The sequence below is a fragment of the Amphiura filiformis genome, chromosome 7 (genome assembly GCF_039555335.1).
Source record: "Amphiura filiformis chromosome 7, Afil_fr2py, whole genome shotgun sequence".
In the NCBI taxonomy this organism is placed as follows: domain Eukaryota; kingdom Metazoa; phylum Echinodermata; class Ophiuroidea; order Amphilepidida; family Amphiuridae; genus Amphiura; species Amphiura filiformis.
The window spans coordinates 27016910-27245074 of record NC_092634.1 but is presented as its reverse complement, the minus strand read 5'-3'; the positions used below and the strand labels follow the sequence as shown (position 1 = coordinate 27245074).

The 228165-nt window shown below is 35.9% G+C and overlaps 3 protein-coding genes across 3 annotated transcripts; 2 read left to right on the top strand and 1 right to left on the bottom strand.

The window, feature by feature from the left end:
* The first annotated feature begins 16047 nt into the window (after window positions 1-16047).
* Window positions 16048-16569, top strand: LOC140157750 (uncharacterized). The gene has a single exon (XM_072180997.1). The coding sequence runs from the start codon at window positions 16048-16050 to the stop codon at window positions 16567-16569; it is 522 nt and encodes a 173-aa protein (XP_072037098.1).
* A 10100-nt stretch (window positions 16570-26669) lies between these two features.
* Window positions 26670-153361, bottom strand: LOC140157749 (uncharacterized). The gene is made up of 4 exons (XM_072180996.1): window positions 153265-153361; window positions 30709-30955; window positions 28710-28840; window positions 26670-27938 (listed from the first exon to the last, which is right to left on the bottom strand). The coding sequence occupies exons 1-4, from the start codon at window positions 153359-153361 to the stop codon at window positions 27856-27858; spliced, it is 558 nt and encodes a 185-aa protein (XP_072037097.1). The 3' UTR covers window positions 26670-27855.
* Window positions 153362-153392: 31 nt separating this feature from the next.
* On the top strand, window positions 153393-156360 carry LOC140157748 (uncharacterized). Its single transcript, XM_072180995.1, has 3 exons — window positions 153393-154135; window positions 154532-155547; window positions 156191-156360. The coding sequence occupies exons 1-3, from the start codon at window positions 153393-153395 to the stop codon at window positions 156358-156360; spliced, it is 1929 nt and encodes a 642-aa protein (XP_072037096.1).
* The last annotated feature ends 71805 nt before the right edge of the window (window positions 156361-228165 follow it).

Here is a 228165-nt window from a genome sequence, read left to right as displayed (position 1 = left end):
CTACTGATCACATTGTACCTTTGTACCAAAACAAATAAGTTACAGAAAATTGGTATTTCATTCCAGCGCCTACAATGCGTGTATCAGCTCGCTGAATGTATTATTGCCATGAATATTGGCGTAGTTTTACACAGTTACGAATTAAAAACTTCGGTCAAAGTTTTGCCACAAGTTTAAAAAAATAACGGTTAGTTCATGAAAAAGAAGAAGTGAAATTTAGCAAAACGCGACGAGGTTTATTTGCCCGTAAGAGAGCTCTATTGTTCCGCTATTGTATCCGCTATTGTATCCACTATTGTATTCTATTCATAAAAGCTACTGCAAGAATCGCGGCAATCCCTGATATTGCTGATGTCTACCGCCGGCGTTTCGCATTTATTAACAATCACAATTATCCCATACTCTTACATTTATAGTCTTATTCTCACCTTTTATATAATATTCAGAAATTGCAATTCGGAAAATTACTAACTTTTCAAGTGAAAATATATATTCCTTCGAAAATATATCAGACTTAATTGTATACATAGAAATCTATTATACCCAACCCATAAGTGCCCAAAGCACCCAAATATCCCCGAAAATATCTCATACACGATTTTATTCATTCATTTTGGGCTTTAAACACTCAGAAGTCGTCCAAAATGGCAACATCATCAGCATGATCAAACCCTCTATGACTTGTTCACAAGTTGATGCTTTATAAATTACCCTCACTTGACCAAACACGCATAATACATGATCGAAACACCCAGCAGAGTTTTACATAAGATTATGTGGCTTGTCTTAACGATTCAAAAGATGCCACTTTCTTACCCACTGACACTAGCTAATTTGCATGGCAGAAATCTATAGTGCGGACACTCTTCAGTCGCAAACCAACAAAATTCGTGCTATTTTGGCGTTCTTGCAAAAAGAAATCTCGTGAATCGAGTGCCCTCTCAACAATATCCCTAGATGTTTGCCAATAATGACACACTCTAGAAACGCCAACATAAATCACCCAACAGCTTCATTTTAAGAATTATTTCAGTATCCAAATCAATAGGAACAGAAAGAGTATGGTCTACACATTCCAGGAAAATGTTTTATTTGTTTCTTCCGCCATTCTATATTTCCCTAAAATTATCACATTTTTTCTCCAAAATCCTATGTAAATGATTCTCCACGCTACGCAGAAATTATGTGCGATAAATCATACAAATTTGCCACAATTTTACATCACTTTAGACAGTATTGCAATATCTTGATGATTTTAGGCATTTTGAACGGCAACTTGAGTATTTTCAGAAATCAAATATCGCGCCAAGGGGATGACACTCTTATTCACGCATTCATTTACAACGCAAACTTGTATCGAATCCCGGTGGTTTCCGACCAATGAAATGTCCGCACCCTGGATTTATTAATCCCTGGTATGAATTATGTATTAGATTTGTCAAGGCAATAACCACGATCCGTTTTGTAATAATATAAAAGCACTTGCAATAGAATCCCGCTGAGTTCAATGAACAGCGCCCTGAAACCGATGGAGAAGTGCCCCATAAAGAAGCTATCCCATTGACCTCTATTAACAGGTCAGTGAGCTCTCCATACACAAATGAACAAGTACAATAGGACAAGGCCAGCACCTATTACCTGCTTAGTAACATGTTATTTTGAAGTCTTGAAGATTAGTAATCGTCTGTGCATATGAACTGCGCATTTATGATGCAAAATATTAGTTCTATATATATAAAATTACAAATACTGGTATTATGATATACAAAACTACTAATAAAATCATGTCATCATGGCGTCATGTCAAAGGTTTATTATATCCCGTATGTTTGTCTAAATTCATATATATATTTGAAAACATTTTCTACACCAATTTAATATGTACTCAGGTGGAACCTTGCTTTTTTTAATTTTCATTTCTTTTTATGTAACAAATTCAGGTTTTTCCATTACGCGGGGCCGCCGGGCAATACAAATTTAATGCTAACATTGAATGAACGCAGAATCAAGAATGGGCGTTTCTAGTACATACAGCGTCTGACTCTACCTGAGGACCTAGCCTAAGTCCCATGGGCTCCAAGAGTGGCTCTCCATACACACATGAACAAATACAATGACGGGTCGCCATTGCTCTCCATACACAAATACAATGGCGAGTCCGACTGCCATGCAATGAGCCAAATGAGCAGACCCTCTCAAGGGTCTGCTCTGTGATACCACACTAATCATACTGATCTTTATGTTATTACAGCGAGGCCCACATACAATGTTCAACACAAAGTGAACGATGTTATAACTTGGAGGGCTAACAAACCAACACCGCCAAATTCGACTGACGTGTGTACAACGTGGGATGCTATGAGGAAATTGAATAGAGAGTTCCCGTGTTTTGGGTTACCCGCCATCTTGGAGGGAAACCTAAACTCCGTTTACAATTTTCAGAATACCAACACTCGCGCAATAATTAGCAAATGTTATTTTGTAGAATGTAGCACCAATAGGGTCATTGACCAAATCAACGGAATGAGGAATACGGCGGTTCGAATCACGTTATAAACACTATTGTAGTCCGTTCCGCTTGAAAACACGGGAACTCTCTATACTCGTTGTCTGATCATGCATGTGTGTTTATGGTTCGGATAGCGGTTACTTAGCAACTCTCGTTCCGCCTTGGGTTTATTGAATACACTCTATATAAAGTCATCAATATGTCGTTTCCAGTCCTTGGCTGAACTATTGGGTTCAGCTATTATTTTTTTTAATAATTCTGTTACCCCATAGCATTAAAAAACTAGTATTTTGATAATTAAAATAGCTGGATGCGGTATGCAGCTGACTGGGGTGTTTACGGGTCGTTAAAACCACTAGAACCACAAACCGCGAAATATGGATATCCAACTAGTTTACCCCGCAGGGCTACAAAGAACCGCTAACCGCGAAATATGGATATCCATGCCCCGCAGGGCTACAAAGAACCGTTAACCGCGAAATATGGATATCCAACTAGTTTGCCCCTCGGAGCTTCAAAAAACCACTCACCCCGAAATATGGATATCCAACTAGTTTGCCCCGCAGGGCTACAAAGAACCACTTAGCGCGCAATATTTTTTACCTCAAAAAAGAATTAATATCTACCAAAAACGTTTCAAAACGTAAAAGCGGCCAAAGTTTAAAAATCTTTCCTGTGTGGCTTTTCACCCTTTTTAAACTTGGTCCCATTTATGAAAGTTTTTAAAGACCCATACGAAGTCATCTATAGGCTACTTGTTGGTTTTCTTAGTTGTCAATGTTTATTTTGTAGAGCAAATGAATTAATGTTCGTGCGTAATTGAAGTTTTTTTCCGTATAGACGGTATAATGTATTTTGTAGCAAATACTCACTTTGTTAAATTCCTCATCGTCATGTGCGATTCTGCGCCTTATGTACAGATGTAGGGCCTATATGTAGCAGGTTGACACACAGTCAATTTGCTAAGTATATATAATACTCTACTACTCTTTATGATCACGCAATATAATAAAACATAAACCTTGAAATGTTTTTGATAATACATACGGTAGCCTACGTCATATTGCGCCGCTTTCGAACAGTCTTAAACCTATAAGAGTACATTGTTGCATGTAAAATTAGGACTCATTCTTCATGTTAATACTACTTTACTAAATGGGACCAAGATTAAAAAAGGGTGAAAAGCCACACAGGAAAGATTTTTTAAACTTTGGCCGCTTTTTACGTTTTGAAACGTTTTTTGGTAGATAGTAATATGCACACAGATTATACGTCAAGACGGACAGCGCTTGCAATATGAGTATAGTCTCGTAGTATTAGATCGTATTATTATCATGGATACTGACAAAGCTACACTGGCAGCTGGTATGATGAGCAAACAAGACGTATGACGAACACGGATTCTCGAGTAATAATATACTATAGGATAAGCCACACGTTTGCGCAAATGAAGTCAGTCACATACCCAATGCACGATCATACATGTGTTGGCATGCGCTGTGTAGAAGTGTATCACATGTGGAAGAGGTGATGCATGTTTACGTCATCGTTAAAAAAAATGGCGAAAAACGACGAACAATTGGTCGTTTCTTTCCATTCCTATGATATTGTGAAAACCCAATTAGTTGAGGAGTTAGATCAATATGCTAGAAAAATATTATCTGCGATGACCCCATGATGAAATAAGCTGTATTTTTGCCGGAAAGGGTCCGAATAGGTGGCAGTCGATGTGCGCCATCTTGCAAAAATAGCTCGAAATAGACTTCCTCGACAGTCGTTCAAGATTAAAGAGATTTTAGCCTGACGATGTTCGTTAATAACCACACGTGCTTAACGGATTTTTACGGTATGTTATAATATGTTAATCCTCGTCAACTGATGGGATGTACTAATCCCCTATCAGAATTTTTTCTAGTACGCTAAAACGCTAACATGTACCGCTAAACGACTTGGGCTAATTATGGAACCATCCTTTGCACTCATTACAGTAAAAAAAACCATTGACCTACCACCTTACCCGGGGTACAGGGAAGGTTGGTGCAACCTCACCATATAATGGATATTGACTTTGGTATTTAGATTAGAAAAGCGTTTTTTTCTTTCTTATTTAGCTAAACATTTGATGAAAATTGCATATTTTAAAGAATTTTCACCGAATATTGGTTTTGATCTGTATTTTGTGTCCCATGACAAACCAGCTATCAACTAAACTGATATAAAGGGCGTTGGCTTTTAGGGCTCCTTGTTGAAAATGATACACTTTACGCTCCTTAGCTTTCACACTGTGATTCAGAGGCTTCCCTTTTGTTATTTCCCTATTTTTCTGCACGACTATATCGTGCGAACATAATATCAGATTAATTTTGAATCAAAAATGAAATTAAATGGGATTTTCCATAACACTTACTTACATAATAATCGTATAATGACATAACATGGAGACTGTTGGTACTTTGTTTCTTTATATATATATATGTTTAGTATAGAAAAATCAAGAAGGGTTGCAAGACCTCCTCTTCGGTAGACGTGGTACAAAAAGAGCCTTCAGTAGACGAGGCTTAGTCGCGCTTAAATGTATTTAAGGAAATACACCATATCTGCGCCAAGTTGCCTCGCCAACTGAGCAAACAGTCGTAGCAGTCATTGAACTATCCGTACCGTGCTTACGATAAACAGGAAGCTTAAATGACACGGCGGGTGAGGATTTATACGATAAATGAGAATCAGCAGCTTGTTTTCTTCAAGTAGTCGCCTAAGAGAGATTAAAGGAGCATTGGGCACAAAATCACAGTATAATTTAAATAATATGACTTGAACTAGTACCTTTAACACTCGTCTGGCCAAGACGTTGCAACACTGTTTGACAAAAGGGTGTATTGGTGATATGGTTATCACCTCCTGGTATGGACCTCCCCTGTCTATGGATACCAAAATAAGTACCAACATACCTCGTATAATCTTCGTGAACCTTGTTTTTGCAATAGATATGCCCTTTAAAGCATAGGATATTCATTTGATTGTTGGATCCAAATATTAAATGAAATGACTATTCTAGTATACAGAGAGTTCCAAGCCCAACCGCCAATGCAATGGCCATTAAAGGACTTCATCTTGAGTCTCCCCCTTACCCTTCGGTAATCCACTTAAAATATTGTTGGTAATTTTTTGTCGTGAAAATGATGGTCCTACAATTAATTACATTTAGTCAGAATCTCTAGCGTTATTGTGTTTTCACGCTGCAGTAAATTTGCCATTGCGTTTAGCGCAACGCCGACGGCAACCCCAATAACAAAACATGCAGCTCTTTAAGTCAAGAATGGATTGATGTATCTGCGTCTAAGAGGATTGTTTGCTGCCTATACTGCATGACACCAGACTCTAGAATATGCATGTTTAAAGCTTTCCTTCAATCCCCATACCCTTCAACAGATCTTGAAGATAAATAATAGGCAGGATGTTTACACCTAGGTAAGCTGCCATGTGATTTAATAAAACAAGTGTCAGATTTCCATGTTATGATAGTATCAGGCTACTCAAAACCTTTAAACAATCAGAATCTGACAGTATTGATTTTACCTTTCTTTCCTTTTTGCTCGTATGGTGCTAACCAATGTGTTTTTCAGTATCACTGGACATCAGTGTTTGGTAGTACAAGTGTTCTGTTGCCTAAATATTACTGAATGAAATGACACTCATCTATTTTTGCAAAATGATAATAAATCAGTCTGATCCTTTAATGTCTTTGAGCAGTGTATTACGTACATTCTACGTGAATACGTCGTACATGTACCAGTTGTCTATTAAAGTAAAATATAAATGGCATTGTGAGACCAACACACTCAATTATAATGGTTTTAACGTTGTGTCGTAGCAATTTTCAGTATTAAAATTGCAACATATCCTACATCTAGTTTAAAAATATAATAGTTTTTATTTCACTCAGGGCCATAATATATAGCGACACTGAAACTAATCAATGAAATTATATATCAGATTACAAGCAGAACTGCAAAACATGCACCCTACACCCAATACACCCCACCCACCCCCCACACCCATCCTCGCGCACGGAAAACATCAACAAACAAAGTAGAACCATATCTGCATTAGTCATTTAGCTGTAGCTTTAGAATTACTTGTCTCTCCATTTCTCAATAAAATATAACTTGACCTCAAAAAGAACACACACAACACACAAAAAGCAGTGTTATAATAATGCCATGGATTTTGAAAAAGATTTGATTCAATTCAAATAGTCCCAGTACTAGATCATAATCTCGCTGTTGATATCACAGATGTCTTTTGTTTGATTAATTCATCCAGGACCTGAAATATTTTCTTTAATTTGTTTTGGGGATAAACGCGGTTGCTACGGTAATAGCCAAAATCTATGGTAACATTTTAATTTCCCTTGTTTTTAACATATGTGACCATCCACCACGAAATGGTAGTAAAGTCTAGGTCATTTTCTGTTTATTGCAGATTGTAAAAGAATGCACTTTCAGCTTTAAAATGACACCTCAACCAACTTTATCGGACATCTGGAAGTGAAGTTATGGTTCATCAAAAGTCAAATTCCTAATATATCTTACATAGAAATCATATATACTGTTTTTGATTGTATCTCAAAATGGAAAATGCCGACTTAACGACCAGTTTGTGGTGGATGGGCACATATGTCTTAATGTTCTGCGTGCTAGCCGTAAGCTTTTAGGCATTTTCTCAAAATATCAAGAGCTACCTTAAGACCACTAAACCAATACTAGGCTTGTTTGTATTCATCTTAATGCATTTTTCATGCCGATTCCAAATATGATTATGAAAATTTACAAATCTGAAATTTTGAACTGTGTAAAAAATTGAAACTTGTTGTTTGCAGTCGACACCTGCGTTGAGAGAGTAAAGCTGTTCATAATTATAACATGCGATTTAAAGAATACCTAATATTGGATGAACCAACCATCTTGCAAGTTTGAAAGTAAATAAAATGAATTGATGTAAATATTAATCTATTGATTGACTAATATGCATTATAAAATTATACTTGTCATTAAACTGTCCAAGAAAAGTACTTTGTTGACATTATATCTGATTAATTTTGCACCAAAATCGAGAGAAAAGCACGATATCTGCTTATTTAAAATGATCCTCCCACTCAATCCACTTTAAAATACCCAATGAAATTGGGTGAATATTGTTCTTTTTTAATCACGTGATGATAATAATAACAGCGGGCTTTTGAGCGACACTTCCCTGCGGTATAATATCACGTCATACGTAATTATAGTTTCCGCTGAGAATTGGAATCGTAAAATGCCATATCAAAAAACTTAAACGATGCTTGAAGAAGAGGCAAAGATAAAATAGTAACAACACGCATCTTCATTTTCTGCTAGGGGTGATTTTTTTCAAGTTGCTCCATTAGGTAATGCACATTATCCCGGAGCTATAGTTACGATTTAGAGACCACTTATATTAGTTGTTTTTAGCCATACCTGAAAACGTTAATGTGCAAATGATTTCAATTGACTTGAATTGACTTCATTTCAACTACTTGAAATTGGGGGGATATCGAGTAAAATCGTCCTTATTGTATCACGGCGGGACACGTTCAAACATCACAATGTTGTTGTTTGTCGACACTTATACACTAAGCCAAAAACAGAAACAAAGTCATATCTTAAAATCCTGTCCATAAAAATGAACCAAAATTACACATAGGTTTACTTCAATACTCTAGCTACTCCAAACACATGTCAGTAACTAAGCAGTTGTCCAACTGACACAACAGCAAAATACACTATAATTATAATAGATTCATGGACCACATTCACAGTTCATTAATTGGTACCCAGCACTATATTTGAGAATTTGAACAAGGTCCTTGCACAGATTTTAAACCCCCAAAGAGTAAGTGAAATAGTGAGGTACAAGACCTGTTTCTTAAAGAAAGTGTGTGAAAAGCAGAAAACAGCACCGTTTTGTAAATTATCATCTGTTCAACGATTCTCACAGATTTCTTGTGCTGGGTACCAAGTTATTTCATTATCAGTGCATTTTGTTGTTGGTTAGTTGGTTACTGATGTGTTTTTGTGTAATGTTGGACATGATTTTAAGATATACTTTGTGAAAAAGTATAAGATTCTTTTTTTTTTTTTGGCTTAGTGTATGTTACGGTGCCGACAAATAACATTGAACGTGTCCCGCCGTGATACAATTAAGACGATTTTGCTCGATATTCCTCAAAGATATAAGTAGTTGAAATGAAGTCAATTCAAGTCAATTGAAATCATTTGCATCCATGATGATAAACAAACTGAAGGGATTGATATAAGTTTGCACTTAGAATATTTTATTATAGTACAGCAACGACTATGAATAAAGCGGCTTTTGTTGATTGCTCCTTCAAACCTACATTTAAACATTAAAATATATAATATCATCTTACCTAACAGCATATTGAATCCTACTTGGATATTGCCTCAGGTAGAAACGTACAAATTCAATAGGATAGTATTAATATTCTCAATGCCACTTATCACTAGAGTAGAGTCTCTCTTCACTATTTATAATTGGCAAAGATGATACTAGTATTATGTACCAATCAAATCATCAAATATCAAGAGTTACTTGTAGTGTATCTCACCGAAGGGGCTCATTGTATACAGATCAAGCTGTCAGTGTAATTCATTTCGTCAAGTGCACTCGCACCATCCAGTGCATGATGTCATTATTACCTACTTCGAGCTCGGCTCAAAAGAAGAACATTATGTACAGTCGAATTGACAAGAACTTAACAATATTTTCCTTCTGGTTATATCTGATAAATTGTACTTAAACTAATGCAAAGTTTCACAAGGATCGATTAACTTTTATTTCAAAATTATTTTGCTTACGTTTAATTTTACTGTAAGTAAATATTGAACATCACGCGAGTAAATAAAAAGGTCAATATTGCCAAACGCAAACCCATGTGTCATCTTTTCTCATTTTGATAATCGCCTAAACCATTAGCGGCAGTCAAAAGCTGTTATATTGAGAAAGTTGAAATTACAAAATAAAAGAATTAATGTAATTACAAAGTATAGCAAAACGCAGGAGATTCTTTTGGTAGATACGAGGGGCGGTCAATACGTTCGTAGAACAAGGTACTTGAAAGACGAGTAGCTAAATTATTTCTACCTTTCTCTTGAACAAGGTCACTGTATACTTTAATGCACCCATCGTAATTTGTCTTGAAACCTTCAATGTCAAGAACATGGAAGTCTACCGATTTCTCAGTGAGCCACTCTTCAGTGAAGGCTCACCAGCATTGATAACCAGCAAACCTGATAGTATGAATGTAGGACTTAAAATTCTTAAATAGGTTTCACTAACCGGAAGCTATGCCTTGACCACAATATGGTCGATTTAGTTAACTGACCCCTCTGTCGTGAATGGCAGCTTGACAAACTGTACAGGATCCAATCCGAGAACAGCCCCATTCCTACCAACAACCTTCTTCACCTCATGTAGAAGACACCCTAGAATACACACATGTTAATGGATTTATGTTGAAAACACTTTCATCAGATATGTCATATTCTGTGGCCATCTCATCATTCTTGTTTGGTTCTTTATTTATTATCAATGCCACTTTACCAGCACATATATCATTAGTAGTGACGTCAGCAAGTCTGGTTGACCTTGGATGATCTTCAAGGACGCTCATTACATTCTTGAACTCTAAGAACCATTTCGTTGCTGTTGAACACCAAGGACTTCAGTACCATTTGCAGCAACTGTACAGTGTTAAATTTCATTTTAGTTTTCATCACCGTCGGGAGATATTTCCATGATGATCCGGTATTTACTTCTGGTAGTACCTGTGAATTCATGGAGGTAGGCTTTCTCTGAAGAATGTCCTACCCATATATAGTGATGCAAAAATTTGATATCTTTGCAGTAATGTTTTGAAGGAACAAGCTTTCAAATGAGAACAAATTCAATACTGTGCGACAAAGTAGCATACCGAGTTGTACGAACTTTTTGACCGCCCCTCGTATGTTCGCATTATTGAGGTCAGCGCTCCGGAAAACTTTGCTATATTGTATACCTTTGGGGACAACTTTGTAATGCACCCCAACACACGCCCACAAACTAAAGTCCCGCACACCCACATAAATCTACGTAGACACCATAACAATGCTATAATAATTATTATCACATTTCAAGCTTTTAGGAAATCGACTACTCAGTGCCAGAAATGGGTAAGTGCAATAGCTGCCATATGTATTCATAAGATTGTACAATCAGCGTTCAGCTTCAAATTATGTGACATGTGTTAGGCAGGTGTGAAATGTACCTTACTTGGCGTTTTGAATACATTAAATGCATAAAGGCTTAGACATCATCAGATGGCTGCATTGTGCTGTAATGTGATTAGTTTATATAATCATTGTTCCAAGATCCATTTTTTCCTTTCTCAGTTCTTCTCCGTCTTTTTATTCTCGTTCTCGTCCCATCTCACTCTCCCTGTCATTTCCATCATTTACACTTTTCTTTCTCTTAATTTCTTTCTCTTAATTTCTTTCTCTTAATTTCTTTCTCTTTATTTCTTTATTTTTTTTCTTTATTTTTTTTCTTTCTCTTCATTTCTTCCTCTGCCTCTCTTCCTCCAGGCCTCCGCTCACTCTTTATCTCCCCTAGCCCCCTCATCTCCCTCCTCCCCTCCCACACGCCCTACCTTCTGTCTTTCTTTCTCCTTGGGTTTAATCATGTTTGTCTTCCAGACTCCCCTACCAGCATGAAACTCCTTGTAGACTAGTCTTGTCACTTCGTGAAGAAATATCCCATACATAATGTCCCATTCAGTGACTTCAGCGCATGTGTAAACAAATTGAAATTGTTTATAGATTACTTAAAAGTGAAAAATAAGTCATTCAATTTATCATTTGGTATTTTTAAAATGAAAAATTAGGCAAAAACAAGGAAACACCAGTATTGACGAAATTGGAGCCCCATTAAAATTCATGTAGCTAACTTATAGGCTATACTGTCAGTATATAAATTACAGATTGATGTAGATGCTTTATTTTGTCTGAAATACGCGGCTTTGGGTTGAACCACTAGCAGGCTATGTAAGCACATCTATGACAATGCTAAAAGTACCAATATCTATTTAGTAATTTTTACGATCGTCCGGATGAGCAAATTACTGAATGGGCCTTTAATGTCAAGTCTGTATCTGCGTTTTAAATTAATATATATGTTTAAATAAATGACTTTAAAGAGTTACCTTCATGTGAAAGCACTTTAAATACATTCTTATTCCTTTGAAAACCGTTCTGATAACCATCACACTGTGCTAAATGCATAATTTAAATATAATATACCTACATAAATTATAATTGAATTCTAGCTTTTACATGAAGAATTGCCCATGGCAACTATATTTGTAAGTCTTACAGAAGTGTTGGCTATTGGCAGTTCACATTTATTATTGTGATGCAATTCAATTGTCTGGTTTACTCCCAGGCTTTTTGGTAGTCGACTCTGCCAAGACGATGACATTACAAGTATTCCGTCCATCGAGAGGTAGCCGCAATGGTTTAACCGGTAAGTCCCATAAGATTGGCCGTGTATATGTTCGGTTCCAAAATGCTTTAATTTTGATAATATTACAGCATTACAATTTTTAATATCCATTATATAAAATATAAGCAACTTAGAGTTGTTTAAAGCTAGAGTTGTTATTATAAAGTGCTAAGAAGTATAAGTAAGTTATTCTTTTTAGAGTTTCACAGAGCACTGACCTCAATAATGCGAATCTTTCCCCCAGGAATATTAAACTTTGTAATTACATTATTTTCTTTATTATGTTTATTTCTGTTATCAACATTTGTGATCACGTCGTATCAAAGCATTCGATGACTGCATCTTGATTAAGATTACCGTGTACAATAAGACATGTGGACACGTTTTTATTTAATATTTATAAATTGGTTTCAGGCGAACAGATATCGAAAACATTCATATCTTCCAGGCACGAAAGTACATAATGGGAAATAAGTTCGATTCGCCGATAAGAATCATCTCATAAACTTACACATTTCTTGATTTATTAAAGAGTGACTGTTATGATTATTCCATATGTTACGATTCAACTGATATAAAAGTACGATTTCTTGCAAACAAGTATTGTTAAGATAATATAATACAATACATATAGAGTAATGAAATTTGGAAGTACAGTATTGTGATTCAAATATCCACACAGAAATCAGGCCCGGACATGATACTCAGGAAGCTTTAAATTATATCCCACAATGCTTGCAACGGCATATAGGCAAGTGACATCAGCCAATGTATGGGGATATAGTGTTACTCATTGCGCCCAATAATGTGCGCAATTTGTTATGGGAAAATGTTCTCAAACCTCATTTCCTTAATCCTTATCTTTGTTTTGAATCTTATTGCGAATCAGATAAACACAAGGTTTATGAAGTAAATACTTTTCCATATGCATTTTTTTTAAAGATTATCTGTACTGGCAATTTCCGTACAATATGGGGTTCATTTACCCTCATGTCTTGAATGGGTATCAGCGTCTCGGGTGTGTTGTTCGACGAGTTCAACAAAAGGTAATTCTCATTCTAATTGCACTATAACTATATTAGTTTTGGGAGTAGAACATAATACGTATTACATTTGAAAGGTTTTTTTTTCATAATCTGCCAGGGGATTCAGATTTAAAATGCTGTTATCTCGCATGGTCGAATGTCCTTGAATATAATATGTCTCACAGACAGGAAAGACTATAATAACAAAAAGAATACATTGTATTCCTTTGTTTGTTGCGGTATGGTGGTTAGGCCTAAAAGCTATAACAATCCTTTAAGTTCGTTGATATGGCATTTTAGAAGATTACTACACAGCGAAAAAAGACAATTGCGAAAGGGGGCGACATTCTACCGTTGGTTAGAGATGCTAAAAACCGGATTACAGTTTTAATAGTATCATTATGTGATTATAAGAACATCATATACATGCAACAAAAGTGTTCTCAATTTCCAATAGTTTTATGAAGTGGATTGAGTGTAAGTATTGAAGCACAAGCAGATTTTTTGTTTTTGATAAACTCAGAGATATGATATCAGAACAATATTTAAAAGGTGGGACAGGTGTAATTGACACTTTTTTGTGTGGCAAGATCATAGAAACTCTTTACATGATTCATTGTAACAGGTATAGAATTAAATGTAGAAAAACAGGTTCAATTCAAATTGTATGCATATTAATTAGCTAATTTGCATATTTAATTAGCGAATATTAGCCGTTTTTCAAAAAAATGTAGCTCCACTATACAATGTCCTATTGAGACACTTGAGGTGTCAAAATAAAGCTCTTGCAAAGATCTAGTGCATGAGCCTATTTTCAGTAACATCAGGCAGGGTAGGAGGTGTAACACTATGCTTTTTTGGGAAAATTATATCTTGTGTGTACCAATTGTGGCATATTTGGTCATCTGATTTTATCAATATCCAAGAAACATTTCAAAGTAGGTTCTTGCACTAGATAATGGTGTAAAGAACATAACTGCCAACTTTCAGGTCTATAGGGGTATACTGTAGGAGCTGCATTTTCAAATGTCGACTTTGGGTGGAAAAATGAAATGTGTGAAAAACGTCATGCAACGGGTTCGTAAAGAAAGAAAATAATAAGATTCTTGTTGTAATTAGCACGGTTTTTATACAATTTGCATAATTTTTCCGGATTTTTTTTTTATGTTATGAAAACTACATACATTAATGTGTCTAAAAATGACAAAAACTAATTTTTGATGAAATGATGATTTTGGACTATCTAATTACACCTGTCCCAACAAGCAGTTTATTGAATGTTTACTTTATAATTGACTATTAAGGTCCGTTCATACTACCACCGCATTTGCGATGCGTTGTTTTGCGATGCCGATATATCGATTACCTTTTGCCGCAACTCAACGTAACTCGTCGCATTTCCAATTAAAAATGTATTTAACTTTATTGCGATATCGCAATGCAGTAGTTTGCAGTACGGCAACGCACCGCATCGCAAAGCAACGCATCGCGAATGCGGTGGCAGTATGAACAGACCTTTAGTCAACCAACAGACAGATGATTATATAAATTTACTTTTACTAACTTGCAAACATGTAAAATATATCTGTGATGTACATGCAATTGGGTAACCTTAAAAATTATATAATATAGTAATATATATATAGTCAAAACTATAATTTAATGTCAGGTTGGCTTGGTAAAGAGTGCTCAATACACAAAGTGTAGAGCAAGAATAAATTAATCCAAAGTAAACCTGGTTATTCCATGGTTGTGCACTACAGAACTGTTTGCAGTACGGCAAAAAATATATATATTTTTAGATATAGCATACATACAAAGAAATGAAGATGTTTACCATAGACTCTGGCTGTCACCCCCATTTATTTGTTTTCCCTCCAAGTCAAATTCAATAAAATGTTACATCAATTGAATTGCACAGTGAGGAAAAAGCCATCGCATTTACAGACCGGAAAGATTACCTCCAAGCTAAACATTGGACAACAAGTGGGTCATGCATAGACATGCCAAGCCAAAGACAAAGCAATTATATTACGTTGTTTTCTGCCTAAAAGTTGACACGCTGACATTTATAGGCTTATTATCCTTTCTATATTGTTGAAGTTGAATCACGACGGATAGTATCAGGTTCTAACCAGTCTAAACAAGTTATAAAGCCTATTCTTGGTGTTTGGAAGGGAAAATTAACGAATGTAGTAATATCGTTATTTTCTGGGCTTTCAGCTGACCTGGACCAGACAGTATCCACCCAGAATTCCTCCATCATGCTGGCTCTGCTGCAACCAACTGGCTATGCAAGTTCCTGTCATCCTGTATGAAACGATGCAAGATACCAAAGATTTGGCGCAAGGCAACTGTCATCGCACTGCCCAAACCTAATAAGCCAAAGGATGACCCTAAGAGCTACCGTCCAATCTCTCTACTCTGCATTCCCTACAAGCTACTGGAGCGCCTGATCCATAGCCGTATCGACCCGATTGTAGACCCACAGCTTCCTCACGAGCAGGCCGGTTTTCGTCAGGGCAGATCAACAGTGGACCAGGTCACCCTCCTCACCCAAGACATCGAAGACAGCTTTGAAGGGAACCAGAAGGCTGGTGCTGTATTTGTAGATCTGACAGCAGCATACGACACCGTGTGGCATAGAAGCCTGATATGCAAACTCCTCAAGCTCATACCAGACAGAGGGATGGTGTCCTTCATCGTGCAGTTAATCTCGAACCGCAACTTCATTCTTAAGACCAGCGACGGCCAAGCTAGTAGACCACGCAGTCTGAGGAACGGTGTGCCACAGGGCTCCGTCCTAGCACCTCTCTTATTCAACATCTACATCCATGACCTGCCCAATACCATTGCTAAGAAGTATGGATACGCAGATGACCTGGCAATCCTGAAGTCTGGCAAATCTTGGGAATTGAGAGAGCGCTCAGCCTAGACATGGACACCCTAGATACTTACCTCCACCAATGGCGGCTCAAGCTGAGTGTTGCTAAGACTGTCTCCTCTGCCTTCCATCTCAACAACAGGGAAGCCAACAGAGAACTCAATGTTACCATCAAGTCCAAGCGACTGAACTTCGAGGCTTGCCCCACGTACCTAGGAGTGAAACTGGACAGAGCCCTCACCTACCGGCAGCACTTGGTTAACCTAAGGGACAAGGTCACAGCAAGATGCGCATTGATTCGTTACCTAGCCGGCACCAGCTGGGGAGCAAGCGCCAAGACCCTCAGAACATCAACCCTGGCCTTGGTATATGCACCAGCAGAATACTGTGCACCAGTATGGAGCAGGAGCTACCACACCCACCAGGTAGACACGGGTCTAAATGAAGCTATGCGCACTGTGTCAGGATGTCTGCGACCAACTCCTACTGAACAGCTTCCGGTTTTAGCAGGAATCCCTCCGCCGGACATCAGAAGGAAAGCAGCCTCCGTAGCTATAGCACTCCGGTCTGAATAACCAGGACACCTCCTTCATGACACCATGTCAAGAGCTAGGAACAGTGAGGGTGAAAGCAGGAGATTGGTATCTAGGAAGCCGTTTGCTCAACAAGCAATAGACTTGACGAAGACAACACAGTCTAACCAGACAGCCAAGGACTGGACAGCTAAGACGTGGAAAGACCAATGGCTGCAGACTTCCTCACCACTCCAGCGCTTTGTCACAGACCAAGCAGACACCATCCCAGGCTTCAACCTACCCAGGTCTGCTTGGACAAAATTAAACCGCCTGAGAAGTGGAGTTGGACGCTTCAATGCCAACCTGTTCCAATGGGGCTTAAAGGAAAGCCCAGTAGTGAGGAACAAACAGCCGACCACATCATCTCATCCTGTCATCTCCATAGACCACCGAATGGTATATTCGGCCTGATTGAAGTCGACGAAGCCACCAGGGACTGGTTGATGCGTACTGGGCTTGAAATTTAATGACATTTATTGTTTTGGCTTTTATATCTTGTTTCTTCCTGACATACGCAAGAAGAAGAAGCTGACTAACAGGCTGTGGGCTATCCAAGTTCAACAGTAAGACGTTCAAAGACGAGCATAGAAGACAGTAGATTTGGAAATGAAGCTACAACGGGACGGGGATTTCCCAAAGATAAGCATGTTTGCGAAATGTTTATATGGTCAATTCCAGCGAAAGCAGGACAAAATTCTCTCTATGTTAACTTTCCACTTTAAAATGTCATTAATAAAGGAAATCACGTTATTGATGGAACATATTATGTCACGTCCAATGTGCTCTCTTTGTGCATATAGGCCTTTACTAGCAAGTCATACCAGGGGACAAGTTATGATGGCTTAAATGAATTGGCGTTACCCACGAATTCAAAGATAAAGCACCATATATGTCATTGAATGTCCTTCAATCAAAATGAAATTATTACCGTTAGAAAGACGTTTGCATGATCTCTCATCATATGTAAAACGATTGAATTCCACCAAAGTTTGTGGACTCTAGAGGCCATTAAGTCAATTTGGCTAATAATTTTGTTACCCGCGTATCAAAAATAAAATGATCGTTCTGAAAAATGTTAAGTGAATCTGCCATAAATGACTATATCATGAAACGAAGTTTCGTTCTATAATTCTGTGGTCCAAGTGATTATTTTATGCAAATACGTTTTACCCATAAAATTCCATAAAATCAAATTTAACGTTACCCACGTATCAACTGTTACCCACGAGTCCAGCAAACATAATTGCCATAACTTAAATTAATATTTAATGACTTTGGACACTGAATTTAGTTTGACAAGCGCTTAAAATTGTAAATCGTAAAAATACGTTCACCGCTTTAAAAAAGAATCTACGACGGTTTAATCTTTTGTTACCCACGAATCCCGAATAGATGCTAACCTTGAAAAACAAGGAGATTGTTTATTTTAAGTTTAAATCAGCACATATTCAAGCCATGGGTATGCTATAATTTTTACAGTACTTACAGTTTATGCACCTAAGAAAGGCAAACCCCAAACGGTACTATAGTACTTATAGCTTTACCCACGAATTCGGCGTTACCCACGAATCCAAGGATTTACTCGTAAATTATATGTTTCTTATGCATCTTAACATTTTGAAAACATGCGAAATAGGTTCCAAAACAGTCCTGTTTAATAGCGTCCTCTTGAAGGCATACTGAAGCTGTATCATGAAGTTTTGATTGATTATCCTAAATTACCATTTTTTGGGTAAATGCAATTGATTAGAGAAACGGGAATCATTGAAACACAATGGAGGAATAACCGCATGATGGTTTCCAACCTTCTGTAATATTTTCTATTTTGCCGCTAACCAATACATACCTTCAAATATGTGTTACCCACGAACGTTTTGGTTACCCACGAATCCCTACTTAAATTATAGTTAACAATGTATTGATAGTGTTTTAGTTCATAGGAACTGTCAAACACGAGTTAATAGAATATTGCTGCATGAAAATATGGAATGATTTTATTAAAATAATAATATAAAACTGTTTGCTCTGTCTATTTGAATTTGGCAACTTCATTATTCTCAAAATTTTTATACCCAAAATGCCATAATGATCCATTCTAAATATTCCATGTAGTTTGTATTTTGATTAAAATTCATTTTAGTGCCATTGCAGCCTGAATTATTGACATACGGAAAAGTATTTTTTATTTTTTATTTAAAAAAATTAATTGGAATTGCTATTTACCAGACGCTGTTACCCACGAATCCATCCGAGATCCTCATCCTGCGACGAGATACAAAATCTAACTTTATATTTATATGAAGCATTTATTCTAATCTTTCGAAATAATACAGTAATGTTAAACGATGGCCACTTTGGAAAGAGTTCGAAGAATTTACACAATCTTAACTGTACACCTGGTTCTTTCTTAAAATTTGCAATAACCAAAATATTTCTTTGTAGATATATATAATAAAATTCTATTTTACGTTCAAAGTCTTCACCGATTTCTAGTGTATATGAGTCACACATAAAATATTGAAAGATATTAAAGAAAGTGACATTTTATGGCGTACAACAGGTGAAAAAGGCTTGAATTCGTGGGTAACATGCATATGCGCATTTAACACTTTATTTGGTCTAGCAAGAAAAGTTATTTTTCAATCCGATGGCACTTCCACCTGATGATTCACTAGATATGATCGTCTCATTTGATAAGTCTAGAATTGAAAAGGAAAACATTTTCAAAATGGCCCCAGAGAGAATTTTGTCCTGCTTTGGCTGGAATTGACCATATACATTTTGTTTTGTCCGTGGGCGGAAATTGCTGGAGATGCTAAACAGACTGACTCTGGCTTTTAAGCGATTGGAAGTAGAAACTAGTGGCAAATGGTGGTCATAGACCACACACCTAGCTGGGGCATGTTGGGGTTTTTGAGGTATCTGACCCCTCCAAAATGTTCCAAAAATGTTCCCCTGGTCATGAGGTTTGTTGTTACCAAGTTTGAGTCCCATACTCCTTACAGATGCCCAGGAAATTAAATTCTAAGATTTGACCCAGATAACCTTTGACCTGACCCCTGCACAGCGTTCCAAAGTGTTCCCTTGGTCAGTAAGTTTGTTGTCAAAGAGTTGAGCCCGTACCCCTTACAGATGTCCAGAAAATGCATTTTGAAAATTTGACCTCTGCATGACCTTTGACCTGACTCGACCCCTGCAAACTTTTCCCTGTTCATGAGATTTGTTGTCACTGAGTTTGAGCCCCATACCCCATACATATATCCAGAAAATGAAATTATATGATTTGACCCCAGTTAACCTTTGACATGACCCCTGCAACGTGTTCCAAAATATTACCCTGGTCACTAAGTTTGTTGTCACAGAGTTTGAGCCATGTACCCCTTACAGATGTCTAGAAAATGCATTTCTAAAATTTGAACTCTGCATGACCTTTGACCTGACCCCTGTAACATGTCATGTTCCCCTGGTCATGAGATTAGTTGTCACCGAGTTTGAGCCCCACACCCCTTACAGATGTCGAGATAAGGCAATTGTAAGATTTTACCCCTTAATGACCTTTGACCCCAATTATGTGTGCAATGTATGGGCACTGGGGAAAGCCGATGCACATGTGTAAGTGATGTTATTGTGCTATGTAATATGTGGCAGGAGAAGCATTTTGAAGGTATTTTTTTTTATATACCGGTAATGCCCCTTAATGACCTGTGACCCCAATTCTGTTTGCACCCTATGGGCACTGGATATAGCCAATACATATGTGAAAGTTACGTAATTGTAGGAGGAGAAGCAATTTGAAGTTATTGCCAGAAAGAAGAAGCAGAAAGATCCGATAGCAAAACAGTACCTAGCTCGGGGGGTTGGAAACCCCCCAGCTAGGTAAAAAGTAAATACGCACTAAACGGTGAAATATGCAACAAAATTACTTTTACAACATATGGTTTGATATGCCACCCTCGACAACGCTTGGCAATCAGATTTCGATGGGGGTGATTGAAGCCATGCTCTTACACAAATATATAGGCATATTTATATCAACAACGTCAAACAGCAGCACCAACAAAAGCACCAGGAATCGTTTACAGACACTCGGGGGACAGCATGGGTGATTTGATTGCTTGTCATGGTTATGAACAGTGCAATTCCAGCAGGAAAATAGTGAACATTTATTAGAATTACCACGGGTTGCTACTGTCATCGTCGTTGTTGTCTTTATCAACGTTTAATCAATGTGATATTATAATTGTTGTAATTTTGATTTTGATTGTGTGTCAAAAGGTAGGAAACGCCCGCCATTTTTAACTCTTTAAATCGCATTAGATTGGTGTTCGATAAAGAATTTTCCTAGTGCGTAAATATACATGACTACAAAACGACCAAAGCTACACATGTGCACAATACCGCCCCCCCCCCTCCTTGATTAAGTACTGTAGTAACTAATTTAGAGTTTTAGTGTAAAAGCCGAACTAAACTAAAGGAAAAGAGTGATAGCTGTTTTTGATTTAACATACACATTATACTTGTATATCACTGCGATGATGTATGCTACCTATCTCTCGATATGATTTGTCTTCAATATTTTTTCATATGTATTAAAAATAACTTGAGAAGCACAAGAGCTACAATTATATGTATCCAGGTGTTGAAGAGCTTTGAAGTGTAAGGAGCGTAAGCATTAGTGACATAGAATAAAACAATAAGATTAAGATAAATATTGTTTACTTTCCGAAGGAAAAAGGGCTTCTTCAATTGTGTGCTTGTGCCAATCTTTTACTTCTCCTTTCTACTTCTCCCGCTTCGTCTTTCTTCGTTTCTCTCTCTTCTCTCTCTGCACATATACTAAATACCTCTAAAGCTTTATATTCTGTTCAAAACTGTTATTTTGACTACTTCTTTACAGTCTTCATTATATTTACTACTTCTGTCGCTGATAACAACGTAATGAAAATAAGTATAGTTACATTATTTTAGAATATGCTGTATAAGCAACATCTTTCTTATGTTATTGGATAAACTCAAGAAACCTACAAAGTTTAATGTTTACCGGTCTCTCTTGCCCTACAAATCAAATTTGATAGCATTAATGTCATGATGATTTAAAAAGCTTTAACTTTATTGTACACGATTTTACGTTAAATAGTCCTTCAATCTTTCTCAGGCGACAACTCGAAGGGAAAAAAATCTTGAATCCTATCTATTTCGTAAAATCCTCACCCGGATGTGTCATTTAAGCTTCCTGTTTACCATCAGCACGGTACGAGTAGTTCAATGACTGTTTGCTCAGATGGCAAGACGAGACACCTCAGATCAGATATAGTGTCTTTCCTTTAATACTTTTGGGCACAAATTAACACAAGGTGTCATTGATTATAATTATGTTGACCGTATCATGAGAAGTTAAATATGAAGATTATTCTTATAATATGTCAACTGGGTACAATAATCGCTACTTCATATTGGGATGTTGTATTCTTTTCCATCTGTGGAAACATACAAACTCTAGAACAGTCAACTATCCGATTTTTACAAAACAAAACAAGCAACAAACCTTTTAATTTGTATTATTTTTTATCCGCATAACAAATGCACTTGAATAAGAATTACTTTTCTTCAAATATTCAAACCACACACCTCACCTGATTCGTTCAAGACATCTGAACAGGGTACAGTAGATGAACCCAAAATTGACTGAACTGCCAGTGTAGATAATCTTTGAAAATTGCATAGGGAATTACTTTGTTCACGAACCTTGAGGTTTGAGACCATAACCAATTTTGCATATTGCGAATTGTAAGGAACGCCTCCTATGTGTTTACGTTTAAAGGAAATAAACGCGTTGAAGTGTTAAAAGTGTTTTTCATGAAATTTTACAGTGTAGATATCCAGGCTTTGCCTTTTTGCGCCATATGTACATATAAATTTGAAAAAAAATGTTCCGTCTGCGGAACATACAAACTCAAGTTAAGAACAGTCGACCATTCGATTTTAATTTGTATTATTTTCTATCCGCACAACGAATACACTAGAATAAAAATTACTTTACTTGAACTCTTCAAACTACACACCTCACCTGATACGTTGATATAGCCATTCAAGACATTAAACAGGGTAGATGAACCCAAGATTGTACTGAACTGCCAGTATAGATAATCTTTGAAAACTGCACAGGGAATTGCTTTATTCACGAACCTTGTGTTTGTCTTCGCTATGAGGTTCATAACAACGATACAGATAATGGAAATGCCACTTGAGACTACAACCAAACATGCCAAATGTGTATATTGCGAATCGTAAGCAACGCCTCCTATACGTTTAAATGTATACGAAAATAAACGCGTTGAAGTGTTAAACAAGTGTTTTTCAGGACATTTTACAGTGTAGATATCCATGCTTTGGTTTTTGCTATTGCCTCTTTATTCGGTTTTATTACAAATATTAGTGTGCAGTAGCTTGCTGAGGTTTCCAAATGTGTTCAGTATTATGACTTTATGTAGATATACATTTGAAAAATAATGAAAAGGTTTTTGGGCAGTGATTCCAGAAAAGAGTCCCGTAAACAATCGAACTGATGAGAAAAGCACAACAGTGTTGTGCGAAGCATGACATTCCATACACATTATACCCTAAATGCGGCTTCCTCGTAGGGGTAACAAACACTTAAAAACAAGGGGGCCAAAGGCGGGAAATTTAAAATTGAGATAAAGGCAAAAATATGGACTAAAAACAATAAAATACATCACAAAACCTCAGAACGTAAGAACCCAGTATGCTAGACCTTTGCCTCCTTTGGCCCCCATAGAGCAGATCGTGTTAATTAAATTAATTTAATTATATCAGCTTTTATCAATATGGCAAACGATGGCACATTGCAACATGTTTGACATTCCAAGGATACATTTAAATTTGCTCCTTTTCATCACACTTTCACATTCGTGCCTGCCGTTTGACAGTGCCCATATAATACTGGGAATACATTCATTTAAGAGCTATAATACCCATGAGATGTTGAATAGTATCAGAAGCTGATTCTGTCAGTAATTACATTGTCTATATTGAAACCAAGTGAGCTGAAAGTGAATTACTACTGTATATATTTGTGAAGGTTAATTCTAATTTGAAAGACATATAGCCAGAATAAACATTTTAAGAGTAGCAAAGTTTTGTTATCTTGACAATTAATAATGTTCTTCTTTTAAACCCGAAGAGGCTAATATTGACATTATTTTATCATGCCCTGGATGGTGCGAGTGTACTTGACGAAATAAATTATAGATGTATATACAATGAGCCCCTCAGGTACGATACATTACATGTAACTCTTGATCTTTGATGAATAATTTGTCCATTGTAATATGCTTCTTTGCCAAGTTTAAGTTTTGAAGAGACTGTACTTCGATGGTAAGTGGAATTGAGAATATAACTGGCATGCGTATGTACTTGAGTCAGTAGTTGAGTAGAATCAAATGTGTTCTAGGCAACTCCGTATATTTTAAAGCTATAAAGGTAGGTTAACAATTATGAAAGAACAATTATTATTCGCACACGTGATTTTATTTATTATTTATTTGTTTATTTATTTATTTATTTATTTATTTATTTATTTATTTATTTATTTATTTATTTATTTATTTATTTATTTATTTATTTATTTATTTATTTATTTATTTATTTATTTATTTATCTACGATGGGTAACAATTAAATAATGTACAAAAACAAGAGACGAATCAACAACAAAATGCATACAAGAGCAACATATTGAAAGGCAAAAAGGAAATCACAGTCTATTACGACGTTCCACAAGATTAAGTGTACCTGCTTCGCCAACAGCGAAAGAATCAATCTGTTGGGCATACTTTAGATTTCTACCGTCCCAATCCCATTTTGTTTTTAAGCATCCTTTGAGAATGTTTAGCAGACGCTTGCAATCCGAATCGCACCAACAGCTGATCTGGACGAGATCCATCTGCTCAGACTGTGCCCTGGAGATAGTAGTCTGCCATAATGGGCTGGCATATTCAGCGATAGGCCGAATGTACATTTGATATACAGAAAGGTCATCGTACGAAACATAAAAGCGTCTTAGAACAAAAACACATACATACGTCTAGCGGTTCGAGATATCACTGTATATCAGTAGTCCAACTAAGATCTGAGATTCATATTCTGAGTGACATATAAACCAGGTCCATTGAGAGTCAATGGAATGAAGCAATGCTCTGTTTTCAAAAAATGATGTGCATAAAATGACATTCCAGGATTTGGTAGCATGTCATTTTGGTTGCACAAATCGCCCAAACCATCAAGTTCTTTTTGCAGTTGTGAACTACCACCTAGGAATTAAATGTGAAAACTTTTTATCAATTTAAGAGACGTTGACTCTCATTAACTGGACTATACATAAACCTGTTCTTTGAGCCCGATGAGGGTAATAAATGACATCATCTACTGGACGGTACGAGCGTACTTGACAAAATGAAATACGCTGACAGCTTGATGTATTAGACAATGAACCTCTCAGCCGATATACATTACATGTAACTTTTGATCTTTCATGAACAATTTGTAAATTTTAATATACTTTTTGCTAATTTTAAAGAGTGAACAGAGACTCTGCTTCATTGATAAGTGGAATTTAGAGTGTTAACGATATCCTGCGGAGTTCATACGTCTAGACCTCAGTATTCAAGTAGGATCAAATACCTTGTTAGGTAACACGATATATTTTAGTGGTTTAAAGGTAGGTTATAACGGAGCAATTTCTGTACAGTGAATTACTCACAGATGTGCTTGTACTATGTGTAAATATAGGCTGTAAATTTATATCAGTTTTTTTGTGTGAATGTTATTATTTAAAGTTTCTGGCTGTGATTAAATGAATGGATCTCTGTTTGGACTTAATAACCACTGTAGTTTCTGTAGACTAGTGCAACAGTTTATCTTCAGATATTTTATACTCAGGCATGCAAAAGGTTAAACATTTAAATAAGAAAGAAAAACCAAACAGAAATCGGGAAATAGTGTTATGGGGGTACTTCAAGAGTTGGCGTTTTTATGTAAAATTGGAAGAAAAAAAAAGTCGCAAAAAACACATTTTTTAACCAAAACATTTCAGTTCACGTTACTTTTCAGAAATGCTAGCCGGGTTAAACAGATAGTGGAGACTCTGACGATAAGTTCTAACCCGGCTGGCACCCTTTTCCATAAAAATGATGCACGGGACCCTATGTAGCCAAAGTGGTTTCTCTAGTAATTGGTATCAGACTGTGCACTGGCTTTTAATATGCTATGCTATATAATGCTATAACTATAAATACCTTTGTGTTGAACCGTTAGTAATTTTACAAATTTTCAAAATATATAGGTTGTTTCGTCAAAACTTGGAATTTCCGAATTTTTACACAATAACCTGTAACTTCTATTAGAAACGTCCAATTTTAAAACCTAAAATTACCAAGAGAGCTAAATTTATGTAGAGCTTTAATTTAAAACAATATTACCAAGAGTAATCTTATTCATACCTACAAAAATTCAACATTCTGGAACACCATGTTTTACGATAATACATGTCAAACAGTTCAAAATTGAGATTGGAACAAAACGAAATATGATTGGGTCGACAGAAGTGGTAAGCTATAATAATATGATTAATATAATTAGATGATACATTTATATCAATTGCGACACTTTTATTTTATATTGTCATTTACATGGCACTCTATATGATTTCCATTAGTGCCCAAAGGATTCACTTCCGAATAATCCACGTTATTTAAATGCTTATTAGATCGTTTAAAGTGCACGATACAATCTTTTTTGGGAATACAACCACCTTAGTAAGACGAGTGTTAGGAAGTTAATTAAAATGCTATTTAAAAATATGTGATAGTTGATATTATTTTGAGGACAACATTCGGTCCAAAAATTAAATCTCACTGTTGTTTGATGCGATTATTTTTTCATATTCATATTATTTTAATTCTAGACCTGGACAATACCAACAGCGTTCACACTTATATAAACATATATGCTTCAACTACTTTTAAATAGACTTTCCTCTCTTTATAAAATTATTTCACCTTTTTTCTGTTTTTTGTTTTTTGTTTTTTTGTCTGTTTGTTTTAAATTTTATTAATCTATAAAAATGTACATTTGTGTTAAAATGGGGGGCGCTATTTTCATACGAAGTCCTGAACGCAAGTCCACTTTTGATGAAATTGAGTTACAGGTGGTTTTAAAGTTATTGGATGAAAACAAAAATGTTGACATTTTTTGACATTTGGCCCCCTCCCCATAGGGGTCACGTGAGGGGTCAAGAGGGGTCAGAAATGACAAATTGTCCAATGTCGTCAAGAGATGTCAAATTACTCGTCTCATCACAACGATTACGAAAATATATAATTCATCAATACATTTTGAGCTCGGTTATTGAGTTAGAGGGTCACTTCCTGTTAAAGGTCAACTGTGGACAAATTTTAAAACAACCTTCAAAATCAACAAACAAGGTGTCAAATTGCTTGTCTTTGCACATATATTACCAATAAGGTTAACTATTTCCAACATCTGCATTCAGTTTTGATATATAAGGTTTTGTTTCAATCCGAGCGCAAGAAGCTCGTAAGTCCAACAATGATAAATCGATCAATATTGATTAATATTACAGACATTTGCTGGGTTGATATACAAAATTATTATTCTTGCATATACCCATACCTGAGAAGTACCAATATTATGGCGTTTTTCGTTTCCAAATTAACTTTTTTTTAAAAGTTTAAACGCTCATATCTCATAATGAAAAATAATGGACTTACGGTGTTCTTGCGCTCAGGTCTTCATGCTCTAAATTTCATTTGGACAAAAACATTGATCAAATTCTCAACTTTCATGATGAAAAATTCTTTAAAAATGCCCTTGTAATTTTGTATCTATGTTTCTGATGTTTTGACGCCAGTAAACAAGTGTCTGACCCATGTGAATATGAAACCAAGATTAAAGATAAATAGCGCCCACATTGGCCACATTAAGTTTAAAATGACTATAATAGTTCACCATGCCATCAAACAATCGTGGCGTGCGCAACTCGGAAGTAGGTTACCACCTGTCCACTTTTGTACAAAGACATGTGGGCATATGAGCATATTCATTTATATAATACCCGGCCATGCAAAATTAAAACTTAAGATTCAAAAGAAAAAGAATGAACAAAATGGTGTTTTTTTCTGAAAGTTTGGGGTGACATGTTTAAAAAGTTGTGGGTTGCGCTACACAATGCTGAACTAATATATGTTGTTCAGTTGTAGCCTGCAGGGTATGTCATGTCCATGCCGTTGGTGGAGGATATTGTAGCAGCTCTTCTTGTAGGATCAGATGTATCTGAAATTTGAAAAAAGAGCAATCAGGAAGATATTATGTGATCTTCAAAATAATTGAAATATAATCGCGGCATGACTGTAGTAAAATATAGGGGAATCTGCTGTTATCTCTATTGTAGTTACTAGCTATACTAAAATATATCTTGAGTATAGAATGAAGTATGTAAGTGACACCATAACTTGTTTTCACATGTCAAAACTGGGGGTGTATTACAATATGTATGCCGCATATTATATATTACAATTTTATACACAACTCTCCACTTTTACAAAAACTAAGTAGGTTTCATGATTCAAACGATGTAAATCCAGCACGTCGAATATTCAACCATTTAAAATTCCCGCCCCATGAATGAGCACGAGTAAGCTGAAATGTGAAGACTTTGTTGTAGAACGGTTTAGCATCATCACTTTACGGCGGTGTTTTCACATGTCATAGCACTTAAAAGCATGTCAAATATGGGGTGTGGTACAATATGTATGCCGCATGTTATATATTACAATTTCTACAAAACTCTCCACTTTCACAAAAACTTAAGCAAGTTTCATGATTCAAACTATGCAAATCCAGCACTTCGAGTATTTAACCATTTGAATTTCCCGCCCGATGCGTGAGCACGAGTAAGCTGAAAAGTAAAGACTTTGTTGTAGAACGGTTTAGCATCATCACTTTACGGCGGTGATATACAGTAACTGCTGCGGGCGTTGAGTAGGGCACGCGGAATCGTGCTTACGTTGACTAGGCCTAGCTGGATAATTAAAAAATACCTACTATGTGCTGAAACCACAGTAGTCCTGCCACCAGAAGATGCCTTACTACGTACCACACAAATGATAATGATAATTATTGGAATGACGATGACGACAAGAATACCGATGACGATGACTACGATTATCCACCACCTGAAAAGGAACAAGATAACACTGTATCATGCTCTACTCTTGAATACTTAACAAATGGCCTATCAAGAGACGATCAAGAGAACGAGTAAGTTTTGAAAAAGTGTAACATTTTTAGGCCGAAAAGTTCATAAACAGATTTGTAGTATTTTCGTTAAAGCCCACACAATACGTTTAATACGTGAGAAAATATGGCAAACTTTCGTTTTGGCCTATTATTTGTCATAAGGCAATAACAGCAATACATATGAAAATTTCCAATACGATCAATATATTACCCTGCAGTAACAAACTGTATATTTAAGCAAACTTACAAAAGACTTGAAAAATATGGTCTGTTCTCGCCTTAACAGAACATAAATACAAATTTCACGATACTATTGCCAAATAAATCGGGAAGAAACTTTTTTTTTTTTTTTCTGTAGCCAGATGGTTTGCAATGGTATAAAAAATCTCTTACTTAAGAAAACAGGGGAGGGGGTGAGGCTGTATATCAGTGAATTCCCCTTTAACAAAAGTGTGAAAAACAAAAGAGGCCAGAGCATGTCTAACATCAAGTTTAAAAAAACATCAGAATTAGAGATAGAATTCATTAAAAAAATTAACTCGACAATATCTGTTGTGCTGCGACCACAAATACAGTCGTTTTCGTATATTCGACTATCGGCCCAAAACACATTAGGTCCTATTATACATTGACCAAGGTGTGCAAGTATCATCACTCTGCTATGTTATTTCTAAAGAAGATATTTTTGAATGTTTTGGTATCAACCGGAAGTGAATTCTTTTAACCCCAATTCTGTGAACACCGCATAGACACTAGCTAATGTTAATACATGTGTACAAGTGCTTAATTAACTGATTTATTTTTCTGATTCTGATTCATACTGCAGTTACTGTCCGCTTTCCTATACCCAATACACAGTGCTCTTACCATTGACGCGTAACCTCTACAAATAGCGTATGTTAGAAGTATGGGTAATTGCCTAGTTAACGTTGCTGTGTGAAAAATAACCGGCCAATATTAAAAGTACTCTTCTAAAATTCTAGAAAATATACTTTTGTAACATGTCCTAAATTTTTAGCTAATTTAGATGTTTGGACATATTCGTACTTTGGTGTTTTAGGAAGGATGTGTAAATGACAGATAACACCAAAATATATGAAGACAATATTTCCAAACCGTGTTAAGTCTGCAAACCACCATGCTTCTCATTTTCAAGAACGCTGGTTAACAATAAGCAGAGCATTGTCTCATTTCGTAAACAAAAGCCCACACAGAATTGTTCTCTAGCGTTCGCTTTATAATCGTTCACCCAACTGAAACTATAATACCAGCTCATTGCTCCATTGTACATTTAAAGCAGAAACATATGTTTTGTGTATTTAACCAGAGAAGATATGATTTAATCAGTTGAGCTGCTTTGAATGAGTGTTATCTTGGTTTAATAGCTTTTAATGGGGTTTAAGTCCTGCAAAGGTCGTGGTGAATTCTACTGTAGACATGACTGCATCATGTCTGATCCATTTATATAAAGGCAGCCCGAGACCCGAAATAGGTCTCGATTCATCGCTACAGTTTTGGATTTTTGCTCGAATTTTCATTTTAGTCGTTATACTCGTATGTGACCTGACCTGGCTAATATCGGCAAATACGATATAGCTAGAAATAGGTTTAAAGTATAGTTAAACATAGTTAGACTATGAACATGTACAAATGTTTTAACTTTGCAACCAAATCAGTTGGGGTTTGGACTGATAGAAAGGGAATTTTTTATTCATAAAATTATAAACCTGATAATAAATTAGTTAAAAAAAAGACTTTAGCCTGAGTGAATTGGATCTGGTCAAATTTTGTATATTGTACTCACGCAAGCGCTATTGCAGTACCTCCTCCATCGACTGCGTTATTCCAGATATCGGTTAGGTCATCAAATTCATCATTGTTGAAGGCTGTGTCTGCATCGACACCCCACCCATTCCCAGAATTGTCACAGCAATATTTAGCCCACGAAATACCACAGCAGTAGATTTCATCCTGATCATCAAAAATATTTGGGCAGTTGAAACCGCTGACATAATTTCCAAAAACATCTGTGTATGATGGACAATACTCCGCTGTAGATAAAACGCAAACAAAAACGCGATGACTTCGATTGTTATTTGTTTACAATGAATGATGATGGGGTGTATTAGCGCAACGTTGCTGTTCTTCGTTGCACCACTGAGCTCCCGGATTTTAGCCATGGCCGTTCCCAGACAACTTTATGTACACTTGGTTTCCAGTCCACTACACAGCTTCTCAGGTTTTCTACTGGTTCTCCGGTTTCCTCTCTCCATGTATCTAAAACTGAACTTTATGAGTATGCTGATCTGCCTTTCTCCCGTATTAAATCTGATAAATGAAGGTATTGGCAAACAAAGGCAACATGATAAATTAGATACATAGCAGTTTTGGAACAAACACGAATATCTTCACCCGTCAGTGACCCCATTTCCCTACCCAAACATGTAACAAATCAACTTGCTGCGCCCCATTGGAAAAACACTTGTTATACAGTATGCCAACAAATTAAGGTACCAGTTATGTTCACCCCTTGTATATCCTAAGCAAAGAGAGATATGTCATAATTGGAACCAGCAGCCAACAGCTGCATCTTTTAGCTCGATTTTAAGACCTCGTGTGTTGAAGTTGTTAAAGAAATAAAGACATGTCGATCTAAAAACCCAAGGAAGATGTCAATTTAAAAGCTGCAGTTTGCTCCATTACGTGCCCTATTGATTTGCACACAATGCGTTCGCGAACAAGAAAACCAGCGCCGTGCTTCCATTGATTAATACGTTAAAACTAGCGTCGTGCTTTCATTGATTAGAACACAGAAGTGCAACTTTTGATTTCGTTTCTTTTTTAGGGTTTAGCTTACTGTATATGATACTCCATTATTATGTTTCACCCTCCTTGCATCTAAAATAAAAGATCCCAAAACTTGGTGACATCATGCCCATGGAATCCGTTGTTATAAAGCTCTCATTAGATAATCATGTTTCACACCTTCATAATAGCCTTATAAATAGGACCTAAAATGTAAAACAACAATCCCAATTGGGCACCAAATCCAAAAGTTGGCCACCGTCATGTGGACGATCTTGTTTAATATAAGCTCTAATGTAATAAAAGTATTATCCTCATAGCACCTAAAATAAAAACGCGTCTAATTGGACGCCAAATCGAAATATGGATTTAAGCATCATGTGAAAGCTCTTGTTATTATCTCTAATTTGTCAAAAGTTACATCCTCATAGCACCTCATTAACCCCCCAAATCCACACCTTCGTGATCACCATGTCAAGGCCCTAACACCTCTTAATCTATCATGACACTCCTTAACCCACCATGACACCATTTTGGCCCTTCTGAACACCCCTTTGTGTCACCTGAGAACCAAGGATCTAAAATCAAAAGGACGTATCATTTGCTTTTTAAGGGACAAGGGACATTCGGCTTGATCGGCCGGCTCCGTAGGAAATGGGCATCTACAATAATATTTGTCTCATTTTAGAGCCAGAAACCTTATAGTAAACATATGGCAGTTCACTTGAAAATGCGTCTTTCAGGGACACTAAATCATCAGCAGGAAGGGGTTACCCCTACAATACCACCTTCCAGAAACACTACAGTCTAGGTTCCAGCCCCATGAAATGTCCGTGTTGTTGGACAGATGTTTCAAATGGACCAATCATCATTGTTCTTTGGACCACCTTGGTTGTATAATGTAGGGCAGTCACGGCGGGATTAAGGTGGGTGAAGGTTTTCATGGCGGATCAAGAGGGGTCATGGTTGGTCATGGAGGTTTGTTGTGAGTGAAGAGCTAGTATGGTTGGTCAAGGGGTGTCATGATGGGTTAAAAGTTTTAATGGTAAGAATAAAGAATGGCATACATTACAATAGTTTGCGTATATGTTTTGAGGGTCAATGCCAGTTATCGATAAAATACCCTTAAAAACAAACTATAGGCCTACGTCCTTTTTATCCCCAGTAAAAGAGTCGCAGACCACCGCTTCGTAAAACCCTAACATGCAACTTATCAGAGGTTTGTGAACAGCAAACCAGTAAAATACCCAGCAAACACAAAACGTTTTCGACCTCATTCGCAAAAGGTTATAAAAGGTTGTCAGAAAACGTTTAAATGTCGGGTTATATAAAGGGTATATTAAGAGTATAAAACGTTTTCATAACCTTAAAAACATTTTTGATAATCTACTGCTCAGCAAACAAAAATGTTTTACAGAAAACGTTAAATGTCGGGTTATATAAAGGGTATACAAACGTTTTAATAACATTCCAAAAACATTCTTGAAAACTTGATACAAAACATTCTAAACAGAATGTTATTTTGGGGTTGAAAAAATATTTTGCGAAAAATGTTTGCCCAAAATATTTGCAATAACGTTTTAAAAACATTTTCATGACCTTTATATAACGCGACATTTAAATGTTATTAAAAGGTTTTGAAAAATACATTTTAAGAACATTTCTGTGTTTGCTGGGTTCAAATATTTTAACATAATGTTATTTAAGTATTGACAAAATATTTGGCAAATATGTTTGCAATAATAGTTTAAAATAACATTTTTTGAAAACATATAAAAATATTGCTGTAGTGTGTTTTCATACAAAACGTTTTAAAATGTTATCATGACCTTTATATAACCCGATATTTTAATGTTATTAAAACGTTTTTACCTAAACCAAAAGCCAAAATATAACTTATTTAAAACGTTTTTAAAACGTTTTTGTGTTTGCTGGGTACCGATAAGTAAGATATTCCTCATTTGAAGATCACAACACGATGGCTTCAACGCCATCTTTGTTTTTATTATTGATTCAATGAAGTGTTATGTTATGACGGTGTTTAACGTCATAGTAATGACGGTATTGGAATAGAACGTTAAGTTAGATGTCATTAGTTAATCTTTTAGGTGATAAAAGTGGCGATGTACGGAGTATTATAATTGTCATGTAGAGCTCATGTTACATTTATCTACATGTACATAATATTTGAATTAAGGGCTCGGATAGCACCGTTTGCAGGCCACTGAGAGCACATCAGACATGTCGAATTGTGTTTTAAATACGAAGAATGTCCTTCTGATTTTTTCGCGATATAATACACATTTTATGGCAAATAATAAAAAGTTTATATTTTGAAATTTATAACAGCCCTCGAAGTAAATTGTATAAATCTAATGAACTATACTTATATGTAGCTGGGATAAAAAGCCATTCATCATATGAAAGTTTTGACCTTTTGTATTATAGAAATGGATTCTGTCCCAAAAACACCAAACAATGCCTTTGGGGAGGGGGGATGTATATCTTCAGAATCAAAAGACTGTTGAATATACAAAAAATTATTCAATTTTAATAATTTGCTATCGAATTATATAATTTTATAATATGGCGAATTTCAACAAATCTAAATTATTTAATCCTCGATTTCAGAATGCAATTCAATATATCTGATGTGCTTTCAGGTCCCACTAAAATACTGTGCAAACGTCGATATCCAATTCCTTAATCAACACAACAGTTGTTTGAAATGATCACATTACTTTTTTTAATGATAATGATCTACCATCAATTAAAGGGATCAATTAAAGTATAGCTTTTTTTAAACATTCGGAATTTTAATAAAAGAATCGTTCAAGGTGCATATTTGTGTGTCGACAGACACACATTACAACAATAGTTACCTATGCAGCAATGCATTGCATTACACGCTGCTTTTTTTTCTTGGGAAGATACAACGATATTTTGAGAGTGACTAAAATGTCCAGGAACTGGTACACGAGGGATACCTTAAAAAATTGCAGAATAATGACAACAATGGCAGAATTTATCCCCCCACACACACACACACTTTTTACATGAAAAAGTACTAAAACAAGATGTTTTGTAGCAATTTTGTTACAACATCCGGGGTACTTCAATAAGACCAAATAGCAGTAAGGATTTTCTTTTTAAAGTTTAGAGTCCATTAAGGGGGTACTACACCCCTCGATAAATTTGTGTCTATTTTTGCATTTTTCTCAAAAACTAATAACACAGTGGTAACAAAAGTTATGTATATTATAGGGGCAAGAAATCCAATTACTACACTGGAATTTCAGTGACCCAAGACAAGCGGTTTGTTATTTATGATCAGAAATAAGGTACCGCTAGGATGTACCTCGTTTTCTATCATATAAACTGAACCGCTTGTCTTGAGTCACTGAAATTTCAGTGTAGTAATTGGATTCCTTGCCCCAATAATATACACAACTTTTGTTACCAGTGTGTAATTATTTTTTGAGAAAAATGCAAAAATAGTCACACATTTACCACATGGGTGTAGTACCCCCTTAACCTAAGAATAAGATCACAATATTATTTAAAATTATGTATTTAACTGTAAATATCTATTGTTGAATCCCAAAACCTAACTTTTTGACCGTCGACCGCGTTAAAACTTTTATCACTAATTCTTATTTAGTAGGCGTGGCTTGTAAAAATTCAAGTAATTTGATTGGTTTTTGGGTATATATATAATAGCACGCAATAGTGGATCAAGATAAAAAAACCCGACGCAACGGCGGTACGCTTGTTGATCCTCAATGATCGCGCCGGCATGCACTATACAAAATATTGACCAACCCATCCATTAGGCAAAAAAAATACTTATATGATATTGAATGGCTTTGAGTGTGATACAAGAATATATTGCACGAGATAGAAAAATATTGCACGAGTCGAAGACGAGTGCAATATTTTTCTATCGAGTGCAATATATCTTGTATAACACGAAAATAAGCCATTCAATATTATTATTATTATTTATCAGGCTTTTGCTATGCGGTAAAATGAAATGTTTAAGTTTACCTATCCACCGGGTTTAACCAATGTGTATTGTAATGTATAAGCTGTACCTTTCAACCTTCTTGTTTTCTGCTCTTTACTCTCCAAAGACAATTTCGGAATAATTGTATATAGGTTTATTTGAAGTTGTGGATTATATTTCCTAAGGTTATCATCATCCAGAATTGCCGCGAATTAAGTTTGTGATTTTACCTGTTTATACAGTACGAACTCTCCTGTGAGCCGTTACGATGTCTGTATAGTGTATTGTTGTGCTGTTGTATCATGATGCGTGTTGGTGCCGTCACCATGGTAACGCGCGACGCGATACGCATACAATATTCAAGAAATATTGTATTGCATCCGGGTATTTTGCAAATATTGTACAATATACAGTTTTATTGTATCGCTCAAAAGCCTGATATAAATAATAATATCTTTTATTCTCTAAAACGGGCGCAAAAGATGGACATACGATTAGCTAAAGTCATCTGGGTGGAAATTCGACGCGTTTTGATATATCGGATAAACTGCCCATTCCTAAGAATGAGTGTATGAAGACGTCTACGGATTTCATAATTTGCAGGTATAGTTGTGTAAGCTCCCAACCAACACTTATTGCTACTTGTGTGGTTTACTCTACAACATGGTGCAATTTGATGGGGATGGAAAGCCACAAAAAGCCACAATTAAATTACTTTTGCTTTAAATAAACATATCATATACATATACCATATTTGATTTCCACAAAACTGTTAACATGGTTAATCAATGAACAAATGATATGTCCGCAAAAAGATTCATCAGGATTGTCCGATTGAAATCATTTAAAAGGTTCTAAAACAAATCCAATAAAATAGGCGATGCTGACATACCTCAATGACGTTTCGTGCTGTGACACAGCACTTTCTCAAATTGAATGACCAGCTTTGACCTTTCTTGTCTTTTGCTTCCTATTGGCAGCTGGCGTAGATGGCGCTGTTTAGTAACTGTTCATATATGTGCGGAAGGAAGTAGTTGCCACAATCGCCTGTTGTGTATATTAGCCTGCCCCCTCTTTAACCGGTATTCATAAGGAGTGTCATTGAGCTACATACTGTTGCTGGTCGATTTGCAAACTAGTAACACGAACTGTTTGGATATACAGCTGAACAAGTGTTTCTGGTAAATAAAATGAATGTCCCAATGCGCGCCAAAACTCACAGCTATTATACGCAATATCTAGTGGATATATCATTTGTTATTGTAACCTGATCAAACAATACGTGACTGCCTAGCGTTTCAAATTCGTTTTTATCACACTTGTCCATTTTTGTGTGTGTTTGTAACAAAACATAAACATAACGCCACAATGTGGATCTTGTAAGGTAAAATGAGCTGTTACATTGATGATGGATACACAAAGTCAACAGACAAGAAAATGCTGTTGTAAAAAGACACCGTTTTCGTGTAATGAAGACAGATTCGCAAATGTTTACAAATCTGGAGGTAAAATCTTGTATGAATTTATGTTTTGTTCACTGGCAAAACACCAATCGCGCATAAGCACACGCGATGATTTTGGCCCCGCTTTTCTATTGTAGATAATCACACGTGAATCAATGTCAATGTTCAAATTTAAACTTAACTACACTATCAGTTGGATCGTCGAAAATAGAAAATTACAAAAACATAATTGCTAACATAAAACTGCATTGATACGTCAAGATATTGCATCATCATGATATATATCTAAATGTTTATTTAACCCTAGAACTAAGAAGGGGGGGGGGGGGTTTTACCCCCCCGTAGGATTTTTTATCCGTCATAAAAAAAAAACACGCGTTGACGCCTAAACGGCATATGTGAATCGTAGATACATCCTTTGCGCTCATGTTGGTGATAACATTTTTACCCCAGCACCTTACCCGGGGTAGGACCAGCCATCAAAAATGATTATAGGGGGGGTGAGGCCCCAATTCGGGCAAAATCGCTATACTTTTGTACACGGCCAGAATTTCCCAAATTTGCATGGTATGATGTGTTAGCGACATTATGTGGAAAATGTTTGTACTTATTTTCATATCACTGGGTAGAAGAGACCCATAGCTATACATTAGTACCAAATATCGGCACCCTCATAACCAAAGTGCCTAAGTCATTATTACATGTTTCTCATTTGCAATTTTGATTTTCTGAGTAATAAACCCATAATTAATCAAATTTCCAGCCGCATTCTTCATTAACTTGTGGAATTAATCTCTTTTGATGTTTTCCACAAGTTAATGAAGAATGCGGCTGGAAATTTGATTAATTATGGGTTTATTACTCAGAAAATCAAAATTGCAAATGAGAAACATGTAATAATGACTTAAGCACTTTGGTTATGAGGGTGACGATATAACGATATATGACGTTTATAACTGAAAATTAAGGGGGTCGTAACACCCCCCCCCCCCTTTTTTTTGTAGTTTGTGTTTCAAAATATGGCTCTGTAGTTATAGGGTTAAATGTGTTAAATGTGAAAATTAATTAGTGCGATCAATGTCGATGTATGAATGATCTTATTCTAATAACATAGTGGGACAGCGATCTCTTAACATATTGGTATTCCATAACCAGTCTTCTTGGGTCATTGGACGAAAGCTTGTCGTTCCTCTTCAGCACATTGCTCATAAAATCACATCGTGTAGGCGATAAACAACATGATAGCAAACTAGCTATATCAGCTTTGCAAACAGTCTACTACATTTGGATTCATCGACACACGAGGAGCATATTAATTATACGAGCTAGCGATATACACTGGAGAAATCTTTTCTAAAAAACATTGTTAGGGGGAACTATCTGCATATCGAGGTTGACGCATTTAGTTTACAGGCACACAATAATGTATATTATCAAAGATGGCAAAATACCCTTGTGGTCACATCAATGACATAGAGAAAAACTCAGATGGGCGAAATCAAACAGTGAAATGTGAAAAATAGTTCTGTTAACGACTAAAGGTTTGAATGAAACATACATGAACTCAGCATCATATAAAATTGCTATAAACTTACGATCCCGGTCTTAATCATGTTCCTTGATAATCAAGGGTGCAATAAATTAACAGAATAAATTGGTGAAAACAATTGTATGAATGGTAGTGAGCTTTGGCAAGATTTGCATTGATCATTTCATAGCGAGTGTGTAGAAGAATTCAAATATCATGGATACACTTTTGTAGGACCTGTGGTTCTTGAGTTATGTTGTAAAGAGGGCTGAGACAACAACACTTGTGTAAAACGTACATAACTCATTAGCAACAATAAATCAAGCAAGTTTTCAAAGTATAATTAAAGACAGAGATAAAAAGAATTTATCGCGTCTGATGTCACTGTCAATTACGATCCTTGATTGGTTAACACAGGTTAATAGCGCCTAAAAGGAAGACCGATCTATCGGGTGCTGATCGGAGAAAAGGAACAGCAGCAAATGGCGAAAAATTACGTACTTTTACGCTGCTTTTCTAGGCATTGTTAACATGGTGCCCTCGCCAAAGAAAGTTTCCTACTATAAAGACCTAACTTTTGAGATGGTTTGCATGTTTGAAAGTGCAAAATTAACAATAAGGCGACCGGTTATACCGCCGCGTTCAGCAAGTCATCATCACGACACTTGTAAACAAACCGTGCTCGAGTTTGATTGACAGATGACGTCAGACGCGATAAATTCTTTTTATCTCTGTCTTTAATTATAGGCCTATATGATTTGTAGAATGAACTTTTGCAGAACATCAAAGTGTTATTTTTCAATAACATATTGATTTTGATAATGAAAATCGATTTTTGTTTTTGCTGCTTCGACCAAAAATACCTCGTCTACCCTTAACAAAGTAATTATTTAGTATTGTCGATAGATGCCATTTCTGGCGCCTCAATATTTCTGCAATTTTGAAACAAACTTTGGAAACGTTCAGGACATAATCGATTTCCTTACCGTACACAAAAGTAGGTTAGGTTGATAACTCAGACAAATTGGTTTGGTTGAAAATTGTGTCATTCATGTTCACACATGAGAAATAAGTGCTTATGTGCTAAGCAAATTTACAACCGACATCTTAAGAAAACTTTAAAAACGCTAACAGCACATCTTCCAAGGCGAGAAAGAAATAGGTCGACAAAACGTATTCCATCAATCGGATAACAAAATGACCAAGTTCTGCTGGAAAAGTCCTGGAGGCTATTAACAAAGCAACGAGTATTGGACACAAAAGTAGATCAAACATTAACGAGTGCGTGTGAGCTATAAAAATAAACTCAAGCTATCATGTGTTACGTTACGATAAGCAATTCGTTCTGATCAAAATATCTCGATCGTTTCTTGTCTCAAACGGACATATGCGACGCGTGAGTAACTTTTAATAGATGATGGATTGCGATTTCAGGAAAATTGTAGCTAGAATATTATGTCACACACTTTGTAAAGTCTAACATGATTTGCAAGTTAATCACTACTTGCGTGATGCTTTAAATCGTGATATTTGAATGTCAACGTACATTAATGTTTTGGCAATGTCTGGAAAGTTGATACAAACCTGTCGTAGGCTTCACCTTAGGGATCAGTTCAAATTCCTTAGAGCCAAAATCTTGTCATATCCGGCGGTATTCTCACGGTTTTGCTTTGTTTTGTTACCTTTCACAAATGATCTAACACTTTGGCGCTTCTGTTTTGTATAACACTCAGGTATCTTTTGCACCTTGAAAGTTTGAGAACCTTAAGATTATGATGAATAAAAAAAAATAAAGTGAGGTGAATGATATTCCAGCAGAGTTTGGAAATTATTGGATATATCCAAGGCATTCATTTCATTGAGTTTATACGAATCTCACGTAATGCAAAAACTCGATCACGGAAGGAAACGGGGCTTATAGTTGAATTGGATGGGTTGGAGGACACATTGCAATTTTACAAGTTTGTATTTACTGATTCGGAGAAATGTACTTATTTCTAAGATATAAACCTGTGACTTTTCAGAACTATTTTGTGATTATGTTTGTTTATATATATTAAAAAAGATAGAAGTTGGTATTTATCACGCTTGAATGTAAAACAGAAAGATGTCTTCGTACCTGTAACATTAGATAAGCATACTTCGCTTCAAAAAGCTATAATAGCGATCGCTGAGCTATACTGATCATGTTATGGGTAAATAGGAAGATTAAATGGTATAATCAGGTTTAGATTTACATACAGGTAAACACTAGTTTTTGTTAATATGCAATTATTTAGTTTTGTATCTTTGGCGTTCAATTAATCACATACAAGGCTGGGCTGGATTAAAGAAAGGGCTGGCGCTGTATTCTCGTAAGCGATCTGAACATTGAATGTCTAAAATATCAGCCGAGTTGCACGAGTAGTTAAATAATAAACACCCACCACACCCGTGAATGTGAAATGCGAAACAAACCAATAAAAGCGTGAATCACGACTCGTCTTCATCAACAACACCAAAAATATCTTTAAACTGATTCTTCTTTTCTCTTTGATCAAATGAGGTCAATGAGTTATAGCTGCTAATCGATGTGCAAAGTAACACGTTCATACCTGCAAAGTAGTTCGTAAGACAGCTGAGTCTTTTTCATCTGGTATAATAATGTTCCAAAACGCGACAAAGCTCATACTTGCAATATCTATTGAACAGTGCATGTGTTATTGTAACATGAGCAGACAATACGTGACTGCGTCGCTTTTCACGTTTGTTTCTATGGCTCACATCTACAATTCTGTGTGTGTTTCTACGAAACGATGATACATAATATGATAATTTAAATCTCTTGAGGTAAAATGAGCTGTTCATTCATGGTGAATACACAAAGTCAACAGAAGTAAAAGTTTCCTAATTAAGACTTGCAAATGTTCAAAAACGAGGTGGTGAAACCAGAATCGAAATCTCGCCCGAATTGTTGTTTGATCAATATGTTCATTGCAAAACACCAATCGGGCGTAAGCACACATGTCGTTTTAGTCATGGATGTTCTGATAAAGAAGTAAACACCTATCAATATTGACATTAAAATTTGACACTTTATCAGAACACAAGTAAATTCGTTGAAAATGGTTATATTCATAATATAATTGCTATTATAAATTGCATTGTTGCGTCAAGTTATTTTGTCGTCACGATCTATTATAAACATGAAATTTAATTAAAGTCTGATCAATGTCGTCATATGAGTGATGTTATTTGTACAACAAAATAAAGTTGTAAATTGCTTGTTTAACTTAATAGGTATTCAATGACTGTTGGTTCATTGTATATACAAAGCTATAAAACTAAATTACACTCCACACATTTACGTCAATGCATGATTATAAATATCAGCCCAAATCGCTGAATACCTGATATTAATTAATACCGGCGATTTATATTTCCTTCCGATATATTACGTTGCGAGCTCCTTTAATGCTTAGCCAATTCTTCTTCACAATTTCCTGTTACAGAGGATCCAAGATTGCCAGGTTTTCTGAAAGTGATATTGACCTGGGGTAATTCAAATGTTAGCATTAGGTAGCACATTCTTGCAGGTGTTATTAACTCCCCCTTTCAGTTAAATGCAGGTTATTTAAGAAGTAAAGGGTAATGCATTATTCTTTACACCCAAATAATATGTCCGAGGCAATAAAAACGTAAATAATGGTTGAGGATCATTTGCTTTCGCATTTTACAGATTTGTAACACAATAGCCCGTTTTTGTATATTGGTCATTATTTAAAGAGGGTAATTACTTTTTTGAGATGTTTACAAAAGGTTGATAATATTTAAAGTAATGCTTACAAGAACCAAATGTGTACCTTTTATTTTAATTTTGAACCGGGGAATATGGTAGCATTATTAATATAATGTCAACATATACTTTGATTTGTAAGTTAATCCAAAATTACATGACACTTCAAATTGTGATTTTTGAAATTCATCGTACCTACATTGACGTTTTGGCAATGTCTGAAAAGGTGATTCAAACCTGCAGTACGCTCCACCACAGGGATCAGTTCTATAATATTATAGACCTCGATGTTGTTATGTCCTGCGGTACTCTCACAGCTTCACTTTGTTTCTGGGTATACATTTGCTTTGATCTAAGTAACACGTGCTCTAACACTAGCAGCTACTTGAGTTTATGATATGCTGAGCATAGTTTGGAGACAAGTATTGACTATCGCGTAATGCAAGATCTCGACAAGGAGGTAGGTTTCAACCGATATTATATAATCTGACATTTAAAAGTTATTTTGAACTGGGGTTTAAAATTGAAGTCTGAGGTACATACATTTCGTTCACGTTTTCCGATCCAAAGAAATACACTTATTTTCTATTCATTATATTTATAAGAATTTCAAGCTTACCACATCCCTTACAAGTATAGCGCCATCTATCTGTTTCCCCCAACTAAATTGACATACACCTTTCACACACTACTGTCAACTCTATTAATATGATATCAGCAGGCGGTAGTTTAAATAATTAGTGTTTTTTTAATTAATTAATAGTTTTTTCATTTAGCAAAATGGCAGTCTTTAATGTCGCAAGATTTAATACGCTTAAATAAACATGATATACAAAGTTCTATGTAATTTATTTAATAGCGGTGTGTCAGAAGCTGAAGTAAATGTTATCTCACATCCACAGATGCTTTTATTTGTAGTATTTTCTAAACATTTTTAATGATATTATTTCAATGTTCTCTAACAGTATTTAATACAATACCGATCTTTTCGAAGACACTTATCATACTAATCGTTAGTGAAACGATCATTGAACATCATAATTTAAAATTTCTATAATTCCGATCCAGGAATATACTTTAATAATCGCTGGGACGGTGCAGCTTACAGCGTGCGTCTTGTGCAGCGCAATACATTCAAAAAGTGGTTTCACCTATCACTATGGTAATTAAGCCTTTTAGCTATCACTACTTTTTCAGGGAATACATTTAGTTACAGTATAAACCCATTGCAATGGTTATCAATTCTGTTATATAACTACGTCTGCAGCGAATAGTATGTTGCGTCTTTAATTTCCATTTCTTACTTGGAGACTTTATAATTTCACATGATTGAATTTAGTTGCAATATATTCTTATTCATTCGATTTGAAAACCTCGCCTCCAATGTCTGGAATACCCTCATGGATCATTTACTAAACTGTAAATGCCCGACGGGGAGATCGAAAGGAAGTATGTATTTAATTTATGTTGCCAATTAGATTTTGATTTTTTTTTCTCCAAGTCAATATACCAGAAGGTTGCCACCCAGGAATTAAAGGACATCACACACCAACAGCGTGTATTCTTACCATCAAGCCATGTTCTCACAATATGGTATATTGGGTTCGATCTTTGAGTCGGCACAGGGGGAAGTTCTTATTTGTTACTTATGGGTATGGGTGTTATTGGTGGATTTACAGCCTCTCTTTCCATACTCTGGTACCTGCAGCTTGAGTACTTGCTTCAACTTCGTTGAGAATTTTTTTACTAGACTTCAGGTGATTAAATTAGCGTACTGATATAAGTTATTGCGACAATGATGATTGATATATTTGTCTTAAATAATGCATTGCTAGAAATATAACTATTAATCTGTGTATTTTACATACAGCTCCCGACCAAAACCGGGTACTGAGAAAAAAAAAGCACACACACAACAACACACTAGTAGCCATCCGTTTATTTTTTAAATCTTACTACAAAACGTACATTATGCAAGATATGTAGCCGAAAAATAATCGTGTTGCAGCTGCGTTATTCCTAAATTATCTGTATAATGTTTTAGAAAGGTAGTTATTGATGTCATTAGTTACCATCTTTGGCGCCTCGACATTCCTGCTAGTTTAAAACTTTGGAACACGTTCAGGCCGATAAAACCATTAATGAACATAATGTATTTCTCTTCCGTACACAAAAGTAGGTTAGGTTGATAAACTTTGATATATTGTTCAGTATTGTCGTTAGTTGCCATTTTGGCGCCTCAACATTTCTGCCATTTTGAAACAAACTTTGGAATACGTTCAGGACATAATCATTTTCCTTACCGTACACAAAAGTAGGTTAGGTTGATAAACTTAGATTATATTGATTTGATTGAAAATTGTCATTCATGTACACACACGAGAAATAAGTACATTATGTGCTAAGCATTTTTACGACCGACATCTTAAGAAAACTAAAAAAACGCCAACAGCACATCTTCCCTGGTAAGGCGAGAAAGATTTGGGTCGATAAAAATGTTCTCCAATCAATCGGATAACAAAATGGCCAAGTTCTGCTGGAAAAGGTCCTGCAGGCTAACAATGCAACTAGTATCGGAAACAAAAGTAGACCAAACGTCAAAGAGTGCGAGTGAGCTAATAAGCTCACGCTATCACTCGTTACGTTACCATGGTTACGATAAGCAATTGGTTATGATCAAAACATCTAGATCGTTTCTTGCCTCAAATGAATGATTGAGACGCTTAAATGTTAAAATCTGATCGCTTTCACCAATCGTTGAAGACTATTGAAATACATTATACAAACCTACACACACGAAGTTTTACTATTTATTATTTCCTTAACATTTTAAAGAATGTAAAAAAGAATGTAAAAGGGGTTTTCTTCAACATCATTCCAATGAAAAACCTATAACATGGTCCCATCGTATTGAAAAAGTTCATTTGGAATTCTTTTGTAGTAGTCGTCATGTACGCATTGCTTGCCTATTCGATTACATATATTTAAGTAAAATACGTGATGAGATCTTAAAAGTAAAATACCTAAACATCAATCTTGCCGTTTTAAGGAATCTGTAATTGTCATCATGGTTGGGTATAGACTGGCCCCCAGTCTCGGTTCGGTTCCATCTCTGGATAATGTAACAATAAATAATTACATAATGCCCTATGAAAAAAATGCCAAAGTCCCCCCCCCCTTATTTTCTTCAATGCCAAAACCCATTCTTCTTCATCCACAAATCGACGCCACTAATTACACCCACCACAGTCAACCATGCAGCAATATAGAAATATACTCGTATTATAAGTGAACGCGAAAGTCCATTGAGCGCTGATTCCTCGACTGGTCCAAGCACGGTGATTCCGATGTCAAATACGAAAGCCCCGCCCCAGTTTCAATTCAAATATGGTAGCACAAAGCTATGCCGCGGGATGTGACGCAAGATCGTATGGGACACTTGTCAACAACTGAGAGGTATTGAGCTCAAGTGGCACGCGTCTGATAGACCCATGGTACGCGCAATAATAAAAGGCAACCACTCGACTCGGACGTAAGCCTATTGTCCATATTGCGTATATTATCGCGTGCGGTTTGCAAATGTTTGCACATTATTTAGCCCCGGGGGGGGGGGCTTTTCAAATATCCCCGCGCTGCCAAGCTGCGTTGATTGGTCGGATACAATATCGTTGTTTTAGTCGCTTACACAAACGTTAATGTAGTGAAAACATGGACGTGGTATATAGAAAGATTGCGTGACTCCAAATCCGTAAAAGTGAATTCCCACAAAGTACTGGGAGCTGGAAGTCAAATTGCCTACAGACTGGTAGGGTCCATGTATTGGGTTGATTTTTAATGCTATGCAATCTACATTACCAATCGTTCTCCATGGACCCGAGGGAGGGTCTAGGTTGGGTATTGGTTCTGATGCTTCATTCTTGAATATTTTGGAGCGGTAAGTTCAGGTATTCCGCGCATGTTGTGTTTATGCCACGCTCTCAAGCGTGCATGCGTGTCAGTGTCGGAAGCGGAGATAACGGATAGTAAGTTGCTATGATAGTTGGCTACAATTTAGAAGTGATCAACAGGGTTACAAATTCAAGTGAAAAAAAGTGAAGAAATAACACCCGCATTCGGACAAAATATGCTACCAAATACCAACTTTCGACAACTAATTGCCTCGGTCAATATCACTTTCAAAAGACATAGAAGTCTTGGATTAAACAGCCTAAACAGGTTTCATCTAATGTAATTAATTACCCGTTTTGTGCCCAATGACTGTCTTGTTATTTCATGGAGCATTTTTTACTCCGTGAACTGAAATTTTGAAGAAGAATTGGACAAACATTAAAGAACCTCGCAACGCAATATCTCCCAAAGAAATTATCAATGAACCGGATTCATTTGTTTTATCAGGTATTCATGACTTTCGGCTGATATTTATAATCGTTGCATTGACGTAAATCGGTGGACTGTAAATAGAAAGAAAAATAATACTTCTACGCTCTACTCAAATTTGGTACACTAACCGGAGAGTTTTCACCGGGTCTTCAGCGGATGCTATTGCTCTGAAGCTTGTTGTTGCTAGTGATGTAGTATTAGGACAATTTCGATGACATCATAGTACGACTAGTAAAAAGACGCACAATGTATGACAGCATTTCTCAAGAGAACTTAAATAACGAAACATTATGAGGATTTTACGGGCAATGCTCCGGCGAGCAACGAAAACGTTTTGTATATAAAATATACATACCGAACACCATAATTATGTTGAACAATCATTTTCCAACTTTTACGTGGATGTTTAAATTCATATGACGACATTGATCAGACTATAAATAAATCTTTAAAATAAACGTTTAAATAATGGCCCATGACGACGAAATAACTTGACGCAACCATGTTGCAATTTTATTATTGCAATTATATTATGTAATTTCCCTTTGTCAACGATCTTACTTATGTTCTGATAAAGTTTCCAAATTAAATGTCAATATTGATTGAAGGTGGTCATTATGTGAAAATATAAGACAAAAACGACATGTGTGCTTACGCGTGATTGGTATTTTGCCAATGAACTAATTGATCAATCAAAAATTCATGCGAGATTTTGGGTCTGGTTTCACCGCCTCATTATAAAACATTGCCAAGCCTTAATTTACACGAAAAGGTAACTTTTAACTGCAATATTTCTAGTGTGTTGACTTTGTGCATTCCCCATAAATGTAACAGCTCATTTTACCTCAAGAGATTTACATTGAGGCATTATGTTCATCTTTTCTTTGAAACACATACAAAATGGTAAAGGTGAGCCATAAAACGAACTTGAAAGCGACGCAGTCACGTTTTGTCTGCTCATGTTACAATAACACATGCACTGTTCATTAGATAATGCAGGCATGAGCTTTATCGCGTTTTGGAACATTTATTTACTAGAAGATACAAAGAACCAGCTGACTTACCAAATATTTTGCCGGTTAGAGTGTGTTACTTTACACATCGATCAGCAGCTTTAACTCATTCACCTCTTCTGAAGAATACCGGGCATACGCAAAGAGAAAAGAACAGGCAGTTTAATGATAAAATGAAAAATGTTGGTGTTGTTATTGTTTGGTTTCGCATTTCACAAGGGTGTAGTGGATACATTTTTATAACACGTGTACCTCCACTGATATTTTAGACATTTAATAACCAGACCGCTTAAGAGAATATAACTTTACCCCTTTCTTTAATCCAACCTTGTCTGTGATTGGTTGAAAGCCAAAGATACACTATATCATTTTATACTGATATCTCATTTGTTGCTATGTGATCTCGTAAAGAAAAGTTTCAAACATTACAATGATACAGGGTCCGATTTCAACAGTTGCAGTATAATAGCCCACATACAAAGGTGTAAAGCCAACAACCACGATATAAATTCATAACAAAACAATTTCTCTCATTCATTGATAACTTTATTGTGACTGTTAAGTTCAACTCATGCTACTCTTGTTTTCATGGATTCATTCTTTATTCTCAGTCATGTCTAATACAGTTTACTTCAGTTTATTCTCCAATACTTAGTGTGTCCTCCATCAGTTCAAAACTGCTGCAATGCGACGTTGACGACGCATGTTTCTGACGAAGTGTCTTATTTCTTCTTGGTCCATACTTTTCCACTTTCTCGACAGGATGCGGCGCAACCATCTAGGATTGTGTCTGACTTGATGGACTTGTTAGCCAAGGTCAAACATAAATATTATTAAATTCATAATAATAATTCTTTTAGGTACTCGTCAACTATCAAGGTGAATGATCGATACTTTATTAGCTTCCCTCTCAGTATTGCTCTGAGGTTATCTAATGTTAAAGGTACGAAGTCATCTTTGTGTTTTACATTCAAGCGTGACATAAATACTTACTTTTAACCATCCTTAATATTATATAAAGATAATGTGACATGATGTGGTCCATGGGGCCAAATTTGAAATTGAGACAAAGGCAAAAATGTAGATTAAAAAAACAATAAAATACATACGAATACACATTACAAATTTCAAAACTTTAGAATCAAGTATGCTAGACTTATGGTGTTTTCAGTAGGCCTATGTGATAGCCTAATGTTTGTATCAATAAGGTAATAATTATAGTAACTCAATTTCCAAAAATGCCCCTTTGGCCCAATGCACCAGATCGTGTCAATCATAAAGAGGAATAAACTTTAAAAAAAAAAGATTGTAAAAATAAGTACATTTCTTCGGATCAGAAAGCACATACCTGTTGAATTGCAAATGTATGTTCCACTCCGATTCAACCAAATAAAAGCCAAATTATGTGATACAATCTATATGGACTGCAGTTTCCTTCCATGTTCGAGATTTGTGCATTACGTGAGAAGCGCATAATCTCAATGATTGACTTATTATCGTGAAGTTGTCAAACTCCGTTCTTATGTATCATAAAAATGCCTCGATCATTTTTATTTTTATTCCGGTGTTCACCTTGCACTATTTGTTTTTGTTCATCATAATGATACGGTTCAAGGTGCAAAGGAAACGTGGGCATTATACAAACACAGAAGCTCTAAATGAACGCCAAAGCCAACAAAACAAAGACAAACTGTGAGAATACCGTAGGACATGACAGAATTGTGGCTTATACTGAATTTGAACTAATCCCTAAGGTAGAGCCTACGACAGGTTTGTATCACCTTTCCAGACATTGCCAAAACATTAATGTACGGTGACATTCAAAAATCACGATATAAAGCATCATGTGAGTAATGATTAACTTGCAGATCATGTTAGACTTTACAAAGTGTGTGACATAGTATTTATTCTATCCTTTTCCACAAACCACATTATATCATTTACTCATGCATAGTAACAATTATTGACAATCAAGTAATACAAGATCTCATCAAGGACGCAACTTTTAATCGATAGGCCCCCTATATAGAATCTGACATATAATAGTCATTTTGAACTGGGATTTAGAAATGAAGTTTGAGCGACATACATTTTGTTCATATTCCCCGATCCTAGGAAATGAACTTATTTTACTATTTAGAACAAACTTCAGTTTGAATCTTACCACATCATTAACACGTATAGCGCCACCTATCTCCTTGCCCCAACTGATTGACATACTTTTCACACCGTGCTGTTAGCTCTATTAATAGGATACCAGCAGGGAAAAATAGAAATAATAAGTTTTAGTTTTATACCTTTTTCATAGGGAAACTGAACTACACTAAGCATTCATTGGTTAAAATGGCAGTCTTTACTGTCTCTAAATATGCAACGTTTAATAGGCTTAAATAAACATCGCCCAAAGTTTTAATTTAGTTAATCACGGTGTGCCAGCAGCCGAAGTAAACATTATCTCGAAACTCACAGATAGTTTTATTTCTAGTATTTTCCTAAAATATTCAAGATTTACACTGAAAAGTTTCATCTGTAGGATTGTTCGTAACAATTATTTTATTTTTGATAGGCAAATCCAGAGAATAAAATTCACGTTTCTTAGCTTTCGATAGCAGGGTATGCCATCTTGATCACAGGTGCTTTCCAGGCTCACTGCATCTCCCGCGGGAACTGGTAGTCTCGTTCCTACGATGTGATCGTGAGTCATATACGTAGTCAAGAGAATACATTCTAATGTCTCTGTTCATGGTTTTGTCGCCCCCTCTGCGTCTCCATATTGAGCCTGGAAAGCACCTGTGATCAAGATAGCATACCCTGCTATCGAAAGCTAAGAAACGTGGGTTTTATTCTCTGGATTTGCCTATCAAAAGTAAAATAATTATTCAAGATTTGTATTGGAGTTCTCTCCAACATACCAATGACTAAAGTGGTATTACAGATTATTGAATCGAGATGCTGATTTTGAATTCGAGCTCGTGATAAGCTTCAATCTCTTAATATAATGCTTGAACTTTGTTATACATATAAAATAGCTATTTGCAATATAATTGGAATGAACAGACCATATTTTAGTGTAACATGAGTACAAACTACGTAACTGCCTTTTCTATACAGTTCGTTTTTATTGCTCACTTTTTTCCCCTTCTTGTGTTTCTAAGAAATCGTCAACAAAATGCCACAATTTAGATCTCGTTATGTAAAGTGAGCCGTTCCATTGACGCTGAATGCACAAAGTCAACAGACCAGAAAATGTTGCAGTAAAATGACACCGTTTCCGTGTAATTAAGACCGCAATTGTTCACGGTGAAATCAGAGCCAAAATCTAGCATACATTTCTGTTTGATCAAATTATTCATGGCAAAAAACACCAATTTCACAGAAGCACACACAACGTATTTATCATAACTTTATTTCTCACGATATCACATTTGAAACAATATTGACATTTACATTGAAACTTAAACCGAATTCAGAACATAAGCTAGATCATTGAAAAATATTAAATAACATAACGTAATTGCTAATTTATTATTGTTTTGTTACGTCAATGTATTACATCGTCATTCGTTATTAAAATGCTTATTTAAACATTGACGTTAATTATAGTCTAATCAATGTCGTCATATGAATGGTGTTATCATTACATGTCGATCGCGATAGGATTTCAGTCATAGTCATGTTAACACATGTATCCAATAGAGCTAGTATTGGGTTTGAATTCAATTAGGCCAAGAATAACAAATTGTTTGCTTGCCCTCAAATAAATTGTATCAATTGGGTCGGTCGGTCAGGATTTCTTTTTTTTCTTTCCTTTTTTTATTACTAGCAAACTCTACTGTTTGTATTAATTAAGGCTCAAAACATGAAAAAAAAAACAGACAATTTTGGTGTCAAAATGGATCAACTAACATTATAAAACAACTAAAATGTTGAACACAAGCTCTGAAATACATTTTCTTCAGAATGCAAAAATTTGAAAAGAAAAAAAATCAGGAATTTCTAAAAGAGGGTCGGTATTCTTTTGTACAGTAAATAGAAAAAACAAATTCTGATTTCCAAAATAAGGGTCGGCCGATTGAGGGCAAGCAAACATCTTGGGTTTTTTTGGCCTTACCGACCGAATGAGGTAGACAGACTCGGCAGGCGATCATGCACGGAGGTTTATAGGCTTGATCAAGGTACTGTCATTGATTGGTTATTGAGTACTAGAAATATCGTATATTGATTCTTCGATTATTGATCAATAGATTAACCAGTCCTTTATCGGCAACCGATTAGGCAAGCTGATTGCTCCCAAGTGGGGTTATTCTTGCATGTCATTTTACACGAAATTAGGGTTAGTGTTAGTTCATGGTTAGGATTTGGGTTAGGGTTAGGATTATGGTTATGAGTATGATTAGGGTTAGGATTAGCGTTCAATATTTCAATGCCACTTACACCTCGGCTACGCGTACCCGTTCCACCTTGAGGAAAACAACTTAAACATATTTGGGCAGAAAAGTGATATGTCTTCGGCGGGCCTCATCCATTATTCACATTTTTACTGCCTCAGACACATTATTACCCTTTATTTCTTTAATCACTCCATTACTGTATTGAAACCATTTCTCTATCGAAGTAGGCTAGGTTGAGAAATTTAGATTTTGATTGATTAGATTGAAAAAAAATGCAATGACGTAGATACACGAAAGATAATTCTGCTAAGTATATGTATGTGTGCCGTCTCAAGAAAACTTTTAAAAGCATCAGCAGCATCTTACCTAGTAAAGCGATAACAAATGGGTCGACAAATACGTTCTCCAATCAATCGGATAACAAAATGGCCAGGTTCTGCTCGAAGAATCCTGCAGGCTAAGCAAAGTAGCGGGTATTGGAAGAAAATTAGATCAAATGTAAAATAGTTACGATACGCAATTATGTGTCTAATAAAAAAATAGATGACATCTCGCCGCAAACAAATACATGGTAACGCCAATAAGTTAAAATCCGGGGTGAGATGGATTGGATCATATTCCACTTCAGTGTATATGTATATGAAGACAGTTTTTTCTTTACCAGCCACTGAAGTTATTATGTGATATACATGCATACACTCACAATTTCATTTTGTTTCTTAACATTTCTTAACATTAATAATTGGAATTTTGTCCTACAACATTCCAATGAACAACCGATGAAAACGTTTACTTGGTAACGGCAATTGACTTTTTTTTGTATATAATAGTCTATATAAAATCAAATAGTTTGTACAATTACAACGCTTTATACCTGGAAGTATGATTCACATACAAATTCTTCTTCTTCTTCTTCTTCTTCTTCTTCTTCTTCTTCAAAAATATGAAAACCTATACTCCTGTATTTTTCATCTAATATAATTTGATGTAATCAAATGATCGATATATACAAACACATTTTATCAATGAGTTTACGTCTCTTATCTGGGGTTAAGGCGCCTTATCTTGGGTTTGGATGCATTATCTGAGGTTTACGACCCTTATCTGGGGTTAACAACCCTTATCTAGAGTTAAGGTACCTTATGTGGGGTTTAGATGCCTTATCTAGGGTTTATGTTCCTTATTTAGGGTTAAGGCGCCTTATTTGGGGTTTGGACTGCTTTATCGGGGTCTACGTCGCTTATCTGGGGTTACGGTGCATTATCTGGGGTTTATATGCCTTATCTGGGTTTAGACTGCGATATGTTAAGGTTAGGCATCTTCCACAGGTAAGGAACGTAAACCCAGGATAAGGCCGTCTAAACCACAGATAAGGTGCCTTATCCCTAGATGAGGGATGTAAACCCAAGATAAGGCAGTTTAAACCCCATATAAGGGACATGAACCCCATATAAGGTGGAAATGACACACTTATGCTTCTGCTCTCATTCAAAAATCACATTTACGCTCTACCAAATGGGGGCCATCTTGGATTTATGGGCAAAAATTATGTTATAACATCAAATTAATGTCCGATTCGGATTTCTTGGGGTCGACTTACCGGATTCTAGGCCACCATCTTGGATTTCTGGGTAAAAATGAGGTCGTAATGTCAAAGTAATGTCAAATTTGAAATCCTTGTGGTCGACTTATCCAAAAAGGTGTCTTTGTACACGATTTTAGGTCCTCTGGTTCAAAACTAATTTTTCAAGATGGTGCCGGCCACCATCTTGGATTTCTGGGTGGAAATGATGCCGTAATGTCAAACTAATGTCAGAATCGGAATCCTTGTACTCGACATATCCGAAAAAGTGTCTTTGTGCATGATTATAGGTGCTCTGGTTCAAAACTTTAATTTTCAAAATGGTGGCGGCGGCCATTTTGGATTTTGGCCTCTAGCGAAAAATGCCGGGATTTTCGCGAGGGTCATGGGGGCTATCTTTTTCTAAATGGTCCATAGAAGTCGAATCAATCGTCAAACCTTACTAGCCAGAGAGTGGTCACCAAATTGAAGTTTTTGACCTAACTATTAGTTTATAAATGTCCTGTTTGTTGGCAGTTCTGTCAACTTTCTCACATGATGTTATTTTAATGACACTATTTTCAATTTCGTGGAGCGCAGTTAGTTTTCCTCACAACTTAAGCATGTGTGACACGCAATCCACACTATACTATAAAAGATTGGGAATTTTGTTGGCTTGCTAGTAAACAATTTTTGTACAACAAACTTTGGTACCTTGTTTATAATATTAGAATCTGGAATATTATGAGAAATTGCTTACTATTATTGTATGTTTGTAGTTCAAGTAACTACCCAATGAAAAGTTATTAATTGAAAAGCATACAAGAACAAAATTCGTAACTTTTCATTAACGATATATTTCGAATTGAGGAAAATAGTCGCAGAAATAATGTCACAACCACCAAACTTTTTGAAGTGTGATATGTAAGTTAATTAACATGTGTATGACGTTTCCAATCGTGATTTGTGAACTTCAGCGGACATTAATGTTTCGGCAATGTCTGGAAATGTGATCCAAACCTATGTTAGGCTCCACTATGGATCACTTCTTAATCCTCATAACTCTCAATGATGTCATGTCCGACGGTACTATCACAGGTTTTATTTGTTTTATAGTTAGCTTTGAGCTATCTTAGACGTAGTCTTAGAAATTGAGCGGGGTGGATTTGAAACAGAATGGAATACTGCCGTTTTATTTGAGTTTATGATATGTCAGCATAAGGGACGCACCATTAGATTCGCAGGGGGGCATGGGAGTTTGGGTCAGGCAGAATTTTTTGTGTTCGCCTTTTTTTTCGCCTTCGAAGGCAAAGTATTTATTTTTCAATTTTAATGTATACCTTTATACAAAGTTGGGTGGGGAAATTTTTTTTTACTCACCAGTGAGGCAAACATTTTTTTTCGTCTCACTAGTTGGCGAATTTTTTTTTTTCGTCTCACTAGTGGGCGAATTTTTTTTTCAAAAACTCTCATGCCCCCCCCTCTGGAAATCTAATGGTGCGCCCCTAATTTGGAGACTGTAAACGTGTGTTCATGATGATCGTTGACTATCATGTAATGCAGCATCTCGACACCGAAGCACGTTTCAATCGAGATAAAATTTTGCGTATTATGAACTTGGAAATTGAATTTTGAAAGTTAACAGGTTTATGTTTCCAAAATTCAAAGAGATGCACTTACTTTGATAGTAGGTGCATTTTATCAGAACAGTAAAACAATGTTAACTGACTTTTCATAGCGGTCCTTTAGCAATTTAATTCGTTCTTTTTTATAACTAATTTAATTCTTGGATTCGAAAAAAAATGTACAAGAGAACGGATTTGCCAAGTATTGTCGGTCGCTGTTTTTTGTTTTTGTTTTTGTTTTGTATTTCTTGATGGACATTCAAGAAAAAAACAAAAACACAAAATATGTCTATTTTTGTAAACATTTTTTAAAGGCAATATGAGAATTAAAAACATTTATATCAGTCAAACTAGACAAAAAAGGGACAGGTGGGGCCCGTAGAACTTTATGGAAGGTTAACATTTTAGTATACTGCATAATGGGCATACACTACAAATCCTACCCACGGACGCCTAATTGTATGAAGTGGTCATTTATTGACATTTTAGATAAATAATGCCATAACTGTTTGAATTTACTTAAAAACTACTGCAGTTTTACATGCCATCAAACAACCGTCAGATTTACGCTAAGGCAAATCAGTCCATCAGCGGTATATCTAACTTGAATATAAAACACGAAAATGATTTCATTGTACCCGTAACATTAAACAATCATGCTTCACTACAGAGCCAATGAAGTAGCGATCATTGAACTTAGATGACAAGTACATGAAAGAAAGCTTCAGATATGAAAATAATCTTAGATACAGCTAATATGTATTAACTTGGAAAGTAATGAGGTAATCGTGCCCAAGAGCCATAGTGTCCTGATACCTGAGCTAGTCATAGCAATCGTGTTGACGGTAAACAAGAAGTTTAATGACACACAGGGTGAGTTATTACAAGATAGATACGAATCAACAGTTTGTTTTCTTCAACTAGTAATATACCCTTAGAGAAATTAAAGGAGTATTTTATTGCCCACGCAATCAAGAAAGTATGTCGAGTGAAAACTTAGATTTCACACTTTATCATTAGTTCAACTACCCAATGCTAAATTAAAGAAAAATTAAGAAAGGAAAACACAACAAAATGTTGATTAAATCAAAATACGTATTGTTGATTCGATCAGTTGAGAGATTGCGATTTACCACCTTGCGCTTTACGACTTACACTATCCCAGCAAACACATAACGTTTTCGACATAATTCGCAAAAGGTTATAACAGGTTGTCAGAAAACGTTTAAATGTCGGGTTATATAAAGGGTAATATAAGAGTATAAAACGTTTTTATAACCTTAAAAAACATTTTTTGATAATCTACCGCTCATCAAACAAAAATGTTTTACAGAAAACGTTTAAATGTCAGGTTATATAAAGGGCATAAAAACGTTTTAATAACATTCCAAAAACATTCTTGAAAACTTGATACAAAACATTCTAAACAGAATAATATTTTGGAGTTGAAAAAATATTTTGCGAACAATGTTTGCCCAAAATATTTTCATGGCCTTTATATAACCCGACGTTTAAATGTTACTAAAAGGTTTTGAAAAAAAAAAACATTTTAAGAACGTTTCTGTGTTTGCTGGGTTCAAATATTTTAACATAATGTAATGTAAAGTATTGACACAATATTTGGCAAAAATGTTTGCAAAAATAGTTTATAATAACATTTTTTGAAAACATTTAAGAATATTGTTGCAGTGTGTTTTCATACAAAACGTTTTAAAACGTTATCATGACCTTTATATAACCCGACATTTTAATGTTATTAAAACGTGTTTACCTAAACCAAAAGCCAAAATATAACTTATTTAAAATGTTTTTAAAACGTCTATGTGTTTGCTGGGGTTTGAGAGAACAATCTGACTATGTTATCTAATGGCTATCCAACAAAATAAGATGCAAAAACAAAGATATATATAAACAAACATATACGCAAACTTTAATATATATATAAGACTTTCTTCACAACAGCACCTATACAGAAATATAATCAGAATACAAAATTATTGAAAGGTGGATCCGGAGTATAATGGATTCTCTTTTTCCACTTACGACAAATATTATTAAACGATAAATAAATACATGTGCATGTCAATGATTTTACCATGGTAAATACTGTTCTCTTTGTCATTCAAGACATGTTAAAAGACCAAAAAAAATGTTGCACACTTATAGGTTAATGAACTTTGACAAGTTCATGAAATTTGACAAACTAATGAAATTAGACAAAATAATGCACGCACGCTGCATTAGACGCATCAACATCAGCTATCATTGATTTACATGTACGGCCCTATTCCCAAGTAAAAGTGACAAAGTGGCACAATTGTGATTTTACCCTTTCGTTGTTAACTAAATATATCTCGAGATTAAAAAGAGCAAATTGAACAGAACAAACGGTATTTGAGAGCTACGACTGTGCCCTTGACCAATTATATGTATTTTGTCTGCTGTTGCAATACAAATGAAGGTAAATGAGTGAATGGATGAAAAAAGTCCACTTATCTTTGGATTTAATAAGGTGTACTTACGGAGATTTCCCTTTCGTTTTGTATAATCTAACTTTGTAATATATATATGCTGTTACCTTGCGAACTGGATATTACTTGAACACTTACTTAGTATTCAATAGGATAGATGTAACTTTGTCAACCCTCTTATCACCAAATTGCAGTCTCGCTTCGCCTATTACAATTTCAAAGTGGCACATAAGTTAAAATTACAAATCTTTCATCAAAGGTCAACAGTTCCCTACATGTAATGTATCTCTCTTAAGGGGTTCAATTATACATAATAAACGCACGAGGCCAGAATAATTCATCTCGTCAATATACAATCCAACATCTCTTGAGCCTTTGAATACACAAATTTCATTTTCGAACCCTTTGATACCATCTAACAAATCGCTAGCAATTTAACAAGTACATAAATACTCGGTATTGATTCACTTATATTTCGATAGCATTGTGTTTAAAGGGAAATTATGTTAGATTCAAATGCTTGAACTAATCAACATGCAGCAAATAAAGCTCTCGATGCGAATATATAATATTGTTCAACGCTTGACTATGGCACGGGGATCAAGCTAAATACAGATTTGACTTTTAAGTATGGAATAATTATTCACGAAGTACCAAGACTAATCTGAAAGGGGTCTGCATAAACCGCACGGGTTAGATATTTATTTGAGTGTGTAGGGAGATGGTGTCAAAGGATTCTTAATAGAGTTTCCATTATGATGCTCATTATGTAGTGAATTAGCCTAAAATGACGGATTTAAGGTGACTAAGTTTGAGTTCTGCGGGAGTACAATTTCTGAATTTCTTAACATTGTGCTGATATTATCAAATTTATTTAAGTTTGAGATGATAATAATACTGAATCTTTTGAAAAAAAAATAGCTCTTAAAAGTTGCACGTACTCGAAAGTTTGAATGGCCCACTGGGGCCAGTGTTATAAACTTACTTTGCACAAAATAAAGAACGTGAGTTTATCGGACAACCTGTAATTATAACATTTAACCCCAGTGGGGGCATGCAAACCTTCCACGTACGTACCACCATTAAGAGCCATATTTAAGCTCCTAAAGCCCTTCCAGACTAGCCGTGAAACACGCGTTTCTGATTTACCTGTGCGATATTACAATGGGTATTATAATTCCAGTTGGATGCACCATTACAAAGCTAACAGTGGATGGATGCGCAGTAACAATGCTCCGTGAGGCCTTTGATCCTCAAATGAGAACAATTATGCATATTGTTAACCAGTATTGTTATGGTAAATAATAATATTATTGCTTGTTGACGGTACAACTCATTGTTGCTGATGTCAAAGTAATTGTGATTGTGATAGTAAATGAGAAACATGTGGTTATGGCCTTTTCCAAACCGGCCGTGTTAAAACACGGCCGGTTTGGAAACAAGCTCTTCAAATATCCATACTTAATGCCTGCCAAGCCTTTAATTACTTGTGTATCATGGATCGGATTTATATCCCCTGCTGATCAGGAAGAAAGAGCAGCTCTAAATCTTTGCAAGTCTTATGACGCTTGACGTAAATCATCATAGGCTGCACCAACTTGACAGATGATCCAAATCTCTTTACACCAACAGAACCTGGTGGTGACTGACACGCCCAACAGATTAGTAGGGAATGAGGGTATGTTTTGTTCAATATGTTTTACAGAGTGGACAAACTTACAACTATTGATTTTATCGCGTATTGTGATATGGAATTCTTATTAACCAGAAATAAGTAAGCTCATTAGCTATTTTACTAAATCCTTACTTATATTGTTATATGATGCACAATGCATAAACATAAGAAACATAAATAACAAAAAGCAACAAAATTGTCTTATAACCTCGTCATGAATATAAATGAAAATGAATAAATGAAATGAAAGGCGAAACCTAATTTGAAATTTATATAAAATAACGCCCTCAATTTTCACACAAATGTACAGTTTATTGAATAAAAATAATCACCGGAGAACAGATACAAGATAATTTATCAATTTTTATAGCAAAAATAGCTAAAAATATGTGCTGTGTAGAGTGAGAGTCTACGATAAACATCACAAATTATTAATAATTTGTTTTGTTGGATGAAATAAACAACCAATCACAACCGTGTTTGCATATCAATTAGCAACTTAGTAACTGATCTGTCAGAGGAATACCTGTCATACACAAGGAGACATAAGAAACAATTTGTTGCAATATTATACAAGTATGCTTGATAGTGTTGCAGAATAAGACGAGTTGATACTTGATTTAAACATAGTCGTATATATCCGAGGGGGTGCTATTCCGTTTATAATTCAACACCTTAATAGGAAGTATTAAACAAAGCTATAAATACCCGCCTTTCACCTTTATAAGAAGAAAACAACCCAAGACAATAATTGCTTTCGGCGTGTCTGTGGCCCACTTCTTGTCCAATGGTTAGCTTAGAGCTAATCTTTCCGGTTTAGCTGCAAAGACATTTTCCTTACGGTGTAATTCAACTTAGGTAACATTTTATTCAAGTTGACTTGCAGGGAAAACTAATATCATACAGAATTGGATACTATTCCAATTGACCAAGTCCATATGGTGAGCCTAATTTAATGTTTGTCAATAATATTTTCGTGATGTACAAGATTATCCAATTGTATATATGTGACCGTACACCACGAATGAGCTGTAAATGTTCTAAATTGTATTCTGAGTTACATTGTAAAATGGGCATGAAGGCCGTATTCACGGGTACCTCAAGTTAATGCTACATGCATCTCATTTTGATAGCGCTAGTCAAACACCAATTAAACCAGTCAATAATCATATTGTTGAAGAGGATAATAGGCTTCTACCATGTCTATAGAATTCTTAAATATCTCTAGCCTTTGTTTGCTTTGGCTAAATCATGTTCAAGTGGTGAGTTACAAAGCATTGTAATTTGTCTAGGTAGTATAACCAACAATTAACAATGAGGGGGACATTCTTGAACCTTGTTGACTTGGGATATTTGAAATGACAGGCAGTTATGACTGTTTGATATTTATTACCAGCAATGTGGGAAAAGAGACACGTGTAGAACCGAAAAATGTATACTATTTTAATGAAGGAGCAAACTTCAACAAACCACAATCCCGCTTCTGGATATCGTTTGAAGTCAAATGATATACCATTTTGACATACTTGTCATATATATTTTCTATACACGAAATAAAACAAAATTGACCGGCCGGAATTTACGGCTCATTTGTTTTGTACGGTCACATTTATCAAGATGTATAATGAAGATGATATTGAATGGCCTTTGTCGTAATGCATGTGAACAGAGGTCAGATATGTAACTTGCGATAGTATTTGGAAGAGACTTTAATGATATATAATGTATATAATTTATTTACAAGTATATTTAAGAGCGATCAACTTTGAGCCAATAAGCGTATCCATACTTTCATTTGATGTAAAACCGTCTAGCTTATTGATCATAACCCAATGATTGGTAATATCCTTTGACACTTGATCTACTTTTCTTCCAATGCATGCTGTTTTGTTTAGCCGTGAGGATTTTTGTCAGTCCAGTCTCGTCATTTTATTATCATATTGATTGGAGTTTTTGTGACATATTTCTGTTCGTCTGCTGGTATGTTTTGATCATAATCCACGGAAGCAGACAGCCCGATCAGTAATTTTGTGGGGCAGGATCATTGATTATACAGGGGTCAAAGATTTAAAAAAAAATCAGATTATTGTTGCTTACCATGCGTTCGTTTGGGGAACAAACCTCCTAGTTGTTTGCCTGTTGTTAATGTTTTAGCTCATATCGCACTATTTGACGAACGTTTGGTGTACTTTTTCCAATACGCGTTGGCCTATTAACCGTTTAGCCTTCAGGACTTTTCCAGCCAGATCCTGGTCATTATTTTTGATATCAAATTGATTTGATAACTTCTTTGTTTACCCATTTCTTTTTTGTTTAATAGGTAGCAGGCGCGACTGTGCTGCTGGCGTTTTAATAGTATGGCGTTGGAGTTGGCGTTGGAGTAGTCTTGAACTAGTACAAATGCTAAGCACATTGTGTCTCGTGTATCTACATGTATTGAAATTTTCAATTAAATCCATATGTCTACGTTGATCAATCTAACCTATTTATGTGTAGGACACAGAAATGGGTTCTGCCCATCAATGTTTGTAATTTGCCTTAACATAATATTTATTACAAAGTGTATTTCCAAAAAGAGAAACAAAAATAAATTTAAAAAACAAAAATGAAACAAATAGTTCGAATGTCAAGGTGCACAAATTGGGAGCTAACACCAGTTGCAACGTATTTGAAAATACCAATAACTAGTTTGCTAGATAAATAAAAAAATGTATCTAGATAAGGTAAAGGTATACACGGTATGGTATAAGAAAAGCCACTGCCACAGGTAATAGGGAGTCAACATTAACCATTCGTGAAAGGAGGATTTCGAGATCCTAGCATCCTCTTTTTATGACTTTTTTCAGTAGATATCCACGAAAAGAGCTTATTCCCAAAGTTTCAGTTGATTCCGATATCACGTTTGCGAGTTATACATGATTATGTTTATGACACTGCTCCATAGGCCACTGTTGTAATTTCGTTCTGGTATACCAGAACGAAATTCAAACTTGACGATATATTTGGTAGAGGTTTGGTATAAACATATATTGAGATAAGTGGATGAGGGGAAGAGACTGTGATCACGAAATGCCCTTTTGGCACAGTGGCGTAACCAGTGGGGGGTGGTGGTGGGGGGGTGAGGGGGAAACATGCCCCGGCACAAAAAAAAAATGGGAAAAAGAGCAAAAAACTGAGAAGGTGGAAAAGGAGGAAGGAGAGAAAAAGAAGAGGGAAGAGAAAGGGGAAAGGAGAGAAAAAAGAGGGAAGAAGAAAAAGGGGAAAGAAGAAAAGAAAAAAGAGGGAAGAAAAAAGGGAAGGGAGGGGAGAAAAGGGAAAGGGGGAAGAGAAAACGGAAAGAAAGAGGGAAGATAAATCTTGCCCCCCCCCCACCTGGAAGGTGGGGTCTGGTTACGCCCCTGCCTTTTACGATATACTCAGATACTTGTACCTGCCCCCCCATGTCGAAAAGAAATCTAGGCCACTGCTTAAAACTATTGCGTCTGAGATATTATCGGGTTAGGAGGGGGGTGGGTAGGGGCGCCAATTTTGTTTCTTGCCACGGGCGCTACCAACCCTAGCTACGCCACTGCCTGCTATTGATTACCAGACCGACTTTACGCAACATAATAAATATTCTAAGAAATGTATCCTATAGAAGGGTGAAAACCCTTTTTTAAAGTTTTCCATAGATACATCACAATATTTGAAAGTTGTATGTATGTACATTATTGATATAATACAGACTTGACATTTAATATGGAATATTTTTCGCAATGTTCCAATTCTGGTCTGGACGGAGTCTGCATAGACCGCACGGGCTAAATATTAATTGGGGTGTTTCGGGAGATGGTGTAAAATAATTGTTTGATAGAAAATGTGCTTTCGATATTTTTACATTATGGTGCTCATAATTGAGCGAATTTGCCTAAAATGGCGGATTTAGGGAGCCTGAATTTGAGCTTTGTGGGGGACACAATTTTGGACTTTATGCAACGTGGTTCTATTATTATCAAATTTATAGGGGTTTGAGATGATATTTCTTAAACTTCGTCAGCATTCATCACAGTTGTAATACACTTACAATGTACTAAGTTTTTGAACAGGGGAGGAGCTTAAAAATAGGGCGCTTCAAAGCTGTACGTAATCAGAAAATTTGAATGGCCCCTTGGGGCCAAATGTTATAAACTTACGGTACAAAAGCAACTGTGCGGATTCCTGGATGTCCAATGAACTCACGCTGTTTCTTTGTGTACAGTAAATTTATGACATTTGGCCCAAGGGGACCATTCAAATTTTCCGAGTGCATACCACTTTATTTAGCCATATTTTTTAAAGCTCCTCTCACTTTCGAAACTGGTATATCACAGGTGCATTTCAGTTCTGACGAACACTTATTGGTATTTAGGTTCAATAAAAGTGCCTCAAACATCAATAATTTTGATAATATCAGAATAATGATGCTCAAATTCAGAATTTTTACCCCACAAATTCAAATTCAGTCTCCTTAAATCCGCCATTTTAGGCTAATTTACTACATTATGAGCGCTATAATGCACCATCTCCCGACACACCCCAATTAATATATAGCCCGTGCCGTTTATGCAGACTTCTACCAGACCAGTCTTGGATTTTTGTTTTCATTTGTACGTGCATTATATTTTTCTACTCCTTTATTCTCTCTAAATCACGCCGTATTATTATGTATTCATTCGTATTTAAGGGGGTACTACACCCCTGCCCAATTTTGTGCCAATTTTTGCGTTTTTCTCAAAAATTATAGTGCATTGAGGACAAGTAAGATATGTATATTATAGGGGCAAGGACTACAACTACTGCACTAGACATTTTATTTCAGCACATACAACAGTTGTGGAGTTACAGTCAAAAATGAGGGAAAACCAATATTTGATCAATAAATCAATAACTACTTGCTTTGAGTTGCTGAATTTTCAGTACAGTAGTTGTAGTCCTTGCCCCTATAATATACATATCTTACTTGTCACCAATGTGCTATAATTTTTGAGAAAAATGCAAAAATAGGCACAAAATTGGCCAGGGTGTAGTACCCCCCTTAAGCTTCCTATTTACCGTCATCACAATGTGTATAGTTCAACGTTCGCTCTAGTAGTCAGCTCAGATGGCAAGACAACGTGCCTTTAAGATATATGTTGAACACTTTTGGGCACGATTAACCTATTATTTCCCAAGTTGATACATATCTGTATATTCTGGAAATGTTATTATTATTATTAATATTATTATTATTATTATTATTATTATTATTATTATTATTATTATTATTATTATTATTATTATTATTATTATTATTATCATTATTATTATTAGTAGTATTGTTGTTATTATTATTATTATTATTATTATTACGCATGAGAATCAAAACATTCGAGACATAGAGGATAATATGTTAGATCACATGTTAAGTTAGCTCAAAGTCATAAAGCTATAAACAAAGAAAATCTGTGAGAGTACCGCAGGATATAACAGTATTGTGGGTTGTAATGGATTAGAACTGATCCCTATGGCGGCGCCTTCGAGGGGTTTGGATCACCTTTACAGACACAGCCAAAACGTTAATGTACGTTAACTTTCAAAAATTATTATGTCTGAGGGGTAAAATACAAAAGAAAATCCAGTGGGCATCATTTTGGTCTTGTGTTACTGCGATAATTGCGCACGAGGCGCGAAACATTTTCAATAATACAATATCCTTTTCAAAACTGAACATTTGTGTTTACAATATTGTCCAATTCACACAAAGTTTTGTATTTACTGCGCAAATTTTAAATTTTACACTTTCGGGTGATTAAGAGGGTTGGAATCTTCGTTAAGGGTTGATTTTGAGGGGTTAAAATGTTTTATGTGGGGGTTGAGTTATCAAACCAACTCATCGGGTGAGTTCAATCACCTAACAACCCCTCAAGACCACATTGGTAGAATTAAGATGAACATTTGCTCAATTCAGAATAAATCGTGTATTAGTAGTTTATATTAGGTTTTTCATCATAGCGTCATTATTAAAATCCACAAACATAACAGTAAAAATCTTCGCATAATATACCCAGATGGTTAAATAATGGAAACAACTTAACCATGTTAACGAAGTTTGGTATGCGAAGGCTATTTACTTTAAGGAAACTAGTAACATTATTTTGCAGGATAGTGTGCGTAATACGTGCCACATACGCTTGAGACTGGAGGGAATGTTGTCGTCAAAGTAACGCCAGCTTTGAAAAACCTGACGGATTATGAACGGAGCTGTCGGCAATAGAAGTAACTTGTGGTAGAGTGTTGAGCTGCTATCAAACTTTTGAGCATAGAGCAGTTCTAAGATGAAAAAGTGCGACCTCTTGAGAAGATGCGAAGGAAGACACATATTGGATCTCGCAACGATGATGATAAATTGACGAGTAGCAATATTTAGATTGACATAAACCAATAAACCAAAATTCAAAAGTAGTGATAAGTTCCACATGAAATTTCCTTCCCAATGATCTCAAAGGATATGTCTTTTATTACACGCATCATAAAATAGTTGATGACAAAAAATAATACCAGAAATGTTCAAAAATTCTGTATCAGAACACACATTTCTTATCGTAACGTAACACGCAATAGCTAATGTTATATGTGGCAGAATCGGCATTTTTTGACGTTTTAATTTACCTTTCTTTCAATACGCGCTGTTTTGCTACCCTACTACAGGACCTTTACATGGCCATGTTTTGTCCGAGTGATTGGATAACGTTTTAAAAGGTACTGCTGCTGGCTGTTGTTTCTCCAATCTAACAAATGCTATTAAAGCACCTAATGTAAAGTAGAAGCGGGACCATTTTGAAATATTAGGCCTTTAAAGTGTTCGAACACATTTGTTTATGAGATTGTAACTCGTGGATAAGCCACGATTGCTTACTGTTTTAAAAAAAAACTGGTAGGGTGGGTTTTTTCTGGGTGATATAGTGTATCCGTATATTTTTTTTTTAATCTTATAGCTTACAACTTAATTTTGCAAAGGGTACTTAATTGGTAGAAAACACAATCTTGTAATTTGTTACACATATCGCATAACAGAATATGGTTCAAATTTATTAGCTCTGAATAGTCCCAGCAATCCCTTGTCGGTATTCAATATGTGTTTTTAGTAACCAAACAAGATGACACTATTACAACCAGTTGTCTAACATTCTATGAACAATCAGTCAAAAATAATGATAAAATCCGCTCTTCACGTCCTCAATAATTTCTCTTTAAAAAAGGTAATTCTCGCCATCGCATTTACCCTATCGAACGATAAGAATAATTTTCCCGTCCTCTGATGCGCATTGCTAATATGAAACGTAATACCATTAACTTTGAGACTAAATGCACATTTTAATGATTTTATGGAAAACAAGAAGTGTGATTAATATAATATAAAGTTATATAAGATATAGTTTTTTTCATACGTACCTACGACATTATATTGTTACTTTACCAGGATTCAATCATGTGAGTCAGTGTATACCATCGAATAAACATAAAAGCATGTGTGAAATCACAATCAATTTAGAATCATGTTCACGTTGTGACAAAACACATTCAGCTGGTTTCCCAAGAAACAGAGAGTGAAGAAGTCATCCTTGAAGAGATTTGTTTTTAATCATGTAATTTTAATCTCAAAAATACTTTACCTCGGCAAATAATGTAATACAGATAGCCGCCCAAGAGTCTCAGAAAAATAACACCTCTTCCATACCAACCCAGGAATGTATCCCTAACCGCCTTTGCAGTTTTTGCAAAGAATGTTGATGGGTAACTTTAACGGGGAATCCCGTGGGTTGTGATACTAAAACGCACACAACTGCCCTGAGTATTACGTGAAGCAAACAAGCATATCAAGACATAGAACAGCATGATTATGTTTTCGACTGCGTACTATTTTGACATAGTCACGATTATCTTCAAACTTGGTAGCTAGATGTTGGGTGACCCAATCTGATCCAATTAGGCCAGAGTCCGAAATTTTGAAAACTGAGTAACTACCATTTAGAAGCTTGCTCAATACATATAATTACTAATGTTGAATCCACAGGTCTCTTGATAGTTGGTGGCAAAGTTATGAACCTTTTATGTGTCCATTTTCTAATGTTTTTTTATTGTTTTTCTCCTCACTTTTTGCCTATATCTCAGTTTCATTATTTCCGACTTTAGCCTGATTGGACCGCATCTGGCACATTTATCTTCGAATTCCCAATTCTAATGCAATGTAGATGTCTCGTAATTTTTTTAAACTTTTTTAATCAGAAATTTAGAAGTAGGCATTGCGTTTGTAGCAATGTCTCTGCCATGTAAAGAGGAAGAAATATACATTCATAACCTCATGAATAAACGCGATGCGTGAGATCCAATCATATTTTATTATTTGTGAAAACGCGAACGCAAATCGAGGTCATTAATATCTCACAATTGACCGCAAAATGCGTAATTGTTCCAATGTCGCACACAATTGACTTCTGCGTGCGCCGTATTGTGCGTCCAACGAACTGCGCGAGCGCTGGCTGCCGTATTTGGATTGCGCGCTACCATATTTGCACAGATTCTGATACGCACTTTTGTTATTGGTCGTTTTGTTTTAGCCTGATCGATTTTGGGAAAGGGAAGATGTAAGAATTGTTTATTTTTACAAACTTTTGAGGAAAAGTTTGTGTTATTTTGTAAAGTTAAAAAATCAAAGTGACGGTTATGAATGAGGTTAATAACTTTGCATCGGTTATATGTCGGGCATTGTGAAAAATCTAAACATTTTGCTTTGGACCTCGGGATATTCCTCGGTTCCAAAGGCAAAATGTTTAGATTTTTCACAATGCCCTCCAAATAACCGATGCGCAGTTATTAACCTCTAATTAGTTACTTTTTGAAATAATGTAATGTGAGGCAGTTCAAATGATTGTTCTCTGAAATTGTATTGTACATGAATAACTGCATTCTAGAAAAAAAGTGCAGTTATAAATGATAAAAAATCGAGCACCTTCTGGGTAAACAAATATGCGTTAAGCGTCGTTTATCTTATCTTGCTAATGGCCAAAGAATGGCAACAGTAGTCAGAACTTCCTGGGCAGGGACATGTAACTTAACAGGGAAAAAAACTTGTAAAGAGTATACCACATCATATATATAGAGAAGAAACAATCCTCAATAATGAAACCGGGAGGAAGTTAAAGGCCCATTCAGTGATTTGCTTATCCGGACGATTATCAAAATTCAGATTTCGGTGCCTTTGTTTTTATCATAGATGTGCTAACATAGCCTGCAAGTGGTTCAGCCGAAAGCCATGTATTTAAGACAAAATAAGACATTTTGCACGAATCTGTAATTTAGATACTGACAGTATCTAAATTAGCTGCATGTATTTGAATGGGATTTCAACTTCGTCAGTACTGCCGTTTTCTTCGTTTTTTGCAAAATTTTGCCATTTCAAAAATATTAAAATTAATGACAATTTGAATGAATTATCCTTCACTTTTAAGCACTTTATAAACAATTTTAATTTCTTTACACGTGCGCTGGGATCACTGAATGGGTCTTTAATGCTCTGCGTGCTAGCCATGCGCTTCAACAGAAAAAATTCAAGTTTTGAAATTTTTACTCAAAATATCAAGAGCTATCTGAAGAACTACTGAACCAATACTAGGCTTGTTTGTACTCATTTTAATGCATTTTTCAAGCTGATTCCAAATATGGTCATGAAAATTCACATTTCTGAAATTTTTGAATTTAAAAAAAAAATTCTAAACATGTCGTCTGCAGTCGATACCCGCGTGAAGAGAGTTAAAAGAAGAATCCAGATAGATTGCGTGAAGTTTGCAACATATCGCCACCATGCTACGACAATTGGCTTTTGTTTTTCAGAAAAAGTACAAACTAAGGTTCAAGCATGCTTCAATTGGATATTTTTTTACTTTATCTCATTATCATTTATTCTTGAGCAAAGCTTGGCGAATAAATCAATGAATACTTGAATAATTCTGTGTACTTGTTGTCAAAAACTAAAAGAAATAGACAGGACACCTTCAAACTACATCGTTATTTAAAATGCGGATAGTCTTTGCAAAAGGATTAACAAACACTCTCAGCACTGCCAACTACAATACATGATTCTCATGAGAGTAGCAGCCCTGCTACTCTCGAGTACCTACGTCGGCCACCAGACCCTTGTGGCCCAGCAAGCCGGCTGCAACTTGCGAATACCTCGTGGCGTAAGTACTTTGAAGGTACTCCGAGTACCGACACTGGTACTCACCTGCCAGGTACTCTGCAGCTGAGTACCGACGTGGGTACTCTGGCCAAAAAAATGAGGCAAGCGGGTTGCCATTTCTTATTTATTTATGTTGCCATATTGATTTATATTGATTAATATGTTCTTGATTTATGTTTCTTATTTTATTCTTTGGGCATTATTTTAGCGGATAAGTTAAGTAGGCCCATTAGTAAATGAGTGAATAAATAAGTAAATAAATAATACATATGTAAGCAACTGAGTAAATAAATAAGTAAATAAGTAAGTAACTAAAGTAGTAAGTAAATAAATAAGGAAATAGGTAATCAAGTAAATAAGTTATTAAATAAATAATTACCCAAAGATGTAAATAAATAGATAAATAAATAAATAAATAAATAAATAAATAAATAAATAAATAAATAAATAAATAAAAAAATAAATAGGGAGATAGATAAATAAATAATTATACAAATAAGTAAATAATTAGGTAAATAATAACTAAATAAGTAAATAAACAAGAAAATAAGAAAATAACCAAGTAAGTAAATAAGCAACTAAATAAATAAATAAATGAATAAATATCTAAATGAGTAAGTAAATAAGTAAGTGAAGGTAATAAATAAGTATAAAAACAATAAAAAACATATGAACATAAAATACATGATGTAATATTTTCTAAACATTTCTGAAAAATAATAAATGTACTAAAGATAAAAAATACAAATGAAAACAACCAAGCTGAGCAACCATCAGCCAAGCAAACAGCTAACTAACCAACCAAGTAAACAATCAAACAAACAAAAAACCGTGTTATTTTCCTAACAGAACAAAACGGAAAACAAAAGAAAAACAACGGAATTATAACACTGTCGCCGGTGAACGGAAAACTGCATTGTGCAACAAGCAATTCTCGGTATTCGCAATAAGGGCGCCGCCAGCGGTTTGTGATGTAATCGTGATGTATCATGGGAAAAGGTCGACATCCAAGTCCGCGTAATACGAATATTTTCATGATATTACATAGGAACACGTGACAATATTTTTTAGTTTGTCAATATAACGGTGTTACACGCGAATCGATACTCAATAATACTTAATAATGTGATTTGAAATGTGCACAATTAATTTTTTCTCTATCGATTTGCGTGTAATACCGTTATATTGGCAAACTAAAAAATATTATCACGTGTTCCTATGTAATAGCATGGTAATATTCGTATTGCGCGGACTTGGATGTCGACCTTTTCCCATGATACATCACGAATACATCGCAAACCGCTGGCGGCGCCCTTATTGCGAATACCGAGAATTGCATCCAGATCATAACAAATTAAAAATTCCACTACAACGCGTTCGTGTGCAAGCCTTGTTGAACGCGTAGTTGAACGCGCAGTCGGCCGCGTAGTTGTACCACGGGCGCGGGCGCCTTGAAGTCAATGAACTTTACGATCAAAGGACTTTAGCGACGGAGTACCTCGCGGGTGAGTACCTTCACTGCTACTTCACTGCTGACACATGGGTACACCATGGATGCGGTTACTGTGCAGGTACTTCCGCTGAAGGGCCATCGAAGTACCCCGACCATGGTCTGCCTATAAGTCACCTATTCGGTACATCGTAGTTGACTCTTAGGTGACGCATGGTGGAGTATCGATGTAAGTACTTTGCTACGGGGGTATCTACAGTATGGTGGCCGACGCTGGTACTTTGGTGTAGTACCAACGTCGGCCACAAAGGGCTAGGGTACTCGGTAGTAGCAGCGGTAGTAGACGCGACGTACCATTGCAGCAGAGGTACTCCGTCGCCAGGAATCTTGTAGTGTAAACAGCAAAAAACTTGTTGATGTGTTGATGACGTTTGGTTATAGAGAACTTTAGTTTGGCGCCCTGCATCTTCAATAAACCTGCATTGCGTCTCACAGGAAATATAGTGTGTTATTTTACGCACCGCGTTTGACACAGTTTGTTATTGCTAGAATCTGCATTGGTATATAAAGTTCTACCCAGTCGGTATACAATGGCCACTCGAGGGACAACTTGAAAAATATTGCGAAAGCACGACTTTTCCCAGTTATACGTCATAAACGACCTCTAGCCGAAAACAACTACTCCCGTTCAGCCGTATACTCCCTTAGACCTCTACTGCATTGGCTGAGATTTCAAGCCCTCTGGAGATAAGAATTGTCCCTGGCGTGATTTTGTACGTATGACGATTGAGTCCATTTGAGTCAAGATGTTCGCACGTCTACATATTCTTACAAAAAGTAATAATGCTTCTCATTTCCTCTCCCTCATATACAGGTGACTATTAAATTCAGGGAAGTTGTGTTCCGTGTTTTGACTACTGTAACATTATATTCAGGGCAGGCGCGTTTGTAAATTTGGAGCTGTGATTCTAGTAGCGAAAATCAAATTCACTCTGACATGTTGAAGAATCAAGAGCGTATTGATATTGGAGAAACCGAATTAATTTTGAATGATTCTCGTTAAAGTTCAAGCTGACTTTTGATTGAACAAAATGAAATTAGCATATAAATAAGACCATCAGAACGGTTTGCGCATAAAAGGTAACATCAAAAACACTTTCAATCTAACGGATGCTATTGGTTGGGGAAATATACCAACGTGAAAACAGTGTTTTGTTTTTACGTCTTCTCTGTAATCAAGGATCATTTGTCCCTTAGCAAAAACAATTTATCCATTAGTATCATGTCCACTGACTCTTTGCGATATATATCTTTAATCAAACCTGAAATGATTAAACTAGCTCTTCGTCAAGTCATAGTACATGAAACCACACCATGCATATACGATTCGTACACGTAGGAAGTATTTTGACATACAAGTAATCCTTTAACATTCAAGGCAAATTCACACTGACGTCTTGAGAGTGGATCTTATTATTCTTGAGCAATAGTGTTCATCTTGATTAGTTTTCATAAGAAACTCCAATTATGGGAATTGCCATATAAATCAGACACAAAATGCGGCTTTCTCATAAATGTAACATCAACATAAACTAAAACACTCTGAATCTTACAGTCGTTAACTGCCGTTAATGGTTAGGGACATAATACGTTATAAGATATGACATATCGCACCGCGTTTGGAATTCACAGGACAGAATTCCCAGCATTCAACATTGATTAAAGCCTTAATATACGATATCGGTAAAAATTCAAATTTGGTTATTCTTTGCCAAATATTATATACGATTATCAATAACAACTGACAGGAAAGTTTTCTGGTCATTTTAGGACAAACTAAAGAGGTAACAATAAAAACAAACTTAAACCGGACATTGGATGTGTTGCAGAGAAGATATGTTGTTTGCCAAAAAAAGTGAAGGAAGCCCTTAAAATCAAACAAGAGACCAGCCCCATCCTTAATAGCAACATGGGCCGAGAAATGTCTCGAATATAAACTCGGTAGCAGATGAATATTAACTGTAAAACATAAAATAATAAAGTATAAACTAGACATGTACATAACTGTGGTCTAAGACCACGAACACAGCCGTTATGTGACCCTTAATGACATTTGACCCCAAAATCTCTGAACACCCCATTGACATTGGCGAATGTCAATGCATATTTGCACGTGGCATCACTCTGGTATATGTTATTTGTGCCCGAAGAGGCATTTTGCAGGAATTTTGTTTTAGACCGGACATGACCCCTTAAAGACCTTTGGCCTCAAATAATTTATGTGAGGACCCCATAGACACTGGGTATTAACAATGCATGTGTGCAAGTGGCATCAGTCTCCTATGTAATTTGTGGGCGAAGAAGCATTTTAACGGTATTTCGTTTTATTCCGGAAGTGACCCCTTAATGACATTTGACCCAATTAAAAAAAATACCATTATAGGCCTACATTGGATAACCACAATTCATTTATGAACATACCGTTACTGGCCCATGTTTTTCTTAGCAAATAAAATTTTTTGAAGGTTTTTCGTTTTATACCGAAAATGACCCCTTAATAGGCACTGGGTAATAACAATGCATGAGTGGCGTCACTGTCCTTTGTAATCTGTGGGAGAAGAAGCATTTTGAGTTAAAATCACGTTTTTTTACCCCTATGACCCCTACGTGACCTTTGACCTCAGGGCGAATAGTACGTATTTTGCGTATTCAATTTTCACTACTTACTGGGTGACTATATAATTTCACATGCTTGAATTTAGTTGAAATATATTCTTATTCGTTCCATTTAAAAAACCTCGCCTGCAAAATCAGGAATACCCTCATGGAACATTTGCCAAACTGTAAGTGCCCAACGGGGAAATCGAGAAGAAGTATGTATTTAATTTTTGAATTTTCTTCTCCTAGTCAATACACCAGAAGGTTGCAACCACGGAATTAAAGGACATCACACACCAAACGTATGTATTCTTGCCATCAGGCCATGTTCTCACAATATAGTATATTGGGTTCGATCTTTGAGTCAGCACAGGGGGGAAGTTCTTCTTTGGCACTTATGGCTATGGGTGTTATTGGTGGACGATTTACACTCTCTCTTTCCATACTCTGGTACCTGAATCTTGAGTACTTGCTTCAACTTCGTTGAGAATTTTTTTATTAGACTTCAGCTGATTAAATTAGCGTAATGATAAAAGTTATTGCGATAATGATGATTGATATATTTGTCTTAAATAATGCTTTGCTAGAAATTAAGCTGTGTCTTTTACATAGCGTAATAATTTAAGCCGAGATATTGACATCTTCCAGCTAACGACCAAAACCGGGTACTGAGAAGAAAACAACAACAACAACAACACACTAGAAACCATCCGTATATTTTTTAATCTAACTACAAAACGTACTTTCTGTTAAAAAATATGTAGTCGAACAAGTAACCGTGTTGCAGCTGCATTATTCCTAAATCATCCGTATAATGTTTTAGAAAAGTAATTATTTAGTATTATGTCATTAGTTACCATTTTTGGCAACATTCCTGCTACTTTGAAACTTTGAACACGTTCAGGCCGATAAAACCATTAATGAACATAATGTATTTCTCTTCCGTACACAAAAGTAGGTTAGGTTGATAAACTTTGATATATTGTTCAGTATTGTCGTTAGTTGCCATTTTGGCGCCTCAACATTTCTGCAATTTTGAAACAAACTTTGGAATACGTTCAGGACATAATCAATTTCCTTACCGTACACAAAAGTAGGTTAGGTTGATAAACTTAGATTATATTGATTTGATTGAAAATTGTCATTCATGTACACACACGAGAAATAAGTACATTATGTGCTAAGCATTTTTACGACCGACATCTAAAGAAAACTCAAAAAACGCCAACAGCACATCTTCCCTGGGAAGGCGTGAAAGATTTTGGTCGATAAAAATGTTCTCCGATCAATCGGATAACAAAATGGCCAAGTTCTGCTGGAAAAGTCCTGCAGGCTAACAATGCAACTAGTATTGGATACAAAAGTAGACCAAACGTCAAAGAGAGCGAGTGAGCTAATAAGCTCACGCTATCACTCGTTATATTTCCATTGTTACGATAAGCAATTGGTTATGATCCAAACATCTAGATCGTTTTTTGCCTTAAATGAATTATGGCGACGCTTAAATGTTAAAATCTGATCGCTTTCACCAATCGTTGATGAGATCTTAGAAGTAAGATACCTCAACATCAAAGTGATGAAATAACACCCGCATTCGGACAAAATATGCTACCAAATACCAACTTTCGACAACTAATTACCTCGGTAAATATCACTTTCATAAAACTTGGAAGTCTTGGATTAAACAGGGATTTCTAATGTAATTAATTACCCAATTTGTGCCCACTGACTGTCTTGTTATTTCATGGAGCATTTGTACTCCGTGAACGGAAATTTTGAAGAAGAATTGGCTACACATTCAAGAACCTCACAACGCAATATCTCCCGAAGAAAGTATCAATGAATTGGATTCATTTGTTTTACATTTACCAGGCATTCATGAATTTCGGCTGATATTTATAATCGTTGCATTAAAATCAATGGGTGGAATGTAGTTTTATAGGGCGAAGAGTAAAAAGACGCACAATGTATGACAGCATTTCTCAAGAGAACGTAAATATCAAATCATTATTAGGATTTTACGGGCAATGCTCCGGCGAGCAACGACAACGTTTTGTATATACAATATACATACGAACACCAATATGTTGAACAATTTTTTTCCAACTTTAACGTTGATGTTTAAATTTATATGACGACATTGATCAGACTATAAATAAATCTTTAAAATAAACGTTTTTAAAAATATTGGCCCATGACGACGAAATAACTTGACACAACAATGTTGCAATTTTATTATTGCAGTTATATTATGTAATTTCCCTTTGTCAACGATCATACTTATGTTCTGATAAAATTTCTAATTTAAATGTCAATATTGATGGAAGGTGTTCATTATGAGAAAATCTAAGACAAAAACGACACGTGTGCTTACGCGTGATTTGCCAATTGGTATTTTGCCGATGAACTAATTGATCAAACAAAAATCCATGCGAGATTTTGGGTCTTGTTTCACCGCCTCATTATAAAACACTGTCAAGCCTTAATTACATGAAAGGGTAACTTTTAACTGCAATATTTCTAGTCTGTTGACTTTGTGTGTTCACCATAAATGTAACAGCTCATTTTACCTGAAGAGATTTACATTAAGGCATTATGTTCATCTTTTCTTAGAGACACATACAAAATGGTAAAGGTGAGCCATAAAAACGAACTTGAAAAGCGACGCAGTCACGTATTGTCTGCGCATTTTACAATAACACATGCACTGTTCATTAGATATTGAAGACATGAGCTTTATCGCGTTTTGGAACATTTATTTACTAGAAGATACAAAGAACCAGCTGACTCAACAACTATTTTGCCGGTTAGAGTGTGTTACTTTACACATCGATCAACAGCTTTAACTCTTTCACCTCTTCTGAAGAATACAATACATACGCAAAGAGAAAAGAACAGGCAGTGTAATGATAAATTGAGACATTTTGGTGTTTTTGGAAGATATTTGATTCAGACCTTTATTTAGTTAGGTGAAAAAGTTCACTTTGGTGACCACTCTCTGGCTAGTAAGGTTTGAGGATTGATTCGTCTTCAATGGACCATTTAGAAAAAAATTAGCCACCATGTCCCTCACGAAAATCCCGGCATTTTTCGCTAGAGGACAAAATCCAAAATGGCCGCCGCCACCATTTTGAAAATTTAAGTTTTGAACCAGAGCACCTATAATCATGCACAAAGACACTTTTTCGGATATGTCGAGTACAAGGATTCCGATTCTGACATTAGTTTGACATTACGGCATCATTTTCACCCAGAAATCCAAGATGGTGGCCGGCACCATCTTGAAAAATTTAGTTTTGAACAAGAGGACCTAAAATCGTGTACAAAGACACTTTTTTGGATAAGTCGACCACAAGGATTTCAAATTTGACATTAATTTGACATTACGAACTCATATTTACCCAGAAATCCAAGATGGTGGCCGTCGGCGCCATCTTGAAAAAAATAAGTTTTGAACCAGATTACCTAAAATCGTGTACAAAGACACTTTTTCCGGTAAGTCGACCCCAAGAAATCCGAATCTGACATTAATTTGACGTAATAACTTAATTTTTGCCCAGAAATCCAAGATGGCCCCCATTTGGTAGAGCGTAAATGTGATTTTTGAATGAGAGCAGAAGCACAAGTGTGTCATTTCCGCCTTATCTGGGTTTTTTGTCTCTTATATGGGGTTTAAACTGCCTTATCTTGGGTTCACATCCCTTATCTAGGGATAAGGCGCCTTATCTGTGGTTTAGACGGCCTTATCCTGGGTTTACGTTCCTTACCTGTGGCTAAGATGCCTTAACCTTAGCATATCGCAGTCTAAACCCAGATAAGGCATCTAAACCTCAGATAATGCGCCGTAACCCCAGATAAGGGACGTAGACCGCCGATAAAGCAGTCTAAACCCCAAATAAGGCGCTTTAACCCTAAATGAGGAACATAAACCTAAGATAAGGCATCTAAACCCCACATAAGGTGCCTTAACTCTAGATAAGGGTCGTTAACCCCAGATAAGGGTCGTAAACCTCAGATAAGACATCTAAACCCAAGATAAGGCGCCTTAACCCCAGATAAGAGACGTAAACTCAGATATGGCAGTCTAAACCCCCGATAAGGCGCCGTAACCCCAGATAACGGACGTACACCTCAGATAAACCAGTCCCAACCCCAAATAAGGCGCATTAACCCTAAATAAGGAACATAACCCTAAGATAAGAGAAGTAAACCCTTGACGGCGCCTTATCTGGGGTTTAGAATGCCATATCTGAGTTTACGTCTCTTATCTGGGGTTAAAACATTATCTTAGGTTTAGATGCCTTATCTGAGGTTTACGACCCTTATCTGGTGTTAACAACCCTTATCTAGAGTTAAGGCACCTTATGTGGGGTGTGGATGCATTTTCTGTGGTTTATGTTCCTTATTAAGGGTTAAGGCACCTTATTTGGGGTTTGGGGTTTACTTATCTGGCTTTATCTGTGGTCTACGTCGCTTTCTGGGATGAAACCCAAGATACGGCGCATATGTCTGGCGGAAATGACACAATTTATAAAATCACATTATCTGGGTTTGTTGTAACTCAAATTAATGTCAGATTCAGCTCTTGGGACTTACCGGAAAGGTGTCTTTGTACACGATTTTAGGTAATCTGGTTCAAAACTTATAGATGGCGCCGGCCACCATCTTGGATTTCTGGGTAAATATGAGTTCAGTAATGTCAAATTTGAAATCTGTGTGGTCGAAAAAAGTGTCTGGTACACGATTTTAGGTCCTCTTTTCAAAACTAAGATTTTCAAGATGGTGCCGGCCACCATCTCAAAAACTAATGCCTTTTCCGAGGGACATGGTGGCTGATTATAGGTGCTCTGGTTTTAAATTTTCAAAATGGTGGCGGCGGCTATTTTGGAGACCTCAAAATGCCGTTTTCAACATGGTGGCTAATTTTTTTTCTAAATGGTCCAGAAGACGAATCAATCGTCAAACCTTACTAGCCAGAGAGTGGTCACCAAAGTGAACTTTTTCCCCTAACTATTATTGTTTGGTTTCGCATTTCACATTCAAGGGTGCAGTGGATACTTTTTATAACACGTGTACCTCCACTGATAGTTTAGACATTTAATGACCAGATCGCTTAAGAGACTATAACTTCACCCCTTTCTTTAATCCAACCTTGTCTGTGATTGGTTGAAAGCCAAAGATACACTACAGCATTTTATACTGCGAATTGTGATATCTCATTTGTTGCTATGTGATCTTGTAAAGAAAAGTTTCAAACTTTTCAATGATACAGGGTCCGATTTCAACAGTTGCAGTATAATAGCCCACACACAAAGGTGTAAAGCCAACAAACACGATATAAATTCATAACAAAACAATTTCCCTCACTCATTGATAACTTTGTTGTGTCTGTTTAGTTCAACTCATGCTACTGTTGTTTTCATGAATTCATTCTTTATTCTCAGTCATGTCAGTTTATTCTCCAGTACTTAGTGTGTCCTCCATCAGTTCAAAACTGCTGCAATGCGACGACGAAGTGTCTTTTTTCTTCTTGGTCCATACTTTTCGACTTTCTCGATAGGATGCGGCGCAACCATCTAGGATTGTGTCTGACCATACTGACTTGATGGACTTGTTAGCCAAGGTCAAACATACATATTATTAAATTCATAACAATAATTCTTTTAGGTACTCGTCATCTATCAAGGTTAATGATCGATACTTTATTAGCTTCCCTCTCAGTATTGCTCTGAGGTTATCTACTGTTAAAGGTACGAAGTCATCTTTGTGTTTTACGTTCAAGCGTGATATAAATACTTACTTTTAACCGTCCTTAATATATATTATATAAAGTCAAGATAATGTGACATGATCTGGTCCATGGGGCAAAGGCAAAAATGTAGATTTAAAAAAACCCAATAAAATACATAAGAATAAACATTACACACTTTAGAACCAAGTATGCTAGACTTATGGTGTTTTCAGTATATGATAGCCTAATGCTTGTATAAGGTAATAATTATAGTAACCCAATTTTCAAAAATGCCCCTTTGGCCCAATGCACCAGATCATAAAGAGGAATAAACTTTTTAAAAAAAGATTAGTAAAAATAAGTACATTTCTTCGGATCAGAAAGCATGGACCTGTTAAATTGCAAATGTATGTTCCACTCCGATTCAACCAAATAAAAGCCAAATTATGTTATACATTCTATATGGACTGAACTTCCAGGTTCGAGATGTATGCATTAAGGCAATAGAAACAAATTAGTTCGATCTTTCGATCGACTATCGATGCTTGGTCGATCCTTGTTATTTATGAAATCAATTAGTTTACTGTTGTTAATTGTGATAAAATAGTATTTTTTTGCACGTAGGGATATTGACCAATACAAATTTAGCGTTAATTCTGATTAATTAGTTGATAGTTCAATAATAACAAGCATCGAAGCAGCATCGACGGTCGATCCAAAGACCGAACATATTTGTTTCTGGTGCCTAAGTGAGAAGCGCATGATCTCAATGATTGACTTATTATCCTTAAGTTATCAAACTCTGTTCTTATGTATCATAAAAAAGCCTCGATCATTTTTATTTTTATTCCGGTGTTCACCTCGCTCTATGTGTTTTGTTCATCATAATGACACGGTTCAACGTGCAAAGGAAACGTGGGCATTATACAAACTCAGAGGCTCTAAATGAACGCCAAAGCCAACAAAACAAAGACAAACTGTGAGAATACCGTAGGACATGACAGAATTGTGGCTTATACTGAATTTGAACTGATCCCTAAGGTAGAGCCTACGACAGGTTTGTATCACCTTTCCAGACATTGCCAAAACATTAATGTACGGTGACATTCAAAAATCACGATTTAAAGCATCATGTGAGTAATGATTAACTTGCAGATCATGTTAGACTTTACAAAGTGTGTGACATAGTATTTATTCTATCCTTTTCCACAAACCGCATGATATCGTTTACTCATGTATAGTGGTGTAATTACTATAACGTCTTTATACACTACTCCCCCCCCCCTCGATGTGATATGCTAGCATAGTTTGTAGACTTTGGAGAGGGTTGTATTCTAAACAATTATTGCAATCAAGTAATACAAGATCTCGACAAGAACGCAACTTTTAATCGATAGGCCCCCTATATAGACATAATAGTTATTTTGAACTGGGATTCAGAAATGAAGTTTGAGCGACATACATTTCGTTCATATTCCCCGATCCTAGGAAATGAACTTAATATTTAGAACAAACTTCATCATAAGAGTTTCAATCTTATCACATCATTAAAGCGCCACCAATCTCCTTGCCCCAAGTGATTGACATACTTTTCACACCGTGCTGTTAGCTTTATTAATAGGATACCAGCAGGGAAAAATAGAAATAATACGTTTTAGTTTTATACCTTTTTCATAGGGAAACTGAACTATACTTATGTATCTAGTATTCACAAAATATTTATTCATTTTGAAGACAGGGCACTAAGTATTTTCATTACTTTATTGTTGTTGTTGCTCATTTGTTCCACTGATTTGTAAAATCTCATTAATGTTTTTTTTTTTCATGGGTTAAAATGGCAGTCTTTTTACTGTCTCTAAATATGCAACGTTTAATAGGCTTAAATAAACATCGCCCACAAGTTTTAATTATTTAGTAAATCACGGTGTGCCAGCAGCCGAAGTAAACATTATCTCAAACTCATAGATAGTTTTATTTCTAGTATTTTCCTAAAATATTCAAGATTTGTATTGTAGTTCTCTCCAACATACCAATGGCTAAAGTGGTATTACTGAATCGAAATGCTGATTTTGAATTCGAGCTCGTGATACGATTCAATCTCTTAATATCATGAACTTTGTTATACATATAAAATAGTTATCTGCAATATAATTGGAATGAACAGAACATATTTTAGTGTAACATGAGTACAAACTACGTAACTGCCTTTTCTATACAGTTCGTTTTTATTGCTCACTTTTTCCCCTTCTTGTGTTTCTAAGAAATCGTCAACAAAATGCCACAATTTAGATCTCGTTATGTAAAGTGAGCCGTTCCATTGACGCTGAATGCACAAAGTCAACAGACCAGAAAATGTTGCAGTAAAATGACACCGTTTCCGTGTAATTAAGACCGCAATTGTTGACGGTGAAATCAGAGCCAAAATCTAGAATACATTTCTGTTTGATCAAATTATTCATGGCAAAAACACCAATTTCACAGAAGCACACACAACGTATTTATCATAACTTTATTTCTCACGATATCACATTTGAAACAATATTGACATTTACATTGAAACTTAAACCGAATTCAGAACATAAGCTAGATCATTGAAAAATATTAAATAACATAACGTAATTGCTAATTTATTATTGTTTTGTTACGTCAATGTATTACATCGTCATTCGTTATTAAAATGCTTATTTAAACATTGACGTTAATTATAGTCTAATCAATGTCGTCATATGAATGGTGTTATCATTACATGTCGATCGCGATAGGATTTCAGTCATAGTCATGTTAACACATGTATCAAATAGAGCTAGTATTGGGTTTGAATTCAATTAGGCCAAGAATAACAAATTGTTTGCTTGCCCTCAAATAAATTGTATCAATTGGGTCGGTCGGTCAGGATTTGGTTTTTTTTTCTTTCTTTCTTTTTTAATTACTAACAAACTCTACTGTTTGTATTAATTAAGGCTCAAAATATGGAAAAAAAAACCAGACAATTTTGGTGTCAAAATGGATCAACTAACATTATAAAACAACTAAAATGTTGAACACAAGCTCTGAAATACATTTTCTTCAGAATGCAAAAATTTGAAAAGAAAAAAAAATCAGGAATTTCTAAAAAGAGGGTCGGTATTCTTTTGTACAGTACATAGAAAAAACAAATTCTGATTTCCAAAATAAGGGTCGGCCGATTGAGGGCAAGCAAACATTTTGGGTTTTTTTTGGCCTTACCGACCGAATGAGGTAGACAGACTCGGCAGGCGATCATGCACGGAGGTTTATAGGCTTGATCAAGGTACTGTCATTGATTGGTTATTGAGTACTAGAAATATCGTATATTGATTCTTCGATTATTGATCAATAGATTAACCAGTCCATTATCGGCAACCGATTAGGCAAGCTGGGTTATTCTTGCATGTCATTTTACACGAAATTAGGGTTAGTGTTAGTTCATGGTTAGGATTTGGGTTAGGGTTAGGATTATGGTTATGAATATGATTAGGGTTAGGATTAGCGTTCAATATTTCAATGCCACTTACACCTCGGCTACGCGTACCCGTTCCACCTTGAGGAAACCAACTTAAAATATTTGGGCAGAAAAGTGATATGTCTTCGGCGGGCCTCATTCATTATTCACATTTTTACTGCCTCAGACACATTATTACCCTTTATTTCTTAAATCACTCCATTACTGTATTGAAACCATTTCTCTATCGAAGTAGGCTAGGTTGAGAAATTTAGATTTTGATTGATTAGATTGAAAAAAAAAATGCAATTCAGGAAAGATAATTGCATTTCTGCTAAGTATATGTATGTGTGCCGTCTCAAGAAAACTTATAAAAGCATCAGCAGCATCTTACCTAGTAAAGCGATAACAAATGGGTCGACAAATACGTTCTCCAATCAATCGGATAACAAAATGACCAGGTTCTGCTCGAAGAATCCTGCAGGCTAAGCAAATTAGCGCGTATTGGAAGAAAATTAGATCAAATGTAAAAAGAGTTACGATAAGTAATTATGTGTTTTATAAAAAAATAGATGATATCTCGCCGCAAACGAACCAATGGTAACGCCAATAAGTTAAAATCCGGGGTGAGGTGGATTGGATGATATTCCACTTCAGTGTATATGTATAATGAAGACAGTCTTTTCTTTACCAGCCACTGAAGTTATTATCTGATATACATGTATACACTCATAATTTCATTTTGTGTCTTAACATTTCTTAACATTAATAATTGGAATTTTGTCCTACAACATTCCAATGAACGACCGATGAAAACGTTTACTTGGTAAAGGGAATTGACTTTTTTTTGTATATAATAGTCTATGTAAAGTCAAATAGTTTGTACAATTACAACTCTTTATACCAGGAAGTATGATTCACATACAAATTCTTCTTTACTATTTAGAACACATATGTTTAATAAGCAAGGACAGGATGAGTTATACTTTTTGCCTTTGTTATGTTTGTCTTAAAATATTGTACATGATACATGATGACTGATAAATACAGCTTTTAAGCTTTTAAAATAGCAGACAATCATACCTTCCCATGATGCTTTGCACCACATAATGGAGCTCTGAAACACATGGAATATTGTATATTTCTACATGATTTATAGGCATAGAGTAAAAATTTGACGTGATATGCAAAAACTAATGCTATATTTGAAATCGGCGACCCAAAATTACCTAAAAACAACTCTCAAACCAAAGTCACCAAAAACTGTGTTGGGCAGTGTAATCCGTAATAAACTTAAAGGTGGATTGGCGAAGCCTACCCTATATTTCTACAGTAAAATTCAAATTTAGGAAAAATTCGCTTAAAATTGCACGTTCCGAGAATTGTTCATCAAAATGAATTTGTCCTATAAGTTTATACAATTTGTCGATTATTAACACATTTAAGGGGTTGTTTGGAATGACAGGTGAGTCAGGGGTCCAAAACAAAATTTTTACCTTTTTGACCTCAGCACATGTGTATGTATGATCTGCCATACAAAAATTAAAAAAACAATACCTCAAAGTATCATTTTTTAATGTTTTTTGTCATAATCACGCTTTTCTACAAATTTCATCTGTTTGTACCGGGGGCGTGTCTGTTGCCAGGTAGGCCTACATTACAGCATTATACGTTACAACCTTGAATAATAATACAGAATTGTGACGTTATATTCTTCTTAACCTATCTTAGAACTGCCTATTATTTCAATTGTTATACTGTTCTGGTTGGTTTGTTGCATATACTGTATAGAAATTATGCAATATGACGTCGAGCATGACAGAGTCATCTTCATTCAAATAAAATTCAGGTACCCGTAAGGTACCACGGAGCAATTCGCACGATAATACAATAAAACAGATGAAAGGTATGAATGGTTGTGGAATCGAATTGCAGACCTGTCCCTCTGTCACCTTAGAACTGCATCTCGTAGGCAATGGTAGGTAATAAACCAACCGGAACGGTATAACAATTGAAATAACAGCATGTCTTGGTCTCAATTCAAGATGTGCAATTTGGACACACCTACTCGTTGGCTGATTTATACTTCAACAGTTCCTCAAAGCTATATCAGAAAAGCCACTATCTCATTGTTCATTGGCCCGCAGTATGCGCTCGTTCCGGGGCACTCAACTTTAGAATTGATGGGTATATGTGCCTACAAGCGTCGCGAAGTAGGCGCATATCAGTACAAAACGTTGGGTTTTTTTTTAAAAAAAGGGTCATTATGTACAATGAAAATGAAAAAGGGTCATTGGGTATAATATTTTGAAAACTGAAGGTGCCTGGTCATCGGGTATAGTCGGCTTCAAAGAGGGGCATATATTGACAGGCACATACCGTCACCTCTAAAGTTGATGCCCCCCCCGGTGCTCGCATTATATTTTGTTCATGGCTCGGCTTTTAAAACTCCCACACGTCACAATAAGGCTATTGAAAAGTGTATAGAATAGCTAATGATAGACCGGTCCCTGCGATTAGTCGCGGACCCGAGCGACAATATAGTAAACACATCGAGTTTATAACACAAGTGACATAAGTCGTGAATTATGGAGGGTTTCATTGAACTTCTACCAGCAAAATATGGAATAATACTAACACAAGACACCAATCGAGATGATGATACCAGCCATAATGGAAGGCTTGTATTTGACCTTCTTATGAATCCAATTTCGTGGCGAGAAGTTAAAAAGGTAATGTATATTTCAAGAAATTTGGGTTCAAAAATTCCGTATCAGCTCGTATCATCAATTCCGTAAATATGGCGTATAGAGGCACAACTTGACAATAAACTGAACTATTTAAACGTAAAGGACGCACTGGATACACATAAATTTGTGTTTCCTTGCTGGCGGAATAGTTGCAAAACTCTTTTTTGTCAAAAGAGTTGGACAATTTATGAATTATGATTGGCAAAATAGCGAAAGGAAATAGACTTTTCCAACCATGTAAAACTACACTGGGTTGTTGACATGGTCGACATACATTAAGGCATATGCATGTTCCTAAAGTAGGAGGTAAGTACTATAATTAATTGTTTAAAGTGCTCAACATACCAGCAAAAGGTCATAGGGTCATCAGAGTACAGGGACTTTGTGAAATACTGGGTAAAAAAAGAGCGTGAGCCGATATGCAACATCAAATATAAAAGCCGATTTACATAATTTCCCATGACCTTACAGAAGTGATCGTGCTCAAATATAAAACTATAGAGTTTGGTCCTATATGCACCATCAATTGTGTACTTGTGATCAATATTGCTAGGCAAACAATCACAGCAAACATGCCAAAATCCTCCCATTTCTCCTCCATTTACACACATATAAACCCATCCCTTAAGCACATAATTCAAATGTCAATACCATGATTATGATATCTGATGTCTAGTCTGTCTACGATTTTAGATAAGTTCAGCAGAATATAGTCTTCAGAAACATTCAAGAAGTAGAACCTTTTTGCGAAGAGGCGTTCACTGTCAACGCATTACGGTTTACGTATTGCGACATTGTGCGGTGGAACGTCAGGATGTCGTCCGCATCCAAACTAGTCTCCTATACAGCCAGTTTGTGTCTGTCCTAACGCTCGTCATTACGGGTATGATTGTGATAGCCGCATACAGCTGTTTAACGCAATGAAGTAGCAATGGGGATGAACGCCGTTATACATGAACTGCTGTTGCCCGTCCAAAACAGATAATTCATACCGTATTATGTCGTAAGACGACACGATCTTGCCTGAAACGCCTATTCGCAAGATGATTTTTGGACGGCATGTAGTTCAAATGGCAGCGATTCTAAATGGGACATTTGTCATTTTCTATTACTCTTGATGTTCTTATCATGGTGCAATATTAAAATACATACCCGTTGCAATTACTGCAAATACGCTGTTTATCGGAAAATTTCAGCTACTTTTGATTTTAAGTGCTTTCTGTCAATCAAAATGTTGCTACTTTTAATTTTTTTACACCATTAGAGTTACATTATGTGTCATTTTGGGATCATCTCAAAAGGTCCCAATTCTTTATTTTAAAAGTGACGATTCGCATATAGTGATGATGCTCAGTAGCTCAAAACTTAGTTAATAAATTTCCTGTTTGTTGGCAGTTCTGTCAACTTTCTCACATAGTGTTATTTTAATGACACTATTTTCGGATTCGTGGAGCGCAGCTAGTTTTCCTCACAATTTAAGCATTTTGTTGGTTTGCTGGTTAACAATTTCTTGCACAACAAACTTTGTTAATTTGGTTATAATATTAGGATCTGGAATATTATGAGAAATTGCTTACTGTTATTGTGGGTTTTTTTTGTAGTTCAAGTAAGTACCCTCCTCAGTTAACATCGCTGGTGTGAATGTCCCAGTGCAGGTGAACGCAGTTAGAAATCTTGGTGTGATGTTTGACTGCAATGTGAGCATGTCTGCTCAAGTGACCAAGATTGTAAAATCAGCAAATTTTCATCTCAGAAACATTGGTCGTGCTCGCAAGATGCTCACAACTGAATCGACCAAAATGGCTGTCCACTCTCTTGTAACATCGAGAATTGACTATTGTAATAGTTTGCTGGTTGGCATAAGTGCTTCGCTCCTGAAACGGCTAGTTAACATCCAACGTACCTCAGCACGTATTGTAACTAGGAAGCGAAAATATGACTCAATTTCCAAAGACCTTGTTGAGTTGCACTGGTTGCCAATTAAGCAGCGCGTTGACTTTAAAATACTTGTCATCGTCTACAAATGCCTTCATCAAACAGCACCGGAGTACCTTTCAGACTTGCTTCATGTTTCAACATCTCATCGTCGTCTTCGTTCAACTTCGACTGCCTCTTTCATACTCACTGAGCACAAGACCAAGAATTCAACCTTCGCAGACAGATCATTTTCATGTTATGGACCAAAACTATGGAATGCATTACCAGAGCATATTAAAACCGCCTCTTCAATTGACATTTTCAAGAAACTGCTCAAACACCATCTGTTCAATATTGCTTTCAATCAGTAACTGTATTCATTTTGCTTGATTTTGGACTTTATCTGATGTTATGATGTTTTATGTATTATATTATTCTTGTTTTCATTCATTGTTTATGTTTTCATGCGCCTTAGTGCAAATTCTTTTGGCTTTTGGCGCGGTATTTAATTTCAATTAGTAGCAGTAGTAGTAGTAGTACCCTGTGAAAAGGTTACAATATTAATTGAAAAGTATACACGAACAAAATTCGTAATTTTCATTAACGATACATTTCGACAACCCACAAACATTTTGAAGTCTAATATGATCTGTAAGTTAAACAACATGTGTTTGGCGTTTCCAATCGTGATTTGTGAACGTCAACGGACATTAATGTTTTGGCAATGTCTGGAAATGTGATCCAAACCTATGTTAGGCTCCACTATATGGATCACTTTTTAATCCTCATAACCCTCAATGCTGTCATGTCCGGCAGTACTATCACAGGTTTTATTTGTTTTATAGTTGTATTGGCTTTGAGCTATCTTACACGTAATCTTAGAAATTTAGCGGGGTGGATTTGAAATAGAATGAAATACTGCAGTTTCAATTGAGTTTATGATATGTCAGCATAATTTGGAGACTGTAAGCGTGTGTTCATGATGATCATTTTATATCATGTAATGCAGCATCTCGATACGGAAGCACGTTTCAATCGAGATAAAATCTGGCGTATTATAAGTTTGGAAATTGAATTTAAGGTTTATGTTTCCAAATTCAAAGAGATGCACTTACTTTGGTAGTAATTAGATTTTATCAGAACAGTAAAATCCTTTCATAGCGGTCCTTTATCAATTTATTTCGTTTTTTTATGATAACTAATTTTGTAATAAAACAAAATTGTACAAGAGAACGGATTTGCCAACTTGGTCGGTCGCTGTTTTATTTTCTTGATTGAAAAAAAACAAAACAAAAACAACAACCCCAAAGCACAAATATGACTTTCTTGCAAACATATTTTTGAAGCAATATGAAAATTCAACATATTTAAATCAGTCAAACTAGAAAAACAATGGATCGGTCGGGCCCGTAGAACTTTAGGGAAGGTTAGTAGTTAGTATAATGTAAAGATTCGCATGAGGCATACTGGGCATGATACACTACAAATCCTACCCACAGACGCCTAAGCGTTTTGAGGCACGGTAGTTTGGTATGGTCATTTATTGACTTCTCTAACAAGACATTACATATTTTCAGACCTAGACAATACCAACAGTAATCACACTAATATTTACTAATAATATATTTAGATATTTTTAACTTGGATATTCAATTCTATATCAAAATATTAATCTGTTTTTAAGTGTACATTGTAAGTTATTCCGTACATTTTATTATAAAAAGTGTGTTGCCATTTGTTTTGTTTTCTGATATCCTAACACCATTAAACAAGTATCTACCCCTTGTAAATATGCAAATAATATTGAAGATTTCAGATAAATAATGCCAACATTGTCCAAATTCTGTCTATGAACACAAGTATAGGCACAATTGAGTTTCTGCTAAAAATTCTCTACAAATTTTCTTACTGTTGGCTATGATCACTGCATAATGTAATTCACCTTTGCAATTTTTCTTGAAACCTTCTATGTCAATAAAATGAAAGTATCCCGCTCTTAAATGAGAGCCACTCTTAAATGAAGGCTCAGCAGCATTGACCAACAGCAAACAGGATATTATGAAGGAAGGACTAAAATTTTAAAATAGGTTACACTAACTGGAGGCCATGCCTGGGCCACAATATAGTTGTTTTAACTGACCCATATGTCGTGAATGGCAGCTTGACAAACTAAGAATAGGGTACAGGATTCAATCCGAGAACCATCCCATTCCTACCACCAACGTTCTTCACACGATGGCTTGCCTCGATTTTGCTATCAAAATTTTATGATATATGCCTATGATCATACATTGCAAATAATATTTCATCAAGACTTTGAATCTCACAAAAATGCGATGAAGATCTTCCACTATGGTGACCGAGTTAGGGTTTGGAGACCTTTAGCCAAATATAGACCATAACTTGTATAGAAGGTGTGGACCTGATTATGTCAACTGATATCAATTTTGTGCATGAAGATTATGGGACCCCATCAAGAAGACACCCTTGAATACCCTAATGTTATTTTGTGACTATCTCGTTGTTTGGTTCTTTATTCATTTTCAATGGCACCAGCAGGAATGGTGACGTCAGCAAGTCTTTTGGACCTTACATGATCTTCAAGGACACTCATTCCGTCCTTGGACTGTAAGGACCATTTCGTTGCTGTTGACTATCAAGGACTTCATCACCATTCACAGCAATTGCACATTGTTAGATTTTATTTTGAGTTTTCACCGCCCGTCAGGAAAAATTTCTATGATGACCCTGTCTTCAATTCTGTTACATTACACGTGAATTCAGAATGTCCTGCCCATATACAGTGATGCTAAAATCAAGCATTTTCGCAGTAATTTTTTGAAGGAACCAGCTTTGAAATGATACCAAATTCATCACCGTGCGACAAAGTAGCATACCTTGTTCTACGAACTTTTTGACCGCCCTCGTAAAAACAATTGCAGTTTTACATGCCATCAAACAACCGCGAGATTTACGCTAAGGCAAATGAGTCCATATGCGCCATTCGATGAATCTTAACGGTATATCCAACTTGAATATAAAACACGATAATGGTTTAATTGCACCCGTAACATTACACAAACATGTTTCACTACAGAGCCAATGAAGTAGCGATCATTGAACTTAGATGACAAGTACATGAAAGAAAGCTTCAGATATGAAAATAATCTTAGATACAGCTAATATGTATTAACTTGGAAAGTAATGAGGTAATCGTGCCCAAGAGCCATAGTGTCCTGATACCTGAGCTAGTCATAGCGACCGTGTTGACGGTAAACAAGAAGTTTAATGAAACACAGGGTGAGTTATTACAAGATAGATACGAATCAACAGTTTGTTTTCTTCAAGTAGTAATATACCCTTAGAGAAATTAAAGGAGTATTATATTGCCCACGCAATCAAGAAAGTATGTCGAGTGAAAGCTTAGGTCTTACACTTTATCATTAGTTCAACTACCCAAGCTGTTAGAAAATGTTTAAGATTTTTTTTTAAATAAGAAAGAAAAACACAACAAAATGTATTTAAAATTAAGATACGAATTGTTGATTCGATCAGTTGAGAAATTGCGATTTACACTATGAAATTGCTTTCAAATCATGAATAATAACATAATTATGTGATTTGATCAAGTAAAATCAGCCGGAAGCCGGAAATATTAATTTTGAGATATAGCCTTTTGTTCCCTATTGTTTTGAAACTCTTTAACTACTCATATCTTTTAAGTCGTCCAAATTCAATGGAGTCTTCTGCAAAATGTAGCTGTGTAAATGTTGCTTATAATCCTATAAAAATTGAAAATTGAAATTTGATGACTGATTTAATTGTGTTTTTATTTTCTTTAATATTTAAGTCACCCATGCAATCATCTTACAGTACAAAACAATGATTCATTGACATGTACGGGTTTTTTCTGGAAGGTTTTATTGAGCCGGTGTTTCAAAATTGTAAAATCAATTATGGAGTTGCAAAACAGTTCTTTGGATAACTTGACGTTCATTTTGTTGATTTGGGTGACTGTTGTATCGTATACATAAAAATAAAAAATTAAAAAAAACACACCATTAAATCAATCAAAACATTGATATCGAGAATGTTTTTGTACATTACATGTATAGGATGTTGAAAAGTGCAACTTTTGCTGAAGCATCATTTTTAGAAAATATGATTATTTTTGGCCAACACAAAATGAAAAAAAAGAACTGTGTGAGGGTAGGAAAACGATTCCTTTATTCACAGATTTTTACATTTTTCAAATCAATAAAATGTTTGTCAAGTTATGCAAAGAAGTGTTTTGTAATTTTAGAAGAGTTTTTTTTTTGTTCAGTTGCGTCTTTTAATGTTACTCGCAGCATACATGCGTGCGCTTTTGGAGCTTAGATATTTGATATCTTTCCACGTGGTTAAAATTTAACTAGTATTTACTGTTTGAAAGCACTGGATAACATACCCAATCAGACTTGTTTTGAGGGAGCAATAACAACGCAAATGGTCACAAAAGTTTAACCCTAGAACTACGAGGGGGGTGTTCCCCTAAGATTTTTTATCCGTCATACTCGTATAAATGCGCCTAAACGACCTCAGCTAATTGTGGATCCATCCTTTGCGCTCAATTTATTAATACATTTATACCCCAGCTCCTTATCTGGGGGGGGGGGGACACCGGCCATCAAAGATGACCATAGGGGGTGTTGAATCCTAATGATTTTTATTTCGCTCTTGTGAATTTATTACAAGAGCTACTGACTGTTTACTTGTTTTTACTTTTGTAAGCAGCCAGAATTTCCCAAATTTGTATGGGCACCCTCACATTATGACGTCATAGTGACATTACTTTGGAAATGTTAGTACTTACTTTGGTATCACTGGATAGAGGAGACCCGTTGCTAAACATTAGTACCAAATATAACGGTATATGACGTGTATATTTACACCCCCTTCATAGTCCGTGTTATAAAATATATAAAAGAAAGTCTAAATATTATGGCGGCAAATGCCTGCAATCCTAATTCCTGTTGGTATTTTGCTAAACACACGGCCTCACTTTGATGGTGCATTCGAACTCACCCACACCCCAACACACACACCCACACAAACATATATAGTTTTGGGTATAGGCCTAGTGATGATAAATTCATAACTCACACAAATCATGCTGTTTTTTTTTAAATAAATGTTGTTGCAATTTTCATTTGTTATTTCATGTTGATTGCACGTACCACTTCATGAGATAAAAATATTAACATTCTAAAAATGTCCGCTGACCATGCCCACAAAATATGTAAATGTCCCTTTAAACAACTAGGAGTTTTCCGTAACTAACCCACTTGCTTAAAGACTTTAACTTATGAAAAGTTAACGGATCTTAAACTTTTTTGTTTAAACCTGTTAAACCAAATTGTTTAAATAAAAATGTGTGCCTTTAAACAGATATTGCTTAAAATCGTAAACTATTTTTCTTAAACAGCGCAATCTTAACTTCTGCGGTAAGAGTGTAAACGACCTCAGCTAATCGAAGATCCATCCTTTGCGCTCAATTAATTGATGATTTTTTACCCCAGCTGCTTACCCGGGGGTAGCATCGGCCATCAAAGATGACCATGGGGGGTGTTGAAGTCAATGATTTTAATTGTGAAATTATTCCAAGAGCTACTGACTGTTTACTTGTTTTTACCTTTGTACATAGCCAGAATTTCCCAAAATTGACATGGGCGCCCTCACATTATGACGTCATAGTGACATTACTTTGGAAATGTTTGTACTTAGTTTGGTATCACTGGATAGGGAAAACCCATAGCTAAATATTAGTATCAAATATAAAGGTATATGACGTGTATAATAACACCCCCTTCATAGTCCGTGTTACAAAATATGGCTCAGTGGTTCTGGGGTTAAGCATGAATTACACCATTTACATTCTCGAAAATAAATAACACAGACCAAACACTAAGGAGCTCCCAAAATGAAACCATCAAACAATCAATATCAATGATAGAACTTTTCGAAAAATATAAATTGCATCTTATCGCATCTCAGGAGTAACTCTTTGGTGTCTTGTGGGAAAGACTTCTTGGCTTGCTTTGTCTCATGAAAAGGACGCTATATATAACCCTAATGGTCCGTCAATCTCGCCATATTCGTTTCGTTTAATCTTAATTTTACACCAATTAGATGTATTTTGTATGCTGTTGCAATACAAATGAAGGTAAATGAGTGAATGAATGAATAAAGTCAACTTATCTTTAAATTTAATACGGTGTACTTACGAGGATTTCCCTTCAGTTTCGTATATTCTAACGTTGTAATAATATACTATTACCTTGCGTACTGGATATTATTTGAATACTGACTTAGTATTCAACAGGATATCGGTGACTTTATCAACCCTCTTATCACCAAGTTGCAGTCTCTCCTCGCCTATTACAATTTCAAAGTGGCACATAAGTTAAAATTACAAATCTTTCATCAAAGGTCAACGGCTCCCTACATGTAATGTATCTCTCTTAAGGGGTTCAATTATACATAATAAACGCACGATGCCAGAATAATTCATCTCGTCAATATACAATCCAACATCTCTTGAGCCTTTGAATACATATATTTGATACCATCTAACAAATCGCTAGCAATTTAACAAGTACATAAATACTCGGTATTGATTCACTTATATTTCGATAGCATTGTGTTTAAAGGGAAAATATGTTAGATTCAACTGCTTGAACTAATCAACATGCAGCAAATAAAGCTCTCGATGCAAATATATAATATTGTTCAACGCTTGACTATGGCATGGGGATCAACCTAAATACAGATTTGACTTTTAAGTATGGAATAATTATTCACGAAGTACCAAGACTAATCTGAAAGGGGTCTGCATAAACCGCACGGGTTAGATATTTATTTGAGTGTGTAGGGAGATGGTGTCAAAAGAGTTCTTAATAGAGTTTCCATTATGATGCTCATAATGTAGTGAATTAGCCTAAAATGGCGGATTTAAGGTGACTAAGTTTGAGTTCTGCGGGAGTACAGTTTCTGAATTTCTTAACATTGTTTTGATACTATCAAATTTATTGAAGTTTAAGATGATAATATACTGAATCTTTTGAAAAAAATAGCTCTTAAAAGTTGCACGTACTCGAAAGTTTGAATGGCCCACTGGGGCCAGTGTTATAAACTTACTTTGTCCAAAATAAAGAACGTGAGTTTAATGGACAACATGTAATCCGCACGATTGTTTTGTACCGTAAGTTTATAACATTTAACCCCTGTGGGGGCATGCAAACCTTCTACGTACGTACCACCATATTTTAAGCTCCTAAAGCTCTTCCAGACTAGTCGTGGCACTTCGTCAAGATATGAAGAACTTATTTCCAAACCGTGATAAGTCATAAACACGTGTTTCTGATTTACCTGTGCGATATTAAAATGGGTATTATAATTCCAGTTGGATGCACCATTACAAGCTAACAGTGGATGCATGCGCAGTAACAATGCTGCGGGAAGCCTTTGATCCTCAAATGAGAACAATTATGCATATTGTTAACCAGTATTGTTGTGGTAAATAATAATATTATTGCTTGTTGACGGTACAACTCATTGTTGCTAATGTCAAAGTGATTGTGATAGTAAATGAGAAACATGTGGTTGTGGCCTTAACACGGTTTGGAAACAAGCTCTTCAAATATTCCATACTTAATGCCAAGCCTGTAATTACTTGTGTATCCTGGATTGGATTTATATCCCCTGCTGATCAGGAAGAAAGAGCAGCTCTAAATCTTTGCAAGTCTTATGACGCTTGACGTAAATCATCATAGGCTGCACCAACTTGACAGATGATCCAAGTCTCTTTACACCATCAGAACCTGGTGGTGACTGACACGTCCAACAGATTAGCAGGGCACAGCGTCATCATCCCTATATCTTCGTGTCAAAAATTACCGTGATAGTACCGCATCCTCTCGTTTTTCAATAGGCTGAGCGAGCGACTCAAGCTAACGACTATCATAATGCCACCAAGTTTCTATTCTACACATTATTACGATTTGCGTAAATGCTCTAGTACTCCATGTGGTGTTGCTATTACAAGGAAATGTTTTCAGGTAAAACCCAGATTTTGTTTTTAATACACTAACTTGAAAATAAATACACTAATTAGCGGCCATTGCTGTTTGATCTGGATATATTTTTGCTGCATTTTATGCGTAGTTGAAATTGTTATATATTTAATTTTGAGAATTACAATTATATAAAGGAACACATTTAGCCCATTCACCTATGATCCATGTGCTTGTATAGAATATGTTCAATCACACGTCTATGTCACAATGCATATGCAAACTTTCTTTATCTGTGTCAACAATAGAATATTGATCACCAACGGAGTATGGAGCTGTATGAAAAAATAGTTATAATATAGGGTGTTGACATTGTGTGGGTATGTTTTGTTCAATATGTTTTACAGAGTAGACAAACTTACAACTATTGATTTTGTCGCGTTTTGATATTGAATTCTTATTAACCAGAAACAAGTAAGCTCATCAGCTATTTTACTAAATCCTTACTTATATGGTTATATGATACACAATGCATAAACATAAGAAAATAAATAACAAAAAGCAATAAAATTGTCTTATAACCTCATCATGAAATGAAAATGAATAAATGAAATGAAAGGCGACACCTAATTTGAAATTTATATAAAATAGCGCCCTCAATTTTCACACAAATGTACAGTTTATTGAATAAAAATAATCACCGGAGAACAGATACAAGATAATTAATCAATTTTTATAGCAAAAATTGCTAAAATATGTGCTGTGTAGAGTGAGAGTCTACGATAAGCATCACAAATTATTCATAATTTGTTTTGTTGGATGAAATAAACAACCAATCACAACCATGTTTGCACATCAATTAGCAACTTAGCAAATGATCTGTCAGAGGAATAACTGTCATACACAAGGAGAAATAAGAAGCAATTTGTTGCAATATTATACAAGTATGCTTGATAGTGTTGCAGAATAAGACGAGTTGATACTTGATTTAAACATAGTCGTATATATCCGAGGGGGTGCTATTCCGTTTATAATTCAACACCTTAATAGGAAGTATTATACAAAGCTATAAATACCCGCCTTTCACCTTTATAAGAAGAAAACAACCCAAGACAATAATTGCTTTCGGCGTGTATGTGGCCCACTTCTTGTCCAATGGTTAGCTTAGAGCTAATCTTTCCGGTTTAGCAGCGAAGACATTTTCCTTGCGGTGCAATTCAACTTAGGTGACATTTTATTCAAGTTGACTTGCAGGGAAAACTAATAACATACAGAATTGGATACAAGTCCAATTGACCAAGTCCATATGGTGAGCCTACTATAATGTTGGTCAATAGTATTTTCGTGATGTACAAGATTATCCAATTGTATATATGTGACCGTACACCATGAATGAGCTGTAAATGTCCTAAATTGTATTCTGAGTTACAGTGTGAAATGTGCATGAAGGCCGTATTTACGGGTACCTCAAGTTAGTGCTACATGTATCTCATTTTGATAGCTCTAGTCAAACACCAATTAAACCAGTCAATAATCATATTGTTGAAGAGGATAATAGGCTTCTACCATGTCTATAGAATTCTTAAATATCTCTAGCTATTGTTTGCTTTGGCTAAATCCTGTTCAAGTGGTGAAACACTGTTACAAAGCATTGTATTTTGTCTAGGTAGTATAACCAACAATTAACAATGAGGGGGACATTCCTGAACCTTGTTGACTTGGGGATTATTTGAAATGACAGCCAGTTATGACTGTTTGATATTTATTACCAGCAATGTGGGAAAAGAGACACGTGTAGAACCGAAAAATGTATACTATTTTAATGAAGGAGCAAAGTTCAGCAAACCATAATCCCGCTTCTGGATATCGTTTGAAGTCAAATGATATACCATTTTAAAGCTTGTCATATATATTTTCTAAACACGAAATAAAACAAAATTGACCGGCCGGAATTTACGGCTCATTTGTTTTGTACGGTCACATTTATCAAGATGTATCATGAACATGATATTGAATGCCCTTTGTCGTAATGCATGTTAACAGATGTCATATATGTAACTGGCGATAGTATTTGGAAGAGACTTTAATGACACTCTCGGGGGAATGTAATTTATTTACAAGTATATTGGAGAGCGATCAACTTTGAGCCAATAAGCGTAGTATCCATACTTTCATGTGATGTAAAAATCGTCTAGCTTATTGATCATAACCCAATGATTGGTAATATCCTTTGACACTTGATCTAGTTTTCTTCCAATTCATGCTGTTTTGTTTAGCCGTGAGGATTTTTGTCAGTCCAGTTTTCGTCATTTTATTATCATATTGATTGAATGGAGTTTTTTGTTGACCTATTTCTGTCCGTCTGCTGGGGTGTTTTGATCATAATCCACGGAAACAGACAGCCCGAGCAGTAATTTTGTGGGGCAGGATCATTGATTATACAGGGGTCAAAGATAAAAAAACCTATTGTTCCTCATCATGCGTTCGTTTGGGGGAACAAACCACCTAGTTTTTTGCCTGTTGTAAATGTTTTAGCTCATATAGCACAATTTGACGAACGTTTGGTCTACTTTTTTCTAATACGCGTTGGCCTGTTAACCATTTAGCCGTCAGGACTTTTCCAGCCAGACCCTGGTCATTTCGATATCAAATTAATTGGTTAACGTCTTTGTCGTCCCATTTCTTTTTACTGTGCTGCTGGCGTTTTAATGAGTAGAACTAGCACAAATGTGTACATCCATATCAAAACGATGCACTTGTCGGCTGCTACATGTGTCTCATTTCACATAGCTAGGATTAAATACCAGACTCATCTCCGAAGTGGAGGTCACTTTGAATCATCTGAAGTCACATGGGTTAGGAATACAGAGAACATTCCTTATACAATTTGACTTGGGGATGATTTGAAGTGACCTACACTTGATATGAGTCTGATATTTATTCCTTGCTATTATGTGAAATGAGACACATGTAGCAGCCAACAAGTGCATCGTTTTGATATGGATGTACACAAATGCTAAGCACATTGTGTATCGTGTATCTACATGTATTGAAATTTTCAATTAAATCGATATATCTATGTTAATCAATCTAACCTATTTCTGTGTAGGACACAGAAATGGGTTCTGCCCAGAAATGTTTGTAATGTTCCTTAACATATTATTACAAAGTGTGCTTCCAACAAAACAAAAACAAAAATGAAACAAATATAGGGTCCACAACTTATAAGTTCCCCCTAAATACTTTTTAAAAATAAATCGAAAAATATTTGACGAAATGCAAACGTGTAAAAAGATATAAGTAGCCTTATTTGTTTGACAGATATGGACCAAATTATATCGTCACACGTCATTGTTTTCTGTCACAATGGTTCATTATGTAAAAAGAGAGACCGTTTTAAGGGATCTGAAATGAGCGTTCTGAGCGTTTCGACAGTATTTTTTGTGGAACATGAGAGCACATCAGACATATCGAATTGCATTCTGAATACGAAGAATGTCTTTCTGATATCAAATAATTTTATTTTTGAAATTCACGATATAATGTAAATTTTATGACAAATTATAAAAAAATGATATTTTTCACCTTTTTGATATATAACAGTCCTCGAAGTACATTTTATTAATCTAATGATATATAAAGTGTATGTAGCTGGGAGGAAAAGCCGACGATCAATTGAAAATTGAGACCTTTCATATTGAAGATATGGATTTTTCCCCCAAAAGACCTAATTTTGTTGGTGTTTTGGGAAAACAAATACATAATTTTTAATTATCTTCAATACAAAAGTTCAAAATTTTCAATTGATCGTCGGCTTTTCATCCCACCTACATACACTTTAAGTACATATTATCAGATATATAAAGTTTACTTCGAGTACTGTTAAATATTAAAAATATCAATTTTTAATCATTTACCATAAAATGTGTATTACATTGCGAATTTCAAAAAATCAAAATTATTTGATATCAGAAGGACATTCTTCGTATTCAGAATGCAATTCGATATGTCTGATGTGCTCCAATGTCCCACAATAAATACTGTCCAAAGGTTCATACCCCATCCCTTAAACAGTGTTAAAAGTGGCATCTGAGATCATAGGAGTCAGCTCTCAAACGATACAGTACGCCAGGTCTATTCATGTTTTTGTTAAAGAAAACCTGACTGCTATGGACTCTGGTACCATTTTTAAAACAGTCTCCAATGCAATGACTTGTGACGCTATAAATTGGTTCACATGTGTAAAACCAAAAAAAAAGGCTATACACATCTTTTTACATTTTTACATTTCGTAATATATTTTTGGACTTATTCTAAAAAGTATTAGGGGAAACTTATAAGTTGTGGACTGTATAGTTCGAATGTCAAGGTACACAGATTGGGAGCTAAAAGCAGTTGCAACGTGTTTGAATATACCAATAACTAGTTTGCTAGATAGTAGGGCACCCAAATAAAAAAAAATCTCTAGATAAGGTAAAGGTGAATACCGTGTGGTAGAGAAAATCCACTACCACCAGGTAATTGGGAGTAAAGATTAACCATTTGTAAAAAGAGGATTTCGTGATCCAAGCATCCTCTTTTTATGACATTTTTTCAGTAGATATCCACGATAAAAGCCTATTCACAAAATGTCAGTTGATTCCGATTTGTATATCATGATTATGCATGTGTGTGAGACTGCTGTATAGGCCACTATTGTAATTTCGTTCTGCTATCATCATTATCAGTCGGCTGCGGAGCAGGCGACTACAAGCTTTATCCAACTAATGCAATCTTGGGCAAGCGAAACAATTTTGTTTGGCTGCAGCATCTCTTCAGTATCTCCCAGGAGGTGCTGGACATACTGTGTGCGCGGCCGTCCCGGTTTCCTCTTCCCATGTGGTGGAATATAACGCGCATATTCTTTCACAGGCTCGCCATCTTCAAGACGCAGTATATGGCCGAGAAATTTGAGTTGATGAATCTTGACTCTGGCAACTAGTGGAGTGGTGCTGGTCAGGTTGTAGATGGTTTCATTTGGAATCCGATCCACATGCTTGATGTTTAACATGACTCTGTAGCAAGATGTTGCAAATGCATTGATCTTGTTTTCCATGTCTTTGGTAATTACCCATGACTCGCACCCATACAGAAAGACAGTAACACACGTTGTCTGAAACAGCTTGATTTTTGTTTCGATTGACAGGGACGGACTTCTCCAAAGGCGTTCCAGTTTCCAGAAAGCTGCCCAGGCTAGCGCTTTTCTTCTTTTTAGGTCTCCAACACTAGAGCCCATCTTGGAACCCAAATACTTGAAGTCTGTGACATGGCTGATGGTACTACCATATACTTCAAGTGCTGGTTGGTCTTTACAGTTTGCAGTCTTATATTCTGTCTTAGGTGCGCTGATGACAACACACGGCCTCACTTTGATGGTGCATTCGAACTCACCCACACCCCAACACACACACCCACACAAACATATATAGTTTTGAGTATAGGCCTAGTGATGATAAATTCATAACTTACACAAATCATGCTGTTTTATCAAAATAAATGTTGTTGCAATTTTCATTTGTTATTTCATGTTGATTGCACGTACCACTTCATGAGATAAAAATATTAACATTCTAAAAATGTCCGATGACCATGCCCACAAAATATGTAAATGTCCCTTTAAACAACTAGGAGTTTTCCGTAACTAACCCACTTGCTTAAAGACTTTAACCTGTGAAAAGTTAACGGATCTTAAACTTTTCTGTTTAAACCTGTTAAACCAAATTGTTTAAATAAAAATGTGTGCCTTTAAACAGATATTGCTTAAAATCCATTTTTCTTAAACAGCGCAATCTTAAATTCTGCGGTAAGAGTGTAAACGACCTCAGCTAATCGAAGATCCATCCTTTGCGCTCAAGTAATTGATGATTTTTTACCCCAGCTGCTTACCCGGGGGTAGCATCGGCCATCAAAGATGACAATGGGGGGGGGGGGGGTGGTGTTGAAGTCCAATGATTTTAATTGTGAAATTATTCCAAGAGCTACTGACTGTTTACTTGTTTTTACCTTTGTACATAGCCAGAATTTCCCAAATTGACATGGGCGCCCTCACATTATGACGTCATAGTGACATTACTTTGGAAATGTTTGTACTTAGTTTGGTATCACTGGATAGGGAAGACCCATAGCTAAATATTAGTACCAAATATAAAGGTATATGACGTGTATAATAACAACCCCTTCATAGTCCGTGTTACAAAATATGGCTCAGTGGTTCTAGGGTTAAGCATGAATTACACCATTTACATTCTCGAAAATAAATAACACAGGCCAAACACTAAGGAGCTCCCAAAATGAAACCATCAAACAATCAATATCAATGAAAGAACTTTTCGAAAAATATAAATTGCATCTTATCGCATCTCAGGAGTAACTCTTTGGTGTCTTGTGGGAAAGACTTCTTGGCTTGCTTTGTCTCATGAAAGGACGCTATATATAACCCTAATGGTCCGTCAATCTCGCCATATTCGTTTCGTTTAATCTTAATTTTACACCAATTAGATGTATTTTGTCTGCTGTTGCAATACAAATGAAGGTAAATGAGTGAATGAATGAATAAAGTCAACTTATCTTTAAATTTAATACAATGTACTTACGAGGATTTCCCTTCAGTTTCGTATATTCTAACGTTGTAATATATACTATTACCTTGCGTACTGGATATTATTTGAATACTGACTTAGTATTCAACAGGATATCGGTGACGTTATCAACCCTCTTATCACCAAGTTGCAGTCTCTCCTCGCCTATTACAATTTCAAAGTGGCACATAAGTTAAAATTACAAATCTTTCATCAAAGGTCAACGGTTCCCTACATGTAATGTATCTCTCTTAAGGGGTTCAATTATACATAATAAACGCACGATGCCAGAATAATTCATCTCGTCAATATACCATCCAACATCTCTTGAGCCTTTGAATACATAAATTTGATACCATCTAACAAATCGCTAGCAATTTAACAAGTACATAAATACTCGGTATTGATTCACTTATATTTCGATAGCATTGTGTTTAAAGGGAAAATATGTTAGATTCAACTGCTTGAACTAATCAACATGCAGCAAATAAAGCTCTCGATGCAAATATATAATATTGTTCAACGCTTGACTATGGCACGGGGATCAACCTAAATACAGATTTGACTTTTAAGTATGGAATAATTATTCACGAAGTACCAAGACTAATCTGAAAGGGGTCTGCATAAACCGCACGGGTTAGATATTTATTTGAGTGTGTAGGGAGATGGTGTCAAAGGATTCTTAATAGAGTTTCCATTATGATGCTCATAATGTAGTGAATTAGCCTAAAATGGCGGATTTAAGGTGACTAAGTTTGAGTTCTGCGGGAGTACAGTTTCTGAATTTCTTAACATTGTTCTGATACTATCAAATTTATTGAAGTTTGAGATGATAATATACTGAATCTTTTGAAAAAAATAGCTCTTAAAAGTTGCACGTACTCGAAAGTTTGAATGGCCCACTGGGGCCAGTGTTATAAACTTACTTTGTCCAAAATAAAGAACGTGAGTTTAATGGACAACTTGTAATCCGCACAATTGTTTTGTACCGTAAGTTTATAACATTTAACCCCTGTGGGGGCATGCAAACCTTCTACGTACGTACCACCAATAAGAGCCATATTTTAAGCTCCTAAAGCTCTTCCAGACTAGTCGTGGCACTTCGTCAAGATATGAAGAACTTATTTCCAAACCGTGATAAGTCATAAACACGTGTTTCTGATTTACCTGTGCGATATTAAAATGGGTATTATAATTCCAGTTGGATGCACCATTACAAGTTAACAGTGGATGGATGCGCAGTAACAATGCTGCGGGAAGCCTTTGATCCTCAAATGAGAACAATTATGAATATTGTTAACCAGTATTGTTGTGGTAAATAATAATATTATTGCTTGTTGACGGTACAACTCATTGTTGCTAATGTCAAAGTCATTGTGATAGTAAATGAGAAACATGTGGTTGTGGCCTTAACACGGTTTGGAAACAAGCTCTTCAAATATTCCATACTTAATGCCAAGCCTGTAATTACTTGTGTATCCTGGATTGGATTTATATCCCCTGCTGATCAGGAAGAAAGAGCAGCTCTAAATCTTTGCAAGTCTTATGACGCTTGACGTAAATCATCATAGGCTGCACCAACTTGACAGATGATCCAAGTCTCTTTACACCATCAGAACCTGGTGGTGACTGACACGCCCAACAGATTAGCAGGGCACAGCGTCATCATCCCTATATCTTCGTGTCAAAAATTACCGTGATAGTACCGCATCCTCTCGTTCTTCAATAGGCTGACGACTAACGACTATCATATGAGATGCCACCAAGTTTCTATTCTACACATTATTACGATTTGCGTAAATGCTCTAGTACTCCATGTGGTGTTGCTATTACAAGGAAATGTTTTCAGGTAAAACCCAGATTTTGTTTTTAATACACTAACTTGAAAATAAATACACTAATTAGCGGCCATTGCTGTTTGATCTGGATATATTTTTACTGCATTTTATGCGTAGTTGAAATTGTTATATATTTAATTTTGAGAATTACAATTATATAAAGGAACACATTTAGCCCATTCACCTATGATCCATGTGCTTGTATAGAATATGTTCAATCACACGTCTATGTCACAATGCATATGTAAACTTTCTTTATCTGTGTCAACAATAGAATATTGATCACCAACGGAGTATGGAGCTGTATGAAAAAAATAGTTATAATATAGGGTGTTGACATTGTGTGGGTATGTTTTGTTCAATATGTTTTACAGAGTAGACAAACTTACAACTATTGACTTTATCGCGTTTTGATATTGAATTCTTATTAACCAGAAACAAGTAAGCTCATCAGCTATTTTACTAAATCCTTACTTATATGGTTATATGATACACAATGCATAAACATAAGAAAATAAATAACAAAAAGCAATAAAATTGTCTTATAACCTCATCATGAAATGAAAATGAATAAATGAAATGAAAGGCGACACCTAATTTGAAATTTATATAAAATAGCGCCCTCAATTTTCACACAAATGTACTGTTTATTGAATAAAAATAATCACCGGAGAACAGATACAAGATAATTAATCAATTTTTATAGCAAAAATTGCTAAAATATGTGCTGTGTAGAGTGAGAGTCTACGATAAGCATCACAAATTATTCATAATTTGTTTTGTTGGATGAAATAAACAACCAATCACAACCATGTTTGCACGTCAATTAGCAACTTAACAAATGATCTGTCAGAGGAATAACTGTCATACACAAGGAGAAATAAGAAACAATTTGTTGCAATATTATACAAGTATGCTTGATAGTGTTGCAGAATAAGACGAGTTGATACTTGATTTAAACATAGTCGTATATATCCGAGGGGGTGCTATTCCGTTTATAATTCAACACCTTAATAGGAAGTATTATACAAAGCTATAAATACCCGCCTTTCACCTTTATAAGAAGAAAACAACCGAAGACAATAATTGCTTTCGGCGTGTCTGTGGCCCACTTCTTGTCCAATGGTTAGCTTAGAGCTAATCTTTCCGGTTTAGCTGCGAAGACATTTTCCTTGCGGTGCAATTCAACTTAGGTGACTGGGCCCGGGCTATTGAAGATTCCAGCAGGGCAATATCATCAGCAAAGTCCAGGTCATTCAGCATCTTGGGAAGATACCTGCTTGACCGACGTTGGAAGTTGGTACTCCTTGAAGCCTTCCATGATCCTCCTCAAAATGTGTATTTGCTGAGCACAGCTGCGACCCGATCTAAAGCCAGCCTGGTTGCTTCTCATTAAAGGATCAATGTGGGGTCGGATCCTGTTCAAGAGGATCTTGTTGTCCGCTTTTGCGGCAACGGACAAAAGCGAAATACCACGGTAATTTGTCATGAGAGAGAGGTCACCTTTCTTTGGTAGAGGAATGATTACATTCGTAACCCATTGACATGGCGGTGTCAGCGTTGAGAATACTTCCATACTGAATTCGAGAATCATATCAATCACGCTATCCCTTCCTCCCTGAAGTGCTTCTGCAGTTATAGCACAGTCCAATCCTGATGCCTTGTTGGTCTTCATGGCTGCTATTGCTTTGACTACTTCTTCACGAGTTGGCTATACCAGAACGAAATTCAAACTTGACGATATTTTTGCTAAATGAATTAATTTGCAAGACATTTTTGGTACACACACATTATGTAGCCAGAGGTTTCCAATGGCAGTGTTGTAGGTCTCGAGACCAGCTAAGCCTGGTCTTGGTCTCGGTCTCGGTCTTGGACCTGCTGGTCTCGGTCTTGGTCTCGGTCTCGGCCCTCCTGGTCTCGAGGTCTCGGTCCGAGACCGGGCTCGAGACCGGCAAAATAGTACCATTTCTGCTCAGACATTTTTCATCAATTGAATCATTCATGATTACAAAATTCTCAATTAATATTTTCAATCTTACTTCAGGACCTACTCATTTATTTTCAATTAGATCCAATTAGTAATTGTTCAAAACATTGTATGACTATGAATTCATTGTAAACACTCTCTATCTTAATCTCCAGAATCCAATTCTGTTAAAATCTATTTTAAGCAACTTCATTGGTGCATTTGCCTAAATAATCATAGGTATACGTACAAATGTACCAAAAATTAGGAACATGAAAGGACTCCCAATTGACTGAAGAGGTTCATCGGGTCTGTTGATTAAACGGCTAAGTGATTTGCCAAGACCAAAGGAAACATATAAGTTTTTCCTTTGGTTTTGGCAAAGAACTCTTATTAGCTAGGACTCCCAAATGTTGCCATTTGTTTTCATAATATTTTACAATAACGTTACCGATTTTGTGACACATATTCTTATTGTAAAGTTGAAAAAACATTAACATTAACATTTGGCAGAAATAATATCTATTATTTTATTTTAAAATATCTTTCCCAAAGTCCAAGGCTAAAGTAAGCATTATACAACCTTCTGCGAAATTGTTCTCTAACGTTTCAACATGTTGCGTTTTGTGAGAAATGATCTCGCAATATGATACAAACGGCTGGAGTGCATTTATTATTTCTTTGGTTGAGAGGATGGATCTATTTTGTTTCAAATTCCCCATATATTCATGGCAGGGATAGCAGATAATGCTACACGCACCTTAATGCACCATGATCAAAGGCGCATTGCATCATAGAGCTTTATGAGTATGAGTGCATTCTTTTATAGCTTAGGCTCAATATCATAGGCGTAGATCTTGGGGGCAAATCCCCAATTATTTGGGAGTTAATCCCCCAATATTTTGCCAGGGGGATGGTCCATACAATCATCCCCCCCCCCCAATGTTGACGCCTGTATGTGGGTTTCTGACCAAATTAACCTCATACATTGTATTTGGCCATTTTAGCCCCAAAAGTGCCAAATGTTGCTCCCTTCGTGTGCATATTTCACTTTTGCACCATATTTCATCATTTTAGCTTCAGTATGGCAACATTTTTCGCGGGCTTTGTGCGCATGTGTACCACAAACTGGTTGCCAAAAGTTACTGGATTCTAATTCCCCCCATCAATGTCAAAGAAATCTATGCCACTGCCCAGTATTGTCATTTCAATGTTACTACATGTAATAGGTCATTTTAACCGCTTTCATTATATCTCTTGTTTTGGATCCAAATGTTTTGAAAATTGTTGTTATTCTTGCTTAAAATGGATTATATGACCCATCATATAGGCCTACCAGTCACCGAGATAGTTATCATTTATTAATGATATTACTTTCAAAGCCCTGTCTCGGTCTCGGGCTTGGTCTCGGTCTCGGACCAGCCGGTCTCGGTCTTGGTCTCGGTCTCGGACTGCCTGGTCTCGGTCTCGGTCTTGGTCTCGGCTAGGCCGGTCTCGACTACAACACTGTCCAATGGTATAAAAATCTTTTTTTGAGAAAGTGTGTGTGTGTGTGGGGGGGGGGTTGTTAGGCTGTGGATCACGAAATGCCCTTTTAAGATACAATAAGATACTTGTACCAGTATATCTTGACTCCCCCCCCCCCCATGTCGAAAATAAATCTACGCCACTGCTTAAAAATATTGAAACGATGATATTCCCACACCCCGCGTCTAAGATATTATCGGGTTGGGTTGGTGGTTAGGGGTGGGGGGGGGGGGCGCCAGTTTTGTTTCTTGCTCCGGGCGCTACCAACCCTAGCTACGCCACTGCCTGCTATTGATACCAGACCGACTTTACACAACAAATAAATATTCTAAGAAATGTATCCTATAGAAGGGTGACAACTCTTTTCTAAAGTATGTAATTTATCCCAGGTGCGGATATTTTGAGATAAATATTTAATCTGTTAATGTTTTTGAAAATTGGATTGTAATTGGGAGAAAATAGGAACATATCTTCCAAATGTCAGCTTTCTACATGGTCTATCCCATTTAGTCATCGTGACATAACACGGTAAATGTCTCAAACACCTAAATATTGGACCGTGCATGAAAGTGTCCATAGATACATCACAATAATTAAAGGATGTATGCACATTATTGATATGATAGCAAAATGGTAAAGACTAAATGATTGTCGAAATATATCAAATGTTAAAAGCATGTACATATAACTATTAAATTGATATATTTTATTTTCATTTGTACGTGCACAATATTTTTCTACTCTACTCCTTTAATCGCTCTAAGAGTATACCACTACTTGAAGAAAACACGGTGTAAATTCTTATGTATTCATTCGTATTTAAGCTTTCTGCTTACCGCCATCACGATGCGTATAGTTCAACGATCGCTATAGTAGTCAGCTCAGATGGCAAGACAATGTGGCTTTAAGAGATACGTTGAACACTTTTGGGCACGATTAACCCATTATTTCCCAAGTTGATATATATTAACTGTATAGTCTTGAATTTAAACGTAAATATGACTTTCATAATAATAAGATTTGAAGATTTCCTTGATAACTAAGTTCAATGATCGGCTCTTTTTCATATTAACATAAGTATCGTTATTATTAATATTATCGTTGTTGTTGTCGTTGTTGTTGTTGTTGTTGTTGTTGTTGTTGTTGTTGTTGTTATTATTATTATTATTATTATTATTATTATTATTATATTATTATTATTATTATTATTATTATTATTATTATCATTTGATTTTATTTGGTACTATAAGAATAACATACAAATTACACTACATATACAGTATTATTATAACAAAATAAAATAAATTGCACATCAAAATTGTATAACGAAATTACAAATCAACACAAGTACCGAGGATAGCCCAAAAAGCCTTGGAAAAGCATAATTCCATTTGGGGTCCTTACAAGCAAGAGAAAATATAGGAACAAACTGCCATACAAAACCAAGAACAGAGACAACGTGCACAAAGGACGCAAAAAGCAGATATGTGAGACCAGCTCAAACTCTAAAAATCAAATGGACTCTTGATCAGCTAAAACTGTTTGACAGAGTGTTTGTACAATTTAAAATGTTCTTGATTTCATTTGGCAGTGACTATTACATATTAATTATTAATTATTATATTATTATTATATATCATTACATTACGATGCAGCTAACATGATGATTACAATAAGATGAAAAGGTAATCGTCAGTAAATAAATGAATTTAACATGTTAAAGATGTAGACGAACGTAACCTGTAACTGTTACAGGCGCGATGAAACCATGTTGTCGTCTTACATCCAAGTGTGTTAAAATACTATATTCTAATCCAACCTAGTAAATAATATTTATTTAATTATACACAGAGAATAAACACGAACATGGATGAAAAGTCACTAAAAAGGTTTTTATGTTCTTGATCCAAAGGATAGCACTTACTACCAAAGTAAGCGCATTTTTTTGGACCAGAAAATATAAGCATACAAAAAACCATAATATCTTGCAAAATGTATATTCACCTACATTTCAACCTAATCCTTAAAAATGAGTCTATTATATGATAGAATATATACATCAGCTGATCGTGAATTACGTGGCAGTTACTGATTGTATTGGATACAACCCTGGAGTGAGTCTCCCAACTATGCTGCCATATCATTAACTGTTTCAATGTTGGAGGGGGGGGGGGGGGGTGTTTTAAATCCGGTGTGCAATCACTTTACCCAATTTAAATTTATATACGCATGAGAATCAAAACATTCGAGACATAGATTACAATGTGTTAGATCACATGTTAAGTTAGCTCAAAGCCATATAGCTCTAAACAAAGAGAATCTGTGAGAGTACAGCGGGATATAACAGTATTGTGGGTGTAATGGATCCCTATGGCGGCGCCTACGAGAGGTTTGGATGATTGGATCACCTTTACAGACATTGATACAACTTTAATGTTCGTTAACTCTCAAAAATCACGATTTGAAGGGGTCAAATACAAACAAAAGACATTTCTGGTGGGCATCATTTGGTCTTGTGTTACATCGATAATTGCGCACGAGGCGCGACACATTTTCAATAATACAATATCATGAATATTTTAATCAAAATCAAACTAAAACTTTGCGTTAAACTTTACAATTGTCAAATTCACACAAAGTTTTTGTATTTTACACTATCGGGTGATTAAGAGGGTTGGAATCTTCGTTAAGGGTTTATTTTGAGGGGTTAAATGTTTTATGTGGGGGTTGAGTTAACAAAACAGCTCATCGGGTGAGTTCAACATTGCTAGAATTAAGATGAACCTTTCCTCAATTCAGAATAAATCTTGTATTAGTAGTTAGTATTAGGTTTTTCATAGCGTCATTATTAAAATCCACAAACATAACAGTAAAAATCTTCGCTTAATATTCCCAGATGGTTAAATAATGGAAACAACTTAACGAAGTTTGGTATACGAAGGCTATTTACTTTAAGGAAACTAGTAACATTATTTTTCAGGATAGTGTGCGTAAGACTGGAGGGAAGACTAGCCCTACTCCCTGAGGCCGCCAATGCTGTCGGCAACAGAAGTACCTTTCGGTAGAGTGCTGAGCTGCTATCAAACTTCTGAGCTTAATCTAGAGCAGTTCTAAGATGAAAAAGTGCGACCTCTTGAGAAGATGCGAAGAAAGACACATATTGGATTTCGCAACGGTGATGATGAATTGACGAGTAGCAATATTTAGATTGACATAAACCAATAAACCAAAATTCAAAAGTAGTGATAAGTTCCACATGAAATTTCCTTCCCAATGATCTCAATGTAATGTGAGGCAAATGATTGTAAATGATTGTTCTCTGAAATTGTATTGTATATCTGCATTCTAGAAAAAAGGTGCAGTTATGAATGATGTAAAATCGAGCGCCTTCTGGGTAAACAAATTATGTGTTAAGCATCGTTTATCTTATCCTGCTAATAGCCAAAGAATGGCAACAGTAGTCAGAACTTCCTGAGCAGGGACATGTGACTGAACAGGGAAAAAAACTTGTAAAGAGTATACCACTTCATATATATAGAGAAGAAACAATCCTCAATACTGAAACCGGAGGAAATTAAAAGAAGAATTCAGATAGATTGCGTGAACATATCGCCACCATGCTACGACAATTGGGTTTTTTTTTTTAGAAAAAGTACAAATTATGGTTCAAGCATGCTCCAATTGAGTACTTTTACTTTATCTCATCATCATTTATTCTTAAGCAAAGCTTGGCGAATAAATCAATGAATGCTTGAATAATTTTGTGTACTTGTTGTCAAAAATTAAAAGAAATAGGCAGGACACCTTCAAACTACATCGTTATTTAAAATGCGGATAGTCTTCGCAAAAGGATTAATAAGCACTCTCAGCACTGTCAACTTAACAGCAAAAAACTTTTTGATGTGTTGATGACGTTTGGTTATAGAGAACTTTAGTTTGGCGCCCTGCATATTCAATAAACCTGCATTGCGTCTCACAGGATATATAGTTTGTTATTTTACGCACAGCGTTTGACACAGTTTGTTATTGCTAGAATCTACATTGGTATATAAAGTTCTACCCAGTCGGTATACAATGGCCACACGAGGGACAACTTGAAAAATATTGCGAAAGCACGACTTGTCCCAGTTAACGTCATAAACGACCTCTAGCCGAAAACATCTACTCACTTTCAACCGTATACTCCATCAGACCGCGTACTGTATTGGCTGAGGTTTCAAGCCCTCTGAAGATAAGAATTGTCCCTGGCGTGATTTTGTACGTATGACGACTGAGTCCATTTGAGTCAAGATGTTCGCACGTCTACATATTCTTACAAAAAGTAATAATGCTTCTCATTTCCTCTCCCTCATATACAGGTGACTATTAAATTCAGCGAAGTTGTGTTCCGTGTTTTGACTACTGTAACATTATATTCAGGGCAAGCACGTTTGTAAATTTGGACCTGTGATTCTAGTAGCGAAAATCAAATTCACTTTGAGCGTATTGATATTGGAGAAACCAAATTAATCTTGAAAGATTCTCGTTAAAGTTCAAGCTGACTTTTGATTGAACAAAATGAAATTACCATATAAATCAGACCATCAGAGCGGTTTGTCCATAAAAGGTAACGTCAGCATGAACAAAATCAGCTTCAATCTAATAATTTCGGACGGATGCTAATGGTTGGGGAGATATACCAACCTGAAAGCAGTGTTTTGTTTTTACGTCTTGTATGTAATCAAGGAGCAATTGTCCCTTAGCAAAAGCAATGTATCCATTAGTATCATGTCCACTTACTGTTTGCGATGTATATCTTTACTCAAACCTGAAATAATTAAACTATCTCTTCGTCAACTCAAAGTACTTAAAACCACACCACATGTATATATACGATTCGTACAAGCAGATATTTTTTTTAACATACAAGTAATCCTTTAACATTCAAGGCAAATTCCCACTGACGTCTTGAGAGTGGATCTTACTATTTTTGAGCAATACAATGTTCATCTTGATTAGTTTTCATAAGAAACTCCAATTATGGGAATTGCCATATAAATTAGACACAAAATGCGGCTTTCTCATAGAGGCAACGCCAACATAAACTAAAACATTCTTAATCTGACAGTCGTTAACTACCGTTAATGGTTAGGGACATAATACGTTATAAGATATGACATATCGCACCGCGTTTGGAATTCACATCATAGAATTCCCAGCATTCAACATTGATTAAAGCCTTAATATACGGTATCGGTAACAATTCAAATTTGGTTATTCTTTGCCAAATATTATATACTATTATCACTAACTACTGACAGGAAAGTTTTCTGGTCATTTTAGGACAAACTAAAGAGGTAAAAATAAAAACAAACTTAAACTGGACATTGGATGTGTTGGAGAGAAGGTATGTTTTTTGCCAAGAAAAGTGAAGGAAGCCCTTAAAATCAAACAAGCGACCAGCCCCACCCTTAATAGCGACATGGGCCGAGAAATGTCTCGAATATATGCTTTTCTTCTAGAAACACCACCACAAAGGACAAAAATGAAATAGTCAACATCTAGAAACACTATAGAATCATCACCCAGTTTGCCGACAGCATTACACCGATAACGACTTAGAATGGTTTCTCTGAAATATTCGGTTCAAAAAGCAAGTCTCGTTGACTAGTTTTAAAATATATCTTTGATATACGACGTACATGTATATGCCTACCATTTACCTAAAAATGAGTTTGTACTTTTTGGTAGTAAATTAGATTAATCATGTGTTTACTCAGAAGTGATTGTTCTGAACGTATGCAATGTAGGAGAACGTTTATTTGAACCAACAGACACACACATTATATCAATTTAAAAAAGTAATTACTGCGTACCCAGCAAACACAAAAACGTTTTTAAAACGTTTTAAATAAGTTATATTTTGGGTTTTGGTTTAGGTAAAAACGTTTTAATAACATTAAAATGTCGGGTTACATAAAGGTCATGAAATCGTTTTAAAACGTTTTGTATGAAAACACACTGCAACAATGTTTTCGAAATGTCATTGTAAACTATTTTTGCAAACATTTTGGGCCAATTATTTTATCAACACTTAAATAACATTATGTTAAAATATTTGCACCCAGCAAACACAGAAATATTCTTAAACTGTTTTTTACAAAATGTTTTAATAACATTATAAATGTCGGGTTATATAAAGGTCGTGAAAACATTTTAAAAACGTTATTGTAAATATTTTGGGCAAACATTTTTTGCAAAATATTTTTTCAACCCCAAAATAACATTCTGTTTAGAATAATTTGTACCAAGTTTTCAAAAATGTTTTTGGAATGTTATTTAAACGTTTTTATACCCTTTATATAACACGACATTTAAATGTTTTCTGTAAAACATTTGTGTTTGCTGTGCAGTAAATTACCAACAAATGTTATTTAATGTTATTAAAACGTTTTATACCATTAATGTACCCTTTATATAACCCGACATTTAAACGTTTTCTGACAGCCTTTTATAACCTTTTGCGAATAATGTCCAAAACGTTTTGTGTTTGCTGGGTATGTCCCCTCTGCACATGACAGAAGTGTTGTTTAAAAGTTAACTGTACGGAGTGCTAGAATAAAACAAAATATGAAATTCAGCAAGCCTCCATATTTGAAGATAATCATGAAAGTGTCAACGTTGCTACTTGGGCCCAGCGGGCGAAACAGTTTTATTCTATTCTTTGCCTGGATGTGCTTGTTTGTTTTATCATACATTGCTTGCCGAGGGGAAAGCATTTTCGAGATTAAAATGGCGCGAATAAAAACACAGCTTGTCAAGAATGACTTCTTCACGGTCTTAAATTTCATTCGCTTGGGAAAGCAGCTGAATGTGTTTTTTACATCACAACACATTAATGTTTAGAAGTGAGGTAACGAAGAGGATTAGTATCTGTCAAACTTGTTTCCATGTTTTAATAGCTGAGATAGCTGAGATAGAGTGAGTAGTGAAGCCTTTAAAATTAAATTGTGGTTTAGCGTCGCACTATTAAATCCTTGTAAGATTAACACTAGTGTCATGCAATTTCGTAAGTATTTTTCAACATCAGGACCTACGTATATAACTTTACGAAATGAGATTATTCTAAGCATACTTTTACATTGTGTTCGCCTAAAAAATCACTCAGATTTGAGCTTAGTCTCCAAAAGATTGATTGATTTTGAGATGACAAGAGACGTGATGTACAATAATACGAATATCATGTTATAGATTGCTTAGCAAGATGCAAGAAAGAGTTATTCTTCAATAACTTAATGGTATCCCGTTTCATGTGACACGATGCACAACGGAAGCTGCATGGAACTTTATATTATTCTTTCTAACTTTTTTGAGACGATAATATTCGTAAAAAATTACTTCTAGATTTTTCCCATGGAATTACCTAAACAAACGATCAGTCATACTGTCAGTCCCAGCAAATGAACAGCATTGTGTCGACGCTCGTATTGATCATTATTTTTGTGATATCTAAAAGCAAAGTTAGATAACCGCTTTCTGTCTTCCAGTTAAAAGAAGCATATTGATATTCCGATGAACATAGGCGTAGATCCAGGAGGAATATGAGATGAATTGTTCAGGAGTGGTCAGTCATCCCCCATGTTGACATATTTTAGCCTAACACAGTGCCACTTTGTTCGCCCTTTGCGGAATTTTGTTAAACTTATCCTGTATTTCACCATTAGCTTCAACTTTGCAATATTCTTTGCGACTGTTTGTACCATCAAGTTAATCTCTTCTCAAAAGCTGATTGATTCACCATACTTCAAGAATTTGTCCACCCCCATTAACTCAATGTCCAAAGGAAATCTACGCCACTGCCACTATGCGAAGGTGACGAATGAGCAACATCTGTCTAGCTGAATACAAAATATAGTTTCTGACATCGTACACAAGTTGTGAGTTATAGATTTGACATACTTTATAATTTGAGGAACCCATTACGTGAGCCAGGTTCTTTTTGTCATGTGCCCAACAATATTCATTAATATTCATTAAAAGTACTGCATTTTGTCATCAGACATTAAGTTTCACATGTTTTGATATTTATATCTCTGTTTATTTGTTTATGGAACATTCTAGACATTCAATGGACAACGCTAATAAATGAAGTGAAAATTCATATTCAGTTATATATAGAAGTTTCTTGAAATTAATGGTGGTGCTATTACAGTAAACATGTATTCAGATCAATGATTCTAAATGACTTGCGTTGGTGTCATTAGCTATATTGAGAAATTATGTAATAATTAGTGGATGGTTATTCTAAAATGAAAACAAAATACATATACGTACAAAGGATAATAATTGATTTAGGTGGTAGATTTATAGACTTATAACAGGATACTATGGGGAACTTATGTTAGCCAGTAGTGGTATTAAACGTGACCATAACTTCGGGTGGGTCGGGTTCTTATGGTTTTGGAGAGAAGAAAATACTGATGTATCTCCATCAACGAACTGTGGTATTTTGCTGGACTAACATAGTTTGTTAGCTGACTGTCAAATTGAGTAGATAGCTTGCTCAAGTGATCTCCGAGAGAGAAGCTCACAGTCCACATAGAGATAGAGGACCATTTGGAAAACACTAGCATAGCAGCTAGGATACCGAAAGCATGTTTTTCAGGACTTAGACTCAGACTGTGTTAGACCAGGGGGTTTCCCTTGGGTAGACATGGTCTTGGACATCACAGGATCTTAGATCAAGAACTGAGACCATCAAAGGAATCTCATCAGAACGTCAGTCAATCAAGATCTCCAGGTGTAGATAAGTTACTATAGCAAAAGGAAAGCTGTCTAGTAATTTCAAGTTTAATATTGTATGATCTTATATTTTAATTTGATTGAACTAATTAATAAATTAGGGGTTCATTCATAGGATTGAGGGCATGGTCGCTGTTTATGCCCGAAGCGTGAGCCGAGGGCATAAATCAACGACCATGCCCTAAATCCTATGAATGAACCCCGTTCATACATACCCAACATTCTGAAAATTGTTAGCAGTTCAATACAAATGAAAATAACATGGGTTTACAAGCTTAAACAACATTTCCATACCGTTTCCTTCAAAAATTGGGAGAAAATTTGTAGGCCTAATTGCAGGAAACAACTCGGCTCATGAGGTCAACGGCCGGAAGTCAATGCGTTCACCCTTTGGGCTCCGCGTGAGATAGGCGCGGTGAGATTCGCGTGCACGCATCAGTAGCAAATCGTGGATCGTGTTAATTGGGTCCAACGCTGCGTGACGCAGCTTGTTTATGCCCTGCGTACTGGTCATAAACGGAATTTATGACCAGCAAATAATGTCCCAAATCCAATCAGAAACGTCGTTATATCGCGAGTATGTATGAATAATAGTTGGTTGATATAATTTATATAATATACATTGTGTTTGCGTGTTTGGGGTTCAGTGAACTCGGTAGCAGGTGAATTTGAACTGTAAAACATAAAGTAATAAAGTATAAATGAGTTGACTTGACTGGAAGTATGCGCACGCATCTTCAAAGTTTTCTTTTTTTTTGCCTGGCAGTATGCGCGTCGTATTTTGTTCAGTCCCTCATTTCAAATATTTAGTTTTGGTTTCTCTTTTGTTCAGAAACCAAAAATCAAGGGATTAAAAAGTAGAGCTGATCTGGTCTGTAATCATAACACTATTATGCTGGGAGGACACAGTATAGGGTATATAACCAGACGTATACACTAGCCGATTGTGCTAACATAGTTATTATCATGAGTGCTATCGGCATCCTACCCAGCGGACGACAGTTGATGCTCCCTGTCCAAGGTAGGTGGCATATTACACTCACGAGTTCTGCAATCCCCGAAAAATGTCCTTGAAACGCTTTAGGCATCTTTTAATGTGGATAAAAATGTTCAATATTTGGAATTAGAAGAAAGCTGGACCATCAATTAACACTTTTCCTTCCCCACCCCCCCCCATCATTCAATGTTGCGACACTTTGGAGACACGCTGAACACATTTACACGTTTCCACATTGCACGGGGGAGTGGGGGACTTATTTTCCCCTAAAGACGCTTTAATGTTTCAAGACATATTTCGGGGATTGTAGGCCTAGAAATCATATACATGCGCGTATATTGAAGGATGGGGCGGGGTAGGGGATTTGTTTGTTTGTATGAAACATAAACGATGCATGGAGATGATTTGATTATGAATTAGTTTATTATCCCCGGGAAGCACAACCCATACCTCTTTAAGAGGGGCCTCCCTCCCTATATAACCACCTCTTCCCTAAATTACCTCCTCCCCTACATTCGATATCTTCAACTCGAGCTCTCCTCCCCCTTCTCTTTCATTTCCAATGCTCTCTCTCTCTCATCTGTTTCTCTCTCTCCCGGCCCATATCCCCCTTGCCCTCCAACACCCCCCCACCACCACCAACACCACACACACCACACAATCTCTTTTCCCCTCCATATTCTACTTTTGCAGTAAAAATTGCTTCAGTAAAGGTCATTAGGTTATTAGAGGTCATATAATGGCCTTCCATCGATTCTGGTACATGGGATTAAGGACATGAATCGATTTGTTTATAGCACCTATACAATTACAATAGTGGCCCCTTTTGTAATGTCGAATGCAAATATTTCGATGGTCTATATTTTTTCACAGGTGAATTAGCCAAGGCTTATTCGGTTTTGTAAACCACGTCTTTCAATGTAGATTACCGTGCTCGATTTCTCTCCTCGTGAATATTGCACTGCGAAATTTAAACATTTCTTTTGTATACTTAGAGTAGGTAACTTCAAATCAAATTTTACGACTCACACCACTTATAAGAAACTGAAACCAAAACCGAAACTGACTGACACAAACAAAAGGTAGAAACAATGAGTTCGATATCTTATGATTCAAGTGGTTAGGCAGGACAATAGGAAACCACGTGACCAAAACCAAAACCAAAACTAAAACTAAATATTTGAAATGAGGCAGTGTCCAGGTGCCCGTGCTTTTAACCCACCAAGGCAGATACATCCTCCTTTTTACATAATGGAATTCCTGCTGGAAGGTTCAACTTTTGACTTTTAGTGTTTTTCAACCAAATCTTTTGGTGATTTTTATCCAATGTAATTGACCTATTTTTTGTACACATTAATTTTAAATGTTTTAAATTATATATGTTATTTTATAATAATAATTCTTTGTAATATTTCTCTGTATTTTGGCCCTTGGCAACGAATAAAATAAAATATATATGAAATGAAATATGCAGTTTGCTCCAGCATATTTATATAACAGTCACTTGCCTTTGTTGATAAACATTGAAGCCAACTTATCTATATCATTGATTACAAACGCTCTATTCATGATATGTTTAATACACTTCGTGGTAATAAAATATCCAAGAACTAGTTTGGATCATTAGGTAAAGTAAACAAGGTAGGTTATAATACCCGAGATTACTTTCCCCCAATTGACAGATCAATAATCCCTAAAGATGTGTCCGTGTTGACGTGGAATTGACAAGAATATGATTTTCACTATTGTTTCGTTTTTCTTCAATTTTACAGTCAGTTTTTGAATTGAACTGTTGGGAAAACAAAGCAAATAACGATAAATATCATATTCGAAACGACGAGTTCAATATATGAACAGTTTGGTTCCAAAAGGCATTATACTTCCAAAGGCTGCTTTGTGTAAAATTCATATGAAAATATTCCCAAGTTTAGCAGTAACCGTACAAATCTAACATCATTGAACCAATAGAATAGTTATAACAATTTGTTGGTTAGCTTTAAAAATATACAAATCTCTTTAACCTAAGCACGAAGAATAAAATAATAAATGGCAGTCATTTTAAAACCTTCCTCGGAGAATTTCTATTGAACAAAACGATACTAAAAATAGTTCATACACTCCTAGATAGTGAGAACAAATCAGAGCCTCCGTTAGTAAATTACTAGCCGTGCATAAATGTTGTACAATTGCACGGGCGCGCACTCCACGTAGTACGCGCAGTGCTTTCGGACGTGTTCATTTTACTTGCGGGTTGTTGCATTTATATTTGCCTGCATTTTCCAAAGTTGTAGTGCCAATTTTGTAATAAAAATGCAAAAATCACAGGATTTTTATCTCGTGTATGAAATAGGTTAATACACGCGTATCTCTTGTTGCTCGAGAGATCTCGAATTCGTGCATTAGACGCTTCAACATCTCAGTACACGTGCATTATTTTGTACAATTTCACTCCCAACAAGTGATACGCATGTATTAACCTATAATTAGAAAGTAGGCTAGAGTTACAGACATATCCATTCCAATCGTTGAATGTGATATACACTCAAACATGTTAAAATATACCAAAGAAATGTGATACAAGGCAGCTACTGGATTTAGAGCCTTTTGGAAACAAAATCTTCATATGCCACACAAAACAACAACCTGAGGCAGGTGTCAAGTTTATAGTCAAGTGGGAGTAGGTTTCATTGTGCAACAGGTTTGAATTGACTAAAATCATTTTTTTAGATTCACATTAACCAAATTCTGGACCATTACTAGATCACGTAGCTCATTAAGCAGCTATTCATTATTATAGAGGAAACTACGTGAATTGTACTTACAAATTGTAAATCGATGCTTCAAGTTCGTTTCATCTTAATCCTATATATCTTTTTTTATTTTATTATTATTATTATTATTATTATTATTATTATTTTAAATCAAGATAAGGGGTGGGTGTAATTTAGTCCTAACCCTCCCCTTTTTTCGGTGCACTTGTTACTGGTTTCAAATCAGTTGCAGTTAAAACATATAAAAAGTAATCCTTATATTGCACTTATTAAAATAATGTGTAATTTTTGCACCAATATGAACTTATTGGCATGATTACAGGTATGTTATGTTCCCTGTTTTTCTTCAAAAATGAAATGTGAGTTAGCACTATATTGCCACCGACTTTAAACCTAGGCTCCTAGATTTTCTATGAACAACACTTTTGATCTGGAATCATTGATAATGTGTTTCTTACATCAACAACGACTATATTCGATATTTTGTTCAAAGAAATGTCCATCTCATAAGCAGTTCTAGAAACTAGTGTGGAATTCTTTGGGCAAACAGGTCCTAACCCACTCATTTACAAGTTACTGGGTTGTGTGTAAAAATTGTACGAATGATTTCAACAAAACAGTTAGTCTGTTGAAGAAATCCTATACTTTATGCTTGTATACTTTACTTATGGAAATTCTCAAGTACTTGGTCAAAAAACAACTTATCGCGAAACCAGTAACATGTGTTTTAGACGGGTTAGGACTTTATTACACCCACCCCTTCATAAATCAAGGCATTAAAGCTTTAATTATTACGGTAAAGTTGACGGGTTGAAGCCTAGATAGATTCATATAAACCTCATTTGGCTTGTTCTACAGTTCTTTGGATGTGAAGGGGGAGTGCATTCCATGTATAGACGGAATGAAGGATTGTTTATGCCTAAAAAGGTTAGCTCGTTGAATTTGAACTGCAAAGTGAGATCTAAATGAGCGGCTAAGGATCAGTTTGAAGCTGTTTAGGTAGTAGCTGGCACTAGGGCTCTGGAGCATTACCATAGCACATTCCATGGAACATTGCAGTGACACCAACGGTTATATACGCTCAAAACGGTTTATATCAGAAATATTTGAAATCTGTATCCATATTGTTTCATATCAATACAAACATTGTTCTGTCCTGTCAAAAATTACACCAAATTTGTGACTATAACTTATTCCAGGATTGAGTAATTGTCTTTGAAAGACAAGGAGGTCTCAAACAAAATGTGCCAAATCTGCCATTGTCTGCGCCATTTGCGTTAGTAAACATTAATAAGGAATATCACATTATGTCATTAAACGGTTTTAAAGTGCTGCCAGTTTGATGTACCGGTCTTCTTTAGCCGTTGTTTTTCTGGTGCGGCCACGTCTGGGTCTATCTTTGACATCTCCGGTCTGACAAAACTTGGCTTTTAGCTTGGAGATCATACTGCGGGAAACTCTAATACTCTTATCCAGATCTGATAATCGAACCATGGTTGATTAGAATTTTCTTGCAAATGACCACTATGAAGAAGTGACCAGCGAGAGAGATTGACTTGCGTTGATCCATTTGAATCCACATGTCAAATGTAGAACCATCCTAGCACTCTTTATTCAACATGATGTACGGCAAACAACTTGCCATTCATTCTTTTATTCGCTCGTTCATTCATTCAAAGCAATAAGATGAGCGCAGACAATGGTCAGTTTGGCACTTTTTCTTTGAGACCTCTCTGTCTTTCAAAGAAAGTTATTCAGCCATGGAATAAGTTATCGTAACAAACGGGGTGTCATTGTTGACAGAAAAGAACAATGGTTTCACATGAAACAATGTGGAGATAGATTTCTAAAATGTCTGATATACAGCCGTTTTTGAAAGTTTCCAAACTTTTTTCGAGGAGTAAATGCAGTAACGAACTGAAACCGAAACTTCACGGCTGTTTATTTACACCACAATTATCTAGGGCGACCTCAATTTAAGGCTGGCGCTTACCGTTTGTACATAAGCGTGGACTACCAGCAATTATTTGTGACTAGATCAAATGATATAATAAAATGTACTTTGTATGCCTTACTTAATAATACCTCGAAAAAAAACCTGAAAGTAAAATCGGTACGTCTTTAATCGGCGACGCACTGGATCGAGCTACATGGCGATTCAAGGAACATAATTCTTGGTCGATGACGGATTATGCGAAAGTAGTCTAGTTATTGCTTATCTGCATGGGTGTGTTATCTTTTATATATCTTTCATGTCTTGTCTTAATAACATGGTCACGCTGCAATTTAATTTGTATTAATTTAGAGAAAAAAATGTAATTCTATATTCTTCATCTGTGTACTTAAAATGACTAAATCAGCTGCACTCTCACTTAATCGTTGAAAATAACCCGGTTAGTCATTTATAAAATAAATAAATAAATAAATTTCGGATTTCTAAAGCGCCTTTCTCCAGATCTTAGAGGACTCAAAGCGCTGTAATTTCGCTGCAATGATGAATCATCACAATCACGTCTCATCAACTAGCCAGTTGCTGCCGAACGGCGCACACCTATCCGCATTTAGATTGTAACATCCACCAATTATCTGTGCAGCTCCCCAAATTCCATTGGGTGAAGGAGGTTTTTTTGATAATCAAACAACTAATCACCGATTTTTGCGATACAGGAGGAAACCGGAGACCCCGGAGAAAATCTGCGAGAGCGAGCAAGGAATCGGGATAAACCAAGTGTACATGGGTCCTTGGGCCGCTCCGGGGCTTGAACCCGGGACCTCAGTGGTGCAAAACGAGGGAACTACCGCTGCGCTAACTCGCCCTCCCGCACGCTATTGCACGTTATTGAACTTGTAATTCACTTAGACAGAGAGTGGATTAATTAGCTACATAATCGCTCCCAATTACGATATATGATGAATACGTTTTCATGAAAATTGGTTTATTTATAATATAAATCTCAAGTGTATTCATAAATCATTCATTTGAATTGTTGCTTTCCTCCCTATGATCCTGAAGGGAACCTTGACTCTAGAAGCTATCTCGCTTCCACATGCCTTTGGTTGTGACCATATTCCTTGTGTTGTAAATTGCTGGAATCCCAAGTTCTTGGCAGTTGCTCTGTATGTTAACAAGCCAGCGTTTGTGGGTCTACCTCTTGGCATGTGTCCCGGTTATTCTACATTTTGAGTTCTGGACATATGTCCTTTGGAATCCCTAAGAGGTGTCCAAAGTAGAAGAGTTGTGGCTTTGATTTTGACCTGGCTATTTGCTGCCTTTCTGATTGATGTGCTGCGCTCAACGTATTTTCATTAGATTGAACAAAAAGCACAATTCATTTGCCAAGAATGAAGAATGCATGTAATCTTCGAAAGGACAGGCACTATCACATTAAGAAAACTTGACTCAAATTTCAGTTATCAGGCGTTCTGGATTTGCATTGCCCTCATCGTGTTCCAAAGTAAACAACAGCCTCAGACAGGTGTCAAGTTAAACCCAGCAAACACAAAAACGTTTTAAAAACGTTTTAAATTAGTTTTATTTTGGCTTTTGGTTTAGGTAAAAACGTTTTAATAACTTTAAAATGTCGGGTTATATAAAGGTCATGGTAAAGTTTTTAATGAAAACACACTACAACAATATTTTCAAACGTTTTCAAAAAATGTTATTGTAAAAGATTTTTGCAAACATTTTGCCAAATATTGTGTCAATACTTAAATAACATTATGTTAGATTACCCCCACGACCCATTATTCAAAATCGCGCACTGTGATGTGCTGAAACGCGTCACGTGAAAGACCATTAATTAGCAATAAAGTGACCAGGGCAACGAACTTTATGTTCTTCTCGCATCACAGAGCAACAGAAAAGCGCGATGCAATATATTAGCGCCGTTACGAATTCTAGGCAAAGCATTACGCTTGGTTACGCGTTCTGCAAAACTCGCTATCACTTATGCTTTGGCAACGCGTAGGCGCTCCACCTTAAGGTAAACAACTTGAAATATTTGGGCAAAAATGAGATATTTTCTTTTTAAATCGCACTATTTTGTGGTAATAGAATAGAAATAAAGGGTGCAGCATTATCCTTTGCAGTAAACACGTTTAAATAATGGGTTCGGCTGCATCTCACCCATTATTTACGTTTTTACTGCCTCGGACACATTATTTGCGTGTAAAGGATAATGCATTACGCTTTATTTCTTAAATATTTGAACCCACCAAATACAGAAATGTTCTTAAAATGTTTTGTATCAGAACCTTTTAATAACATTTAAATGTCGGGTTATATAAAGGTCACGAAAACGTTTTTAAAACGTTATTGAAAATATTTTGGGCAAACATTTTTCGCAAAATATTTTTTCAACCCCAAAATAACATTCTGTTTAGAATGTTTTGTATCAAGTTTCCAAGAATGTTTTTGGAATGTTAAACGTTTTTATACCCTTTATATAACCCGACATTTAAACGTTTTCTGTAAAACATTTTTGTTTGCTGAGCAGTAGATTATCAAAAAAAGTTTATTAAGTTTATGAAAACGTTTTATACTCTTAATATACCCTTTATATAACCCGACATTTAAACGTTTTCTGACAACCTTTTATAACCTTTTGCGAATGATGTGGAAAACGTTTTGTGTTTGCTGGGAAGGCATATTCGGTGAAATCAAGTGTACATAAATACATATAGAGTGAATGATAACTGATTAAAATTGTCATTAGGTATTTTTGCTTTGAAGATTTGGCAAAAAAATACCGAGGAAAACAGCTGTATTGGCCGTTAATGTTGAAGCCCAATTCAAATATATGTACTTAATTTCTCTACTTAAGGGGGTACTACATCCCTGGCCAATATATATTTTACTTGTCACCAATGCGAAAAATGCAAAAATAGGCACACAATTGGACAGGGGTTTAGTACCCCCTCAAAAGCGCAAAAACTACAGATTCATGTGAAATATCTCATTTTGTCTTTATAATACACGGCCTTGTTAGTACACCTATGACACTGTCTTTATAATACACGGCCTTGTTAGTACACCTATGACACTGTCTTTATAATACACGGCCTTGTTAGTACACCTATGACACTGTCTTTATAATACACGGCCTTGTTAGTACACCTATGACACTGTCTTTATAACATACGGCCTTGTTAGTACACCTATGGCACTAACAAAGGTAGCAAACTCTGCATTTTGCATTTGCATCATCCGGATGATCAATGTGTGATAATAGCAAAATGTGGTATTTTTTTTCTCGAAATAAATCAATCAAAACAAAATCAATCAAACAAATCTATCAAAACAAATCAATCGAAACAAAAATCAAGCTGTTTGAGACAACTTGTGTTACTGTCCTTCTGTATGGGTGCGAGTCATGAGTAATTACCAATGAAAACAAGATCAATGCCTTTGCAACATCTTGCTACAGAGTCATGTTAAACATGAAAATTATTTCGATTGCCCAAGATCGCAATAGTTGGAAAAAGCTTGTAATCGCCTGCTCCGCAACCGACTGATGGTGATAAATATATATTGCACTTCCAACTTTTAAATTGATATTCAACTTGGTTTCAAAATTGATATTCAACTTGGTTTCATCTCTAAACTAATCTTTTCTTAGAAAATAAATAAATACACTTCGGAACATTGCAGTACAAAAGACGCAAACTATCGACTATGTATTCCAACAATAACTCGTATACCATTGCAGCATGCAATATTGTTACAGGACCATACCGGTGACCAGACACGGGTAAAAGGATATTATAACAATTTTACTATGTTATAAGTAGTGTATGTGGGTTAATGATTCTATATCGTTGAATCTCTTAAGTTTTTTATCCGACATAAAGCAAACCAACTTCAGCTAATAGTTGATCCATCATTTGCGCTCTTTTAGTGATACAATTTTTAGCACAGTTCCTTACCCGAGGAATTTTGGTTTGTTTGGACTATTGTTTCTAATACTTCATCTTTAACTTTTGGCAGCCAAGCCTACCCAACATATTCATATAACGGTATAAACTGCGTTCCACATTACTTCGTTATACATTACCCCCCCTAGGGAAAAAAAGAAAACTACATAATGGTAAAGTCTGTTAAGGGGGTACTACACCCCTGGCCAATTTTATGCCTATTGTTGCATTTTTCTCAAATATTATAGCACATTGGTGACAAGTAAGATATGTATATATGGGGGCAAGGACTTCAACTACTGCACTGGAAATTCAGCAACTCAAATCAAGTATATTAGTGGATATTCATACGTAGTGGTAGATAAAATGATTAAAGAGTTTAACTTCAACACTACACTATTATTTGCTCACCTGGAATGTTTTCACTAGTTCGAATAGCGTCTTCAGATGTCTTCTGATGCCCGGGGGGGGGGGCGGCGCTACATCGTAACGTCCTATGACGTCATCCTGTCAATCATATGATGTCATCAGTGAGAGATATCCCGATTGTAGACAAGATATCATCACAGCATCACCCTCTGCTGAAGAGGCTAGTCGAACTAGTGAAAACGTTCCAGGTGAGCGAAAAATAGTGTAGTGTTGAAGTTAAACTCTTTAATCATCAAATCAAGTAGTTATTGATTTATTGATCAAATATTGGTTTTCCCTCATTTTTGACTGTAACTCCACAACTGTTGTCTGTGCTGAAATAAAATTTCCAGTGCAGTACTTGTAGTCCTTGCCCTATAATATACATATCTTACTTGTCACCAATGCGCTATAATTTGTGAGAAAAATGCAAAAATAGGCACAAAATTGGGCAGGTGTGTAGTACCCCCTTAACATCATCAAAGCTTCAAACTACTTCAAATCGAGGTGCTCAGTAAGAAATTAAACCAGGGTATAAACAAAACATTGACGTTGAGTTCGATGAAGAAAATCCACTCCGTAAGCACTCAAAACGGAAACTATCTCACTATTTGTGCTCTAGGGAAAAGTATAAGCCGCAGGTTTGAATTTACTCCAATTGTACATCGAAGACAACGATCGCAAAAGTAGGACAGAACAAGTGGACGGTTGAGAGCCGGAAAGCCTTAACTCACAAAGGATTCCTTTGTGGGTTAAGGCTTTCTGGTTCTCAGCTTTCGGATTTTTAAATCAGCTTTTAAAAGAAGTGTTAACGTGCTCATAAGCCTCTTGTATTCACGAATAGCTTTCAAAAAACGAGTAAGTTAACGATAATCAATAAAAACGTAAATGGATTACGGCATAAATGAAAATGTAGATAAAATGGAACGACAAAATAGTCCCTAAGATGATTGTGAAATATGGTTAACAGCGGGTTAGAAGAAAGTCATCGCAATGATTTTAATGAGCAAGATATTTGTTATTATGTATACCAGTATAATTATGTAAAATTCAAAAGCAGGTGCTATTTAGTAGACATACTCAAAAATTGTGCAAGTGAAAAACGCCCTCATTGTCAATTAGAAAATACCGTTGTGACATGATGCTTACATTAATGTCAAGGGCGTAGTCTTAGCTCTCAAATACCGTTTGTTCTTTTCAATTTGCTTGTTTTAATCTCGAAATATGTTTAGTTAACAGCGAAAGGGTAAAATCACAATTGTGCCACTTTTACTAGGCAAGAGGGCTGTACATGTAAATCAACGATAGCATCAAGTTTGTCAAGAATTCGTGAAATCAAAAGAATGCATCAATTACACAACAATACAAAAACTATTTAATGTTTTAACTGTTTTATCATGATACAGGTATGTTCTCTTTTCCACCTAAAAAGAATTAAAAAATAAATAAATATTTCACATTGTGCTGTAAAATTAAATTATGTGCATGCCAAAGATTTTGTCATGATAGATACTGTTAAACTACTGAAAATACATGTTAAAAGACAAACAAATATTGCACACTTATAATAGGTAAATGAGCGCGTATTACTTGTTGATAGAGAAATTAGACAAAATATTGCTCGCGCGCTGAAGTGTTGATGCGTCTAATGCACGAGCCCTCTTCCCTCCACTGGTTATATTTTAAAATACGCCAAAATATGATGGCTGAGGGGATCATTGTATTACACTATTGAGCAACTTGTGAAAGTATAACGAAAATGACCAAATTATATAATGGAAATACCAAACACGCTGCATTGTGTCATATTTTTTCACGTTGATATATCGCTCCAACCCTTAGCGGCAGTCGAAGGCTGTTAGATTGGGAGTGTTTTAATTCAAGTTGACGTCGTCTTTATGAGCAAGCGCCACTTTTGTTGTGATTTGTACAGAAACAAAGAAAAGTGGAATTATTACCATCGCCGATGTCGCCAATACGTACCACTCCTTCGGTCGTGTTATGGTACGGTCGTTTGTTGTGTAGATCACCGTCCCGCACGCCATGTACGTACTGTGTATGAACATCGTGTATGTGTTCGACTAATAATTCCATCGTAATAATAAAACGACGGTTCCGGCGTTTTATTCAAAATCTCGGATTTTGATAAAACTACATCACCTAAACTTTCTTTCTTTGGTTAGTAAGAGATAACTCATAAACGATGTAAATCAATATTTAGAGGTGAGTCGCATTATGTTCAGGACAACGTTGCTTTCTCGCATACGTACATACACTTTGAAGGCAATCAAAAGGGACAACGCTAGTATAGTTTGCTGGTTATATTTTACAGAGCTTTTAAGATTGCACATTATCTTCTCTCTTTCAAATATAGAACTGTAATACGTTGCTGTTATATTGACATCTAAAGGACTCACATATATATTTTATAGAAATACCTTGATGTAAGATGGCATTATAATGGATTCGTATTCTTCTGTAGATCACTTTAATAAAAAGAGGTACTTGATATATCGATATACATTTAAAGTTGTGTATTTTGCACAAAGGAATGCCTTGCAATTTTCATATTATTATGTAATTGGTTGCTTGTGGCAATTGCTTCTTTTTACATACTTTGATGCAAGTCAAGTATTCATATTGAAGAAATATACAAAATAGCACATTTATTATGTCTGCCTGTCTCATTTGTTTCACTTGAATCTGTCAAAAATACCTCATTCATATTCCTATGCATAGCGGAAAATTTAACAATTATATTGCATATGATATACCCATTTTTATTGGTGCTTAAAGAGGTAAGAGGACTGAAGGACATTATTTAAGTTTTTGATGACAATTTATCAACTTGAAAGTGATTCAGTGATTTGCTCGTTCGCATTTTTTGCACTTTTGTTAATTGTATAGATATGCTTACACAACCCACTGGTGATTGACTAAGCCGAAAGCCGTGTATTAATGTACAAATAATGAATATTTTTGAGTGAAATGGCAAGACAATTTTCATGAGGTGAAAGATGAAATTCAATAATTAATGTTTTCTAGTCAGAAACGAGTCTCCGAGTATTTTTACTTTAAAGAACTGGGGCGCAAGCACTAATTAAGACTTCAGCATCGCTGGATGCAGATATTTTTGCTGACTTGGAACTTTTACGGTATTCAATGATTATGTCCGACACTGTATTGTATTACAAGGCTTAAGGCCTTATTTTGCGGCATGTCTCCGAATCAGTGAAAAAAAGACCTCTTAGGACCTTACTGATGTAACGTTTCATGCCGACGTAGCCATCTCTACTTAATTAAATGACAAGGATCTATTTAGTTATCATTTAAAAAGACAACATAAGACATGCTACATGAAGGTGTACTAACTAAAAGTACTTTGCAGTAATGTCAAATGCGATTGGTGACTTTTTGAAGAAGTAAAGGATGATGTTGAGGATGTGCTTGGTTCAGGGGGAGGGAAAATAGGAATGGATCCTTTACTTTATTGTAACAGCATGTAGATATGCGAGCAAAATTAATGAACTCTTTCAGTCTCATGCAAAATATTTCGCCAGAGACAATCCTTATCCTCAGAAGGCTTGGGACCCGAATCAAGGCAGCAGAGGCCTGACGGAGTTAGGTAGTAATCGGGGGTATGGATGCGTAGTTGTTTTCGGCTAAAGTCCGCTTCTGAGGTTGACAGGAAGAAGTTAAGCTTTCGCAATATATTTCAAGTTGCCCCTCGAGTGGTCATTGTATACCCACTAGGTAGCACTATTATACCAATGTAGATTCTAGTAATAACAATTTGTCTCAAACGCGACGCGTAAAATAACAAACTGTGTTTCCTGAGAGACGCGATGCAGGTTTATTGACGTTGAAGGGTGTAAAGCTAACGTACCATGTGACCAACATTCATCAACACATAATATAGTTTTGCAAACTTGACAGTATTTGTTGATGTATACCTAGCCGCATTTTGTTTTTGTAGTGGTCTCAATTATCAATATTGGTACACTTTTTTAGAAGATGTGCCAATTCAATATGCCTTGGTAAAATGCAAACGAAAACTGTAAACAATAGCAATAACTAATTTAATCATTTATTGACTTTAAATTCGTAACTGAACATTTACAAAGACAAAACTAAATTCGAACCTAATACCTATAGATTTATATCTTCCGCTCTTCTCCAGCGTGCCTCTTTAGCTCAGTTGGTTAGAGCGTCGTGCTAATGCACTAGCTACTCTGGGGTAAGATTAAAATTTGTTCACAAAACTAAATGTATGACAAACCACCAGTCTGAGGACACCGGCATACTTGAAACGGTGGATAGTTATAAATATCTTGGAGGTGAAGATGGTGTAAAATAATATTGAAAAAGTCATAATAAAGTCAGGATAAAAACAGATTGGCGTTGCTAATTTTGTAAAACGTCCAACTGTTGAGATCTAAATTCCTAAGAAAGGTAACCATAAGTACGACTACTAGCAATGCTTTTCATACATTGAATAAAATTCAACTTTCTCGGTATATATCATTATGGTACACCGTGTATTTGGCAAGCTGAAAACTACTAATCTCACATCTACTAGAATACTGTGATACAACAAAATCAATGTCGGAGAACATTACATATTAATATAACATTTTCATATACATCCAATCACAACGTAATTACTGTGTTCACCCTTTTCACATGGCATATGTGTTGTACAAGATTAATGTTTGTACATTACTTATTTTCTCTTTCCAGAATAACACAAATAATTAGACAACGGGTTACAAATGTGTACTACTCTGAAAGACAACCATGAACGTGTCAACGGTGTTACAAGTTTTACACAATGTTCTATGTATGGATGAGCTTCTATATTTTAACATAATATTATCCGCCGAAGGGAAATCAATTTTGAGAAAATAATGGCAAGACTTAAACACAGCTTGTCAAGGCTGCATCCTTCTCGTTCTTAAATTCCAATCGCTTGGGAAACCAACTGAATGTGTTTTTTCGCATCTTAACACATGACAATGTTTCAATGTGATGTGACGTGTTGATAGCTTAGATACCATGAGTAGTAAAGTCTTTAAACTATATGTTGATTATATGGTTGATAGAAATAATGCTAATGCTAATGGTTAACTATCTTCCTATCTTTTGTACTAATAAACATGGAATAATGTTAAATAAACTAATGATCAATATTACCCATATAGCAACACACAGCATCATAAACCCATCCCAAAAAGATATTATCCAGTTTAATTTTGGTCCGAGTCAAGAAGGGGTGTTAAATCAAGACCTTCCAAAAGTATGTTACAAATAAATTTATTCCGCAATTGATAACTCATTTGTCCAATTCGATCCTGAATTAATGACCTTTTAAATTCACCTACCCAGGATTTTAAAGTTGCAGTATTTCTTATAAATATGGTTTCCTGTTTCTCAACATTCTTCATAAAGGTACACAATAACTGAGACGGACTAAGGCTGTTTGACTTCACGCCACTTGTCGTATTGAATACATACTCTTTTACTCCTTTCTCAATGTGTTACCCTTCACTCGTCACAGTCAAAATCTGGTATGTCGTCCTGCTGCATCAATGGCTATCAAACATCATGAATTCATTAAAGTGTTTTCAATAAACAACAAAATAAATCGTTATATCAAGAATAAACGATGAATGTCATCTTTGAAAGTCCCATATAACTACCGTATCAAGAAAACTTGACTCGAATTACAGTTATCAGGCGTTCTGGATTTGCTTTGCCCTCATCGTGTTCCAAAGAAAGCAATAGTCTCAGGCAAGTATCAAATTAATAGTCAACTGAGAATAAGCTTCTTTGTGCAACAAGTTAGGATTTGACTGAAGCCATACGGCTTTATGTAATTTTGACCACTTAGCCTGCTCGTGGACCATAACTAAAATAGATACACATAATGGAAATAGATATACTGTATTATACTACTTATAAGTCGTACACCACTGCACAGCGCAGTAGTATTAACAGTCCAGGGACATTGTAGGTGGTGGTCAAATACTATGCTACCAGATTCCTATGCCTGCCGCCCCCAGAGGTACATTGCTGCTAAGCTACTTCATTGCTACTCTGAGTATATTGCATGTATAGTACACGCACTGGACTGTTAATGCACTGTCACTCTAGAGTAGCCACAAAGTAGCTGACCAGTAGTTTACCTCTGGGTTCGGCAACAATAAGGATCTGGTAGTGTACTGAAAGCGAACTATACAAAACTTCCACAAAGTTATGGTCTGCGTTACTTAATAATTATATTTAAGCTTGACTGTTTAATTTTTACCAACTTAAATCATTTATACTTTAAACATTCATTCGCATAGAGAGAAGAATGCTTCTCATTTAAAGGTTGCATACTCTTTGTCAACGTATGAAGAATAAATTTATATTCCAATATGAAATTAAAATATGTGCTCTGAAACCGCTAAAAGAAAATTTATTGATTATCAGTTGGGTTCAGTAGTGTTCAAATATTTCTACGAACTGCGCATGTGTAAACGTTTTAAAGTACTTAATGTGAAGACGTATTATTGATACACATGTGATTACAGTCTTGCCATTACTTGTATGTATAAGTGAGGGCAACACCATGTTGGAACGAACGTACACATTTCCCTTATATGTTGCGTATGTATGCGTCCCGTGTGATTGGGTCAGCGCGAAAATCCAAAATTGCGTTACTCTCAACTTGACACGAGGCAGATCATTTTAGCACGTCTAATTTGTCTGCACGGATTTGATTTGAGTGCCTCATAAAATACAATCTGTTCAATTAGTTCAAACCTTAGTGTGCTCGGACTATTGGTTTAGAAATGAAACGTATTCTTAACATTTAAATCGATAGCAAGAAGTCATTCAACCGCGGATCCCGCATCCACTTAAAAGGGGTATAAAAACAGAGTCAACTGCGTTCTACATATTTTTATTGTTCACAGCTCAAGGGAAAATAACTCCAAGAAAGCCGTAACAGAGAAAATGTCTCGTGTTCTACGAATATCTTAAAGCGTTTTTATACTTGAAATCGAGATGTTGAATAAGACGCGAAGTAGGAGTACAAACAACAGCATTGACGCTGAGTATCGATAAACAAAATTCAATGCGTAAGCTTCCAAAACGGAAATTATCTCACTTTTTGTGCTCTAAGGAAAACTATAAAAACTGCGGGCTCGTATTTCTCCATTGTTCATTAAGGACAAAATTCACATAACTGGGACAGAACTTCTTTATTTTTCATCACGAAATGTTAAAATATTCATGGCATGATGACAAGTAAACTTATCGAGAAAATCTGGGTTAAAACTAACACCCGTATTAAAAAGTCACCACTAACATACCGTGCACTTTTTAGACTGGTTCTATTTTTGAAATATGTGCTTATAGCGGTAAGTTCGCCTAAAAGCTTTCAACCAAATCAATTTAGTTAATTCGGGTATGCTGAATTCAAAAATGTGTCTGCCATGTCAAGTTCAGAAGGAGATTCTTTTGAATCATATGCAATTCTGCATAACTTTTGACTCTTTGCTGTGTTACATGTTATAAGTAGACATTACAGATAGTGCAAACTATTCTTTTCTGAAACCTCTAAGCTAAGCCAACAATATACGTCAATGTTTGTACTAAAATTGGAGCAACTTTGACTTTTGACCCATACACGATGAGCAAATCGACTTGTGACGTTTTGTACCCCATAACTTCTCAACAATAGACACACAAAAGTTATATTTCTGGGATTTGACAGGTTTGAAAGTGTTATTGGAATCAAATTAACTTTGCCCCCCCCCTATACGATACTATGGGATAATTTGGGGGTCTTTTTGAGGGTCACGGTCAACAATTGGAATATGGGAGTCAGGTGGTAAGGTCGATACACTATGATTATCTAGCTTAAACATACCTAATTTTTTGTGCCCGGATACAAAATTAACTTAAAACGACGTGAACAACATCACAGTTGATCAAGGACCACTTAATGCGTTTGAGTCATGAAAATGCTGTTAACGGGAGGGGGCCACCTAGGTTTCATTATCATTGAGGTATAGGACTTTTTATTTTTTCGGAGAAGAGCAGGTAGGGCAACTACTTGATTATATTTCTACATGTTCAAACTACATACTCTGAAAATTTTAGAAAATTCGCACGAGTCCGTTTTTTTAAAATCACATTTTTGTTTCTAAAATGGGGGTATAGCGCCCTCAACGGGCACTCTCTCCATAGGGCTACATGTAAAGACCAGTTATAGACAAATGGCCCTAAAATAAAACGGACTCGTGCGAATTTCCTCAAATTTTGCATATGATGTAGATTTAACATCTGGAATGTAATGCAAGTGATGTCGTTGCTGCTCTTCTAAATTCATTTTTAAAATGTCCGGCCCAGACCAAGGTGGGGCACAAGCTTGATAATGTACCGACGGAAACATTTTTGCCGACTAAAGTTGACCCTAAGTTTAGTGAGATCTGGAATCTAGGAAAGTGGTTCTGGGTGGTGGGTGGTGATGTGGAAGTTGTGCGTACCAAAAGTTTCCTAAATGTTTCAAGGTACGTTCCTTTAATACAACGAACAGTAGCGAACTATAACGTACACCGTCGGGATTGTGTTCTACGAAACACAGTTATGTTGTATATTTGAACGGCTTAAGCCATGAGCTTTAGGGAAACAAAAACTATACAACAACTATAACTCTAGAACTTGTCTTGTGTTCTAGTTTTATATACACATTTCAACTGTTTAATGCTTCAAATGACTTGATTTCGAGGTGTTACATGTAACACAAGATGCGCAACCAGAATATAAAAAATGATATTGGCGCTCCGAATTGATCAATAAAAAACGTTTGTGTTAGCTCCAGAACGGAAACTTACTCTTTGTGCTCTACGGAAAAGTATTTAATCCAATTATTGATTAGAGACTTATTAAATACGATCGGCAAACTGGGTCAGAAATATTTTTCAATCATCTTCAAAAAGAATTTAAAATATGCATTAATTGATACATTTATTCTAATAGATGATATAACTTTATTCAAACTCAAATGAAAATTTAAGGATTTCTGCATGATATGAAAATGTGTATAGAAATGGACAGGAGGACGAGAGTCCCAGATATGATATGATATAACTGGTGGTTAAGAAATAAATCATGATTCTTAAAAGAGATACCCAGCAAACACATGTCGAGTTATATAAAAAATAATAAAACGTCGACATAAAATTCATGAAACATTTTGAAAACGTAATGCAAAACATTCTAAGAATATTATAGCGGTTAACAAAATATTTTGTTGAAATGTTTTTCCCAATACGGTATATTTTACAGTAACGTTTTAATAATCAATAACGTATTCATTTAAATGTTATTAAAACGTTTTTAATAAACGTTTTATAACGTTTATAATAAACGTTGATTTTTTAATTAACAAATTAATTGGTACATAATATTATTAATACCATTAAAACATATATGAGTTTGCAAAACACCATCGTTAGGCTGTGAAATTGTCAGCTCTCTGAGTGTTACTTACGGATGCCAAGATGAAAACCGCCCTCATGCTACAGACCATGTAACTACATTATCCACAATGAGATAAACTACTGGATACAACACTCTAATAGAAGCCAAAATGACACGTAAATAGTAAAAAGTGGAACTTTGATCCAAATATGCGCCACCAAGATCCCATGTTCTGGATCACCAGGCGCACTTATTTTAGCAGAGATCATAATTGGTAAGTTAAGTAAATCAAACTTATTATCCGGTGCAATACCTTAAATCAAAAACAACAAACAATCAAACAAACATACATACGTACTGGAAAAAGAAGAGAAAGACCCAGTGAAAGTAGAATGAAAGAATAGGCAACCACTTTTGACCGATGTATACAAAATATGGTAAGAATATTTATTCGTATATTCTTATCACCCAGGAAGGATCCTTGTTATAGTATGTGCTTCAGCGCACTTTTTGATATGTTTATGCAAGTAGCAGCTACAAAGCTTGTACTTGTAATTATCGTTATCCAAAAAATATCAATACAATAAGAGCTTTAATATTACTTTTCCGCTTGTAACCATAATCTGACGTTTTCCCGTTTGAAATACATGTGCCACATTTTTGTTTTTACTCTAAGCAATAAATAACAAATTCATATTCAAAGACAATAAATAAACGGAGCTTTTATGTGGCTATGCATTGTGAAAATCCAGAGTGCATTTACATCAACATTTAGGTTCCTCTCACTGGGTTCCCACAATGCATGTATCGTTTTGTTGCATTGTATCAGTAAACAAATCACTAAAATAAGCGCACTAAGATAAGCCCGAGTCTTCTGAGCTATAGTTTGAAAGTTTCAGTACAGTGAGGCGAAGGTTAAAAGTGCTTGAAACTTGAAATCAAGGTGTTGTATACGGTATATCAAACAGCAATATTGACGCTCAGTATCGATAAATAAAATCCACCGCAATATTTTCCCAAAAGATCTTCCTCGCTGTTCGCTGAGGTGTATAAGAAATATGATCATATTACTTCAATTGTTGATTAGTAGTAAGATAAAGAACCTGTTTAACTCAGCATCTCAAAAACTGTTATAATGTTCATAAATGTCTTATTCACGAATGGCTGCAACAAAAATTGATTCTATCCTAATAGAAAGTCGAAACGTCAAAGGATTGCGAGATATAAAAAAAAGGGAAATAACAATGAAATGGTGGAAGATTGTAGTTGCAGATATGAGTTCACGTACTTTAGTTGGCGGTATAGAAGAAAGAACACGTGATGATAAATCAAAAGTATGAGGAGAATTGTTATTTGCAGTATATAGGATGTAACATTTGTTAGCAGGTGATATTTAGCAGGTATCATTTTGCATCTAAATATTAGCGATTGTTCATATCATAGAAAACTAATTGAATCGAATTTTTCGTTTGATATTATCATCTTTTAACCTTGTGAAATTAAAATTCTAAAAAAGGATGTCAGAAAATAAAGTAATAGGTTGCATTTATTTTAAATGTCTTATGTGCCTTTATCTATTTAATCATAATGACCGCTTCACCTTTCTCATTTCTAAACAAACATCATACAGTCCATTACTTACGTAAATGTCTTTCAGCCATAACAGCATCAACAACAACAACAGGGGATTATAAAGTGCCCTTAAAATCTACTTGGATTCGTTTTTCAAAATGACGACAATAGAAACAGAAGGTATTGATCGGAGTTTCCGTTCACAATATTGTACTCGGCCCATATGATTTATATAAATCTTGAACTCAACTTGACCTCAACTTGCAAACACATAATCGGCAATTTACAGCGGTTTTACGCTTCAGTCGTGTAAAGATACATCGTACAATATATTGGCCAGAATGGTCAATAAGTCATTGGTTAGTTAAAATGATTTAAAAAATAGAACGACAGATGACAGGGTCAAGACATTTGATAACCCGGCCTGTTAAACTGACCCGCTTTTCTTTCTGACCAAACGCAAAAGATCTTTTTATAGTTTTCTACTTCATTCAGATTATTTATCAGTGGAATTCAAAGTATGTCTTTTATTTACTTTGAAGTCGAGCATTAACACTTTCGATTTCAATACTCCAGTTTTATTCGATGTTCGTTGTTTCACATAATCAACATTACTTCATGACTATGCATAATATACCTCGGCAACACTTCAGGCTCGTTTTTATTGTATAAACTTACTAAATCTTAATCATGATTTGAATGTACTGTGTAAACCGCCGTTAATACTGAAATTATATCTATGGCAACATACCTTCAAACCGTGTAAAAAAGTAGTTTGTTGTTGTTAATCAGTTACCTGAGGATTGCTGTGCATGAAACACCGTGTTGTGACACTGGGTGCATAATCCATATTATTTTAAAATTCTTTGAAATTAAACATTGGGACAGCTTATAGTAGTCTCATCAGTGAACAAGCATATATGTCCTACCGTTTTTTTAATTCTTTTTCACCCCACTCATTCAAATTATTATATTGCCATATTTTAATCATTGGTGTGGAGAATGTATGCTCTCTCAATTTCACTAAATTAAGTTTTATTTGACAAAATATGTCCTTGTGTATGGCCTATACATGCGTTTTATTTGGAAAGAATACACTACGATAATCTGACCGCGCCAACCCGTCCATTGAAGCTACGATACAAAATTGCACAGCGCCACCATTTTAAGCAAATGTATAATCCAACTCAGTGAGCAATTTTTAATCGCGATCGCATGAAATACAGATTTGGCGTAACGTTTTTGGGCTCTTTTGTACAGAATGCAATAATATATAGGAATCGCACCTCATTGCAGCACTGGTTTTGTTAATTGTGATTTTGACTTTTACCGTGTTCATGGCGTAAAGGTAAGTGACAACGAAAAACCTTTGGGGGATTTTGTTTCTCAAGATTAAAATCGGATATTATGTAGCGCATACTTGAACATCAAATTCACCAATACCTAGACTGAATGATTGAAAGTAATCATGACTATGTCAATGTTGCCACTTGCCCCGGCGGGAGAAACAGTTTCACCATGTGTCTGCATGTCCTTGTTTATATTATGAAAAAAAAAAAAATTGCCGAGGGAAATGCATTTTCGAGATTAAGCCGACGTCAGGAAAACACAACTTGTCAAGGATGGCGTTTTACGGTCTTCAATTTCATTCGCTTGGGAAACCAAACGAATCACAACACATGAAAATGCTTCACAGTGATGTTGTGATTAAAGTGATTTTTGTCTGTCAAAACTGTTTCAATATTCCAAGGAACTGACATACAGTGACTTTTATATTAAAAACTTTTAAAATGTTTTTTGATATAACTTGGCACGATTTATTCCTTGTAAGGTTATAACAATACTGCGATGCAACTAGTTTCCAATATTAAACCCTACATGACTGAAAAGTGAGCTGAGGTTCGTGGATCAACATCTAGGCGTACTAAATCACTGCGCTTCTTTATGTGTAAATTTATTTGATCCTTAAAACGTTAAGTCGATTTAATACCCTGATTTTTATCAGTACCCATCTTCTTTTTTTTGTTGCAAATGTATAAAGTATATAAATATGTTCATCATCTCATGTCCTGAACTTATAAAATATCTCTACATACAAAGTGGTTTTAAACCATTTTAGAAAATCATTTTAGCCCTATATATTTTTTTTGTTTACTGTATCCTGGTAACTGAGATGTGTGTTTCATAACAAACCATAATTTATTCTATTGAACATGTCCAAGTAGAATACATGAATAGAATACATTAAATCCTTTGTTATACTATCTATAGAAATATACTCACTGATTATAACACTGAATAAATTAAATAGGCCTAAATAATCTCTTCCACATAGACAATAAATACTACACCATGTATGTATCTTCTATAATATGTTGTTAGGAAAAGAGATTAAAAAAGGCTATAGGTCATCAAAGGTCAGGTTATAGGTCAATTGGTTCAGGTCAAATTCAGGCATCAATTTTGAATACATGTGATAGTCTGTGATATATACATGTCATAATGAGGCATCAATTTTGATATTTTGTCTGTTACTGGATATATAATGGAAATGTGTGAGGTGGATATACTAAAATACCTTGGGATGTAAATGGTGAGTACAATTTAGATTGCCTAGTTGAGTTGGATTGGGCAAATAAATATAAAATAGTTACCAAAATCACAAAAATGAAGCTTACGGAAAACTACCTAATATGGTGGTATAGGTGACAAAAAATACAATATTTTTCAACATTGCTGTAGTGTGGTTGTGGTAACCTGTTACCTATGGCTTAATTAAGTTTCAGTGATATAGTGTTGCAAGTTCAAAATACAAAATATAGCTCGACATTGAAAATAGAAGCATTTTAACCGGTTCGTTTTTTTGATAGTTGTGGAGAACCAAGTTCATGAAGTCATAAAAGAAATCAGGGACCACTTATTCCTATTTTACATATATTCCTATTTCCCTAATGTGTTAGCAACACATATCCAAAATTTTAACGATATCCGTTGATAGTAAGCTTTCCAAAATGAAGTGAATTTAAATCATCAGTGATGTACCTCCTTTTGGCTTCTATCTTCAAAAGCATATAAGCTACATTGATACCGATGCCACCAATAAAACGAGAAGATTTGCCCCTTCATTTTTTTTGTAATTTCTTCACAAAATGCAAAAAATGTAAAAAAAATCAATGGGTGTAGTACCCCCTTAAGCTATTTGGTATTGAGTGTTACACGGTTGGCACTTTTTTATTCATTCATAATAAAACTCTCCATAACTGGACTAGGTATTAATTTAAACTTACTTTGTAAGTGATAAGCATTGTGAGTAGGTATACGAGCAATCTGAGGTTAATAAACATCTTGTGACCACAGGCTACTTCATAAACCCAAAGGGAACTCCATTGAAACAATTAAGCTAATCAATTCTTTCAGTCTGTTCGGTCCTTGTTTTCTGGTAGTCATGTCTCTGCAGGAAATATGTTTAGCCCAGATACTTCAGATTTGAGTGTTCTGAATATGGGTTAAAGTCGGCAATAATGAAACTGAGATTTAGACAAAAATGAGGAGAAAAAAGAAACAATAAAAAAGATGAGAAAATGGACATATAAAAGGTTCATAACTTTGCAATCAAGTAGACTTGGGGATTAAACATCAGTAAGTGTATGTACTGAACAGGTTAGTAATGGCAGTAACTCGATTTTCAAAATTTCCGACTTTAGCTTGAGCTCAAAAAATATAAAAACGGTTCCTAGATTTTTTTATCTAGTTTTTAAAAATTAATAAAAATGTTTCGGTTGGCCAAATATATTTTTTGTTACGTTTAACGAAAAAGAAGTGGGACATTCTAAATATGTATACTTTTATATACTTTAGACCAACAAGTTAGTAGTTATGAGGCCCGAAAGTTTCCAGACATCCAGCTAGATAAACATAATAAAATGACTATTGAATCTGTTCATCGGGAGTTGCTATTTTTTTGATAGCGACAGTATCGCATCGCATCTAAGACGCATCATTAGGATGACTGATCAGATGATAAAATTTCTACGAGTAGGCCGTCGGTTATCATAGTACCGATGCAGCCGGTCCCTGTGTGAGTGGCCGGTTTTCGTCAGCCGTGCCTCTGACTTCATTTGGTCTGAAGAGCAGGAGTATATGGCTTCACGGATACGTCTAATTTGGTTGATGAATCATTGCCTTTTATCGTTATGGCTTCACTGATAATTCTCAAATGGTTTATGACTTATTGTCTTTTATCTCTATGGCTTCACGGATAAATATCTATGATTCACGTGTGAGACTTATATACGAAATAGCGTGTTATACAACAAAACAAAACAAAACATAATTATGATCCACTTGATTGACAAGAAGATATGTCCAGATGATTTGATATGTCACTAACATTGACAGATGTCATCATTTCACGTTAGCCATTTAAAAATTAGCTTGCGCTATATACAGTCATTTTGTTTTTGCTGTAAACATTGCATTTCATGTTTTTTCTCTCTAAAGGAAGAGCAATACATTCAATTGGATTAATGCATGGCACATAAGTCCACGACCTTCAAGACGATCCATTATTTTCCATTTGTGGATTTCTTTTTCTATAATAACATCAACAACAAAAAGCCCGATGGTTTCCTGTGGCATTTATTGTGCTGAATCCATATAATCAATGAAATTGAATATTTACCTAGGTTTTAAATTTAATACGTCGTCTGAACACATATGGAAGAATATTGGTTCTCAAGTTAAAAAAAAAAATTTGATATCGAGGTATTGCATAACTTAAGCCATAGTGCGCAAACTCAACAACGTTGACGCTCAGGTATCAATGAATTAAACATGTTGTTTAATTTAGCTCTAAAACGGAAACTAGCTTACTCTGAGTGCTCTAAGGAATAGTATAAGCCATATGTTTGTATATGTTGATTGTTTATTGCATATTTAGGGAATCAGATACCTAGATCACCTATTCATGGGAATGAAATTAAGTGTGACTTGGCGAGTACAGTCAACATTTAGAGCCAAATGTTTGGAAGGTCATTTCGCGGTCACCAGGGGTCATCTGATGTCAAATTAATAAAAACTGTTAGAAACTCAGCCAGGTAATCGCGCCCAGCCTAGAACCGCCAGATACGGGTACATTGTAACCGCCTAGTATCTTCAATGTGACACACCATACATTAGGACTCTCAGACTCACATTACATTAAAAAAGTAATAACTGTAACGTTCACATTGTTCACATCGCAGAGGTTAGTTACAACTAAGTCAACGAGAAGGCTTCAAACAACATTTATTTTCATTTTAGACTTTTTTATAGTCTATATTTTCTTCATTTCAGCTTAATTTAGCAGTTGTCATGGTTGTGTGCAAATTCCCATTACTATTAGATACGTTGTAATAAAACATGATTTTAAACATTTGTATATTACTTTTCTCTGAGGGCTTGCAGCAAAATTGATATTTTATCTTCCTTGGTATGGGTTTGTGGCTAGTAGTCAGGTAATGATGATGATATGATGATGATGATGACGACGACGATATTCGTTATGTACCAATATGGGCATTGGTATGAATGGCGGTGTTTCACAATGCTGTCATGATGTCAAATTGTATTCGTAGGTAACATTCGGTTACCGAAATTTACATACGAATACTTGCTTTTATTGTTGACATCTCAGAAATATTTAAACGCAGGCTATTGAAACTTGGTAGAAATAAAGAGTATATTACTCTGCACCTATTGCTTAACTATTGTTTACTATTCTCTCAGTTTGTGGAAATGACACAGCTTTTAACATGTATTCGGAGGTTATGCATATTTTTTTACCAAACCTACCTTTGAGCCATTTAGAATTTCTGGCAGCTAAACACAATAATAAAGATGCCCGAATGCAATGCATTTCAGTATTGGACATATCAAAGCTTGTATCAATTGCGCATTTATTAGAGATTTCCATTTTTAAAGAAATATCTAGTGCTATGAAAAATTGTATTCGTAGGTAATGTAAAAAAATACCACTCAAAAATTATCACAACAAATTCATAATTATGTACAAATATGTGAAACATTGAACAGGCAATCTTTGCATACACACCTTTCAGGAAATCAATTTATATTCAATCCAATGACTTCTTTTCATAACTGATTTAGATGTTTTTAAAAATACTTTAAGAAATATTTTGAAAACATGGGTAAAAATAGCATGTTTTGGGGTCTCTGTGTCTAAGTTTTTCACAGAAGGGGGTCTTATTATATATGGGGCGAAGCGTATGATCAAGGCGAATAAACATAATACAAAAACGAATGCCAATTGATTAATACTTTTAAGTCATGGCCCTGAACATGCCGTATACACTTTTCGTTCGATTCGACCATATATCAATACCTTCAAGACTACCCATTATTTCTACTTGTGTACTATTTTTATAAATAGCATCAGCAATAAAGAGGCCGATGGTTTCCATCGGCAATATTGTCCTCAATCCATTTTAATCAACATAAATGTACATATTTACCAAGTTTTTACATTTACTACGTCATCTGAACTTTAATAGAAGAAAGATAGATCTCAAGTCGGAAAGTGATTTGCGGTTAACAAATAAATCATACAGATACGGATAGTCAGCTAAATACGAAAGTAAATAATAAAATAAGTATCACTTTTGAGGTAGGTAGGACAGTATTGCTTACGTGACATGGTCAAGTAGGATGAGTCGGATGTCGCTAATATTGATTGTGAGATGTTGGTAAAACAGTGTTCATTTTTTTTTGTTTTGTCATGTTTTCAGTTATTGTTTAATATCTCATAACTCGGTAACCAGATTCCTGCTTTTGATGAGGTTTGCATCAAAATGTAGCATTCAAAACTGTCAGTATATGATGTGAAAAACATTTAATTGAAAATTGTCGACATGTGACTCATTCCCCTTGATCATATCAATGAGCGCAACTGATGGACTTAAGATTAATCCTAGTTATTTGATATTTGAGGCTTTCCAGACGATTCTGCTCCATTGCGCAGTCGCACCAGAAACGCTAGTGGTGACAAGCGGCAAGCAGCTACATTTATTACTTCGCCGCTTTGCCCAAAGTGGCAGATCGCTAGGAGTGGAATTTAAGTCAACTCTGGAGCGGTGCTACTCTGACGTATGAGAACAAAATACCACGTTATAAAAATGAGCGGAGCTTAGCGGCTTGGCTCTCAGAGTCATACCCCTGCCGCACAGCGGGATGTGTCGCTTCGTTGTGCACTTGCAAGCGGCATTATGAAGCGTCATGCCGCTTAGCAGCAAGCGGCAGAAAATATGAAACCTGCATCGGCGAGATGAGGGTTAATATGAGCAAAAGATAAACACCTTCTGACCACAGGCTACTTCACAAACCCAAAGGCTATGTGAATGAAACAATCAAGCTAACAGAATAACCAATAAGATCAGTTCTGTCGCTTCATGTGTTCTGATATAGTCATGTCTCTGCACGAATTATGTTTGGTTTACCAAAACTTTAGCATCTACAAACGCAAGAAGTTTATTTTAGGGCACACAAGATTTGGTTAATAGTCACGGCTGTTTGATGTGATCATTTATTAGTTTTTCAAATAAAACATCATGTACAACCCACTTTTTAGGCTTAAACAGCTAAAAGCGATATCATGCTAATGTATACAGATGCATTTGAGTAATTTTCAACTATAAATTTCTCCTCTTTTACAAAATTAGTCACTTTTACAGCCTTTTTTTAAAAGCTTTTCGGATATCGTATCTATCTATGACAAAATTGGTGGCACTATTTAGTTACTGAAAATTACTCTTGCAAGCTTTTAATACAACAAATTTCTTTCATTTTTTGATGAAATGTGTTTATAAAATTTCTTTGCTGCTTGTTTCACCTATTCCATCTGTTTTAAAGTCAGTATTGAGCACCTACCCCTTGCAAATTAAGAAATATGAGTTAGGATAAAGAGCGCCATCTATAGTTTCCATTTAGTTGATAATGAAGCCAATTCTATACACATCAAACAACCATGTAGTTTTATGGGCATAATATTTAAACTTTTTTAGGCTTCACAACTTAGTTTTATCTTCACAGTTACAGATTGCAGAAAAAAAGGAAATGAAAACAAAATTACATTATGTACAATCAAATACACTCTCGAAAACAGAATAAATAAAGACACACATACAATAAAAACAACGATATTGACGTATTCAGCGCGTATCTCAAAAGATGTTCATCCCTGTATGCATAATACTCTAATTGTTGATAAGAAACTGGATTAGTAAGATAAGGTCGCAAAAACTAGGACAGAAATATTTTTAATAAGCTTCTAATAAGTGTAAACATAGTCATAAACTGATTATATTTACGAATGGCTGAAACAAAACTGATTTTATCCTAATAGAAGGTCAAAGTGAACCTAACAAAACGTTTAAACGATTGTTGCAACTAATTAAAAGTTAGGTAACAATGTAATAACAGATGAAGAGTGTAGTCCCAAGGTTGATTTCAATAATACGGTTTACGGAAAGAGAAGTTTATATATTTTTTCCAAATCAGGAGAACAGGACCGGATTACCACATGGCACAGTCAGCCCAAGGTTTACAATATAGGGTCAATTTTTGACATCAAAAATAATAATAAAATAATTTGTAATAAGAATAGATGGACGATAGCGTCTCAATTTAACCAGAGTGATTTTGTAAGGAATAATCCATTAAGGTTGGAGTCAGAAACACATCTGATGAAAGCGTGAACACTCACAAAGGTACCGGCTGCACCAGTAGGGCCTACTGTGAAAACCGATGACGGACTCATGGAAGTATTATAACTTATTACAAATTCCCGTTGTGAAAACTTATCTACTTATAAGTTTTATTTAACATGGGCTATATAATTTTGTCATCGGGTCAAAGTAATCGGAATGAAAACACCACGAGAATATATACCGATATTGCCACGCCATCTCCTTGGAACTAATGTATAATACTATCATTGTATCAGAGTACACCATTTAAAGATCTGAGCGCAAGAAGACCGTAAGTCCACTTGGCTCCTTAACATGTATACACTAAAGTTACGTATAGTTTTTAGGGTTTTATCAAGTTTAATACATGTTCCAGGGTAAAAACATCATGAAAGGTTGTGAAAGATTTGTTTTGGCCCCTGAACATGTATAAAACATTACCAACCTATACGCAACTTTAGTGTATACATGTTAAGGGGCCAAGTGGACTTACGGTCTTCTTGCGCTCAGGTCTTCATTTACAGAAGCAACAGAAAAAGATAATTTATAGGGATTTCGCCACATACTTGTTCTATAATATGATTTCAAAACTTTGACAACATGGGGAAACATGTACTTGATCGCTAAGACTCATATTTCATTGGTTCACAAAGTAATTACTGTGACTGTCACCATCTTCATAGTACAGAGGTTAGTGACAGTTAAGTTAAATGTGCAACAAAACCCTTTGGGAGATGTTGTTTCTCAAGATTAAAACAACATTGTGTTTTGCGTATACTTGAAGATCAAATTCATCAAATATGTAGCTTGAATGTTTGAAGGTAAATGTGACTATGTCGATGTTCATTGTCACTTTTCCCGGCGGGCAAATCATTTCTGGATGTGCTTGTTGGTTTTAACATAGTACACATTTGTGTATGCCGAAGGGAGAGCATTTTTGAGAATAAACCGACGTAAATAAAACACAGTTTCTTTAGGATGGTTTCTTTACGGTCTTCAATTACCATTCGCTTGGGAAACGAATCGAGTGTGTTTTCTTCAACACAGCACATGAATATTCTTCAAAGTTGTGATGAAAAGGATCACTATCTCTATAAACTGAGATAGAGTGAGTTTTAAAGCCTTTAAAGTGGTTCTAAGAATATAAAAATGACGTAATGTATCTTTTTATATAGGTAAAATCCAACATTAGGCATTGCATAACTTTAGTTTTCTATTGAAACATGAAGACATGCATCAGTTTTCATTTCCAAAACATATACTCTGAAATGTTTGTTATCACGTTTATTATCACATGAGAAAGATGTTAAAGACATCAAAAATAGCATATAGATCAAAAAAATCCTATTATGCAGTCGTTGAACTAGCACAACTGGATTATAATGCCTCGAGTTTGGTTCACAGGACATAAATCTGTCTCATACAATTTAGTGCGGTTTTTTCATCGCTATATTAATGAAGATTCTAAACACACAAAAAATGTCGTGTTGATTTCATAGTGACGGATGAGTAAGTGAATTGCATTGGACGTAGTTTTTGATCTTACCATTAATGTTCAGCGATGTGTTTATTAAAAGCACATATATTTTTTCAAAACGTTAAAGTGTTGTAAAATCCTATTATGTAATACATATGACGTATTGCCGATGTTGGCGTCACTATGGATTTAATTTTTTTTTTTGAAATCTCAACATCTGTTACTATTGACTTACATATTATGTAGATCCGCCACTATGTAATAGGTCCGACGAATATTGGTATAGATGCATTGTAAGCGGGTCAAGGAATTCGTGGAACTTTGCGAAAAAAAAAATTTTGGTTATAATGAAGTTCGGTAATAAATATTATGTTTCAAATGAGCACTTGTGCTAAAATGCGCGCGAAGTGCGCGAAAACTTTGATTGTTACCATTTGGAGGGGTGCAGAATCGATGCTGAATTGGTCAATTCGGTGCTCCCTAAAGTTTCGCCCAGGGCACGTGACCCCTCCCCTTCCCTGCCCCCTCGCTACGCCACTGAAAATTTCGAAGTGTTTTAATATTAAAATATGCATTTGATGTGAAACCCAAAGACAATTTGTAAATTAAGCAAAAAGCTAACAAAGCAAATCAATTTTGTCACTGTTTCTAATATAAAACACATGTCTCTGCACGAATTGTTATCAGAATTGAATAGTCTGAACATCGAAAACGAAATCAAGAAGTTCAAGAAGTATATACGGAATTCCGTCGAAAAACACATATTTTTATGAACGGCTTAAGGGAAAACAAACACAAAGTAGATCCCGTCTTGTGTTTTAGTTTTATGAAACTCAGGGTACTTAAAATAACACGCACTAGCGGGGTATAAACAATATTAACGCCCAGTACTTTTTTATTTGAGTTGATTTGTTCCAGTTTGCCAGCCCTTGATAACACAAGAAATCCTCCATCGAAGCTTAGTTTTCGTTGAGGTAGATTTGAACACCGGGTTGTGCTGAGGAGCTTTCATTCGAAGTCAATATTCCAACAAATCTTCACTGCGGGGAATTAAACTTAAAACCTCGTGTGCCAAATGCAAATAACCAAACCATTAGTCTACCCTCTCCTCTATTGATGAATAAAAACTTTTTTCATAGCTCTCAAAACAGGAACTTCTTACTCTGTGAAAGAAAAAATAAGGGCCTCAAGATCTTATTTACTCCAGTCTTGAATAAGATTGCAAAAACTGGGACAAAAATACACTTTATTCAGCTTCTTAGTTAAAAAAACATTCAAGGAAGTGTTAAAATATTAATTAATGAATTCACGAAATTAGTTCTTATCGTTAATAAATGATGCGCTTTAGCGCCATCTTTAGTCCTTTGGGGTAAATAGAAAAATATCAGAGGGTAATAAACACCATCACAACCTTAAAGTTTTCCGTTTGTTATCATAATGTCAAATGCATTTTGCGCTTCATGTGTTCTGTTATTTTGTTTTGCTCAGATGGTCAAATTGAGATCTAAACATACGCAAATCAAAAATGTGGTGTTATTGATTGCAGTAGTAGCGTTATTTTTTAAAATTTTTATTTCTCACATTCGGCTGAATCCAGACAAAGCCCTATAGTGTTCAGATGCTACTTAATTCAAGGGATGCCCACCAGACTTTACGGGACATGGATATAGGAAAATGTCCGATTTTAGATACAGGAGGAAAACCGGAGCACCCGGCAAAATCCTGCGAGAACGAGCATGGTTCGGCAACCAAACTCACATGTGTGCAGTTGAACCCGGACCGCAATGGTGAGAAGCGAATGAGAAGGCTACTACACTAACCCGCCCTCCACTACACTAAACCGTCCTTAAACGTGGTGAAATACATTTAATAACACCAAGCAAAAATGTTCGTAACTCAAGGGTGTTAAGTTAAAAAAAAGAAACAAAACAACAACCAAAAAAAAAGTTATCGGGAAGTAGGAGCAGGACACAGTGAAAGAAAATAAAAAGCAAAAACCATCAATCGTATATTATTTCTTATCACCTATACAGTAAGGATCGTTATAAAATTATTTGCTTTAGCGCCATCTTTATAGAAAATAGAAACTTATCAGAGAAAATAAATACCATCGCAGCCTTAAGGATTTTCGATTGTTATCACAATCCCAAGTTAGCCCTTTGAAATGATTTTGTGCTTGATAATTTATATTCCGTTGTTTTGTTTTTGCTCTAAGCATTGTGTTTCAATGGAACAGCGATATACTCCATTATATTAATGTGTAACACATATGTACGCGACCTTCAATACGATCATCTATTATTTGGCATTTGGTGATATTGACGGATTGACGTGGTTACAAGGCGCAGAAAAATATCGCATACGACGTACATGTCTGACGTGCTGGTATGCGTGATTGCTGCAACATATTCCGTAGACGCGAACATGTCTGCTTGTTTGCGTCCGTGTTGCGTCCTTGTCAAAATTGTTGCTATGCAGTGTTGACTTCACTACGCGAACCAAAGTCACTGGTCTAGGTTTTTCGTTTATCTGGGAACATGAGTGTTGATAACGCGTAACACGCTTGTAGAGGTGCGAGTATGAATCGCTTTGTATGCGTAGACTGGTGCGGAATAGGCGCACGCGTTAGCCGTACTCGCAACAGAATACGTAGAATTGTAAAACAGTTTCGTTCATTTTATAATAATGGGAGTTTTTAATGACCGTAACTTAGTTCTTACTTAAAAAATTAGTTTTGTATCTACTTTTGTACGTAGCCAGATTTTTTCAAAATTTGCATGTGCGCCCACACATTTTACCATTTAAGGCGACATTTATGGAGAATATTTGTACTTTTAAGTACAACTTAAAATGTAGTGTCACTTGATAGAGAAGACCCATAGCTATACGTCGGTACCAAATAAAACGACATCTGAATTTCATAATTTAAAATCAATGGGGCTGCAACACTTAGCCCTACTGGTGTTTACGGAGACGTCATTGTACTCAACCCATATGATCCACATAGATATTGAAGTGGCTAATACTGTTGCAATGAATTATAACAGACTCACTAATTTAGAGTGGCTTTAAGCTTCCAGCTGCCTAAGATATCTTGTCATAAATATACCGTATGTCAGCATGGTCATACTTAGTATGGATACTATTACATTCAAATAAAAGGACAGATTATAGGCTCAAATCATTATATGATCCGGCCTGCTTAAACTGACCTGCTTTTTTCTGACCGAATGCAAAGCAACTTGTGCAATCAGCATTTAAATTCTTTACTAGCGGAAATCAAAGTCGGGCATTTTTTTTATTTCGAACTTCAACATTCTGCTTTTCCATCTGAATTGGTTTCTTTATCTGGTTCCCAGCAAACACAAAAACGTTTTTAAAACGTTATAAATAAATTATATTTTGGCTTTTGGTTTAGGTAAAACGTTTTAATAACATTAAAATGTCGGGTTATATAAAGGTCATGATAACGTTTTAAAACGTTTTGTATGAAAACACACTACAACAATATTTTTGGTTTTCAAAAAATAGTTTTTGCAAACATTTTTGCCAAATATTGTTTCAATACTTAAATAACATTATGTTAAAATGTTTGAACCCAGCAAACACAGAAATGTTCTTAAAATGTTTTTTTCAAAACCTTTTAATAACATTTAAATGTCGGGTTATATAAAGGTCATTGAAACGTTTGTAAAACGTTATTGAAAATATTTTGGGCAAACATTTTTCGCAAAATATTTTTTTCAACCCCAAAATAACATTCTATTTAGAATGTTTTGTATCAAGTTTTCAAGAATGATTTCAGAATGTTATTTAAACGTTTTTATACCCTTTATATAACCCGACATTTAAACGTTTTCTGTAAAACATTTTTGTTTGCTGAGCAGTAGATTATCAAAAATGTTTTTTAAGGTTATGAAAACGTTTTATACTCTTAATATACCCTTTATATAACCCGACATTTAAACGTTTTCTGACAACCTTTTATAACCTTTTGCGAATGATGTCGAAAACGTTTTGCGTTTGCTGGGTTAGTGTCTTATCTCGGAAATAATTTGGACTCGATAAGTAAATATAGTCAGGTTATAAATCGGATTATCAATAATTAAAGTAGCAGGCATCAAAAACCTCGAAAGATGGTGTCACGCTTGTTAAAGGGCGCATTAACGTAGCGGCTGTGTCTTCGATTTGCGCCATTGTGATACCTTGTTCGAGCACCGGCCATTCACAAATGACCATATGTCCATTTCGTTTCCAGTTCATACTCAAACTCTCAGATGTTTCCTCTGCCCTCGACCTAGTTCGTCTTGCATCTTAACGTGGGCTCTTTCCCTTACAAGTATATTAATATTAGAAAGGAGCGCATTTTATCCCAGTAACCATTTCGTATAAGCGACAAACCTTTAACAATCTCTCTTTAAAGTAAACTACTTTTTGACGGCACAATTATGGATCAAATGGAGAACTTACATACCGATCGGAAACCCTTAAGGCTTGTTTGTATGTTGTAAACTTGATTAATTATTTACTTCACTTTACTATGTAAACTATTGCTTATTAAATCAGATTTTATCTAATTAGGTTACAGTTGATACTGCTTAACCATAGTAATCTCATTAGTGAACCTACGCCCTACTTTTCATTCTACTTTCTTCATTCAAAACAGTGCATGATACTTACTTACGTAATGCGGGCGGATTTCCCGAATCACAATGCCTCTCTTTAGGTATTTGTCTTACATCATTGTCTTGAAAACTTCTAGCTTCAATCACTAACTAAAAAATGGCCGCCTGTGGTTGAGCTGTGGGTGGATGAGCTCTGACAATTTGAACTTATTATAGCATTCTATCAGCATTTTTCTTCAACAAGACTCACAGCACAGCTGTTATAATGAGTACTCTCTTCATATCAGTACTTTTGGTAGCTTCATTTCAGCTTAGACTACATCAACTTGGTGAAGGTCATAATCTGGTAAGCTTACCTGACTGCGGAATTCTGCACCTTATCACAGCTCACCACAGGTCAGGCATAGACATTGCCAATGTTCATGGTGCAAAATATTTGCATAGACGTGTAGCCTATTATGCTAACAGTTCGGCTACGTTCCAGTTGTTGCTCTTGGCGGGGGATGTCCACCAAAATCCTGGACCTCGTCAGGAGTGTGCACATTGTACCAAACCAATTTACAATAAGTACCGAGTCCAATGTACATCATGCAGTGATCATTTCCATCGTGCTTGTAGTGGACTGTCTATGCATCCGTTTCGCTCCCTCAGCTCCTGCTGGACTTGTATGTTGTGTATTTGCACACAAGGTCTCCCCCCACTAACTGACTCCTTTTTGATTCGACATCTTCGCTTAACTTGTCCGTGTCTCCATGTAGTGAACCAGGCTCTTCAGGATCCTTTCTGTCAGTTTCCAACAGCTCCATTAGTTCTGTTGCTGACAGTAGTAACAACAATATGACTTGCTTTTATTTGAATACTCGTAGTACCAAGAACAAAACCGTGGATCTTCAAGCTGTTGTATACAGCCTTCATTACGATGTTATCTTAATTACTGAATCTTGGTTGAACTCAACTATTCCTGACTGCTTTATGCTCCCTTCTGGTTATGTTGTGTACCGAAATGATCGTACCGGTACTCGTGGTGGTGGGGTGTTGATTGCAGTGAAAATGGACTTAGCGTCTCATCGCCATGTTGAGTTAGAAACGTATCCAGAGTCGTGTGTTGTTGAAGTAAATCCACATCCAGGGAAAAGTGTTCTTCTCTCCGTTGTGTATCGTCCACCTGTGTACACCAATGCTAGCATGGAGGACATGGATATGCTGAGTTCTTTTATTGACTCTATTCAATCTCATCAAATTAAAAATAAAATTATAGTAGGTGACTTTAATTTGCCACGTATTAATTGGACACTAAACGAATATACTAATGACAGTAGAGTACTTGAAAGAGAATTTTGTGATGTTGCCAATGCTTGCTATTTGCACCAGATGGTGAATTTCCCAACTAGGTTTAATAAAGATGGTACTGGCAACATCCTTGATCTTGTTTTGCTGTGGGATCCTACTCTTGTTAATCTTAGAGAAGTGTGTGATAATATTGACTCGGATCATACTGCCATTACCTTTTCAATTCCCATCTTGTGCAAACGTGTCAAGCAACCAAAGCGCACCGTTTACAATTTCAAACGAGCCGACTGGTCTGGCCTAAAAAATGCTCTCCTTTCTCACTCTTGGAACTTGGACGACAATGACATTGATGTTTTGTGGGACAATTGGAACACTAGTTTATTCCTAAGGTGCACTGCAAAAGCCAAAACTCTGCTCCTTGGATTGATTCAGAAATTATTAATATTGTGAAGAGAAAAGAACGTGCTTGGGTTAAGTTTAAAAAAAACTGCCAACAACATTTATTGGGATAAATTTCGTTCTTTGCGTAAGCAATCCAAATCCCTCATCAAGAGAAAGCGTGTCGATTTTCTCTTTGAAGTTAGAGACTCACTTAGAGACAACCCAAAGAGGTTTTGGTCATTCCACAAGATTAAAAACCCTGGTAAAATTCCCCATTCAATTACATACAATAATTCCACCACCAGCATTCCAGCTGAACAAGCCAGTCTCTTCAACAAATATTTCCACAGTGTGTTTAGAAGCAAAGATTCCTTTGACATTGCTGGTGTATCTGATAATAGTAATGATACGAATAGCTTGTGTTCTATTTTCTTTTCTTCTACATACATATTCGACGTTCTGAGAGCATTGGATCCAGGCAAGGCATGTGGTCCGGACGGTATTCCAGGCAAGTTGTTGCGCGAGTGTGCTTTTGAGCTGTCACACTCCCTGACTGTCATCTTTAATGCTTCTCTGCAGCAAGGCAAGGTTCCATCCGCCTGGAAGTTGGCAAATGTCACACCAGTGTTTAAGAAAGGGGACAACACTTGCGTTGAAAACTACCGTCCAATATCACTGCTCAGCCTGGTTTCCAAAGTTCTTGAACGCTGCATCCACAAGAAAGTATTGCCCTTTTTAGAGCCAATTATTTCCGATGGGCAGCATGGCTTTATGCCAAATCGGTCTTGTGTTACACAACTTGTTGATTTTACCCATAATCTTGGTTCTATCTATGACAGGGGGTGTGACACCGATGTTGTGTACCTGGACTTCTCAAAGGCATTTGACTCGGTCAACCATTCCAAGCTTATTGAGAAGCTCAGGTATGCAGGCATCGGTGGCTCACTCCTTGCCTGGTTCAACAACTATTTGGAGGGCAGATTGCAGAGAGTGGTCATCAATGGTGCTCATTCTGACTTATTACCAGTCACATCCGGTGTCCCACAGGGCTCTATCCTAGGGCCCTTACTTTTTGTTATCTTCATCAATGACATGTCATCCTGTGTCTCACCTGATACACGCATTGCTCTCTTTGCGGATGATGCAAAATTATATAGAACAATTTCTTCCATTGATGATCAAGTGGCTCTGCAAAATGACCTCAATGCTCTGAATAACTGGAGTAAAACATGGGATATTGATTTTAATGCAAAAAAATGTGTGGTGCTTCAGGTCAAAACTCGTAAACATCACCATGTTGATCCTGTTGATTATAAACTTGGTAACCACAATTTACTTTCTGTTACTAGTCAAAATGATCTTGGTATCATGGTCACTAATAATTTGAACTGGAAAATGCATATTAATCATATGATTTGCAAAGCTAACCGTATTTTGGGCTTGATCCGTCACACTTGCAATGAAATAAAAGACCCCCTTACTCGTAAAATTCTTTATTTGGCTCATGTCAGACCTATTTTGAAATACGGGTCAGAAATTTGGAATCCATCTACTAAGGGTCTCATTACTGCCATTGAAAGAGTTCAAAGGCGTGCTACCAGATTCATCCTTCAAAGTTCTGCCCCTATGAAGAGCGTCTTACAGAACTCAACCTTTCTAGTCTTGAGGACCGTCGCAAGTTTAAAGATAACATCCTATTCTTCAAGGGTTTACATGGCATGTCTTTTATCTCATTTCTTTAAGATCTTCTGACTCACCTACAATTATCCCAAATAAGTGCAATACCAATATTTTCAAGCAGACATTTTTTAACCGTGTGTACAGCTCCTGGAACAACCTCCCTGCCGACGTTAGGAACGTTCAAATTTTCAAATATTTTAAATCCGAGCTCCTTAATTACTACATCTCAAATTCACCTGTCATTATCCATAAATAATTTCATCGGGATTGTTCATAATTCACAGTTTGCAAATGTTTCTTCTGTACATGTCCAGAAATGCTTCGGTATGGAGGTCTTAGGCATGCCTCAGTGGCGTTGCGTACTGCACTGTGGTACTTTCTCAAATTGATGCCACCAACGTCAAGTTCCAGCAGGAATCAGACGAGGAGTGTGAGAGTTTATCAGTCAGTTTGATATAGTGCTATGGTGTGGTGCGGAGCGTCAATGGGGTGTGAAGGGGATCTTTGTGCCGAGTTGTTCTTGGATTTGTGCGGGGGAACATTTGCAGATTGTGAACTTATCAGTTTACCTACCTTGTGCAATTTTACTAATGTTTATTGAATTATGCGATGTCTTTTGGCAACTCAATTTTAGTATTATATTGTATTGTTAATGTATTTTATTGTGTTTTTAAACATTTTTATTATTATGTACTGTGTAATTTTAGTTCTTTTATTTTGGGGTTACTCCATATGAAATCAAGGAGTCGCCCCACCTGACCCCTTCAGATTTGCTTTATATTTTAGTCATATATTGTACCTGTAAAAATATTAAAAACCTGCAAATTTGAGGTTTGTAGCTTTTACGGATTTTTGGTGGCAGCCATTTAAAGTTGGAGTAGGGGGGTCTAAATTTGGACCCAAAAGTTGGCCTTTAAATAAATTTCATCTTTGGGAGTCTGTGCCTTCTTTATAAAAAGAAAGAGAGGTCTGAAACTGTGTATACACACTAACTGCATGCCCAATTTGTCACAAAATAAAAAATAAAAAAATTCTGTAATTGCGCGTTGTGTCACGGGGTCATTAAATATGCAAGAAAAAATGTAATGTTTTGTAAACTGGCAAGTTTAGCCCCCCTAAATTCAAATTTTTTGTCAGATTAATAATTTTTTGTTATCACTGATGCTATATATAGGATAAATACAATGCATATCCAAAAAATTGAGGTCACAACTCATTTACATTTCGAACAGCGCCCTCACGAAGATGACATTTATTGTAAATTCAACATTTCAGGGCGCCCAAAGTCGATGTGGTCCACCTTCAAAATTTATAAAACATCACTTTTATATAACTACTAGTCTTAAATTACACCTTTGCTAAGTCCCAGTAATTGTATAGGTTGACTTCATATAAAACAACAAGCCCAAAGTTGACCATTTTCTTATGATTGCATGTAGTGCAAATGTGCCGAATTCGGAAGGCTTGAAAGTCAAATTGGCCCCAATATTGAAAATAAAATGGAAATAAAAGTAAATAGGGGAAATAAAAGTAAATAGGGCCAATAACTACGCATCTAGTCATTTATTTTCAATATTGTGGCCATTTTGACTTTTAAACCTTCCGAATTCGGCACATTTGCAGTACATGCAATCATAAGTAAATGGTCAACTTTGGGCTTGTCGTTTTATATGAAGTCAATCTATAAAATTACTGGGATTGAGGAAAGTTGTAATTTAAGACTAGTAGTCATATAAAAGTGATGTTTTATAAATTTTGTAGGTTGACCACATTGACTTTGGGCCCCTTGAAAATGGTGAATTTGCATTAATTTTCATCTACACCAACTTTAAATGGCTACCGTAGAAAATCTGTATATATTGAAAATGAAATGGAAATAAAAGTAAATAGGACCAATAACTACTCATCTAATCATTTATTTTTAATATTGTGGCCAATTTGACTTTCAAGCCTTCCGAATTCGGCACATTTGCACTACATGCAATCATAAGAAAATGGTTCAACTTTGGGCTTGTCATTTTATATGAAGTCAACCTATACAATTACTGGGACTTACCAAAGTTGTAATTTAAGACTAGTAGTTATATAAAAGTGATGTTTTATAAATTTTGAAGGTGGACCACATCGACTTTGGGCCCCTGAAAATGTTGAATTTGCAATAAATTTCATCTTCGTGAGGGCGCTGTTCGAAATGTAAATGAGTTGTGACCTCAATGTTTTGGATATGCATTGTATTTATCCTATACATAGCATCAGTGATAACAAAAATAATTAATCTGACAAAAAGTGTGAATTTAGGGGGCTAAACTTGCCAGTTTACAAAATATTACATTTTTTCTTGCATATTTAATGACCCCGTGACACAACGCGCAATTACAGAATTTTTTTATTTTTTATTTTGTGACAAATTGGGCATGCAGTTAGTGTGTATACAAAGTTTCAGACCTCTCTTTCTTTTTATAAAGAAGGCACAGACTCCCAAAGATGACATTTATTTAAAGGGCAACTTTTGGGTCCAAATTTAGACCCCCCTACTCCAACTTTAAATGGCTGCCACAGAAAATCCGCAAGAGCTACAGACCTCAAATGTGCAGGTTTTTAATATGTTTACAGGTACAACATATGACTACAATATAAAGCAAATCTGAAGGGGTCAGGTGGGACGCCTCCTTGATTTCATATGGAATGACCCTTTGGTGTGTGTATAAGGGCCCCATCCAGTGGGCCCGCGTGCCTGTTCGGGGTTGCCCTTTTGCACCACACACCGCCTTTTGATATATAATTGTGCAATAAAGGTATTAAACTAAACTAAACATATGTCTTTATTATTTAAGCATGTCAATTTAGGTAAGAACTCATCTTGCAGGTCTGTTTCTCCCACGCTTTGGTATCTAGCGGAGTAGTTTTTATTCTTGTCGTCATTAAACACTGAAACAACCGGTAAACGGCTCTATGTAATTATTGGTCGACCACCCTTTGCCTTAATTCTAGCAAAATTGATGTGCTGATTGTTGATGCCAAGGTACACGTTAATATTGTTGGCATTATTTCCAATGATAAAATATTGCCAAAAGGTTACCATGAATTTGGCTAATTTGAGATGATGTGTTTGCTTTTTATATTAAGGCGAACAGGAGACCCATTTTACTTGTTTATTTGTATCACAATGCTTGAAATTGGACGTTTAATAGCAACAATCCAGAGCCCTCCAACACCCCTACCTCAAACGTGTCACAATAATACATCAGTTAGACGAGTGTAAATACCCATTCTATATTCAACGATAAATAGCTGTAGAAAACGTATCTAATATTTGCAACGATTCCACGATGAGCACAAATTAACACTTATTTCAGTCTGACGTATTTAAATCAATACACACTGTGAATAACAACAATAATGTAAGAAACACTTACCAACAATCTGGGTTGTCAAGTATGTCGAATTGTCCCAATTAATTTTGGTCCTGATCTTTTACCTCTTAATTCTCAGCAAAATACAGGTAGTAATTATGCTCCGAAGAACACAGTATTTATCATCCATAAATTGTCTTATGATGATCGAACTTAAGACTTATTGCACCAAAGCCGAGAAGAGTAACTACTATTTTACAATTATTTTAAAGAAATTTATCTAAAAAATTCAAGGGCACTGATAGAAGAGCACGAATTAACCATTTTCTCAGTCAGACGATTTAAATCAATACACACTGTGAATAACAACAGTAATATAAATGTAAAAAAAAACACTTTCCAAAAATCTGGGTCGTCAAGTGTGTCGAATTGTTCCAATTCAGTCTTGATCTTTTATCTTCTTAATGCTCAGCAAAATATACGTAGCAAATTGTCTGATGATGATCGAGATTGTATTGAGACTTCTTGCACCAACGCCAAGTAGATAACCACTCAGTTATATTCTGATTCTTATTTAATCCCCCCACTGGCTACGCTATCGCAGTAAATGGCAGCTTTTGATGTTCTGCTAGCATATTTTTAGGATAGCCAAGTCATCTACATAACCATAATTTCCTTGAAATTTTATCCGTGTGTCTGGGAGGTCATTGATGTACACATTAAACAGCAGTGAAGCTAGGGCAGATGCTTGGGGGAAACCATACACAAGTCCTTTCACATGCAGGTGTGAAAGTATCATGGATGAATCTTCCTTTATAGCTACAGATACACGATCTTCAGGCAGGTGTTGGGAGTTACTGTCCCAACATGGGATGCAGTTTCTCTGACATACGCGGGGAGCAGATTGTTTGTCATTGCTGATGATCATTATCATATTGCAGCAAGCCTGGTATTATGAATACAATGGGCTTGAAGTGTAAGAGTCGGTAAATACAATTGAAGTTGTTCCAGTCATTTAAAGATCTCCACAAAGTTGGTGCTACCAAAGGAGAAGATATGATGATAAATGACACTTAATAAATGAGCTGTAGGCATTCTTGTATTGTATATCCGTCTTAAAGGTTCTGATCGTGTATTTAGTGCTTGATCTCAATAATGCGGAAATTAATATTAATTATGAATAATTCATCATTCATGGATCATTAATATAAATATTATTGCGACGTTAAAATCATCCGATCGAATCATATAATTTTTATGGCGTTTACTGCGGGTATATAGTGTCGCGAAAATCAGAAAAGTGGTGGCGCTTCGGAAAGGATATTTTTCTCAGGGGGAGAGGGGAAAGTAAATGATTACGATTTGTTACGGTGTAATGAACACTATTTTGTGATATCCTCTAATTATAAATTTATTAAAACATCAGAAAGAGTAAAAAATTAGACAGATTCACACATAATACAAACATATCAAACAATACAAGAATGCCTCTTGGATTGATCATCCGTTATCCAAAAATTCGTTTCTCTTCTATATCTATATTTTTACATGCCCTCATTTATATATATTAAATAAATCTACCAAAAAACGTTGACAACGTAAAGAAATCAGCAAGTTTAAAAAACCCACCTCAGCTCACTTTTTGAAACTTGGTCCCAGTTGTAAAAGGTACTGATTTAAACATATTTATATAAATTTTAAACATATCCAGAAGTGTTATGTATCTTTAATGTGCAGATGCGATATTAATTTGTAAGCTTTCTTGAACGACCTGAAAGGTTATTATCTTTTTCTTGCATGGTAAGCCAATATCATATTATTTATATTATTTATAATAATGATTGAATTAAACGAATAACAAGTAGGCTTGTAATCTTGTTGGAAACGCTGTATTCAGTTGAAATAAAATAAAAACACTGATTTGCTGTTGGTGTTCAAAATGGGACCAAGTTTCAAAAAAGTGAGCCGAGGTAGGTTTTTTAAACTTGCTGATTTCTTTACGTTGTCAACGTTTTTTGGTAGATTTCTTTTCTTTTTATGAATGTAGCCAAGTTGGTCCAAGCTTGGAAAGTCATCAGCTTACGAAGTGCTCTATAAAACGAAAAATAGATGTTTGAAGTTGCTATTCTTGATTCATGACAATAAATAGGCCCTAATTAAACAAAAATTTATCAGTCGTTTACTTTTAAAAACTTGCTCGTCACGCGTGACTGTAATGTTAAGAGGCGTATACAATGATCAACATACATTTTAATACTAGTATACTTTAATTAAAATTCAAGGCAACGTAAATATGTAAAGAAAATATAAATATGAACAACACACACCCAATATTGACAATGCCAGAGAGACACAGAGAGTAAGTCCGATTTAGGCCTACTTCAAGTCGGAACTGGTAAATACGCAGATATATTAAGCCTATACTAAATGCCCCGACTAGGCATGATAGTCGTGTTTTAATGTTTGTGGTTCTTTGTAGCCCTGCGGGGCAATCTACTTGGCTATCCGAATTTCGCGGTTTGTGGTTCTTTGTAGCCTTCGGGGCTATCTAGTTGATATCCCTATTAAGCGGCGGTCGTCGGCGATCTTTCGCGGTTTGTGATTTTAATTTCCCTTATCAAGCCCTGCCCTCTATCGGGAGCTAATTTATAGTTTAAGCTTGTTTGGATATCCATGTTTCGTGGTGTGTGATTCTTTGTAGCCTTGCGGGGCAATCTAGTTGGATATCCAAATTTCGCGGTTTGTGGTTCTTTATGGCCCTGTGGGGAAATCTACTTGGATATCAATATTCAGTGGCAGTTGTTGGCGATCTTTCGCGGTTTGTGATTTTAATTTGTGAGAATTTATAATATTTATTCCAAATATAATTTCAGACTGAGCTGTGAACAGAGCAACTGATAAATGTGTTTTAAATGACGAAGATGTCATGATAGTCAGGCATGGTGAAAGCATTTGGATGGTGAAAGTAGGCCCTAGGCCTAGGCCTACAAATCAAACATGTTTGTTTGATGAAAAAATAATAATTACACAATAGCAATGGATGTTCGAAATGGTCTTATTCTTGATTTATGACAATAACATGATTAATAAAACGTTTAAAAGTTTCGAACTTGAGCAAAAATTTATAAATGGATTAGAAATCCACGGCCTTAACCGCTTCGCCACGGGGACGTTCCGATATAATGACGTGTGAAAGTGGAGTATTTATTAATATGAATGTATGCTATGGTCCGGAAAGAATAAAAGAATTGTGAAAAACTTGATTTTTTTGGTGAATGGAATCCAGAATTTGTATGTAGGGTATCTAGGAAAATGCTAGGGTATATTTTAAAGTCAATCTCAAAAAGTAGTGCGCCAGTGACAGCCATGTATGGCTGTAGCAGTGACGAAAGATTCTGGATATCAGTATGATTAGCTATTAGCGTGAAATGAAGCAAGAATGTTTGTTTATTATCAAACAATCGGATTGACTCTAAGATTGGTGTAACTTTTTGAATTAATGAGTTATTAAAATATTACACTTTGGACAGTAAATAAGATTTAACATGGTTTTAGATATATTTTGTACCCAGCGAAAAATATCATAGAACAATAACGTTTTGTTTCGTGTAAATATAGTCCCGCGGTGCATCTGTTTATTCTTCTTTTTCAGTCGTTTTTTTAAAACTAGCTGGTCATGCTACCACATGACTCTAATGTTCGCCGCTAAAAAGGTCATATTTTGGTAAGCACCTTCACCTTCAAGGGTGTGTCGGGAGATGGTGTAAAATAATTGTTTGATAGATAATGTGCTTTCCATAAGTTTACATTATGATGCTCATAATTCAGCAAATTTGCCTAAAATGGCGGATTTAGGGAGGCTGAATTTGAATATTGTGGGGGACACAATTTCGGACTTTAAGCAACATTGTTCAGTTAATCAAATTTATAGGGGTTTGAGGTGATATTTCGTAAACTTTGTCAGCAATTGGCATTCATCACAGCTGAAATACACTTGCAATATACTAATTTTTTTTAACATGGAAGAAGCTTTAAGATAGGGCTCTTAAAAGTGGTACGTACTCAGAAAGTTTGAATGGCCCCACTGGCGTCAAATATAATAAACTTACGGTACAAAACAACTGCGCAGATTCCTTGTTGTCCAATGAACTCACACTCTTTCTTTGTGTACAGTAAGTTTATAACATTTGACCCCAGGGGCGCATTCAGACTTTCTGAGTGGGTACCACTTTTAAGAGCCATATTTTTTTAAAAGCTCCTCTCACTTTCAAAACTGGTAGATTGCAAGTGCACTTCAATTTGACGAACACTTATTGGTATTTAGGCTCAGTAAATATTGCATCAAACTTCAATAAATTTGATAACGTCAAATTAATGTTGCTCAAATTAAGAAATTTTTCTCCCACAAAAATCAAATTCAGTCTCCTTAAATCCGCCATTTTAGGCTAATTCACTAAATTATGAGCGCCATGATGTAAAGTAATGGAAAGTACGTTTTCTGTCAAACATTTTTTTACACCATCTCCCGACACACCCCAATTAGTATTAAGCCCGTGCGATTTATGCAGACCCTACCAGACCAGTGGTGGAAATTTGCGAAAAAAATATTGCATATTAAATGTCAAGTCTGTAGTACGTATGTCCACACATTGACGATTCACTGCAGGAACGTGTCCTCGATTGGACAGTACAGTGTTGTTTTTTTACTTTGTAAGTCCTCGTTTGGAGAGGCTTACAGACAGAGGTGAGCATGCATTTAGGAGTGTACACTCCATCACTAAATCAACGCTCTCTCATATAACGGGTGTTTGTACCAAAACTATACAATTATCATTATATTATTGAATGATACATAATTATGTGATGCGATCAAGCAAAATCAGTCGAAACTCGGAAATAATATTAAATTGTCAGTGTCTTATAGAATAGTAAAAAGCATTTACAAAGCTGCATTTTGAAGAAAACAGCATTGAAATTGATTAACCATTTCCAAAGATATGAACAATTAAAGAATTTTCAAAAGTTTAAACTGACAAAAATTCACTAACCTTGAATTTTCGATGTGTGACACACATCTTCAATCGAAGAAATCCTAAGACGTTGTGATGGACTTGCCCTTTTGTTGATTATTGGCAAATTTTGGTCGAATGAGGGCGCTGTATAGGTTAAAGACCACTAATAGGCCTGGGCGATATATTGAAATACGACGAGGAACTATTTGTTTTCATGGCATTCGAAAAGACTGCATTAAAATCGCTGAAATTGATCAAGTTATATAGCCAAAAAAGTACTTTTTAGAGTTTGATGCTTCACAATGGTACATTTTCTCTCATTATATGACATTTTTGTTGTAATAGTACCAAAATGCATACGCGCGGCTTCGGTTTTTAGTAAATATTCGCCCTATCATATTGTAACTTTCTGCTTCGAGGGCGCACTGTCATTTTAAGGTGTTTACGGTTCAGTGCGTTAAAACAAGAAAAGTCTCAGGTCAACCTATGTTGAATTTTTGATAATTTGGCATCTAAATCATAATAGTTTCACCTGATATTAGTGGCATTGAACTGTGAGAGTTCTGAATATGAGAAAATTCCACCCGAAATTAGTCATTTTCCCATTGAAACCCGTGTAATACATAATTAGTGGTATTTAAAGGCCCTTTCAGTGATTTCACAGGAACATTAAAAAAATGGAAATTTGTCAGAGTTGCTTAGAAATAAAGAATAAGTCTACAGAATTTCATTAAACCACTTTTCCCCTGAATACATCGACAAATTAGTCAAAAAACAGAAGTTTTAGAAAGGTTTTCTACTTCAACTCTGAGAAAATCGAGATTTTCGTACAGTGCGCCACCAATCGACTGGAAAAACTTCCTAGTCCAGTGTTTCTAACACGGGGAAGTAGAGTCTAAATTGATTTAAAACAGACGCTTTTAAGCTACAATTTTGTAGTAGAAAACAAAATAAGCAATTAAAGGTCACCGAGGCAAACTAACGGTCAATTCAAATATGAAAAACAGTTAAAATTGTGTATTTTGTTTAAAATAGTAGCTACTGATGTAATAAGTAGTAGAAACAATACACAACGCGTGTTGGTACGTGGAGAGTGAGCTTCTTTCGATCTCGAGTCGGACTTTTGTACTGTCAGTATCAAAAGTCCAGAATCATGCAAATGCTTTATTTTGTCTAAAATACACGGCTTTCGACCGAACCACTAGCAGGCTATGTTAGCACATCTATGCCAATTACAAAGGTACCAAAATCTGAATTTTGATGATTTTTACGATCGTCCGGATGAGCAAATCACTGAATGGGCCTTTAACCTATAAGGTTGGCAATTCCAGTCCTTGATCGCGATTTAGTTCTGGCGATTAAAGAGTTTCCAAAACAAAAGGAACAAATATTATTTATTTATTTATTTTTTTTTTTATTTATTTATTTATTTTTTTATTTATTTATTTATTTATTTATTTATTTATTTATTTATTTATTTATTTATTTATTTATTTATTTATTTATTTATCTATTTATTTATTTATTTATTTATTAACCATATTTCAGCAGGGTAACCTACTCAACAAATATTACAATGTTGATTTTCAGTAGGGCCCTGAGACAAACATATAAAAGTATTAAATACACGTAGATTATACATTATTAAAAACCATAAAAAATTGAGCTTACATAAATATTACACAGCATTAAAATACCTTATATAAATATTATACAGCATGAAAACCAAGTTTTTGTAATTAAAAATAATTGAAAGAGCTACACGAAGTATTTGACATGTATGAGCTGCAGAATTAGTTGTGCTACAATTTCAGGTCTTCTTTGAGTTTCTTTTTGAATTGCATTAGTGAGTTGACGTGACGAATATCTTTCGAAATAACATTCCATAATACGCTACCTTTGTATTGAAAAGAGCTTTTACCATAATTTGTATTGCACTTTGGAGCATATAGATCGCCATTTACACTACCTCTAGTGTTAACAGAATGAATGATATTAACTGGACGAAACAGATCATTGAGGTAGGATATCTTGTTTAGCTATATCTCAAAATCAATATTTCCTAGTTCCGACTGATTTTGCTTGATCACATCACATATTTGCCCCAGCTATTCCTTGGTATAGATCGTGCTGGAAATGTCCCTATTCATTTTCGATTACCACGACATACCATGAAGAAATATTTGTGCCTAAGCACAGAGTTTGTTCACTCTCTGCCGAACCTGTCTGCCAAAAATCATGAAGTCTGTAGAAATCGAGCGGAATGTAAAATAATTGTACCAAGAATAAATGTCAGTCCCGTCAAAACAACATTTACTCTTGTGAGAGTACTTATATCTGTTTTCAGAACACAAATTAATATGAAAAGACAACATCTTGCAAGGAAAACCTTTTAGCGCTATCGGCGTCTGTGCTAAAACATTTTACTGGGTACTATAAAACTCTGCTTCTTTAGTTGAAGCTCTTACTAACAGGTTAGTTTGTTTCTATTGATTTTCTCTTTTCCCATTGACGTTCTGATAAAGATTATTATGCACTGATAAACAACAGCAGGTAAATGGGTTTCTGGACCATGAATAAGCTTTATTTTCAGTACTTTTCATCATAAATGAGTTAAATTGTTTTAATATACAAGTACGACAGGAATACTGCAGGCCAAAATGTGCATCACTAAATCAACGCTCTCGATGAGGAGTGAATTATATGGGTCGGCACGTAGCAGAATCTTTAGCTAAGTTGACTCAACATGCTCGAGCTTTAATTTCTTGTGCATGGTTGAATAATTGAATAATTGAATGACTAATTTAAAACGTTTTTATCTATCAGAGAGACTATTGGGTCCGTAAAAACATTTATAATGGTTAGAAAACACTTTGCTAACACTTTTCTGAAGTTAGGTGATGGAATACGTCACTATAATTATTATAAATGTGATTTTGACTAAGACCGCCTGTCTTCGACAAACCATGAAGGATAATCATTTATATACCTAGTCATAAACACGACCGAACGGTGGATATCTTTAATTAAGAAAAGATGAAACATTGAGTTTTTTCGGTATTTGCTTTATTTTATCTACGTGATCTACCTGCAAGAAGAACCGCTACCCAAACAAAAATCTTAAATAAATATATCGTATTCATACACATACTGCAATACCAGTCAATTTAGTTTGGGAGTGATTAAATTAAGGGAAGGTTTCCACCAAAATCACTTCTTTTATTAAACATGCTAGACACTTCATATTCGATGTTTAGGACACGTGGGTTGTATAAAACCGAAAACTACATAAATGTCCTGATTCACATATTTAATTGGCGGTCATCATGGATTTGTAGCTGTAGGATTAAAAAAGAGTAAAGGTAAAGAGTAAAACTAGGAACATATTTTTATTCAATGAACGATAATAAGCAACACACTGCTGGCATCCATTTCTTGATAAAACATTCGTTTTATTAAGAAAAATCAAATTGAAGAAGTCACTATTGAGTGCAAATCTGTATTTTCGCTTTAATGTCAATCGGTTTATAAGGCAACGATTTCAATCAAGACAGGAAACAAGCAAACGTCTCGTATTGATTGCCAATAATTGTCGTGGAGAAGAGAAGCGAAAGCGAGTATATTTGTTCAACCCGTTATTAAAGTAAAAACAGCATAAAAAGTGGGTAATGCATAAAGATGACAGTAGAGCGCTGAACATTTAGATGAGTCAAAATATGTTTTTGTGATACTTTTAGATAACTCCGTATGGAAAAAAATGGTGACACAAAGAGTGATCAATTAAATTAAAAAACGGGTTGGCAGGTATGACGGACACTTTTTTAAAAGAAAGGATCAAAAATTTACATATAATATAAATGATGCTTTGACAAAAATATGCATATGATATCACATTCCCATATTTTTCATATCAAGTAAGTTAACATCATCGGTTTACACAACAAGAGGCGTTATAGAATTATATTTTTCATTTTGTTATAGAATCTGAATAAATGGGCCCGTATGGTAATTAACTGATACTTTTAAGTAAAACACAAAAAAACGTTCATTTATAGATAGACATGGTCATTATAAGGTGTCTTTTTTCGCTTGTTGCTCTTACAATAAACTATTATTTAAAAGTTTTAGGGTATTGCTATCCTAGCAGTATCTTTATCAAAGGCAAAGTGACAAGACAACACACAAACACGCATACATATACGGACATGCACTATACATAATGTGTATAGACACACAATAGACACTTTTCCTTTGGGTCTGTATGTACAGAGTTCATGTCCCTATACATATACATGTATGTGTGTGTGTTGTGTTGTCACTTTCCCTTTGATAAATAACCTGCTAGGATCAACAATTGAGACCCCCAAACCTTTGAAATATTTTACTCAACAGGCTATTTTTGTGGATAAGCAGCAAAGCAGTTTACAGCAGGTCACTTTTAAACCAAAATATTACTAAATAATCTTTAAAATGTCCAGTAATTAATGTCCGTTGAAGTGAATCTGTCATCAAGACATTGCATCAACAGATCAAGGTGCGCGGTATGTTCTTCGGTTTAAAATGTACAGCATGTGGTTTTATTCCAAAGACTTGAAGGTCGCGGGGGCTCGGAAGTGGAGAATATCAGAAACATAATGATACCAGGCAGTGTTATAAAAATCATTCATTTATCAAACTGCACGGTATCAAATAGGCAATCCAGCAGACCCAACTTTGGTGTGAAACAACCTGAAAAGCCTGGAATTCAAGCTCGTACGCCTCAGTAAGTTCGTTATATCATCGTTTACAGTTTATATGCAGGCATGATAATATGGATTATGCCTTAAGGCCAGAGTAATGGAAGACACATTCGTTCACGCCCGAATTTGAGATTTCTTGATATTTATCAACACTAAGATGTATTGTTTCACTCTTTTCAACTCTAAAAAGTCACATGGCTCAAGACAGCTTAGTAAATTGGCGGGAAATAATGAGTCAGAAATGAGCGAATGCGAAATATTTTGATTACTCGCGCGATTCGCTTAGCGTGACGCGGCGCAACTGTGCGCGTATGTCCAACGCAGTCTAGGCGCATTCGGTTTGTTGTTCACGCCAGCAAATGTGGTGTAAACAAAACAGAAATTTGCAGTCAAAATGCCACTTAGATTTTTTAATTATTTGGAATTTTGGCGCACTGAAAGCAGACATTATAGATTTATTGGTGCAAAAAGATGCATATTTAGAACATGCACCATATGCAGCTTTTACAAGTGTGAAAGTCTTACCGTTTTAAAATATAAGGACGTTTTGTGCATAATTTTGACATTTTTTTAATAAAACGTCGATTTCTCAAATATTGCACGATTTTTGTGACAAGATAACTCGAAAAATATGCAAGCAAAAGGTAAACTTTTTGCACTATCGTTTACAGTACATCAAAGCCTAGGGAAGGTTTTCTCATCTTTTCAAAATATTTGTTTTAAACAAAAATATACACCATTCTGTGCAATTTTTAGCTTAATAGAGTGACAAAATTGCTTTTTTCACATGTTTTTTTCAATATTTCGAAAAAAGAGACGAATTTCAAAAAAATAAAAACCTTCCCTAAGTTCATGTCTCTTCTTTATGAAAAGCTAACTGATTTTTTTTACTCTGAACGGATTTTTTACTAAGTTGTCACCAAAAAATTGGGGTAAACAAATGAATTTTTTTGATTTTTTCAAAAACTCGAGATTTTTGAACAAATCTGACGTCACCATAGGATTCCTTGACTCATTTCCTTTCCAACAATGTATAGTTTTATATACTTTTGACATACAATTCAGAAATAATGATGCTCGAGAAGGTCCATGTTCTCTCCCATTTAACTGGCCTTAAAGAAAACCAGTTTGAATAGAATGCTGCTGTTAATGCCTCGATATTGTTTGAATTGAGGTGATTTGTTTTTTACTTTCAGGCGAAACCTTCAGGTAAATAGAACATCGATATTTACAGTTCTGCATCAAGTTAATGATTTCACTCTATACTCAGACACCATAGCATGAAAACTGTGATATTTAAACTTGAACTTATTGTGTCAAGCATAACTTTAATATTTTAGTCTAGACTTTTTATATGTAGGCCAATACCGTAGAATTCCGTCTAGAAGCATACCGTAAACGTTCGCCTAATGGCGCTATGGGCTCCCTTGACATAACTGGAATTTTAGACACAAACTAAAAGTGCCCTCCCAAAATAATCCCACCAGCAAATAAGGGTATGTACCCTAAATTCTTGTTGGGAATTTTAGAGGAGGGCGCTCTCTGTTTTGTACATGAAATTTATCTCAAAGCAAAGGACCCAGGTGCGCCATTAGGCGAACGTTTACGGTATATGCCTCTAAACGAGGGTTTTTTTTAACGAAAGATATGAAAGGCCAATACCCTTCTCAAAAACATTGCAATAGATTGGTCTTACAAATATACATGTTTGTACAGCCGCCTTTATCAGTAATATAGTTGTTCAAACTCCAAATAACGTTTTTGTTGAGAGTGTCTGCCTCTTGTCTCTTGTGTCAAAAAAACCTCGTTTAGAGGCATATATATGCTTGTAGACGGAATTTTACGGTAGTTTATACACAAACTATGTTCCTTACTGTGTACTTGTATTCCGTTAACGAAGACGACAAACTAAGAAAGAAACGATAAGAACTCACGAGAGAGAGAGACGTGACTTCTATGTTAGCATTCTTGTGGGATAGAGCAATTATAGCTTGTGGGGTGCAATTTCTTTGTGATGTATAAAGCATGGTTCCCACAAAAACCAGATAGCTTAAATATACCCCATAAGGCGAGAAACGCACAGAAATACTATTTTAAGGTACCTCGTAGAGGTAAGATGCGTCTGTGTGAAAGAAAAAACCGTCCCCACAAACTACTATTTGTTTTGTACCGCACAAGAATGACGTGATAAGAAATTATACCATGGAAAGAAGCAATGATTTTTTTTATAAACACATTACGATGTAACCCAAAAGGATCATGGTGTAAGTAGGGGTGCGTATGTGTTTGCCGGCAAACGAGGACACATACAGTCATGCGTCACACATCGCGAGAGGGTTATTTTCAATGACCAGGACTATTCTTATTGAGTACATTTTTGATATCTCTGGCAGCTCAACGCTTTGCCATTCGTATTTGTGTCCGTAATCTGTATAACATCGAATATCTATTCTAGAATTTGTTTTAATGTATACTTAATACCATTTTTGTGGAGGAGGGGAACATTTTGGTAGAAACCTGGTAGGCGCACCAATAACTCAGAATATTTTAGATTATAATATGCCGCTGCTATGAGATTTTGACTTTCATCTTGATCCTATGATCAAGATGAAAGTCAAAATCTAAGGTAAGTGACAACGAAAAACCTTGTGTTTCTCAAGATTAAAAACGTATATTATGTATACCTGAACATCAAATTCACCGATATCTAGCCTGAATGATTTAAAGTAATCATGACTGTATCAATTTGTTACTTGCCCCGACGGGAGAAACATTTTCACAATGTGTCTGTATGTCGATGGTTATATTATGAAAAAAACATTTTTTATTTGCCGAGGGAAATGCATTTTTGAGATTAAGCCGACGTAAGGAAAACACAACTTGTCAAGGATGGCGTATTTACGGTCTTCAATTTCATTCGCTTGGGAAACCAAACGAATCACAACACATGAAAATGCTTCAAAGTGATGTTGTGATTAAAGTGATTTTTTTTGTCTGTCAAAACTGACAGGAACTGACATACAGTGAGTTGTATATTAAAAACTTTTAAAATGTTATTTGATATAACGTCGCACGACTTAAAAGTCCTTGTAAGATTATAACAATACTGTGATGCAATATCATAAGATGCTACAAACAATAAATCAATGTGCTTCTTTTTCAATCACTGCGCTTCTTTATGTGGAAATTTGGTGATTTTTAAAAACGTGAGGAGATGGACTAAGTCTCCAGAAATAATTGATACTCTGAAGTCATTGCTATCCTAAATCCCCCCCTTCTTGAAAGTATTGCACGCGGAACACGATTGATACTGTTTTATTCATTCATAATGAAACGGCATAACTGGACTAAATATTAATTTATTTTATTCTGAAAGTGTTAAGCATTAGGAGTAGGTATATAGTTATATATACGAACAAAACCGGAGTTAGTAAACATCTTGTGACCACAGGCTACTTCATTAACCCAAAGGCAATTCCATTGAAGTAATTAAGCTAATCAATTCATTAAGTCTTGTCGCTCCTTGTACTATGATAGCCATGTCTCTACAGGAATTAGATTTAGCCCTGATACTTCAGAATTGAGTATTCTGAATATCTAATCGAGACCAAGAGCCAACAAGTATATAAAACAACAGTACAGTATACAGACTGGATGTTTTGAACGTTAAAACATGTGTGATGTGCCCTGAGTAATTGAATTTGATGATTTATCTTTGTTTACAAAGTTACATGAGTGATGACATTTTAGGGGAATTCCCCTCTCAAAATTTGGAATATTTGGAAACCCCCTGAAAGTGATGTAATGGGATTTCCCCTCAGGAAGTGATGTCATGTGAAAGGTTAATGTTATAATTAAGACTTTGGAATTCCCCAGATTGAGCATAATGTGAAGGCAGTAAATGGCCCAGAATAGAATGGGGTTTTCCCAAGCTTGGTATATAATAAGAAAATGTAAACAATGATTCACAGTTGATAGTGTTGATCTGGGCTATGCTTACAGTCCAATTCCTTGAAGGAAAGGAAATTACAAACCAGAAATATTTTATGTAGTCAAAGTGCTACTATTTACCAGTGTTGTCGGAGAAGATCTAGAATACGTCAAAGAACGTTATTCTTCCAAGAAAGGAAATATATTCTTCTGTCGACTTGCTGAAGTCTGGTATTTTGATTCAACGCAACTGTCAAAATAAGTGGGGACAACTGCATCGCAGTCCTGCTTCCTGAAGATATTGTGTGAAAGGTGGAAATAGCACCAAGTTTGGAGAAAGCAGCGCAAGGAGTTAAATTTGGAGAACTGCGCAAGGAGTTTAGCATAGGAGAACGGCGCAAGGAGTTTAGCATAGGAGGACGGCGCAAGGAGTTTAGTAGAGGAGAAGTGCGCAAGGAGTTGTAAACGTGTTTGGAGAACACCATTTTCGTGTAAGGATTTTATACGCAAGGAGTTATCAATGCAAGTGTACGAAGGACTTCGCTGATTGTCGCAGGACAAGTGAATAGGGATATATTACATCAGTCGTCCAGAACATTACAAGAACTTTATGATCACCAAGAAGAAGAATGCTGGCTAAGTACAAAGTAGATAAAGAGTGATTATATCTGATTAATGTATATGTGCATTTGTAGTCATTATATTGTACCAAATGAAACTTGCTTTCAATTAAAGACTTAGATTTTGTTAGCTTAAACAAACAGTGTATGTGTGCTGTGCATTCGTGTGAGTTCGGGTAAAAGGTGATTTTGGCCTTGAGTCAAGTACGACTCGTAACAAAATTGGGGGCTCGTCCGGGAAATACACTGTAAAAGGTTGACATTAATTTACTGAGTCTTGAAAGTGAAAGTACAGTATGGAGTTCAAAGCAGGAGAGTTTCTTGAAACTATAAATTGGGAGAAGTTTGATGAGTTGAAGAAGCCTGCTTTATTAGCATTTGCCAAACATTATGACTTGAAAGTAACACAAGCTACAAGAAAGCAAATAATCAAAAATGCCTTGATTGATGTTTTGGTCGGGGGGGGACATTTTTGATGAATCCTATTTGGAAGAGAAACTTGAAGTAGAAATTGGTGGGGACTCAGCATTTAAGTTGAAAGAGTTGGAATTTCAATTAGAATTCAGGAAAATGGAAATGGACCAAAAGAAAATGGAAATGGATCAAAAGAAAATAGAAATGGACCAAAAAGAAAAACTGGAAATGATCAAGTTAGAGAATGAAAATAAAGAAAAACAAGAACGGCTAGACATTGAAAAACAAAAACTAGCAATGGAAGAAAAAGCACGCCAAGAAAAGATGGCGCTTGAGCACCACAAATTAGAAACAGAAGAAAAGGAAAAGGTAGCAAAATTGGAACTTGAAAAACAAAAATTGGAAATGGAAGACAATTTGAAACAAAAAGAAATTGAAGAAAAGTACAAGTTTGAACAAGAGAAGTTGGCAAAGCTAGGTGACAAATACTCATCAAGTTTCTCCTCAAAGTCAGGGTTTGATGTTACAAAGTATGTAAAGCTGGTGCCTAAATTCAAAGAAAAAAATGTTGACGAGTATTTCCAACATTTTGAAAAGGTAGATACAACTTTGAAATGGCCTCCAGAGCATTGGACCCTACTGTTACAAAGTAGTTTTGTGGGGAAGGCTAGGGAAACTTACTCAGCTCTACCAATAGAGAAGTGTAACAGTTATGAAGAAGTCAAACAGGCAGTCCTTAAGGCCTATGAGCTGGTGCCTGAAGCATACAGACAAAAGTTCAGAGATTCAAGAAAGCAAGCAGATCAAACCCATGTAGAATTTGCTAGAGTAAAAGAACACATGTTTGACAGGTGGCTTGGTTCAAAAGAAGTCAAAGATGATTTCGGCCAACTTAAGCAATTGGTTCTTATAGAAGAGTTCAAAAAATGTGTCCACGCTGACATTAAAACCCACTTGGATGAAAGCGCTAGCAAAATTAAGACGCTAAGTGACGCGGCGACAATGGCAGACGACTATGGCTTAACTCACAAATTGAATGCGAGTAGTCATAACAGAAGTTATTCAAACAGGTTCAGCCATAACCAACCTAGAGCAAATCAGGGTGGTACACAAGAAGGGAGATCTCAGTCTAATCACAGATCCTGGTCTAATTCACAGCATAGTTCAGGTACCAGACCAACAGGTGGGACTGAATTTAAATCCCAATTAGTTTGCAATTTCTGTAAGAAACCAGGACATACAGTGACCATGTGTCGGAGCTTAAAAGCCAAACAAGATGCACAAAAACAGCAACAAACTGCTAGTAATACTGTAGGATGTGCAGTGTCACTTGAGTCAAAGAAACAAGTCAGTCAAATCAAAAAACAAGAATTCCCACAAAAGGGAGGTGAGACAGACAAGGTGTGTGAAGAATTTTAACCATTTGTGTTAGAGGGAGTAGTATCACTTGGTGATAATGGTAGTCCAAAGCCCATTAAGATTGTGCGAGATACGTGTTGTGCACGGTCTATGATTCTGGAAGGAACTTTGCCCTTTAATGAGGATAGTTCAGCTGGTAATGCTTTGATCCAGGGTATTGGGATGGAAATACTTAATGTACCTCTCCACAAAATTAACTTGACATCTGACTTGGTTTCTGGTCCTGTAACCATAGGAGTTAGACATGAATTGCCAGTCAAGGGAGTGTCCATGTTGCTAGGAAATGATTTGGCAGGGGGGAAGGTTTTCCTGACCCAATAGTTACAGATAAGCCCTGTTTACAGGATGATAGTAGTGAGGAAAAGGAGATATTTCCTGCATGTGCAGTGACACGGGCAATGAGTAAGAGAGCCTCATTAGAAACAATTGAGGACAACCAAATTGATGACATAGGCTACAGTTTGGAAGACACATTTGTGTCAAAGTTGAATGAGAAAGAAGATAAACTTCCTTCTCCAGGGGATAAAAAGACCCCTCAAAATGACACAGCCTCTGAGCATGAACAAATTGGGGAAACATTGAGAGACCCATTAAGTCATGACAAGCTAATTCTGGAGCAACAAAATGACCCAGAACTCAAAGAGATCAATCAAAGGGCATTGACCCTAGAAGAAGCAGAACAAAATTCTGTCTGTTTTTACAAACAAGATGATGTGCTAATGAGAAAGTGGCGCCCTCCTGATGCACCTGCCGACGAAGAGTGGAAGGTAGTGCACCAAATTGTGGTACCAAAAGTCTACCACACTGAAGTTATTAACATAGCACATGATAGTCCCATGGCAGGGCATTTGGGTGTTAAGAAAACTCATGAAAGAATTCTGAGACATTTTTGGTGGCCCACTCTCAGAAAAGATGTTTCTGAATATTGTAAAACATGTCACATATGCCAAGTAGTAGGGAAGCCAAATCAGAAAATACCTCCTGCTCCATTGAAGCCAATTCCAGCCTTTGATGAACCATTTAGTAGGGTTATTATTGATTGTGTAGGCCCCTACCAAAGACTAAGTCAGGTAATCAGTACCTTCTGACAATTATGTGCGCGTCAACACGCTTTCCTGAAGCCATACCATTGAGAAATATTAAAGCAGTGACCATAGTGAAAGCTTTAACCAAGTTCTTCACATTTGTGGGGCTCCCCAAGTCCATACAGTCAGATCAAGGATCAAACTTTACTTCTGGAGTATTTCAGCAGGTCATGTATCAATTAGGTATAGAACAGTATACCTCAAGTGCATACCATCCAGAATCACAAGGTGCACTAGAAAGATTCCACCAAACATTGAAAAACATGATCAGGACATATTGTTTGGAATTTCAGAGGGACTGGGATGAGGGAGTACACTTGTTGTTGTTTGCTGCTAAGGAAGCAGTTCAGGAAACTTTAGGATTTAGTCCTTTTGAGTTAGTGTTTGGACACACAGTGCGCGGGCCCTTAAAGTTGTTGAAAGAAAAGTGGCTCAATGAGAAATCAGATATCAATTTATTGGATTATGTCTCCAATTTTAAGCATAGGCTTAACAGAGCAACTGATATCGCCAAAGAAAACTTGAAACAGAGTCAGGCCAAAATGAAACAATGGTATGATCAACATGCCAAAGAGAGAGCGTTCAAACCAGGTGACAAAGTTCTAGTACTGTTTCCAATTCCAGGACACCCATTACAAGCCAGATATCATGGCCCATGTGAGGTAGAGTCAAAAGTGGGTGAAGTAGATTATATTATCAAGACTCCTGGTAGACGCAAGAGCAGGCAGTTATGCCACATAAATATGCTCAAAGAGTATGTTGAAAGAAGTGACAGTGGCATTCCAAAACCTGTGTGTACAGTAAAACATGCTAATGTGAGACAAACATGCCGATGTAGACAAAATCGCCAATGTAGACAAGAGCAAAGATGACAATTCTGATGTCACATTTGACCAGGATAAAGAGCTGGAGCACAAAAAGTATAATGTAAAATTGAACAATTCTGATGTGCTCACTAATTTGGACTCAAAGTTAGGTCATCTTTCTCAAGATCAACAAAGTCAAATTGCAAATTTGATTCACAAATTTGACAATATATTTCCTGATACGCCAAGTAGAACAAATGCTGCATTTCATGATGTAGATGTTGGTGATACAAAACCAATCAAGCAGCATCCTTACAGAGTCAATCCATTGAAAATGGAACATCTCAAAAATGAGATCAATTACATGCTAGACAATGATATCATAGAACCAAGTAGTAGTGAGTGGAGTTCACCATGCATTCTTGTTCCCAAGCCTGATGGTTCATACCGATTGGTCGCAGACATGAGAGCTGCAAATGTTCATTCAAAGACAGACTCATACCCAATTCCAAGAATTGATGATTGCATTGACAAAATTGGGAATGCAAAATTTGTTAGCAAATTTGATCTTTTGAAAGGGTACTGGCAGGTTCCACTCACAGACCGTGCCAAAGAGATTTCTGCCTTTTGTACTCCATTTGGTCTTTACCAATACAAAGTTATGCCATTTGGGTTGAAAAACGCACCTGCAACATTTCAGAGAATGGTAAATCAAATTGTGTCAGACATAGAGGGATGTGAAGCGTATGTAGATGATTTGATTGTTTACAGTCAAACTTAGGAACAACACATGGAACAACTCCATCAATTGTTTAAGAAGCTGTCTGAAGTACAGTTTACAGACAAAATAATAAAAAGTGAGTTTTGCCATGCCACAGTCACATACTTGGGATATGTTGTAGGTCAAGGTCAGGTGAAACCTATCAAAGCCAAAGTTGAAGCAATTGAGCAATACCCACACCTGTAAACAAGAAGGCACTCATGAGATTTCTAGGAATGGTTGGCTATTATAGAAAGTTCTGTCCAAACTTTTCAGAGATAGCAAGTCCTTTGACTGATTTGTTGAAGAAAGATGCAAAATTCATTTGGTCAGAACAGTGTGAAAATGCTTTTCACAAAGTCAAATCTATACTCATGAGTTCACCAGTACTTACTGCACCTGATTTTCAGAAGCAGTTTAAGTTGACTGTTGATGCCAGTGACATAGACTGTGGAGGTGTTGTGATGCAAGAGGGTGAAGATCAAATAGATCACCCCATTTGTTACTTTTCAAGGAAATTCAACAAGCACAAGAGAAATTACTCCACAATTGAGAAGGAGTGTCTAGCATTGCTATTAGCATTGCTACATTTTGATGTGTATTTGGGTACCACAGTATACCCTGTGCTTGTTTTCACAGATCACAATCCCTCACCTTCATCAACAGGATGAAGAACAAAAACCAAAGACTGGTGAGGTGGAGTTTGACCTTGCAAGAGTACAATCTGGACATCAAACATATTAAGGAAAAAGACAATGTAATGGCTGATGCCTTGTCCAGAATTGCATAAAACTGACAAACAAAAATTCCTTTAAAAGGAACTTGTGTGACAAGTAGTCACTGTGTATGTTGAGTTAAGCACTCGAAGTTAATATTATGTTGAAGTTGATGTAACAGAAGAAAACATTTAAGAAAGTTTTCATTACATTCAAACTTTCTTCTTTTAAGGGGGAGGGTGTGATGTGCCCTGAGTAATTGAATTTGATGATTTATCTTTGTTTACAAAGTTACATGAGTGATGACATTTTAGGGGAATTCCCCTCTCAAATTGAGCAAAACAAGCTGAATCATATCTAATTTGGAATATTTGGAAACCCCTGAAAGTGATGTAATGGGATTTCCCTCAGGAAGTGATGTCATGTGAAAGGTTAATGTTATAATTAAGACTTTGGAATTCCCCAGATTGAGCATAATGTGAAGGCAGTAAATGGCCCAGAATAGAATGGGGTTTTTCCCAAGCTTGGTATATAATAAGAAAATGTAAACAATGATTCACAGTTGATAGTGTTGATCTGGGCTATGCTTACAGTCCAATTCCTTGAAGGAAAGGAAATTACAAACCAGAAATATTTTATGTAGTCAAAGTGCTACTATTTACCAGTGTTGTCGGAGAAGATCTAGAATACGTCAAAGAACGTTATTCTTCCAAGAAAGGAAATATATTCTTCTGTCGACTTGCTGAAGTCTGGTATTTTGATTCAACGCAACTGTCAAAATAAGTGGGGACAACTGCATCGCAGTCCTGCTTCCTGAAGATATTGTGTGAAAGGTGGAAATAGCACCAAGTTTGGAGAAAGCAGCGCAAGGAGTTAAATTTGGAGAACTGCGCAAGGAGTTTAGCATAGGAGAACGGCGCAAGGAGTTTAGCATAGGAGGACGGCGCAAGGAGTTTAGTAGAGGAGAAGTGCGCAAGGAGTTGTAAACGTGTTTGGAGAACACCATTTTCGTGTAAGGATTTTATACACAAGGAGTTATCAATGCAAGTGTACGAAGGACTTCGCTGATTGTCGCAGGACAAGTGAATAGGGATATATTACATCAGTCGTCCAGAACATTACAAGAACTTTATGATCACCAAGAAGAAGAATGCTGGCTAAGTACAACGTAGATAAAGAGTGATTATATTTGATTAATGTATATGTGCATTTGTAGTCATTATATTGTACCAAATGAAACTTGCTTTCAATTAAAGACTTAGATTTTGTTAGCTTAAACAAACAGTGTATTTGTGTTGTGCATTCGTGTGAGTTCGGGTAAAAGGTGATTTTGGCCTTGAGTCAAGTACGACTCGTAACACATGTAATACTATGTGACACGGTTGTGTGATAGCTTGTAAAACTACGTCATTTTTAAGAAAAGGCAAACACTGATGGCGCTATTTATCTTAAATTGTGTTTTCATCTTTACAAGAGGTAGACACTGGTATAATGACATTAAAACATCATAAAAAGTGTAAGAAATAGCAACGACATTTTCAAAAAAAAATATCATGAAATGTTAGGAATACCTTATATTATTTGGCTAAATTAAATTTAAAGTATATGTAAATAGCGCCCTCAATGTATATAATAAAATTTACCAAAAACAAAGCAGAAAAAGATGAATAAATTGAAAAAAACGAAAATCTATCTTCAAATAGCTGAAGATATGATTTATATATTAGTGTGGTAGTTGTTGGTTTTATATATACCGCCACTGTGCTTTGTTTTGTTTTTGTTTTTTTGACTGATAAAATTTTAAAGGTATTTGGTTTTATACCGGAAGTGACCCCTTAGGTTACATACCACTAATATCTTGGGCGATACATGGTAATATGACGAGTAACTATTTGTTTGCATTGCATCTGAAAAGACTGCATTAAAATCGCTGACATTGATCAAGTTATATTACTTTTATGGTTTGATGCTTCAAAATGGTATATTTTCTCTAATTATATGACATTTTTGTTGTAATAGTATCAAAATTCATGCGCACGGCTTCGGGTTTTAGTCTGCCATTTTTTTAAAGGTGTTTACGGTTCAGTACGTTAAAACAAGAAAAGTCTCAGGTCAACCTATGTTGAGTTTTTCATCATTTGGCATCTAAATCATATAAACTACGCAAAAAAAGTTTCTTTATGGTTAGAAAATTTACCCACAATTAAAATCTAGCGATCAATTATGTACGTTTGCTAAATAATCGCATGCGAAAGATTGTCCAGCGCATTTTGACACCTCAATCACTACTCTACGACACTCCTGAGAAAAGATATGAATGTTTAAGTAACACGAGGTCCAAAAATTAAAATTGCAAAGAAGCCTATTCAATGGTTTTAGAGCTGATTCACTGATTCAAGACGGTTTCATTATTCTCGCCTTTTCGATTTTAATTTAAAGCATTTTAATTGATGCATGTTGGATAATCCTTTGCTTATTATGCAGATGAATGCTCAAAGGCAAAGGTGAGTGGGTACTAAGACATTTACGTTTTGAGAGATGGATTTGGAAAAGGGATTCAAAACAGGTCATGATTGCAGCTGCATTCCTGGAAGCAGAAGGAATTGAGACACTTGAGTGACCCTCCAGAAGCCCTGATCTTAACCCCTTGGAGAACCTTTGGGATCAGCACAAGAGACGAGTCAACAAGAAGATAAAGGCAGATACAACTCTGGTGGGATTGCGTCGCATCGTTATCAACGAGTGGAACGGGGTTGAGCAAGGTAACATTCAACGCCTCATTAGGAGCATGAGACGCCGCGTGGCTGCTGTATGGGAAGCCGACGGTGGACACCCAAAGTATTGAAAGACTGGTAAAGAAAGAGATAATCTCAAGTGAAGTTGGAAGCGGTATTATGATGCCTGAAAGGTGCTCAGCAATTAAACAATAAATGTTTTTGCATGTGTGTTGTTTTTTGTGTTCTTTTATGCTGAAACCTTGAATAGGCCTTTTTGCAATTTTATTTTTTCGACCATGCGATTATTTAGCAAACGTACAAAATTAGTCGATAGATTTTAAAGTGGGATTTTATTGGGTAAATTTCCTAACCATAAAGAAACGTAGTGTAGTTTCACCCGATATTGGTGAAATTTAACTGTGAGAGTTCTGAATATGAGAAAATTCCACCCGAATTTAGCCATTTTCCCATTGAAACCCGTGTAATACATAATTAGTGGTATTTAACCCGTAATGACATTTGACCTTAATATGTGTATGATTCATAGACTCTGGGTAATAGCAATGCATATGTGCAAGTTGCGTCACCGTTTAAAGTCATTTGTGGGAGAAATGACATTTTGGAGGTTTTTCGTTTTATACCGGAAGTGACCCCTTAATAACCTTTTACCCCAAATAAATATACCAAATATACATTGGATAAACACAATTCATGTGTGAACATACCGTCACTCTCCTATTTTTTTAATGTATTTGGTTTTACACCAGAAGTAACCCTTAACTCACTATAAGATATTGAGACTGAAAATCACACTGAAATCGCTGAAAATTGTTCAATAGACAATACAACTTTTAAAATTGCACTGAAAAGAGTTCTTTTGTAAAGTAGCCATTCATTAATCCTACTGATATGGTACTAATCACACTGACATATTTTTGGCCATGCCACTATTTTGACAAATAATCCCTGGACAATTAGCTACACTGTAAATATAATGACCTTTGACCTCAAACTTGTGTATGATTTACAGATACTGGATAATAATAATGCATGTGTGCAAGTGGCGTTGCTGTCCTTCGCACCCTTAAGATTTTCCACTTGTTTTCATCATTCCATGTTAGCCTTTTGAGAACTAGCTTGCGCTATATACATGTATTTTAAGTCACTTTGTTTTTGCTGTAAGAATTGTATTTCACATTTTTCTTCTCTAAAGGAAGAGCGATACATCCATAGCATTAATGTGTAGCACATAAGTCCACGACCTTCAAGACGATCCATTATTTTCCATTTGTGGATTTCTTTTTTTCCATAATAACATCAACAGCAAAAGGCCCGATGGTTTCCTGTGGCATTTAGTGTGCTCAATCCATTCAATCAATGAACTTGAATTTGTATCTAGGTTTTGAATATAATTCGTGTACGTCGTCTGAAAACTTATGGAAGAATAATAGTTCTCAAGTTAAAAAAAAAACCTTAAAACTACTTGATATTGAGGTATTGCATAACTTTTAAGTTAAGAGGCTCAGTGAACAAACAGCAACGGGGTATCAACAACACCATTGACGCTCAGTAAATAAATGAATAAAATATTTTGTTTGAGTCAGCTCTTAAGGCAGAAACTAGCTTACTATGTGTGCTCTAAGGAATAGTGTAAGCTACAGGTTCGTATAAGCCGATTGTTTATTGTAGATTTGGTGAATCAGATTGCAATAATTGGGGCAAGCTATTTTTTGAATTATTAAAAAATGAACAGATGCAACACAATTATATGCTCACTACACCGGTAGAAAATGTAGATAAAAGTAGAACTCAGGAAAGGGTCTTTGTGTTCACGGCTGGCGAAATAAAACAAAACAAAAACAGTAATGATTTGTAAATGAATCAGGTACACAAGCAAATCAAACTTAGTATGTAGTGCTTTATATCCTTTCAACGGTTCACAACCAGGAAGCTTTGACTCACAATAAATCAGTTCGGGCGCTGTGAATTCACAAACTCCAATTCAGAGACCCGGTCTGTGAAATCAGAAACCCGAGTGTGTGATTTCGCATACTTTCCATTGTTTCAATTTTGGCAGCAATTAAACAGTCAGTCGAGGTCATCCATAGCTCAGATTACTAAAAACTGGCGTATGGGAATGAAAATAGATAGGTACAGTCAACATTTATAGCCAAATGTTTGGTAGGTCATTTCAGGTCATCCCGGATCATCCAGGGGCCAAATAAGGTAAAATTACTAAAAACTGTCGTATGGGCATGAAACTTGGTGGGTACAGTCAACATTTAGAGCCAAGTGTTTTGAAGGTCATTTAGAGGTCACCAGGTCAAATTAGTAAAAACTGTCGGATGGGTATGAAACTCAGTCAGGTAATCGCGCCCAGCCGAATACCGCCAGGTACGGGTAACCGCCATGTATCTTCAATGTGACACAACATACATTAGTACTCTCAGACTCACATTACATTAAAATGTAATAACTGAACTTTCACATTGTTCACAGCGCAGAGGTTAGTTACAAGTAAGTCAACGAGAAGGCTGTAGGAATTTTGCTTCTCAAAATTAAAACCTAGTCTTATTACTAGGATCCACAACATGCTCATCTATCAGAGCACAGTTCTTTAATCCCAATACATTTGTCATTTATTTAAACGACCTTTGAACATTTGGGTACAAAAACTCATACTCTGCAACTTGGGGTCAAATATTGCACTATGTTTGTTTAAGTGAGGTTATTGAACTATGCCATTGGGACGAGGCTACTGTTTTCCATAGTGTATGTATCGCGTACTTGACTATCAAATTCACCAATATGTATTAACACAATGATGTTTGGTGGAAAACATGCTATATCAACGTCGTTACTTGCCCCGGAGGGAAAAAACATTTTCACAATGTGTCTTCGAGTCCTTATTCTTATTATAAAAGACTTTTTTGTTCGTCCAGGGAAATGCATTCTTGAGATTAAAACGCCATAAATAAAACACAGCCTGTCGAGGATGGCTTAATTACGGTCTTCATTTACATTCACGTGGGAAACCAGCTGAGTGTGTATTACTCATCACGATACATGAGTACATGAGAAAGGGATGTAATGAAAAGGATAACTATCTGTATAAAACCAAGGAGTTTATATAGGAAGGAGAGGAAATAGATTATGTTACGCTTATTGTTCCTTTGTGCCAATTGGAGTTCCCGACACGCCATTCATCGTGAGGTACCTTTTGTTCGAGACAAAGGGCTTCCGCCATTAAATCGGTAACTGACCTGACCAGCGTATTAACGCTATAATAGGCAGGCTACTGTCAATAAGTGATGAAACGAAAGTCACGTAAAAGCGCCTATACGAACAAAAGGTACCTTTTGTACTAGTCCATCCCAAGGGTGTGCGTAAGTTGTCGCATGCACACAAAACAGAGGTTCACCTACAATACAAACCTATTGGTTTGGGCGCTCATTTGATTATACTCGGTGAACACGCTTTGCTCTACCATTTCGCTACGGACAGTTCAGCAGCATAGGCAAAGTGTGCGCTCTGTGTGGCGGATATAAGAATCTACACAAGTAAGTTGTCTACATTGTTTGACAATAGGTCTACATATAAGGATTTGAAGTAATTATGATATCACTCCTACTGTAGTATTTTTAAAGACATTAGCCGCGGTCCACATCGTGTTTTATTATGTAGACTATAGGCCTACCATAGTATTTACATGAGCATCGCGTATATAGGAGTCTACCCTGGACCTCAAATGTGATATATTTGCTGATAACTCGAGAAGCATATAGCCATACTATTTCTGAATCAATCAATAAAGCAAAGCAAATCATACTTGTAGGCCTATAATACTATATTAAAATAATTGCGGACCAACCGATACAGCTCGATACGCTCAATGTATGAATAAAAGCACCTAACAATAAAGTCGCCCAATTGAACAGTTGTAGGTGTCGATCGCACGACTTCATTAATATTGATTGGCAACATTTTCCAATATGTCAGCGCTCAAATCGGACACAATAGAACACTAGACTCTTCAGTGCGTTGTATAAAACTGTTCTAAAACGGTAAAGCCTTTGAAATTAAATTTTTATATAGCGTCGTGTCGTACGATAAACTCTACGATAAAGTCTTTGTAAGGTTATTACGATACTGTAATGTAATTTCGAAAGTAACTTCCAACAGTAGGACCTACGTAACTGAATGTGGGATCAGTTTATCTTTAAATAATGAAGAAAATAATGCTAAGTCTCCAAAAAATGAATTCTCTGTAGTTTATTAACAACAGATAATGAAACGGTAGAATTGTACTAGGTACTTCATATCTCGGATATTAAACATATATATTTCGTGTAATCGTATTTGTTTATAAATAGTTGAGACCACCACGATTTGGGTAATATTTTTCTATCGAAATTTTGGCGGTATATTTTTGGTAATGCTTTAAGCATTGTATTGTACACGGAATTTTATTTTCAATGGAATATCGATATAATTATTACATTACATTAATTTGAAAGGCATATGTACAATACCTTCAAGCCTATCAATTATTTCAAATTGTGTACTTTTTTTTACAAATAGCACCAGCAATAAAGAGGCCGATGGTTTCCAGCGGCAGTATTGTGTTCAATCCATTTTAATCAATATAAATGTCCATATTTACCCAGTTTTTACATTTACTAAGTCATACTACGTCATCTGAACTTTAATAGAAGAAAGATAGATCTCACTGAAGTCAAAAAGTGATTTGCGGCTAACCAATAAATCATACAGATACGGATTGTCAGCTAAATACGAAACTAAATTATAAAATAAGTATCACTTTTGTTTGAACACCGAGTACTAGGCAAAACAACATTGCTTACGTGACATAATAAAATAGGATGAGTCGGATGTCGCTAATATTGATTTTGAGATATTGGCAAAACAGTGTTAAAATTCTTTTGTTTTCAGTCATTCATTAATTGCTCATAACCCGCTATCCAAAATGTAGCATTCATAAACAATCAGAATATGATGTGAAAAACATTTATTTGAAAATTGTCGACATGTGACTCATTCCCCTTGATCATATTAATGAGCGCAACTGATGGACTTAAGATTAATCCTATTTATTTGATATTTGCAGCTTTCCGGACGATGCTGCTCCATTGCGCAGTCGCACCAGAAACGCTAGCGGTGACCAGTGGCACGCAGCTTCATTCATTAATTCGCCGGTTTGCCCAAAGTGGCAGATCGCTGGGAGTGGAATTTAAGTCAACTCGGGAGCGGTGCTGCTTTACGGTGCACAGTGTCAACACGCTATATTATTTTTTTTTCATAAAGCTTCATACTCCGTTGGTGATCAATATTCTATTGTTGACACAGATAAAGAATGTTTACATATACATTGTGATATACACGTGTGATCGAATTTTCTATTTCTCGAAATTAAATATATCGCAATTGTATCTTTCGATTTAAAAATCGTTACGCCAAAAATGCAGTAAAATGTATACAGAGCAAACAGTGATGGCCGCTAATTAGTGTATTTAATTTCAAGTTAGTGTATTTAAAACAAAACCTTGGTTTTACCTCAAAACAAATCGAATTTCCTTGATAATAGAGCATGCGCAAATCGTAATAATGTGTAGAATAGAACTTGATGGTATCTCATATGATAGTCGTACTATGCTTAGCCTGAGTCGCTCGGCCTATCTCGAACAAAATCGCCATGCGTAGCTATTGAAAAACGAGAGGATTCGCCGTACTATCACGGCAATTTTTGACACGAAGATATAGAGATGATGACGGTGTGCGGTGCTGCTCTAACGTATGAGAACTAAATACCACTTTATACAAATCAGCACAAAGCGGAGCTTAGCGGCTTGGCTCTCAGAGTCATACCCCTGCCGCACAGCGGGATGTGTCGCTTCATTGTGCAAGTGCAAGCGGCATTATGAAGCGTCATGCCGCTTAGCAGCAAGCGGCAGAAAATATAAAGCCAGCATCAGCGAGATGAGGGTTAATATGTGCAAAACCTGCGAGAGCGAGCATGGAATCGGGATAAACCAAGTGCACATGAGTCCTTGGGCCGCGCCTGGGCTTGAACCCGGGACCTCAGTGGTGCAAAGCGAGGGAACTACCGCTGCGCTAACTCGCTAACACATCTGATGAAAGCGTGATCACTCATAAAGGTGCCGGCTGCACCAGTACTGTTAAAACCGATGGCGTACTCATAGAAGTAATATAACCTATTATAAATTCCCGTTGAGAAAACTTATTTATTTATGAGTTTTATTTGACACAACCTATATATTTTTGCCATCGGGTCAAAGTATTCGGAATAAAAAAAACACGAGAATATATAGCGATATTGCCACGCCGTCTCCTTGAAGTATTACAATACATATCACAGTACCATTATGTACAGAAGCAACGATTCTAAACTAAAGTGGCTTTCACTTGCGATAGTAAATATAACAGATCTGGTCTAACCCTGATACAGAAGAAGATAACTTAAAGGGATTTCGCCATTTACTTGCTCTGTAATATGATTTTAAAACGTTGACAACATGGGGGGGGGCATGTACTTGATCTCTAAGACTCATGTTACATTGGTTCAAAAAGTAATTACTGTGACTGCCACCCTCTTCATAGTACAGAGGTTAGTGACAGTTAAGTTAAGTGTGCAACAAAACCCTTTGGGGATTTTGTTTCTCAAGATTAAAACAACATTGTGTATTGCGTATACTTGAAGATCAAATTCATCAAATATGTAGCTTGAATGTTTGAAGGTAAATGTGACTGTGTCGATGTTCATTGTCACTTTTCCCGGCGGGCAAAACATTTCTGGATGTGCTTGTTGGTTTTAACATAGTACACATTTGTGTATGCCGAAGGGAGAGCATTTTTGAGAATAAACCGACGTAAATAAAACACAGTTTCTTTACGATGGTTTCTTTACGGTCTTCAATTACCATTCGCTTGGGAAACGAATCGAGTGTGTTTTCTTCAACACAGCACATGAATATTCTTCAAAGTCGTGATGAAAAGGATCACTATCTCTATAAACTGAGATAGAGTGAGTTTTAAAGCCTTTAAAGTTGTTCTAAGAATATAAAAATGACGTAATGTATCTTTTAAGGTAAAATCCAACATTAGGCATTGCATAACTTTAGTTTTCTATTGAAACATGAAGACATGCATCAGTTTTCAGTTTTCATTTCCAAAACATATACTCTGAAATGTTTGTTATCACGTTTATTATCACATGAGAAAGATGTTAAAGACATCAAAAATAGCATATATATAAAAAAAATCCTATTATGCAGTCGTTGAACTAGCACAACTGGATTATAATGCCTCGAGTTTGGTTCACATGACATAAATCTGTCTCACACAATTTAGTGCGGTTTTTTCATCGCTATATTAATGAAGATTCTAAATACAAAAAAAATGTCGTGTGGATTTCATAGTGACGGATGAGTAAGTGAATTGCATTGGACGTAGTTTTTGATCTTACCATTAATGTTCAGCGATGTGTTTATTAAAAGCACATATATTTTTTCAAAACGTTAAAATGTTGTAAAATCCTATTATGTAATACATATGACGTATTGCCGATGTTGGCGTCACTATGGATTTTTTTTTTTTTTTTAATCTCAACATCTGTTACTATTGACTTACATATTATGTAGATCCGCCACTATGTAATAGGTCCGACGAATATTGGTATAGATGCATTGTAAGCGGGTCAAGGAATTCTTGGAGCGACTACCCGCGGAGCGCACGCAAAGTTTGCAAAACAAATAATTTTGGTTATAATGAAGTTCAGTGAATTTCGGTAATAAATATTATGTTTCAAATGAGCACTTGTGCTAAAATGCGCGCGAAGTGCGCGAAAACTTTGATTGTTACCATTTGGAGGGGTGCAGAATCGATGCTGAATTGGTCAATTCGGCGCTCCCTAAAGTTTCGCCCAGGGCAAGTGACCCCTCCCCTTCCCTGCCCCCTCGCTACGCCACTGAAAATGTCGAAGTGTTTTAATATTAAAATATGCATTTGATGTGAAACCCAAAGACAATTTGTAAATTAAGCAAAAAGCTAACAAAGCAAATCAATTTTGTCACTGTTTCTAATATAAAACACATGTCTCTGCACGAATTGTTATCAGAATTGAATAGTCTGAACATCGAAAACGAAATCAAGAAGTTCAAGAAGTATATACGGAATTCCGTCGAAAAACACATATTTTTATGAACGGCTTAAGGGAAAACAAACACAAAGTAGATCCCGTCTTGTGTTTTAGTTTTATGAAACTCAGGGTACTTAAAAATAACACGCACTAGCGGGGTATAAACAATATTAACGCCCAGTACTTTTTTATTTGAGTTGATTTGTTCCAGTTTGCCAGCCCTCGATAACACAAGAAATCCTCCATCGAAGCTTAGTTTTCGTTGAGGTAGATTTGAACACCGGGTTGTGCTGGGGAGCTTTCATTCGAAGTCAATATTGCAGCAAATCTTCACTGCGGGGAATTAAACTTAAAACCTCGTGTGCCAAATGCAAATAACCGAACCATTAGTCTACCCTCTCCTCTATTGATGAATAAAAACTTTTTTCATAGCTCTCAAAACAGGAACTTGCTTACTCTGTGAAAGAAAAAATAAGGGCCTCAAGATCTTATTTACTCCAGTCTTGAATAAGATTGCAAAAACTGGGACAAAAATACACTTTATTCAGCTTCTTAGTTAAAAAAACATTCAAGGAAGTGTTAAAATATTAATTAATAAATTCACGAAATTAGTTCTTATCGTTAATAAATGATGCGCTTTAGCGCCATCTTTAGTCCTTTGGGGTAAATAGAAAAATATCAGAAGGTAATAAACACCATCACAACCTTAAAGTTTTTCGTTTGTTATCGTAATGTCAAATGCATTTTGCGCTTCATGTGTTCTGTTATTTTGTTTTGCTCAGATGGTCAAATTGAGATCTAAACATACGCAAATCAAAAATGTGGTGTTATTGATTGCAGTAGTAGCGTTATTTTTTTAAAATTTTATTTCTCACATTCGGCTGAATCCAGACAAAGCCCTATAGTGCTCAGATGCTACTTAATTCAAGGGATGCCCACCAGACTTTACGGGACATGGATATAGGAAAATGTCCGATTTTAGATACAGGAGGAAAACCGGAGCACCCGGCAAAATCCTGCGAGGACGAGCATGGTTCGGCAACCAAACTCACATGTGTGCAGTTGAACCCGGACCGCAATGGTGAGAAGCGAATGAGAAGGCTACTACACTAACCCGCCCTCCACTACACTAAACCGTCCTTAAACGCGGTGAAATACATTTAATAACACCAAGCAAAAATGTTCGTAACTCAAGGGTGTTAAGTTAAAAAAAAAAGAAACACAACAACAACCAAAAAAAAAAGTTATCGGGAAGTAGGAGCAGGACACAGTGAAAGAAAATAAAAAGCAAAAACCATCAATCGTATATTATTTCTTATCACCTATACAGTAAGGATCGTTATAAAATTATTTGCTTTAGCGCCATCTTTATAGAAAATAGAAACTTATCAGAGAAAATAAATACCATCGCAGCCTTAAGGATTTTCGATTGTTATCACAATCCCATGTTAGCCCTTTGAAATGATTTTGTGCTTGATAATTTATATTCCGTTGTTTTGTTTTTGCTCTAAGCATTGTGTTTCAATGGAACAGCGATATACTCCATTATATTAATGTGTAACACATATGCACGCGACCTTCAATACGATCATCTATTATTTGGCATTTGGTGACATGAACGGATTGACGTGGTTACAAGGCACAGAAAAATATCGCATACATGTTTGACGTGCTGGTATGCGTGATTGCTGCGCCGTTATCGCTCGCGTCAAATGCAACATATTCCGTAGACGCGAACATGTCTGCTTGTTTGCGTCCGTGTTGCGTCCTTGTCAAAATTGTTGCTAGGCAGTGTTGACTTCACTACGCGAACCAAAGTCACTGGTCTAGGTTTTTCGTTTATCTGGGATCATGAGTGTTGATAACGCGTAACACGCTTGTAGAGGTGCGAGTATGAATCGCTTTGTATGCGTAGACTGGTGCGGAATAGGCGCACGCGTTAGCCGTACTCGCAACAGAATACGTAGAATTGTAAAACAGTTTCGTTCATTTTATAATGATGGGATTTTTTAATGACCGTAACTTAGTTCTTACTTAAAAAATTAGTTTTGTATCTACTTTTGTACGTAGCCAGATTTTTTTTTCAAAATTTGCATGTGCGCCCTCACATTTTACCATTTAAGGTGCATTTATGGAGAATATTTGTACTTTTAAGTACAAATTAAAATGTAGTGTCACTTGATAGAGAAGACCCATAGCTATACGTCGGTACCAAATAAAACGACATCTGAATTTCATAATTTAAAATCAATGGGCTGCAACAATTAGCCCTCCTGGTGTTTACGGCGACGTCATTGTACTCAACCCATATGATCCACATAGATATTGAAGTGGCTAATACTGTTGCAATGAATTATAACAGACTCACTAATTTAGAGTGGCTTTAAGTTTCCAGCTGCCTAAGATATCTTGTCATAAATATATGTCAGCATGGTCATACTTAGTATGGATACTATTACATTCAAATAAAAGGACAGATGATAGGCTCAAGTCATTATATGATCCGGCCTGCTTAAACTGACCTGCTTTTTTCTGACCGGATGCAAAGCAACTTGTGCAATCAGCATTTAAATTCTTTACTAGCGGAAATCAAAGTCGGGCATTAATTTTTTTTCATTTCAAACTTCAACATTCTGCTCCCTTTTCCATCTGAATTGGTTTCTTCATCTGGTTAGTGTCTTATCTCGGAAATAATTTGGACTCGATAAGTAAATATAGTCAGGTTATAAATCAGATTATCAATAATTAAACTGGCAGGCATCAAAAACCTCGAAAGATGTTGTCACACTTGTTAAAGGGCGCATTAACGTAGCGGCTGTGTCTTCGATTTGCGCCATTGTGATACCTTGTTCGAGCACCGGTCATTCACAAATGACCATAGGTCCATTTCGTTTCCAGTTCATACTCAAACTCTCATATGTTTCCTCTGCCCTCGACCTAGTTCGTCTTGCATCTTAAAGTGGGCTCTTTCCCTTACAAGTATATTAATATTAGAAAGGAGCGCATTTTATCCCAGTAACCATTTCGTATAAGCGACAAACCTTTAACAATCTCTCTTTAAAATAAACTACTTTTTGACGGCACAATTATGGATCAAATGGAGAACTTAGTTACCGATCGGAAACATGTAAGGCTTTTTTGTATGTTGTAAACTTGATTAATTATTTACTTCACTTTACTATGTAAACTATTGCTTATTAAATCAGATTTTATCTAATTAGGTTACAGTTGATACTGCTTAACCATAGTAATCTCATTAGTGAACCTACGCCCTACTTTTCATTCTACTTTCTTCATTCAAAACAGTGCATGATACTTACTTACGTAATGCGGGCGGATTTCCCGAATCACAATGCCTCTCTTTAGGTATCTGTCCTACATCATTGTCTTGAAAACTTCTAGCTTCAATCATATGTCTTTATTATTTAAGCATGTCAATTTAGGTAAGAACTCATCTTGCAGGTCTGTTTCTCCCACGCTTCGGTATCTAGCGGAGTAGTTTTTATTCTTGTCGTCATTAAACACTGAAACAACCGGTAAACGGCTCTATGTAATTATTGGTCGACCACCCTTTGCCCTAATTTTAGCAAAATTGATGTGCTGATTGTTGATGCCAAGGTACACGTTAATATTGTGGGCATTATTTCCAATGATAAAATATTGCCAAAAGGTTACCATGAATTTGGCTAATATGAGATGATGTGTTTGCTTTTTATATTAAGGCGAACAGGAGACCCATTTTACTTGTTTATTTGTATCACAATGCTTGAAATTGGACGTTTAATAGCAACAATCCAGAGCCCTCCACACCCCTACCTCAAACGTGTCACAATAATACCTCAGTTAGACGAGTGTAAATACCCATTCTATATTCAACGATAAACAGCTGTAGAAAAGGTATCTAATATTTGCAACGATTCCACGATGAGCACAAATTAACACTTATTTCAGTCTGGCGTATTTAAATCAATACACACTGTGAATAACAACAATAATGTAAGAAACACTTACCAACAATCTGGGTCGTCAAGTATGTCGAATTGTCCCAATTCATTTTGGTCCTGATCTTTTACCTCTTAATTCTCAGCAAAATACACGTAGTAATTAAGCTCCGAAGAGCACAGTATTAATCATCCATAAATTGTCTTATGATGATCGAACTTAAGACTTATTGCACCAAAGCCGAGTAGAGTAACTACTCTTTTACAATTATTTTAAAGAAATTTATCTAAAAAATTCAAGGGCACTGATAGAAGAGCACGAATTAACCATTTCCTCAGTCAGACGATTTAAATCAATACACACTGTGAATAACAACAGTAATATAAATGTAAAAAAAACACTTTCCAAAAATTTGGGTCGTCAAGTGTGTCGAATTGTTCCAATTCAGTCTTGATCTTTTATCTTCTTAATGCTCAGCAAAATATACGTAGCAATTTTACTCCGAAGATTACAGTATTTATTATATTGTCTGATGATGATCGAGATTGTATTGAGACTTCTTGCACCAACGCCGAGTAGATAACCACTCAGTCATATTCTGATTCTTATTTAATCCCCTCCCCCCACTGGCTACGCTATCGCAGTAAATGGCAGCTTTTGATGTTCTTCTAGCATATTTTTAGGATAGCCAAGTCATCTACATAACCATAATTTCCTTGAGATTTTATCTGTGTGTCTGGGAGGTCATTGATGTACACATTAAACAGCAGTGAAGCTAGGGCAGATCCTTGGGGGAAACCATACACAAGTCCTTTCACATGCAGGTGTGAAAGTATCATGGATGAATCTTCCTTTATAGCTACAGATACACGATCTTCAGGCAGGTGTTGGGAGTTACTGTCCCAACATGGGATGCAGTTTCTCTGACATACGCGGGGAGCAGATTGTTTGTCAATGCTGATGATCCTGATCCTATTGCAGTAAGCCTGGTATTATGAATACATGTCCTCGTTGAAGGCTTGAGGTGTAAGAGTCGGTAAATACAATTGAAGTTGTTCCAGTCATATTAAAGATCTCCACAAAGTTGGTGCTACCAAAGGAGAAGATATGATGATAAATGACACTTAATAAATGAGCTGTAGGCATTCTTGTATTGTATATCCGTCTTAAGGTTATTAATTATTTTAAACTGTTGTGATTTGGTAGTTCACAGCATCTTACGAATGGTAGTGAGCTTTGGCAAAAATTGCTTTGCTCAATTCATAGCGAGCATGTAGAAGAATTAAAATATCACAGATATACTTTTATAGGTGCTGCGGTTCTTGAGTTACGTTGTGAAGAGGGCTGAAACAACAACACTTTTGTAAAACGTACATAACTAATTAACAACAATAAATTAAGCAAGTTTGCAGAGTGTACGATTTGTAGAATGAACTTTTGCAAAACATCAAGGTGTTAATTTTCAATAATATATTGATCTAGATAATGAAAATCGATTTTTAGGTTGCTTCGACCAACAATACCTCGTCTACCCTTAAAGGTTCTGATCGTGTATTTAGTGCTTGATCTCAATAATGCGGAAATTAATATTAATTATGAATAATTCATCATTCATGGATCATTAATATAAATATTATTGCGACGTTAAAATCATTCGATCGAATCATATCATTTTTATGGCGTTTACTGCGGGTATATAGTGTCGCGAAAATCAGAAAAGTGGTGGCGCTTCGGAAAGGATATTTTTCTCAGGGGGAGAGGGGAAAGTAAATGATTACGATTTGTTACGGTGTAATGAACAATATTTTGTGATATCCTCTAATTATAAATTTATTAAAACATCAGAAAGAGTAAAAAATTAGACAGATTCACACATAATACAAACATATCAAACATTACAAGAATGCCTCTTGGATTGATCATCCGTTATCCAAAAATTCGTTTCTCTTCTATATCTATGTTTTTACATGCCCTCATTTATAATATATTAAATAAATCTACCAAAAAAAGTTGACAACGTAAAGAAAGCAGCAAGTTTAAAAAAACCCACCTCGGCTCACTTTTTGAAACTTGGTCCCATTTGTAAAAGGTACTGATTTGAACATATTTATATAAATTTTAAACATATCCAGAAGTGTTATGTATCTTTAATGTGCAGATGCGATATTAATTTGTAAGCTTTCTGGAACGACCTGAAAGGTTATTATCTTGTTCTTGCATGGTAAGCCAATATCCTATTATTTATAATAATGATTGAATTAAACGAATAACAAGTAGGCTTGTAATCTTGTTGGAAACGCTGCATTCAGTTGAAATAAAATAAAAACACTGATTTGCTGTTGGAGCCGAGGTAGGTTTTTTTAAACTTGCTGATTTCTTTACGTTGTCAACGTTTTTTTGGTAGATTTCTTTACTTTTTATGAATGTAGCCAAGCAGCTCCAAGCTTGGAAAGTCATCAGCTTACGAAGTGCTCGATAAAACGAAAAATAGATGTTTAAAGTTGCTATTCTTGATTCATGACAATAAATAGGCCATAATTAAACAAAACTTTATCAGTCGTTTATTTTTAAAACTTGCTCGTCACGCGTGACTGTAATGTTAAGAGGCGTATACAATGATCAACATACATTTTAATACTAGTATTTTTTAATTAAAATTCAAGGCAACGTAAATATGTAAAGAAAATATAAATATGAACAACACACACCCAATGTTGACAATGCCAGAGAGACACAGAGAGTAAGTCCGATTTAGGCCTACTTCAAGTCGGAACTGGTAAATGCGCATATATATATATAAGCCTATACTAAATGCCCCGACTAGGCATGATAATCGTGTTTTAATGTTTGTGGTTCTTTGTATCACTGCGGGGCAATCTACTTGGCTATCCGAATTTCGCGGTTTGTGGTTCTTTGTAGCCCTTCGGGGCAACCTAGTTGGATATTCCTATTAAGCGGCGGTTGTCGGCGATCTTTCGTGGTTTGTGGTTTTCATCAAGCCCTGCCCTCTATCGGGAGCTAATTTATATTTATTTATTTATTTATTTTATTTATTTATTACACTTTATCACTGGCACAGAATTACAAGAAATATATAATATTGCACATAAGTTACATCAAAAATTACACAATATTATGAAAGGAACATTTGTTTTAAAAAGTCCAGTGAATGGCTGGAGCGAACAGGTGCCAGGCACCTCTAAGACCGCCCCACCAAAACCAAAAAAGAAGGGAAGGGAAAAATAAATTAGAGGGGGAAAATGCAGGTAAGTTACATTTGCCTGCAATTTTCAATTTCAATTTATAGTTTAAGCTTGTTAGATATCCATATTTCGTGGTTTGTGGTTCTGTGTAGTCCTGTGGGACAATCTAGTTGCATATCCAAATTTCGCGGTTTGTGGTTCTGTATAGCCCTGCGGGGCAATATATTTGGATATCAATATTGAGCGGCAGCAGTTGCTTAATTTGTTGGACATCCATATTTCGCGGTCTGTGGTTCTTTATAATCGATAGGCCTGCGGGCAATCTAGTTGGATATCCAAATTTCGTGGTTTGTGGTTCTTTGTAGCACTGCGGGGCAATCTAGTTGGATATCCCTATTAAGCGGCGGTTGTCGGCGATCTTTCGCGGTTTGTGATTTTAATTTCCCGTATCAAGCCATGCCCTCTATCGGGAGCTAATTTATAGTTTAAGCTTGTTGGATATCCATGTTTCGTGGTGTGTGATTCTTTGTAGCCCTGCGGGCAATCTAGTTGGATATCCAAATTTCGCGGTTTGTGGTTCTTTATGGCCCTGTGGGGAAATCTAGTTGGATATCAATATTCAGCGGCAGTTGTTGGCGATCTTTCGCGGTTTGTGATTTTAATTTGTGAGAATTTATAATATTTATTCCAAATATAATTTCAGACTGAGCTGTGAACAGAGCAACTGATAAATGTGTTTTAAATGACGAAGATGTCATGATAGTCAGGCATGGTGAAAGCATTTGGATGGTGAATGTAGGCCCTAGGCCTAGGCCTAAAAATCAAACATGTTTGTTTGATGAAAAAAATATAATTACACAATAGCAATGAATGTTCGAAATGGTCTTATTCTTGATTTATGACAATAAAATGATTAATAAAACGTTTTAAAAAAAAGTGGTGGGAAGTTTCGAACTTGAGCACAAATTCATAAATGGATTAGAAGTCCACGGCCATAACCGCTTCGCCACGGGGAGGTCCCGAGGGTTAGTGAAAGTGGAGTATTTATTAATATGAATGTATGCTGTGGTCCGGAAAGAATAAAATAATTGTGAAAAACTTTTTTTTGGCGAATGGGATCCAGAATTTGTATGTAGGGTATCTAGGAAAATGCTAGGGTATATTTGAAAGTGAATCTCAAAAAGTAGTGCGCCAGTGACAGCCATGTATGGCTGTAGCAGTGACGAAAGATTCTGGATATCTGTATGATTAGCTATGATTTGCTACTAATTTTGGCTATGAAATACCGCGTGAAATGAAGCAAGAATGTTTGTTTATTATCAAACAATCGGATTGACTCTAAGATTGGTGTAACTTTTTGAATTAATGAGTTATTAAAATATTACACTTTGGACAGTAAATAAGATTTAACATGGTTTTAGATATATTTTGTACCCAGCGAAAAATATCATAGAACAATAACGTTTTGTTTCGGTGCATCTGTTTATTCTTATTTTTCAGTCGTTTTTTTAAAACTTGCTGGTCATGCTACCACATAACTCTAATGTTCGCCGCCAAAAAGGTCATATTGTGGTAAGCACCTTCAACTGTGAAAACACCCCTAAACGTGGACTGTCCACGCTCTATCGATGACGGAAATGATATATAAACGGCGGTATACGAAGTGTTCGCCCGAAGTTATTGCCTTATCATACAGACTTGACATTTAATATGGAATATTTTTTCACAAAATTCCAAGACTGGTCTGGACGGAGTCTGCATAAACCGCACGGGCTAATATTAATAAGGGTGTGTCGGGAGATGGTGTAAAATAATTGTTTGATAGATAATGTGCTTTCCATAAGTTTACATTATGAGGCTCATAATTCAGCAAATTTGCCTAAAATGGCGGATTTAGGGAGGCTGAATTTGAATATTGTGGGGGACACAATTTCGGACTTTAAGCAACATTGTTCGGTTATTATCAAATTTATAGGGGTTTGAGGTGATATTTTGTAAACTTTGTCAGCAATTGGCATTCATCACAGCTTAAATACACTTGCAATATACCAATTTTTTAACATGGAAGAAGCTTTAAGATAGGGCTCTTAAAAGTGGTACGTACTCAGAAAGTTTGAATGGCCCCACTGGCGTCAACTATAATAAACTTACGGTACAAAACAACTGCGCAGATTCCTTGTTGTCCAATGAACTCACACTCTTTCTTTGTGTACAGTAAGTTTATAACATTTGAGCCCAGGGGCGCATTCAGACTTTCTGAGTGCGTACCACTTTTAAAAGCCATATTTTTAAAGCTCCTCTCACTTTCAAAACTGGTAGATTGCAAGTGCACTTCAATTTGACGAACACTTATTGGTATTTAGGCTCAGTAAATATTGCATCAAACTTCAATAAATTTGATAACGTCAAAATAATGTTGCTCAAATTAAGAAATTTTTCTCCAACAAAAATCAAATTCAGTCTCCTTAAATCCGCCATTTTAGGCTAATTCACTAAATTATGAGCGCCATGATGTAAAGTAATGGAAAGTACGTTTTCTGTCAAACATTTTTTTTACACCATCTCCCGACACACCCCCAATTAGTATTTAGCCCGTGCGATTTATGCAGACCCCTACCAGACCAGTGGTGGAATTTTGCGAAAAAAATATTGCATATTCAATGTCAAGTCTGTAGTATGTATGTCCACACATTGACGATTCACTGCAGGAACGTGTCCTCGATTGGATAGTACAGTGTTGTTTTTTTACGTTGTAAGTCCTCGTTTGGAGAGGCTTACAGACAGAGGTGAGCATGCATTTAGGAGTGTACAGAAAAGGGTATTATATTTCTGTATCTCTCATATAACGGGTATTTGTACCAAAACTATACAATTATCATTATATTATTGAATGATACATAATTATGTGATGCGATCAAGCCAAATCAGTCGGAACTCGGAAATAATATTAAATTTTCAGTGTCTTATAGAATAGTAAAAAGCATTTACAAAGCTGCATTTTGATAAAAACAGCATTGAAATTGATCAACTAGTTCCAAAAATATGAACAATTAGAGTTTCCAAAACAAAAGGAAATGAAAGGGAAACTATCATTTGTTTGGCTATATCTCAAAATCAATATTTCCGATCTCCGACTGATTTTGCTTGATCACATCACATATTTGCCCCAGGTATTCCTTGGTATAGATCGTGCTAGAAATGTCGCTATTCATTTTCGATTACCACGAAATACCATGGAATATAATTTGTGCCTAAATACAGAGTTTTGTTCACTCTCTGCCAAAAATCATGAAGTCTGTAGAAATCGAGCGGAATGGAAAATAATTGTACCAAGAATAAATGTCAGTCCCGTCAAAACAACATTTACTCTTGTGAGAGTACTTATATCTGTTTTCAGAACACAAATTAATATGAAAAGACAACATCTTGCAAGGAAAACCTTTTAGCGCTATCGGCGTCTGTGCTAAAACATTTTACTGGGTACTATACAACTCTGCTTCTTTAGTTGAAGCTCTTACTAACAGGTTAGTTTGTTTCTATTGATTTTCTCTTTTCCCATTGACGTTCTGATAAAGATTATTATGCACTGATAAACAACAGCAGGTAAGTGGGTTTCTGGACCATGAATAAGCTTTATTTTCAGTACTTTTCATCATAAATGAGTTAAATTGTTTAAATATACAAGTACGACAGGAATACTGCAGGCCAAAATGTGCATCACTAAATCAACGCTCTCGATGAGGAGTGAATTATATGGGTCGGCACGTAGCAGAATCTTTAGCTAAGTTGACTCAACATGCTCGAGCTTTAATTTCTTGTGCATGGTTGAATAATTGAATAATTGAATGATTAATTTAAAACATTTTTATCTATCAGAGAGACTATTGGGTCCGTAAAAACATTTATAATGGTTAGAAAACACTTTGCTAACACTTTGCTGATGTTAGGTGATGGAATACGTCACTATAATTATTATAAATGTGATTTTGACTAAGACCGCCTGTCTTCGACAAACCATGAAGGATAATCATTTATATACCTAGTCATACTATTACTAGATAACACGACCGAACGGTGGATAGCTTTAATTAAGAAAAGATGAAACATTGAGTTTATTCGGTATTTGCTTTATTTTATCTACGTGATCTACCTGCAAGAAGAACCGCTTCCCAAACAAAAATCTTAAATAAATATATCGTATTCATACACATACTGCAATACCAGTCAATTTAGTTTGGGAGTGATTAATTTAAGGGAAGGTTTCCACCAAAATCACTTCTTTTATTAAACATGCTAGACCGTTCATATTCGATGTTTAGGACACGTGGGTTGTATAAAACCGAAAACTACATAAATGTCCTGATTCACATATTTAATTGGCGGTCATCATGGATTTGTAGCTGTCGGATTAAAAAAGAGTAAAGGTAAAGAGTAAAACTAGGAACATGTTTTTATTCAATGAACGATAATAAGCAATACACTGTTGGCATCCATTTCTTGATAAAACATTCGTTTTATTAAGAAAAATCAAATTGAAGAAGTCGCTATTGAGTGCAAAAATCTGTATTTTCGCTTTAATGTCAATCGGTTTATAAGGCAACGATTTCAATCAAGACAGGAAACAAGCAATCGTCTCGTATTGATTGCCAATAATTGTCGTGGAGAAGAGAAGCGAAAGCGAGTATATTTGTTCAACCCGTTATTAAAGTAAAAACAGCATAATACATAAAGATGACAGTAGAGCGCTGAACATTTAGATGAGTCAAAATATGTTTTTGTGATACTTTTAGATAACTCCGTATGGAAAAAAATGGTGACACAAAGAGTGACCAATTAAATTAAAGTACGGGTTGGCAGGTACTTAGTATGACGGACAGTTTTTTAAAAGAAAGGATCAAAAATTTACATATAATATAAATGATGCGTTGACAAAAATATGCATATGATATCACATTCCCATATTTTTCATATCAAGTAAGTTAACATCATCGGTTTACACAAATACTAACAATACAAGAGGCGTTATATAATTATATTTTTCATTTTGTTATATAATCTGAATAAATGGGCCCGTATGGTAATTACTGATACTTTTAAGTAAAACACAAAAAAACCTTCATTTATAGATAGACGTGGTCATTATAAGGTGTCTTTTTTCGCTAGTTGCTCTTACAATAAACTATTATTTAAAAGTTTTAGGGTCTTGCAATCCTAGCAGTATCTTTATCAAAGGCAACGTGACAAGACAACACACAAACACGCATACATATACGGACATGCACTATACATAATGTGTATAGACACACAATCATGACAATAGACACTTTTCCTTTGTGTCTATGTACAGAGTTCATATGTCCCTATACATATGCATGTATGTGTGTGTGTTGTGTTGTCACTTTCCCTTTGATAAATAACCTGCTATGAACAATAATTGAGACCCCCAAACCTTTGAAATATTTTACTCAACAGGCTATTTTTGTGGATAAGCAGCAAAGCAGTTTACAGCAGGTCACTTTTAAACCAACATATTACTAAATAGTCTTTAAAATGTCCAGTAATTAATGTCCGTTGAAGTGAATCTGTCATCAAGACATTGCATCAACAGATCAAGGGATCAAGGTGCGCGGTCTGTTCTTCGGTTTAAAATGTACAGCATATGGTTTTATTCCAAAGACTTGAAGGTCGCGGGGGCTCGGAAGTGGAGAATATCAGAAACATAATGATACCAGGCAGTGTTATAAAAATCATTCATTTATCAAACTGCACGGTATCAAATAGGCAAGCCAGTAGACCCAACTTTGGTGTGAAACAACCTGAAAAGCCTGGAATTCAAGCTCGTACGCCTCAGTAAGTTCGTTATATCATCGTTTACAGTTTATATGCAGGCATGATAATATGGATTATGCCTTAAGGCCAGAGTAATGGAAGACCATTCGTTCACGCCCGAATTTGAGATTTCTTGATATTTATCAACACTAAGATGTATTCTTTCACTTGAAACTGATAAAATACAACTTGCTAATATTTACTCGTATTTTTGCTTGATTTGTTTCACTCTTTTCAACTCTAAAAAGTCACGTGGCAGCTGACATGGCTCAAGACAGCTTAGTAAATTGGCGGGAAATAATGAGTCAGAAATGAGCGAATGCGAAATATTTTGATTACGCACGCGTTTCGCTTAGCGTGACGCGGCGCAACTCTGCGCGTATGTCCAACGCAGTCTAGGCGCATTCGGTTTGTTGTTCACGCCAGCAAATGTGGTGTAAACAAAACAAAAATTTGCAGTCAAAATGCCACTTAGATTTTTTAATTATTTGGAATTTTGGCGCACTGAAAGCAGACATTATAGATTTATTGGTGCAAAAAGATGCATATTTAGAACATGCACCAGATGCAGCTTTTACAAGTGTGAAAGTCTTACCGTTTTAAAATATAAGGACGTTTTGTGCATAATTTTGACATTTTTTTACTAAAACGTCGATTTCTCTGAGTTCACTTTTAACAATATTGCACGATTTTTGTGACAAGATAACTCGAAAAATATGCAAGCAAAAGGTAAACTTTTTGCATTTTCGTTTAGAGTACATAAAAGCCTAGGGAAGGTTTTCTCATTGTTTCAAAATATTTGTTTTAAACAAAAATATACACCATTCTGTGCAATTTTTAGCTTAATAGAGTGACAAAATTGCTTTTTTCACATGTTTTTTTTTCAATATTTCGAAAAAGAGACGAATTTAAAAAAAATAAAAAAACCTTCCCTAAGTTCATGTCTCTTCTTTATGAAAAGCTAACTGATTTTTTTTTTTTACTCTGAACGGATTTTTTCCTAAGTTGTCACAAAAAAATTGGGGTAAAAAAGTGAATTTTTATTAAATACATTTTTGATATCTCTGACACAGCTCAACGCTTTGCCATTCGCATTTGTGTCCATAATCTGTATAATATCGAATATCTATACAAGAATTTGTTTTAATGTATACTTAATACCATTTTTTTTGTTTTTTTGGAAAATTTTGATAGAAACCTGGTGGGTGCACCAATAACTCAGAATATTTTAGATTATAATATGCCGCTGCTATGTGATTTTGACTTTCATCTTGATCATAGGGGTAAGGTAAGTGACAACGAGAAACCTTTGGGGATTTTGTTTCTCAAGATTAAAAACGGATATTACATGTATATAGCGCATACTTGAACATCAAATTCACCGATACCTAGCCTGAATGATTTAAAGTAATCATGACTGTGTCAATTTGTTACTTGCCCCGACGGGAGAAACATTTTCACAATGTGTCTGTATGTCGATGGTTATATTATAAAAAAAAACATTTTTTATTTGCCGAGGGAAATGCATTTTTGAGATTAAGCCGACGTAAGGAAAACACAACTTGTCAAGGATGGCGTATTTACGGTCTTCAATTTCTTTCGCTTGGGAAACCAAACGAATCACAACACATGAAAATACTTCACAGTGATGTTGTGATTAAAATGATTTTTTTTGTCTGTCAAAACTGTTTCAATGTTCCAAGGAACTGACATACAGTGAGTTGTATATTAAAAACTTTAAGTGAGTTGTATATTTAAAAAAAATGTTATTTGATATAACGTCGCACGATTCAAGTCCTTGTAAGATTATAACAATACTGTGATGCAATATCATAAGTTGCTACAAACATTAAGCCCTGAAATTTTATAAATCAATGTGCTTCTTTTTATATCACTGCGCTTTTATGTGGAAATTTGGTGATTTTTAAAAACGTGAGGACATGGACTAAGTCTCCAGAAATAATTTATACTCTGAAGTCATTGCTATCCTAAATCCCCCCCCTCTTGAAAGTATTGCACGCGTAACACGATTGACACTGTTTTATTCATTCATAATGAAACGGCATAACTGGACTAAATATTAATTTATTTTATTCTGAAAGTGTTAAGCATTAGGAGTAGGTATATAGTTATATATAGGAACAAAACCGGAGTTAGTAAACATCTTGTGACCACAGGCTACTTCATAAACCCAAAGGCAAATCCATTGAAGCAATTAAGCTAATCAATTCATTAAGGTTAAACAAAGTGTTGAAGGGCTTTACCTCCAGAAAAAATATATTATTACCTTATACGTAAGAAAATATGTCTACTTATCATGTGAAATAAAAAAATCCGCAAAAAATAGTGTGAAAGTGTGTTTTTAGCCTATTTTTTTAGCTGTTATCAAGCACTATTATTCGATTTGTTTACAAGCGCCAAGCAACTGTCGTCTGGGAGAGTGATTGACATCTTTATTATTAGAGAAGAATGTAATCTGTATAGTTCATGAATATTCATGTAGTATTTACACAACCTGTATCCCAGCCATTTTTGCCTAGTTATCGTAATCGTTCATTTAAGACGCCCATATGATCCATGGTGTTAAACTGATATTCATCAACTTTATATCTCTCGATCTTTGCGATCCGAAATATTGAATTTCAACTTTAGGCACATCTCTAGCAAGATAATAAATACCTGTCACAAATAGAGGTCTTGAAATGTTACTTGCAACGTTAAAAATGTGAATAGAGAACAAATCGGGTTCAAACATGCTTCAAAAATATGAAGGTAATTGTCAACGCCTACTACCAGAATAGCCGGAAGAGGGCAGACTTCATAAGGGAGTGTTCATATATTTTAGTGGGGGACAAAGAATTTGGAACTTATTTCGGGAAAATTCCTGGGTTTTTGGTTTTGTTTTTTTATTTTATCTTCCTGTTCGGGTGTTTCGGTTGGCACATTTTCGGGGCATTTTCATGCACTTCACAGGAGTTTTTCGTGGTTTCTCTGTAGCTGCCGTGTGTACTTTTCCCCACGTACAGGGTATAAATCCTGGGGTATAAATAAATAAATGAATAATAACATATAAAAAAAGAATCTGGAACTTCAACGTCAAAAACAAGACAAATTGTACCCTGCTAAAAATATCAACCCATATCCTCTCTGAGAATAAAAATAATAAGACTCCAACCTCACCTGCAAAAAAATATTTTTTCGGGGATAATTTGGGATAAGTTCGGGCCTATTTTATTGCGACAATTTTCAAAATCTATAAGGTGAAATGTGTCGTGGGATGTGCGGCAGATTTGGGGTGCATTTTCAGCCATTTAGTTTAGACTCTGTTGTATTTTTAGCCATGATTTTATTGACCCTCAGTGCCATGAAAATTAGGTTCAAGAAGGGTATTTTCAATAATTTTCTCGAAAAAGTAAAAATTTGCGAAAACTTTCAGTCCAAAAGTTGATACAATTTTGGGTCTGTTTTCTTCAAATTTGGTTTAAAATCGTACCGTAGTTTTTCGGAGTCACAGCCTCACATCCTTACCCAAACCAGCAAGGAGCAACAAATTATTCAGGACGATGCGTGAGATTTTACTCATTTTCCAGCTTTTTGCGTGAGATTTATTACCTAGGCGTGAGATTACACTACCTTGGCGTGAGACCGTGAGAAAGTGACCCAATGCGTGAGACTCACGGCCAATTCGTGAGAGTTGACAGCCCTGCTTGTAGGCCTACCGCGTATGTCTACCGTGATGACAGTAGCGTAGCTGCCGGGGGGGCAATTGCAAAAATTGCCTATTTGGGCCCCCGCCCCATAGTGCAAAGGAAAAAAGAGGGAAAGGGGGGGGGGGAGAAAGAGGAAAAAAGAGAGGAGAGGGTGAGAGGAGGGGCAGAGAGATGGGGAATCCAAACGATATGCAATACAGCTCAATAGGCCTACCATATACGATTATGATAAGCCTGGCAAAATTGTCTATTTGGGCCCCCGCCCCCAGTGGGAAATTTGGTGGATTTGGGCCCCGCCCCATAGGGCCTACAGTCTTGCCCCTCCTGGAAAAATCCCAGCTACGCCGCTGCGTGATGATGTTGCAAAGTTGCGGAAGTTCATTCATAAATTTCCCATTTCCACTCGACAACAACAGACCAGCACGCAGCCCGCAGTAGCTAATCCCCGAGCTAATCAGAGACATGTGCGTTTCTCTTTCAACAGAAAATAATGTGACCATGTGACTGACACGATGTAGCCTACGCTTCAAATAATTATGCTCTCGGCGTCAAAAGTATGATAATGGAAAATATTTATAATGAACACTCCCTTATTTAGCCACACCTTTCTCGTGTTGCCTGGTATATCAGCAAAATCCTACACTATCGCCTTCCCTTGGTAAAATCCCTGATAAAAACTCGTGATATTGAAATTGAATTTCAGCGCCAGAACTTCCGTCATTCTAGCATCATGGATGGATATGCAGTGGCGCCGCTAGGGGGGGGGGCAGTATTACCCCCAATATTTTCTCATCCAGTTTTTAGGCAAAATCCCCACAATTATGTAATTTTCCACTTTTTGCGGCAATTTCAAGTGCAATAAGTGCCCCCGTCTCAAATTCACTTCTCCCCCGGGCCCCATGCCCGGAAAAAAATTCTGGTTCCGCCACTACGGATATGGCCATAGCTAGGGGGCGTCCCCCCCCCCGTTGCCCTTGGTTATGCTGGACGTATGAGAAATTTAGAGCTTGTTCAATTCCGCCAATTTTAGAAATTTTAAAGGTAGGCCTATATACAGTGTAGGCATGTATATAGCCTATAGAAAAACGGATCACAGTCAAATAAAATATAAAAATCGTAGGCCCAATAATTTTACTAATGGCATTTATTGAGCTGCTCACTTCTTGAAAATCCTATGGTTTAATATTGATATTATATAATTGAGCTCCTTGTCAAGCTCCTCAGTAGGCCTACACATAGGAGAGTGACTAACTGAGCTCCCGCTATTTTCAGAAATGAAGGCCTGGCCTATTAAATGAATAATTAGAATTGAGGCAGCCTTTTGTTTCATTTTACAGAACTTTTTTAATCCCCCAAAATTAGTGGGTTTTTTTAATGGGGAGTAGGCTTTTAAAACGAAATTCAAATTTGGCAATATTTTCCATTGCTTAATGAATTGATCTGCGTGAAAATGCCTAAACATGTGGCCAGAGCGGGATGACTGGTATAAAATCTTAACTTGTGAGAAAGGACGTAGGCCTATGGGGTTGTATGAGGCTGTGGATCACGAAATGCCCCTTTAATGTGTGCTAGGTAAAGTCATTCTTCCTTTCGACCTGCCAAAATTTTATTTTATTCCCTCCCCCGGCCCCGGCTTGCCAAAAAATTGCTTTCTCGAAAGGCTGTGCAATCAGTACCGGTATTAGCCTACTAATTATAAGCCAAAATTTCCAAGCGACTCGCTAAAAATCGCTTGCCTCCCGTCTCGGCCAGCCGAAAATCGCTTGTCCGCACCCCCCCTGAACTGCCAAATTTTTGTGGCCCCCTCCCCCTTGGCCTGCCAAAAATGCCCCATCCCCTTTGCATATAGCCTATATATAGGCATATGCCAATTTTTGGGATCCCCAATTTCCATACCCATACCCATACCTTAAATGGATTTCTAAATATCTACCTGTTGCAAGCGCAGCATTGGCGCTGGATTTTAAGCTAGAAAATACCTAAATATTTTAAAATCCAAACTCGGCAACACCACTTGCCCTCGGCAACACCACTTGGCAAATACAGCCCGTCGTAACAATGTCGTACGTAAACAACGTGTTTTAAAAAAAAAACGAGAGTGTCACTTCTGTCCAAAAAATTTCGAATTTTGGCCTTGAGCAGCGACAATCAGAGGTAAGAAAAACACAGTATGACGCAGCTTGAAATATAGAATCACTATATCAATTTTGAAGTTTGTACTTCAAAGCACAAGCCGAAACGAGGTGAAATGGTTCGAAAAAAAATTGATTTCGCTGTATCTTTTATCGCGAAACTAGACAATTTGGCAGCAGCGATTCGGAAAAATAGCAAATATCTCAATTTTCTGCTATCGAAATGAAAATTTAAATAGCACCTGCATGCAGAAGAGGGTTTATAGAAATAATGTAGGTCAGAATTTTGTCTATGAAATCTTGCACGGAATTATTATTACTGGTTACAAAACGACATACAAGTGGAGGCCATTTTACTTCAAATTCGGCCAACATTTTAAGCTTACATAAAAAATCGAGACAACCAATATCAAGAATGAATATGCACATTCTTTTATTGACTTGTTTGTAATGTGCGTCGAAGTTCCCAACAAAATCGCCACTTCCAATGAGAAATTATGGCCGTGTTCCCAAAAATCTTGATGCTCCGGATATTGAAAAAAAATTGAAATGTTTGAAAAGTACATTTCATTTTGAGCCAAGTGGAAAATTCAAGCATAATAATGACCCTTACACTTTCAGCTTTTAGACGTAGTTTGCGTTTTCTCTCTCGATATTTATTTCCAGAAATAGATAAGTTTAAAGGGGCTACGTGCATCCCATTTTGCTTCTGAAAATGGCAAAATTGTGTATAACCTTAAGTCTTGTCGCTCCTTGTACTATGATAGCCATGTCTCTACAGGAATTAGATTTAGCCCTGATACTTCAGAATTGAGTATTCTGAATATCTAATCGAGACCAAGAGCCAACAAGTATATAAAACAACAGTACAGTATACAGACTGGATGTTTTGAACGTTAAAACATGTAATACTATGTGACACGGTTGTGTGATAGCTTGTAAAACTACGTCATTTGTAAGAAAAGGCGAACACTGATGGCGCTATTTATCTTAAATTGTGTTTTCATCTTTACAAGAGGTAGACACTGGTATAATGACATTAAAACATCATAAAAAGTGTAAGAAATAGCAACGAAATTTTCAAAAAAAAATATCATGAAATGTTAGGAATACCTTATATTATTTGGCTAAATTAAATTTAAAGTATATGTAAATAGCGCCCTCAATGTATATAATAAAATTTACCAAAAACAAAGCAGAAAAAGATGAATAAATTGAACAAGAAACGAAAATCTATCTTCAAATTGCTGAAGACATGATTTATATATTAGTGTGGTAGTTGTTGGTTTTATATATACCGCCACTGTGCTTTGTTTTGTTTTGGTTTTTTTGGCTGATAAAATTTTGAAGGTATTTGGTTTTATACCGAAGTGACCCTTAGGTTACATACCACTAATATCTTGGGCGATACATGGAAATATGACGAGTAACTATTTGTTTGCATTGCATCTGAAAAGACTGCATTAAAATCGCTGAAATTGATCAAGTTATATTACTTTTATGGTTTGATGCTTCAAAATGGTATATTTTCTCTAATTATATGACATTTTTGTTGTAATAGTATCAAAATTCATACGCACGGCTTCGGGTTTTAGTCTGCCATTTTTTTGAAGGTGTTTACGGTTCAGTGCGTTAAAACAAGAAAAGTCTCAGGTCAACCTATGTTGAGTTTTTCATCATTTGGCATCTAAATCATATAAACTACGCAAAAAAGTTTCTTTATGGTTAGAAAATTTACCCACAATTAAAATCCAGCGATCAATTATGTACGTTTGCTAAGTAATCGCATGCGGAAGATTGTCCTGCACATTTTGACACCTCAATCACTACTCTACGACACTCCTGAGAAAAGATATGAATGTAAGTAACACGAGGTCCAAAAATTAAAATTGCAAAGAAGCCTATTCAATGGTTTTAGAGCTGATTCACTGATTCAAGACGGTTTCATTATTCCCGCCTTTTCGATTTTAATTTAAAGCATTTTAATTGATGCATGCTGGATAATCCTTTGCTTATTGTGCAGATGAATGCTCAAAGGCAAAGGTGAGTGGGTACTAAGACATTTACGTTTTGAGAGATGGATTTGGAAAAGGGATTCAAAACAGGTCATGATTGCAGCTGCATTCCTGGAAGCAGAAGGAATTGAGACACTTGAGTGACCCTCCAGAAGCCCTGATCTTAACCCCTTGGAGAACCTTTGGGATCAGCACAAGAGACGAGTCAACAAGAAGATAAAGGCAGATACAACTCTGGTGGGATTGCGTCGCATCGTTATCAACGAGTGGAACGGGGTTGAGCAAGGTAACATTCAACGCCTCATTAGGGAGCATGAGACGCCGCGTGGCTGCTGTATGGGAAGCCAACGGTTGACACCCAAAGTATTGAAAGACTGGTAAAGAAAGAGATAATCTCAAGTGAAGTTGGAAGCGGCATTATGATGCCTGAAAGGTGCTCAGCAATTAAACAATAAATTGTTTTTGCATGTGTGTTGTTTTTTATGTTCTTTTATGCTGAAACCTTGAATAGGCCTTTTTGCAATTTTAATTTTTCGACCTAGTGTTACTTTTAAAAACATTCATATCTTTTCTCAGGAGTGTCGTAGACTAGTGATGGAGGTGTCGAAATGCGCAGGACAATCGTCCGCATGCGATTATTTAGCAAACGTACAACATTAGTCGATAGATTTTAAAGTGGGATTTTATTGGGTAAATTTCCTAACCATAAAGAAACGTAGTGTAGTTTCACCCGATATTGGTGAAATTTAACTGTGAGAGTTCTGAATATGAGAAAATTCCACCCGAAATAGTCATTTTCCCATTGAAACCCGTGTAATACATAATTATTGGTATTTAACCCGTAATGACATTTGACCTTAATATGTGTATGATTCATAGACTCTGGGTAATAGCAATGCATATGTGCAAAGTCATTTGTGGGAGAAATGACATTTTGGAGGTTTTTCGTTTTATACCGGAAGTGACCCCTTAATAACCTTTGACCCCAAATAAATATACCAAATATACATTGGATAAACACAATTCATGTGTGAACATACCGTCACTCTCCTATTTTTTTAATGTATTTGGTTTTACACCAGAAGTAACCCTTAACTCACTATAAGATATTGAGACTGAAAATCACACTGAAATTGCAGAGTACACGCTGAAAATTGTTCAATAGACACTACAACTTTTAAAATTGCACTGAAAAGAGTTCTTTTGTAAAGTAGCCATTCATTAATCCTACTGATATGGTACTAATCACACTGAAATATTTTTGGCCATGCCACTATTTTGACAAATAATCCTTGGACAATTAGCTACACTGTAAATATAATGACCTTTGACCTCAAACTTGTGTATGATTTACAGATACTGGATAATAATAATGCATGTGTGCAAGTGGCGTTGCTGTCCTTCGCACCCTTAAGATTTTCCACTTGTTTTCATCATTCCATGTTAGCCTTTTGAGAACTAGCTTGCGCTATATACATGTATTTTAAGTCACTTTGTTTTTGCTGTAAGAATTGTATTTCACATTTTTCTTCTCTAAAGGAAGAGCGATACTTCCAATTGCATTAATGTGTAGCACATAAGTCCACGACCTTCAAGACGATCCATTATTTTCCATTTGTGGATTTCTTTTTTTCCATAATAACATCAACAGCAAAAGGCCCGATGGTTTCCTGTGGCATTTATTGTGCTCAATCCATTCAATCGATGAACTTGAATTTGTATCTAGGTTTTGAATATAATTCGTGTACGTCGTCTGAAAACTTATGGAAGAATAATAGTTATCAAGTTAAAAAAACCCTTAAAACTACTTGATATTGAGGTATTGCATAACTTTTAAGTTAAGAGGCTCAGTGAACAAACAACAACGGGGTATCAACAACACCATTGACGCTCAGTAAATAAATGAATAAAATATTTTGTTTGAGTCAGCTCTTAAGGCAGAAACTAGCTTACTATGTGTGCTCTAAGGAATAGTGTAAGCTACAGGTTCGTATAAGCCGATTGTTTATTGTAGATTTGGTGAATCAGATTGCAATAATTGGGGCAAGCTATTTTTTGAATTATTAAAAAATGAACAGATGTAACACAATTATATGCTCACTACACCGGTAGAAAATGTAGATAAAAGTAGAACTGAGGAAAAGGTCTTTGTGTTCACGGCTGGCGAAATAAAACAAAACAAAAACAGTAATGATTTGTAAATGAATCAGGTTCATAAGCAAATCAAACTTAGTATGTAGTGCTTTATATCCTTTCAACGGTTCACAACCAGGAAGCTTTGACTCACAATAAATCAGTTCGGGCGCTGTGAATTCACAAACTCCAATTCAGAGACCCGGTCTTTGAAATCAGAAAACCGAGTGTGTGATTTCGCATACTTTCCATTGTTTCAATTTTGGCAGCAATTAAACAGTCAGTCGAGGTCATCCATAGGTCGGATTACTAAAAACTGGTGTATGGGAATGAAAATAGATAGGTACAGTCAACATTTATAGCCAAATGTTTGGTAGGTCATTCCAGGTCATCCCGGATCATCCAGGGGTCAAATAAGGTAAAATTACTAAAAACTGTCGTATGGGCATGAAACTTGGTGGGTACAGTCAACATTTAGAGCCAAGTGTTTTGAAGGTCATTTAGAGGTCACCAGGTCAAATTAGTAAAAACTGTCGGATGGGTATGAAACTCAGTCAGGTAATCGCGCCCAGCCGAATACCGCCAGGTACGGGTAACCGCCATGTATCTTCAATGTGACACACCATACATTAGTACTCTCAGACTCACATTACATTAAAATGTAATAACTGAACGTTCACATTGTTCACAGCGCAGAGGTTAGTTACAAGTAAGTCAACGAGAAGGCTGTAGGGAATTTTGCTTCTCAAAATTAAAACCTAGTCTTATTACTATGATCCACAACATGCTCATCTATCAGAGCACAGTTCTTTAATCCCAATACATTTGTCATTTATGTGTTTGTTTAAGTGAGGTTATTGAACTATGCCATTGGGACGAGGCTACTGTTTTCCATAGTGTATGTATCGCGTACTTGACTATCAAATTCACCAATATGTATTAAGGGGGTACTACACCCCTGCCCAATTGTGTGCCTATTTTTGCATTTTTCTCAAAAATTATAGCGAATTGGTGACAAGTAAGATATGTATATTATAGGGGCAAGGACTACAACTACTGCACTGGAAATTTTATTTCAGCACAGACAACAGTTGTGGAGTTACAGTCAATAATGAGGGAAAACCAATATTTGATCAATAAATCAATAACTACTTCCCTTGAGTTGCTGAACTTTCAGTGCAGTAGTTGTAGTCCTTGCCCCTATAATATACACATCTTACTTGTCACCAATGTGCTATAATTTTTGAGAAAAATGCAAAAATAGGCACAAAATTGGCCAGGGGTGTAGTACCCCCTTAACACAATGATGTTTGGTGGAAAACATGCTACATCAACGTCGTTACTTGCCCCGGAGGGAAAAAACATTTTCACAATGTGTCTTCGAGTCCTTATTCTTATTATAAAAGACATTTTTGTTCGTCCAGGGAAATGCATTTTGAGATTAAAATGCCGTAAATAAAACACAGCCTGTCGAGGATGGCTTCATTACGGTCTTCATTTACATTCACGTGGGAAACCAGCTGAGTGTGTATTACTCATCACAATACATGAGTACATGAGAAAGGGATGTAATGAAAAGGATAACTATCTGTATAAAACCAAGGAGTTTATATAGGAAGGAGAGGAAATAGATTATGTTACGCTTATTGTTCCTTTGTGCCAATTGGAGTTCCCGACACGCCATTCATCGTGAGGTACCTTTTGTTCGAGACAAAGGGCTTCCGCCATTAAATCGGTAACTGACCTGACCAGCGTATTAACGCTATAATAGGCAGGCTACTGTCAATAAGTGATGAAAGGAAAGTCACGTAAAAGCGCCTTTTCGAACAAAAGGTACCTTTTGTACTAGTCCATCCCAAGGGTGTGCGTGAGTTGTTGCATGCACACAAAACAGAGGTTCACCTACAATACAAACCTATTGGTTTGGGCGCTCATTTGATTATACTCAGTGAACACGCTTTGCTCTACTATTTCGCTACGGACAGTTCAGCAGCATAGGCAAAGTGTGCGCTCTGTGTGGCGGATATAAGAATCTACACAAGTAAGTTGTCTACATTGTTTGACAATAGGTCTACATATAAGGATTTTAAGTAATTATGATATCACTCCTACTGTAGTATTTTTAAAGACATTAGCCGCGGTCCACATCGTGTTTTATTATGTAGCCTATAGGCCTACCATAGTATTTTACATGAGCATCGCGTATATAGGAGTCTACCCTGGACATCAAATGTGATATATTTGCTGATAACTCGAGAAGCATATAGCCATACTATTTCTGAATCAATCAATAAAGCAAAGCAAATCATACGTGTAGGCCTATAATACTATATTAAAATAATTGCGGACCAACCGATACAGCTCGATACGCTCAATGTATGAATAAAAGCACCTAACAATAAAGTCGCCCAATTGAACAGTTGTAGGTGTCGATCGCACGACTTCATTAATATTGATTGGCAACATTTTCCAATATGTCAGCGCTCAAATCGGACACAATAGAACAATAGACTCTTCAGTGCGTTGTATAAAACTGTTCTAAAACGGTAAAGCCTTTGAAATTAAATTTTTATATAGCGTCGTGTCGTACGATAAACTCTACGATAAAGTCTTTGTAAGGTTATTACGATACTGTAATGTAATTTCGAAAGTAACTTCCAACAGTAGGACCTACGTAACTGAATGTGGGATCAGTTTATCTTTAAATAATGAAGACAATAATGATAAGTCTCCAAAAAAATGAATTCTCTGAAGTTTATTAACAACAGATAATGAAACGGTAGAATTGTACTAGGTACTTCATATCTCGGATATTAAACATATGTGACGTGTCATGTCAAAAGGAGACACTTTTGGGCAGGATCTTAAATGGAGAAATAGCCAAAAATCTGCCCGGGGTGATTTTTTTATAATTTGGGTTTGTTGCGAATTTGTAATGTTATTAATGTTAAAAACATTGTCTGATAGTTTCAGACCGGAATATAACTGGCATCTTGAATTTTGTGAGACATTTTTCAAGGTAAATTCCTACTCTCAACATTATCAATAATATTTTCAAAGGCCGATATCTCAATTTCCAATTTTATAATACAATTACTTACGAACTCAATATCTTCGCTTAGGAATGTCCGATTTTATTAGGGAAAACGGCGTTGTAGAGCAAAATATCTCTATATTTATGATATGTAAAAACCTCAAAATTGATAACCTGCCCAAAAGTGTCTCCTTTTGACATGACACGTCACATATATACTTCGTGTAATCGTATTTGTTTATAAATAGTTGAGACCACCACGATTTGGGTAATATTTTTCTATCGAAATTTTGGCGGTATATTTTTGGTAATGCTTTAAGCATTGTATTGTACACTGTATTTTATTTTCAATGGAATATCGATATAATTATTACATTACATTAATTTGAAAGGCATATGTACAATACCTTCAAGCCTATAAATTATTTCAAATTGTGTACTATTTTTTACAAATAGCACCAGCAATAAAGAGGCCGATGGTTTCCAGCGGCAGTATTGTGTTCAATCCATTTTAATCAATATAAATGTCCATATTTACCCAGTTTTTACATTTACTAAGTCATACTACGTCATCTGAACTTTAATAGAAGAAAGATAGATCTCACTGAAGTCAAAAAGTGATTTGCGGCTAACCAATAAATCATACAGATACGGATTGTCAGCTAAATACGAAACTAAATTATAAAATAAGTATCACTTTTGTTTGAACACCGAGTACTAGGCAAAACAACATTGCTTACGTGACATGATAAAATAGGATGAGTCGGATGTCACTAATATTGATTTTGAGATATTGGCAAAACAGTGTTAAAATTCTTTTGTTTTCAGTCATTCATTAATTGCTCATAACTCGGTAACCAAAATGTAGCATTCATAAACAATCAGAATATGATGTGAAAAACATTTATTTGAAAATTGTCGACATGTGACTCATTCCCCTTGATCATATTAATGAGCGCAACTGATGGACTTAAGATTAATCCTATTTATTTGATATTTGCAGCTTTCCGGACGATGCTGCTCCATTGCGCAGTCGCACCAGAAACGCTAGCGGTGACCAGTGGCACGCAGCTTCATTCATTAATTCGCCGCTTTGCCCAAAGTGGCAGATCGCTGGGAGTGGAATTTAAGTCAACTCGGGAGCGGTGCTGCTTTACGGTGCACAGTGTCAACACGCTATATTATATTTTTTTTTCATAAAGCTTCATACTCCGTTGGTGATCAATATTCTATTGTTGACACAGATAAAGAATGTTTACATATACATTGTGATATACACGTGTGATCGAATTTTCTATTATACACGCACCTGGATCATAAATGTTTTACTTTGTATAATTCTAATTTTAACTTTCGATTTAAAAATCGTTACGCCAAAAATGCAGTAAAATGTATACAGAGCAAACAGTGATGGCCGCTAATTAGTGTATTTAATTTCAAGTTAGTGTATTTAAAACAAAACCTTGGTTTTACCTCAAAACAAATCGAATTTCCTTGATAATAGAGCATGCGCAAATCGTAATAATGTGTAGAATAGAACTTGATGGTATCTCATATGATAGTCGTACTATGCTTAGCCTGAGTCGCTCGGCCTATCTCGAACAAAATCGCCATGCGTAGCTATTGAAAAACGAGAGGATTCGCCGTACTATCACGGCAATTTTTGACACGAAGATATAGAGATGATGACGGTGTGCGGTGCTGCTCTAACGTATGAGAACTAAACACCACTTTATACAAATCAGCACAAAGCGGAGCTTAGCGGCTTGGCTCTCAGAGTCATACCCCTGCCGCACAGCGGGATGTGTCGCTTCGTTGTGCAAGTGCAAGCGGCATTAGGGCCTATGAAGCGTCATACCGCTTAGCAGCAAGCGGCAGAAAATATAAAACCAGCATCAGCGAGATGAGGGTTAATATGAGCAAAACCTGCGAGAGCGAGCATGGAATCGGGATAAACCAAGTGCACATGAGTCCTTGGGCCGCGCCTGGGCTTGAACCCGGGACCTCAGTGGTGCAAAGCGAGGGAACTACCGCTGCGCTAACTCGCTAACACATCTGATGAAAGCGTGATCACTCATAAAGGTGCCGGCTGCACCAGTACTGTTAAAACCGATGGCGTACTCATAGAAGTAATATAACTTATTATAAATTCCCGTTGAGAAAACTTATTTACTTATGAGTTTTATTTGACACAACCTATATATTTTTGCCATCGGGTCAAAGTATTCGGAATAAAAAAACCACGAGAATATATAGTGATATTGCCACGCCGTCTCCTTGAAGTATTATAATATATATCACAGTACCATTATGTACAGAAGCAACGATTCTGAACTAAAGTGGCTTTCACTTGCGATCGTAAATATAACAGATCTGGTCTAACGCTGATACAGAAGAAGATAACTTAAAGGGATTTCGCCATTTACTTGCTCTATAATATGATTTTAAAACGTTGACAACATGGGGGGCATGTACTTGATCTCTAAGACTCATGTTACATTGGTTCCAAAAGTAATTACTGTGACTGCCACCCTCTTCATAGTACAGAGGTTAGTGACAGTGTGCAACAAAACCCTTTGGGAGATGTTGTTTCTCAAGATTAAAACAACATTGTGTATTGGGTATACTTGAAGATCAAATTCATCAAATATGTAGCTTGAATGTTTGAAGGTAATCATGACTATGTCGATGTTCATCGTCACTTATCCCGGCGGGTTAAATATTTTTGGATGTGCTAGTTGGTTTTAACCTAATACACATTTGTGTTTGCCGAGGGGAGAGCATTTTGGAGAATAAACCGACGTAAATAAAACACAGTTTGTTTAGGATGGTTTCCTTACGGTCTTCAATTCCATTCGCTTGGGAAACGAATCGAGTGTGTTTTTTAAACACAACACATGAATATTCGTCAAAGTCGTGATGACAAGGATTACTATCTCAGTGAGAGTGGGTTGTAAAGCCTTTAAAGTTGTTCTAAGAATATAAATATGACGTAATGTATCTTCGCAAGTAAGTTCCAACATAAGGCATTGTATAACTTTAGTTTTCTATTGAAACATGAAGATATGCATCAGTTTTCAGTTTTCAGTTCCAAAACATATACTCTAAAATGTTTATTATCACGTTTATTATCACATGAGAAAGATTTTAAAGACATCAAAAATATCCTATTATGCAGTCGTTGAAGTGGCACAACTGGATTATAATGCCTCGAGTTTGGTTCACATGACATAAATCTGTCTTGGAAAATTTAGTGCGTTTTGTTCATCGCTATATTAATGGAGATTCTGAACACACAAAATTGTCGTGTGGATTTCATAGTGACGGATGAGTAAGTAGTGAATTGCATTGGACGTAGTTTTTGATCTTACCATTATTGTTCAGCAATGTGTTTATTAAAAGAAGATTATTTTTCAAAACGTTAAAATGTTGTAAAATCCTATTATGTAATACATATGACATATTGCCGACATTTTTTTTGAAATCTCAACATCTGTTACTATTTACTTACATATAATGTAGATCCGCCACTATGTAATAGGTCCGACGAATATTGGTATAGATGCATTCAAAGTAGCGGCGTAAGCGGGCCAAGGGATTCTTGAAGCGATTACCCGGGGAGCACACGCAGATTTTCACAAAAAGTAATTTTGGTTATAATGAAGTTCAGTGAATTTCGGTAATAAATAGTATGTTTCAAATGAGCACTTGTGCTAAAATTCGCGCGAAGTGCGCGAAGTGCGCGAAGTGCGCGAAGTGCGCGAAGTGCGCGGACACTTTGATTTTTACCATTTGGAGGGGCCCAACATCGATGCTGAATTGGTCAATTCGGCGCTCCCTACGTTTCGCCCAGGGCACGTGATCCCTCCCCTTCCCCGCCCCCTCGCTACGCCACTGAAAATTTCAAAGTGTTTTACTATTAAAATGTGCATTTGATGTGAAACCCAAAGACAATTTGTAAATTAAGCAAAAAGCTAACAAATCAAATCAATTTTGTCACTGTTTCTAATATAAAACACATGTCTCCGCACGAATTGTTATCAGAATTGAATAATCTGAACATCGAAAACGAAATCAAGAAGTTCAAGAAGTATATACGGAATTCCGTCGAAAAACACATATTTTTATGAACGGCTTAAGGGAAAACAAACACAACGTAGATCCCGCCTTGTGTTTTAGTTTTATGAAACTCAGGGTACTTAAAAATAACACGCACTAGCGGGGTATAAACAATATTAACGCCCAGTACTTTTTTATTTGAGTTGATTTGTTCCAGTTTGCCAGCCCTCGACAACACAAGAAATCCTCCATCGAAGCTTAGTTTTCGTTGAGGTAGATTTGAACACTGGGTTGTGCTGGGGACCTTTCATCCGAAGTCAAAATTCCAGTAAATCTTCAGTGCGGGGAATTTATACTTAAAACCTCGTGTGCCAAATGCAAATAACTGAACCATTAGTATACGTTCTCCTCTATTGATGAATAAAAACTTTTTTCACAGCTCTCAAAACGGAAACTAGCTCACTCTGTGTCAGAAAAAATAAGAGCCTCAAGATCTTATTTACTCTAATCTTAAATAAAATTGCAAAAACTGGGACAAAAATATATTTCATTCAGCTTCTTAGCTAAAAAACATTCAAAGAAGTGTTAAAATACTAATTAATGAATTCACGAACTTAGTTCTTATCGTTAATAAATGATGCGCTTTAGCGCCATCTTTAGTCCTTTGGGGGTAAATAGAAAAATATCAGAGGGTAATAAACACCATCACAACCTTAAAGTTTTCCGTTTGTTATCATAATGTCAAATGCATTTTGTTCATATCTTTTGTGTTCTGTTATTTTGTTTTATCTGAGACCAATAGTGCTCCAATGTTACTAACTTTAAGGGGTGCCAACCAGACTTTACGGGACAGGAATTTGGGAAATTTTAGATACAGGAGGAAACCGGAACACCCGGAGAAATCCTGCGAGGACGAGCATGGTTCGGCAATCAAACTCACATGTGGCACCGCGAGGAGTTGAACCCGGACCAAATTGATGAGAAGCGGATGAGAAGGCCGCTACACTAATCCGTCCGCCACTACTGTACACTAAACCGTCCTTAAATGCGGGGAAAGCCATTTAATAACACCAAGCAAAAGTGTTCGTAACTCAAAGGTGTTAAGTTGAAAAAAAGAAACACAAAAACAACAACCAAACAAGCTATCGGGAAGTAGAGCAGGACACAGTCAAAGAAAAAAAATGCAAAAACATCAATCGTATATTTTTCCTTATCACCTATATAGTAGGGATCCTTATAAAATTACGTGCTTTAGCGCCATCTTTAGTCCTATGTCAGAGAAAATAAATACCATCGCAGCCTTAAGGTTTTCCGATTGTTATCACAATCCCAAGTTAGCCCTTTGAAATGATTTTGTGCTTGATATATTCCGTTGTTTTTGCTCTAAGCATTGTGTTTCATGTTTATACTATTTAATGGAACATTGGTGTGTAGCACATATGTACGCGACCTTCAAGACGATCCACTATTTGGCATTTGTGGATTCATTTTTCCAAATAACGACATCAACAACAAAAACTCCGATGGTGTCCTGGGGCAATACTGTGCTTAATGTGATCAATGTAAATTGAACCGGATTTGAACCAACTCCAAATTCATATTTACACAAGTACTTTTAGCATGTCGGCTAAAACGTAATATATGAAATATGTTTACATTTCTTTGCCACCAGACCATTGGCATCTGGGTTTCTATATTTTTTTAAGAACCCGAAATATTTTTGTTTTAAATTTGAATGCAATATTTCTTAGTCAGTGAGGGTGGTCTAGTTCGTAGACACATATTAAGATTGGACAATCGCGTGATTTCGGGTGCCGTCTATCAGGCCGTAGACGACCCCACGTCACCATGAGTGTTGATAACGCGTAACACGCTTGTAGAGGTGCGAGTATGAATTGCGTTGTATGCGTAGACTAATGCGTGATACATGCACGCGCTAGCAGTACGGGCAACAGAATACGTGAGATTGTAAACAAGTTTCGTTCATTTTATAATAAGGGGATTTTTTTACGTGCGTAACTTAGTTTTAACTTAAAAATTGATTTACAGTTATTAAAATAATGTTTAACTGACTGAGAACCGCGCCGTCATCCACTATTCGAAATATTGGACCTGCTTGTCGCGTCGTTTATCCCCCTGGTGGCAACATTCTACACAACCCATGTGATCCACATAGATATTGAAATGGCTAATGCTGTTGCAATGAATTATAACAGACTCACTAATTTAGAGTGGCTTTAAGCTTCCAGCTGCCAAAGATAGCTCGTCATAAATATCTGTCAGTATGGTCATACTTAGTATGGATACTATTACATTCAAATAAAAGGACAGATGATAGGGTCAAGTCATTATATGATTCGGCCTGCTTAAACTGACCCACTTTTTTCTGACCGGATGCAAAGCAACTTGTGCAATCGGCATTTAAATTCTTTACTAGCGGAAATCAAAGTCGTGCATTCATTTCTTTTTTTATTTCGCACTTCAACATTCTGCTCCCTTTTCCATCTGAATTGGTTTCTTTATCTGGTTAGTGTCTTATCTCGGAAATAATTTGGACTCGATAAGTAAATATAGTCAGGTTATAAATCGGATTATCAATAATTAAACTGGCAGGCATCAAAAGCCTCGAAAGATGTTATCGCACTTGTTAATGGGCGCATTAACATAGCGGCTGTGTCTTGATTTGCGCCATTGTGGTACCATGTTCGAGCACCGGCCATTCCCAAATAACTATAGGTCCATTTGGTTTCAAATTCACGCTCACACTCAGATTTTCCCAGTGCACTCGGCCTAATTCATTTTGCATCTAAAATTGGGCTCTTTCCCAAAGTATATTAATATTAGAAAAGAGCGCGTTTTATCTCAGTAACCATTGCGTATAAGCGACAAACCTGTAACAATCTCTCTTTAAAGTCAGCTACTTTGACGGTGCGACGATGGATCAAATAGAGAATTTACACACCGATCGGAAACCCTTAAAACTTGTTTGTATGTTGTAAACTTGATTAATTATTTACTTCACTTTACTATGTAAACTACAGATTATTAAATAAGATTTTATCTAATTAGGTTACAGTTGATACTGCTTAACTATAGTAATCTCATTAGTGAACCTACGCCCTACTTTTCATTATATTTCCTTTATTCAAAACAGTGCACGATACTTACTTACGTAATGCGGGTGGATTTCCCGAATCACAAGGCTCTTTAGGATCTGTCCTACATCATTGTCTTGAAAACTTCTATCTTTAATTATGTGTCTTTCTTGAGGTTGTCAAGGTAGGCAAGAACTCGTCTTACCGGTTTGTTTCTCCCACGCTTCGGTATCCAGCGGAATAGTTTTTATTCGTGTCGTTATTAAACACTGAAACTACCGGTAAACGGCTCTATGTACTTATTGGTCGACCACCCTTTGCCCTTATTTTAGCAAAATAAATGTTCTGATTGTTGATGCCAAGATTCACATTTTTGTCAATATGTGATTTTATTGGCATCATTTCCCATGATAAATATTGCCAAAAGGTCACCATGTTTTTGGCTAATATTTGATGATGTGTTTGCTTTTTTGTATTAAGGAGAAGAAAATATCCATTATACTTGTCCATTGGTATCACAATTTTTGAAATAGAACGTTTAATAGCAAAACTCCAGAGCCCTCCCACACCCCCTACCTCAAACGTGTCACAATAATACATCAGTTAGACGAGTGTAAATATCCATTCTATATTCAACGATAGCTAGCTGTAGGAAACGTCAGCATCTATTATTTGCAACGATTCCACGATGAGCACAAATTAACACTTATTTCAGTCTGACGTATTTGGTCAATTCCAGCGAAAGCGGGACAAAATTCTCTCTATGTTAACTTTCCACTTTAAAATGTCATTAATAAATGAAATCACGTTATTGATGGAGCATATCATGTCACATCCAATGAGCTCTCTTTGTGCATATAGGCCTTTACTAGCCAGTCATACCAGGGGACTAGTTATGATGGCTTAAATGAATTGGCGTTACCCACGAATTCAAAGATAAAGCACCATATATGCCATTGAATATCCTTTAATCAAAATGAAATTATTACCGTTAGAAAGACGTTTGCATGATCTCTCATCATATGTAAAACGATTGAATTCCACCAAAGTTTGTGGACTCGAGAGGCCATTAAGTCAATTTGGCTAATAATTTTGTTACCCGCGTATCAAAAATAAAATGATCGTTCTGAGAAATGTTAAGTGAATATGCCATAAATGACTATATCATGAAACGAAGTTTCGTTGTATAATTCTGAGGTCCAAGTGATTATTTTATGCAAATACGTTGTACCCATACAATTCCATAAAATCAAATTTAACGTTACCCACGTATCAACTGTTACCCACGAGTCCAGCAAATATAATTGCCATAACTTAAATTAACATTTAATGACTTTGGACATTGAATTTAGTTTGACAAGCGCTTAAAATTGTAAATCGTAAAAATACGTTCACCGCTTTAAAAAAAGAATCTACGACGGTTTAAACTTTTGTTACCCACGAATCCCGAATAGATGCTAACCTTGAAAAACAAGGAGATTGTTTATTTTAAGTTTAAATCAGCACATATTCAAGCCATGGATATGCTATAATTTTTACAGTTCTTAAAGTTTATGCACCTAAGAAACGCAAACCCCAAACGGTACTATAGTATTTACAGCTTTACCCACGAATTCGGCGTTACCCACGAATCCAAAGATTTACTCGTAAATTATATGTTTCTTATGCATCTTAACATTTTGAAAACATGCGAAATAGGTTCCAAAACAGTCCTGTTTAATAGCGTCCTCTTGAATGTATACTGAAGCTGTATCATGAAGTTTTTTGGGTAAATGCTATTTGTTAGAGAAACGGGAATCATTGAAACACAATCAAGGAATAACCGCATGATGGTTTCCAACCTTCTGTAATATTTTCTATTTTGCCGCTTACCAATACATACCTTCAAATATGTGTTACCCACGAACATTTTGGTTACCCACGAATCCCTACTTAAATTATAGTTAACAATGTATTGATAGTGTTTTAGTTCATAGGAACTGTCAAACACGAGTTAATAGAATATTGCTGCATGAAAATATGGAATGATTTTACTAAAATAATAATATAAAACTGTTTGCTATGTCTATTTGAATTTGGCAACTTCATTATTCTCAAAATTTTTATACCCAAAATGCCATAATGATCAATTCTAAATATTCCATGTAGTTTGTATTTTGATTAAAATTCATTTTAGTGACATTGCAGCCAGCATTATTGACATACGGAAAAGTATTTTTTATCTTTATTTTAAAAAAATAATAGGAATTGCTATTTTCCAGACGCTGTTACCCACGAATCCATCCGAGATCCTCATCCTGCGACGAGATACAAAATCTCACTTTATATTTATATGAAGCATTTATTCTAATCTTTCGAAATAATACAGTCATGTTAAATGACAGCCACTTTGGAAAGAGTTCGAAGAATTGACACAATCTTAACTGTACACCTGGTTCTTTCTTAAAATTTGTAATAACCAAATATTTCTTTGTATATATATGTAATAAAATTCTATTTTATGTTCAAAGTCTTCACCGATTTCTAGTGTATATGAGTCACACATAAAATATTGAAAGATATTAAATAAAGTGAAATTTTATGGCGTACAACAGGTGAAAAAGGCTTGAATTCGTGGGTAACATGCATATGCGCATTTAACACTTTATTTGGTCTAGCAAGAAAAGTTATTTTTCAATCCGATGGCACTTCCACCAGATGATTCACTAGATATGATCGTTTCATTTGATAAGTCTAGAATTGAAAAGGAAAACATTTTCAAAATGGCCCCCAGAGAGAATTTTGTCCCGCTTTGGCTGGAATTGACCATTTAAATCAATACACACTGTGAATAAGAACAGTAATGTAAGAAACACTTTCCAACAATCTGGGTCGTCTAGTTTGTCGAATTGTCCCAATTCATTTGGTCCTGATCTTTTACCTTTTAATGCTCAGCCAAGTACAAGAGTACAGTACTTATCACCCATATATTATCTGATGATGATCGAACTTGAGACTTATTGCACCAAAGCCGAGTAGAGTAACAGTCATATTTATTATTATCTTCTTCGCATATGGGACGTTAAAAACATTTTTTTTTAAGTGTATCAAAAAAAAAAATTAAGGGCACAGATAGTTCCACGATGAGCCTGAATTAACAATTATCCCAGTCTGACGTATTTAAATCAATACACATTGTGGATAACAACAGTAATCAGTGGAAATGTAAAAACATTTTCCAACAATCTGGGTCGTCAAGTATGTCGAATTGTTCCAAATCAGTCCTGATATTTTATCCTCTTAATGCTCAGCAAAATATACGTAGCAATAATTTTATTCAGAAGAGTACAAAAGTATTTATTATATTGTCTGATGATGATCGAGACTTATTGCACAAACGCCGAGTAGAGTAACCATTCAGGTCATAATTATTCTGATTCGAATGGAATACCCCCCTCCCTCTGCTTACCCTACCGCTGTAAATGGCAGCTTTCGATATTCTCCTAGCATATTTTTTGGATAGCCAAGTCAATTACATAACCATAATTTTCTTGATATTTTATCTGGGTATCTGGGAGGTCATTGATGTACACATTAAACAGCATTGAAGCTAGGGCAGATTCTTAGGGGAAACCATAAACAAGTCCTTTCTCACGTAGGTGTGAAAGTATCATGGATGCTGTGGCTTCGGAAACTTCCTTTGTAGCTACAGATACACGATCTTCAGGCAGGTGTTGGGAGTCACTGTCCCAACATGGGATGTAGTTTCTTTGACATACACGGGGGACATATTGTTTGTCAATGCTGATGATCATGATCCTATTGCAGTAAGCCTGGTATTATGAATACATGTCCTCGTTGAAGGCTTGAGGTGTAAGAGTCGGTAAATGCAATTGAAGTTGTTCCAGTCATCTTAAAGATCTGCACAAAGTTAGTGCTATCAAAGGAGAAGATATGATGATAAATGACACTTAATAAATGAGCTGTAGACATTCTTGTGTTGTATATCCGTCTTAAATGTTCTGATCGTGTATTTAGTGCTTGATCTCAATAATGCGGAAATTAATATTAATTATGAATAATTCATCATTCATGGATCATTAATATAAATATTATTGCGACGTTAAAATCATCCGATCGAATCATATCATTTTTATGGCGTTTACTGCGGGTATATAGTGTCGCGAAAATCAGAAAAGTGGTGGCGCTTCGGAAAGGATATTTTTCTCAGGGGGAGAGGGGAAAGTAAATGATTACGATTTGTTACGGTGTAATGAACACTATTTTGTGATATCCTCTAATTATAAATTTATTAAAACATCAGAAAGAGTAAAAAAAATAGACAGATTCACACATAATACAAACATATCAAACAATACAAGAATGCCTCTTGGATTGATCATCCGTTATCCAAAAATTCGTTTCTCTTCTATATCTATATTTTTACATGCCCTCATTTATATATATTAAATAAATCTACCAAAAAAACGTTGACAACGTAAAGAAATCAGCAAGTTTAAAAAAACCCACCTCAGCTCACTTTTTGAAACTTGGTCCCAGTTGTAAAAGGTACTGATTTAAACATATTTATATAAATTTTAAACATATCCAGAAGTGTTATGTATCTTTAATGTGCAGATGCGATATTAATTTGTAAGCTTTCTTGAACGACCTGAAAGGTTATTATCTTTTTCTTGCATGGTAAGCCAATATCATATTATTTATATTATTTATAATAATGATTGAATTAAACGAATAACAAGTAGGCTTGTAATCTTGTTGGAAACGCTGTATTCAGTTGAAATAAAATAAAAACACTGATTTGCTGTTGGTGTTCAAAATGGGACCAAGTTTCAAAAAGTGAGCCGAGGTAGGTTTTTTTAAACTTGCTGATTTCTTTACGTTGTCAACGTTTTTTTGGTAGATTTCTTTTCTTTTTATGAATGTAGCCAAGTTGGTCCAAGCTTGGAAAGTCATCAGCTTACGAAGTGCTCTATAAAACGAAAAATAGATGTTTGAAGTTGCTATTCTTGATTCATGACAATAAATAGGCCCTAATTAAACAAAACGTTATCAGTCGTTTACTTTTAAAAACTTGCTCGTCACGCGTGACTGTAATGTTAAGAGGCGTATACAATGATCAACATACATTTTAATACTAGTATACTTTAATTAAGATTCAAGGCAACGTAAATATGTAAAGAAAATATAAATATGAACAACACACACCCAATATTGACAATGCCAGAGAGACACAGAGAGTAAGTCCGATTTAGGCCTACTTCAAGTCGGAACTGGTAAATGCGCAGATATATTAAGCCTATACTAAATGCCCCGACTAGGCATGATAGTCGTGTTTTAATGTTTGTGGTTCTTTGTAG

Coding starts and splice junctions, on each gene's coding strand:
- LOC140157750 (XM_072180997.1), top strand. CDS start 16,048: ATGGACACCCTAGATACTTACCTCCACCAATGGCGGCTCAAGCTGAGT.
- LOC140157749 (XM_072180996.1), bottom strand. CDS start 153,361: ATGGAGCTGTTGGAAACTGACAGAAAGGATCCTGAAGAGCCTGGTTCA. Junction 30,956..153,264: donor AGATGTCGAATCAAAAAGGA/GTCAGTTAGTGG, acceptor TTTTATCTACAG/CGGAGTATTGTCCATCATAC. Junction 27,939..28,709: donor TACTGTGGTTTCAGCACATA/GTAGGTATTTTT, acceptor TTCAAATTTCAG/ATACATCTGATCCTACAAGA.
- LOC140157748 (XM_072180995.1), top strand. CDS start 153,393: ATGACTTGCTTTTATTTGAATACTCGTAGTACCAAGAACAAAACCGTG. Junction 154,136..154,531: donor AATTTCAAACGAGCCGACTG/GTCTGGCCTAAA, acceptor TTCCACCACCAG/CATTCCAGCTGAACAAGCCA. Junction 155,548..156,190: donor TCCTGTTGATTATAAACTTG/GTAACCACAATT, acceptor CATAATTCACAG/TTTGCAAATGTTTCTTCTGT.